The 283,283-nt window shown below is 47.9% G+C and overlaps 4 protein-coding genes and 2 long non-coding RNA genes across 10 annotated transcripts; 3 read left to right on the top strand and 3 right to left on the bottom strand.

The window, feature by feature from the left end:
* Positions 1 to 64,145: 64,145 nt before the first annotated feature.
* Positions 64,146 to 68,213, bottom strand: LOC111937524 (uncharacterized). The gene is made up of 3 exons (XR_002868664.2): positions 67,908 to 68,213; positions 65,459 to 65,550; positions 64,146 to 64,858 (listed from the first exon to the last, which is right to left on the bottom strand). It is a non-coding gene; the product is annotated as an uncharacterized LOC111937524 (long non-coding RNA).
* Positions 68,214 to 72,365: 4,152 nt separating this feature from the next.
* Positions 72,366 to 74,953, bottom strand: LOC147649828 (uncharacterized). The gene is made up of 2 exons (XR_015277961.1): positions 74,338 to 74,953; positions 72,366 to 73,923 (listed from the first exon to the last, which is right to left on the bottom strand). It is a non-coding gene; the product is annotated as an uncharacterized LOC147649828 (long non-coding RNA).
* A 31,530-nt stretch (positions 74,954 to 106,483) lies between these two features.
* On the bottom strand, positions 106,484 to 157,653 carry MAP2K6 (mitogen-activated protein kinase kinase 6). 4 transcript variants are annotated; one of them, XM_086857717.1, is made up of 12 exons: positions 149,176 to 149,343; positions 132,293 to 132,359; positions 131,393 to 131,441; positions 128,685 to 128,798; positions 127,294 to 127,413; positions 126,624 to 126,740; positions 126,115 to 126,166; positions 124,138 to 124,265; positions 122,981 to 123,058; positions 121,694 to 121,833; positions 118,973 to 119,018; positions 106,484 to 108,981 (listed from the first exon to the last, which is right to left on the bottom strand). In XM_086857717.1, exons 1-12 carry the CDS (start codon positions 149,216 to 149,218, stop codon positions 108,940 to 108,942), a joined length of 996 nt encoding a protein of 331 aa, XP_086713843.1. In that variant the 5' UTR covers positions 149,219 to 149,343; the 3' UTR covers positions 106,484 to 108,939. The 4 variants fall into 4 exon arrangements, with proteins under 4 accessions (XP_086713843.1, XP_086713844.1, XP_023794617.1 ...); XM_086857718.1 differs by lacking the exons at positions 106,484 to 108,981; positions 149,176 to 149,343 and adding exons at positions 115,328 to 115,891; positions 157,468 to 157,653; XM_023938849.2 differs by lacking the exons at positions 106,484 to 108,981; positions 149,176 to 149,343 and adding exons at positions 115,328 to 115,891; positions 156,582 to 156,924.
* Positions 157,654 to 167,663: 10,010 nt separating this feature from the next.
* ABCA5 (ATP binding cassette subfamily A member 5) lies at positions 167,664 to 202,915 on the top strand. Its single transcript, XM_086857716.1, has 40 exons — positions 167,664 to 167,819; positions 170,620 to 170,754; positions 171,316 to 171,432; positions 173,083 to 173,287; positions 174,200 to 174,358; positions 174,564 to 174,661; positions 175,574 to 175,803; positions 176,844 to 176,985; positions 178,396 to 178,584; positions 178,850 to 178,997; positions 180,210 to 180,378; positions 181,442 to 181,500; positions 181,980 to 182,090; positions 182,336 to 182,511; positions 182,930 to 183,049; positions 183,807 to 183,945; positions 184,074 to 184,164; positions 184,562 to 184,701; positions 186,990 to 187,109; positions 188,515 to 188,716; positions 188,972 to 189,141; positions 189,635 to 189,768; positions 190,598 to 190,735; positions 191,330 to 191,443; positions 191,680 to 191,850; positions 192,865 to 192,978; positions 193,242 to 193,379; positions 194,069 to 194,143; positions 194,633 to 194,724; positions 195,116 to 195,242; positions 195,322 to 195,439; positions 195,546 to 195,637; positions 195,789 to 195,964; positions 196,508 to 196,583; positions 196,663 to 196,757; positions 197,478 to 197,597; positions 197,751 to 197,900; positions 198,832 to 198,911; positions 199,105 to 199,160; positions 199,996 to 202,915. The coding sequence occupies exons 3-40, from the start codon at positions 171,328 to 171,330 to the stop codon at positions 200,101 to 200,103; spliced, it is 4,947 nt and encodes a 1,648-aa protein (XP_086713842.1). The 5' UTR covers positions 167,664 to 167,819; positions 170,620 to 170,754; positions 171,316 to 171,327; the 3' UTR covers positions 200,104 to 202,915.
* Positions 202,916 to 204,304: 1,389 nt separating this feature from the next.
* On the top strand, positions 204,305 to 232,792 carry LOC111937450 (ATP-binding cassette sub-family A member 9-like). Its single transcript, XM_023938846.2, has 39 exons — positions 204,305 to 205,090; positions 208,271 to 208,383; positions 209,272 to 209,482; positions 209,698 to 209,856; positions 210,429 to 210,529; positions 211,063 to 211,286; positions 212,154 to 212,292; positions 212,696 to 212,881; positions 213,423 to 213,555; positions 213,960 to 214,125; positions 214,805 to 214,863; positions 215,820 to 215,930; positions 216,419 to 216,594; positions 216,914 to 217,033; positions 217,381 to 217,519; positions 218,062 to 218,152; positions 218,711 to 218,850; positions 219,535 to 219,654; positions 220,519 to 220,678; positions 220,904 to 221,070; positions 221,489 to 221,616; positions 222,151 to 222,288; positions 223,106 to 223,219; positions 224,321 to 224,491; positions 224,624 to 224,737; positions 224,940 to 225,047; positions 225,601 to 225,669; positions 226,228 to 226,319; positions 227,071 to 227,191; positions 227,510 to 227,624; positions 227,878 to 227,969; positions 229,099 to 229,262; positions 229,741 to 229,816; positions 230,285 to 230,379; positions 231,505 to 231,624; positions 231,873 to 232,013; positions 232,184 to 232,263; positions 232,356 to 232,411; positions 232,537 to 232,792. Exons 1-39 carry the CDS (start codon positions 205,072 to 205,074, stop codon positions 232,624 to 232,626), a joined length of 4,818 nt encoding a protein of 1,605 aa, XP_023794614.2. The 5' UTR covers positions 204,305 to 205,071; the 3' UTR covers positions 232,627 to 232,792.
* Positions 232,793 to 234,037: 1,245 nt separating this feature from the next.
* Positions 234,038 to 257,414, top strand: LOC111937449 (ATP-binding cassette sub-family A member 10-like). Of its 2 annotated transcripts, XM_086857518.1 has the most exons (39): positions 234,038 to 234,799; positions 236,809 to 236,918; positions 237,315 to 237,525; positions 237,924 to 238,082; positions 238,306 to 238,406; positions 238,627 to 238,853; positions 239,322 to 239,460; positions 239,831 to 240,016; positions 241,174 to 241,321; positions 241,760 to 241,931; positions 242,464 to 242,522; positions 242,930 to 243,040; positions 243,124 to 243,299; positions 243,583 to 243,702; positions 244,034 to 244,172; positions 244,282 to 244,372; positions 244,682 to 244,821; positions 245,393 to 245,512; positions 245,646 to 245,835; positions 246,902 to 247,068; positions 247,785 to 247,912; positions 248,276 to 248,413; positions 248,634 to 248,747; positions 249,110 to 249,280; positions 249,617 to 249,727; positions 250,371 to 250,517; positions 251,479 to 251,544; positions 251,974 to 252,065; positions 252,498 to 252,621; positions 252,926 to 253,043; positions 253,459 to 253,550; positions 253,905 to 254,077; positions 254,618 to 254,693; positions 254,914 to 255,008; positions 255,469 to 255,588; positions 255,753 to 255,893; positions 256,128 to 256,207; positions 256,288 to 256,343; positions 256,902 to 257,414. In XM_086857518.1, the coding sequence occupies exons 2-39, from the start codon at positions 236,817 to 236,819 to the stop codon at positions 256,998 to 257,000; spliced, it is 4,899 nt and encodes a 1,632-aa protein (XP_086713644.1). In that variant the 5' UTR covers positions 234,038 to 234,799; positions 236,809 to 236,816; the 3' UTR covers positions 257,001 to 257,414. The 2 variants fall into 2 exon arrangements, with proteins under 2 accessions (XP_086713644.1, XP_086713645.1); XM_086857519.1 differs by lacking the exon at positions 250,371 to 250,517.
* Positions 257,415 to 283,283: the final 25,869 nt, after the last annotated feature.

Here is a 283,283-nt window from a genome sequence, read left to right as displayed (position 1 = left end):
CCTTCCTTCCTTCCTTCCTTCCTTCCTTCCTTCCTTCCTTCCTTCCTTCCTTCCTTCCTTCCTTCCTTCCTTCCTTCCTTCCTTCCTTCCTTCCTTCCTTCCTTCCTTCCTTCCTTCCTTCCTTCCTTCCTTCCCATTGAATTTAGCATTTTTCCCCACTTATCCTGAGGCAGAAGCATTTCCGATTCCCCTTTATCCCATGGATAAAATGGGGTTTTATGTGTCTGACTCCCGGGGTGATAATAGCAGGGAATAGTTTTACTGCACACATAGAACTTTTCCCGAGGCCAAGAAAAGCAGCCACAGCTTTTCATCCACTCCCAGCAAAAATTAAGCAGGATTTAAAAAAAAAATAAACCAAATTGATGGGGACAGAAAGTGGTGGGAGAAGAGAAGCTGAAGTATGAAAATGAACAACATGAAATACGCAAAAATCACCCTGAGTACTTTGTCCTCTATTTTAAACGTTTCTAAAATCTTTCAAGTGACACATTCAGCTAAATGATCACAATTTTCAGGGTCTCCCCTGAAATGGAAAATCACAATTAGTCCCAGGCAGGGCAACACCAACCTCACCTTTTATTGAACAGGTTGGTGGAAAGGATGGGGCACCGAGTTTGGATGATGCTGAGGCTGGGGAGGGAAGGAAACAGCAGCACCCGTGTTTGTGGGTGTGAATAAATGTCAGAATGAATTCTGGGGCTCCATGAAATGAGAGAAGGCCCTTCCTGATCAGGCAGCAAAATGCAGGTGGAACCAATGAGAGAGAAATCCCAGAGGTGAATCCATGGAAACCTGTCCTTAATCCCATGAAGGATCCCTAGAAAGCTGAAAATCTCAGTACAAAAAGAACTGAGAGTGTCCTGCCTGTTGAACTTCCACGGGAAACTTCAGAGTTGTTAATTAAAGAAACTGTTTAAAATTGAAGACATGGCAATATTTTAATCACCCTCTTCAATAGACTTTATATTTTTTTGATGGCCTGCTCATGGCAGGTGTTTCCCAGCTCTGGCAGAGGGTTGGGGATGATTTTTCAGCCTGATTATGCCCTTCTAAAAGGAAGTTAGAAGTGAATTTTTGGCTCCTGGTGAAGCACTGGGATTTGTTGGTGCTGCTCAATGGGCCCAGGAAGATGTCATGGATCAAAACATCACCTTTCTCTGTGCTTCTCCCTCCTAAAATGTGTTCTCTAAGTCTCCTGAGAGGCACAGCTGATCCAGTGTCATTCATGAATCTATAGGAAGACACCCCAAGCACACACAGATGGGATTTTTGTAAGGTTGTGAGTTCAAAGGAAAGTCGCTGGTTTACATAAGCCTGCCTCTTCCTTAAAGGCTGAGCTATTTTAACAGTGCATTCCACCAAAATGAATAATATTTGGCTTTTGGAGGCAGATTTTTCTGTGGTTACAACCTCTTTTGCACATCATAAATGTCCAACCCCATCCCCTTGCTTTTCTTTGATTAAAAAGAACAACAACTAACCTTTAAAAATACCGTATTTGTCACGGGCTCGCTTGGGTTGCAGCTGGTGTGATTTATGTGTCTGTCCTCAGAGCAGACACACTCAGTGAGGAAAGTTAGCAAGGAATGAAGATTTTGGGTCATCTCAGGTGGTTCTGCAGAGGATGGGGTCTCCTTGGAGCTCACTTAGGTTGAGGTGGGTCACGAGTCCAAGCTTGGAAAACATCCAGCCCTTGCAGGTGACCCATGGATCCCACAGCGAGCTGAGGTGCCAGCAGAGCCCTCCTGGGAGTGTCACACTCGTGTTCTGTCCCAGCATGGGCAAAGCCAGCTTCCTAAATCCCAAATCCTCCCAGATTTTACAGATTTGTGGTTCCAGACCCCCTCCCGTTCCAGCCTGACTGGGTGTCAGCACCTTCCATTCTTCCACCAGATCCCAGTTCCAGTGCCCTCCGTCACCAGTGGGTCCTGAAACACTGGAAAACAAACAGGTAGCACTCAGGGAGTCTGGCCTGGCACCAATAGCTTGTTCCCTGACCTCACCATGAGGATTTTCAGCTGGTGCAGATCTCGCCAGACCTGGAGGTGTCCCCTCCTTACACAAGCAAGAGATCAGATCCAACACGAGCAGGATTTTTTTGGAAGAAGGGGAGAACTATTTGAGGAGGGAGTAAACGGCTCTGTATCGTTCCAACTGCTCGAAAATTTGTTTTGCCAAGGGAACAGGAGAAAGCTGTTAAAAAAAGATTTTTAATTTCAAGTCGCTTTCGGCTCTCCCTGTAAGAAAACAAGGAAGAAGCAAACACAATGGCTAAAGAACATGAAAAGATCCCAAAGGTTAAGAATGCTCCAAGAAAAATACGCTCTCAGTCTTCAATGGAAACATTATTTGCACCACTCTTGGGGCTGGTGCTGCTTGCAAGGGGCAGCAAAGGCTCTGTGGCTCCCCAGGGCTCCTGGGGCAGGGGCAGAGCTTTGAGCTCAGACGGTGCTTTGGGCTCTGCCATTCCCCCACCACAAAGGCTGTGTTTGCACAGCTCATTTGCAGGGTGAGTGAGAAGGCTCAAGTGGCAAATTGGATATTGATAACTTCCAGAAGCCTTGCCGGGACCGCGGCGTTGTTCCACTCGCTGTCTGAAACATCGGCAAACACTCGCCGCAGAAAAGTTCCCTCGCTGGCAGGGGAGCGTGGCTCCAAATGAATTAACTTCCAAACCTGATATTTAAGGATGTTTTATTGGTCTGATGTCTCTCCAAGTGTTGCCAGAGCCATCATGTCAAGGAGCTGTGGACTCAGGCAGAGTAAAAGAGACGTTATTTGTAATTGTTTCCTCTGGGCATTGTCGTGGAAGGGGAAAGGCGAGTGGAAAAGCATTTTCCAGAGCTCTGATCCATCTCCCTCGCTGCTCAGCTCCCACCCAGAGCTCCCCAGGAAGGGAAACCTCGGGGTGCTGTGTGGGAAGGGCTCTTGGGGACATCCCTGGCATGGAGCAGAGCCAGCACAGGCACATCCAACTCTCCACGCTGGAATTTTGTCATTTTTAACAAGCTTTTCCTTGCTTTGCTTCTCTTTGTTTTGCTGTTGGTTTATGTCATGTTTGTATTAATTAAGGATGTGAATTTTTATTCTTTTTTAATGATCCAAGTTTAGATTTATTTTGCATAAATCTTGGCAGAACAGCTTCTGTGGGAGAGAGAAAACAAAGGTTATCATGATCAGCACATGACTGTGCTTAGGCAGAGTATCAGTTAAATTAGTCTTGAAATTACAACGTTTCAGCTGCTGGTACTTTTCATATTAAAAATCAAATTTAATTTTCCAGTTTTGCAGAAACAAAAATTCCAACCATTTGTTGCTTTCCACCACCAGGAGGGAAGGAAAAAAGGGGAAAAAAAATTAAAAATAGAATGAATCCAGCCTAATCCTCCAAAATAAATCTCCACAAAGGCTGTTTCTATTTGTGAGAGGTCACTGCTGATTTTTCAGCCATCCTTGGGTGGCACCTCCCAGGTAGAAGTGGGTGCTCCACTCATGGTCTCAGTGGGGACAAGCCTTCCAAATCTTCCAAATTCTGGGATTTACCCTGAAATGATGGCTGCGTGACCCAGGTGGGAATATTCCATTTATCCTGGAATATGTGCAGATGCTCCTAATTCCCTGTCAGTCACTGGATGTGAGGAAGGATTTTGGGAAGCAGCATCCTCAGCTCAAGAGCTGAGCCATTCCTGACCGTGTGTGGCAACGTTTCTCAATGCTTGGTTTAGTTCCATCCAGGCTACAAACCAGAGAACCAAACCCAAAACAGAGGAGGGGAAAAAAAAAAATTAAAAAAAATAAAAAGAAAGGAAAAAAATCCTTTCTGATTTTCAACATAAAGCTAGGATTACCACCAAAGAACAATAAAAATTCCTTTATTACCAACAACAGGAAGAGCAAAGAGAAAAATAAACCACAGAAAATCTTTGTTATAATTTTTCCATAACAAATAAGGTCTTTTCTGGTCATGTTTGGCTTTTTTTTTTTTTTTTTTTTCCCCCTTCTCCTTAAAATTGTATCTCTTTTATAAAAAAAAAAAAAAAAAAAAAAAAAACCTTGTTTAGAATAAAAACAAAACTGCAGAGGAAAAAGCAGAGCTCTTATTAAAGAGTTTGACATCACAACCCATCTATTAAATAGCAGGATCCTTAAAGGAAAGTCCTTTCCAAATAAAAGGGAGGAAATGAAAGGTTCTATGAGTTCCCAAGCCCATTGTTGATGCTGTGGAGAGCAGAAAGCTTCCACTATCCATGGTCAAGGGAACAGGAACCAGCTCTGGAGGTTCCCACAGGGAGAAGATCCTTGGAGAAATACATCTGGGGTTTGGCCTGGTGCTCCTTTATTCCTCACCCGTTTTTGCAGTTGAGTTGGGGGGGATTAAGGGAGATCAGAGAGGAGGGAAATGTGCTGCTGCCTTGGCTGGTAGGAGGGATGGAGCCGTGTCCCTCCGTGCCCTGCTCTCCCAAATCCACCCCCAGGAGCATCAGCTGGAGCCCAGCTCGCTGTGAAGGGGATGGAGCTTATCTCCAAGAGGGATTTTTTATGTTCCCCTGGCTCTGGGGGCTGGTTTGGGTTTGTTTTCCATGAATTTCCTAGGGACAAGGCTCTTTTTTTCATCCCAAAGCCTGGTACGCTTTGTTCCTGCTCCTTTTCCGTGTGGATCCATCCGAGGCTGATTAGGGGCGATAAGGGTGGCAGTGAATTATTGCCCAGCCAGACTGAAGAGCCAAACCAGGCAGTTTTGACACAAAACAGCCACAGAAAGTGGCTTTTTCCCCCTTATCTGGCCCTGCTCTCGATAGCAGAGGCAGCCTGGAACAAAGGGTTTTGTTCCTCGTTGGTCTGGAGGGAGAAGGAGCAGGGATCTTTCCATCAAAGGGGTTTTTCCTCTTGGATCCTCTGTCCAGGGGTGCCAGGAGGAGCTGCTGAGCACAGCCTGCCCACCCCAGTGCCTGGCACATCCCAAGGGACGGCGGGAAGGCGCTGCTGGGATTTTCCCTGCAGCAAACAAGGGATGCTTTTCCCAAGGGTGGAACAAGGAGCGAAGTTCTCACCAGGTTTCAATCACAGAATCCCAGAGTGATTTTGGGATGGAAGGGACTTTAAAAATCATCCAGTTCCACAAGCAGGGACACCTTCCACTGTCCCAGGCTGCTCCAAGACACATCCAGCCTGGACTTGGGCACTGCCAGGGATCCAGGGGCAGCCACAGCTGCTCTGGGCACCCTGTGCCTCCCCACCCTCACAGAGAACAATTCCTGCCCAATATCCCATCCATCCCTGCCCTCTGGCAGCTTAAAGTGATTTGTAATGGTAATTTTTAATAATTTTTAATAATTCAATATATTATAAATATATAATATAATATAGAATTATTATATAATAATAATTCTAAGTAATTTTAATAATTTCCAGGTTTTTAATAACATTTCTAAAATTATAAATAAACATTAAAATGCTGACATGACCTTCCTAATCATGATTTATCTTTATTTTCCTTCCTTGCTTCTCCTCAGCTCCTTCTCACATCCAGGTCCCTTTCACTCTCTCTCATTGCTTTGCTGTGAAATTATGGCCTGAATCGAGCAGAATTGTGAAACAGAATTGTTTTTTGGGGTCAGACCCCAATTCCCTCTCAAAAGATAATTTGGGGTCAAAAAATCCAAGAAAAGTCTGAGTTTTCCTTCCCTGGATCTGCCCAGGATTCAGAACTGGGGGTGTTTGTGCAGCACCAAAGGGATAAATTCATTTTGGAATTTGTGTGGATTTATTTGGATCCTCTGTCGAGTTGCACCCCCTGCTCCTGCCTCATTTCACAGCCAAAGGGTTCAGAGCTTCTCCTTTTATTCTGAGCACTGATGTCTGAACCCAGAAATCATCATCCAACCAATCTAGAGGAAAAAAATAAAATAAGAATACCCTGTTTCCATCTACATTTTTCCATATGTAAATACTCCTTTAATTCAGTACAAAATTATTGTGCCGTCAAGTCTTTTATAACATTGCTAGGTTTCATTTTTGGTTTTGTTTTTCATTTTCTGATGTCTTTTGTGGATTTGGGATACAAACAAATGACAGGGTACTAACAATGACTTGAACCAGCTTCTGAAAGATGGGTTTTTGTTGGGGTTTGGGGGTTTTTTTTTTTAACCTCCTTGCACCACTTTTTTTTTTTTTATTTTTTTTCTCTCTGGCTTCTTCATCCTGGACTTTCTCAGGAGGGCAGCATCTTTTGGGGTTAGGATTCCCATGGCCAAAATCTTCCCTGAGGTCCATTTGTAGAAATATTCCACCATCCCTCCAGAGGAATTTTGCAGTGTGGTTTGGGAAGATCTTTGTGGTTAAATGATGCCACAGCTCAGGTAGAATCCAGAGGAGGAAGATGGCCCAGAAGGAGAAAAAACAAGTGCTAAAGAGTAATTCAGAACACAGGGATCACACTTAAAATCTCCAAAGGGAATAAAATTGGATATTTTCCCGTAAAAGTGCTGCTGGATTAAAATCTAAGATCTAAGAACTCTATAGGAAAAAAAAGAAAAAAAAAAAAAGAAAGAAAGGAAAATCAAGGCCCAAAGTGATTTTAGTGGAAGCGAGGTCAGGCAGGGCTGGGAAGGGCCAGGCCAGCAGGGAATGTGGCAGGATTTGAGCTGCATTAATGATGGTGATGGGGTAAGGAGCAGAACAGCTCTGTGATTTGGGATAACCTTTCCTTGTTCCCTGACACAGAACAGAAACCCTACCCCAAAACCCAAGCACCAGAGGCTCCCAGGACGAGGCAGTGCTTTCCCTCAGGTCCATCCCTGTCCATCCCTTTGTCCATGGGACACAAAATCATCCAGAGCTCCATTCTGATTCATCCCTTCCCAAATCACTTTCTTTTGGGAACAGTGGAAAATACCTCTTATTTTCTTTATTTTCTTTATTTTCCTCTTTTTTTTTTTTTGGGTTTTTTTTTTGGTTTCCATGGCCATAATTTAATTCTTCATTTTAACCAACTTGCTACGTCCTTTCTCCTTGATAACTCCCGAGCTCGAATGTAAAAAATGTATTATTACAAGAGACAATTACGGGGTTCAAAGCATTCTGAAGCATTCCATGCTCCCAGCTTCTGGTACTGATATAAGGAGAGGAATACTTGTGGTTTTTTGACTTGCATGAAGTGGAAGGGTTCCAAGAGCTGGTGGTAAAAGGCCTAATGAAAGTCTGCCTTCATCAGACACAACAAAGCTCCTGCATCCTGGGAGGTTTAACTCTTTCTATGCCCAGCACTCCACACAAACAGCCCTGGACCGTGGAAGCTCAACCACTTCACGCTCAGTCAAAAACAACAACAGCAAAAGAGCAGAAAAAAGGGAAAGAATTCAGGGTTTGTTTGGCTTGAAAGTATTTTTTCTTAGTTTTTAAACAGCACAGGGCTGGAAGTTGAAGTTTTGCAGCTCCCAGAGTTTGTTTGGGCTGAAGATGTGCCTCACACCTTTGGGATACAGTTGGGCAGCAGAAAATGATGGAAATTGGGTCTGTTTTGAAGGACACCCAGTGTCTGCACAAACATCTGACTGCTGCAGAGCAGGAGGTTCCTCTCTGCTGAACCTTCTGTTTGTCATTTATTTTTCCATTTTATAAATCCCGATTGGAAACTTCTCCTTGGAAGGCAGAGGGAAATCTTGTGGATTGTAAACACGGAGGAGAAGAGGAATTGTTTAGGATGGTGAAAAGGGTATAAGGACTCAAAGCACAGTGTTAAGTAGAGGAAAGTTTAGGCTGGATAAACTTCCAAGTGCTGAAATCTCATTAGGCTGTGGAAAATTCTTCCAAGGGATGTGGGAGAAGCTCCACTGTTTGAGCAGTTTGCCATTAGATTGGACACAGCACTGAAAACAAACCTTCAACAATCTTGCCCCAGCAGAAGGGATGGAGTGAAGAGGCCAAAATCGATGTAAAACCCAAAACCCAACACCTCCTTTGGTTCCACGGACCCCAAATCCACCCAGGCCCAGGGAGGGAGAGCATCCATGGGATTTGTGTGGCTAAAGATGGATTCACCACCGGGATGGGCTCGACTCTGGAACCTGCTGGAGAGAAACCTGTGTGATCCAAGAAAGCGGGAGGTGTCAGAGCCTCCCATCCCAGCAAGGAACAGCAATTCTAAACCAGCAAAAAGGAGAATAGATACATCAATCTGAACTGGTTTGCTGCCCAGAGGAAAATTTGTACTTTGGGGTTCAGAGAGCCTTTGTGGGGTAGCCTGGGAGAGAGCACGAGGAACATTTCAGACCATCAAGAAGGATTAAAAACCAGATTGACACAGCTGAGCCCAAACACAAAGATGTTTCACCCCAAAATCTGCTCCTCAAAGGACCTGCTCAGGTTCAGCACCAGAGGTTCCCACAAGGGACAGCGAGCAGCTGTGGATTTGCTGTGCTGCTCCAAAACCATTCCAAGTGCCTCATATCAGAAGATCCAACGCTCAGCAGGGAATTCCAGTTTTAAATATGCGTGGGTTTAATGCCAGGCTGATAAAATCATGGTCAGTGGGGAGAACTGCGAGGTGATGCAAGTTGTTAACTCAATTTTTGTTGCAAACACAAGGAAGATGCAGCAGGATTTACAACTGTAATGATTCTCCAGGAAGGTTAAAATATTTTGGAGGTTAATCCACTTGTTACCTTTTCCCTTCTCTTTATGGATACTCTAAAAGAAAATTCTGGATGTTTTTAAAACATCCATTCATGGCGGTGTTGACCTGAAGATCCTGAAGAGACAAGAAATCTTCCCACTGATTTCCTGGGGCCTTGGATTTTATCAGACCAGATAAATTTGCTCCAGAAACACCAAATTTCTGATCTCTCTGCTCTGGGGATTCATTAGGAGTCTTCAAAATTCGATCTGAATTGCTAAACTCTGGTCACATGGAGGGGTTTCCAGTCCTGGCTGGAGGCATTTGGGAGCACATCTGCTGCAAATATTCCCTGGTGGAACCCAAAATGTCACTTGCTGTAAATACTTCTCTGTGGGATTCCAAAATTCACTTTCCAAGATGTTTTTGGCCGGCAAAGCCTGATAACTCCAAAGTTCTTAGAAAGCAAAGACAAAGAGATGAAAATGTGGCCAAAGGGACTTTATTGCAAATTTGGATGAATCCAATATTGGTTAAAGCACACTTTGAATCTGCTGTAAACTGAATTTTTGTAGCCTGGAGAAGTTGCCCAGATCTTGACCTGGAAGGAGAGCAGAGGGAAACCTCATGGGTCTAAGGAGGAGAAGAAAATCAACTGTCACATGTGGAAATATGGAATATTTATTTTTAATAGAACAAAACATGTTTATGTGGATATTTGGTGGTTTTTGCTGTAAATGCTCTGTTGGTTCAGAGAACATCTGAATCCATCAACCATGGAGCTGATCCAACCAGCTCCAGGACTAAACCCATCTCAGAAACATCTCTAAAAATCATTATTATTTGGAGGGGCAGACTGGGGAAAACTTCTTGACTATTTCCTGCCTAAACCAAATCCTACTTTTTTTTTTTTTCCCCAAAAAAGAATTGGTAGATATCAAAATTAATTTGAGTTTTCTCGCTGTTATTTTTTTCTAATTGTTGCAATTTGAATGTTTTTTCCAGAACTTTGGTGGGTTTAGAGGCAGAAATGGCATTTTAGGCTCCATCCTCAGTGGGAAGAGCCACCTCATCCCCACCTTTCCCTGGCTGATCCCAAGCCTTGGATAAAAGATCCAAGGTGCTACAAGTCTTCTTCCAGAGTGACCACAACAAGTCCTGATGCAGCCTCAGGATGGGTTAAACCAACAGTAAAATCTTCTAATTCCTCTGAACATGCAGGAATACTTTGGATCCTTGGCTTTGGGACCAAAAATAAAGGGATTACTCCCATCTTTTCTTAATTTAACAGCAGATTTCCCATCTTTATCCCCCTTTTTCTGACACTTTTTCTTTTCTGTTTGTTCTGTTTTTCCACCAAACCATTCTTCCTCCCCAGCTTTGTCCTACACCTTTCCCTTAACACCACTCCAGATCTTTTTCCTTCTCCCACTGTTATGAATCCTCAAGGGCCGCAAGAATTTTCCATTTTCCTGCCCGAAACTCTTCGTATATCTCTCCCCACCTCGTTACAATAAAATAATTCTTCCATTTCGCTGTCACCTCAATTTAGCTCTCTCACCCTCCACTCCCTCTTTTTCCCCTGGTTTAAAGACCGACCAGCATTTCCTGAATTGGAAAAGCCACAATAATATTTTTTTTCCATTGAAAATACGACAAGTACAGTATTTCCATTGAACATACCACGAGAACAGTGTTTCCATTGAATGTACCACAAGGACGGTGCTTTTGAGGTATCTAAATGCTGAGATGAACTCATAATGTTCGTCTTGGACTCGTTAAAGCAAAGCCCCTTCTCTCCTCAAAAAGAAAAAAATAAAAAAAGGTTCCTCAGACAGAGAAAGAATTTTTATTCACAGGTTTCAAAAAAAAGAAAAAAAAAATACAATAAAAACAAGACCTAGAGAGAGCCAGGACAATTTTGCACTTGCTTTGTGAGTAAAATATAAATAGGTTTTAGCAAGTTAAAAAAAAAAATCCATTAAAAATGCTTAGAGTGGTTGAACAGCTGGAAAAGCAACTTTTTTTCTTCTTTTTTTTTTTTTTATTTTTTTTTTGATAACATTTAAAGCTGCTTAGCAGCTGGGGAAAAAATCGCCTGTAAAAACACTTAACATTTACAGCCACTCAGTGGCTGGAAAAGCAACTTGTTATAAAATTGATTTAACATCTCAGTGGCTGGAAAAGACATCCCCACACATCCATGGAGCTGCAGTGTTTTACACTGCTATTTATGGCTATTTAGGCACAGATAAGGCTATAAATAGATAAACTGGGCATTTCTGCCCATGCCATTGTGGCAGGGAATAATTTCCATGCAGATCATTTGCTGTTTTATTTTATTTTCCGGGAGTTTTCAGCTAAGCCCTTTAAATTGCCATCAGTCTGGAGTCTGGCGGGCCGGGATGCTCAGCCCCCAGGAAGGCTGTAAATCAGTTTAGTTACAGAGCACTTTATGAAATAATAACTGAGTTCTGTGCTTGACGGGCTGCAGTGAAGCTCTGGCTGAGGCAGCACAGCCCAGGCTGCCCCACAAAATCCTCATAACCCAGGGTGTGAAATGGGGATGTCTCCATCAGGAGCTGGAGAGGTGACAGGAGCCCCAAAATCCCCAAAACAAGGGGTGTGAAGAGCCCCAGGAAAGCAGTAATTAAGCACATTAGTGTCTGTCTGAGATTAGAGCTTTTTGAGATGCTGCTTTAGAGTGAGTCATGGAACAGCCCTGCAGCGGTGCTGCCCCACATCCAGATGTGCAGCGCTGACAGACGGGGTGCACTGGCACATCCCTGCTCAGCCCCGCTCAAAGGCTCCAAAACCAGGACTAAAGGCGGTGCCTAAATGTTCTCAGGCTTCCTGTAACCCCTGGGCACCTTCCTGGGTGGGAGCCCTGGTGCAGAATTAACTGCTGAAATGATGGTAACAGTGCAACAGAGCTGATTGCTCTGCTCGGTTCCTTGAGGGAGGGATTTCCCCAGCCCCCGGGCAGGTGTCAGGGCTCTCTGTGACTCTCCCTGAGATTTCACCTCCATCTGATTTTCTATCTCATCTTTCCAAGCGTTTCTCTCTGTGACAAAACTCGCCGGACGCATCCTTAGTGCCTGAAAGATGCCATAAAACCCTCGGGGCAGCTCTTGAACTGCAACAACGAATTGGGGCAATGAAACCTTCCGTGTGCTGCATGTTTTGCTGCTGGGGGACAATCCAGGCAAAACAAGAAGCCTTGTTAATCCCAGGGATCCAAGGGCTCTCCAGGGCTGACCACAGCTCCTGTTGAGCCTCCTGGGAAGAGCACAGAGTCTCCTGGAGCAAAAGCAGCTCCTTACATTTTATTCCCAATGATGTCCTGGCTGGCTGGATTGTGGCTGAACACCCAATAAAGATGGAGAGGGAATTGTTGCCGTGGTTGGGTGTCACTTCCCAAAGTCCCAAACCTCTCCTGAAGTCAGGGGTAGAGCCCAGGGTGCTGCTTTAGCTGGGTTTGGTGCCAACTCTTGGAGCTCAGAGAAGTTGGGTGTCTCTGCCAGTAACTGCAGATAATGAGGCAATGTTCCCAAAGTATCTGAGGCTGGGATCTTTGAAGTGCAACCACTTTGTGGCCAAATCCTTGTGAAAGTGGAAAAAATAATAATTACCTATGAAAATGTGAAGACGTATATTCCTCAAGGACAGACAGGAATTGTTCGGTGTCGTCCGGGTGAAGGGAGGAGGTGCAAAAAGATGATTTTCAGCAGAGTTTTCCTGCCAGGGAGAGCTATTAGGCACTGGAATTATTTCCTCAAGGAAAGCAGAGGAAGGCGATTCCTTCAGACATTTAATAATAGCTTGGGCAAAGAATTAGGAAATATAAAGAAGCAGCCTGTACTGGCAGGTAATTGAGCTAATCAGGACTAAGTAGGACTCAGAATTTATTTTTTCTTAGGATCATTTAAAGTCAGCTGCAATAGATATTTCATTAATTCTTTGCCCTTTTCATTGCAGTCCAACACCCAGGAGGAAGGCAGGAGAAGTTAATATTATAAAAACACCGACCCAGGCAGTGCTGGGAACACTGGGGCGAGGCAGTGCCAGCGAGGAGAGATTTCGTGGGCACTCATCAGACACAAAAACGAGCTCTCAAACAGGCCACAAAAGCCAGTGGGGAAGAGAAAGAGTAGAAGGAGCCAAGGTCTGATCTGGAAAATAAAAAGGGAAAAGCAAGGATGAAGAACCAGGGGATTGGACAAGATGGGATGGGATGGGAGGGGGTCCTGGAGAGCCTCTGTCTTGGCAACAGCCATGGAAAATCAAAGTGCAGAATAAAAAAAGTGCTGTAAGAACAGCCCGTGATCGAATACCAGACTGGCTAATTTGTATTTCAGGGCCTCGAGGAGAGGATGCTGCAGTCTGTGCCTCTGGACCTTCCACATTTGGTGTTCCTGGACAAAGAGCCAGCACTAAATCAGGGGCATCCGGCTCAGTCTTGAGCTGGGGTGTAAAGGCTGAGCAGCATCAGACTGAGGAACTAAATTTGGGGAGAGGCAGACACTTCAGAGCCCTGTGGTGTCTGGATCACCAAGAGGATGCCTATGCCAGGTGCTTTTTTCCTCTCCTTGTTCATCCTGAACAGCACAGTGGGTGCCAGGTTTTATCCTTTCATCCTTTCTCCTTGTTCAGAATATTAAAAAGAGCATTTAGAACATGCTGTAATTATTCCATATGGGATTATTTACCAGTTACATCCATTGCTGGGCACGTCCAGCATGCTGGGGCAGGAGGGGACACAGCCTGGGACATCCCACAGCTCCCTGAGTGACAAAAGATGCCAAGTGCATCAGGAACACTCCCCTGCATCCCTGTTTTCCCAGGACACGTGATCCCTCCTGCATCCAGGTGGGACAAAGGTTGTTATTAAAACAAAGCTGAAGAGAAAGAAGCAAAGAGAAAATCCTCATGTGACCCTCACCATAAAATCCTCGCCCATAAATCCTGTCAGAGCTGAGCAGATTCAAATGAGGTTTGTTGCCCTTTTAACATTTCAGATTATCTCGAGGCCTGATGCAGCAGTCCGTGCACATTGTGGACAAGAATTCCCAGTTGGAATTCCATGAAGGCTGTCAGTGTTTATCAGGATATGGAAAATTCTTCATCAGTATATGGAAAATTGGTGTATTTGTCCCAGAGATGTCAGAGCCAGATTTTTATGTACTCATTGATGGCAGTGGGTGGAGAGTCACAGTTCAACACGCTTGATCCGGTTCGAGACATTTACTCCACAAGCAGCATCACTTCTTGATGTTGTTACCACTAAACCTAAGCCACAATTGCAGAATCCAGCCCTGAATTTGTGCAATTGCTCTGTAACCTGCACAGAAGTCATCAGAACAAATCCAACCCACCTTAAAAGCCGCTCAGAAATCCAGGTTATTCCCTACATGTTTGCACAGTGACCGCAGCCATTGATTTATCCCTTATTAGAAGCTGATATCACCACTGGATTTAAATCATGGCTATATTAACATCCATCAGCAAGCTGACCTAGAAACTTATTTATTTAAGAACACCAGTGGTCTGAGGAAAAGCCAAAAACAAAAACAAGTACAATGGGGTTTGGATCTGGACAATGCTTGGGAACCGTATTGGCAGCCACCAAGTTGGAATATTTGATCTTCACAGCTTGACGTCAAGAATGGCTTTTAAGTCTCCTGGCTGGTAAATACATCTGGCTCATGCCTTGTTTAACATTTGAGGTGCTTATAGATATTGTGGTTTCAAAGTTGATCAAACATGCAGGGCATTATTTGTAGGAAAAACATTTACCTTACTGGAGAGGTTTGACTTATACCGAGGGCTCAAATGATTTCCCGTCTGCTTTAATGTGTGGAGGAAAGTGGAATTTGCTTTGGGAAGCAAAGAAAAAGGCGGTTCAACACATCCTGCCGTGCCCAGTGTGGCTTGGGATTGCCTGTAGGAAAGCTCAGCACCATTTATTTTGTGAGATAAAACTTGCTTAGAGAGTCAGAGAGATTTAACGTCGTAGAGTGAAGGAAAAAGAAAACAAACTGAGGTTCAGGAGCTGGATGTGAAAGTGGTGGATGTCCTTTCAGTTGCTGTCAATGGAAAAATAAAATGACAGGGAGAAGGGTTGGGAAGGTAGGGGGAGAGAGAGGGAAGGAGAAGAGGAGAATAAAGAAATGAAACAGAGACATTTTGGACATCTTGGTTGAAAAGTGCACTCAAGGTTTAGCGTTAAAAAGTTTGGGGAAGAAAGAAAGGTGCTGGTCAGGGGAGCTGTGTACGAGTGAAGGAACAAAGGAACTGGAGGGGTTGTGCTGCTACATCAAGCCTTGGGTTCCAGTGGGACACCATGAAGGTCTCCTTGCTTTGCTGTCTCCATCCAGAGATGTTTCACTTCAGCAGAAGAACCAATATTTGAAAACATTTGCTCTTAGCACAGCAGCGTGAGGCAGGGTAAAACTGCAGCGGGAGTTACAGATCATTGAAGGCCTAAGGGGAAGGGAAAAGGACTGATTCTCATCCTGAAAACCATTAAAGCCAAAAGGAGCAGTGTCCATGGTGGGATCACCTCCAAAGAGCAGCACAGCATCTCTCAAGCTCTTCCATTTCCACCTCTTTGTGGTGTGAGGCCCGTGAGATGTCCTCAGCTTTGTCTGGCAATGAGTAAGGTTGGTGGAACCAGAGGCTCATCTCAATGACCCCAAATCCCGGTGTTCGCTGCCTCTCTGGGCATAAGGATCCCTTGGAGGACCCCTAGGAAGAACCACTCAATTGCCATCAGGAAAATGCTATTTTTTTTCCCTCCAGACTTTGCAGTTTTTCAATTCCTTCAGTTCTTCAGGAGAAAAGAGAGGTCTGAGTGCTCAGTGAGAGGTCAGCTGGCTCGTGTGGGCTCAGCTCTGCTGATGCTGCTGTTCTCAGTCATGACTGAGATATTATCTGTCCACTCAGCTTTAAAATACTCCAAAAGCCTTTTCCTGGAAAGAGCTGGATTTTGAAGTCAACCAGTGCAATCTGTGTGTGGCCACTGCTGTGATGAGCGCAGATCTTCATCAGCCACTCACAGGATTTTCACAAGAGCAGCAAGACGTGAAACGTTCTCACTGTCTCTAATGAAGGATGTTCTGCAAGGATCCAACCCTCCAAAATCCCCAGGGAACAGACACAGAAGGAAATACCCAACAGTGGGAGAAGCCTCAGCTGGCACTCACACTTGTATCAGCTGTCAAAGGATCCAAAAAATCCATCAAAACCCAGTCTTCTTGGGAAAACCTTTCCCTTCTAACTCCCAGAGAATTTATGGGATTTATGTGGGAACTGCAGCGTGCTTCATTTTGAAACTTGGTTTCCAGCAGAGGGGATGTGGAAGCCCTACAGACTCCGAAGAGAGAAAGCACATTAAAAAGCACTGATTTTGATACGTTTTTACTAAAAATAACCACGTTTTAAACTCCAGTTGGAGTTTTGGCCATTGACTCAGGGCTTCTGAACGCCTGGGGCAGGCAGAAAGCGAGGCAATCCCGTAAGGGAAGGGGATTGTTACCGTAGGAGCTGAATAACTCCTGATTGGCACTGCAATTGCAGGAGTCTCACATACCAGGAGCTACTGCCGAGAAAAGTTATGGACTCTTAGGAATCACAGATCCATTCGAGAATCCGACAATTTGTAGACAACCGCCGAACAAAAAAAAAAAAAGCCCAAAAAAAAGCTGCAAAACCCGAGTCCAAAGTCTCCAGATCAGCAAAGGATATGCACAAAATTCCCTTTCATGTTATTATTGGACTGGGCCAGACGTCCAGACACACCGAGTTACTCAGGCTCGCTGTCAGCTCCGCCGTAAATTTATATGGAATTTCAGGGCTACCTCAGAGGGGCAATATTGGCTTAAGGCGTTTCCATTTCAGAACCTTGTCCCACAGCAGACTGGTATAATTTTTTTTTTTATTGTTTGTTTTTTTTTTTGCCCAGTTTTCAGCTTTCTGAATGACTTTAGCTTCCCAAATCTTTATTGGCCACATATTCCTCTCCAGCTCCTCACTTCTGTGATCCAGAGCCTGACTGTTAAGTCAGACTTAACACCAGTCTGCTGTCAGTGGATGCTACTGTGCTATTTATAAACCCTCTGCTACACACAGGTATTTATGGCACTGAGTAGGGTCAGGAAGAATGAAAAAATAAAAGAGGAAAATAAAAAAAATAAAAAAAAAAAAAGGAAAAAAGTTCACTCCATTTTTATTAGCCCAATTCACAGCCAACCATATGGCCACAAACTGGGAGCCGCCAGCTCCGACAACTGGAGCAGCAGCGCTCCCTGAATCCTGCAAAATCCATTAGATTGTGTTAAATATGTGGATATCTATCTCTGTCCTAAGAGAGGGCTGTCAGATATTTAATAAATGATAACGAGCTCCTCCCTGAGCCCCCTGTGCTGGCCTTGTCCCTGATCCCAAGCCAGAACAGGAGGTCCTTTGCTGCCTGTGCCCCTCGAGGAGCTGCTGCCACTTCCCTGCCAATGGACTCTTCCCCAGAAAGGTTTGTTTGCTGGGATAAATCATCCTGATGGAGAAACAGAGTCCTGAGTGGAACAGGAAGGGCATGCAGCTCTGCCTGCAGGATCTGGAGGGGAGACCGAGTCCCCCAAGCCCCTGCTAACCATGGGATGTACTTTAGAGATTATTTCATGTTGGTTTTTGCTGTTTTGTTGGGTGGTTTTTCTCCTGTGGACAGCTCTTGAAGGTTATTTGACACAAAAAAAAAAAATAAAGAAGTTTATTTCAGGTTTGTAAGGACAGAGGGTTTAGCCAACCACACACAATCAACAGGAGCTGAGATGTTGGAGGTTCCATCCATGTCCCTGCAAACCCTGCATCCTCAGGTGGATGGTGCCCCAAAAGTTCTGATGAAGCCCAGCTTTGTGGAGATCTAAGCTCTCATCCCAGAGGGGAGACAATGCCATGAGTGCCATCCCAGGAACCTCCTGCCTCCTGGCACATCTCCTGAGCTCAGGCATTGCCCATCAACATCCTCCTCCCAGGGCTGCTTTGGGTCCCCACAGCCACTCCTGGCATGGACGCTGCTTCTTCATCGTGGCTTTCCCAAGGTCATTCCCATTCTTTTTGCATCAGTTCCCTATCTCTGAGATAAAGGTTCCTCGTGCTGATCTCCCCCAGAGCCTGAGTGAGGTTTAATTAATAATCCTGGCCTCTGAGGGAGTAACAAAGAGGCGGAAGGACTGGGGGAGGGAGCAGCAGTGGTAGGAAACACATGGTCACGGAGCTGAGCCGCGGGCAGAAATTCCCATCAGGGAACAATGCTGCACCAGCTGGGACAGGAGAAGGTGACCTCAGGGCTTCGCCTCTCCATCGCCTCCAGCCCATTGTTCTATTGTGTCTTTTGCAGGGAGTTCAAGGGAATAAACAGCATTTTCCAAGCTGGCTTTGCCTCCAGGATGGTTTTCTCCCCTGCTGGATTTTTATGAGGGAAGAGATCCAGTGTTGATGCACTCAGCACCTGCCAGGCTGCAGGTGCAGCCTCAGGGTGTAGAGAGGTCCTTACCCTGTCCCCAAGTGTCCTGTGCTGGAAGGAGACAGGAGTGAGCCAGCCCCATGAAATGAAGGATTCTTCCCAAAGTCTCCCCAGGGATCTTCAGCCCCATCACCCCCAAACGAGGGGGATGACTGAGAGTGCAGCTCCTCCTCTGCCCCACAGCAGGGCTGAGGCACCCTCAGAGCCTGCTGGTGGTGGGAATGAGCCCAGGGATGCTGAGGAACCACTGTGGTCCTTCCCTGCTCATACCTGGAGCAATTCATCCCCACACGACCCAGTCCCAAAGTTCCCTAATTCCACTCCAGTTTTTAATCTCCTGACAGACTGTTATTTCTGTGCCTCCTTTTCTGCTGGCTTTTCAGAGCTCCAGAAACAAAGCACTGCAGGGACCTGGTGAAGAGAAGTCCTTTGTCACCCACGGTGGAGCAGCATCTTGGGATGAGAGCTGGGAATTGTGTCCTCAGGGTAACAGAGATTCACAGAGGAGCCACCAAAGTTCAGTGACAGCAGAGATTGCAAGGACTTGAACGCCAAGCCATCCTGGAGGACTCAGTAGCTTATTTTAAACATGTTATTTATTCCACAGCCCCGTGCCATTCATCCCCAATCCATAAATGTGAATTTTATGGACACCACCTCCTTGGCAGAGTGCAACAAGAGACAGTTTGGCAACGGAGAATAATTAAAATATGGATGTGGAAAGGACCTTGTCTCCTAAAAAAAGGGCAGCAGAGGAAACCAGGAAACATGGAGGTGATCAGCAAGGAGGGAGAGTGGAAATGGGGAGGCCCAGGAGCACGGAAGTGAGGGGAAGGAGAAAATGGGAGCTGGTCAGAGCAGCGTTAGCTGAGCCTTTCCAAGCAAAGGTTCTGCCAGCCAAAACAGCAGCAAGTCTGAAATTGGTTAGGGATTGTTTATTTATTCATACCACAGGATGTAAACTAATATAGTTCAATTCCCCATGGAAAATAAAGCTGGCTCTTTTTTTTTTTTTTTGGATGTTCAAGAATACATCCATCCTCTTTTCCCCTTTTTTCATGAAGTTTGTGAGGCTCCAAAGAACCCTGAAAGAGCCATTACAGAATTCCTGCCTCTTCAGGGATGAGGAACAAGTTGTCAAATGGAAGAGTGAGTGGTCAGTGCCTTTGATACCCAGTTGTGAAACACTGATGATGCCTCATGACTTTTCCACTCTGAACCACTTTATTTATTTAGGGTTTGCTGGGCAGTAGGTGTGGCTGATATTTATCCAAAATTAATTCCCCTGTGCAGCAGGTTCTGCACTCTCAGGTTGAAATGTAGTTTTAGTAGTAGTTAATTGGAGAATTAATATTTACCTCCTTGGCTGCAGTTTGGAAGTGCTGAAGGTTTCACCTCCGCGACGCAAAACGAAAATGAAAACAGCAAGATCCCAAATTGCTCACTCAGGATAATCTGAATGGAACTCTATAGAAAATACAAATCCTAGAGGAGAAAATATCCCAGGACCTGCAGCCGAAAAACAAAAATAAAACAAGCTCCCAAATTGCTCACTTAGGATAATCTGAATGGAACTTTATGGAAAATACAAATCCTAGAGGAGAAAATACCCCAGGACCTGCAGCTGAAAAACAAGGTCTGCAGGGTTGTGGAGGATAAACCCCCCCAAGCTGGGCATTCCTCTGGCCCTGCATTCCCAACCAAAAGAAAAACTAAAAAAAAAACTACATTTAATTGACCAAAATCCTGATTGTCTTTTCAGACACCCTTCTTGATGTGGTTGCAGATTGGAACCCTTTTGGAAAGCAACTTGACATTTCATAGCTTAGATATTTCCTCCATCGCTTTTGACTCTCGGGCCTCAATTATTTCCACCAGGAGAGCGTTTGCCAAGCGGATGAAATTGGAAGCCGAGTGGATGTTATAAAACCCAGGTAGCTGCGGCCCCTTGTGCGTGATGCTGCCTGGTGTGTTTTCTTCATTTGACTTCTCCTGACTCATTCCAAGGCTGAGCATGGCACGGGCTGCGCTCCACGGGGAACGGAGCTCCCTCGGCATCTCCCTGCTCCTGCACACACGTGGCCAGGTATTGGCTGGGGCTTGGTTCCTGAGCTGGAAAATTTCTTATGGTTTTTGCAGGGACAAATTATCCTTCCCGGTTGTGGAGGGAAAGGAGGGGAACCATCCTGTCCTTCAACAGTTTTTGATGGAAATTGTGTTCCTGTGCCAAACGATTGCTGAGAACATTTTTAAAGGACATTTATGGGGAAAATGTTGCAATTCTCTGGCTTTTTGTGCCCTGTTTGGTTCTGCGTGGGGATGGAAAATGGTAAACTTTGAATTGACTGCAGCCACCCTGTTTTACAGCTTAGAAAAACACCTCGTGCTGTCCCACCTACGGGACACGACTGCACCAACACAACGGGAGCTGCAGCAGCTCAGGAATCTGAGAATTTGGCTCTGGTGGTGGTGCTCAGATATGATGGAGTCTAAATTTACACTCTGAGGGGATCTTTACTTCTACCAGTGCTGAGCCTGGGGCTGAGGGGGCTGAGGAATCACCTGGAGAAAAGGAAAAACCAGCTGGACCCTCCACTAACCCCCAAAATGGGAGGTGACACAGGATCCACTCCTCAGAGCAGCAGCTCTGTGCTGTCCTCACCTCCTGAGCATGCCAAACTGACCCTTAAATATGAAATGTAGCTCTAAATTCACTGCAGTGGATATTTAAGAAGCCAGTGGCATTGAATGGCTGAGTGGCTCCCACAAGTGTGGGGTGGAAATATCCGGGGACAAAACTCACCCAGGGATCCGAGACCTCCTGTTGCTGTGCAAACCAGCCAAAATCATCTGGAATAACAAGATGCAGATGCCCTGGAGCAACTGGGATTTGTTTGGGTCTGGCAGAGCTGATTACAGGATTGATGGGCCCGGGGAGGAGCGAGATCTGTCCTCTCTCCTGGGGAACTCCAGCCAAAGGCACAAGGAGTGATTTGTCTCTGCCAGCACTCAAAACTTGAGGACATTTCTGTAGGAAGTGACAGTGGCAAAACATCCTCTGGAGCATGTAAACAGTTTTTCCTTATTCAGGATGGTCAAAATAAAAAGGGAGCTGTGTAAACATCTCCGGGCTGTCCCTGCTGCTCTCTCACTCCGAGCTGTGGAGCAGAAAGCTCTGCTCGGGAGCCAGAACATGCTGCAACTTCCTCCTGATCCACGATCCAGCACAAATACAAAACCAAATCGTGTTTCCACATAATCAATCCATGTTCCTAGAGAGGAAAAGAGCCCTTAGCAGCCGAGCAGGAGACCTTGGAGTATAATAGAGTTGTCCAACTGCACAGGTGTGCCAAAGTGCTTCACCAACAGTGTGTGAGAAAGTATTCACATTGTTCCTAAACCATGGGAAAAACATATCCTGTTCCCATTTCTGAGCCGTGCCATTGCTGAGGCTCTGTGTATTCTGTGTTGTCTCCTCGCAGCCATCCCTGCCTGGAGATGAACTTTCCCTGATTTCCGAGCATTGTGCCGTGCTGGGCCCAGCACAGGTGTCCTCGTCCTGCTCCGCCAGGGAACCACGGCTGTGCCAGCCACAGCCTTGGGCTCCTTCTTTTGGGCTGACTTGGATCAGGGGAAAGAGAGGAAGAGGCTTTTTTTGCTGCTGTTGAGCTCTTCCCTGTCCCTTTCCCACGTGGATGCTTTGATGTGTGGATTTTCCTGCACTGCTCCTGAGCAGCAGGGAGAAGGAAGATCTTCAGATGAGGAGAAAGGGAAATGAGAAAGACCAGGATAAACTCTGGTCATAGGAAACTTGGACGTTTTGGTCACATTTAAGTGAACAGCATCACGAGGGAAACAGAGAAGTGACTGCGGAGGAGAATGACAAACATTTGTTTAATTGTCCTGAAGTGCTTTTATATTTTTGGCTAAAGCGAGAGTTTATCAACAATTTCCACTTGAAATGTTTTGGAGATACAAGTGGCTTTCCTTTTCATCAAGAAAAGACTCGTGCAAATTTTTTCATTCAAAGCTCCTCATAAAAGAACAACAACCAGGAAACAAAATATGTTTTTACTCTCAGGGTGTTAAAAATGGCTGAATTTTGACATTTCAAGCAAACTGTGGGATGGGTGACTCCTTCCTTTGTGCAGAGGACATTGGAATAGCAGCAAGGAGATTCTACCTCAGAGTCACCTCAAAACATCCAGGAACTTCCTGACCATCCAAGATGTGCCTTTCTTGATCAGAATAATAAATTTAGAGCAAAAATATTGAAGCAGCATTTGAGTTTGAACATGCAAGCTGCGTTTGAAGAAGTTTTTAGCTTCTGTTCAATTCACTGCAAGATTCCAGCTCCTGAATTTCCCAAAAGGAAAGCGAGGATACAGCAGACAGGCAAAAAAACCTGGAGTTTTCACAATCTGCTGCCAGAATTGCTAAGGTGGCATCCGAGCATCACAGGAGCAGGCAGCAGGACTGACAGGAGCTGTGCTAGCTCTGGGCTCAGGGCTCTCAGCTGTGGCATTATCCAGATCCCGTGGGAAGTTTGCTCTCAGCTGGAGGCCAGGTGACATCCCCAGCAGCGTGGGGACAGCACGGAGCAGGGGTGAGCAGCAGAGTGGCTCGGCAGGAGTTTTGAAGCACTGCTGTGAGATGTGAGAGAGCAGATTTATCGTAACCTGAGCCCCAGGTGGGGCCAGCAGAGAGTGGCTCTCCCTTCCTGCCTGAGGAAAAGCTTCTCCCAGCACTCAGCAGCCAGTCCTGACTCGGGTTTCAACCTTCACAAGCTGAAGGCACAAGGAGCTGCAGCCTAGGCAGAGCTTAGTGGAAGTTAAGGACACTCAAGTCATTAATTAATTCCCACCAACACCAGAACTTCCTTAATTTTACAGAGGTTGCAAAAATATTGTAGCAAATAAAACCTGGGTATGGATTAGAGCCCTTTTTGCAGAGCTGCTGGAGCAGTTTGTGACATTGCAGCTGATCCAAGGGATGTTTCTATGTCACAGGAATATTTCCCAGACATTGTGTTTTCCACTCAAACCAGTGATTCTTTTCCTTTTGATCATTCAGTTCCAGTGATCCATCTGGGAATGTGGAATGGTAGAACAACCTTTGTTTTCAAACAGAAATCACTCATTTGGGCTGTCAGCTTGCTGACAGCCATCACCAAATCCTGAAGAAAAGCACTGATCATGGTGATCACCATCACCACTGAATCCCAGAATGGTTTGGGTTGGAAAGGACCTTAAAGATCATCTCATTCCACCCCCTGCCATGGCAGGGACACATTCCACTGTCCCAGGCTGCTCCAAGCCCCGTCCAACCTGGCTTTGAACAGTTCCAGGAATGTTTTATTTTTCAGGATAGTTCTGCAGATGGAAGATCCCCCATTCCCAGGCTTGACCCCTGAATAAACCCAGGCTTAGGAAAGGTGTCAGGTATTTTTTGCAAGGACAATTGTTACAAACACTGGCGACAACTGAGAGCAGAGAGCTCAGTGTCCCCTCAAACCCCATGGCTTTACAGCCCCGAGGAATCCACCTCCACCCTGAAGGTGACTCCCTGCTCCAGGGATCCCAAATCTGGCTGCAGTTGGTGGCACTGATCAGCTCCCCCTCCCAGCAGAGTGGCAGGAAAGGGGGACAGGACCAAAACCCACCCCCAGCACCATCAGTGCAAACAGGGCAGTGCTTTGTCCCCATGACCCTGTTTTCAACCACAGGGCATTGCACAACCGACCTTTTAAAACTAAATCTCCTTTTAAAACACGTTTTTATTTTTCTTTTACATGATGAGAGGCTAAGTGAAAGCAGCAATTTTTATTTTTTACCATATTTTGCTTTAAACCAATGAAACTTAATGTTTATAGCAGTCTAGGAGCTGGAAACCCAACTTGAGAAACACTTAATGTTTAGATCTATTTTGTGGTTGGAAAAAACAACTTTTTAAATGCTCCAGCAAGTGGAAACAGCCACCCCTTGTAAACAAATCTTTAGCATTAAGATATTTCTTAGCAGCGGAAAACCTTAAGTGCAGGGAGACGTATTTGTGAGGCATTTCAAAGTGATCAGAGGCCGCTGGCAGAGCCACGCTCTGTCAGCAGGGACGTCAATGATCGATGCAGATGAAAGAGTTTCCATCCAGGACGCTTGCTGGGTGTTTGTTTCCCAGTCCTTTACTGTATTACACACATCACTCACATCCACCTCAGGCTCCACTTCAAGCCCACGTTACTCCAGCTTCGTGTTTTGGGGTCAGGGAAGTTAAACCAACACAAACAGCGAGGAGTCGGGCAGCAGAATGAGAAATATTGGTTGTTTTCTGCAAGTACAGTAGAATTTCCCAGCCATGAGATAAAGGCTGCCAGATATTCCAGCAGTGACCTTGGAAAAATAATACAACAACCTGCTCAGGCCGTGTTTTGTCTCCAAAACCTCGCTTCAACCCTGGTCATGTGCTCTGGAGCTGCTGCCCTGCCCGTGGGTTGAGGTGTCCCTGAGCTCAGCAGTGTAAGGGAAGTTTTTTTCCCAAAGAAACAGTGGAAGTCCCATCACGAGACAATTAAATGAGTCCAACTGGCTGCTGGCAGGAAGGATGAACTCAGAGGTCTTTTCCATCCTTTGGGCTTTAAATCTGCTGCCTGGATGGGGCAGGGCCAATTCCTTGGGGAATGCTCCAGCTGGGAGCAGCTGGGATGGGTCAGCACCCGGGGCTGTCCTCCTGCTGTCCCAGCTCATGGGTGGCAGGAGATTGGTGTCCCCTTCTCCCAAAAGTGACCAAAACTTGGGAAAAGATCCCATTGAGATGGGAGTCTGCACAACCAGCAGTCACAGAATCAGCCAAAAACTGGGAAAAGCTCCTGTTGAGGTGGGAATCTTTGCACAGCCACCACTCCCAGGCAGGATGGGAAGAGATTGGTGACTCCTTCTCCCAGAATCAGCCAAAAACTGGGAAAACTCCTGTTGAGGTGGGAATCTTTCCACAGCTGTCACGAAAGTGGCCAAAAATTGGGAGGAGATTGGTGTCCCCTTCTCCCAAAAATGACTAAAGACTGGGAAAAGCTCCCATTAAGGTAAGAATTTTGCACAGACACTGCCCAAAAAAGTGGCCAAAAACTGGGAAGCCTCTCATGGAGGTGGGAATTTTCACACAGCCACCATTCACAGAATCAGCCAAAAACTGGGAAAAGCTCCTGCTGAGGTGGGAATTCTGCACAGCCACCACTCCCAGGCACCGGGATGGGAAGAGATTGGTGTCTCCTTCTCCTAAAAGATGACAAAGACTGGGAAAACGGGAGGTTTGAGGCGCTGAGGTGGGAATTTTGCGCAGCCACCCAGCAGGGGAAGAGGAAGGATTTTGGATGTGCAGTGCCACCACCAAAGGGATGCTGTGGCAGCGGGATGCCCGTGTGTCCCTCACCCCAAACGAGGTGCCAGGCTGCTGGTGAGGCTGGGAGCGGTGTCCAGCGCTCTGCTCTGCTGGGTCATTTCCTCCGAAACAATTGGAGCTTTGATCCCGTTCTGTGAGCCAGGACCCGCCGCTGTTCTCACTGGGAGCCCTGGATGGGCTAAAAAAAACCCCCCGAGGCACCAACAATGAGAAGCCGCTGCCGCTGACTCAGCCCCTGCCCCAGGTTAGGTAATTTCCTTGCATAAATCTCTTTCCGAGGAGGGCTTTAAACAGACTTTAACCAGGACCAGACTTCTCTCCCCTGGATTTGATCGTGAGGAAATACCTGATAATAAACAAATACCTTGCTGGGATCCTCAGCCTAGCCAGGAATGACAGTTGATTTTAAAATCACTTTTTTTTTTTTAATTCATTTTTTCCCTTCTGTTTTCTCACTTTAACCTTTAAAAAAAAACCCAAGAAAAACCCAAAACAAAACAAAAACCCCAAGGAAATTGTAACCATCCAGGGCTAGGAAGGTGTTGCAGAGCAAACAAGCCCCAGCAAGAGCAGCATCTGTGGTGGGATCTCATTTCAGGGCTGCGTGTCCTCACTTCCCAAACACCTCCACTGCTGCCTCACTTAAGATTTCCATTTGGATTTGGACCAGCATTTGGACATTTCCAGGATCGTTTTAAAAATAACAAAGCTCATCAAGCTTCAGTGATGTATCCCTGTGGAAGTTTGGGTACCTGGAGCTACACCTTGACTGTCCCCGAGTCTGATTTTCAAAGAAAATAAATCTGAAAATGAAACTCAAGGTGTGCAAAAAACTTTTACATCCTCATCAGCTGGGCAGAGTCCTCTATGTGTGATTCCAGTTCGTCTCCCTGAATTCCCCCAGCGATTTCCCATGGAAAAAAGGAAACTCCCTGCCCCAAAACTCTCTCCCAGCTCACTCCCACAGCAGCCAGTTTCAGGGAGGGGTTGAGTTATTTACCCCACTCTTTGTGTTGTTACAGTTTGTAAATTCTCAGAATGTGAGACCAGACTTGGAATAATAATAATAATAATAATAATAATAATAATAATAATAATAATAATAATAATAATAATAATAATAATAATAATAATAATAATAATAATAATTTATGGAAAATCTGTTTATATTTGGTGACCAGCAGGGAACAGCTGAAAAGAGGGAAACAGGAGCTGCAGGGAATGTGCCCCTCACCCCAGTCCTGCTCCATCTCTTCTCAGCTCAAGTCCCTCCAGCAGGTGAGGAGGGACATTGCCACAGGTCAGTTATCCACAGACATGTGGATGCGTGGGATTTTTCCATCCCTGAGGACTTTTCCTGGAAAAAAAAGAAAATAAAAAGCCCCAGCCAAGCTCTTAAAGAATGGCTGTGCCTCTGCCATGAAGTATAAAGACATCAGTTCCTTCTGGCTGCTGCAATTCTGGGGGCCTTTTATATATGAAGACCCCTGGTGATATAAGGTAAAGTTTACTCTTTTTTTTCCCATAGTTTATGGATTTTTTAGTAGAGAGAGACCATTTTCTGGACTTCATGTGAGAGCTGATGATGTTTATGACCCTCTCGGAAAAGCAGATTCCTGCTAAAGTGCCTCCACTGGGGATCAGCCAAATGGCTCAGGAACTTGTTCTGGGATACCTGAAATGTGAAATTTGAAATGTGTCGTGTGCAGTCGTGTCCATCAGCAAGGCACAGCTTACATCACCTGCCAGGAACTCATCCTTCATCTGCAGATCAGAAAATTGCCTAAATCTGTGATTTTAATCGAGTCAAGTTTTTAGTTCTGACTTCCTGTGCTTAACCCTTGGATCACTCCTGGCGTTTCATGTCACAGCCGTGTCCGTGTCGGTGTCTGGGAGATAAAGTTTCCTCCAACAAATGGTTTATTATTCTCTCTAAGGGATTAACAGAGGTGTTTAAACCCCTGTGGTTATATCTGCTTTGAGAATTAAGAGGATTTTGGATTTTGGAGCAGTGATATCACTGGGCTTCAATGCAATTTATGTGGTGGTAAAGAGACGTGAAACTGGGAGGTGATGGCAGAGCGGTGGTTGGGATGGGTGGGGGTGTGGGGTCTGTCTGAATCCTGTCCAGAAGTGACCCCACTATCAGGGAGGAGGAATTGGACTCTCTTTGATTTAAATCAAGCTCCCTTTATAAATATCCACACCAGTGCCTTGACATTCAATGGAGTCTGCAAGTTGTTCACGCTGGATCAGAGAGGTAAAACCTCCCTGGCACAAACTCTGTTATGTTTCTATCAAAGATCCAGCCTTTATCCTTTTATTTGCCTCTGTCAAAAAAAGATAAACCCCACATTTCTCAGACCAGTTTAATTCCCAACAGTATTTAGTATCTAAGAGGTTTTCCTGACAGTACATAAAATTAAAAGAAGAATCATTTAGGAAAAAAAACGTATCAGTAATGTAATCCCTCATTTGGGTCTGTGCCTCAATTACATCTATTTCATTCTGACTTTCTGCCCAGGTTCCAGTGGAAAATTCCTTTTTTTTTTCTTTTCCATTTTAAAAAAACAACAAACCTTCTTTCTCTGAAGGCAACCAAACCAGCAGAGCTTTTGCTTCTCTCTCACTGTTTTACCCAGCTATGAGCACCATTTGCTTAATTCCCTTTCTCTCCTAATCTAGCTTTATACCCTCTGGTAGGGACAAAGATGCTCCTGGTGATGTTTTAGGTTGATCATAGCCAATTCCAGATTGTTTTTTTCCCCCTTTCTTTCACCAAAGCTCAAACACTTTGGTTTAGAAGTTGTTTGCAGGTATGGCCAGGTCTTTCCATCTCCTAAATTAACGGCTGGGTTCAAAACAAAGTTTGTGCTTTTGAGTTTTGCCTCTTAGATGTGACAGCACAACTCTCAACAACTGCTTTGCTCCCTGAGCAGGAAAACACCCAGGTTTAAAAGAACAATCACTCGCATTTCTTCTTTAACGCTTCCAAAATAGACAAAAAAAAAAGCCACGTTTAGATTGATTACTGCATGGATGTCTCCCATAATCATTAAAAGCCTTTTGAAAGCCAAGAAAGCTCTAAGTAATTGCTGCAGGGTTGCCAGGTCTTGTCTGTGCTGAGTGAGGGGAGTGCTGGGGGTGCCTGCACTGGGTGATGTGAGCAGAGCTCGGAGGTGCTGCGAGGAAAATCTCCACCACACCCTTTCATCCCCTCCAAAACAAACATGAAAGCAAGAAGAAATGGCTATCTTTGCTATTGCTTTTCATTGTGCCTTTTTGAAGATGTGATATAGGAAGATTTCCTGTAATTACATGTAATAGCTGGAGGGGAAACAGCAAATGAAAGTCAGAAAAATTAATTCATTTAAATCTGTCACTAAGGTTTGAACGAGCCAACCTGTAAAGAACTCTGCAGCTGAAGCGACTTTGTTTGCATAACTCAGCTCAAACCCCACAAAGCTGAGGGACCCAGCGTTTTTCCCCTCTCTCCTTGCACATGAGGTGCTATTTGAGCCACTCAGTGTCTGTAAAGCTGCCTCGGTGGCACAGCACCAGAGCTGAGGGGATGAAACAGCTCCCGTGCCAAAAAAAGCGCCTAAAATCACCACCAAAGACATTGGGCTCTCAAGTGCTTCACTCCCTTTTTCCTCTCACAACAGAGCTGGGTTTTTGGCTGCTGAGCCAAGTTAATAACACCAAAATGAAAATCTGAAGCAGTTCATGACATCAGCCGGGTGCCTGGGCCATGTCACAGAGCTGAGCACCTTCGGTTCAGGAGATGGAGCATCCCAGCACCTCCAGCTGACTTGTCCCATGGGATGGCTGCAGGAGGTGGTTGAGGAGCTGGTGCAGCCAAAATCATCTGCAGATGGCAGGAGAATGCGAGTGGGAGCAAGGCCAAGCTGCCCAGGGAACGCTGCGGAGTGCTGGCGGTGGCAGTGCCACCGTGGGTGGCCTTGGCACACCTCGTGGTGTTTCCCACCTTTCCCTGCTGTGTGAGATCAGGGTGTCAGTGCTCCTGGTGGGGAGATCTGTGGGGAGCAGAGCCCTGTGGCACGGCTGGGCAGGGCGGTGGGTGTCACTCCTCTGCCACCACGGGCCATGCAGAAGCTGCTGCCACCCATCCTGGTGAGGCTGGATGGCTCCTCTGCAATCCCAGCTCTTTGCTGTCCATGGACTCGAGCCCCAGGCACGGGATCCAGGCCATGGACAAGCACAGGAGCTCCCTGAGGAGCAGGGCCTGGCCTGTCCCAGTGGGATGTGGCTCTCCAGCAGCTTCTGACCTTCACAGCGTGGTGCTCGATGCCTTCAGAAGGTGGGAACACAATGACAACAGTGAACACCAGCTGATGATCCCTGTGCATGCCAGGATATCCCATGGTTTTGTGATGGGGCATCCATCAGAGCAAAGAGGTGACTTTTGGGTCAGAGAAAATCCAACCCAGAGAAGAGGAGACATGGAAGGACAGAGGGAAAGCGTCACTGAATTCTCACAACCATTTTGAAGGGTTCCAGCATCAATTGCTGCTTCACAGCATGATTTCAAAAAGGCACTGGAGGAACAGCCAGAGCAAATTTCTCTTGTACTTATCCCCTGGAAATATTCCTCATATCCTGGGAGACTGAGCTGATCCCAACTGGCCCAGCTCATCTGGAGGCGCTGCTGCAAGCCTGAGCTATTAATTTTTGTTTATTTGCTTGTTTATTGTTATTTCAAAACAAACCTTTCCCTGTCTCCTGTGACAATGAGGCATTTGGGCAGCCAGCACACAGGGAATGGAGAAATTCCATGGCATTGTTTCCAGGTGGGCCAGGCAGAGGTTCCTTACTGCCAGCGTTCGCTTTATCAGATATCACCAGAAAAAATAACTTAGGAGAAATTATAATTCAACTGAAGACCAGCAGAACAGCAGCAAAATTTCAAACATGCAGATTCTCCAGAAGATTTAGAAAATGAAGTCAAAGGCTCTGCTTCCTTTAGTGAACTTCTAAAAATCTGTAAATCTCTTGGATTTTTAATCCCAGAGTAACTCCTGAAGCCCAGGTTTGGTCTGGGGAAATCTGAGAGGCTGCCTCAGGTTCAGATAAGCGATGGGGAGCTGGCATCTTTGTCCTGCCAAATTCATCCTCCAAACTCAGCTCAGCCAGGGAGACCCCATAAATTCTGATGGGGCTGATGAGAACCAGGGGATGTTTCATAGGGGGAGGAATTCTGACTCCAACACTTCACCTCCAGGTCAGACAGAACGGTGTCGTGACAAAGAAGAGTCCTAAAATTTTCCATCATTTAAGGGATCATGTCAGCTCTGCTCAAATACGAATAAACTTTTTAGGGGATTTTTTTTTTTGTGTCCTAAATAAGTTTGACCCAATATGTGTTGGCAACAGCAATGCTGCACTCACTGCAAGCTTATTTCTGCTGATTGCACTCTAAAATCTTCCCCACATAAAATCTTCTGCAGGTTTGACTTCTAATGGAAAAAAAAAAAAGCCACCATATTCCAAAATTTATTAAGAGATTCCTGAGTTTCTTACTGTTTTTTTACAGGGTTAAAGGTTGATCAATATTTTAGACAACCTCAAGCCCATTTCAGCTCGAGTGAGTTTGGAATGACGAGTTCCAGAGTTATTGTGGGGTGAGGGTGAAACTGGAAAGCTGCAAGTGAAGTTCAGCTTGTTATTAGAGGGCTGAAAATATATGGAGGGAAAATCTATCATATTCATTTTCCACATGATTTCAAAAAAAAAAAAAAATAAAAGGAAACCACTTAAAGTTAAAGCTCTGAAAAAAAGATCACCTCTAATTCCATAAGTTATGGGCCTATAAATCAGTCAAATAATACAGAGCTGGCCACCAGGCAAATATATCTTTGAGCAGCAATAACTGAGAAAGGAGATTCTCTTATTCAAGGGTTGTTCATAATTCACTATAATTGGTGGGAAAGTGAGAGCTGAGACAACTTAATTCATTCGCAATTGCTGATGTTATTATTTCAGAATAAAAATAGTGACTTCGATGAAAACCATCTGGTGCCACCAGAAACCATCACTGGTCAAGCACCAGCTTGGGATGGGGGGATGATGTTTGAAAATGAAAGTCTGGGCGGGTTCCAGCTCAGGTTTATTTAAAAATAAACTCCATTTTTAATAAGAATAGTGGTGTGAAGAGCCTCTTTGGGTGTCTTTACCTGAATTTTGTGTTTTCACAGAGTTTTGAGGCCTTGGTGATGAGCAATCTGTGTGGTGTGGGTGACCAGGAGACAGGGCTGTGAGGAGGAGCTCCTGAAACCCCAGGAAGGTAAAAAATCTTCCCAGGTGGGAGTATGTGATGATGACTTTCAGAAGAGGATTATCAGCAGGGCTGGCAGGAGGGTGGCACTTTCTTAACCAGCCAGGGCCTGCTCAGCCTCCAGGATCCAGAAAAAAGCCAGAGCTCCTTCCTCTGTGCTCTAAATGTCTCTGGAGAGCAGCGTGGGACATTTTCTGTGGGATCACAAGTTTTAAAAAGCCCCTTTTTAGGGGTTCCTGGGCTGCAACACTCACCTGATTCTCCTCAGAACTTCAGTTCAAACCTCTCCCAAATCAAACCTTTCCCTGAGCATCCACAGGGCCTTGGAGGGGAGGGGGCTGCTCACTGACACTTTGGGTTTTAATCTGCAGCCAAAAACAGGAACATAAAGGGAATAAAAAATTTAAAAAAATAAAAAATATGATCCTTGCACGTGGTTTTTGTGGGAGCAGCTGGAGCTGGTGCCTGGGGGAGCCCATCCCAGTGGGATTCCAGTTGGGACTGGGAGCACTGAGTGTCCTGAGGTGGGTGTGGGGGTGTTTGTGTGAGCTCAGACCCTGCTCCCCAGCCCTTGGGGGCCTGTCTGTCAGCACTGCCATCAAATCTGTGTCCCCACATCAAAGCCCTGCTGACTTCCTACTCAGGAAAACAAGGGAAAACAGATTTCTCGCTGCATGCTCTTTATTTCAGCCTATTTTTGGTGTTTGAACGATTCATTTTTTTCTCAGGAGAAAGCCTGAGGGGGCTGGTTTGTTTTATCAGGAAATAAGAATGAATTTAGTCGGGTGCTGTCTCAGGGCTGGCTCATTTTCAGTCCACAGTGCCCCAGAGCAAGGGCAGAGAAGCTCTGGGAAAGCTTCTGCTGAACTGTGCAGGGATAGAGGGACTTGTAAGGGAGTTGTTGTTGCTAGAAATTTTTAGTATTTTTTAGTATTTTTAGGCAAAAAGCAGCAAAGTGTACCAAATTTAAATACCCCAAGTCAAGTTTCACTTTTAAAGAGGTTCTTCACACTCTCCTCCCCTGCCTTTTTGGGGAGATGAGGCTGAGCTGTTTGTGGCTTGAAAATGAGGCTGAAATTTTCAGTGACTGTCTAGAGATCCCCATGCCTTTAGGACTCTTCCTTGCTCATGGGTACTCGTGGATTTACAAACCGTTTCTGATTCTAACGCTCTCTAATGAGCACCAACTTCTGGAAAAATGCAGGAAATTTGGAAGATGCCAAATCTGTCCCAGTTTCATTCAGTTTTTTCCCATGCACTGTAGTGATAAGGACCTTAAAGAACAGACTGAAATCTTCCAGCTTGAGATAGAGGCTTTGTCGTAAGACTTTAGAGAAAGATGGGGGAAAAAAAGAGGAAAAGAAGTGAGAGTGAGCCAGGGGATGTTGGAGTTAAGGGACCTGCAGCTTGAGCTGCTCTCGAGGGAGACAGGAAAGCTGCAGAGATTTGGCAAGGAGCACAGATCCCAAAAATTAGATCATAGTACATAATTATCCTCCAAGCTGCTCCTGGTGCCAACATCTTGTTGTATTTTGAAGTCATGTCGGAAACCCCGCGTTTCGGTCAATCGCATTCCCATGCCCAGGCGCTCCATGTCATTGCCCGTTCCACAATAAAACCTACCTGGCATTGTGTGGGGAATGAGTAACAATTCCTGTGCTGAAAGGGAAGAGGGAGAAACACCAAGAACTCTCTCAGGCGCTGAAGTCACCGGGAGCTGGCGGGGCTGGCACAGCTCAGTGTCCATGAGTCAATCCCTTGGCTCCTGTGCCAGCCTCGTCCTGCCACTGCCACCCCACGGCCTCCCTCAGCCCCTCTGAGAGCTGCCCAGCCCCTAAACTGCTCCAAAAATGTCCATGGGGTTTGTGTGCAGCTGCTTGATTCCTAAATTCCTCAAAAAGGTGTCCACAAGGTTTGTGTGGAGCTGCCCAAATCCTAAACTGCTCCAAAAAGTGTCCATAGCATTTGTGTCGAGCTGCCCAACTCCTAAATTCCTCAAAAAGTGTCCACAGGGTTTGTGTGGAGCTGACCAACTTCTAAACTGCTCAAGAAGATGTCTGTGGGGTTTGTGTGGAGCTGCCCAGCTCCTAAATTCCTCAAAAAGTGTCCACAGGGTTTGTGTGGAGCCTCCCAACTGCTAAGCTGCTCCAAAAAGTTATCCACAGGGTTCGTGTGGAGTTGCAAACCTGTTAATGCCTCCAAAAAGTCTCTGTGGGGTTTGTTGACTTGAATCTTCCTACCAGGAGTGCACCCAGCTCCTCTAATTCCCTTTTCCAGGGATAACTGGATGTCATTTGTTCCTAAAATGTTCCTCACACAGATTCCCTCCAAATCCCAGGATTCCACCCAACAGAGGGCACAGGCAGCCCCTGCCGTGCACTGCAATGCCCAAAGCCAGAAAAAAAGGGGTTTTAGGGCAAAAAACCCAATTGTGCAGGAGGGGTTCATTGCCCTGGGATGGCACTGGCAGCAAACGCTGGCTCATCCCAGTTTTCCTGCAGGCCTCTGGGCGGCCTGGTGTGGAACAACCACAAACAAACAGAACAACCCTGACAGAAAAAAAAGGGTTTTTTCCATGGCACTGGGCTGGAGGTTAAAGACATTTTGCCTGCAGAGATGCTCGAGATGATGCCAAGAGCCCCCTGAGAGCCCTCATGGGGCCGGGGCTCTGTGAAGGCCCAGCCACTCCAAGCTCCAGTGCCTGCAGCCAGGAAAAGGAGCGTGGTGGCAGCTGAGTGTGTGATGATAAAGGGCAGGACATGCCTTGGGATTGAGGATTTCTTATTTTATTTTTATTTTTTTTCAAGTTCCTGTTTATAGGTTGAGTGTATTTCCCCAGTGTTTGAACTTCTTCCTTGCGCCGTCCCTCCACTGCTGCTGACACTGAGGGAGAATTAAAAAGCTTCCTCTGAGCAAATCTCTTTATTTAAACGAGCTGCTGCTGTGGCCTGCAGGCACAAACTCACCAATAAATGTCATTTTGCTAAAGGGAGGATGCAGGAAAAGGCCTTTCCTGGCATCACCACCAAAGGCTGGGGTCTTCTCCTGCTGCACCAGGGCATAGCTGCCCTGCAGAACAAGAATTTGGAGATTTGATCTCTTTTTCCACAAGAGAAGGAGGCTGAGCATCACTGAGAATCTGGCTGCAGCTCCTGGTACTGCACACTCCACCTCAGACCTCCCAAATATTCCCCAAACTGCTGTGAGCAGTGGAGGGAAGGAGGAGGTGACAGTTCTGGGTGTTGTTTTTTTTTTTTTTTGCTTTTCCTGCATTTCATTAGAACACAGCCAAATCTCCAAACAGGACATTTTTTTGATCAGACCTGAAGTGTTTATTTTGCTGGCCAAAACCTGGGCAGTGGTATGTGTGGCATCTACGTATTTACTCACTGATATTCCAACAGATACCGACACAAAAGCAGGAAGTCACGATGCTTTGCCAGCTAATTAATCAATCCCTTTGCTCTATTAGCAAACTTAAAGGAATTATGAGGCAGCCCCAAAGCTCTGATCTGCCACACATCCGTGGCTGATCATATTTACATTGCCTCATTAACAAATTACTGGTGCTGGGCAAGATACCCCTGGGTGGTTTGTGTGTTCAGGGAGATCCTCACAGAGTTTCTGTGGTGGGAAAGGTTTATTTCATAAATAATAAAGGTTTTTTCCGTGCTTGTTGCACTTGTTACTTGGGATTTGAAGCAGTTGGAAGGTGGCTGGATGAGCTCAGGAGATCAGGGAGGTTCAGCAGCACCTCGATGGGGTGAGAAAAGCAGTTTGAGTACATAGTGATGCCTCAGGGTTTCATCTTTTGTATTTCCCATCTATTTGTGGTCCTGCAGCTCTTCAGTGGATAACTCCAAACTCCACACACAGTGCCAGCTGCTGCTTCCCCATTGGGCTCAGACACAGCAATTCCTCTTCAGGCCTGGCAATCAAGGACACCTCACTCAGGCCCCGAGAGATGCAAACAAAAGGGAGTTGGGGGCAGCAAACTTGGGGGAAATGACTTCATTCCCTGGAGCTGGAATTGGAAGATGAACCCCCAGGATGGAAATGGACCCAGCTTATAAAAGTGTGAAAGCCGTGAGCCCTCATCCATTTTGGGTGGGCTTCATCTGCCCGAAATGTCCCTGAAGGCCCTTCCATAAACAGAACTGCTTTTTATTCCCTTAACTTTGCCTGGCCTCTGGTTTTAGTCCCAAAAAGCCATCAATGAAGCCTTTAAAAAAATCCTTTACACCAAATTTTTTCTAAAACCCTTCTGAGGGAGGTAGCAGGTGATGAGGGCTGGCTGGTGTGGGTCAGGAGGGCGAGGCAGGGCGCTCTGGGGTGAGGACAGGCTGGCTTTGCTGCACTCCACAGGGTCCCAGCATTGTCCCATCCCAAGCAGAAAGCCACCAGCCTCTGCTCTGTGTCCCAGAGCCCCATTCTCGGGTGGGACTGGGATGGAGCCCAGCTGTGCCCCAGCACTCGGGGGCTGGCCGATCCCTGCAGCAGAGCTGCTCTAAGGCCATGCTGTGCCCTGCCTGTCCCCACAGCCCCTGGTGGCCCTTCCAGTGTCACAGGGGGGGACATGCCCCCCTGCCACATCCAAAAATACCCTACAGACGTCCAGAGCCTCGGAGCAATGAGGTGACTTCACAGGAGCCACCACAAAGCCCCAGGTCTAAATGCTTCCCTCTCGAAAAGCCTCCCTGCTCTGTCCTTCACAAATGAACACGCTCTTTGTTTGCTCCATTCACTTCCAAGAACTGTTTCCGTTCAGTGGAGGGTTGAGTGGTGCTTCAGACTATTTTTACTGAGTGTCTCCAAGCCCTGGAGTGGCTCAAGCCTGTTCTGTGTTTGTCCTTCCTCAATGCTTCACAGGGCAGCAGATGCTTTGCAAACTGCTTTAAACACGGACCCGCTGCCACAGAAGAGTTTGAAAGCTGCAGAGGCCAGGCAGGGCTCACAGAACATCGTGTACCATTGTATCCCTTGATCTTTCCCCTCGTCTTTACACCCACAGTTTCCCCCAGATGAAGTTGTTTGGAGCTTTGGCTGGGGAGGGCAAGGCCAGGGGCAGAGCTCAGGGCCAGCTCGTTCCATTCACCCTCTGGGAAGTGTCCGGGTTGTCACAGCACTGTCCCCCAGCTGGGCTCTGGGTGTTCCTCTCTGGCTGCCCAGCACCCTCATGTCCCCTGGAAAAGGGGCTTATCTGGCCTGAAAAGGGCCCCTTGAATAAAAGGACATTTTTAATCCAAGGGAAAATAAAATCCATCCAATTGTGAGTCGCTGTTTTCCTCTCTTGTCCCTCCCTAATTATTTTCTGCCTGATGACTTCACAGCAGAGGCTCTGATGAGTTTTATTTGTCATTCCAAGACACTTTATCGACATCAGCTGGGCTGGTGGCTTAATGAACAGCACTGGTGAGCACAGGCTCCACATGATCTCATCGGTTTGCTCTTTTCCAGCAGATTTATCCCATTGATTTGTGTTTGCCTGGGGACAGGGAGAGCTGGGCCAGACCCCAGAGCCACGTGGGAATGGGAGGTGTTGGTTTCACTGGTACAGAGGACAGCTCTGCCCAGGGATGTTCCAGCAGCTGGGCTTGGGGCCATGGAGACAATGGAGCTGTCTGGAGGAGAATCCACATGGAACCAGCAGAATTCTGTGGTGAGAGTTAATCCAGCACTGACATCCCTGCTCCTGTAAAACAACTCTGGGTGCTGCAGATTGTTGGGAGCTTCCTTCAGTGGCAGCAAAGGCCAGTGAGTGAAGGAATGAATGAATGAATGAATGAATGAATGGCTTTTATATTTGCTGTGTGTGCTTGCTTAGATAACACCCATATTTTCAATTATATTCCTCACCCACACAATAAAACTTCAAGCCAGGTATTGTATTATATTATATTATATTATATTATATTATATTATATTATATTATATTATATTATATTATATTATATTATATTATATTATATTATATTATATTATATTATATTATATTATATTATATTATATTATATTATATTATATTATATTATATTATATTATATTATACTATATTCTATTATACTATATTCTATTATACTATATTCTATTATACTATATTCTATTCTATTCTATTCTTTAGCTTTTCATGAGTATTAAGATGAATACTATATGTATAATATTAAAATTACTTTGCTGTAATAACCAATATAGGATGTTTGAACTGTCTGCTCTGTTAGGATCACTCCAGTGAGCAGATGATGAGGACCCTGCTGATTATCAACACTCACTGGCTGTGGAAAGAAGGAGCCAAGGCCCAAATTAAAGCTGATAAGAAGAGGATTAAAACCACAAGCCAAGAAAAACCCATGCTCTAAAAAGGTGGATCCAAGGAGTGGTCTAAAAAGTTCCTGGAAAATGTAAAGCAGTTAATGGAAAAGTTTGAATATGAATAAAGTCAATAAATATGCATCAGGTGATGCAATAGAAATGGGATACAAAGGGTGTTTGCAAAGCACCAGGGGTGCTCTTGGCAGAGTGCCAAACACCCATCGATTTTAACCCTTTGATTTATTGTCTTTGTCTCCTATTGTCTATTTTTATTAAACCTTTTCAAATTTACCAGAACAGTGAATGTAGTTTTTCACACCAGGCTTGGTGGAACTGCTCCTCCCAAGACAGGGATGTCTGAGGTTTACTCTTTTTTAATCCCCTGAAGTAAAACCAGGTTGTTTGGACATCTGTCCATCCTGACCCAGCTGAAGATGCCCCTCTGGAGATGGACCCAGCCCATGGTGAGATGTTTGCAGCTCACAGTCAGCAGGGCAGGACCCAAAAAGCTGAATTTGCAGCCATGAGCCATAAAAGGCCATGGGGAATCTCCAGAACAGGAAAAAATAAAGCAAAGAAATGGGAAAAAGTAGAAAGAAAGGGCACTAAACTGGAGCAAAGCCTGGCTTTGGTCTGAGGAGCAAAGTCAGGAGCTTACAGTCTGAGGAGCTTTGTGCCAGGAGCTCCTGCTCAGCAGCACCATGCAGATGGGAACAGCGTAGAATTTTTTTTCCTGCTAAGGGCCATGTGAAAAGCTTGATTTTTGACTCTGCCAAAGACAGGATGGAAATCCTCTTATGAGGATTAAACTTTCATGGAAAAAAAGATAGTTCTCTTCTAAGAAAAGCTGTGTATTTGGCTTGTAATGCGGGTAATTAGTTATAAAACACCGGGCAGCCAATTCCACTGCTGGGGTGAGAAGCAGATAGAGACAAATTTGGTGATTCTACTGTGATTTGGGATCAATCTTTCATACATAACTCCTGATTAAGTTCTATTTTCCTGATAGGATTATCAGTTTAGCCCTTTATTCTGCCATTCTACAATCTTTCCCAAACTGCTCAGCTCCTGATCCTGGTCAGCTTTTGGCCAGAGCCCAATGCCTTTTCCCAATGACATGGGGGAAATTTGGATTTCACCTCCATTACATAATCTCTTTGCATTCTCTGATTTATTACATAACGGAGATTTGATCCTTCTCTGGAGTCAGCTGAGCAATTTCCAAGGGATAACAGTAGGATCCCCCACTTCTCTGAGTCTGCTTCCAAGACAGAGTGGATTTTTATGGGGTATAAAATCCAAACACCAGCTCTCTCCTTTGGATTTTGCTGCACAATCCTTCCTGTGCATTGGTGGAAGTGCTCTGTGAGGGGTTTGGAGCCTGTGGTGATTTTTTGGGGATGGTAAAACCATGGTAAAAGTGGGATTTGGAGAGCTGTGAGGAGGTGACACAGCTGCTCCAAGTGCTCTGAAAACCAAGGCACAAAGCCCAGCAGAGTGTGGTGGCTCTTGTGAGCACTGCCCCACCTCCCTTTCTGCACCTCCAAGGTGGCAGATGGCCCTGCCAGGGTGCCTTGAGTGACAAGGACACATCTCCTGTGGGAGGAGGAGGAGGAGGAGGAAGGTGTTCAGGCAGAGTGTGCTGCCTGCTTTGAGCCTGGATGCACTGAAACCACCTCACACAAATGGTGTCATGCACTAATTGAGGTTAATGAGCTCATCAGCAGCTTCCACCTCTCCTTCAGAGGCAGGGACAGCAGGGAATGATGCAGAGGGTGGGGTTTGGGAAGGGTCTGGACATGCCCTCCCTTCACAATCCGAGGGTGCTGAGGGTGTTCTCTGTACTCCCTGGATCAAGTGTCTGGGAGCAGAAATCCAGTTTTTCCACAGAACAAGTCACATCTGGAAAATAGGGAAGCTAGGGGTTCTTTTTTTCCAAGAAATGGTGTCTGAGATGAGGCTGCCTTGCCAAGGGATGTGCTCCTAGCTCATACTAAATCCAGACCAGCACACCTTATTCCATCCCTGCCCTGTTGCCCTGAGTTTTCCCCAGTGGATCCAGAGGTGCATGCTGTATAACACAGCAGAGCTCCAAGGTAAGAGGAAGTGCCAAGCTCAAAAACTCTTGTGAGAACACCCAAGTCCATCAGGCACTTAACAGGCAAGTCCATACAGCCCTGGAAGTGAAAGCTTCCTTCTCATCTCTGCCATAAATCCCTGAGTGCCCATCCCTCCGGCGGCTCTGGCGTCACACGGCCACCCATCAGTCACCAGCGCTTGCTGGAGATACACAAACGATGACAGCAGATGCCCACAGAGCCTTTGATCCCTGCTCTGTGTTTAGTTTAGGGAGTTTATTCCTCGGCTCAGTGGCACTCGGGAGGCCTGGCTGCTGCTGCTGGTGACAGAGGAGCTGTGGGCGCACAGCCCGTCCCAAGGACACGCACTAAATAACAAGAGACTGTGCTGAAAACATTTCCTGCCTCAGCTCGGGCTCTGAGAGCCACTGTCTGGGAGTCGTTTTGGAGGAGCTCTAGCAGCAAGTGCAGAATCAGTGTGTGACTCCTCCAGACTTGCAGTATCCAGCAGACAGCCTCGTCTCCTGGGAAATTTGCAGTCTGCACAGAGAATATGGCATGGAGAGAAGGTTTCCAAGGAATATCCTGCTGTTCACCAGCTCCCCAGTGCATCCATTGGCACGGAGAGAAGGTTTCCAAGGAATATCCTGCTGTTCACCAGCTCCCCAGTGCATCCATTGGCACGGAGAGAAGGTTTCCAAGGAATATCTTGCCGTTCACCTCAGTGCATCTATTCAGCCACCAGCCAAACCACCCCAAACCACCCCTCTAAACCCACAGCTGGGGGTCTGAGTCCCTCATGGACTCCCTGTCCAGGTTTAAAGCAATCCCTCTGCTCTCAGTTCAGCAATTCCAGCTGAGTGACAGTTCCCAGCTTGGCAAAATGAGATGCTTAGCCCAGATTCGCTCTGCATGAGTGTCTCATCTACACATCGACACACACACACAGATATTTACCAGCTTTCATGTGCTAAATGCTTTCTAAACTCCTGCCTGTCAAGAAGCTGGCTGAGCTGCGAGCAGGATTCCTGTCTGATGGCTGCTTGGTGTGTGCCAACAGCTCCCTCTGGGTTTTTTGTCTAAGATTTACTTCAGTCGCAGGGGGAAAATAAAAAATCAAGCAGCGCCTTTGTTCCCAGAAGAATTTTTGGCAGTGAGAGCTCTGAGCATGACCCATCCGGGTTGCTCGGTCTTTACATCAGCCCTCGGGGCCAGCACAAGCTGGGGAGATGAGATGAGCTCTGTAATGGAAACTGCTGTGCCTTTGTGTCTGGGAAGGCAGCAAGTGTCAGGCTTTGGGACACGGGGGTTTTTTGGGAAGGCACATCCTGAGCAGAGATTCCTGCAGCTTTCCAGGGCTCCATGGAGCCTCCAGTTGCATAACCCTGAGAGGCTGTGCTGGAAAGCGCCTCAAATTCCCCCTCTCCTGCTCAACACAAAGCATCAATGACCTCAGCCCTTGGCCGTCCCATCCATCTCCAGCAGCAAATGTTAGAGGGAACAGCATCTCGGAACCCCTCCCATAATTTATGAACTACCACAGCTGATTTTACAGCTACTAAAACACAGCAAAGCTCCAAACAACAGCTGGGTGAGCTGACTGAGCGGGGAATGGGAGCCAGAAGTAGGAGACACATGGGTTTGGACTGAGGTGAGCACCAGGCAGAGGGTGAGCTGCGGTCCTGCAGCCCAGATTCAAAGGCTGACACATTTGTGCTGAATTTCACCAGCTGAGAATCTGGTGCTGTGGGTTTTTTACAGCCACCAGTGTTGATAGAATCAGATCTCTGATAAGAATTGGTTGCTCCATGTCTTTGTTCATTAGGACTGGAAAGAAAGAGCTGACCAGTCTGGAAAAATTCTGTGGAGTCTGGTAGAAATGGGACTGAGCTGCCATGGAAATTTAATAGAGTCATATGCAGAAATTACTGTAAATAGTTGTAGAATTTAATAAGTGCTTTTATGCTTCCTGTTGGGTTATTTTTAACACTCTGGTAGAATTCCGTACTGGGATATGGTTATGTATTAAATTTTAACTGTTGTTTAAAAAAAGAAGCTGTTGAACAGTATCATTTTCTATTAGGTTACACGGGATGCCTCCATTAGGAGTGTTTTTCTGCTTCCAAACAAAGCCTGAACAGATTTGAACACTGTACATGAGCAAAATAATCCCAGCTCAGGGAAGATATTAATGAAATCCAGGCTGGAAATATGTGCAGGAAGCTGCTGTAATGTTTCTATTTCAAACTTCAGTTCACACAGGTGAATTGAAGAGCAAACTAAGGTTCACCACATCCTAATTGTATTTAGGGGCACCGTCAAAGCCCTGAACTCTGAGATTTCCCTTAAGGAAATCTTTTTGATTCCTATCTTCTTTTGTGATCAAGGAGAAGTTTTCCTGCAATTTGAGCAGGCTGGATACATTTCATGCCTTTTTTAATCTAGCCCAATGTGGTCCAGATGCAAATCCTTCATGAAGTTCAGAGATGAAGCTGGGTAATCTTGCATCCTGCAGGATTTATCCCCCAGGAAAACATCTGAGTCTGCTGTGAAGATGTCCATGGCTTCTGTCCCCTGGCTGTGATTAATCACTGTGGTTTCTGCAGGACTAACACGGTCATGTCTCATTAGCTCCCCTTGGCCACCACCCTTTCATTAGTCAGGCATCATCAGACCAGCTCTGGTTTTAAGGGCTGCAGGAGGTTTGCACAGATCCTGCCCAACTTTTCCCAGCGTGCTTGGGAATGGTGGTGGAGTGTGAGTCCCTCTGGGAAAGGGGTGAATCGTTCTCCTCACGCTCCTCAGCTGAGAATGAAGATGAAGAAACACTGAGGAGGATGTGGTCAGCTGCAGGGGTCGTGTGAGCTGCTCCCAAAGTTTGGGGTGGGAGAATTCCGGCAGGATTTAGGCAGGAGAAGATCTGCTAATGAAAGAGGAAAACTGAGGAGATCTCCAGGTGGAGGTGCCACCACACCTTCAAGGTGTCACCACACTGTCCCCAAGCCTTGCTAGGTCAGGAGCTGAGGTTCTGCCCCATGGGAACTTCAGCTTTGGGATCTGAACTTCGGAGCTGGCTGCTCCCAGCAGTGCTCGTGTGCCACGGGCAGGTTTGGTGCCTGAGCTGGAGGTTCTTTAGGCTGGAAAGGACAGGACATCACATGAGAGATGGGCAAGGGCAGGGATCTGTGTCGGGGTTTTGACTCCTCCAGTGCCATGCAGACATTTTTCCCGGCTGCAGATCCTGTCTCCATTCATTCCTCATGTTGGGACTATTCCTTCTGACTCCACTTCCTTATCTAAACACGTTGCGTGCTGACAAATCCAGACAGGGTGTTCTCTTATTTTAGCTCCAGAAGGAAAGGCTCATGAAATGTGTTGCCAGTCTAAATCATTTCATGACTTGCCTACATTTCAAATTAACTGGAGGAATATCAACAAACACAATGGCAATTCCTTTCCAATTCCATCTCCTTCAGCCAGTCTTTAACCCACTTATCAGACACTTGTTATTACAGAAATAATCAGGAGAAGAAAATACACCAATGCTGAATCAACACTACTGGGCTTTTTTTTTCCCCCCCATTTTTCTTCCTCTTTATTTTATTTTTTTTTTGTACTCGTGTAACTCCCTTGGTTTCTGTTGGACACACACCAGCCTGGAATTGCAAAAACACAGCTGGCTAAATCCATCAAATCTTATTACAGGTTATCAATTCTCCTGTGCAATAAACACATCTGACAATTAGCAGGGAATTGATGAGTGATTCAGATTAGAGGAGACTATTTTTCCTCATTTTGTGCCTAACAGAGAAGTTTGCAATACAGGCTAGATTTGCAGAAAATGCAAAATGCTGCTAAAGCCATTACCATTTCTTATAACCAAAATGACAAATGGTCTTTACATTAATCTCAAATAACTTCTTTAAAGCAAGGATCAGGAAAGAATTTTCCTCAGAAGGATATTGCTGCTCAAATGGAGAGGGGCTTTCACTGGGCTTTCTCACCTTCTGTGGGATTGATGGACTTGAAAAAAAAACCATTGGTCTGACTTCCTTTGCTGATCCTTCTGCTAAAAAAAAAAACCTTAATATTGCAAAGTCTGCATAGACAAAACACTGAACCACGCTGTGACTCAGAGTGTCCAGTAAACCCTTCGGAGTAATAGTGCAGTAATTCAGATTTAACTTGTTCAGCTCCATATCTTGCTGCAATTAAACTGGGCTATTGTGGCCAGCTGGCTTTTTTCAATTCCAGCCCTTTATTTGGTGGGGGGAGAGCTTCCAATGCCAATCACAACTCTAGAAAACTCTGGAAATAAGTTCTGAAGGAGATTTTTGAGGAGGAAACTCTTTCTTTACCCCAAAGTGAGACCTCCACTCTGTAATCACAGGGAGTTCTGTCACATAACTCAAGTTTTTCTGTTTGTTTCTATGGGTTTGGGCTGGTTTGGGGGGATTTTTTGGGGGGATTTTTTCTAATCAAGATGTTTTTTTCTCTTCATTCAAGCCATGCATTTTTCCACTGGCAACCTTGTCCTAGTTTTGTTTTTCAAGTGCATTTTTCCCCTTGTTTTGGTGCCGTCTGTCCCCAGCTGGGGCAGGGATTTGCTGTGGCCATGGAAGAGAAGGGTGCAGCTGAGGCAAGAAAATAACAAAAGGAGTAGATTTGGTCTAAGCAGCAGCATGAAAATGCCCCACACCTCCATTAGTGAGTGAAAGAGGTTTATCTGTCAAATCTCCCAGTCCAAAATTCAGGTGGGGTGGGATTGGTTGGGTTTTTTTGCCTGTACTTTTGGAGAAGAGCAGTGCAGGATCACAGAGGTTTGCTGGTCACTGTGAGAACAAGGGAATATTCCAACAGTGAGGGGCAGAGTGGTGGTGCCACACCTGGGGGTCAGGTCTGGTCAGGAGGCTCGAGCTGGAGCTTTGGGATGTTCCTGTTACAGAGATAAAAGAGAGATAAAAGAGAGATAAAATGCTAAATGTACTGCTTCTCCTTGAGACTTCAGGGTGTGTTTCACACTCCAAGCAGAAGATGCAGCCCCATTTTTCCAAGGATTCCTATCCCTGGAAATGTTCAAGGCCAGGCTGGGTGGGGTCCTGAGCAGCCTGATCCAGTCAGGTCATCCCTTAATTAACTAGGTGGTCCTTCCAACCCAAACTATTCCATGATTATTGAGTTATTCCCACATTTCCAAGCCTGCTCTGCATTTCCTTCATTCAGCACACAGAAGCTTCAAACAGGATGCCTTGGCTTGCATTTACCACAGATGCAGAAAAGCAGGAGAGGGGAAAAGTACATGTGGAGATTTCCTACAGCTCAGCTGATGCACAGCCACTTGTTAAATCCCAGGAACTTGAAATCTCTTCCTGGCAAATGAATTACAGCTCTGCCTGGGCTGGCAGGGCTTTAGCAGAACACAATGGCACTTCAGAGCACTTAGCAAGGGTTCATTAAAAAATAGGTTCAAATTATATCATGCAGGAAGTACGTAGGATGGAACAAAGAGGAGTGGGTGAAAAGCAGAGGTTCCCAAATCGATGTGTTTTGGGAAAATCATCTCCAGGTTCCAATCACCGTGTCAGCTGAATCGTTTGAGCTGCCTTTGTGTGCAAAAATCATGCAGGAAATCCCAACAAAGCAGAATTTCTCGTAAGGCTTCTGGTGCATCAGCCCTGTGGGCCGAGCCAGAAGGAAACCACAAAAACAACTGCTCTCTTTGCTGCGTGGCTACTGCGAGTCCCAGGTGGAAGCTGAAGATGAAATGTGTGTGAGAGTGTCCAAACACTACAGGGCTTTCCAAAATCCTCCCTTTGGATGGAGAAACAAGCACATGACAGGGGCAGAGGGTCCATCTCTAAATTATGCATTGTTCTCTCATCAGCTTGGCTGGAACTGACCCAGTGACTTCATTTATTTAAGAATATTTTCAAACATTTCCTACAGGTCTAGGATCAGGTATCACCTTGGAACATCTTTAAGGAAACTTTAGAGCTTTTATACACTTCCCTGAACAATGGATTCATTTCTTGCTGTGGAATGGGTTTGTGCTGAACCTGAAATGTATAAACAGTGAGAAAAAATTGGCTCTAAAAGGTCTTTAAAGAGAATTTATATTCAAGGCTTGGTTAAGGAGTTGGACTGGCCTATCCTTACCTTTTAGAGGACCGTAATAATAAAGGTTAAAGACCAACAACAGTAATACAAGAGGGATATTTAAGTCAAGAATAAAAGTTATTTATGCTTATATTATGCTGAATATTTGGCGAACATAAATTAACAGTTGGACTCAGCGATCTTAAAGGTCTTTTCCAGCCTAAAGGATTCTCTGATTTTCAGGGCTCACTCTCTCTTATGGGGTTTTTTCAAAAAGTCACAGCCTTCCCCTGCTGGGTGGTTTCTGTGCACTCCTGAGGTTTTTCCCATCACCAAGGACAGAACCCTCACGCACTGACCTGGTGGATTCTCTGTGCCAGGGGAAAGCAGAGAGGGCAACATCAAAACCCCCAATTCTTCTGCCTGTGGTGTTCCCTCAAATGAGAAGGCTGAGGGCAAGCAGAGCTCCCAGCAAGGTGTCTCAGCACCACAATTTCACATTTTTGCACAATTTTGCACATTTTTCCGTTCTCCTTTTGCTGAATCCTGGTGAAGTCCTTGGCACAACATCCTGGAAGAGGTTTTGGCAAAATCTCCAGCATAGGAGTGAATTTTCTGGGAGTGAAGGATGTTCTAATTTGCCCACTGCCTCCTTAGCTGGATGTGTTTCCAACTAGGAAACGTTCTTGGTGCAAATTATATATGTATTTTTTTTTTATTATTATTTCCTAAAATCCTATTGGGAAATAATTTTCTCAGATCTCCTCAGCGATGTTTGTTTTCCTGTTTTCACTGGATTATGAAAAAAGAGAGATGCCTGCAATTTCTGGTTTCTTTAGGGGCAAATTTCATCTCTTTTGTGAAGTTTATGCACTGCCTGAGTCTTTTTTAAGTCCTACCCCGTAGCTTTTAAAAAATTTAATAATCCTCATCTCGCAGCAACATTTCTTGGAGAGAGGAATCAAAAATTCTCAAACCCAGGAGGGGAAAACGAATAAGAAAAAAGAGCTTTTTACAGATGAAAAGCAGCACAAAAAATCAGATAGGGTTAAAAAAAAGGTCTTCATGCCAAGGATCTTGTCTTGTTGTCTTCCTCTGCAAAATCTCCAGAACACCGCTGGCACTACATGAAACTCGCCGCGAGGCCGAGCCGCGAGCGCCGGCGCTCTGCTGAAATCCAAGTCCCGCTCGAGGTTTTTTTCCAGGGTTTGTGAGAGCGATTTCCCTTCCACCTGCTGAGCAAACAGGATAGCAGTAAAATATTTCCTCTGAGTGACTCACAAATCTGTCGGAGGTGATGAGGCCCGTTGGGAGCTGGATGATGTCTTAAATAACGATTTGCTTTTCTCCTCCTGGCGAGCGCCGGGCGGGTAACACGAGCTGCGTTCCCAGGCTGTGCAGAAGGGAACCAGGGAATGTTCTGCTGGATGTTGGGTGTTTTGCTCTCGGGTTTCCAGCAGGCTTGGTGGGATTTGAGATGAACACAAAAGAAAAAAAAAAAAGAAAACAAAACCAGGGGGGAAAATTTCCAGGGTTTAGTGATGTGCTGTTCTTAAAGCCTGAAAAATTGAGTTAACAGCCCAAAATTCCTGCTGGGAGTGGGCTCTGCTGCATGGAACACGGGGTTTATCTGCTCAAAAATTATTTTGGTGGGGTTTTTTTTCCCATTTCAAGGTACTGAAGGATGAAGGCTCCCCAGTCCTGGGCTGCTCCGGCCTGTTGGAACTACGTGATCCAGTCTATTCCCAAAGGGAAGATCAAGGGTTTATGTGGCCCAACACGGCTCATTCCATGTCATTCTTGGGGTGCCTCTTCTGTCAGACCAAGCTGCTCCTCCTGCTGACAGCCAGAAACCCGGGAGGCTCCAGCAAATCTCACCCGGAGCCCTTTTATTTTTATTTTTATTTCGCTTCCATAAAGGCAAGACCCCAACGGAAGATTAAAGTGAATTATTGTGTGCTATGGGTTTCGGAAACATCCTTCTGCTTCCTTCCTAGGTCATGCTCAGCCCCGTGGGTTGGGGCTGGAGGCTCTGCTCCCATTCCCAGCCCGAGCCCTTCCCATTCCCATCGCTGCTCTTCCCAACATCCGACCGAACGTGTCTCCCGGTGCGTTTCCAAGGGGAAATGATTAACTCCAGCCATCTATAGAAAGAAATTCTTCCTATTTAAAGACACCTCTGACAAAGCCGAGTGGGAAAAAAATGGCTGCAATTAAAATAGGCTGCGGTTTTTTTTCCAAGAATGTTTTCATGTTTACCGTGAGGGATAAAGAGAAGTTTCTGCAGGAGAAGATCTGCCATCGTGCTCCCAATAATTGCATTTTGAAATTAATATATCCACTGCTTCCCACTTGAAATTAAATCCCATGTATGCAATGGAAATATTGATTTCTAAATAGTTGGAGTGCGAAATTAAAGCATAAACTGGAGTTGTAGTGAATTAAAGAAAAGGGATATTTAGTTACACAGTAATTAATATTTGGACTTGTATTTAACTGGTGATCTGAAAACAAGGTGACTCCCATGAACAGTCAGGCCGAAAACAATTTGGGTTTATTTTCTTTTGTTTCAGAAATTGGATTGAGGACTGAAACGTTTATATCCTCCTCACTTTCCACTCCTGCTGAAGATTTTAAACCAAGGCTAAAGAAGAAAAGAAAGAGCATAAGCAAATTTCAGGGGGCAAGATTAATTACAAGGCATCTGTAGCTTTTTTTCCCCCCATTCTCTAATAATCTACCCTGGAATATTTCAGTGTTGTTTTCCCTGTGCCAGCAGATTCCCACTGAATTTATCCAAAGACATCTGAGTTTTTAACTCTCCACTGGCCTCAAGCTGGGGGCTGCCTGAAAGCCAAATGGAACCAGTCCTTTGCACGTGGGGTCAGGTTTGTTCACAAACTTTGAGATTCTGCTTTTTCTTTCATCATTTTGCCCATGCAAAATTGTCTGGACTTGACGATCTCCAACTTAGTTATTCTGGGATTCTGTGATAAAGCCTCCAGGAGGATTTTTTTCAGGCATCTGTTTGGGGGATATTGAGGGGAAAGGCTCCAAATCCACAGCAGGAGGTTTCAAGGTTGATTCCCAACTGGAGGCACTTGGAAAGTTGTGTCAGGGATGAAACTACTCCCATTCACATGCAGAAAAACCTTTCTCTCCCTACAAACAAAACAAAAAACCTTTCAGTTTGAATATTTTCATCTTCCATGGCATGGAAGGCGAATGTACTGGGGGAAAAAAAGGAAAACTGAATGAATTCCTACCGGGAACAGCTAAAGCTGTCAGGCTCTGGGCTGGGGAGGATGCTCCAGCTGACAAGTGAGTTTGCAGAACTACAAAGATTTATTGTGCTCCAAAATAATTCCTGTGCTTGCTGAGCAGGACTGCTGCCCCTGAGTAGCTGCTCTCAGAAATATTTTCCATGGCAAGCTCCAAGTCTTTTCTCTTGCCCAGATTCCATCAGAACAAAGAGCCCCAGGATTTACGTGCCTGTCACTTACCCTGGGGGATGATCTGATTGCCTGAAGCACAGGTTTTGTGAAGAGAAGGGTGAAGGGGATATTGGGGAAATCAAGGAAATTGGGGAAATTGAGGAAATTGAGGATGGGCCCCTCCTCAGGAGAGCAGAGATACCCAGGTGTGGTTGGTGATGCCTCAGCCCTGCTCTGGTGTAAGAGCAAGGCCCTGTCTCGCTCAGGGCTAACAATGTCCAACCTCAACCCCACCTGGCTTTTTTCAGACAATTAAAAGCATTTTCAGCAATGCTACATGACTTCCTCGACTTGATAACAGCCTAAAAACAGCAGATTTTGAGTAATGACAGGGAGATCCAAAATCCTCATTCTCTTTTCATGTGCAGGTGAATGGGAGAGAATCTCAGCTTCAGAAAAGAATCCTATTTATTTATTTATTGTCAGGCAGCTCCTGACCTGCAGCTCAGCAGCTGCAGCTGATGTTCCTAAAAGTCATCACAACCTTGTTTCACTTAAAAGTGAAATTATTCTTATCTGACTTCAGGGTGTCTCAAAGCTAAATCAGTAATCCTGGGCTCGTGCCCTGGCCTCCTTTTATATCCACTGAAGAAAAGCAGACAGCACCAAAATTTCCCTGTGTGGATGAGTCTGAGGAGGAGACAAAAAACCTGGGCTATAAAGGGACCACAGATAACAAGCCCAGACTGTGCCAGTGGCCTATTTATAGGATTTCAGGGATAAATCAGGGAAATTATATTGTTGTGGCAGCAGAAAACTCCAAATAAAGTTTTTGTCCCGCTGTCCATCACCTCCTGCTGCTGACAGAGGAGGGGACAGGAGGGACAGTGACAGAGGATGGCGTGGGAACCAGACAAGGGACAAATGGCAGAGGCTGCTGAGGTGAACAGGGCTCGGAAATCCATGAATGGAAAAGGAAAATGTGGCTGCATTAAAAATCTTGAGATAAAGGAGTGTCAGGAGAGCTGAAAATCCAGGTGGGAGAGGGAAGGGCCCTGCCTTGAGTGGGGCACCAGGACCTCGATGGAGCAGGTGCAGAGGAAGATGTGGGGCAATCAGGGAGGAGGAGAAGCTAAAATAGCTTTGTTTAGGCTAGGAAAAGCAGGAAAAGGCTAGGAAAAGCAGGAAAAGGCTAGGAAAGGGATTGCTTTCTATAAATAGCTCTGGTAAACCCCCAGGGAAGGGAGAGTTATTTAAGCTGAGGGACAATGTTGGCCCCAAATCAAACTGTTGTGAGTAAATAGAGGGGGGAAACATGCAGGAGGTTTCTGAGCATCACAGGAAAGATGTTCTGAAACAACTTTCCAGTCACAGCAGGAACCTGAGCACTTCTAAATCTGTCAGAGCAGGAAATGGATCTCTGTGCCAAGATAACTTCCACCTCTCCATTCACATTGCTCAGCCTTGATTTAATCTTTATTCTGCCAATGACAAATTTTTGCCGCCACTGGGAAAATGGGAGTGGACAAAACTTGAGAGGCTCTGGTTGAGAGCTTGTCTGAGGCCAGGTCCCTTCCCATGGATGGGAATTGTGCTGGGACAGCCACAGGTGACATCCTACAGCTTTCTAGGCCTCCTTATTACCTCACTACTGCCTAATTCTGTTAATTGTGTGGGCTTTTTTTTGTTATCTGACCTTATTCCCTCTCTGCTAATGATTAACCTATGATTAGGTTAATAATGGTTAATGAACTTTTGCAAAAATGGTGGGTTTTTATTTTTGGCCTGGCTAAAAAAGCCATGAAATCTCCTTAGCAGAAACTTCAGTCAGCAAAGAAACAAAACAAAAGCAGCACTGGGTAGAATATGAAAGTTCAGCAAAGAGGGAAACTGAGGAAATGGAGTTCAGTTTTCCTGTCCTCTAATTATCCATTTCACACAGCCATAAACAGAGGAGTTTGATAGTGACACAGGAAAAAGCTTTGGTGCACACATTCCAGTAGCAATGGGTGAGGATAAACCAGGGTGGTCTCTCATTTTGGGATTGGCCTCTTATGGGATTTTGGCTTGGCTCTGAACCCAGTAAAAAATCTTATTCTAGCCCAGTTTGAAGAAAGTTGCATTCTCAACCTTACAGAGTTTTACCAAACTGCTTTCTCTTCAAATCTTTATTCCTGAGGGAAATGGGCAAGACTGACACCCAACCCTTAAGTAGTTAATAGTCCAGGAAAATAATTTTTCTTGCCATATAGAAGAGATTCCACCCTATGGCCCTGAAACCAATATGTGATTTTATTAAGAATACTTCAGTTTAAATAGGAATTCTGGAGGAGAGATGATAAATGCGTCATTTCCTTTTTCTTCTCTGTTTTAGCTTATTCAAAAGATCAGATTCACGCTACCTGAAGCCTCTAATTTAATCAGAGTAACTTTGACTCATTCACCACTGAATTGACCAAAGGACAGCAAAGCAAGAAAAGAGATTTTCCCCAGCTGAGAATGAATCAAGTGTCCATCTCAGCCCCTCAAACCAAGGGCAGGCAAGGCTGGCAGCACTGAGAGGAGGAAGCAGCCAGGTTTTGTCCACAAAAGCAGGCTGTGACCCCAGGGATGAAGAGCAATAACCCCGAGCTCCTAATTAGGAGTGATGCTTTCAGTTTTGTCTCTCATATCTCCCAGGTTCTGCATTGGGGCATAACTCTGAATTTCATAGAAAGTGTCAGCAGGGTCTCCTCACAGCTCAGCACACACAACAATCCTTTTCCAGCCCAGAAACAAGGACACCACTGCAGCTTTGGGCCCAAAAACAACAGAGGATTGAGGAGAGCAATCTGGGAGGATGGGACTTCATTAACTGAAGCTGTAATTGCACAATTAACCCCAGTGTGGAAATGGACCAAGGCTTATGAAGGTGTGAAAAGGTGTGATCTGTCATCCATCCTGGGTGGAACCTCAGCCTGGCCCTTGCAGTGCCCAAGGTGCATCCTTGGAAGGGCTTTAAATAAATCCCTTTATTTAAATCACTTTACTCCTTTAACTCTGTCCAGCCTCTGCTCCAGGGAACCTCTCCAGGCATCAGGAGGACAAAGGGAATCTATGTCAAGTTCATCATCACCATCATCATCATCTTCCTCCCTGGTGCTTCATGCTGAACCTTCACTCCCAACCACCCCACCACGGGTGATTATCAGGGGTTGATGAACAGCCTCTCTCCTCTGGAAATTCTGTATTTAACACAAGCTCCTGCAGTGTCCCAGCAGTTGCCCTGGGAGCCCTCTCCATCTCCTACATCCTAAAAAAAAAAAGCCATTTGTGAGAGCAGGAGCTGAGCAAACTTGGCCACAGCTCCCAGCCAGGGCAGGAGAGCATTGCCAAACGGGGAGAAAAGTGCATCTGATTCTCCTGCTAAGGCGTCCAAGGAGGGCCACAAAATTATAGCTCCAACTATAAACAGAATGAGTACATTTTGTTCATTTTCCTGTTCTCTGCCTAATCGATGCAATATGAAGAGCTGCTATCAGTGCAGAGTTATACAATCAGATGGCAGCAATAAAAGGAACGTTAGCAAGTCTGGGCTATCATGGGAGGTTGACTGCAGGAAGCAGTTATAAAACGAGACCGTTCAGATCTGTTTAGATGAGAACATCAGATTCGTGACAAAGCCATTCTGATGTCTGCCTGCCCACTTAATGCTCAGCTAATGGACATCTGCATGGAGATTTACAGGGGCTGCCTGGCCCAGGAGCAGTGCTGAGGGTTGTGCATGCACAGACAGGGCTCTTTGTGCACCTTAAATAAGATGTGTCTTGCATCCAGCAATAAAACATCCATATATCCATGAGTTCATGTTAGCTGCACAATATATCATGTGCAGAACTGGATAATTGTTGTCTGGTTTATTGTTTCCTCATTCTCTGAGACTCCTGGAAGGTTTTATTGTTGTTTTAGCACAAATCAGGTTCGCAGACTTGCAAGTCTGTGGCGTGAGGAGCAGTGCAGAGGGGTAAAGCACAAGCTGGGCACCTCCAGCAGCTGTCAGCAAGGAGCCTTTGCTCTAAAGTCTTTTGTTCTCTGGTGTCTGAAAGGTTCCTGGTTCCCTGATGCTCCTCAGACTGGTTTTCTTCTCTTCCAGCCACCTCTCCTCTGCACAATGTGCTTGGAAAACGCAGGGACTATCAAAAATGAGAGCTGTAAGGCTTTAAAAACAAACAGACATTTCACCTGTCTCCAATCAGCCCCTTCTCAGGGCTTGGCTTTGATTTCCCCAGTGCAGAAAAGAAACGGAGAGGATTTTAATTTCCTTGGCTCCCCAGAGCAGCATGAATGAGGCTGCAGCCTTGCATTGGCCTTGTGTTATTAATGGGCTCCATGCTTGCAAATGTCTCATTCAATATATTTGCTCCAAGTGCTTCCAAAAAAAGGGGGGAAAAAAAGAAGAAAGCAAACCTCAGGTTTCTGGGCCTAATGTATGTGACCTGACAGCATGAATACATTAGATCTTCCCCAGAAACACACAATTCCAGACTGTGCACGGGATCTCCAGCCTTTTTATCTTCATCTGGGCTGTAATCAATGTGCTGGCAAGGAGCCCTATTTTCCTGCCAGTCTGGCTCAGGCTTTGTCTCCCTCTGACAGGGTATGACATTCCTGCTTCCAGAGTGCCTGGAGGTTGGGAATGTGTCTGAGCTCCCCGTCCAGGCATCCCCAGCATCTCTCCAACAGTGATTGCTTTTCTGCTGAGCTTCTTGGCCCCTGCAAGGCTCCCCCAGCCCTCTGCAGGCACCAGGAGCTGTGGCTCTGCCGAGGGCTCTGTGCTCCTGAGGATCTCATCCATCATTCCTCTGTCCTAAAAGAGGGCCAGAAATCCAAACCCGAGACCTACGAGCTCTCAGTTGTCTTCTTAATCTTCAGGCAGGTGGTGGCATTTCCCCACTCTGTGTCTGGCTTTCCCTTCCCAGGCTCGGGGTGTCTGCAAACCTTTCAGCTCCTAAAAGGAAGAGCTGGTTTCTATTACAGGCCTGGACAGTGTCTCTTCCTCACTTTGATTAGGGTCTCTTGTGAGCACCGAAATACAATCACTGCTACTAAAATGCCTTTGAATCAGACAAAAAGGCAGTGATGCTCCTTTTCCAGTTAGCTCCTAACTTGGGAAAGCCTGGGAGAAGTGGGATTTTCAGCCAGAGGTGAGCTGGCCCGACCTGACCCATCCCAAGCCTTTGAGCTGTCCTTGCAGCACTGCAAGCTGGGCTTAGCAAGAGCTGTGCTCATCTGTGCACATCCAAACGTGTCACATATTTGCCTTCCCAAAGCTGGACCTGCTTCTGTTAACAGTAATTAATCACTTTAGAGCCAGTCTTTCATTATTATGAACACAGCAGATGTGTTTCCATTAATAGGTCCTCGAGTGAGCCTTATCCAGCATCACTGATACTTTAATGAAGGAGATTATGTGGCCTAAACAGACTTTTCATTTGCAGCATCCTCTCATTTCTATCTGCACTTCCCAGTGAGCAAACAAACCCCAATTGGAATCTTGTTTTGGGCTCAGTTTCAGCACACAAGATAAACTTGCTGCCAAACAATAAAGTGTGTCCCCTGGTTTAATGTGATTTGTGAGAGGCAAACCTTGCCCTGCTCTGTTTGCAGGGCTCTGAAACCAAACTTCAACCCGAGCACGGAGATGTTTGTGCCCTGCTGGGGGGACTCAGCTCTCTGCTGCCCCAATTAACCCCAATCTCTGAGCCAGGAGAGGGCAGGACTCGGCTCTCCAGGGATCTGTCTGTCTCCACAAAACGGGAATTTTTCAAGCGTGTTGGTTGCCATTAAAAACTCATCACTTTCCACAGTGGCTCAGACCTAGGAGGTCTTTGGGTGCTTATAAAATAGTCCCTAATTAATGGCAGTAATCATGAGGGTCACCAAGCAGTGCCATGTGAGGTTTCTCAAGCCAAGAGGATGTTTTATGTTTCCCAATGTTTTTCCTTTGCAAGGTCAGACTCTGCAATTGCTTTTGCTCCCCTAAATAATTTCTAGAACCAGTCCCCTTCGCCCCACATGGCTTTTTCACCCATTTGCTGCTCAGAATTCTCTTTAACTTCCTGAATTTTCATTTTTAACTTGGATGATAAAAGCAGAAATAAAAAGGCTACACTGCTCCTTAGTAAACAGAGGAGGCAGCTCCTCATGTAACACAGACAGAAAAAACCCAGCACATTTAAACAAATGCTCTGGGATTCCTAAGGAGCACCTCCACTGTCTAAATGTATAATTTGAAAATCCAGAAGGATCATCACATCCATTGTACAGATCTGCCTCCCCCTGCCCTGTGCAATAAAGGATATTAAAGCAGGTTGTGTCTGCAGGAGGGAGTTCAGCCCCTCAGGGTGGAGGATTTATCTGCTGGACAGTGACAAAGTGGCCTCAGTCCTAAAGGCAAGGTGGGACTGCAGAATCCCAGGGGATCATTCCTCAACCCAGCCGCAGCTCTTGGGTCCCTGCACCAAATGCTTGAGGTCTGACAGAATGGAAAAAAGGATGAACTTTCTTTCACACCCACATCCAAACAACTGTACCATGAAGAAACAGAGATAACGAGGCGACGACTGCCTCCCTGCCTTGTCTCTTTAAACCAAACCAAAACAAAGCACTGCCTTTTTAATTTGAGCCCAATTAATTTGAATAAAGTGAGGAAATCACATCTGGGCCGTGGCTGCTTGAGAGCTCCTAACCACAGCCTGCGTGAGGTTATGTCAAGGACTTGCTTGTCAGCTTTGCTTTAACTCACATATGGGACCGGGCAGGAAAGAAAACCCAAGAGTTTTTACTTTCTGCAGTAAAAGCCAAACTAACATAAAATGAGATTAATGGCAACAGCAGTGACTGCTTTCATTTCCCAGTGAGCTGTCTCTATAGTACCAGTAATCAAGATCAGGTTGGCTTTTCATTACTTTTTTTTCTTCTTTTTTTTTTTGGATAAGAAAACAACTTTTCATCAGAGAAAAGAAAAAGAGATACTTAAAATACATAGACACATCTGTTCTCCCATATTAACAGCATTACGTCTTTCTCCATGTGATGCATAATGAATCATCTCAGTGTGTTTTGCTTTATAGTTTCGTACAAATCCAATTCCTTGTGACTTTTACTGTAATAATAATATTTTCCAATTCAACAGTACCTTTCATTTTGAGTTTCTCAGCACTAATGGGAAGAGAAGTGTGCTGAACCCATTGAAACAGCTCAAAACAGGGAGGCACAGATGTAATTATTACGAATTGAATTTGTCTCCTAATGGGGAGAAGAGAAAAGCACTTACAGCTCTTTTTCTTAGGCAGACACATAATTTTCACTGCATCCTGCCCAAAGGAGCTGGTGCTGTCAGCTTCCTTTGGAATGCTTGGAAACACAAGGCTTGGAGCACCTTATAATTTGACTTTTTGATACTTCTTAAGATTTAAATTACATGGATTGTACACTCTGGGCAAGGTCACACTTCTCATTCAAGCCACTGCTGGGTCTGTGTGATGAGCATGGGGCAGAGGTTCTGCTTCCATCCATCCATCATCCATCCATCCATCCATCCATCCATCCATCCATCATCCATCCATCATCCATCATCCATCATCCATCCATCCATCCATCATCCATCCATCATCCATCCATCCATCATCCATCCATCCATCATCCATCCATCCATCATCCATCATCCATCCATCCATCCATCATCCATCCATCCATCCATCCATCCATCCATCCATCCATCCATCCATCCATCATCCATCCATCATCCATCCATCCATCATCCATCCATCCATCATCCATCCATCCATCCATCCATCCATCCATCCATCCATCATCCATCCATCATCCATCCATCCATCATCCATCCATCCATCCATCCATCCATCCATCCATCCATCCATCATCCATCATCCATCCATCCATCCATCATCTATCATCCATCCATCCATCATTCATCATCCATCCATCATCCATCCATCTATCATCCATCCATCATCCATCCATCCATCATCCATCCATCCATCATCCATCCATCCATCCATCCATCCATCCATCATCCATCCATCCATCATCCATCCATCCATCCATCCATCCATCCATCATCCATCCATCATCATCCATCCATCATCATCCATCCATCCATCATCCATCCATCCATCCATCCATCCATCCATCCATCCATCATCCATCCATCCATCCTCCACCCATCCTTTGGGGAGATGGTGTGGAGGAACAGAAATGAAAATCCAGAATCCTGTCCCTGCTCTGCTGCCCTTTGGATGCCCTCAGGCACCGTGTTTGCCTTCATGGCCTCACTCAGAACTCTGGGTTTTCCTGATGCTCCTCATGGACCAAAATTAGATCCATTTTTTCTTTTCCTTCCCCATGGCCATTTGGGAAAGGTGATCTGAGATCACTTTTCTCCAAGGAATTCGTTAAACAGAGCTAATCCCCAGTTCAGACATTCAAGATTAGAGGGGATTGACACTCCTAAGGAGCTACCAAACCATATCTGAACCCTTTGAGGTGGAAAACCTCAAAACTTGGACACCTACATGGGTTTATAGGAGTTGTTAACCTCATTTGGCAGCAGGAATTCACATTTCCTTGAAAGACAGAGATCCTGAGACACCAGACCACATGTCTGAAATGCTGCTTGAGGACAAAAGTCTTGTTTGTGTTTGCTACCAAAGTCCAACAGGAGCGAAGGAATGTTTTCCACAGCAAGGAATGGGAATGATGGCTCTTTTTTTAAATAAAAAACCAAAAGAGAGAGAGAAGAAAGAGCAAAAATTCTTGATTCAATTAAATTCTTAGTCATGTAAATAGTTGGGAGTTTCCAGAAAGTAATGTCTTTATAGCAGAATGTCAATGCAGTGTATAATTAAAATGTAAAAAATGTAGGAAGCTGGCCAAGCCTTTGATTACAAACAAGATTTTCCTAACCCACCCATGACTTGGCATTTTGATCCTGAAATTTATCAACAGGAAAAGGTGATGATTTCTTTTTCTGGACTGAAATGGAAAATAAGTTAGTTTGTAAAGAAATAAATCTCGTTCACAAACTTTATTTGCTCATTACAAAAGCTTTTAGCATTTGATCACACTTTAGAAGGAGAAGGATTTTCTGGAAAGGGGATTTGTTTTCTTTGATTGGTTGCTTTATATAATAACTGCTTTCTATTGTATAATATGAAAGGCAATGGAAAGCAAAGAGCTTTTACATAACAACCATTTAATTACAATAATTTAATTCAACTTTACCGTGCTGTACCAAAATGATAACAAGACTAAGCCTGACACTGGCAGCAAATATCAGTGTTGAGCACAGAGGAATCCCAAAATATCATGGAATACTCTCCAGTGTTTTAACCAGCACCCTTCAGCAACTTCATTCTAAAACCTTGGACAGCTTTGTTATTATTTACACTCTTCACTAAACTAGAAATTAAATAAAATCCTTGACAGAAGGTGGTTGAATGGGTTAATAAATGTAGTTTTATGTCATTATATAAATGCAGGATCATCAAGCAGGGTCAAACAGTGGGAACACCACAGTGTCCCACCCAGAACTCTAATTCCAGAGCTCTTCCATAGACTTGAAGCACTGGATGAGGATGAATTTTAAAGTTTGATGTTGTCTTTTCCTTCATTACCTTCACCCTTGCATTGAAGCAGCCAGTGGAATATTGTAAGCAGCAAATCTTCTTTTTCAAAGCGGAAAGGGTGAACAGCAAGAAAAGGCTTTCAAAACTCTAAATGTTGTTAATTGTACATTTCCTCTTGGTATGGTCAGGTCTTATGGAATTGCAGAAAGCTGAATCCATCTCTGAGCTCTCCAGAGTCCTTTCACCATGAACCAGCTGAAAAACACCTTCTGCCAACGTCTGCTCCTCAACCCCCTTTGAGCTGTAAGCTGGGAAAAGAGACCAAATCAATAATAAAACATACCCAGAGATGAACAGCTCAGCCAGCTGGGGAATTAATCCTCCAAATGGTCACTCCTGGCTTCCCAACTGGGTCCTCCCACATGAAGGAAGGAGGAAAAGTTGGGCACAAATCTCACCCTCCTCACTGTAGAGTGGGAAGGTTCAGCACCCCTAAAATGCCCCAAATTTATTCCAGATTTGAGCCTACAAATCTGTAATCTCCAGTGCAGAGTCTCAACTCAATGTCTTGTTGATCATTTATTTTGCTTTGTAGCACTCTGTGGAGTCCAGGCTTTACATTTGAAGCCATAAATAGGTGAGATCAGTAAAAGTTCACATAGCATGTGGTCCCTGATTAGTCATTCCCAAACAGTTGGGGCTACAGATTTTCTCATCCAGGTGTCTTTAGTACGAGGCACATTCCTCTCTCTTTTTCTCGCTGTGATTGCAACGCTTGAATTTTGCAAAACACAAGCTGTGCGATTTCATCAGAATTTATTTGGTATGAGGCAGCTGAAAAGCAACGTTATGCCAAGAAAATGCAAGGAGAGAAGAATTCACAAGTCATATATTGTGCAGCTCCGCTTCTCAAAGGGTATTTGTGCGTTTCAGCCGAGCACCAAGCATGTTCGTGTTTTTTATGACAGAATAAAGCATTCAGCAGCCCATGATACAACTATTCAGACTTCTGGCAGCCACCAGCCACTTTCCACTTCTTTGAGTGCAAGATTCAGGGTGTGGAAACTTTCTACTTCCTTGGAAACTCTTCTGAAAACGGGTTTTCACTCAATTCAGCCTCTAAGTGTTTAAGAGGTGACTGAAATTCTGAAAGTGGACGGTCTGTTTTAGTGCCATTGGCAACCTCGGGAAGTTTCTCACTATGTGAAGGGAAAGGAGGGGAGAAAAGTGGGGGAGAAATCTGTGTTATTAAAAACCTAACTCAGGATTTTCAGCGAGTGCTTTCTCTCCCTCTCCTTCTCTCCCTTTGAAAAGCAGGAGGTGAAAATAGCAGGATACTTTTCACTTCCATGTATTATTCACCCTCTGCATCAAAATTTCTACCCCTGCACTTGGAGCTCCGCTTTCTGCTGTTGCTCAGAGCTGCTGATTCAGAGAGATTGGCCAAACGCTTGATTTAACCCAAAAAATTACTCTTGAGAAAATTCCCACCATCATCCAAGCAGCAGGGAAGATTTTGCCTAAATATACGTCATGGCTTGAAGGATATTCCCAAAAAAAGTAGCCATGAGATGTGCTTAATGGATCTGGGATAGAAAACCCCTGGATTTTCTGGATCCTGGATAGGACTGATTTCACCCAAGCTTATCAATTTAAAGTTAAACATCTATTTAAAGCCCACTGCGAAGCCTCTGGAGTCACTGGTGGTGGGAGCTGGCTGTGTCAGAGGGTGATTCACGCCCTCGGGGCATGAATCACCCTCTGGATGCTCCTGCAATTCCCTGATCCGGGGTGGCTCTGGAATGGCTCTGCTGGGTGGAATGGAAGCTGGGTCCTCCTGATGTGTCACAGAGCAGAGGTGACACAGGAAGAAGAGAGAATCATGGAATATCCCAAGCTGGGAGGACCCACAAGGATCCCTGATCCAACTCCTGGCGCTGCACGGACAGCAATCCCACCCTGGCAGCTCCTGGAGCTCCGGCAGCCTCGGGGCTGGAACCATTCCCTGGGGAGCCTGGGCAGTGCCAGCACCCTCTGGGGGAAGAACCTGCACTGATCTCCATCCCACACCCCCTGACACTTGTTATTCTCCCTGAGAAGAGAGAAAACTCGTGAAACCCATGTTCAAATCCATATCTCTGTTGCTTTATGGGCAGCTGGCTGGAGAAGGCTTCTATCTTGAGCTATTTTTGTGGAGTATTTAACAAGATGGTCATAAGCCTTTATGAACTTTCTGCCAAGATAAAATAGTCCAATTTGTGTCTCTCTGGTCTCTAAATCTTGTCCTGATCTCACAATTGTTGTTTTTTTTCCACTCCACTTTTAGATCTCAGCATTCCTTACCTTTGGGCAACCTTCATTATACAAGAAAAAATTAGGACTGAACAAACTAACCTTGGGGTGATTAAAGAAATAACTCTATTCCCAATGGAAATATCTGAAATTCCTCAGCAATACCATGGGAAACTAATCTTGAATGTGATCTGATTTCAGAGGATGATTCATGGTTTCTGACTCAAGAGAAGTTGTTGATTACGGTTTAGGTGTCTCATCTTAAACAAAGAGACACTTTTTATTTTGATACTTTCTAACTAAACAAACTCTTTTTTTTTTCTTTCCAAGTTGTCAATATATTGTGAATATTCATAGCTGTAGACAGAATAAAACGTGGAAAATTAACATTTCTCAGCGAGCAGCCAAAGGAGACGAGGCAGGACTTAAAGCACTGGGGGGAGTTTGCCATGAAGCTCCTCCTGAGTGGATTTAGGGACAGCAAAGCCTCCCCTCAGCTGCACCCTCTGACCTCTGCTTTGTGTTTGCTACATCATTTTTTGCTGTTGTTGCTGTTTTCATGGAAGTTCTTGGAACAGCCTGTGCATTTCTCAGGGCAAGGCTCCTGCACGTGCCATAACACAGCATTCCCAGTGTCCATGGGAGGGACAGGGCCATGGCACAGCATTCCCAGTGTCCATGGGACAAATGGGACCATGGCACAGCATTCCCAGTGTCCATGGGAGGACTGGGACCGTGGCACAGCATTCCCAGTGTCCATGGGACAAATGGGACCATGGCACAGCATTCCCAGTGTCCATGGGAGGAATGGGGCTGTTTTTCTGTCCTGGGGGAGGCTCTTCTTGGTCCTCCCTGGGATTTATTTACCCACAGGTCTCTAGGGAGCTGAGTGTGGCTGGTCACTCATCCCTCAATCCCAGTGCTGTGTTTGCATTCCTATTCTCAGATGTCCATCAGCTGACAGATTTCCAAGAGGTTTTCTTCTTGTTTGGTCATTACAGGGACTTCCTTCATCACAATTCCCTCCAGGTGTTGGTGGGACTTGTGTCTTTTGGTGTGAGCATGGCCAAACCAGGACACAGAGTGAGCAGAAAGGAAATGCAAACCCAATCCTGCATTTATCCTAATTCCCATTTATCCTAATTCCCATTTATCCTGCAGACTTTCAGCAGTGGATGGAAATGAGAGGGAACTGTTGGTCCTTCATGTGGTGGCCCTGCCACAGTGGGGACAATGGGGACACCTCTGAGCTCAGGCACCCAAAGCAGGGGGATGTTGTCTAAGCTGAGCTGAGCTGAGCTGAGCTGAGTTTTAAAGCAGGTGCTGGGAGCCTGGGATGCCTCTGCCTCACTGCTGGGAGAGAACAAGGCTATGAAATTGTGAGTATTTCACCATTGTTATCCACAGCAGCACAGCCACGCTCGCTGTTGTCAGAATTGCAGCAAGAGGAAAGACTCTTGAATTATTAATTCCTGAGGGCTAATTAATAGGAAGGATGCTGGGGAAGCCAGCAAGCAGAAGTTCAAAGCCTGCATGTTTGTAGCTGTGAGCAGCCATAACCTGGCCCGGGATTTCAGGCAGCCAGTGACACCCTTTGACATCACACCCACATCCAAACAATGTTCAAATAATGACACAAACACACCAACCTGGCACTGCAGAGCCTTTCTTAGCAGTAGAAGACAGCTAAAAGAATTTGATTTATAATTGATTACAAAAAAAATAGTAAAAAAAATACCAAAACCACCCAAAAGAGGAGAAATAAAACCAAAGCCTCTTGCCAGCTGTTGCCAGTTCAGCTCATGACACAGAGCAGGCTGAATTTCTGATTTTAGACTTGTCTTTTTTCTGACGTGTGCAGCTGAAATCCAGCTGAAGATGTTGTTTCCACAAGGTAGAGGTGCTGCTGTTCTTCCCTTTGGAACCTGCTGGTTCTCTGCCCCACCAGCACAGCTCACCCTGCCCGTGCCGTGTCCTGCCTGCGCCATCCCCTCGCCCTGGTGAGGGATGCACTGATGGGATCCCCATTCCCACCCTTCCCAACATTCCTCTGCGTGTCCTGGGAGGGACAAACACAGAGCAGCTGCCAACTGTTCTCACATTTGGAGGGCTGACATCCAGTTGGCACCCAGCGGGTTCCTCGTGCTGGAACAGGAAGAAAACTCCCTGCTGCAATTACCCTCCAATTTCTGCTGTTTACCCCAGGAATAAACTCAGTGCTGCTGTAAAACCCCCTCCCATCGGCTCCAGGGGGAAAGCACGGAAGGCAGGAACATCAGCCAGTTGGTCAGTGGCCAAACAATTGGCCAGTGGCCAACTGACATCCCGTGTTTTGCTCTCAGTGGAGGAGGGCTCGCGGCCTGGTGGCAGATCACCTGCCTGGCATTTCCTCCTGTTTATCCTACAAAAACCCCAAATGTCACACCCTAAATCAGTGTTTCCTTGGTGGCCTGGCAGAAAGGTGGTGACCAGGACAGTTCTTCGTTCTCCCACTGAATAAAGACAATTTATTTGAGAGTTAGGAGCAGGGCCTGAAAGGGAAATGCCAGCAAGCTGGAGCAGGACCATTCCCATGGGGATGCACAGGGGACATCTCTGTGACTCAGCCCAAAATGTCACCTGCCACTGAATATCTTGAGCCTTTTTCCTTCTTCTTTTGTATTTGCTTGCAGGGAACACGGCAGGGGATGGTCCCAGTACTGTGTGTGTTTCTCTTCACCAGCCAAAGAGAAAAAATCTTGCAGTTCTTCATCTCTGCCTTGGATTTGCTGCCACGGATTGTCCGTGAATCCTTTTGGGAAGGGGCAGACTGGCTGGTGAGCCCAGCTGGGAGCAGCATCCTGCATCCCTCACAGCTCTCCAGCAGCTTTACACCCATCCCAAGCATGGCAGGCAGCCTGGATGGAGCCAATCCTCCTCTGGAGGAGGATCCTGAGGGCTGTCTCTTAATTGCACTCCATAATCACTCCTCTATTTCTGTCTTTCCAAATCCTGCTGGCAGTGTCAAGGCCCATTTTGGGCATGGCAGTAAACAGCAGTTGTTTTTCCCTCTCAGTGTTGCTACCCCAGAGAAGAGGAGTGACAAGGGTGAGTCACCATGGCATTTGGCAAAACATCCCGGGAAAAGTGTTTGTCTGGAAAGCTGAGGAGCCTTGACCCAGGAGAGGTGACAGGATCCTTCAGAGCCTCTCGAAACCTGTAGGAATGGAATATTCCAGGGCAAGTGGAGAGAGATAAGGAGCAGAGAGCAGCTGACTCCCGAGCTGTGGAGTGCTCCACTCCTGCCTGGGAGATATTAGCAGCTGTATCAGGTTGCACATCTGACTTTTCCTCCTTTTCCATGAGGAATGAGCCTTAGCTCAGCAGCTCAGGTCCCCACGCTCAGCCCAGCTCTAGGCTCAGCTTTACCCTGGGGCTGCCCCACAGAGGGGTCCCTGTACCTCTGGTCCTGCTTGTCCCCCCTGTCCAGGACAGCCAAGGACACACTGAGGACAACGTGGAAAAGGATTCATCAGTTCTGTTCCTACAGAACATTTTCAGCCCTTTATCATCAGCCTGTCAGAGCTGGGATGGTTGGTGAGGTAGGCAAAGGAAGGGAGGGCAAAGGCACAGCTCCTAAACCCTCACCCTGTGCATTCACCCACTCCAGGTACCCCCAGCACACCATGAACACGGACACAGGAACCTTGAAACTGGGAAAAGGTAATTAGGGAAAAAAAACCCACAAAAACATTTTAACAAATCCTAATTTCCCAACTTAATTAACCCCAAAAATGCCTCTGCATCCTTGTCTCACCTAAAGCCTGCAAACACCTCCACCTGATATTTTTCTCTTCATCAGATGTCTGTGTTCCACTTAACCCCCCTCTCCAGGACCTGTGGGCAGGACTGGGAAGGGTAATAGCAAACAGATTACATACTTAGCAATAGACTAAGCACAATTAGGCCTCACATTCCTCTCACTCCTATAAATAACTCTCCGTTTCCTCTCCGTGTCTGCAAATTTCATTAGTATGATGGAAAGAAAAGAAAAATACACACACTCACACATAGACACACACACTCATGTGCCCCAAGCTCACTTTTCTCGCAAAGCCCAGAGCTGATCTCTCAACCAAAGGCTTTGTTCAGCCTGGGGGAGGAAGGGGGGAGTTAAACCCACACCCCCACCAAGCCTTGGCCCACATGCTCCTGGCCATGAAGGGAAAATGCTCTGCAGATGGTTGAGGAATTCACCTGCAAGAAACAACAGAGAGAAAAAATTCCCCTTCTTTGCTGGGCTGTGTGTACAACCTGCAGCTGGGGCTGGGGGTTTTTGGGGCATCATCACCCCTGCTTGTCCTCGATCCCAGCAGAAGGGTGGGTGTTATTCCCAGGTCAAAGGCACCCCTCAAACACCCCCAGAGTGTTTCCTCTCCAAGATCTCTGCCTGGGTGTGAGCGTTCCCAGTGTTGGGATTCAGGTGTGAATTTCAACAAGTAAAGATGGGAAATGGATCCTAATGACAGCAAAACTGTGAATTTCATTCTCTGTAAAGGACACAACTGTTCACTGAGCATTCAAGGTTTGCAGGTCTTCATCATCTTCCCTCAGTGGAGACCCCCTGAGTAACCCCTGAGTGCAGGTAAGTACAGGCTGCAATCACAGGGGGGACAAAATTCTTCTGGCTGTGGGACCTCAGCTAAGTTATTAAGTGAAAAAGTAATTATTTTAAACTGCAGGGACAACATTAAAAAAAAAAAAAAGGCAGGGGGAGAAAGGTCAAGCTCAGACAGGAGTGTAAAAACCCTTGGAAACTTGCTGTGGTCAACTGTGGTTGAATTGATAAAGGCTGGAGGTGTTTCCCTGGACTTCAGATATGGCCAAATCTGAGTTTCAAGGCACCTGGGCAAATGGAGCTCTTGCACCTGGGAATGTGAGGATGTGTGAACCCAGGGGATGTGTCCCATGAAAGAGTACCTGAAACTCTGCACCAGAAATGTTCATTGTTAATGGCTCTTGTAATGCTTGGCACGAGAGAGAATTGGAGAGTTACACCAGGAAAAAGCTCTTGAAAGGCAAAATTGGTATTTCTGCTGTGCAAGGATGAGCTGGGTGGAGCTGTGACCATGTCTGCCACTGCCAGCTGTGCCACACCATCCCTGCTCTGCAGCAGAAGCAACAGGAATGGCACAGCCAACGCCACCCTCCCCTCAGCCTGGATTTGCTAATCTGGCTCTGCTCTTCTGGGCATCCTCCTCCCCAAGCCACGGCAGAGGTGGGAAAGAAATGAGGTGCTGAGGGATTTTTCCCCTTGACAGCAGAGACATCTCTATTTTAATTTCCCTCTGTACTCAGCTCACGTGTTAGTATTCCCAAGTATGGTGCATAAATAATAAAACCTGTGCAGTTCAATGAATTATTTTCTCTTTTTTTTTCTAGAAAAGGTTTTTTCCCTTTCTTTCCCCTCCTTTCCCACACCCTTCTCCTTTCATCTTCCGAATAAAGACCCTATAAGGAATGATGGGCAGCCCTCCAGGCGTAAGGAGACAAAGATGATAAAGTAAACCTCAGAAGAGAAAGAAGTGGCTTTTGCCTTTTTGCAGCCTTTTTGCACTTGCAGGGCCAATAGAACAAACAGGGCCTGTCAAACATGTAAAGCAATCCAGGAGATGTTAAAAGAACCAGCTGAATATGAGGCCCAGACAATTGTCTAGTCTGTATTTAGGTGCTGAATTATGGGCACCCCGAGCAGCTGCAGGTAGATGTTGGTTCACCCTTCGAGGTGTGTCAGTGTTTGAATTTAGGGCTCCTCCTAAAACCAGCACCAGCCCCCAGAGGGGAGCAGCTGCTCCCTGATCTTCTCCCATTTTGGTCTCCCACCTCAGAGCCTCAGCGACCCAATTCACTCCTGGCACCCTTATCTGCCTCCGACCAGGAGAATTTCATTAAATTCCTACTGAAGTGAAATAATTGCCTGGCTTTTCTTGCCGCCTTGAGCCCATTGTTGTTTCAGTCTCCAGTGGCTGGAGGATGCGGAGATGGAAAGATCCAGATGAATCTAAGGAGTTAAAGGCTGGGAGGAGAGCCCATTGTTCTGACTCGACATTTAATGAGTTCTGCCCCAACCCATTACTTTGCCTCATCTCTTCATTGCTATCAGCAGAAAAGTCTGCAAATAATCGCGTCCCCAGCCCATAATGAGTTCATCCCGATGCAAAGGAACTGTTATCTCTGACGTGTTAAAAAGCCAAATTGCTGCCTACCTTTGAAGTGCTGTGAAGTCCCAATCAGCAGCGTTGGGTGAATGAATCGCTTGTGAAGCCACACTTATTATTAGAATGGAGGAGAAGAATTGAAGATAAGGTTTGATTCTACACAATGGAAAATTACCGTAGAGAAGAGAGAGAGGCTCGCTGCTAAAGAGATAGCGGCAGGTTGGATGAGGAAACACTTCACATTCCCTCTCCCTTGAAATCCGAGTGCAGGTTGGATTCCCAGGTGGGCTGGGAAGAAACAGGTTCGAGGTTGTCACTCAATGCTCGTGGACAGGAGCCCTCCCTTTTCCAGATGCAGAGCATCACAGAATGCTCACCGATGCTGTTCTTCATCACAGAGGCACGGAATGGGCTGGAAGGAACCAAACTGATGCTTTGTGAGGCCACCTGGAACACGGTTAAAGGAATAAAGTCAGGATTTATTAAAAAAGCCTTTACAGGATTTATTAAAAAGGCCTTTACGCTTTGGGCAGTGCAAGACTTGGCCGTGGCTCCACCCAAGATGGTCACGAGTTTTTACACTTTTATAACTTTTGGCCTATTTACATATTTGGTTAATTGTCCAATTACAGCTTCAGGTTATGAAGTTCTATTCTTTTAGACTGTTCTCAATTTGCTGTTTTTACTTTTTGGGCCCAAAGCTGCAGTGGTGTCCTTGGTTCTGGGCTGGAAAAGGATTGTTGTGTGTGCTGAGATGTGAGGAGACCCTGCTGACACTTTCTATGAAATTCAGAGTTATGCACCAATGCAGTGCACAACCTGGAAAACATGAAAGCCAAAACTTTCATATCCAAAACTTTTCTCTACAAATATCTTGTTCCACTCCCCGCCATGGGCAGAGTGACCTGAATCATTTTCTGAGCTCTGGTGGCCACAACTTCATTCTCACATGTGGGGAAGGGTTTGTCCAATCTCCTAGCTCCTGCTGGCCACCGCTGCTTTCCCTTTTCCCTGTTTTTGGGAAGCACGAAATGGCAAAACCAGCCGAGGTTCCGTCCACAGGCAATGGAGAGAGCCGGGAAATAAGGGATTATTTCCCCTAGAAAAAAGTGAATCGCTGTTGTGAAGATTGAGATCCCGGTGACCAAAATGTGTCATCATCACTGTCCCTGCCTGGGGCATCCCTTGAGGGTGACACACCCGGTGTGGTCCTTGTCACCTCCCATGAGGATGATGCTGGAGTTTTCGGATACTTGAGGAACACAAAACGCTTCCCTGTGAAGTCTGAAGCTGCCTCTGCCTCCAGCACTGCAATCAAACAAAAGGAAAATAATACTTTTGTTTTACTAATCTCCTGTAGACTTGGTGAAATATATAATAGGTTCCATTAAGCCCGAGTTAGTTAATTAGTAGGTAGGAAATCCAATATCTTCTCAGGGTTATTTTCCAGTTGTCATTTTGCAAGAGAATTTTTGCTTTGACGTCATTGCGAGACAAAAAACACTCTGTGGACAAAAGAAACCACAAATCGGGGGGAAAAATACATCAATATTGTTTTTCTTATAGCCTGCCACTCATTGGGTGGAATTTTGTGCAATATCGTGAGCCTGCCTCTGGCAAAGCTCCGTTTCCAGCCCAAATGTGTGCAATAACAGGAGACAGCTCATGGAGCCACTCCTGAAAAGCTTTGCAGACCTTGCAGGTCCTTTCAGGGCCACCCTCAGGTGGTGAACAACGCCTCAAGGATCACTCCTCGCTGAGGAAAAAATAAAAATAGAGGTGGACGTTTTCATGTTGGAGTTCCACACCAGCATTTAATTAATTTTCCACAAATTCCGTTGCATCCCCACACAGATGTAAATCAGCTCCACGACCTTCCTTGGTTAACAAGGATATTACTATTACCAAGATGCCATCCTTGGAACAGGGAGGTAATTATGCTCATTAATATTAATCTGATCACCCACTGCATCTATTTTCCTGCTTCAGCAGGAGCTGAATTAAAATGCAAACTGACTTTTGCAAGGTTTCTAATCTGATTAATTACTATCCAACTTATTTACATACAGAGCCATAAAAACACCTATCAAACCAAAATACCTGGTCATTTGTTCTGCATGGTTTTGTGGAAGTGCTGACTGCAGAAGTTCCTGCAAAAATAAAAAATAAAAAATAAAAAATCCACTATTCTGTATTGGAATCTGTGAGGCTGAGGTGGAAGTTAAATATAATTTAATGTTGGGGTGGTTTTTTTCCCCTCTGGAATTTTGTTTTGGAAGAGAACCTGAGGGGAAAAATTCTGACAATGTCAAAATATTCTGTTTTGACTATTTCAGAACAAAATGTTTAGAGTTTCCTGTTCGAGATGGATTTTGTTTTGAATTTTTTGGTTTGGTTATATATTTTTTTTTTTAATAATAAATACATTATATTATATTATAGAAAGAAAAGTTCGAGAGCCATAACGAAAATAAACGGTTTTATCTACAGAAAACATTTTCTGGAGTCTTCCTGTGGAAAACGTGACTTTGGAGCTTTGCACAGACTCTGGTTTGTAACAAAGGCTGATTTGGCCTTGAAGGATGCAACAGAGAGAACCTGGCCTCATCTTTCATAGTCCTGTTGAAGGACCCACCAGATAATTTTTTATCAGATTCCCAGCTTGGATTCAAAGCTCCAGGTGCTGTTTGACCAAAGGTAAATTGATGGAGAGTGGCACATTTGATGAGAGGGGAAAATTTCCCTTCATTTTCCCTCCAGATTCCTTCAGACTTGCAGGCAACGATGACAAATGAAGAAGAAATAAAGTCCATGAACTCGTCCACAATCCCATCAGGGATGGGATCCTTCACCAGCTTCCCAGATATTTGTGACACAGGTCAAGCAGGAGGGAATTCCCTCCCAGGGAGACCCATTTTGATTAGAACAACTTCTCAAGGGCATTAATAGAATCATGGGATGGTTTGGGTTGGAGGAGACCTCACAATTCTCATTCCACCACCTCCCACTATCCCAGATTGCTCCAACCTGGCCTTGGACACTTCCAGGGATGGAGCAGCCACAACTTCTCCATGCCAGGGCCACACCACCCCCACAGGGAAGAATAAAATAATTAATTCAATTCCCTTTGGATTCTCATTGCTGCTTATTTAAAGGGTTAAATGCCTCCTTTGGACCTGCTCCCTCTGGCAAGCAAAATACCAGAGCTCCCTGGGCTGAAAGAAGATGTGTTATATTAATAAAATTATTTCCCAAATGAAATTTAAGCCTGAAAAAAAAAAAAACCAAACCCAAGAAGGTTTTTCCATGGGAGGGGAAAATTTGTTTGCCATAATCTGCTTTGCTTCTGCTTGTCGTGATGGCTGCTGGGAGGAGTCTGGGAGGAAGGAAAGAAGCTCCTGAGATGAAAAGTTATGGTTTTAAGACAGAAAGATGAAGGAAGCTTATTTTTAAATCCTTGCTGAATAATTAAATTGATAAAGGGGCATGACCTTGCTCCTGCTGGAAAGCTCTCAGCATCCCCAGGCTGGATCCTCACCTTGCCCAGCAATGCCAACAGAGACCTGGAGCCTGCAGGTCCTGCCCGTGCCTGGCTGGAAAATGGGAATTTGGAAGGTTTTTGCTGCAATCTGTGGTTGTGATTCCCAGCCCTGCCAGCAGTGCCGGGAATCAAACCACAGCCTTTATTGTAATCCGATAAAACCTTAACAGCCTCGGCAAATTAAGAGACTCATTTGCTCTGCAGTGGCCTCCTTGCCCTTTTCTTTAAGTCTCAGCGAGGCAGGAACACGGGGAGGGAAAACAGACCCCAGATTCCCCTGTTGGGCTTTGAAGAACACAAACAAAAATGTGATTTTCCCACTAAATCCCATTTTCCAGGGGTGCTTTGGTACCTGCCTGGAGCACCTTGGAGCTGGAAGCGGGGCCAGCACGGGATGATCTCCAGTGCTCCTTCTCTGCAGCCCTGCCCGAGTATCCCTGTTTTATTAATTGGGAAATGCAATCAGCAGCGAAGCTGAGATTTCTCCCACACATGCAGGAGCTCTGGCCTCAGACTGGAGACCTTCCAGTGAGCCCAGAAAATGAATCCACAAACACCAGAGGTTGATGTCCAAGAAGGAGACAGAGGAGTCCTGAAGCTTTATTGAAATAAAGGGAGAGGCCATGGGACATTCTCCTGGGGTCTCTCGATTTTTGGGGGATGCAGCCTCCTTTTTATCCCAATTTCCCGGCCATGTCCCTCTCTCTTTCCCCACTGGCTGAGGGACTGGAGAGGCACAGACTTCCCCGAGTGCCTGACACCTGAGATTCCCCTCTAACGTAGAACCCTCCCTCTTCATTTTTAATTCTTATGGAATTTATGGTGTTTCCCCATTGTCTCTTTCACCTTCCAATACCCAATTCATCAGCAAACCTAGTTTGTTTGTAAAGGCAAATATATATATATATATATTTTTCCATTCACCAATCAGTGGAATCCATCCCATTGTTTCTTTTATCTCTCAGTTTTCTCTACCAGCAGACCCACGGCTTGTTTGTAAAGACAAACCCATCATTCCCCTCTCAGTGGAACTTTCAGCTGGGTTGGTTCTTTCCCTGTGGAATCCTCCCGGTGCCAGGTGCTCTCCCCTCGGACGGAGCTGGGTGGGTATGGAAAACCCACGGGAGCTGCAGCTGGAGCTCTGTGCATGAGAAAATGCAATTTCAGTTCATTCCAGGGGGTCCTGAGCACCTTCAGGGGTCCTGTTCTTCATGGGACATGAAGATCCCTCTGCAGTTTCCGTAAGTCCAGGGATTCCTTCCTGGTTTTGGTTGAGTCGTGCTCAGGCTGAGCCCTTGCGTTTGCCACACTCCACATTTCTTTGAATGACTCCATAAATAGGTGTCAACCCCTCATATCTTTAATAAGAAACCAAAAACGTGCTTCAGCAATATTCTTTTTTTCTTTCTCAATTATTTTAATGTACTTTCCCTCAAAAATACAAAACAAACAATAAAAAAAGCACAACAGTTTTAAACGCTTCATGAAAAAGACATTAAATGATCACTTCCTTCAGGTTGGTAAGCAACGAGGAATTGCAACTTGAATTTTGTGCCCAACAAGACATCATTTTAATTTGTTTAAAGGAGTCCTGAGCACCTTCATTTTCCAAGAGCATTTCTGAAAAGTCAGGCTTGAGAGAGGTCAGCCTGGATTTCCCAAACTGAAGAAATCTAAATGAGAATCCAGCTTAAATCATTGGTCTGAAACACCTCAGGCACCTTCCCTGCTTCTCTTTTTATTTCCCGGGGCACAAACTTGAGTGGAGCTCATTATCTGTCTTAATCACCCATAGAATCACAGAATCCTTTTAAAAGGCAGAACCAGCAAACAAAAGCAGCTGGGAAGAAGAAAATTTCAGGCATCATAAAATGCTGAGAGTACCAACAGTTTTCAATAAAGCCATCTTGATTTAGGATTTCTCTTTCAAAAAAACTGCACATCTTGATTATTCCTGGGATATATTTAAAAACAACAAAAAAAAAAATGCAAAACAAAACCAAACCAAACAACCAATCCTGAAGGGATTTTTGTCAAATATTTCCATTCTTTTTCCAAAGGAAATGGTTGATTTTATAACTGCAGATGCCTCTTCGTGAGTTGTTCAGAAAAAATCCCAATATTTTTCCATTCATTAGCCAATCCAGGCTCAGCCTTGCATCCACAGAAAGGTGTTGCCACCATAAAACTGGGCCACAGTGTTTACATTCTTATGATGTTCTCATAATTAGCAACTTTCTTCTCTGTCCCTCTGGTGACTAATTAAAAAGCAGCTGATCCTCGATGGAAACTTTAGGAACATCCTGTTTTGAGATTATTCTGCTGCTGTGGCCCATATTTTCTGGGTTTTTTTGGTTTTTTTTTAAAGCTGAGGGTAATTCTGTAAAGATAAACTCGTTTTTGTGTCAGGTGGGACACGGTGCTTCTGAATTCTGGTGTTGCCATCTTCTGCATGGCATCATAATGTCACCTACAGCCATCTGATGTCACAGCTGCCCCAGAATTTCTGCTCTCAGGACATCTCTGTGCGTGAAAAAGTAAAACAAATTATCCAGGTGTTGAAAATACGGCTCTGAGAGCGCCCCACACCTGCCAGGCTGGCTCAAATAATAGCAAGAAATGGGTTTTTTTTGTGTTCACTCATTCGTGGGGATTAATCCGAAACAAAAGTGTTTCCACCCCTCGGTCCTGCATGAGGCCAAGAACCCCAAATATCCCATGAGGTTCCACTGAGGTGAGACCAACCTGCTCCTCACCTCATACCCATCATCATCATCATCATCATCATCATCATCATCATCAGACCCTCTGGCACTGGATCCAGCGGGAATTGGGGTTGGGGACCCTCAGCAGTCTCCAGAGGAGCCTTGCTGTCACCTCAGGTTTTTACCCCCCTAACTCCAGGCCTGCACTGCAGATCTGATGGAAGCTGCTCACCCCCAAACCCCCCGTCCCCGGAGAGGATCCCTGTTTGGCTGGAAACGAGTGGAATTTGTCATAAATCTGGATGCCCTCCATAGGAACACTTCCATGGGAATGCGAGGAGGGCTGGTGAATCCATCTGTGAGGAGCAGGGGGAATTTGGGCCTTCTGCTCTGCCTGGCTTCAGCTTCCACGGCTCCACTGCCTGCCAAAACAACAACAAAAAAACCAAACAAACCACCCCCAAAGAAGCTGTGGGATCGTTCAGGAGCCCTTGGGCTGGGAGGAATTCGGAATTCAAGGAAAAACCCAAAGCTGAGGGGTCCCACCCTCAGCCCTCGGCCTTTCCTCTGCTGATGGGTTGTTCACCCCTCAGGCGCTCCCAGGTTACACACGGTGCTAAACTGCTCCAAAACAGAGCTAATGTCACCTTTTAACTCCGCAATTCTCCTGCAATTCCCCCCTTGGAGCTGGGATTATCTGCCTGCCCACCAGGCAGAAAACAAGACGTGGGCAGAGAGTTTGTTTTTCCCACCGGGTGACAAATTTCGAGACTTCACCACTTCTCCTTCCCCTCTGCTCGCTCCTCCAGCTATTTTTGGATTCTCTGGTGTGGCTGTTGCTGCTTTCTGGCCGAAGCTGCTTTGCAAATGACCATTTCCCCGTGTGTTTGCTGAGTGTAAACATCTTGCAAAACAGAATTTGTGCTTCCAGGAGGCCTGAGGAGCAGCGGAGGAAAGGGGAGTTGCTCAGAGCCCGTCTGCTCTTGCAGTAACAAAGCAAAGAGTTTCTCAAATTAGAAATCTGGCTGCAAGATTTCAGCCTCTCGGGCTACTGGAGCCGTCAATGAGTGAGGAAATAAAGGAGAGATGGAAAAAATAAGCCCTGCAAACACACAAATAACACTTCACTACTGCACTGAGCATTGTGGTGGGACATTTCCTGATTTATAGGGTAAGGAAACATTGGTACCCCCCTGCAGCAGCTCCGTGGGGAGGAGTACCCCAAATCCACACTCCTGGACTGCAGATAAAACACAGAAGAAGTCTCAGCTCAGTCCTTCCTTGCCTGGATTTCCTGGATCTGCAACACCAGCACAGTTTGCCCAGCAAACATCTCGCCTTTCCCACCTGCGGGGGCAGAGTTTGTTTTCCTGCCTTTGCAACCACTTTCAGAGAATCCTTAAAAATACTTGGAATTTAAAAATAAAAGCCAGGTTCTGCCAAGAAAACAGGTGTCCCCTCATTAATTCCTCATCACAAGGATTTTACAGCGAGTGACGGGACAATGAACACACGGGAAAACACAGTGCTCTGATCCCGCATTGTTTCTTATATTTTTATATCGATAAACACTGACTCACCTTCAACAACGTAATCCAGAGACAATCAAGGGAAGTACGTTGGGATCTCGTGGTCTTTGCTGATTTTGTTTTGTTTATGACCCCAAACCACCACAAAAGACATATCCATAAGTGTGTCCCACGTCTGCAAAGTATGGGCCACAAATGGAAAAGAGATGAAAAATCAAGGAGAGTCTTTTCCCTGACACAGGAGCTGCAGAAGTTGTGTAGTCAGAGTTCAGCATTTCAAGTCCATTTTTTTGTGGCTGTGGCTACTTTCAGAGAGAGGAAAAACACCACATTTTTCCCATTTGTCTTTTTCTTTCCCACCAAAATGCTGTCTCTCATGGCATTTGAAAGGCTGGGAAAACTCATTTCTGACTTTTAAAGGGGGCTGTGTGTGGAATCAGCTCCCAAATCTCCCAGCAACGCTCACAACTGATCAAAGGGAACATTCTTCTCCTTGCACAGCTTGCTGTAAGGGCACCGATATTCCAAATTTTCAGCAGGTCTATGGTCATTAGAAATGTGTCCTGAACAGCATCTTGATAAAACTCAACAGAGAAATGACCCCAAACATACTGTGCAACCACGTGTGCTAAGAAAACGATGATGGGATCTCAAGCTCCACACCCTGCAGGGAATCAGGGAGGATGTCCAGAGCTGCCAGACCAGCAAAGGTTGGGAGATCATTTCTACAAGAAGCATTTCTGCAAGGAGCAGGGATGATCCACGTGGCAAATCCTTCCTTGCAGAAGTATTGCTGGATATGAAAACTCTCCTACACCCCCACAAAAACTTCAGTGGGAATTTCTTGTTATTCTCACTGAGATCTGAATATTACCTTACATGGCCTAAAGCTCTCCAAAAATCATTAGAAGTGTTCTCATTAAAAAGGAAAGAGGGGGAAAAAAGCAGAGCTTGTCCCATGGGCACTGTGGCTTGTGCTGTGTGAAATCTGCCAGGATTTCATCCCTGAGAGCCTTCAGAGGAGCTCAGATTCCCAGATTCCCACGGGGCTCAGGGTGATGAGGTGGAAGCGCTTGGACTCCCCAGCCAGGATGGATTGCACAGCTCTTTGGGGGATTTTTGGTGACAACAAGGCCTGGAGAAGATGTGATGATGGGGAGGAGTCAGAGCAGGGGCTCCCAGCACGTTTTACTGCAAACCACAGCCCGGGCAGGGACTGGTTCTGATCCTGGAACTCCTGTGCCCAATCCATGACCTCCACAAAGTGCTCCAAGTCCCCAAATGCCACTGGGAACTGCAGCCAGCTCTGCCACCAAGAGCACAGGACATTCCTCTTGGTTCTCCCCTTTCCATGAATGTTGTTCTTGCTCAGGACCTGCCTGGGCAGAGGAAGGACCCCAGGGATGTTTAGCTGCTCTCAGAAAACAGCTCAGCTGCTGAAGCAGAGCCCTCACCCTCCCTGTGACAGCTGTTTATCTGTTCCCACTTTCACCTGCTCTTCTGAGAAAAGTGACTTCTATCTTTCCTTTAATTTTCCTTTCACAAACTTCCCACCCAAATTTCTCTACATTTATTTTTCTTTTGTTTTTTCTTTTTTCTTAGTTACCACACGACAAAGAAACATTTCTCTGACATTGATTTTGTCACTCAGGCAGAGCAAACCATCGCTCCTCACTGCATCCCCAAAAGCCAGAGTGGAGTGACTCAGTCAGGCAGGGTTTGATTCAAACCATTTGTCCTGTGGTCAGAGCAGATTAAAGGCAGATCAGGTTGCCCTGGGAGCAATGCTGGGACAGTGAGAGTGAGAGATGTTGGCACTTGCTCCTCAAACCACAGGCAGCTCGCGTGACTGCGGCTTCCTCCGGCCTCTCCTGCCTTATGCAAGTGCCATTTCCATGTGGGAACACCTGTGTGCCCCTGGCATGGGGGAGCAGAGCGGCCCTGGCCACAGCTGTGTGTGGTGTGATGGCCCCAGAGATGGCCAGTGCATGATAGGGATGGCCAGTGAACACCAGGGATGTTCAGTGAACATCTGGGATGGCCAGTGCACATCTGGGATGGCCAGTGAACACCAGGGATGGCCACTACATGCCAGGGTGGCCACTCTGCACCAGGCTAGGTGAGAAGGAGAAAAGGGTTAAAAAGCACACTCAGCCTCTCCTCATCCCTCCCCGTTCTGGGGTCCCTGCAGGTTTTTTGCCCTGCCTCATCAGCAGAAGGGTTAATTCAGTCTGAGAGCGTGGGTCAGGTCCACCAAAGGTCTTGGGATGAAAATCCAAAGCCTCCTGGAAGATCTGAAAGAAAATTCATGTGATGAGCTGGCTGTTCTGTGCAGAGGCCCCTGCTGGAGAAGGATCCAGGAGGTTTTTAATTGATTTAATAATTCCTGTTACAGTGTCACCCCATGCACTCAGCGCAGACTTGGAGGGAGGTGAAGGACAGCAAACTCCAAACCTCTGGAGCTTCTCCTGGCCATGATTTCACACTCTGGAGTGCTCAGGGCTGATCCTGAGCCCTCTGCTCAGCTCCCAGCACCCCGAGCCAGGCTCCCCCTGTGCCAGGACATTGCACCACCGAGCAGCCTGGGGACTGAGCTGGCTCAGGAAGAGCCCAGCAGCAAAATAACATTTGGTTTAATGCTGAGGAGCATCATTTCCCTGATCTGGCTCACAGCACGTGCCAGCACTGGAGGAGCAGGAGCCGCTGCAAAGGGAGGGAGGCAAGCAGGGAAACACCTTGTGCTGCCGTCCCTGCAGGTACCCACAGCTCCAGGAGCATTAACTTCATTTAGGAATTGAATTTAGGGCTTTATTAGCACTAAACAAAGCATTTAAAACCCTGAGTCTGGCAGCAGATGGTCGGGGTCTCTTCTGGCTCTCACTGAAACACAAAGCATAAAACCAAAGAAGTGCTGTAAAAAGAGAGAATAAACACAAACCTGCAGTGGGAACCGCTGCAAATTGTCCTTTTTGTGGCTAGAAAGGACATTTCTAAGGGTTTATATAGTTTTGGTATATTTATATCACAGTGGAGGCTGTCTGCCTAAGTCCAGGCAGTGCTCATGCCATGCACCAGAAATTTATACAAAACCTTTCTCCCAAACTGATCAACTCACACAAACAATCATTTCCCCCATATTAGAAAAAGATGCTGAAGGCTTTGATTAAGTGCCTCATTTTTCTGAATCCCCCTTTTAGATGCAGGGCATGGGGTTGCAGTCTGGGATGCATTCTGTTAATGTCAAATCAACTCATTACCCAAATCCTTTGAGAAACAAAGCCTGGCAGCTTTGCCTGGACTTTTATTATGGATTACAACTCTTGTGATCAGCTAATCCAAGAAATTACTCAGTTCTTCCAGTTGACAAAGTCAAAATATGATTACTCTTCAAAGAATGCAAACTCAGAGGAATTAATCTCTTCATCTCAGGGATTTAATCATTTTTTTACTAATTTTATACCAAAATATTGCCATGTGTGGGCTCCATAAATCTGTCTCACCCTGTTAGCAGTTACTTTCCCCAGATGCTTTGAACTTTGAGAAAAAGTTGCTTAACCAAAAAGCCACAGCTGCCACATGTTGTAATTTCCTCTTTGGGGGCATCTGGTGCCGTCTTTGCAGAGGTTCTGCCAAATTTTCCCCAGGACTTTGTCTCTATTTGTTGTCTTGCTCGGTATCTTTGGGATTTCTCGGTATCTCTGGGATTTTATCCCAGAAAACAAAGCTGTGTTGTCAGCACCTTCCCAACCCCCACCCCTCCTGAAAGGATGCAATGGAATAAACTCAGGTTTAGATTCAACATTTAGCAAAGAAATTACATTTCCCAGCCCTTTGAACTCTCCTGGACCACTTTTCCAAGGATGATTGGGTGTTTGACTTTTTGCCTGACCAGCATCGGTGTCAAATTCAGGGAAAAAGAGGGGGGAAAGGAGGGAGGAAAAACTTCCATGAGACAATAAATTACAAAGAAAAAGAATAAAAGGTCGTGATGTGAAATTTACCTTGGTGTTCTGGTGCCCAAAATTTCCCCTTGTGCCCGTGAGCGTTCCTCCCGACTTCAAAGGCGTTGTTTTGGGAGGTGAGGGGGACTTGGCCCCAATCCCTGATGACAAACACGGACATTCCTTGGGTGACCTCTCAGCCCAACACATCAAAGGTTTTGCTGGAGTTGCACCTACAAAGAATTTGTCTGGAGAGGCACAGAATTCTCCATTGTAGGAGCAGCAGGCACTTGCCAAAACACACAAAGCAACAAGCAGGAGGTGGGGAAGATCCCCAGGCTCTCAAAAAGGGGTCTTTGAGGTGGAAATGAGGGGAATTTCCACTGGGAAAAGCAGTGTAGGAGCCCTTTGGAGGGAAGTGGGTATCTGGAAAATGCCGTGGAGGTGGGCTGAGATCCCACACAGAGAATGGGAACGGTGATTATGGGGTCCTGATGGTTTTGGGGTCTCCAGCCTGCATTGGGAGCACTGGGGGAGCCAGGGAGATGCCCTGGAGGATGCTGCCTCCCTGTGAAACCATCACGGTGGAAAACTCCCCTGAAGTTTGTGTTGCCAAGCACAATTTGCAGGAGAGTTCCTTGGGAATTGCGGGAGCTCCTCACCCCACAAACTGCTCCTCCTCCCCAGCACTCAGCACTGCTCCAGAGGTCACTGCTCTGCTCTCCCCAGCCCAGAAGTCTCCCTGATTTTGGGGAAAGAGGAAAAGTTTGGCAGGAGAGGCGCTCCAGCACCGCCACAGGTTCCTCAGGTGAGTCCCAACATCTTCTGCTTGGCCTTGGCCACCACGTGCCCAGGTTGGATCCCAAAAACAGGAGAGGTGGCACAAACCACGGCACTCCCACCCAAACCAGCTCAATTGCTCCATCTCTTGTGTAGATTGCAGTAAAAAATTGGTTGAAATAACTCCCTGTTTCCAGGTCCTGGAGGCTCAGACACCAACCAGCAGCAAGGTGCTGTTTCCCAGGAAATCACAGCACAGTTCAAGCCCCAGCAGGAATCTTGGCTCCTGATTTTCCAGCTACTCTTGGGGAGCTGTTTTACTGTGTGCCCATTTAAAAGTTTATTCTTCTCCTGACTAATATGAGCAGTGAGTGACTGATTTTATTTGGCAGATATTGCTCATTTCTCCCATTGTTGTGTTGGTTTTTTTTTAACTGTCTTTTTTGGGGGCTGTTGTTTCTTTTTTAAAGCACAGATAAAATGAGCTGAGCCTGAATTCCGTTTTGCTTTCTGCAGCTTGGTTTTAAGTGGAAATTTTGTCATCATTGCTCTCCCCTGAAGACACAGAGAGGGGAGTGTGAGTAAGCTGAGTTTATCACCTCCTTCCTGCAGAGCAGACGTGGCTCAGGTCGTCAGAATGCTGAGAGTTGGGAGATAAAACATCAGCCTGAAAGTAAAATGTTTGATTTTTCCTCTCAGCTTGCACTGAAAAGAATCTTTAAAAAAAAAAAAAAAAACCAGAAAAAACCAACAACAACAAAAGAGCACCAAAACAAAACAAATTTGGTCTAAAAGAGGCCATGGATCAGGAGGATTTTTCAGGAATGTGAATATGCAGAGATGAAGGGATGGAAGAAGAGCAATCCTGGTTGGATGTGGTCCTTCTCTCCTCCTCCTCCTCTCACACCAGGGGAATTGCCACTCATCCCATCCCACAACCAACTCCAGGTGTAACAGAGAATGGATCTGCATTCCACAGGATCCCAGAATATCCCAAGCTGGAATGGACCCACAACTCCAACTCCTGGCCCTGCACAGGCACCCCAGCAATCCCACCCTGTGCCTGAGACATTGCCCCAGCGTTTTCCTTGGAGTCTGAGTTGTTTTCCACCTTCCTTGGTTTTATTGCCTTGCCTGGGGTTGCTCCTCTCTCCCATCAAGGCTCCTGGGCAGGGTTTGGAGTGTCTGTGCTGTTCGGGGCTTGGATGGCAATTCCCACTCAGCACAGAGGGAATTAGGAGACATCTCAGTGGAAATCCCAGCTTTAGTGCCTGTGGTGGTTCTGCTCTGGGAGCAGTGCAATATCCTGTCGGAATGGCAGCAGGACAGCTTTGCAAACACATCATTTTATGGAATTCCAGCGGGAAATCTGAAAAGGAAAGGAAAGAAAGGCCAACCCAAGCTCCAGGACCTCAGCACCTCCAAGAGCTGCACCCTTCACAAGAAATTCCTTAGCTGGGTCCCTGCTTTCCTTCATTAATGATCCATTTGACTGCAGCTTGCAGGAGCAGAACTTGGTAATAGATTTAATCTTTGACTATAAAGGAACTGCTGTGAGGCTGAGTGAAATCCACCTTCTGGAAAGTGCTTTGTCTTGTAATGGGCTGCTCTGCTCATGTGTGCTCTAATTCCAGTGCAAAGAGGAAAACCATTTGGAAGGGGATGTTATTCCTCAGGGCTCCCTGTTGGAATTCATGTCACTGCAGAAGTTATTATTGTAATAAAAAGTAAAAATGAGTTCTCAAAATACACTCGAGCCTATTATTCAGGACAGCCTGGAAGCAGAACCTTAATGTTAAGCACATGCATGGATCACTCTGGAGTCAAAGCAAGGGAATGGATTGAGAGGAGCTCTTTTCCTGACTCAGGACTCCACACTGATCCTCCAGGTAATACAAAAAGACACAAGCTCATGGGGAAAAAATCCTAATGATGTTAAATCAGTTGTAAATTGCCCTTCCCCATATTGCAGCCCAGTTTAGGACAGAGTAAATGATTGTATTTATTTATTTATTGGGTTTAGAACCATTTCTGGGCCAGCTGTGAAGGCAGGCATGCACAGGGGCACTTCATCCCTACACCCCATCCCACTGCACACACACATTTCCAAAGGGATTCAGCTCCACCTTTAACATTTGGCTGTTTTTCCTCTTCTGTGGGTGAAGGTTCCTCCAGTCCCTCTTGCTCTCATGGTTAAAGAACTCCCCCACCTCACCCAGGGTCAGTTTTGCCCTTTTCCCATAGTTTACAGATCCTCACATTAATTATAGGTTCATCCTGATGTTCTTTTACATCTTTGGAGCCTTCACTGCACAGGGATGAGCCAAACCAACCTCTTTTATTTTCCTGTTAGAGGGGAGATCCCTGTCCCACTAACAGAGGTGATGTCAAGGGAGCATGAACATCCCTGACATTTAAGGAGCAAATGGAGGGAAAGCAGAAATGCAGAATATGCAGAAATGCAGAATATGTGGCAAATATGGACTGAAATTCTGGAATTTCAGATCAAATTGTTCAGAAGAGTTCCAAAGTGAAGCAGCAACTCCTGCAAAACATTTTAACAAACCCCCTGCATGGCATTTCTCATTAAAAAAACCCAAAAACTCATGCTGGGGTCAGCACAATGTATCAGATCTTTTATTTGGTTAAACTTCCAGCATCCTGAATTCAAGGGGGAAAATTGTAGCATTTGGGGAAGATTTTCCAGCTGTGGAAGGTTGTGAAGAGCCTGCCTTGTGTGCAGGGGCAGCTGGTGCCACCCAGGCCACGAGAGCTGCTCTGATAAACCCAGCAGGCAAATTTAATTTGCCTTTAATTAACGATGAAAAGACAATAACGTCCACAAGATACACCCATGCAAACTTAATTCAGGCTTTTATACTATGTCTTAAATTAAAATTGATTTATGATCATATATAAATCAAAATTGCTGAAGAGTGTTCAGTGAGATCTGGAAATTGAGATGCAAATTAGATGCTGACAGCAGTTTTGCTTTTGGTTTTTAAACACAGGAGGGTTTGTAATCCTTCCCCACAACGTGAAAAAAGCCACTCTGCCCCAAATCTGCACATCTGGTGACCCCTGCCAGATCTGTGGGATCCACAGCCTGTCCCTGCCTTATCCTCAAATCCACCATGCCACAACCCCTGCCAGGAACTCAGCTCAAAGAGGAATTTCTCCTCCTCCCCATCTTCTCAAGGCTTTCTACAAGAGCTTCATCAGGGAAAAGTCGGGAGTGAAGTGTCCTTCCTTCCTCCCCTGCAACTTGTTGAGACACTTAAAGGAATTTTAGGAAGGCGAACTCACATTGAGCATCAGCCTGGCGGGGGCGGAGAGCTGCCAAGTTATTATTGCAGCATTTTTGTTATTATTTAATAGGAAGCATCCCAGACATCTTAACAAATAGGAGTCCCTTGCGGCTCTTCTGCTCAGGATTCCTTGGATCCTGTGACTCAGCACTTTATCCTCACAGAAATGGTGTGGAAAATACGGAAGAGGCAACGAGCAGCATTCGGAGATGAGAAGAGCTGAGGGTACTCGTCAGGAAAGTCTTGGTGGGTCCTGTGGAGCCCCCAGACCTGTGGGATTGTCCTTTCCAAGACAAAATCATCCATCCCACTGCCCAAAGGAAAGATGCTGCTCCCACGGGGAAAATAAAATGGTTTTCCCTAGTTTTGGGCAATCTTTCTCATCCAATATTTTGTGGAAAAAAAAAGAAATAAATCCACATCTCCTGGAGGGAGACTCCAATGCTTTCCCCAAACTCCTCGTGGTGGCCACATGAGGGCTGCAAACTGGTTTCACACCAGCATCTGCTGACAGCAAAATATAATGGAAAACATTTCCATGCAACAATGCCGACCGCATCCTAATTGGCATTTTATGTAAGCACCCCCGGGATCATAAGATTCCAGTTTAGCCAGACCAATCACGGCATCGATGGAGCTCCAGAGCTGGCTCCAGAGCTTGTCCCTGTCCAGCCCTTGGGCCAGGGTCTGGTGGCTGGATCCCAAGGGCAGGGAAAAGAAGGAATTCTGGTTCGGTCCAGTCCGCTGGAGTTGGCCATGGCTGGGGTGTCAGCGCGTGTTGGGAAGCCTGGAAGTCTCTTTGAGCCTCTTCAAGAGCAGCTGGGCCTTGCATCCTTGGACTTTCCATCTTGGATCATCCACAGGATGATCGATGGGATCATAGAATCATGGAATGGTTTGAGTAGGAAAAGATTTTAAAAAATATTTTGTTCCACCCCCTGTCATGGGCAGGGACATCTCCCACTGTCCCAGGCTGCTCCAAGCCCTGTCCAGCCTGGCCTTGGACACTTCCAGGGATCCAGGGACAGCCACAGCTTCTCTGGGAATTCCATCCCAGGCTCTCCCCACCCTCAGAGGGAAGGTGGAAGAAAGAAAGGGGACAGGAGGACACACTGTGGCAGTGTCACTGCACATCCCAGCACCTCAGCCAACACTAAAATCCCACCAAGGCTGTTCCTCCTGCAGCAAAGAGCCCAAAGGGAGATCTGAGCTGGCCCTGCTCGAGTGGTGGATCTGCATCCTCAAAAAGAAAATTTCAATCTCCAGGAGCCTCCCCTTTCTCCCAAATACTTGATAGGGAAGCACACAGGAAAACTGGATTGAACAAAACAATTTCTCACACTGATCATGACCCTGCCTGCTCTTGTGCTTCTCTGTGAATAAAACTATTTACATCAAACTTCAGCTTGGAAACTTCTGAGCCATTTCTATCGAAGGATCATTTTTGGCATAAAATACTGGGCATTTTTTACCTTGGTTTATTTTTCTTTGCAAGAGCACCCAACTGTAAAAACCTTCATTTTAATGCAAATCAGGGATGGATGAAGCAGCAGAAACACTTTTGCTCCATTTTGGGGACTTTTGTCCCAACTTTTGTGCCCTTGGGAAGGCAAGGAGGCACTTTTAGTCCCACTGGTGTTTTCCCCAAGCATTCCCACAATTATCCCCCAGCCTTCTGCTCCGTGTCCTGAGATTCAGAAGCCAAAATAAAAGACAATACAGGAAGTTTTGGTGGATTTTCCTTCTGTCGAGCTGTTGTGGGGCTGCTGTGCTCCTCCTGCTCCCACCTGAACATCTCAAAGAGCCTGAAAGGTTCATTCTCTTCCTTCCTCTCCAGTTCTGCTCCTCTACTCCAGTCCAAGGCATAAAAACACAACCAGTCACACCAGAGAAACATGAAAAAAATCCATTAAAAATTCAGGATCCCGCGCTGGGGCAGGACAGAGTGTGCAGCCACCAGCCAGGGCGAGAAAGTAGGTCCAAGGTAATCAGAGTGAAAAACAAACCCACCACGTCCCACCCCATGCCATGCCACGCCAGGGTTGTTGTTTTCTCCTCGGAGGTTGCTCAGGAAGTTTGCAGCAGGATACGCCGCTGACCTCTGCTCCGCTCGCGAGTCCCGTGAACGCTTCGCTCACCTTCTCTCCCACAACAAACGGAATGTTTCCTCCCTGGGAATCTGGCTCTGCCTGCAGGTTTCCTGTGCTGGGCAGCAGTTTAACCCTTTGGGATGTCCCAGTTGGTCCAGTGGGATCCTGCCGGGGTTTGCGAGAAAGATGGGGCCACTTAAAGACGTTTCAAAGCGTGATTTATTATTTTAATTCTACAGTCTCATGAAGGAGACTTCATCTTCACCTGATTCACCGGATGTCTTAGTCAGTGGTCACAAAACTACAGGTCACAAGGTCTTTTAAAAGTAATTTAGCCAATAAACTAATGCCACAAAGGAATGATTCTATTTTCACACCAATAGTTAATTATTTTGTTTTATACATCTCTGTGAGGACTTTCTTAACCAATCATAGAACGACACACAAAGCTACTTGTTATACTTTAAACCTCTTCTTACCTTTATAACTACTTCTTTATATTAAAACCTTAAAACTTTCTACAACTTAACTTGATGTCTTTCTATTTAAATTCATATTCTCATTTATGATTTTAAGTCTGGAAGCTTTCTCCAAGGCCTCAAGTCAAGCCTTGTGTCCATGTCTATATCTAAGCTTGTATTTATATGATTTTGAGAGTTTTCTGTGTTTGGAATTCCCACAGGATCCCTTTGGGAAGCAGCTTTGATTTGGACTCATTGGCTGCCAGGAGCGCAGTCCTCAGTTATCTGTGCTTTGTGGAGGGAAGCAAAGAATAAATGATGAAAAATAAAAGTTGTCTACTTTTGTTTTTTAAATTAGTCAAAATTCAGACCTGTGTGGGGTACTCTGCTTAGTGCCATGGCCAGTGAGTCCAGAACACAGGAGAATGCATTCCAGAAACGTGGAGGTTCTACCAGCTGGGTGCAAAATCCAGAAAAACTCTCTTCCTGGTGAGGAACCCTCTGGAAGGAGCACAGGTGAGTTCGTGGGAGAGCCCCGATGTTGTCCCAAGAGACAACATGCTCACCAGTGCTCACTGGTACCTTCCAGCCCCAAATAAGCTTTGGATTAATCATGAACAGCTTGGAATTCCCATCCTACAGGCCCATTCCAGCCCCAAACATCTCCTGGAAAGAGCCAGGAGTTACTCTTACCCTCCATCTCTGCAGCACTTGCCCTGGCTGGGTCCATCCAGGGTTGGATTGTTGGAAGGAGCAGTGGGACAGCACCATCCCGGGGGCTCTGGTGGTTCCTACTTGGTTTAATTCCACTTTGTAGCTCGGGGGGGGGGGACACGGGGGACACAAGAGCAGCTCGAAAACAGGCTCTGGAAAGAGCGACTCACTTGCTGAGCCATTGAGGATGTTGTTTATATGTGAGATCCTGTTTTCTTCCTCCAGCAAAGCGCTTCTCCTCCCAGGTGCATCTCCCGCGGCTCCCCGGGGCGAGAGCGGCTTCCTGCCAGCGTGACCCCGCGGGAGAGGCCGGCATCAGCCAGGGGGACGAGCCCCTTGTCCAGGGGGGAAGCCCCCCAGCCAAGGGTCTTGGGCTGACCAATGTGAGGTGGTAAATAAAGTCCCCCTCAGCTCCGTAGTGGGGAGAGCAAGACCTGGGTGTTGTTCGGGTCCATGTGGGACTCCTGGAATCCTTCAGGCTCCCTGGAAACAGCCCCAGGTGTTGGGGGAACTCAAGGTCGAAGGGATCACCACCACCACCAATTCCAGCACTGCCTGGGCAGCCCTTGGAAAACCCTTGGAAAGCCCTTGGAAAACCCCTGGAAAGCCCTTGGAAAACCCTTGGAAAATCCTTGGAAAACCCTTGGAAAACCCTTGGAAAGCCCTTGGAAAACCCTTGGAAAGCCCTTGGAAAGCCCTTGGAAAGGCCTCAGGATCCAGGTGTGCAGCAGGGCTCTCCAGAGCAGTTATTGCCTCAGCATGACAGAAGAGTGGACACTGGTGGCCCCCACCTCCAGCACACCCCTGCAGGAGCTGCTCTGCGCAGCGGGGGTGGCAGGGAAGGAGAAGAAGGAAAACACTGACCCAGAGAGACCAAAAAATGGGATATTCCTGATTCTGCTCCAGGAGTCTGGAAAGGAGCCGTGAGCCCGGGGAGGCTGCGGTGACATGCACGAGGACATGGCGGTGTCACCACCCCAGGGGGGTTCCAGTGACACCCTGGGGGGGACACACAAAAATTTCCCCCACCTTCAGCACCCCCCATTTTCCGGAGGTGCTGCCTGGGCTGGCACGTCCCTGGTTACGGGAGGGGAGCTGGGGAGCGGGACAGGGCCCGGCAGCGCAGCAGCTGCCAACATGGGAATGTTTGAACAAGGAGAGAAACCTCATTTAAACAAATAAATAAACAAGCTGACATCCTCCGGGCCCAGGTTTATGATAATAAAAACAGAGCGCGCAGCTTGTGGGAGGAAAATACATCGTGTATTTTCACATCTCCCGCTTCCTCCGAGACCGTCGCAAGAATTTCCTCCGAGTCCATCGCTTCCTCCTGACATTTCTGAGCTCAGAAATCCCTATCTGAGCCCTAGTGCCCTCTCCTTGCTGAGTGACGCAGGAAGAAGCGCCTTTGAAGGATCCCTCTCAGGCAGATTTTTGTGGCTTTGAGGAGCTTGGAGGCAGAAGAGAAACAAAGCAGAGCTGGGGATGGGAACCCAGCACGTCCCAGCCTGGAGGTGTCCCCTTTTTCCAGCCCCAAAACAACCCTGGAGGCCTGTGCAGAGCAGCACTGGGCAGCTCCATTTACCCACATGATGGTGTCCTCCAGCCAGGCTCTTCCTCTTGAATTCCAAGGAATTTTCTGCTGGAATCACCGTGGAATGGTTTGGTTTGGAAGAGGTTTAAAGCTCATCTTGTTCCAGAGCAGTGAGAGACACTAGACCAGGTTTCTCACAGGGGTTCTGAAAAATAAGCTGCAACTGGGACCTGCACCTGCACCTCGAGCTGAACCAATTCCATCTTTATTTTAAAATAAAATCCTCTCTTCCAGCTTGCAGTGGGGGAATGGATAGAGACATCTCTCACACTGGTAAAAAAAAAATACTTTTAAAATTATTTTTTTTAAATAAATAATTAAAAAAATATTAGTTATTTTATTTTAAATAATATTTTAAACTAAAATCCTCTCTTCCAGCTTGCAGAGGCATCTCCCACACTGGCAATGCGGGGTGTAATCAGGCACTTGGAGCAAAGCTGTGCTTCAGGAACGGGCAAACTGAGGCAAGAAATTTGCTGGAGTCACAAATAATCCCTGGGAGATTTTAGTGTTATTTCTGTATGAGGGTGCTTAAAATTTCCCATGCTTTCAAAAACGGGGGTGAAGCATTTTCCTGGTGTTCAGAGCCTCGAGCAGCGCTCAGTTGTTTGCACCAAGCTGTGGATGAGCCGGGGAAACTGAATCTAAGATTTCAGTAAACAGCTTGTGGAGATGGGAGCTGGGATATCCTGGAAAGCCCCAGATGCCCTGAAAACAAAAACAAAAACGCACAAAAAACCCCAAAAAACACCAAAAAAACAAAAAAAAAAAACAAAAAAAAAAAAAAGGGAAAAAAAATGGGGGGAAAAAGAGTCACAAGTGCATTCCCTTTTAAGTGGAGGTCAAGTTGCCTCAGTTCTGGCTCCAGTCAAGGCAATTATTTTTCCTAAGGATCAGATAATTCAGGCACCTCTGCCTGGGAGCAGTGACCTCCAGCTGTCCCCAGGGGCCACATCCCCAGGGCAGTGCCATCCACACCGCCATGAGAGCCCCAGCACCCCTGCCACAAGGGGAAAAAATAAAGTCACCTTGGGAAGAGAATGCTTCCCATTTTTTGGCTCTCAGAGGTGTCAAAGGAAGCAATCTGACGTCGAAGGGCCGGAAAAAAACATCTCCTTGGCTGGTGCTGCTGCTGCACGGCGAGGTCACTCCTATCAGTGCAAGCTATCGGTGGCTTAAAAATAAATGCAGCGTGGAGGCTGCCATTCAGCCATATCCTGTATCCGAAAGCTGCAAGCAGGAAGAAACTGGGATGACCTTCCCCATTCCCATGGATTTTTTTTTTTTTTTTCTTTTCCACGCTCCTGGCTGTAAATCACTGAAATTTCTGCCTTGCAGCGGTTGGAAGCGGCCCAGGGGAGGGTGGGAGGGGGTGATGCCAGGCTGTGAGCATCACCTGGGTCCTGCACAGGGGTGGGAGTCGTGAGACGGAGCTGTGACAGGGAGATGTGGCAGGGGACGTGCTCCCAGGTGTCCCCAGGGGGATTGCTGCGTGCAGTTTGTGTGTTCCCTGCCCGGACACCTGGGCTGAAGGCCGAGCTGAGCCTGCACCACAGCTCTGGGCACGGATGGAGGGCGGTGCTGGGGCCACCAGCCCTGGGTGGTTAGGAAATGTGCAGATGTGGCACTTGGGGACAGAGTTTAGTGGCCTTGGCAGTGCTGGGTGAGGGGTTGGGCACAATAATCTGAAATGGCTTTTCCCACCCCAGTGGTTCTGAGATTTGATGATGATGGTGATGATGATGATGATGATGATGATGGTGGTGACCAGCCCCACACCCCTGTGCTGCCTGCAGAGCGAGTCCACGGACACGCACACGGGAAAAGAGAAATTCCGCTGTGGAATATATTTAGTAGCTCCTCCAGCAGATTAAAAAGACATCACAAACCCATCAGTATTGTCCTAATTTCGCTCACACAGAGGATGAGGCACGGGAGGTGAAGCTGCTGGGGACACAGGAGGTGATCCCTTGCTCCAGGAGCAGCTCAAGAAATGCTCCAGCAGCGGTAGATCTGGCCCTGTTCACTCCTGTTCTGTGTAATTCACCTCCCTCCCTCAGGGATGGGAAGAAAGCTCTGAACAGAGAACCTGGGGCAGGCAGACCCCTCTGGGAAAGGAATTCCCAGGTAGAGGCTGAAGATTTTGAGCACTTTAAACATTCCTTGGCCCAGGTGCTCCTCTCCTGAGAAGATCCCAGGGTCCCATTTCTGCTCCCTCAGTGGATGTTGGAAGAAGCACCACAGCCAAACTGGGAGGCTCTGTGGGAATGGAGTGCCCAGGCTTGCTGTAAAAGTAGAAATACTCATTTTTTGCCCTGCACTTGCAGCCTTAGTGAGGCTTCCCCAATTAATGCCAGGGATTTCCATGAAGGGGGTTATTTGGGGAGCCTGGTTCTGCTTCCTTCTTCGTCTGGCCATGCTGAAAAATCGACACCAGCATTACCAAACTGCTGGAGGCATCTCCCCACCACAGCAGCACCGCTGTGGGTTCACTGAATCAGGGCTGTTAAAATTCCTGCTGTCCCCTCTGCTCTGATCCTTTCCAAACCCTGCCAATCCTTTTTCCACCCAGCAGCAATGACAAGAATCGCCAAGGTAAAAATCTGTGGGCAGAAAATCAGCTTATGAAACCCGTTTACATTTTCTCCTGAGAAACTTCAGAACACAGGAAAGAATCGACACCCAAACAGGGAAAGAAAGAGGAAGAAGATTTATGTCTCCTCTGCTGAGAGGATCAAAACCAGCCCTGATGTAATCTGTGATGGAGCCCACAATCCCCTTTTGATGTCTGCAGGAAGGAAAGAAGATGCTGAGAACTTTCTCAGCTCTCTGGACGTTATTTCCACATCCAAGGTCAAGAGGTGGTGGAAAATAAAATAAAGTCCCACGGGGAAATGGGGAGTTGAAAGAGCCCTTTCCTTCCCTGGGGCTGCTGGGCAGGGGCAGAGCTGTGCCCAGGGGTGCTGGGATGGGTGGGCAAATGTTGGGATGGGTGGGAACCACAACCCCAACAGCTGTGCCAGGGGCTGTGCAACACCTGCACAGCCTTCAAACAGCTGTGGGAGTTCACAGAGGGATTGGGGAGAGCAAAATGTTGTGGCCACAGGTTGACCTGAGTGTCCTCAGCACGTCCCCTCCCACAAGGGTGCGTGATCCCACCACACTGCTCACAGGGAATCCCTAAATTTAGACCCACCAGCTGTGAGAGGCATGAGAGGTATTTAAGGGGCTATAATTTTAGACAAAGCATAATTGTGAGATATATTTAATTGTGTTCTGTGGGGGGGGGGGGGGGGCTGAGCCATGCCAAGTATTTTCCATGGTTATTCCAGTAGATCTTGACGTGAATTAGCAGGAGCCACGGTGATCCCTGTGCAGGGTCTGTAGCACCAGGGACAGGAGGCAAAGCTGAATTTTGCATTTCACCCCAGCTGGGGTTTGTGAGGGAAGCACTCAGGCATCCACTGGAGCAGGGAAAAGAAAAATCCCCCCTGCAAAAGCCAGGTGTGAATCCTCGGTGAGGCTGCGGCTCCCAGGGCTTCCCAAATCCCCCCAGCCCGCGCAGGGAGATCAGGGCAGGCATCGGAGCTCCCCAGCTGCACCTCCTGAGCTCTCTGACTCCCTGCTCCTGTCCACCTCCCTTCTTCTTGTCATCTTCTGGCATTTCAGGAGGGAGAGGAGGAGGAGGAGGAAGGGAAGGGTAATTTTGACTGATGATGAGGAAACGATTTGGTGTAACTCGAGCCGGTTTCTTGTCAAACACTCAGCACCCAGCATCATTTTCCCCAGCCTGGGGAGGCTCATCTTACCCTCCAACCTGGAGGGTGTTTAACCTCCCTCCATTCCCCAGCAGGTCAGAGTTTTCCAGACATCCAAGGAAGGGGAAAATCTGTATTTTGGGGTGTTTTTGTTGGTTTTTTTTTTTTTGCATTTGCCTGTTTTCCAACACCACTTGTCCCCTCTGCCTTGGGGCAGGCTGGGGAGGGGCTCCTGAGCTGGCCCTACTGTGGCCCCCTCTTAGCATGAAAAGAACCCCAACACATGGAGAGCCTTAAAAATTGCCATTTTGGCTTTTGTGCAGAGTTACCCTCAGCAGGGCACAGAAGAGGGAACACAGGCCTGAGTATTTGTGCTGACAGGAGAAGACCAAAGAGGAGAGAGGAAAAGTCTGGAGAGCTGCTCTGGAGGGACTCAATGCTGCTCTAGGACTGGATTCAATAAAAGACAGGACAGAGGGATCAAAGATCAGGAGTTGGTCCAGCCCACATGGGCCACAGGATAATGAAACTCCCTTTTTTTGTCTGAGGGGGACTGACCCTCAATTTTGGCATCTGTGACCCCCCCAGTTCAGCTCCTGGAGCTCCCCCTTAACCCAGAGGTGATTTATTTCCCCAGCATCTTCTCAGTGATGGTGGCCAAGGGTGGAAGCTCCCCCAGCCCCCTCTGGCCATCCACTGCCCTCACTGGATGTTCACAGGGCTGGATGGGAACAGTCTTGGCTGACAAAACCTCATCCAGGAAGGTCTGGAGAGAAAGGTGAAGCAGCTCAGAGGAAGGACAGCAGGAAGAGAAGAGTCACTGCCAGCTCCTGAGTCACAGGTCCAGGCAAAACATTTGCCTGCATTATGAATAACACCCCTTCCCTGGCTGACTAAAAAAGGATTAATTTTTAAGAATCCAATTGATTTTTATTATTAATGTCTTACCTGGGTGCCTCACGCTTGCGAATAAAATGAGTTTGGGCTGGTTTCACATTTATCTTCAAGTGGTTTCACATCAAGTGCTACAGAGATAAAAAGTAGCCTGCAAAGAAAACAGAAGTTTTTTTAATATATTTGCCATCAGGTGGTTTCATGGAAGTGTTACTCTCAACCCATAGAAAGTTGTTAATTTCATTTCAATTCTTTCAATTTCAATTTCAATTTAATTTTCAATTCATTTCAATTTTTATATCTGATCCTTGTTTTGAATAAAAAATATTGGAATTTGTTTGGGTTTATTTTATGATTTGGGACAAATAGGAGTGCACAGCATCTGGCAAAGTTGTGTGAGCATGTGGTTCCAACCTGCCTCGGAGCAGATGCAAGTGTGTTCTGAATATTTATCAGGTGTTCTAAAACAATTATTCACTAACAGTCAATAAAAAAGGAGTTATCCCAACAGTGTCTCTGTCACACATGGGTGACAGTGAAATTAGGAGGGAAGGATTTAATCACCCCAAATGCTTCCTGGGTGTTCCACAAGGTACCTTTGTGTACCTTTTTCTCACTTTTCCAGGGAGAAGTGACCCCCTGAAGATGCTGTGGCTCAGCAGCCACTGTCTCTGGGCCGAGGAGGAGGTGACAGGATGGCAGCAGTGTCACCTTCCCGCAGCCCTGGCACGAGCCCACGCTCCAGCCCTGCTCCTTTGCCACAAAAACCTCTGGGCAGGGACACAACCCAGAGGATTCAGGGCCTGAATGACTTGTGCAGGTCTGGGCAGACGCGCTCCTGTCTCACAGCCAACCCAGGAAAACTGAACCCCAATCCCTCGTGTTAATCCCGCCTGGAAAAAGGGTTTGGGCAGGGAAAGCAGAGAGGGGACGGGCTGTGTCTGACTGGAGCAGAGAGGAGGAAAGGGCCAGCAGGGATGGGGCCTTTGGAGCTACCTAAACCCAGAGGCCAGGCAAAGTTAAGGGAATAAAAAGCAGTTCTGTTTATGGAAGGGCCTTCAGGGACATTTCGGGCAGATGAAGCCCACCCAAAATGGATGAGGGCTCACGGCTTTCACACTTTTATAAGCTGGGTCCATTTCCATCCTGGGGGTTCATCTTCCAATTCCAGCTCCAGGGAATGAAGTCATTTCCCCCAAGTTTGCTGCCCCCAACTCCCTTTTGTTTGCATCTCTCGGGGCCTGAGTGAGGTGTCCTTGATTGCCAGGCCTGGAGAGGAATTGCTGTGTCTGAGCCCAATGGGGAAGCAGCAGCTGGCACTGTGTGTGGAGTTTGGAGTTATCCACTGAAGAGCTGCAGGACCACAAATAGATGGGAAATACAAAAGCTGAAACCCTGAGGCATCAGGGATGAGCTGGACCATGGCACAGAGCTGCTCCCTGTCCCTGCAGGGCTCAGGGGTGCCAGCACTGCCAGGAAAGGCAGCGATTCCAGTGGGGCTGCAGGCTCCCTCTCCCCGTGGGCTCTCGGGGGGCTGAGAAAAGCCTCTCTGTCATCACCCAGCTCCGTTTCCTCGGGCTGCTCCCTTTCCTGCCCCATCCAGGAGCGCTGGGATCGCTGTCGGAGCTGCTGCTGGCCCGGGGGCCTCTGCTCAGGCCCTTTCCAAGCACAATAAAAGCCTCGACCACCAGCCCCACAAGTCTCTCCCAATTAAAGGCTTTAGGGATGGACGTTCCAAGAGCCGCCGGGATCCGGTGGAAGCGGGACAATGTAAACACCTCGGGAAACGCCTCGGCTTCCAGATGAGCTCCCCACACAAACCCCGATCCACCAGAGCACACCAGTGCATTGGCCCTTGTGCTGCTCAGACAGCAGAGAAATGGAAAAACTCTTTAATTCCTGATCGTTCCTGATCAGCAGAGGTCCAGAAATTTGGCAGCTGGGAGCTTTTTTCCCTCAGCTTTTGAGTGTGTCTATTACTGTTATTCATTCCCCTCCTAGGGCACCAAATTCCCTGCTCTAGGATGGGTTTTAACACATAAAAAGTGAAAGCTTTTCTTGCCATGGCAGGCAACAGGGATTGGAAATATTTGATCCACCTTTTCAGTGTTGTCCAGGGATTTTTCTCTCTGAGGGAGGCTGTGACCTTGGGCACCAGAGGTAGTCCAAGAGATTATCTTCCATCAGAGAACACCGAGGATGGTTTTACACTCATTAATTAAACCCCACGTGCTGCCTGGGAGGTGGATACAGGCAATCCACCTCAAATTAACCTGGAAAAGGTTATTTGTCTCCTTGGACCTCACAGGTGCCCTGCCATTCCTGCCCAGCTCCCAGATAACCTGGGACCAGGTTATTCCTGCTGGTGCCATTCCCTCAGATCTATCACAGACCACACAGGGGAATCAAGTGAGCAACACCAAAAAAAAACCCCTCCTGCCTATATCCATCATCTCCTGCTTCCCCTCTTGCTTTTCTTAGCATCCAGAAGAAAGAAAGGAAAAAAAAAAAAAATTTAAAGGCAACCTGAAACCACTCCACACTCCCAATGAGAAAATAAAAATGGATGTTGCAGGCTCATGTGTTCTATACGTTTCCAAATATTTCCATCTGCTCCTGAAATTTCCATTAGGAGTTGCCAAAAACTCTTACAGAATTGTTAACACGATGGTAAATTTAGATTCTTTTTATGGAGAGACGTTTCCCCACCCTCATAAAAGTCTGGTATCAATTTGTCCTGTCACTGATAAGCCAGAGGTATTGCTGGATTTGCCCTTTTGCTCCCTGGGATGGGAGCAGGGAAGAGAGGCAGCACCCACATTTTGAGTCTGGGTCTGTCCCCTGCACCTCCCAAGGAAATCACCGTGCCCAGCTGCTCACCCCATGGATTGTTCTTCAGCCTGGAGGCTCCCAAAGGAAGGTCAGAGGCTGCTGAGGTGTCCTGCCCATCCACCACGAAGACCCTGATTAAAATCTTGCTGTTAACGAGCAGGTTTCACTCTCAGAAGGACGCAGGGAAGAGAGTGGAGTGACAGGACAAAGGGAACGGCTTCAGGCTCACAGAAAGTAGGGCTAGATGGGATGTTGGGGAGGAATTGCTCCCTGGGAGGGTGGGAAGGGCTGGGATGGATTTCCCAGAGCAGCTGGGGCTGTCCCTGGATCCCTGGAAGTGCCCATGGCCAGGCTGGATGGGGCTTGGAGCAGCCTGGGACAGGAGAAGGTGTGGGTGGAACTGGGTGATGTTTAAGGTCTCTTCCAACCTAGGTGAGTCTGTGAGGGCAGATCATCGCTCAGGGGTGATGGAAACCCCCAAAAAAAGCCAAGGGTGAGGTGGAGGAGGCAGAGAGATGCCTCAGCATGCAGGGAACTCTGCAATGAATATTTCCAGTTGCAGTTCACATCCCTGAGGGAGCAGCCAGAGCTGTGTCACCGGGCTGCTTCACCAGGGGGGTTTGGTTCCAGCACTGTTGGTTTTTCAGTGAAACAGGGCATTCTTTTTCTGAAAAAGGCCTTTTCTGGCTGGCTCTTGTGCTCCATTTGGTGAATTACCAGTGGCATCGCTCAGGGCTGATCAAGCTGTTGTTGGAGTTACTGAGCGAGAGCACAGCGAGTGCTCTGCAATATCATTTTAAAGCACTTACTCCCTGCGACCATTTAATAACAATCCTGTTCCCACAGCAGAGCAAATAAGGGCCATTTTCCAGAGGAGGCACTTAGCAGAGATTAAAGATTCAGAGCCCACACAAAAAGGCAGCAAGCAGCAATCCCTCCTCTGGGCTGATGTGAAGAACCCACGGAGCCTGAGCCTGTCCCAGCCTCATTTTGTGCCTCCACACAGAGCCCTGGTGAAACCCCTGCTCTGCCCGAGCTCCTGGGTGACACCAGAGCCTTTTCCTGTGCTCCTGGCAAAGCTGCCCCACTTTTAGAAATATTTCTCCACATGGAAAGGGATTTTTCCTCCCCTCCAGTATTCCCAGGCTGCCCCCCTCCATCTCCCAGGATTAAAAACGCTGCCCCAGGGTTGATCAGCAAAAAATCCCCTCAGAAATGCCTTTAGCTCCTGCTGGAGCACCTGGAGGAGTGGGATTGCTGCATGGACACCGCCAGGGCTCCCTAAGACACTTAGGGGTGTTATAAATCTAATTAATCAGAATTTTACTCTGTCTAATCTTCCTTGAGGAAGGAGGGAGAGCTGCAAGTCTGGATTCTCTCTCCTGGGGGACAACACAACAATGGGGTCGGGGAAGGGGAGTTAAAGATTCCCCATTTCATTTTTTTCCCACTTTCAGGATATTCCCTGATGTGCCTTTGCCCATCTCCCAGCTGATTTCTGCACTCAGCTCCTGGCACCACACGAATTCCAGGGGCTGGGAGGGTTCCAGGAGCCCTTCCCAGCGAAAGGAAACCCGTCTGATCTGCTCCTGACCCCTTCCCTGCGGTCACAGCCGTCACATTTCCCTGCTGATGGATTTCTTCTTCGAGAGCAGCCTCCTCCTCCCGCATCCCGGGGCTTGCAGGGAGAGACACCATCAGCAATAAATGTATTGCCACCTGCAGCCTGCTTGGGAAAGAGCTGCTGGAATCAGCTCCTACAACCTGCTGCTTCCACATCCCTCCTTTTTCAGGGATGACGGGCAACAACCCCCGTTTCATCCTTGTGGACGTTAATTAGTTTATTTTATTTCTTGTTTTTTTCTTTTTATTTCTTTTTTTTTTTTTATTTTATTTCTTGTTTGATCCGTGGCCAGGGATGCGAGTTCAGGGGAAACAGGGATGTTTCCATCTGGTGATGTTATTTACAACTCAGGGTGGTGGTATTCAAACCTCAGTGTAAAAAAAAAATGGGGTTAAAATCTTCCTTGATTTTAATGTTCCTTATTATTTTGAGGCTGAAACTTCCCTGTTTTCAGTGTTAAATTCACCCAGGGATCCCCAGCAGCCTCCTCAGCTCTGCAGAGATGGGAGCCAGTGTGTTTATATGTATTTTAAGTAATTTTACCTTTAAAAAATGCAATGTTATGAAATATTAACAGTTAAAGTATTAGCAACTGTGCTCTTAGCCAGATCTGCTTTGTTGGTTTTTTCAATACATGTAGGAAAAATAAAATCATATTTGCCTGAAGAACACGTCAGAACTTGAACAGATGGGAGTTTTTACCAAAAGGAGACTGTTTTGCTCAGACATCATTCCCTTTCCAAAACCTCAAGTAAAGTTTCATATCTTTCAGCAAATCTTGGAGTGGGATTATAAATTCAAAATAAAAATACAGAAATTTCCTATGGCGAGCTTATAAATGCCAGTTTACAACATTTTCTGGTGTCTTAATGAGAGCCATGTGACCAAAGCTATATATTCTAGGAAATAGCCAAAAGGCACACATGCTTTTACAAGCCCATTTTTAAATCTAGAGGACTGATTTTCACAGTTTTATCACAAGAGGTTATTATCCTTTTTTAATTAAAAAATTACTGGCTTGTTTTATTTTATTTTTTTTTTCCATTTTCAACAAGCTCTGCACTGCCGGAATGAAGCGAGTCCTGTCTCCAGAGACCCAGCACAGTGTAGGGATGTTGATATTCCCCTGGCAGCTCCCAAAAACACAGAGTCACCCATTTTCCAAGCTGATATTCCCCTGGCAGCTCCCAAAATCTCAGCCTCACCCATTTTCCATGCTGATATTCCCCTGGCAGCTCCCAAAAACTCAAAGTCATCCATTTTCCATGTTTATATATCCTTGGCAGCTCCCAAAATCTCAAAGTCACCCATTTTCCATGCTGATTTATCCCTGGCAGATCCCAAAAAATCCCCCATTTTCCCCTCCGTGTTGCTTTGCTTGTGTGAGTGTAGCACCAATGATGATTTTGGACTGCAGCAGCATCATTAAACCATATTTTTCTCCTTAAACCCTGCAAAAATAAGACAGTGACCCTAATGGCACATAATGGTGTCAGTGGGGGAAGGCTCGGGGCTGTTCCTAACCCTCTCCAGCTGTAAATTGTCACTTTTGGTGTCACAGCAGGGCTGAGCTCTCCGCTGCTCTCAGCCTGGCCCCGGTAATTGCCCCCAGCCCCATTTCTGTTGTCAGCAGGGATCTTTGTCCCTGGTGAATGCCCCATAATGGGTTGTAGCCTCCAGCCATCCTCCCTCCCCATCCCCAGCTCCAGGAAAGCACCGCAGATGAGGCCAGGCACGAGAAGGGTGGGAGGCCACTGTCAGACAGAGGTTCCATGGGGTATTTCCAGTGGAGCTTCCCGGGCACATGGGCACACCCCAGAGGGGTCCCAGGGGTTCTGTAGGTCCTGAATGTCAGCTCCAGGTTCAGCTAAACCCATCAGCTGCCAGCACTGGGGCTGAGAGAGGAGGGAACTCGCTGGGTCAGGCTCAGGAGGGGTGCAGGGATGTCCTCCAGCCCAGGACGGCTCCTCGGGGGACTGGTGCTTACTGGGATGGAGCTGGTTTTCTTCCCAGTAGCCACTCTGGGCTGTGTTTTGGCTTTGTCCTGAACACAGGGTTGGTAACCTGGGGATGTTTTTGTTGTTGCTGAGCTGTGCTTGCACAGTCAAGGCTTTTTCTGCTCCTCACCCCTCCAGTGATGAGGCTGGGGGGGCACAAGGAGCTGGGAAGGGACACAGCCAGGCCAGCTGACCCCAACTGACCCCAGGGACATCCCAGGCCCTCCAAGCTCAGGGGATAAAGCATTGGCTTTTTAAAGCATTAGCTAAAAAAATCACTAGAAAACTTATTAATTTCTTTATTCCTTTTAAGTTTAAAGCCTGTTTTGCTCTTCTTCTAATCCATATCTCACAGCAAGAAATGAGTAAGTTTTCTAGCAATTTTTTTAGCTAATGCTTTAAAACCATGACAAGGGGGAAATAAGGAAGAAGGGGAGGACATTTGGAGTGATGGCCTTTGTCCTCACTGTTGTGTGTGATGCAGCCCTGCTGTCCCAGGGATGGCTGAGCCCTGCCTGCCACGGAAGTGTGGAACGAATTCCTTGTTCTGCTTTGCTTGCATGTGTGGCTTTTGCTTTAATCATTAATCTGTCTTTTCTCAGCCTGTGAGTTTTCTCACTTTTACCCCTCTGGTTCTCTCTCTGGTTCTCTGTGGGGCCGAGCTGCTGGGGCTGGGGTTAAAGCAGCACAGCTGGGAAGGAGCCACATCTGGAATCTGTGCTGGCACCTGGAATCTCCGAGTGCGACCACGAGATCAGCGCGTGACCCCCAGACTGTCCATAGGAGCCTCCAGTGGCACCAATTTCATCGTTAAATGTTTGCATGTTTCCAATTAAAAGTGAGCCCAGGAGACTCTGCAAGCCTGGGATGGGCCATGGATGTGTCCTGTGCTCCCCTCCAGCACTGCCTGCTGGGCCAGGGAAGCGCCGCCTGTGCAAGAGTTAAGGGCTGGGAATTAATTAACATCTTCCATCTTCATCTGATCTCAGGTGGATACTTAATGTTTTTGTCTGCGGAGGTTTATTTTCCTCCAGATTGATTGGATGAATTGTGTTCCCAGAGATCAGAGAGTTCAGATGGCAGAGGATCCTCTTACCAGAAGATGAAAGCCAACATAATCAACTGCACAACTTCAAAACATGCAGCTTGTTCTTGTTGGCTGTGCCTAAGTTTTCCCTGCAGAGAAGCTGTCGACAACGATTTGATATCAATCCAGTAACAATCCCTGGTTTCTAATAATAATTTGCACTTCAGTAGAAATGTTCATGTGAGGCTCTGAGAGCATTTAGCAGATGGTCATTTGCGAAGCTCCCCAGTTCTCCTGCGAGGAAGAGATAACAATTATGAGCCTTGTTTTACAGAGGGTGACACCGAGGTGAGGCACTGAAAGGTGAAATAACTCTCCTAATTTTCCATAATGAGCCAGTGGCAACAAATCCATGAATGAAACCCAGGCATCCTGCTGAGATTACTCCACAAACCTTATATCCTTATCTTTCACAGGAAAACACGGTCAGAGGGGTGAGCCTGGAAAGCAAAAAGCAAATGATTCAAAGGCAGGATTCATGACACATTTCTGGAAATAAGGAATTAGGTCTGGGTCAATAAATAACTGGGAAACCAGGGGGACACAATCCAAGAGGCATGTAAAATGAGGATGGATGGAAAAGAAAGAAGATAATGGAAGGGAGGGGAAGGAAAACAGAGCAGTTCTGACTTTTTATTTCCACTCTTGGTTTCAATCAGCCTTGTAAAATTAAAGGTTAGGCTCTGAGAGAAAGGAGAAAGCTCCATCTGCTCCCGTGGGGATACATCCAATGGGTGAGGCTTCAAACGGGAACTACCGATAACAAAACGCTCCCGAGTGCCAGCTGTGGGGACACTGCTTGTGTTTGGGTACCTCAGAGACCCTGGGGAGGGCAGGGAGGCAGGCCTGGAGCTCTGGGAGCACCGGCTGGAGCTCTGGGAGCACCGGCTGGAGCTCTGGGAACAGCGGCTGGAGCTCTGGGAACACCAGCTGGAGCTCTGGGAACAGTGGCTGGAGCTCTGGAACAGCGGCTGGAGCTCTGGAAACAGCAGTTGGAGCTCTGGAATAGCAGCTGGAGCTCTGGGAACAGTGTCCGGAGCTCTGGGAGCACCAGCTGGAGCTCTGGGAGCACCGGCTGGAGCTCTGGGAACACCGGCTGGAGCTCTGGGAGCACCGGCTGGAGCTCTGGGAACAGCGGCTGGAGCTCTGGGAACAGTGTCCGGAGCTCTGGGAGCACCAGCTGGAGCTCTGGGAACAGCGGCTGGAGCTCTGGGAGCACCGGCTGGAGCTCTGGAAACAGAGGTTGGAGCTCTGGGAACAGCATCCGGAGCTCTGGGAGCACCGGCTGGGCCCTGTGGCATCACCCACCGAACCACGGCAGTGCTGGCGGGTCTGGAGGTGCGAGGGCTGGAGGTGCGAGGGCTGGAGGTGCGAGGGCCAGAGCTCTGGGGCTAATTTTAGCTTGCACTTGCAGTGCCTTTGCCTTTCTCACCCAGCAGAGCTGCCCTGCCAGCGCTGAGGGCCTGGCTGGTGCCCCGAGCCGCCCCGCGCACACGCCGAGGGAAGGCCGCCCGCCTGCGCCGTTTATAAAAGGGCCAAGTGGAAGCCAAAAGACTTGAGTCTAATCCCTCCAGTTAAGTCATCTAGATTCCTTCTCGCCACCAGCCATCTGATCTCAATCAGCAAATCTTGGCCCTCCTCTCCTGACCCAGCAGTGCGGTGCTGAGGCCTGAAGTAATCTGCATGCGAAATGTTTTAGTAATGATTCCTCCAGGAGGGGCTGCTTCGATTGTTATTTCCCAAAAGCCCTCCAATATGAAAGGGGTAGGCAGACAACAAAGGTGCCTCAGTAATGTTTGCCATCAATAATTTGTCAGTGTTCTGAAAGGTTCCTCCATTTATTTTCAGTCCCTGTGGTTAACAGAAGCCTATTGAAAGACACCTATTTATATGCAAGCCTTAAAAGTAATCACTGGGTGTTAAACGGGATGTGCTTTTAGTCTGAAGGTGCTTCCAATTGTCTGTGAGTAGGATTCAGCAAGTAAATGAAACAGAATTAAACATCTGTGTCTTTAACATCAATAAACAGCATCACCTCTAGGTGCAGTGCATGCTTCAGAAACGCTGCAGGATCTTTGTAGATTTATAAACTCACAGAATGGTTTGGGTTGGGAGGGACCCTAAAGATCATCCAGTGCAGGGACACCTTCCCCTGTCCCAGGCTGCTCCAAGCCCTGTCCAGCCTGGCCTTGGGCACTGCCAGGGATCCTCGGGCAGCCCCAGCTGCTCTGGGCACCCTGTGCCTCCCCACCCTCCCAGGGAACAATTCCTTCCCAATCTGACCCTACTCTGAGCCTGAGGCCATTCCCACCTGTCTCATCACCATTACACTGATTTCACCATCGCTCCAAGCACCTCCAGCACCAGAGAGCCAGACCTGGGACCAAAAGTGTGAAAATCTGGGAGAGCAGCAGTGATGTCTGATGGGCAAGATCTTGACAGGAAATCCTTGGAGAACCTCAACCATGAACACACCCGTGGCTGCTCCTGTTGCAGGTGCCCCTCAGGGACACGAGAGCTTGCTGGAAGCTGCTCAAAGGCAGTTGGTTGCTGTGAGAACTGGGATATTGGGATGGGGATTCTGGAATGCTTGGCTGGCGTATTTCCACTTTGGAAGCCAACATTACTGCCCTTACAGGAGGGCTCCCAAAGGAGAGGAGAAAAGAGAAGATGAAGAAGGGCAGTTCTGTTCAACCCCAGGAACCCCAACTTCCCCTCCTCCTCACACCTCCACCTTCCCCGCTCCTTTCCTCACTTCCCTGTGGTGTTAGTTGGGATAACGCAGGAATCACCTCACAATTTCATACATGGAGCAGGCAGGGGAGGCAGAGGAAACAGGATCTGTCATTTTCAACCCAGATAATTGCATTACAAAGCTCAGCACGGTTTTCATTATTGTGCCGTGTTCAATCAAGCTCCATCCCAAAGGTGCACACGGATCTCAGGCTATTCCAGGCCCTGGCAGCTGCTTCGCTGTACTTGCTCCTTTTAATTTTTTTTTTTTTTTCATCTCAGGGCTTTTAAAATTGATGGGAGGCTGAAGGCAAGAGCTGATGCATTGTAGATGACAACAAAAGAGGCTCCATAAAATTGCTTTTGGCATCTCGTGTGCGTTCCGTCTACATCTTATAAATTACTGCTGCATTACAGCGATAAAAATAGGTTAGTATTTGGAATTGATTACAGAGAGATAAAGCCCTAATAAAAAAAAAAAGCACTGATGCATAAATATTCAGAGCATACAGGGGTAATTTGATTTGATAAAATAAAAGTATGGCTCTTAATTTCTTCCTTTTAAACAGAACACACACGCACATGCAGCACAGGGAGAACTTCAGCAGCTGTTCAGGATTCGCAGAAATGGGTCTGTGCCTCTTGCAGCTCTTCCCTTCAGACATTTTTATGGCAATCTCTGCATCACCAGCATTCCCACTGCTGGGTAATATTCCTGCTGCAATCCCAAAGCATTCAGACCAGGCCTCTGTGCTTCTTCCAGGTGATAAACACTGATTTTTCTCACACCACAACTTTTCCCGTTCTCTCCCTCACTTCCATGTGACATTAGTTGTGACAGTGCAGGAATTACTTCCCAATTTCATCTATGAAACAGGCAGGGGGGGCAGAGGGAAACAGGATCTGCCATCTCATCAACCCAAATAATTGCATGACAAAGCTCACGGTGTGAAACCTGTGTCCCTCAGAGCTGTTTTATTAAGCAGGCTGTTTCTCTGGAGCTCACTGTGCAGCACATCAGCTCTGCAGCCAGCGCTCTCACCTTCACTGGGACTGCAGGATCAGCAGAGGGAGCTGGGATATTGTTTTCTACACTTCTAATATAAATGGAAGGATAATTTTATTTACACAAGGAGGAGGGAAGCAGCGATTCATGTTTCAGCACGACCAGCCCAGCACACTTTACTCCAGCACAGCGCTTTGGCTCAGACAATAATTCAGGGTGAACGCTGGCCTTGCAGCAGGACAAAGGCATGGCCTGAGAGCCACCCTTTAAAGAAAGGCAGGTGACAGCGATGGGGCTGGCAGGGGAACCTGGGATGCAGGATCTGGGCAACCAGCAAAGCCCCACATCTGTTCTGCAGCCCAGCAGCTGCACCCAACCCCTTGGGCCACATCCCCGCGAGGTGCTGGGCTCTGACCCAGCCCAGGACCCGGAGCTGGCCACGGGGCTGTGTCCCCTTGGACCCTGCAAGAGCTGTTTTTTGGGAGGGCTGGGGGCAGGAAGCCGCTGCTGCCGTCCCTCCGGGCCGTGCCTTTGATGTGGGCTGGACGGGATGTGGCTGCGCCTGCTCCCGCCAGCCCGAGCGGGGAAAGGGAAACCAGCGGCAGCAGGGCTGACAATTATCCCTGTCGAGCAGCTTGAGCATTCCTGGGCTTTCAGTAATGTACCATAAGCTGTTGGGAGTAAGATGATCCCCAAAAACCTCCCATAGGAACGGCAAAAACAGCCCAAAGCGTGCCCCGACACAACCGGTAGCGCTGAGAGAAACACAGGTAGGCCGAGAGAACGTTACTTTTAAATTTCATTTATTTATCTTTGTGTACATTTTCCGTAATTCGACTGACATACCATTGCTATAAAGATGCCCTGCTCTTTGAATATTTCCATCCAAGACCACTAGTTTCAAGTGTGGTTATGAAAAGTCACGGCAAACATATGACTGGAAAGAGGTGGTTGGTTTTTGACTTCCAGGCAGTTGTTTGAAGCATTTCAGAGATGCACACGATATTCAGCAGAACACACGCACGCACAGTGCTGGCTTACACACACACACACACGCACACACACATCTGGAAAACTGTTACAGTGGTTGAAGTCTCCAAAAAGGTGTACTGTCCCCTCTCAGCAGCAGTGAAAAACCTCTGGGTATCCTGAGAAATCAAATCAAAGCACAGTAAAGAGAAGTAACTTATCCCATCAGCAGGGTTTGGGGGTGGTTTATTTTCAAGTCAAATGTGTTTTGCCAATCTGTATGAAGTGAAGAGGGTGGGGAGAAAGAATCTGTGGCAGTGAAGGTTAAAGAATACCAGTTCAGCATGGATCCTAAAAGCATCTCATTAAAACAACACGGAGTAAAAGTCCCTCAAACGTTACACACACGGCCCTACTATCCCTCTGCTGCTCCTGCTCATCTCCAGAGCACGAGGAACAGCACTGAGATGGGTGAAGACAGCACAGGAGGCGTTGCAGGTGGAGGGGACGTGCAGGTGGGCAGCCAGGTGAGCTCGGCAGTCCCTGACTGATGAAGCGTCTGCACCTGGCTGGGCACCGGAGCTGGAGCGTCCAAACCCTGGGCAAAGCCCACAGGCACTGACCAGCACCCAGTGCTGCCTCACACTCACTCCAGCACCTCTTTCCTTTTCAGTGACACCCTCTGAGCTGCTCTGTCTGGCCAACCCGACCTCCCCAAGGCTGGGACTCGGGGTGCTGCTGCCTCAGGGCGCGGCGGGTTGGATTCTCACAAGGAAAGAGTTCCCTTGACAAGGCTAAAAACTGAAAATCCCCCACTCTGCACTGTGCTGCCTTTAACCCAACAGCACCTTGGCCTCTGCTGCACTGCCTGCAGCCCAGGGCTCTCCTGAGGAGCTGGAGCTGCCCCGTGCCCTGGCTCGGAGCGGGGTTGTGCGAGGTGACGGGCGGCGCGCGGTCCTGCCGAGGAAACCAGCGAAGCCTGACACAACACAAACAAACACCAAGCAATTAAAAGAAGGATGGGAGATGTGGTCTGATGTACTTCTGCCAAGAAATAAATATTTTACGCTGCCTTTTTATTTTTTTCTTTTTTTTTTTTTAAAAGCACTTGCATTGTGTTTTTTTTAAATCTCAAAATGGCTGAGTTACTCCCTGCACCTCCCCAAGCACAACACGTGCTCACACACACACACACACACACACACCTCTCACACCCTCTAATGCACACAATTCCAGCTCTGTAGAGCTACTGGATTTACTTAGAGACGAGTTTCTTGTGCATTTGGACAATTTACTTTGAGACAAGTTATTTGCAAGAAGGCAAAGTTCATGCATGGCTTTGACAGCTCCACTTTCTCATAAATGGTTTTTGAAAAGCAGAAAGCAAATGAGGGCCAAAGCTCCATTTAAAGTTCACCTCGGATGCCTGAAAAGCATTTATACCCACATCCTTCTGAGGTCCCTGCTTTATGAACTTCTAATCAATTCCATATTCTGCTACCCAGCGTTCCTTATACGCTGGGGAAAGAAAACAAACCAGAAAAGCGGCGTGAGCTGTCTGGAAACAGCTGCACCACAGCACCCAGGCTGCCCAGGGAAGGGCTTGAGTCACCCTCCCTGGAAGGGCTGGAAATGTGTGCATGTGGCACTTGGGGAAGGGGTTAGTGGTGGCCTTGGCAGCGCTGAGTTTTTGGTTGACTCGATGATTTTAAAGGTTTTTTCCACCCTACGTGACTCTGTGGTTCTCTGGTTCTGTTATTCTTTATCAGAAAGGCTGGGGAGGTTTCTGAAGCACCTTTCCAAGGGGAGAAAGGGGATAAAAAGAACAAAACCTGATGGGTTTTGAGCCCCAAAGCCCCGATTCTGTCTCACACTTGAGGGATTCCCCCAGAGCAGGCAGCTGCTCGTGAATTGCTCCATTATTTCTGCAGGACACGTGTCCTCCAGCCCCAGAGGTGACACTTGGCTGTCCCCAGCCCTGCCTTGGCCAGTCCTCACCACCCAGGGCTCCAGCAAACTCCAGGTTTGACAGAGAAAAGCCTGGCACGAGCCTGGGACAAACCAAATTCGTCACCAACCAGATTTGAATTTTCAGGTGGAAAGTGGCTGTCTTCTCAGAATTCAGCTGATTTTACTGATTGATTTAATTGATTTTAGTGATTTGACAGAGCATTCTACCAGCTAAACTGAACCCTGGTGCTACTCAATCCCCTCTCAAAGGAACATCTGAAACCCACCTCGTGCTTCCCTACTAAAAACCTAAAAGTGAGCAGGTTTCTTCAGAAGCCCCCAAAACTCCAAAAAAAATTTAGAATATTTTAAAACAAGATTCCTTATCCCCGTCCCTAATTCTAATGCAAACCGAGACACTAAAAAACAAAAAAATAATAATCTAAGTTGCTATAAATATAATTTAAAATCATAATTAGCTGTCTACTGCCATCCCAGCTGTTAGGAGCTACCACAGGGATCCCACATGGCTCGAGGGCAGGCTGGGAGATACCTTCAGCACCTCTTGGATAGTACCAGAAAGGGATAAATAATAAATAAGAAGAACATGAGAAAGAATAATCAGCTTTCCACGGGGATGGAAAAGCAGAGACTTTCCCAGTTAAGAAACCAAGTGATGTTACTGTAAAAAAAAACCCCTAAAAATGAAGTAAAATAAGGACTTGCATTACAGGAGGTTGAAAAGTCTTCTCCTTCCCAACATGTTCATGTGCCCTCTTTAACACCAGAGAACACTGGGATCTCGGTGCTTTTCCATTTTTGGGGTTTTTTTTTTTTCCCTAGCCAGAATTATTTAGAAATATCCTTATTACAGATTTCCCACCATCTTGAGAAAAAGCAGATTTCACACCTTAAGATAGAAAGTCTAAAAATCCCATCTATTGATGGGATTTCTGAACGTGGATCTTTGCCAATAAAACTGTAATTCCTTAAATTGAAGATTTTGGACAATTTTGGAGAGTTGTTTCATTTTGTTTTTTCTCTACAAGAAATGACAAATTTTACTCCGACACATTTCCAGCTTACAGGAAGCTACATTTAGCAGCTTCCCCTTGTCATATTCCTATTTAAAAAATGCAGAATTCCAGCTATTTTGGATGTTGTGACTATTTCCAGCAGCCCCTGGCACAGGGACAGCTCTCACCAAGCACAAACCACTCGATTCACCAAAATAAAAACAGCAGCCGAGCCCTGGAAATTCACTTTACACATGGATTTTAAAGGGAATATTCAGAGCCAAATCCTGGCTTGGGGGATATTGGATTCTGAGCCCCAAATCTGCCAGAAGCCCCCCAGAAGGCACAGTCCATGCTGTAGGTGTTTATGCAGGATTTGTGATTAAATTTGGGCTAAATATGGATGGAGAGCTCTGCAGCTGTACCTGGATTTGGGAAAATTTGATCCTGGCTCAGCAGCTCTGACAGAGACTGGGATTTATCTTTAAACACACCTTTTCTTGGCTTTTATCAGGCACCAAAGCCACATTTCTTCACCCTGCCTGTGCAAATCAAGGACAGCTGGCCCTTCCTGACTTTTCACAGTATCCATCCTGAAAAAAAAATAAAAAAATATAAAAATGCTGAAGGATTTTTGGGTGTTCTGGGGCACTCTGAGACGGCTGAATGCTCTCTCCTAGAGGGAAAAATCCCGTGAAATGGCAGAATCCAACACCTCCATCCCACAATTCCTGTGTCTGTGTGAGTTTTTGGAGGCCACAGATACTCCAGGCTGCTGTTCCAGCCTCCAGACATTGGCCCCTCTCACTGGAGCATTTATCTCCATCCATCTCCTGGAATGGTTTGGTGTGTCAGGTCACAGCCTTTTGGAAAGATCCTGGTCTGCTCTTTTTATTTCCTCAACAAGAATCATTATCTAGGGGCAGAACCAGACTGAATTAAAGCCTGATCTGGCCTGAATTATTCCTGGAAGATAAACCAAGCAGCAGCTTTCCTGATCAGCTCAGGAATACTCGGGGTGTGTTTAGTCTTTATTCAAAAATTACACCGCTCCGAGGTTTCCTGGATTTAGCTAAGCCCAAAAGTGAAAGTAACAGATCAAAATACCCCGAAATAAAACTTCTAGGAAGGGATTTCAGGTCTGGCTAAAAGCAGATAGCTTTGGAAATCGCCGAAAGACGTCTGATCTTTTGAGATTTCCATCTCTACTTCCAGCGCGCTTCAGGCGCTTCCAAGCTTTTCCCGGCTTGTCCCCGCAGAACCTCGCGGCCGCTGGACGCTCGCCCCGTCCTCTAAAAACCAGGAGCCTCTCGAGGAAGGGCTTGTGGCCCATCCTGGCTGGGCTGAGGCACCTCAGAGCGGGGCTGCTGCAGATCCAGCGCTCCCAAAAGGAGTTTGAGCGGAATGGCAGCAAACCTGAGGAGCTCCCGCTGGGGCTGAGCCCTGCAGGGTGGCTGCTTGGCCAATTCCCAGCTGTGAGATCAGGGAGAGGGAACTGGAGAGGTACAGGCAGCTCCTTCCCCACTCCATGGACAGCTGAGGCCCCTTCCCGCTGGGGCCAGTGAAATCCCAGGCACAGAACAGAAAGATGAAGGAGCCTCTCTCTCCCTGTCAGGTGTCCAGGGAGGCCAAGAGCTCTCCAGCATCCCAGGGATGCTCTGAGGGAGCCACACCGCAACCATCCTGCAGCCCCAGCTGCTCCCTGGTGAACTCCCTCCTCCTGGTGGCCTGAAAATTGGGTAATTCCAGCATGAAGCTGCTTAGAGGCCTGAAAAGTTTCCCCTCTTCTCTCTCAGCTACAGAGGTCTCTCCCAGGCCTTTCCCATCCTTTCAGGCCATGCAGCAGCAGCGTGCCTTGGGCCACTTGCAGGTTTTTTAAATCCCTGGATTTAGATTCCCAGTGGCAACCTGGGACCCACTGCCCATCAATCTGGGCCTGAAGGAAGACGTGGGGAGGGAAGGGGCAGCCAGGCTGCCCTCAGGCCGTGCCCTCGATGGACCTGTGGCTGTGTCCTGCCTCTCCTGCTGCTCCAGACCCTCCCTGGCAGAGTGCACTGACACCAGCTGCCCATCACAGGACTCATTTTGTTTTAATTGCCATTAAACCCACCCTTAAAGTTCACTGCACTCTCAAAGTCCCTTTCATTTCTCCAGCAATGGACCTTTGTGCCTGCAGCACTGGCACCACCAGAGCTCCTGGCTGTGTTTATTCATCTGCAAACACCTCAGAACTGAGATGCAGCTTTTTCTGCCCCTATTCATTAACAAAAGCCACTGTTTTTATGGAGTGGGGTTATGTGAAGGAGCAGAGTCCTTTCAGCCTCCAACAGAGCTGCCACTCCTCCAGGGTGAATCTCCCAGCTCTGCAGAGCACAGGGCAAATTTCACATTCTCCATCTGCTCCAGCAAAGGCTGAGCTGAAATATTAATGAGGAGATCTGATCCCTTCTCAGCAGAAACAATCTGGGTTTTACAGCCCAGGCAGAGGCCAGAGGAGCAGGCAAAGCTCTGGGATCCATCCTCTGCTGCTGGTTAAGGGCTTTCAAGGAATAAAGGAACCTGGGGGGAAGACACAGAGTGTAAAACATGTGGACATCTGGTGTGTTCTGTGTGTTCTGTCCAGCCTTCATCTCCCCAGGCTCAGCCCCCTCCTCTGTGCACGGCCAGAGCAGAGAGAGGCTCTAACATCAACAACCGTAACGTGGCAATAAAGATTAATGAGCAAAACTTGCCATTTTATGTCTAATCCCTGGGGATTTACCATCATTAATCTTTATTAGTGTGTAATAACTGTTTAGACAATTAAAATCTAAGGACAGATTCTCAGCTGGACGAAACTGGCCTTGTTCCAGCCAAGCCAATGGAGCAGTGCCAGTTTACACCCTCCATGAGCCCAGCTCGACATGAGACCCATCCCATCTGTAGGAATCACACCACTGACAGTATTTCCCCAACAGCAGGGGCACACAAGTGAAGGCAACTATTTGTCTTTCCCTGTATCCCAAAAAAGAGAGCTGCATGTGTCCAGGAAGCTCAACAATAGACGTGTCAATAAACACGAGGAAATTCAATGAAAAAGCAACAGCAACAAAAGGAACCCCAAGGAGCAGGGAAATGGATGGTTTTAGAGGCAGGACTACAAGATCTGGTTTGGCAAGAGCACAACTAAGTGGGATCTTTGGCATGTGGAAGAGTGAAAGCACCAAGACGGGCTCCCAGAGTTCCTCTAACAGGAACAAGATGGAAGGGGAAATAAAAAAAAAAAAAGGAGCATCTTGGCTGGTTTTTCTGAGAGAGGAGTTTGGGGGTTGTTTTGAATAAAACAGATTTATTAAACACGGGAGCTTGGTGGGAACCTTGTCTGAACCACACCAGAGCAGCCACTGAAGCAATGCTGTGTTGATCAAGCAGGATTTCCTCTTCCAGAACGTGCAGGGAAGAAGGGAAATGTGCAGGTACACCCCTGGCTGGCAGCAGGCATGGAGAAATCCCTGCTGAGCCTTCCCAGCAGAAAAAGGTGCAGCAGCACCTGCTCAGCTACAGGGAGATGACTTGAGATTATTTTTTAGAGATTTTTCCAAGTAGGGACCCACCAACTGCCTCCAGAAATAAAGTTTTAACTTTTTTTAACTTTAACAAGCCAGAGTTGCCTCTTTGTCACCAGTAAACTCAACAAAAGCCAGGGAAAACCAGAGAAATACAGTACAGAGATACCTGTGTCAAGGTCTGTGCACCTGGAAGAACTCCAGGGAAGATGGGCATTGTACCCAGTGCAGCAGCATGAACCTGGGGTTTCAAACAGTAACCAGAAAATGCCCTCCAACTCCTCTGCCAGATTTAAGGGTGCAAAAGACTCTTGGGGACCCAAAAAACATCTTTCCTGCCAGTGAGACTTCAGAGCTCCAGCGATGGCAAGGCCTGCAGCACCCTGGAGATTGCAGGAGGTGGCAAGAGGAGGATGGCCACACACCTGGGCAGCCCTGGGGATGGGCTGTGCCTGCTGGTAACCTGTGGCAGGCTGGAGAGGCCCTCTCCACAGCTGGTCCAGCTCACAGCTCAGTGCTGAGCTCCCACAGCTCTGCTCCCTGGCTCTGGGGGTCTTTCAAGACCTGCTTCTCTAAAAATTCCAGTCTGGGGCAATCCCAAGCCCAAATGAACTGTGTGAACACAGAAAACCTTTGTGAAGAACATCCCTAAACCTCAACACCTGGGCTGCCCAGGGGGCCAGGCTGCCAGGAAAGGTTCCATGTCCCAGAGCCTGTGTCTGTCCCTGTGCTTGTGCTCTGGCCAAGCAAAGATCTGAGCAGCAACCAAAGGCTTTTCATCTTCACAGAGGTCACATGAAACAGCAGAGAGAAGAGCCTGACTCTGATCCTGCAGCCCAGCAGGGCTCTGAGGCACACAGGAGTCCCTGGCTCTCCTCCCCGAGCTGAAGCCACCAAACTCAGGCTTCTCTCTCAGGAACTCCTGTGTCAGGCCAAGCTTTGTGGAGGGATGCAGGGCCAGAGCCCTGTGCATCTCACAGCGCTTTCCTCACCCTCACACAGCTCCACACTTACCCTGGGCTGGCGCAAACGACTTTGAAAGGAACAAAGTCACGGAGAAGGAGCAGGGAAGGGAAGTGATTTGTTGCGTGCCCTATTGTAATGTCATTAAAACAAAAGGATTAGAGCAGAAAGCATAAAAGCAAGCCCTGTGTGGAGGCACGGAGGAATCCTTTCAGAGGGTCACCAGCTGCAGAAAACACTGCCATTAATTCTCTATTGGAAAACGCTGGTGACATTAATATCTGCTATAAATACTGAGCTTTGACAGTATCTCATAAATTCGACCTGTCAATTACAATGGCACTGAAATGAAGGTGCTCTGAGGTCAAGGAGATGCGGTGTCCAAACGAGACTTATATTGCAGGGGAAAAGCAGCAAAAACAATCTTTAACAAAAGCATCAGATCCATATGTAGGAAAACCAAAGGGTGGTTTTAAATGTCATGTTTTTCAAAGTGAGAATTGATGCTGGAACCGAGTCTATAAAGTGGCTGGCTGGACTTTCAGCTGCAGCTGAGGACAATCAATCAAAACAGCTCTGTGACTCTGAGAAAGTGAGAGAGAGAAAACACACACACACACCATGGAATATGAGAGGGCAGATCATGAGCCATGCGAGGCCTCTTAAAATTACACTGAGAAGTAAAACATCCTCGTGTTTCATCTGCCACGAAATGTAACCTGAAAGGTTCCCCTCGGCACGGAGCGGGGTGTGGAGCTTATCCTTTCCCGAGGGCTGGGCAGGCTCCTGGGGCAGGGCTGAGCAAGGGGAACCTGCTCCCCAAAGCCTGCACCACCCCTGAATGGCACCCTGATTCCTGCAAGCCCTCTGTGAGCCCCCTGCTCTGCAGCTGAGGGCACAAGGATCCATAAATCCCGATAAATGCTCCCCTGTCTCTGTCACTGCCAGCCCCAGGGCAGGGCTGCACCACCCCAGGCTCACAGCCACCCCCGTGGTGGCAGGGACAGTGACAGCCCAGGCACTGGCGGTGTCTTTGTGCGCCTCTTGGAAGTGTTGGCATGTCCCCAGCACCCCAGAGCCCCTGCTCTGAACACTGCCCTCCCCTTCAGCCCTTCCAGGGGATTCCCAAAATCCGCTCAGACTGTTCCAACCTGCACCAGCAGAGCCTGGAGCTGCTAACCTGGCAATGACACCCTGCACAGGGTCAGTGACACCCTGCACAGGATGAGTGACACCCTGCACAGGGTCAGTGACACCCTGCACAGGGTCAGTGACACCCAGCACAGGGTCAGTGACACCCTGCACAGGATGAGTGACACCCTGCAAGGTTCAGTGACACCCTGCAAGGTTCAGCCCTGCAGAGCAGGGGTCAGTGACACCCTGCAAGGTTCAGTGACACCCTGCACAGGTTCAGCCCTGCAGAGCAGGGTGTGTTTCTGGCTCCCAGGGGCTGTGCCCAAGCGAGGGGTGGGGATGGAAGCGCATGCAGGGCACGAGGCACTCGTGCAGGCCTCGTTCCAGGGCTGGGGGAAGGAGCCCTGGGCCAGGCAGCTGGGCAGGCATGGCTCAAACCAGCGTTAACGTGGAGCCAACACTCCCAGTGCCCCCTGCTCCAGACAGTGACTGACCCGAGGGCAAAACGCTCTCCAGCTCCTCTCCCACCTTCTCCTGTCCCTGGCTCGCAGCTCGTCCCCGAGGCCAGCAGCAGGGAGCTCCTGGTCAGGGTGGGCTGTGGTGTCCCTGCGTGGTTTCCCAGGCAGAGCCCAGCGCTGCCTGCAGCATCCAGCTGGGGCTGGGCACAGCCCAACGCCCAGGCCAGCACAGGCTCCTGGGAGCGCTGCAATCCCCGGGCAAGCACGGAGGGATGGAGCCCAGGGATCCATCCGCTAATCCATCCCACTCCTGAGGGGTGCTGTGCATCCTGTGATCCCGGCTCATCCGAGAGAGGAGCTCCCCCCGAGCCCCCGAGCAGCTCATCCCCAGCCCAAGGGAGCCTCGGGCACTGCAACGCTGCTGGGCACCGACCAGGACAGCTCCTCCTCTTCTTTGTGCAACTTCTCTGACAACTCCTTCCCTCTGGGCCTTTTGTCCCAGACATTGTCCCAGCAATTCCCAGAGCTCCCAGCCTGCCCTCTCCAGCAGAGCAGGGCGGGGGGACAGGGCTGGAAGCGCCGGCCGGACTCAGAGAGCGGTGTCCGGAGAGGAGGTGACCACAGGGGACACCAGGGCCTCCCTCCCTGACACAGCTCGAGCAGCAAGGCTTGCTTATCCGTTCCTTTTATGATGCACATCACATATATTCCACAACAGAGACACTTCTCCTCTCTCCTCTCCTCGGGCACCTTTTCCCCAGCGAGCCCTACAAGTGCTGCTTGCTGCGGCCTCATTTTGCATCATCATCATCATCATCATCATCACCACGCACTCATCCTCATATAAAACAGAAATCTATTCCATCAAGCACTTAACATAAATATTAAAATAATGGAAGGGACAAAATATAAATCTACATACAACTTCATGACTACCATAGCACCTATTACCATGACAAAGCAAATTCTGGTTCAAGGGGAAGGGAAGGGGGATGAGGAGCAAGTTAGGAAGAGGAACTTCGACTGTCATTAAATATGTAAATCACTCTTTCAAAAAAGATTTTTTTTTTTTGTTGTTTTGTTTTTGTTTTAAGGTTACCAACCTTATTAAAATTCATTCCACTAACCAGCTCGTTCTATGTCACTATGGATACCAAAGAACCCTTTAAAAAAAACTCGGGCGAGGCGGGGGTTTCTCAGAATAAAAACAAAACAAAACAAAACACGGCGACTTTCTGTTGGTGCTTCCATGACAAGTCCTGCCACGCGCCCCTCCCCTGCACCCACCAGTCCACAGAAGGGCAATTCTTTTACAAGTCCAGTTCTCAGTCTCCCAGGATGAGCTTGACAAAAGAGGCGACGTCTGTCTCTTTGGATTCGTGCAGGGTGAAGAAAGGATGTTGCTGGGAAAGCAAAGAGAGAAAAAAAAAACCAGCCAAGTTTATTAATCACCACGCTGAGCAAAACGCTTTTCAGACAATCCTCTAGACAGTGAAGAAGGTTTTCTCCTTAGCATCATAATATTGGGCTTTTACAGCTGAGGTGAGTCGGGGAGCACAAGGGTGCTCCGTGAAATTGCCACGGATTCCACCAAAACCCTGCCCTGGCTGGGAGGGCTGAGCTGGGCAGCTCTGGAGGAAAGGGGAAGGCTTAGAAAACCCTCTCCATCTGCCCCAAACACCCTCCAGACCACGCTCCAACCAGAGCAGGGAAAACCTTGCTGACTGCAGTGCTTTTCCCTCAGCTTTATCTGTGTGTTTACCCTCTGGTGACTCCTGGGTCTCATTTCTTCCCTGAACTGCCCCTCCTTGCAGCAGGAGCGGCTCCTTCACCTCAAACATCACACGGGAAAGCCATCCTGACTGGAAAACCATCCCCACTTGTGTGTTTAACCACTTCATCCTGACCCATGTGGGGAGACAGCCTGCCAGAAAACCCTGCACCAATGGAAAAATACAGGGAAGGAGAAAAAAACAACCAAACCCCACTGAGAGCAACCAAAGCCCCTCTCTGCCAGGATCAGCAACTCCCTTTGGTTGGTTCAGCAACACACTGAGCTGAAATCCCTCCTGAAAACCCCCAAAACCCAGTTTGACACCCACTGTGCTGGCAGATAATCGGGTTTATTTGTATGGAGGGCATCAGTGAGAACCAAGAGGCAGCCAGGGCCCTGCAGGGCTCACAGTGATCTCTGCTCTGTACAAGGGCTTCACTCCCAGCCCTCGTGTTTCAAGTCAGATTTTTAAAGACAATTTGGGGTTTCCAGGGTTTTTTTCCAAGCTGCCCCTCACCTCAGTCCCTGAGCACTGGATGTTTCAATGATCTTTCATGGCAGTGGCCAAGTGGAAGGAGAAGAAGAGCAAAGAAAAGAGATTTTTCAAGGTGGGCTTGAGTGGAAAGTCACCCAGGGAATAAAATGAGGCAGCTCTGAGTGGCTGGGAAGCAATCCAAAGACACACCAGTAAGGAAGAGGAAGCACAATTATGTGGGAAACAGGGCTGGAATGGGTTGAGGCAAAGATCCAGGCAAAACTTTAGGTCTCCCTAGGTCAGACACTGACAGGAACTGAAGTGTGGGTAACTCAGAGAGGTGACCCCAATGTCCCGTTATTATCCCAGCTTTGTTTTTTTGCTTTCATATCCCACTGAAGTGACACCCAAAGCACAGCTAACACAGCCTGGAAACATCCAAAAATGTGCCAGGGGTGGCAGCAATGCCCTCCAGCCTGTGCCCCAGGGAACCCAAGGCCGTGCCAGGGGGGATGTGCAGACCACCGCTCCTGCAGTAGTTTCACGCTCCGCTTCACCTGGGGAAGTGGGTTTTTAAATGAAATTAAGCACCCCTATCAGCTTTCCTGCTGCTCAAGATAGCACAGAGTCACATTTTCCATGAGAAACCTCAATTCCACAGGAAAGCAAGGGAGCAGTCTTGGTCTAAATGACAAATCCAATCCAGCACCGCAACTTAATGCCGTAAGAGGGAGGAAAAAACCCCAACAAAACAGCAACCCTCAACCACAGGACCTCACAACATCCATGTCAGCCATAAAATACCACAGCACTGAGATACTCTGCAGGGGTGATCCAAGAACCTAATTCAATAGAAATGCACTCCCTTGCCAATGGGTATTAATGCTGCAGCAGACGGAGCTGCTTCGGTGAACCTTTTTTGATAAAAGGCCATTTGGCAAAGTTCAGAAATTTGCTTAAAGTATACAGATGGATTTATCAAATAATATACCCCTCAAAAAAAAAAAAAATTAAGAAAAAAAAGCTGTAAAACTCAAGCCTCCCTTTGTTTGAAACCAGTCTAGGGGCAAGCTGTGTGTCAATCAGATCTATTTATAGCTGAATTGCATTACAGGGTCCAGCACCAAATGCCATGGGAATTATTCACTGCTTGCACTCAGGGTTGTGGATTTCCAGCATGACTTGCAGGTAAAAACAACCTTAAACCTGGCACCTTCTCAGCTCTGAGCAGAAGGTGTGAGGTGGTGATGGGTCTGACCCTCTGGTGGCAGAATGTAGATCCCAAAAATGGCGAGGTAGGGAATACCAGTGCCTAAAGAAATCCTTGCCACCCTTAATCCAGGTGATCTTGACTCTGAGACTGGACAGGGGTGGGAATGCAGGGACAGGAGCTTCAGAAATAACAAATTTAGGCACCTTCCTGCCTTTAGAAAGCTGCGAGTTGTGTGAGAGTAACAAAGGATTAAATGTCTGCAGGAGTGAAACACTCACTTCCTGAGCTCTCCTGCTTTCTGCCAGCTCTTAGGAGCACCAGGATCAATACCAGAAAGTCAGGAGAGAGAGAAAGGCCACGAAGCTGTGGAGCCCAAGCAGAAAAATCTGTTCTTGCCAGCTGCAGCCCAGAGCTCTGGCTGGGCACAGAGCAGTGCCCTGCATTTCCCCTGCCACCAGCCCTTATTGGCATTTTCCTCCTTAGCTATTCCTCAGTTATCCCTGCCAGTAAACAGTCTCTAGGCAGGGATGACACTCAATAACTGGAATTATTAGTCACAGATTTCTTCTCTGTCCCCAACATCCAGGAATTGCTCTGTCCAAAAATCCTCCTCTCCAAGGCACCAGGGCAGCAAAGCCCAGTCTGGGCTCCTGCAGCATCTGTGGCACACTCAGGTGTTTGAGTTGATCACACAAACCCCAGAGCAGGATCTGAGCCTCACTAACTGATCCTTCACAGCCTCATTCTCATCCATTACCTGCTTTAATATGTATTTTCTCCCTTGATCTGACTGGAAAAGCACCTGGCTGAGATTTCAAAGAGCATCTCTGATTTGCAGCCACCCTCCCAGGACTCTGAACTGTCACAATTTTCCCATCTGGTATGAAAAATGAGATGCAAAAGCATCCCAAAACACCATCACTACTGGAATCCCTGCCCTCAGCACCTCACTGTGACCCATTTCAGCTCTGAAATGATGCAGCCACAATTCTGAAATAATTGCTTGATGCAGCCACACTCACCATAAGCTCTGGGTATGTTGGCCGTTCTTTGGAATTCTTCTTCAAGCTTTAATTGGGAGAAAAAAGGAAAAAAATTAGAATTTACATTCTGTCTGCAATTTAAGTAAGGCCATAAAATGATACCAAGACAGCTGTGAGGTTTAAAGGCTCTGCAGAACACGTTCAGCCACTCATCCAAGCTGAGAAAACAATTTAGGCCTTGAGGACAGCGACAGCAGTGCTGGGCACAAGAACTCAAAATCCACCCAGAGATCTGGAGCCACCAAAAACACCACTTAAAACACTGCCTCTTGCTGGGGGCCAGGTACAACTGGGAGTCTGGGTGCTCTCCAACAGGCCAGTGACTCAGGGAATGGATGCAGCCTCCAGGCTCTGCCTGGGAGCAGTGGCTGAGTGGCTGCAGAGCACGTGTACAACTGTTTGTTTATCACCGCGCTGTTATCAGCGGGGACGCTTCCATGGGACATCCTCTTTTTCTCCCCTCTCCTACAACAGATGGCCCTGGAGGGTTGTAGCTGGAAGATATTTTGGTTTCCCTCCAGCAGAAAATAGCTTTTAAAAGACAGGACGTAATCTCTACTCACTTCCTGGCAGTGTATTTAGGGGAAAGACACTTGGAGCGACTTGAAAAGATCTTCACACACGTACGCGGCGGTGGCGGGGAAAAGGTGTCACACTGAGCAAAACAAAAGTGAGAACCTCTGCTGGGATTTGCTGGGGCCCAGAGGAAGCAGAGGACACACACTGAATAGATATTTCCTGCTTGCTGTGTGTAGAGGGCTCGTGTTTAGTGTCATGTTGTGAATGAACGGAGGAACCCGGGGCCGATACGTGCCAATATCGCCGGCCCGAAGGTACGGGATGTGTCACATCCTCCCAGCTCAGCAGCGGCCCCAGCCAAGATGACAAGGTGAATTTGAAGGTTAGCTGTGTCCAGATTTGGTGTAATTCTCTTAATTTAGACCCTCTACAAAACAAATTCATCCCCAGGTCACTCATAGCAGGAAATCTGGTGGTAAGTTCCTGAAATCAATGTAAATTTTCAGGAATGAAGAGTTATATTGGGATCTGATCCTGACTCAGATATCCCAGGAATCTTCCTGCAGTGCCTACAGGTGATCAGACTTCACTGCCCAGGCAGCAGATGGATAAACACAATCATAAGACAGCTTGATACAGGGTGGCTGTGACCTGGTTGGGTGTGAGGAATTGCCAGACCCCAATAACACAAAACTGGTGCAAAGTTCACCATTCCCCACCCATGCCACCCTGCTGGCAGTGAGGGATCTTCAGTGACCCTGGAGGACAGGATTTGCAAAGCCAGGAGCCACCACGTGCTCCCCAAAGTGGCTGTGGATGTAATTCCTAAAGCAGCCACAAACTGCAAGACACAGAGCCTGGAAGAGCAAACCCCTCCGAGAGGAACAGCCTGCCTGGCACAAGCTGGAAAACAGCAGCTGCCCCAAAACCTCAGCGTGGGCCTTGCAAGAACGGGGGGCATCTTGTGAGAGGGTTTTTCCAAGGCAGCTCCCACCTCTCCCAGAGCCAGGGCAGGGTGGGCATGGCAGGTATTCCCCAGCGTGGGTCAGGAGCCGAGCAGCTGGACCACAGGGACATGAAAACATGCTTCAACAAGACCCTGAAGAATCTAAACGTGGGTACTGAGAGTGCCCAGGCAGGAGCAGCTGATAATCCCCTTCCAGGGGCACGGCAGCTCGGGAACAGTCTCACATTTCTGTTTGTCCATCTGCTGTCCTTTGTGGCCGCCAGGCAGACCCAGCAGCCGCCTGCCAACTTGGCAGGAGGGTGGGTGGCACTGCAGAGCCTGGAAAACCCGATCCTGCTGCCAGGCAGTGTGCAGGGAAGCTGCAGGGAGCCAGGGCGAGGGCAGGCTGTGCTCTCTGCACACTGTGCTGGGGTGCCTGAGCTCTCTCCAGGCTGTGCTGGGGTGCCTGAGCTCTCTCCAGGCTGTGCTGGGGTGCCTGAGCTGTGTTGGGGTGCCTGAGCTCTCTCCAGGCTGTGCTGGGGTGCCTGAGCTCTCTCCAGGCTGTGCTGGGGTGCCTGAGCTCTCTCCAGGCTGTGCTGGGGTGCCTGAGCTGTGTTGGGGTGCCTGAGCTCTCTCCAGGCTGTGCTGGGGTGCCTGAGCTCTCTCCAGGCTGTGCTGGGGTGCCTGAGCTCTCTCCAGGCTGTGCTGGGGTGCCTGAGCTCTCTCTCTCTCTGTGCAGCCTGCAGACAGCAGCAGGGTTGCTCCAGCCCTTTTCCTACAGCACAGCCAAATGCTCCTGCTGTTTCCAGCTGCCAGGCCTGGGGAAAGCAGAGCAGCAGCCCCAGGGCCCTGGGAGAGGGACAGACACCGGCCAGAGCGGGACACCACAGAAAATCTGCCCTCAGAGCCGTGTCCCCTGAGAGAGGACACAGCCATTCCGTACCCTGCTGCCCTTCCCAGCCTCAGGGACACGAGCTGTCCCTGCTCACAGCAGCCCTGTGGGGCAGCCAGGGTGAGGAGACCCCAAAATCCTGCGTGTCCCCTCAAAGCAGCCCAGCCTGCTCCGCGGAGAGACGGCCAGAGCTGCTGTGCCTGCACGGTGCTCAGCAGGGCACAGCCCTTCCCCAGGCAATGCTCTGCCCAAATCTGGGGTTGGGAGCTGCCTGTGGAGACAGGCACCCGTGTGCTGAGGGCGAGCAGGGCCAGGGAGAGCGGGGACAAGAGGGAATTGTTACCATTGCGAGGTAAAATCCACAAACTCTGCTGAGAACTTCTCCGCTGGGAGCTGCGGCGACGGCTCCTCCACCACCTGCTTGAGCTGCTGGAAGGGCGTGCCCCAGGAGTCGTAGGGGAAGCGCAGGATGGCCAGCTCGATCTGGGGACACAGAGCCCAGACTCAGCACTGGGGGGACACCCCACAGCTCTGGGATTGCTGCCTGCCCAGCCCGGGGTGTGCTCCTGTAGGCTCCACACAAACGGGGCTGCTCAGCCTGGGGATGGGAACGCTCCAAGGAGATCTTAGAGCCCCTTGAGAACCTAAAGGGGCTTTCCAGAAAGGAGGGAGGGTGATTTTTTACATGGGCAGTGGTAGAACAATGGGGATTGGTTTTGAACTAGAAGAGGAGAGATGTAGATTAGATATTAGGAGAGAATTCTTCCCTGGGAGGGTGGGGAGGCAGCTGGGGCTGCCCCTGGATCCCTGGCAGTGCCCAAGGCCAGGCTGGACAGGGCTTGGAGCAGCCTGGGACAGGGGAAGGTGTCCCTGCCATGGCAGAGGGTGGAATGAGATGGGATTTAAGGCCCCTTCCAAGCCAAACCATTCCAGGATTCTATGATTTCCTCGCCCCACCTGGCCACAACACATTGCTCATCCTCCCCCAGCAAGCAGGAGAGGCTCAGGAGAGCCAGGCAGCTCCATGTGCAGTGTCCTGTCCCCCTGTCACCCCCTGTCCCCCACCTCCTGGGAAAGGCTGGGAGCAAAAGGCAGCCCCAGCACTGGGAAACCCCTTTAGGAGCAGATGGATTCCCCCAAAACACTGTCCTGAGGGGGCCTCTGGGAATTGCTGAGTGCTGGCAGGACTTTCTGTGCCGGGAATCCAAGCTGCTCCATCTCCTTAGCCCATGCTGCCATCTCCCGGCAGCTGCAGCCGGCACATCCCACCGAGCAGCTCCCTCCTCCTTCCATCCTTCCATCCTTCCCTCCTTCCCTGTGTCAACTTCCCTGTGCCCTCCTGGGCTCTCCCTGCTCCCACCCCACCCCACATCCCACCGAGCAGCTCCCTCCTCCTTCCATCCTTCCATCCTTCCATCCTTCCATCCTTCCATCCTTCCCTCCTTCCCTGTGCCCTCCTGGGCTCTCCCTGCTCCCACCCCACCCCACATCCCACCGAGCAGCTCCCTCCTCCTTCCATCCTTCCATCCTTCCCTGTGTCACCTTCCCTGTGCCCTCCTGGGCTCTCCCTGCTCCCACCCCGGGCCACCAGCATCAATCCCTGAGCCCCACGGAGCCCTCCTGACCGTACCATGGTGATCCCCAGGCTCCAGATGTCAGATTTGACGCTGTATCCCTTCTGGTTCAGCTCCGGGTTAATTCTCTCAGGCTGTGAACAGAGACAAGGGTGGCTGAGGAGCAGGGATGGCCCCAGTGCCCTGCCCACACCCAGGCTGGGTCTCTCAGGGTGGCAGCCCCAGCACCCCTTAGCCCAAACCTCGCCCTCCTGGCTGTGCTGGGCCCAGCTGGTTGCCCATCCTCACCACTACAGGTGATGCCTTAAGTTTGAGCTCTCATATCTCCCAGGTTCTGCATTGGGGCATAACTCTGAATTTCATAGAAAGTGTCAGCAGGGTCTCCTCACAGCTCAGCACACACAACAATCCTTTTCCAGATCAGAACCAAGGACACCACTGCAGCTTTGGGCCCAAAAACAACAGAGGATTGAGGAGAACAATCTGGGAGGATGGGACTTCATTAACTGAAGCTGTAATTGCACAATTAACCCCAGTGTGGAAATGGACCAAGGCTTATGAAGGTGTGAAAAGGTGTGATCTGTCATCCATCCTGGGTGGAATCTCAGCCAGGCCCTTGCAGTGCCCAAGGTGCATCCTTGGAAGGGCTTTAAATAAATCCCTTTATTTAAATCACTTTACTCCTTTAACTCTGTCCAGCCTCTGCTCCAGGGAGCCTCTCCAGGCATCAAGGGCAGGCAGTGAAATGTGTCACCATGAACAGGTGGCACCTGCAGTGGTGGAGCTGACCTGGCACAGCTGGCACAGAGGGGCTGACAAACTCTCCAGGACTGTTTTTACCCTGTTCAAGTGCTCCACAAAGGGTGAATCCTGCACAGCAGCTCCCAGCAGCCGCCCAAGGGACCCAGTCCCTGCCGACTGCTTTTCCTCCCCCTGCTAAGTACTGCTGTCCCCACAAATGGGGACAAATAAACAGGGAAGAGGGAGCAATTCCAGAGCCTTCCCAAGGTCACAGGCAGGCGAGAAGGCAGCAGGAAGCCGTGCCCAGATGAGATCTGAGCCATGAGATCCGTCTCCCCTCCCAAAGGGATTGTGTCCCTTAACTTCAGGGCCACATCTTCCCAAACGAATCCCTGGGATAGATGCCGGAGGCTGATCCTTCCCCCCGGCCTCATGCTCCTTTGGCTGCTCCCCAGGCAGCTTCTCAACTTACAGCCATGTAGGGTTTGCATCCTGCATCCATGGTTTTAGCAACAGAGTCAACGAGGTAACCGCTAATCCCAAAATCGCACATTTTCACCTGCCCCTGCGTATTGATCAACACGTTAGAGGGCTTTACATCTGCAAGAAGGAACACAGACCACAGTCACTGTCACGAGGGGGTGGCTGGGCCAAGCCACAAGCAGCCTCAGAGGGTTCTATCAGCAGAGGGCAGCCAAGGAGCCCAGCAGAGCCCAGCACTCCGGGCGTGCCAAAAACCCGCTGGCCGCGGCTGTGGCGCGTTCAGGCGACAGCCTCATGGGCCTGTCATGTGTCCTGCTGCTGTCCCTTCACTCACACACTCCCCTCTCCCAGCTGGGGGAGCAGGAGGTGACTGCACATCTCAGGGAATGCTCAGGGAATGCTCAGGGAATGCTCAGGGAATGCTCAGGGACACCGGGAGCGAGCAGCTCCGCAGGGCTGTGGGTCATTCTGTGGGGTGTCTGCAAAGGGCTGGAGCTCTGGCAGGGCCCCATGGGTCTGGAATCATGCCAGCACAAGGGAAAACCCATGGGGGAAGGATGTGGGGCTGCAGGGGAAGGAGGGAGCAGCAAACTGAGACGAGGATCAGAGTTCAGAAACGACCTCTGATTTTAAGGATATGAAGCCCGACTGCAGCGTGAGCAGCAGCAGGAGAGTGGGAGCTCCACACCCCATGGAAATCAGGCCAGAGTCTCATCTACCTATTGCTGCCAGATTTATCCCTTCCCATCGTGGCTTTACAAATCCCTGGTGTGCTCTTCAGGCTCGTGAGGGCAGACAATCCCCAGCAGAAAAGGAATGAAGGCATCCAGAGATGCCGGGCAGTGATACCCAGGAGAGCATGGAGGTGTTCTCCTGCAGAGCAGAGCTCTGTGAGGCTGATCCCAGGTGGAATTTCAGCTCTCTCTGGGATGCTCCAAAGGGAGCAATCCTTTCCCTGCTGTCACCCAGAAATAACAGGTCACTTCCTGGAGATCCTCTGTCTCCACGTGATAAAGAATTAAACAGAAGAGCTGAAACAGCCTTTGAAGGATGCCAGAAGCTGTGGTTGAGTCCTGCTTATTAGAACTGTGGGTTTACAGCTCGTTAACATCTGCTCTCTAATCAGCATTCTGCAATCAAAAGCCTCAGGTATCCAGAATCCTCACCCATCTGTTACTGCACTGAAACAAGACCATTTTCAGTGGAAATCAAACAAGTGCACACAGAAACCCAGCAGCCCAGAAGGGCTTTCCACCTCCTTTCAGTGATACAGGAGGCAAAAACTCAACCCCCAGCCACAGAAGAATACAGCCAGTGCCACTGCCTGTTCCAGCTGAACTCTGCTGCTCACACACTCCAGGGAGGGCTCTTTCCTCCTCATGACAAATTGAAAATGACCCTTTAAAAAATAAAGGTGTCAAGCAGCAACTGCAAATTTGTTTCTGAGTTTGTTCACAGCAGCTTTGAGATGCTCCAGAGGGGAAAAAGTCAGAAGGGTTTAAGGAGGGGAATTTATGATTTCATTTAGGTGTCAGACTGCTGTGCTCAGGGAGGCTCATGGAGGGGGTGAGGATGGCTGGAGCAGTGCAGGAGGATGAGGATGGCAGCGAGATCCCTCTCACTGCACATCAGCACAGAGCCGTGGAGCAGCGGGACAAACCTGGGCAAAGCCTGCTCCAAAAGCTTTCCAAGGTCAGGGGAAAGGCCTGGCTCAATTTCAGCCTGGGTTTAGGGGAAAGCAGCCCCAGGGAAACAGCCTTCCCTCCGGCAGCCCCTTCTACCCCACTTCAGGGGAACACCGGGAGCAGCAGGCAGATTTCAATGAGCAAACTGCAGCCATCTCCTCTGCCTGGGTTTTGCCACAAGTCATGAGATGCTGGGGAGAATTTCTGCTGTCAAAGGCCCACTTTTATCTCAGGTATTTTGGGAGCCCTTGCCAGGCTGAGAGCAGGGCAGTGGCACTCACCTCGGTGGATCACGGAGAGCTTACTGTGGAGATGTTCTAGTGCTTTTACAATCTGAAACGACAAATCCGGAGTCAGTCACAGCTGGCAGCACCCAGGAGGAGGAAATGATACCTGGCTTCACCCCCAGAGCTGCCTGGAGGGCAGGAAAACCACGTCCCCCGTGAGTGCTGCACCCTGTCAGCATCCCAAGGTGTTGGTGGGTACCCAGGGACCTTCCTGGGGGTTCCAGGACCCCGATGAGAAGGGAAAGGAGCTGCAGGAGCCTCCCCACATCTCACACTGGGCCATCTCTCCATCACGTGTATGGATGGACACATTTATGGCTTATAAATATAAATATTTATGGCTTATAAATAACATCACTTCAGAGCAGACATGTGAGGCCAGCTGTGGGAAGGGCCCCATGGACCACCCTCCTCCTGCACATACAGCAGGAGCTTGGCTCAGGAAGGACCTGGCTTAGGAGAGAAACCCCTTTGCCTCCCCTCCTCACCCTGCTGCTACTCACAGAGACTGCGATTTTCCCCAGGATGTCCTCAGGAATCGTCAGGCCTTTGTCAATGACATGTTTGTAGAATTTGTCCAGTGAGGTATCCATCAGCTCCATGCAAATCCACACGTCTCCCTGGAGAGTAAAGCAAGCAGACAGACACATATTGCAACAAAGCATCTCTTTTCCCTTCCCCTTCCCTTCCCCTTCCCCTCCCTGGCCTTGTTGGCTTCTCCCTGTTTTCTAAAGCCCATTCAGCAAAGCTGTCCTGGCCTTTCCTTTCCCTGCTCTGGAATTCAGTGCTGATCACATTCCCTACCATTTAGGGCCTCCTCTTCCCAAAGCAGAGCCACAGTGATTTAGGAGAAATCCAGAAGGTTATCAGGAGCTGAGGCTCCCGATGCCCAGCCAGGAGAAGTTCAGCTCTGCAGAGCTGTGCTTAAAGCTCTCCAATAAATCCTGCTTTCCAGAGCTTTCCCCACTTTTCCCCCACCTGGAGGGAACCAAGCCAGGCAGTTGTAATGCCACAGGACCAGGCTGTGTGCTGGTGGCCGTCCCACACTCACAGCCACAGCAAGTGACACATCCTTAGGGCAGGACCGAGCCAATCTCCGTGTCCAGGTGCAGATTAAACCCCTGGCACTTGGAGGAAGTGCAGGAGTGGGAACTCGGTCCCAAGAAGCCTCACCTCTCGGAAAAGCGCCCCGTAAAAGGTGACGGTGAAGGGACAATCCACCGTCCTCATGGAGATATCCAGATCCATCAACAACCTCTTCTGCTCCTGGCTGTTCACCGTGGCTCGGATCCGCTGGAAGGCACAGCGTGTCAGGGCTGGCTGCCCCAGGGCCCTGGCACCTCACCCAGACCCTTCCAGCACCCCTTTGTCACCACCTGTGTCACAGGCACGTCCCCAGCCCAGCACCCACGGTAGGAGCACCCAGGGGTCCTCCCAGCACTGCTGCTTTGGCTCTTTCCCACCAACACCACTCCTTATGCAAGAGCCAAAAGAAAGAAGTGGCTTGGGAGAGGAGAGGGGAGCAGGAAATCGAATTCCAGGCTGGTGGAAGGCTGGGGCTTTGGGAGTCCAGTGGACATGTGTTACATCAGCAGGTTTTGGGCACAAGGAGAGCTCCAGCCCCCTCCACTGGGCTCCCATGGCTTTGGAAATGGGGCAGTTCCCAGGAAGAGTCGTCCTTGAGGTGAACCCTGGGCTGGCTAACACCACAGCAGGGCACACACAGGTCACACACATCCTCCAGGCCACTCAGGTCAGATACAGAACTGAACTGCTCAGCATCACAGAGAGCCTGAATGCTCCTGCCGTGCCCAGCTGAGATCCCCCATCGCCCCCAGAGAGGTGTTTGGCACTTTGCTGAACACCAAAGCACAGAGACCCTGGGGCCAGCCAGCACCCACTGCAAAATCTACCCACAACTGATGAGCAAAGAGTTTGTTCAGAGCTTCCAGAGCTTCTCTTACTCTGAAAGGAAGCTAAAATTCAGCCAGGCAAAAACTGGTCCTTCCCAAACTACAATTTTTCCCATGACCATTTCCCTAATCTCCAAATTTATGAGCCTAAGCTGTTGTTATGAAAACTTTTCGTGATAATATCTACAAGCCTGCCATGAGTCAAGATCCCATTGCAGCAGGCAAAACGTGAAAATCCCAACAAAAACTCCCTGTTCCAAGGAGACTGAAAAAGTCCCAGATGAAGAAGAGTCTCTTGTGCAATTAGATTTATTCTTCTTTATAATTATGAAGTGAATCTGATGGGCTTCAGCAGAAAGCAATATGTGAATTTCTATGCATGTGTGTGTTTAAAAAATGATGGCATATTGAATCCTAGGCAAACAGGAATGGTGTGGATAGAGGTGAGCAGTATGATGGATGCACCACAACGCTGGAGCATCCCACTTTTAAAACACCCCCTTTCCACAGTTAAATAACCCCAATCTCCCTCGGGCCCTGCGTGGAAAGAGGATTTCATGAGGAAAGCAGCAAATCTCAGGAAAGGAACAAGGGTGATTCCAAGTGTGCCCAGCACCCCGAAAAGGACAGACCCCCCGAGGCTCACTCTACCTTCACTGCCATGATCTGCCCGCTGGGCATGTGCCGCATCTTCTCCACCACCCCGTACGCACCTCGTCCCAGCTCGGAGATGGGCTCCAGGTCATCGGCCTTCACCTCAAAGTTCTGGGGGACAAAAGCCATGGGTGGCCGCTGGGTGTTTGTTCTGTGCCCCCTGTGCAGCCCCTCACTGGCCCTGGGGGGCTGCAGGGAGCAGCAGCCGCCCCACAGAGCTCTGAGGGGATGTGTTTTGTGGGCCTGAGTCCCAAAATCCCAGTCCCAGTGTGGGGAGGGGTGGGAGGGAGCACGCTGGGGCCATGGGGTCCATCCTCGCTGCCCAGGCTGTGTCCAGGAGAGTCCATTCCTTCCGTGGGGTGCTCTGCCCACCCACACCCCAGCACCATGGAATCATGGATCACAGCACCACAGAGTCCTCTGAGCTGGAATCCTGGAAAGGTTTGTGTGGGAGGAACCCTAAAGATCATCTCATGTCACCCTCCTGCCACGGCAGGGACACCTTCCCCTGTCCCAGGCTGCTCCAAGCCCTGTCCAGCCTGGCCTTGGGCACTCCAGGGATCCAGGGGCAGCCCCAGCTGCTCTGGGCACCCTGTGCCAGGGCCTCTCACCCCCACAGGGAGGAATTTCCTCCTAATATCAATCTAGCCCTGCTCTTTTTCCTTTTGCATCTATTTCCCCTTGTCCTGTCACTCCATGCTCTTGTCTCGTCCCTCCCAGCCACCTTCAGCTGGCAGCACTTTCATTTTTCATTGTTCTCCATCCTCTGAGGGCTGGAATAGGAAACACCACAGCAGCTCCTCCCCGGGAAATCACCTCAAATCTCACTTAATTTCATTTTCCTTCCATCCTCTTCTTCCCTCAAACAATCCAGGTGTTTTAAAGCTTATTTCTCCAGACCTGCAGATTGGCCAAATACTGAATTCACAGCTGAATGTGCCCCATTTTCAAATCAGGGAGGATTTCCTTTGTCCATCATCATTTTCTCCTACCTTTACACAAGGGATGAATTTGTATGGACCCTGCATCCCTGCCCTTCTCCTTTATACCACAATATCGTGCAGCCACTAATAATAATAATAATAATAACAACAACAACAACAACAACAACAATAATAATAATAATAATAATAATAATAATAATAATAATAATAATAATAATAATAATTTGATGTTTCAAATCTGCCTCTGCCACTAAACCCAGCCACTCTGTTTGCTGCAAGCACAAGCCCAGCAGTCAGTCCCCCTGCAGTGGCTGAGGATGAGCTGATTCCCAGGGAATAATCCCACAAGGCTTTCTGCTGGCACAGCAGAAAAAACCCTGCAGGCTGCAATGAGCCAGCTGGGGATGCCACAGAGAGCAGGGAGACAATGTGCACAAGGAGCCCTGACTACACATTTTGGAGCCACAGCAGAGATTTAGGCATCTCTGACTCCTGCTGTTCACCAGGAGCCTCTCCAAAAACACGCTTGGAGTTTTAGAGTTTAAGCAGAGTTTAGAGGGAGAGCAGGGTGAGTGGCTTTCCCTTGGGGTCACGGGGAGTGTGGGAATGCTGGTGCCCATCCCAAAGGAACCTGGATCAACAGGTCACAGGTCCCTGGGAAATGCAAGCCAAGGTGTGCCAGTCCCTGAGGCAGCCACGGATCCATGCCTGGAAAACTCCAGGGCTGAGTGTGGCTCCCTCTGCAGTGTCCAGCCCTGCATGGAGCCCTTCTGGAGCCTTCCCTCACCCCTGGGACTGCAGGGGATGGGTGATTTTCATGGAGCAGGCATTTCTCTGCCTCCCTGCTGCACCATGCTGCATCTCACACTGCTTCCCTGACCCTGCTCCAAGCCAGGGGAAATACAAAATGCAAAATGAAAGGAAAGCCTCCAAAATCAGGCATTTTAAACCACTCTTGGATTAGCACTTCACTGCATAAATCACCTCACTGACACCAAGGCCTATCTTTTGCACCTCATAAATTTATTGTCCAGCTTTAAAGTGCTTTTTTGGAATTCTGCTCTGCCTTTTTCTCCCATCAAAATAACTGTCCTGGGGTTTGGGTTTTTTTTTCCCCTGATATTTTTTATTCCATCCAGGTGGACTGGTCTCCATGCTGCCAGAAGGATTTGCTTCCAGGGCAGGAACATCTACCCTGAGTTCAACTCCTGAGGAGATGACCTTCAATATTAGCAAAGAGAAATATTTTGGGTGAAGGCTTCAAAATCAGCAAAGGAACTGCAGAGGGGAGTGAAACAACTCTGTCAGCAACCCACTTGCTTTATAATGGTTATTTCCAGGGGATTAGCTGCACCTTAGGGCAGCGAGGAAGGAATTTCCATGGTGGAAAATATGAAGGGAGCCCACGTGTCATGGGAGGCAAAGGGGGCACGTCCAGCAGGGCAGTGCCAAGCAGCAGCTCCAGCTGGCCACGGGGCCACTCTGGGCTGCCACCCACACAGCCCTGGCTGCAGGAGCACAAACACCAGGTGCCACTGGGATATTTATGGCTGGATGTGGCTCACCAGCCCCCAGAGCTCACCAGCTCCCAGGATGGATCTTCTCAGCTTTTATTCACCCAGCAACTGCTTTCTCTTTCAGGTGAAATGAGCTGGGTTATTGTAATAGCTGGTATTTCATTATCTGCCTGTTTTGGGGGTGCTGAAGGGAAGCAATCCCACAAGCAGCCAGCCCAGGATGATCACCTGGTCTCAGCCTTACCTCCTCACCAATAGAGATGCAGGCTTTGGAGTCCAAATCTCTGGGTGGCCTGAAAGAAAAGGGAAAAGATTTGAAATATTCCCTACAAAGATCAATTTTCCCTCAGTGAGTAAATCCAACCCCCAAGCCACCCCCTCACACCCTGAGGCCCCTGCAGCCCTGAGCAGCCTCCTGGCTTTGCAGGATCAACAGATCCACAAAGTCACCCCAAAAAGGGCTCAGGAATTGGATTTCTCACACCCAGCTCGCCCCTGCAGGAACCCAGAGGGACTCACTGTGAAATCAAGGCAGGTGCCAAGCACCAAACCTCTGCCAGCCTGTATGAAAAATGGACTAACATGGGCAGGAACATCTAAACCTGCTATAAATCATCACCTCAGTCACACTGCACAGGTTAACAGGCTAAAAACACACAATCCTCACCCAAGCAAAGAAAGCCAAGCAGGCTGGAGCTGCACAAAGTGCCTTAAAAACAGAGGGATTCCTTCTTCAGGGCTGAGCAGATGGGAAGGGGACGAGTTTTTATGCCTTGACCAAATGCCTGCTCCTCAAACTGGCAGCCCAAGTGCCACACACCAGTCAAAACTGGGGGCTCATTCTGGCTTTTATCTTCTCCTGCATCTTTCAGCAGCACAGGAGACACAAATGAGCAGAGGGTGATGGGCCCAGACCCCCTGGAAAATGCAAGGGCTGGGAAATTATCCCAGAATCCCAGAATGGTTTGGATTGGAAGGGACCTTAAAGACCATTTCATTCCACTCCCTCCCACCTCCCACTACCCCAGGGTGCTCCAAGCTCCATCCAGCCTGGCCTTGGACACTTCCAGGCGCCAGGCAAGGCTGGAAGGCAGCTGGGCTTGGTGGTTTGCTTTTCATTCTGCCTCAGTGTTTGCAGACTTACGTGGAGCTCGTCTGTGGCTGCTCAAAGGCTTCCTTAGGAATTTTCAGCCCAGGGTTTCTCTTCTTGCCTGCGAAACAAGAAGGAGGCAGAGTTAAAGAGAGGCACTTTTTTGTTGTTGTTATGATTTGTTTGGGGTTAATTTGTAAAACACAGTTTGTCTGTGTTTGCTGACCTTATTTAACAGAAATGCCCGGCCAGGCTGGTGGGGCAGACTCAGGGCACAGAGTTCAAACATAAAGTGCCTTTGTTCAGCAAGGTTTCATTTAAACCTGCGAGCCCTGGCTGCCAACTTGGTCCAGAAAACAGGCAAGAGCTCTGGCAAAGGCAGCCCATGAGAACATGCAAAGGGAGAGGTATTTCTCCTCCTACCCACGTAGGACCCCTTCAAACATTTCTCAGACTTAAAACCATTCCAGATACATAACTTCAAACCCTGGCAGGATGAAACATCTCCTTAAAACTGCATCTCAAAGTGCAGATCCTGATTCTGTTTAACGGCACATTTCGTCTCCTGGTCATTAAAGTTATGCAAACCCAGCAAAAAATAAAGCAGAATTCCAAGTTTGCAGGCTTCAAAGCCATTTGTTTCTATTCACATGGACCAGCCAAGCTTTTCTGAGCTGGATGCAGCTCAAGATCTGAGGCAGCTCAGCTGCAGCTCTCCTGGAAAGGAGGTCCAGACCAGCAGCCACGAGAGCCAGGCAGAGCAGAGAAACACAAGAACCTTTTTATGACTGCACAGATCCAGCCCCATTTCAGCACGGGGGCTCGAATTTATGGAGAAAAGAAAAAAAAAAAAAAAATAGCCTGGAAACATCAGTCATGTCACCAAACCCCAAGGTAAACATCTGGCTGCTGGGCTGGGTAATAAAATCCCTGCTCCATCCACCCCCAAAAAAGGCACAAGCATCTAATTTAGGCATTCAGCATTTTTAATCTAACATTTTATATCAATTATTCTTTATTTTAAGCGGGAGTTTTATTCTCTACTCCCAACCCTCTCTCCCAAAGTTCACCTATACATGTCTGAATTTGTTTTCCCTTTTCACACATCAATAGATGCCTGTGCATCCCAGTGCCAGAGGGGTGCTGGATCAAAGGGCAGACAAACCAGAATGGAAAATGACCTTTATGAATCAATTAATCAATTCAGATTAGCAATTTTTTTTAGAGTTTTAGTTTTTGGATTTATTTTTTGTTGTTGTTGTTGTTGTTTTGTTTGGGGTTGTTTTAAAAGTTTTTTTGTTTGGGTTTGGAGCTTTGTTTTGGGGGTTTTTTTTCCATTTTTAGTGATTTTTTGGGTGGGTTTTTTAGTATTTTATTTCCTTGTCTGCTTCAAAAGAGGGGATCATGCTCTCTCCTTTTGACAAAATCATTCCAGGATGGGGCAGGCTGCAAGAACCCAGCTGACACCTCGTGGGAACAGCATTTACTGGAAACCCCTGTGCACACTCACTGCTGGTATTACAAATCAACAGAGCTCTGAATGTACATAGGGAAGAAAAACTGGAAAAAAAAAACCCAATTCTCTGCTCCCAGGAGCTCCCAAGCTCACACAGGAAAAGCAAAATAAAAGCAGAAAGGTCATGGAGAGCACAAAGAACAGCTCAGAGATTTCCCAAAGAGTAAAAGCTGGTGTGTAAGGAAGCAAAAACGATTCTAACAACCAGTGGAGGAATTCCTACAGTGAGCAGAGCTGCTCTTTGACCATTTTCCTTCCAGTTTTTCAGTTTTATCCATTTATTATCTTTTCAGTTGTATGCAGAAGGTGGGAGTGAGGAGCAAGCCCTGCTGTGCTGGATGCTCCAGATTCCCTTTCCTGCCCAAGCTGTGCCAAGTGCACCTCAGACCTGTGGGGTGTTAAACAGGGAGAGGTCTGCTGGATGCTGGCACATTATCCAAATACAGGAATCTCAAAATTGCAGGTCTGGCAGTGCAGGCAAACAAAATCCCTGTTCCTCTGGCGTTTTCCAAGCTGCCATCACAGAGACCTCTCTGCCTCCTGTCTGCATCCTCAAGGAAACGAGACAGGCACGGGAAAAGCATCTTCAAACTGATTTTGCACGTGGAAAAGACACAAAAATCCATCAAATTGCCTATGGAGGAACTGCTGAACTAAATCAGGCCTTCACTTTGCTGCAATCACACAGGCACAAACAAAAGCAAACAAAAAACAGGCACAAATTCGCTCTGTTGTTCCCTTTTTTTCATTTTATCCTTCTTGGATTTGCTTGCACCACCTCATGTGCTGTCCCTGAACCTGCTCTGAGAGGGAGAAAATGAGAAAATGAACCTACTGGAGATGATTTGAACTGGACCCAGAACAGGTTCAATCTTATCGTGGTTCACACGTGTCAGCAGAACCAGGGAGCAAAACACCAAACCCAAATAAACATTAAAAGCCTTTCCTCCCTGGGAAATAAAATCTGCACTTTGGGGAGTTTATTTTCCTTGTCTCTTCTTCACAGAACACAATATTTTGAAATTCTGCCATTTTTCTGAAGCACAATCTGTCTGTGCCTTCGAGCTGCCGAGGCACAGGCAGAATTTAACATTCTTTGGGGTTTTCTTTTCAAGAAAGCAGAAAGCAACAACAGGAGCTTGAATAATGGATTTCATGATGGCACCAGGAGCAGGGATGGGAAGTGGGAATTGCCATGGCCAGGACTTGCACTTGCAGCACCCAAAGGTGCTGATGTGCTGACCCTATGGTTATTTAATGAATCCTGGGCTGAAATCAGGCGATTTCATGGCTTTTAACCGGATCAGGGCAAATTTCTGAGCTCCTTTTGTTCCAACATGCAAAGCACTTTATCCAAGCCTCTGGGGCCGATGTCTGTGCGTGGTGTGCAGGGAGGATCAGCAATCCTGAGCATGGCATGCTCTGAGAGCAGAAATGAGAAGCAGAGCCACCCCTGCAGGCTGCAGGAACCAGGATCCCCCTCCAGCCCAACCCCAGCTCCAGAACTCAACAGCTCACACATGACTTTCCCCCCAAACACAAACTTGAAAGGCTTTTTATTTTATTTTTAAGGAAAAGAATAATTGGAAGTCTCCAGATCAGTTCTGTTCAACAGGAACTGCCAAGCAAGTGTGTCGCTGTCAAAATAAAATCCCCCAGTTTGCCACAGCAGACGTCGGCTTGGGGAGATGATGCCGTATTAAAATCATCTGCACAGGAGCTCCAAATGTGGGGGCAGTTTAATAGCACACAAAATTGGATGGTACCTGTTCCATCCACCAGAAAAACCAGTGTTTTCCACGGTGTTTTTATGAATCATTACTATTTTTAGCTTTGTTTCCTGGACAAAACCACGGCGTGTGTTTATCTGCCGGTCTGTGTCGCTTGTGGCAAAGTGCAAAGCCACGGGCCCCTTCCAGCCCCATCTGACAGGGAAACTGAGCTTTGGGAGATTGCAAATCTGAGAAAAGCAGGTGATGAAATAAAGGAGTCCCCAGCTCATGGACTGAAACACAGCAGCCACCCATGGCAGGCACGAGGTGCCTCAGACACCAAAATCACAGCACAAGGCTCCGTCCTGAGGCACAAACCACCGGTTCTGCGGTGGCACAAAAACCCAGCAGAGGGTTTTTACTGCAATCCCTTGGGATTTGCAGTAAGGAAAGGCCCAGTGAGCCACCACACGCAGCACCAAGTCTAAATGTGGCTCCTCCTGCAGAAGGCTCTGCTGGTGGCTCAGCAGATGGGATCGTACATCTGCTCCCCAGCACCCAAAAGGACGTGAATTTTCTGTGTAAACAACCCCTGGAGCCTTGCTGCTCCCTGAGCCTTCGAGCTAAAGCTCATTTGAGAGTTCTCCCTGCAATTTGGCACATGGAGAAATCCACAAGCACTTGACTCAAAAGCCAAGTTTTAAGAATAATTGAGGGGGGAAAAAAAACCCAGCCTGGTTTGGAGTGATGCTGGGAGACATCTCCAGAAGCCAGCTTTGATAAGCAAAACGTGCAGGGTATTTGTGACGTTAAGCAGAAGCTTAAATCTGCTTTCTTTTGGCCAAAATAAATGGCCCACAGTGAATACTGAACCGAGTGGTGCTGAAGGAGGTGCCACCTGTACAAAACCTTTCCTGCAAGTGCACTGCTCAAGGCAGCGGTTCCACCTCAGGGTGAGAGGAAACAGCCTCAAATTGTGCCTGGGGACGTTTAGATTAGAAATTAGGAGGAATTTCTTCCCCAGAAGGGTGGTCAGGCATTGGAAGAGGCTGCCCAGGGCAGTGGTGGGATCACCACCCCTGAAGTGCTCGAGGTGTGGCACGAGGGGACACGGTGGTGGGCTTGGAAGTGCTGGGTTTGCATCCCATGAGCTTGGAGAGCTCTTCCACCCTTGATGACTCCCTGATTTTCTGGTTCTAATGCCAGCAGCTGGCTGCAGCATCACTCAAACCTGCCCTAGCACCGACCCTGACTGCTCCTGCAGGGCCTGGACCAGCCCCGGGAGCCAAACGAAGCCTGAGAGCAAAACTGGAAGAGGAAAAAGAAACCCTGACTTAATGAAAGCACATTAAATACTTCCCTGTGAAGATCTTAAACCAAATTCCTGAGGGAGGGGAGAAAAACACACTTCCAAGGGGCTCGTTAAGCTCTTCCCACCGGCACTGACAGAGCCCAGGGATGGATGTTGTTAACCCCCAGCAATCAGGGCACTGTTAAATATCAATATTGAAACAGGAAACTTTGGCGTTTCACAGTGAAAAGAACAGAGAATAACAAAGAAAGGGAAGACAGAGGAATTTGCTGCCCACATGGGCTGTAACAGAAAATCAACTTCTGAAGGAAAATCCCTTTCCCCACTCTCCAGACTTTTCACTGCAGTCAAAAACTTCTTATGATATAATCCAAAATAAATGGTTCCTTGCCACAAAAAGCTCCTATTTCCTTCAAAGGATATTAACTAGTTCTGTCTTCACCACAATTTATTATTAAGAATATGTTCAATGGCCATGTAGCAACATTTCCTTTCAAACAACACTCTCAAGCATATAACTTGCTGGTAAAATTTCACAGGCTGGAAATGCTGCTTTCTCCCATTTTTTTAGGAGATAAACGTGGCTCATTTACGATTCCTGTCTCTCCCAAGGATTTTTTGGTCTGATTTCTTGGAAGGTTTTGAAAGCAAAATGATCTGGTTTTCCCCTATCAGCTGTACTGTGTGTGATCAAACCCCACCCCCTAAAACGAGGGCAGGATGGGAATGTTTGCTGGGTTGCCATGGAAGAAGAAGAGTGAATTTTGGCAGCTCACAAGCAGCTCCTAAGGCTCCACAACCGATGTCTGGCCTGATCCTGCAGTGCCACTCTGCAGAGGGAGAGGACCCATGGCCATGGTTTAGGTGCAAAACTCCCAACCCAGATGTTTCTGGCCAAACCAAGGAATTAAGATTATTTATTTTGTGTCCCAGCCACCCTGGAGATGCCCAGCAGGAGCGAGCTCTTCACGCAGGTGCAAAGGGCATCTTTTATCCACAGCTCAGCCCACATTTCAGCAACAATGGTGGGTTTGATGCTGTCAAAGAGAACTTCAAGCCTTGAGGGACACCTGGAAATATCCAAATCTCTGAAAAATTCCCTCATTAACCCCCCTGGACACAAACACTGAGATATCTCAAAGCTGCTGGCGGCACCCGGAGCAGAGCAGGGTCACCTGGTGCAACTGCTGCTGTAGGTGTAGGTTTCAATACAACCTTGTATTGAAAAATATTTTGACAGAATGACCAAAAATAATCAAAGAAGTGAAAAAAAAAAAAAAAAAAAATCTTTTTAACAAGTATTACAAATCATCTCACAGGTTCGTGATTTATACTTGCAAATTCTTAGGGTTGTTACACAAACCATCTCGGCATGGTCTGGGGATGGATTTGTCCATCTCCTTCCCTCCTGCCCCAGCAGCAGCTCATCACCACTGCCCAGTGCTCAAGGTTTTAAGGTTTTAAAGCTGTCCAGGTCTCTGCCCCAAGGAATCCCACCCATGGGGACATCCCAGCATGGCAGGAGAGGAGTGTGAAAGCCGGGAGCATTCCTGGTGTCTCCACAGTCAAACACTGCCCACTCCAGACTAAACAACAGCCACGAGCAGAGCCTGGGGCTCCCTGCCCAGCTGAAAAATTCAAATACACAGAGATAACAAAGTGTATTCTCAATGAGTGGGCTTGAGGAGAAGCCCTGCTGCTGGAGCCGTACCCAGACTCCCTCTGGCTGTGCTCCAGCTGAAATGGAAATCAAGCCCTCAAAGAAAACACAGATGGGGGCACATTCCTCAAGTAGCCACTTCTGGTGGGTTTTGGAGTCCAAAACCCTGGTGGCCACATCCACACGTGTCCCCTCATGTGGCATCTCCACAGCCATGACCACTGTGGTTCCTGCACCACCACCCCCCTCCCACGGGCTGCAAATGGGTGAAACCCTTTGAAATTTGCCATTTGGGCAGTCCAGGTGTGGAACCAGGCTATGGATTTTGGATTGAAATGCCTGTGGGATGGAACTGTGGGTGACAGGGGTTTGGTGACTGTGGCAGGGAGGCACAAGCACAGTTCTCTCACCACTTCTGCCCCCGTGGTTGGGTTGTCTGCCTTGGTAACACCCTGGGAAAGGTGCCCAAATCCCCTTAGTGCCAGGGACAGGGTGGGTGAGAGGCTGAGCTGTGCCCACCATCCAGTTTGTAAATGCAGTTTTAGCCAAGCCCTAATCTCATGTAAGCACCAATGATGTGGAAAAGTGGATCTGAAAACCCGATTTCCAACCCCTCATTAAGCACAAAAAGATTTTAATATGCAAGAGATGTTTATAGGCTGTAGAAGTTTCAACCAAAGGCCAAGGGATGGGATGAGGTGCATTTGGGCTTTATTTTTCACCCTGAAATCTGAGGGAGCTGCTCTCTCCTCAGCCCCACCAGTAAGTGGCCAAGTGCCTCTGGCTGCTCTTCCATCACTGCCAGGAGCAGCTGGATCTGTTGGCAGCAAAAGGAGATGCTCCAGGGATGATGGTGTGTCCTCTGTGCAGGACAGGGACATTTCCCACACGTCCTTTATCTGTGTCTTGCCCCATGGCAGTTTCCAACAACTCCTTGGAAACAGCAAACTTGAAATGTGTTTCCTTAACAACATTTCTGGGCTGCCTGGGGAATGGAGCTGAGCCTGCCATGGTCCTGGGGCCAAGGTGGCTCCCAGCTCCAGGCTTTCCTCTTCTGCTTTGGATGCCATGGAGCTGCTGGCACAGCTGGTGGCTGCTGGCACATCCAGGTCTGAGCACCCCATGGTGTCCACACTGAAACTCACACCTGTATGTCTGAATTAAAGCATTATTTATTTCCCTTCCTGCCCCCAAGGAGTCATGGTTTGGGTCAGGCAGCAGCAAAGGCAAGAGCACTTTTATGGTGAATTTTTTCCAACGTGGACCAGAACGAGAGCACAGCAGGAAACCCTGAAACACTGGCACACCACAGGAGCACACAACGCTGCAGTCACATCCCATTTCAATTCCCAACGCTCCTGAAGAGAAGAGCACGGCCTGGGCACAACTGTCCACACACCACCTGATCCCAAACTCCCTCCTGACACCGTCAGCACCCACAGTGGAATGGTGGGGCTGCAAATCACTGGCCTGTCCCGAGGGTGGCCGTGCGCAGCACCTGTCTGTGCCCAGCACCCAGATGTGCCCACATCTGTCTGTGCCCAGCACCCAGACGTAACCCAGCTGTGCCCCAGTACCCAGCTGTGCCCAGCATCCAGCTGTGTCCCAGCTGTGCCCAGCACCCAGCTGTAACCCAGCTGTGCCCCAGCTGTGCCCAGCACCCAGCTGTAACCCAGCTGTGCCCCAGCTGTGCCCAGCACTCAGCTCTAACCCAGCTGTGCCCAGCACTCAGCTGTAACCCAGCTGTGCCCCAGCTGTGTCCAGCATCCAGCTGTAACCCAGCTGTGCCCAGCATCCAGCTCTAACCCAGCTGTGCCCCAGCTGTGCCCAGCATCCAGCTCTAACCCAGCTGTGCCCAGCATCCAGCTCTAACCCAGCTGTGCCCCAGCTGTGCCCAGCACTCAGCTCTAACCCAGCTGTGCCCAGCTGTGTCCAGCATCCAGCTCTAACCCAGCTGTGCCCAGCACCCAGCTGTAACCCAGCTGTGCCCAGCATCCAGCTCTAACCCAGCTGTGCCCAGCATCCAGCTGTGCCCCAGCTGTGCCCAACACCCGGCTGTGCCAGCGGTTGCCCTGGGGTTTCTCCGTCGCAGGGCTGAACTCGCTCCTCTGACTCAAGCCTGCAACCTGTAATAAACCCGGGGCAGGAGAGGCTCCAAACCGAAATAGCAGGGCTGTGCAGGGAGCGGGCGAGGTGCACCCGCTGAACTGCTGGCAGGGTTGAGCAATGCCAGGGTTATTTGTGTCCCAGGGCCCGGCTCTGCTGCGGCGGCTGACGTGGGTCAGCCCTGCTGAGGCACAAACACCGCCGAGACAAAGATCTTCAGCTTTGCTGCGAGGTAAAATCACAAGGTCAGGGCTTCGTGCCTGCCTCAGAGCAGCCTCCAGCAGGAGAAGGTCTGAACAGCACCAGAAGAAAACACTGGAACAAGGCAGAGCAGAGAGCTCTGCAACACGGACTCCTGCAGACTTAATCTGTGGATCCTGCGGTGCAGACACGGACAGAAATGTCACCAAACTCTGCAAATATTAGGACCTATTTGCCCGCCTTTCAGTAAGCTCTGTATTTCAGTAATTCAATTTTGAAGGCAATTTCCTGATTCAGGCTAATCTCTCTTACTCTGCCCATTTTCCTCTTAACACACCCTGCAAAAGGGCTGCAGGCTGCTGGGTTACTCATGTCAATACTGAAACCAGAGGGATGCGATTTCTTCTTGTTTATCTGCACATTTTTGTTGTGAGAGTCTGTCTGTCATCCTGATAAGAGCGCATCTCCAAATCTTAGAGGAGTTCAGACCTCCTGAGTGCAAAGGGAAGAAACGCTTTGGTAGAGATGAGACGTGAGATCCTGTGCTGAGACGTGTCCTGAAGGGGGGCTGCAGAACCCTGGCAGCCGATACAGCTTTGGGGCAATTCTGTACCCCCTGGAGCCCCCCACCAAACAACCCCCCTACATCTCCTGCAGGGAGCACTGGGATAATCACACACAGCAGGTTTTGTGGGACACCAGCACCCAGGGCCAGCCTGGAGATAAAGGCTGGTTCTCTGACGGACAAGATCCTACAAGAACGGGTGTTTAGGATCCTCTGTGTCCTCTGGACATCTCTGATACCTCACCAAGCTGTTTCATGGGCTGCCACACTGGCTTGGACATTCCAGCACCATGGATTTCACTTCCCAGCTGGGCTCTGCCCCAATGGCTTTCCTCTACCCCATTCCAGTGCTGGCCTGCAGGAAAACCAACATGAGAGGAAATGGGGCCCCCAGTGCCCATTTCCAGGCTCAGAGACCAGCAAAAACCAACATGAGAGGAAATGGGGCCCCCAGTGCCCATTTCCAGGCTCAGAGACCAGCAAAAACCAACATGAGAGGAAATGGGGCCCTCAGTGCCCATTTCCAGGCTCAGAGACCAGCAAAAACCAACATGAGAGGAAATGGGGCCCTCAGTACCCATTTCCAGGCTCAGAGACCAGCAAAGAGCAGCCACATGCTCTCTGATGGGGAGGTGACAGCAAACAGCTTCGCCAGACAATGTCCCTTCCCAGACAATGTCCCTTCCTAGTTAATGTCCCTTCCCAGAGTTAATGTCCCTTCCCACTCACTGCCCATTCCCAGCCCAGACACAGCGTCACTTCCAATCTGTCAAGGGAACAGTGTGGGGCCTCCCGTCCTGCTCCTGCTGAGCTGCTGCCAGCACCACGCTGGCATCCACAGATGTGACAAGGCCAGACAGAGCCTCCCCTGACACCCTGCCCTGCCAGGCAGCCTGGGGATCAGTCAGCTCCCCTTCAGACAGAGCTGCAGCGCCAAGCAGCCCAAAATCCATCCTCCCTTAGGTGCTGATGGGAGATGGGAGCACTCTGCCTGCCTACAGCTTTCAGCACAGGCCAGGGGAGAGTGGAATATTAAAAACCCTGTTACAACACTTTGGCTGAACCCATCTGGCGTGTGCATCCGGCTGCTCCGACGCCGATGGCCTGGGGGAAAGGGCACAGCTCCTCCCAAACAGCAGCACCTCTGTGCAGACAGCGGTGTCATCACCCCGCAGGAACAGCACCCCACCGCAGGGAACTCTGCCCCCAGCCCTCGGGGATCCCAAACACCCTCCTCGCAGCTGGCTGCAAGTGGGAATGCTCAGCTCTCTCCTGGTTCACCTCTGTGAGGAACAGGCAGCGCCTGGGGCCCATGGGATGGAGAGGGAGGGGAGGAGGTGGCGGTGGAAGGGGTGGAGAACCAGGATGTGCTCATGCAAATCTCAGCACTAATAACCCCATCCATGGCCATGTGGGACACGGAGAATCACAAACATCCCCACGAGGATATCACCAACCCCCAGAGCTGCACAAGCCGTGTCTGTGCGTCCCCTCTGCCTGGTGCAGTGAGGAGTTCAGGCAGAAATACCTCTGCTGCTGTGGGATCTGAGTCACATCCACCAAAGGGACCTCCATGGATGAGGACTGCAGCAGCTGCCAAAGGATGCAGCCCACAAAATGCAGCATTCCATGCTTTGTCCCATCTCCCACAGCCTGACAGGCATCCCGTCAGGACCAAAGCCTCTTCCTTCTTCTCGCCTTCTTTTACTTAATTGTTTTTCCACCCAGAAACTTCACAGGTGGCCCAAGCCTCCCTTCCACTCCTCCCATCACACCATCTCCAACACCCTCAAATCCTGCAGGTCACTCATGGCTGCATGACAGGGAAGCTGCAAGAAACACACAGCCAAGGTTCAAGGAGATCCTGCTGGGCTCCGAGAGGTGCCCTGAAGGACTCGGTTTTCTGCTCCTCGTGGTCACTGCAGCTGGTTGCACCCCTTGTGGCTTCCAGCAGTGGGATGGCCACATCCTCCTGCTGCTCTGGGAAAGATGTGAAGGGTGGTGGAGATCCTACGGAGCCACTGGAGCCTCATGGTCTCTCCCCTTGTCCCTGGATCATGAGAAATGCCAGCACTGGAGCTCGGGGAGGGAGCGGATGGGGCAGGCGCCAGCACACCATCAATCACACCCCCATTCCCCCTCTGCCAAGGCCCACTGGCTTCACTGCCTCCCCATCCCAGAGCTGTTATCTCAAATCAGGAAATCCACAGCAGTTCAGGCCAGGGAAGCTGTTAGGAAAGAGCCTCCAGCCCTGGCTGGGTTTTTTTTTTTTACGAGGGACTTTTCATTTCGCTGCCACTTTGTTTTCAGCTCTCGCCTGTCTTCTTGCAGTGGGAGTTTGCTGGAATCAAAAGAGGAGAAAAGCTCTTGGAATTCACCCGGGGAACAAAAGGGCTTTTGTGCAGGAGGATTTGGAGGACGAGGCTGCTTTTGCTGCAGCCTCCGTGTCAGCTTTCCCCGTGCCAAAGAGCACCTGGCCTGGCAGAGCAGAGGTGGGATGGGGACAAGGTGGGCAGGACAGGGTGGGCTCTGCCCGGGCACAGGGGACTCGTGGGACACCTCCCACACCTGCCAGCACTGCTAAAACAGCACAGAGGGCCAAGAGCTTCACAAATATTGCGGTGCTGTGGCTCACCTAAGCCCCCTCTGATTAACATCTGCTCCTCAGGGCAGCAGCACCCTAAAAATCCCCTGAGGGAGCCTGCCATGCCTGTGGGTGCTCCCCATGCAGCCCCATGGCTGAGGGGATGAAGATCCCACAGCAGGATGTCAACTGAGGGGATGCTGCAAGTTCACCCACGAGCTGGGCACCATCCCAGTATTTGCTTTTTTTGCAATTTTTGTTTGCAATTTCTGCATGCCACTTGCTTTTTTTCTTTCCCCTTACCCACCAAGATTTCACCTCTGAACACCACCGTGAGTGACCACAGGACTCCAACCAACCTCCCACACGAACCCCGAGCAGGCAGCAGCGACTGTCCTACATTTACAAACACAAAAGCAGGTGTTCCATCTGCCTCAGCCACAAGGGGAGCAGGATTTGACTTAAATCCATGAGCCCCAGCTAAAAACTCCTCTGTACTTCCCAGAGCCACTGCTCCCAACAGTAAAGTATCCACCCCATAGAATTATAAATATCCCAAGCTGGAAGGGACCCACATCATCAAGTTCAACTCCTTTCCCCACTGCCACGTGGAGCCTCAAACCCCAATTTTCTTAGGGTGACAAGATGTGCTCGCATCAGCCACCCTACAGATGTATTTTTGCTCAAGGTCTCTCTCCAGTCCCAATATTGTTTTTCAGTTTTTTAAGGTGCTCAGTGCAGCTGGGATTTTCTCCCAGCAGATCTTGCAAAGGGGTTTTGAAACAGCAGAGCTCTGCAGCAGAGCTGCATCTCCCCTGAAAACACAGAGCAGCTCCTGCCTCTGCCCCTGCCAGCACCCACTTCCCGAGCCAGAGCCTCCTGGAGCTGTCAGCTGCAAGTGCAGATGGCTTTGGGACGGGAAGGTGACATTGCCACCCACGGCTGGGAGGGTCCTGTGCCTTGGGCTGCTCAGCCTGAGCTCCCGCTCCCGTTAAGGCTGGCCTAAGTGCCAGGCTGGGCAGGATCAGGGGTGTAAAGGCAGTGCCAGACTCCTGGCTCAGCTGCAGCACCTGGCTACGGCTCCCAGCCCCAAAAGGGACAGCCTGAAGGGACACAGGGACACTGGTGGCTCCTCACCACCACCCTCCCCATGCTGCCCCACTGAACCCACTGGCAAAGCCCCATGGCAAGTGCTGAGGCTTGTTCAGCCAAAAGAGCCAGGTTTAACCCTGGGAAAAGCAGGGCTTGGCTATCACAAGGGTGTGATTGGGCCAGGAAGGACTTGCCTGGGGGGCTCAGAAAACAAACCCTCTGGGATGTCACTGTCCCCAGAAGAGCAGGCACAGATTTATCCTCCAGCTCCTGCTTCCCACACCTAATGCAGCCCCATTCTCCCTCAGAGATGCTTCTGCTTCCCTGTGGGATCCCAGAGCCATCCCCCTCACAGCAGGCTGCAATAAAATCCAACCAGGGCAATGTGAGGAACAGTTTTATTTCTGTTGTCAGGGACCCCAGGCAGCCACACGAGTCTTGTTTTACCAAGCACAGATTGGGTTTGTTCAGCATATTATTAATTTGGACATTTCAAGTGCACTGCTAGCAGACATCTCCTGCTGATGCTCTGCAGGTAAAACTTGGGAGTTATAATTTTCTGCTCATGAGTAAAGATACCTTGGGATAAAATGGGCCATTTGTGCTGCACAGAGAGAAAACTGCCCATTGATCTGGTCATGGTTTGAGTTATTAAACATCAGAAATGTTCAGAGTCAAATGGGAATACCCATGGAAACAGGAGTGTGCCACAAGCCATTGCTTTATTGAGCACCCTCACCTTCTGCAGAAGGCCCTGGTGAACAGGAGGGCTGTGTTAATTCATGTTAATTCATGTTAATTCATGTTAATTCATGTGCAGGGCAGAAATCAGGTGGCAACTTTGCCCAGAGCTTTCCTTCATGAGAGGAACACCACAAGACCAGCAGCTCTGGCACAGTAGGAAAGGATCTGCTTCCTTGCATTTTGTCATGGGGAATTTTGGCAAAAGGTTCAGCCAAGTATTGAGATGAAGTTTCAGCATGGTCAGGGTTTTGATCAACCCCCCTTTGTGCTACAGCATCACACAGCTCTCTTGCTACTCTTTAATGATGCAAGAGCTTTCCTGCTTATTGAAGATGCTGATTCAAGATGGTATTTCATAGTTCAGAGCAGCAGAGGGGAGGAACCACCTCCTGCTCCCTCTGCCGGCAATGCCTCCAGCAAACGCCTGGGTCCTGCTTTAAACTCACCCAGGAGTTTATTCCCAGGGAGAAGCCACGGGAACTGCAGGAACACCAAACCCCTCAGAGGGGACCCCTGAGCCCTGGCAGCCCAGCAGCCCTGCCCTCCCATCCAGGGCACTGCCAGCCATGGCCAGGGCTGCACCAGGAGCCCACGGGCACCGACAGCCAAGGGCTGGAGCTGCTCCACCAGCACCAGGGCACCAGCTCTGCACGCTGCCAACACCTGGGCAGTGCAGGCTGGCACGGGAGGAAGGCTCCAGGAGCTCCAGGCTGTGCAGGGCAAGGTGGATGCAGATTCCAGGGAAGCTCTTTCAAGTTCAAACCCGTTTAAGGCAGAGGTCAGAGAGCATGACCTGCCAGACACCTCCTTGGAATCAACCTGAGCTGGAAGGGACCCATCCAGGGCAGTTCCTGGCCCTGCACAGACACCCCAACAACCCCACCCTGCCCTGCACAGACACCCCAACAATCCCACCCTGCCCTGCACAGACACCCCAACAACCCCACCCTGCCCTGCACAGACACCCCAACAATCCCACCCTGGGCATCCCTGGAACACTCTCCAAACCCTCCTGGAGCTCCGGCAGCCTCGGGGCTGTGCCCATTCCCTGGGGAGCCTGGGCAGTGCCAGCACCCTCTGGGGGAAGAACCTCTCCCTAAAATCCATCCCCATCCCCTGACACAGCTCCAGCACTCCCTGGCTCCTGTCCCTGTCACAGGGAGCAGAGATTGGAGCTGCACCTTGGGGAGAAGCTGTAGATTGCTGAGATCTCTCCTCAGTCTCCCCCAGAAAAGCACACGCTTCCTTGTCTGGCATATAAAGAACACAAGCCAAACATCAAGAACAAAAGCCTTTCCCCAGGTTTTGTCATGCAATTTTATCTCAATTTGGAAAACACACTGCAGAAATCCATGGCAGCACAGCACTGTGACAGACTTGTGACAGCAAGTCTTGTCATCCCAATGAAGTGACACAAGTGGGCAGATTTTTTTTTTTTTCCTCTCTACATATGTCCACATGGATCAAAGCCCGTCAGGTCACATCTCTCCACCCAGCCTTCTAAAGCAGAAGCTGAAAATACAAACGTCCCTTTATGAGCCCTTCTGTCAAAGCCTCCACAGAACTCCCCGTGTGAGGTTTGAGGCTGGAGTTTCACTCATACACTCACACTCCCAAAAAGGATCCTGCCTTCCATGTGCATCAGCAGACAAGCAAAACTGGGAAAAAAGGAAAGCAGAAACAGGGGGGAAAAAGTAACCAAGAGAAGCAGGATAACATAAATCATCAACACAGATCCATAGTGTCCGTCCCACTTAGCAACCAGGACAAAATACACCCCAACTTTGTAAATTCTTATTCGTGTGTGCTCAACCCTAACCAAGCACATTCAGTCCCACGGAGCCCTGCAAAAGGACTCGGATGCTCCCATTTACCACGTGCACTTTCAGGATGAAGACATGAAAAAAAATCCTATTTAGCCTCTCCTTTAAGGGAAAAGAAAAAAAATTCTTCAGCCCCTACAGCTGCATCAGCGCTGAGTGAAGCTCAGGATTGCTCCTGCCTTTCTGCCGTGGCGATGCCTTTTCAAAAAAACCTTTTAAAAGCAAACTGCTGGAAAAGCAGCCCCCCTTGGCAGGAGATGCTCGCACAGGATGGACCCTAAATGAGATTATCCGAGGTAAAGCGAGGCTGGAAGCGCTGGCATTGTTCAGGCTCGGCGCAGGAAGAGCCAGAGGAGGAATTCTCTCCTACTGCAGGAAGCTGCTCCAGCCCCTTATCAGACAGAAAGCTCCTCATTTCTTGCGGGGGAAGTACCCAATGTTTTTGAGGGGAAGGAAAAAAAAGAAAGGGGAAAAAAAAAAGAAGAATAAAAAAGGCATGGCTGGCTGTAAAGGAAGCTGCCTGGTGACATGAATGGAGCTGAGGCCATGCTGGGAGGAAGGCTGAGGCACTGGCCAGCTCAGGTGGCTCTGAGCAAGGGGACATTCCCTGGCTGTCACCCCACAGGGACCTGCAGAGAGACAACCCTGGGGTGCTTCCCTCTGCCAAACTCTGCCAATTCAGCCTTGTCTCATTTCACAGACTCACTCAATGAACTAGGTTGAAGGAGAACTTTTGAGATCATCAAGTCCAACCCATGACCCAACACCTCCTCATCAACTAAACCACAGCACTCAGTGCCACGTCCAGGCTTCTTCCAAACAAGTCTGGGGACAGTGACCCCACCACCTCCCCAGGCAGACAATTCCAGTGCCCAATCACTCCTTCAGTGAAGAATTTATTCATTTCTTGTCTCCAGAAAGCAACTCTTTTCTCATCATCTCTGAATGCAGCACCTGTGTCATCCTCCCCAGCTGCCAGGGGCTATTTTGGGCTCTCCCACCAGCTCTGATGCTGCTGTCAGGGGTTGCTTTGGGATGTGGGATGTCCTTCCATGCAATGCATGATCTGCTCTCCAGGTTAATTTATAAAACCGATTGCTTGGCAGGGATCCAAGTTTTCTGTAGAGATGTTCAAAAGTTTCATTAGCAATGAGCAAATTGCTGGTGTCCTTGGGAAAGGTAAGGAAGTCAGAGTCTGTGTTATTTGCTTTTATTTATTTCTAGAGGGTCCCAAAGGACAATTCCATGTCACAGAGCAGAGCTCTCTGGCTGCACATGGTTGTCTTGGCATATTGCACAGATACCTAAAAAAACCTAAATTTGAAGTATTTTCACTATTTTATCAGATTTTATGCCTTATTTCAGCCAAGAACTCCTTGTCTCAGCCTGGTTTCTCCTGGTGGGTTGTTAGAGGACTGTGGTTTTCATCTCTTGGGAGTTAAAAAGCAGAAAACCACTGTGGAACAGGTTAAAACCCAATAGTATTAGAGCAGTGCCTTTCTTCTCCTTTAATAGGCTACTCTGACAACCCTCTGCTTGTTAAATGAGAGAAAAATCTGTGGGCAAGCAGTGAAGGTCAATCTTGTGGTTTTTGAAAGCATTTAATTAACACAGTTAAGTACCAAGGTCTGCTTGGGAGGGAACTTCTGCATTAACCAGCAGCATCTTTCTCTTCAGAGAAGCAAACCTGCAGGAGAGGACTGACTGCAGGATTCATCTCCACATCCCAAACCTCAGTGGGGCTCCGATTCCGGCGCAGCAGCTTCCCTGTCCTGCTGCTACTGCCAAACCTGCAAGGAAATGATGGTCAGGGCTGTGTCTGCACCTCTGGCACCCAGCTGGCCAGACCCTGACCTCCTCCTGCAGGGTTTGGGGTGACCCCCTGCACCCCCAGGGCTGCCACAACCCTGTGCTGTGCCTTGGGCTTCTGCTCCAGGCGTTTTTGCCAAGTGCTTAAACAAATCTACTTAAGATGTAGCTTAGCCCCAAGGGGTTTTGGCATTTTGATGGCAGCATGTAAAGTCCCTGTCTCTTCCTTTAGCTCCTCTCAGCTCTTACAGGTGCACCTTGGATAAAACTACGATAAATATCCCATATTTGTGCTTTAACCCTGGGCAGTCACATGCACAAACCCCACAGCCACAAGCTGACAGTTCCCTTCTAAAAGGTCACGGCATCAGCTGCTTGAGAGAAGAAATCAATCCCAGCCCTTACAAAGCCAGACTGGGTTTTACTTCTTCATACTTTTGCAGCACTGGAGACCCTAATTGCAGGCAATTAAAGCAGCCCTAGGAAAAAGGGCTGTGCTGAAACCCAAGCTGGGAAGTGTGGCTGTGCTGTGGGGGCAGCTGCCAGCGCTGGAGAGGTGCCCAGGGCTGTGCCTGGTGCTGCACAAACCCTGCAGGCAGAGCTGTGCCAAAAGAGCCCTTCTGAGCTGGTGTGCCCTGCTCTGGCAGGGACTGGGGCAGGGATTGTTTCCCCTCCTACGTGCAGGGACTTGAGGCAGCGACTCCAGTGGGCTCTGACCCGGGCTCTGCACACCAAAGATGTGAGAGAATGGAGCAAATCCAGAGAAAGAATCATCCAGTCATGGAATGGTTTGGCTTGGAAGAGCTCATCTCTTTCCACCTTCCACTGTCCCAAGGTCCCTGTCCAAGCTGCCCTTAAACACTTCCAGGGATGGGGCAGCCACATCTCTGGGCACCCTGTGCCTCACCACCCTCACAGGAAATAAATTTTTCTTAATATCTAACCCAAACCTTCTTTAAAACGTCAGTAATCAATGCTGGGTTTGCCTTTTAACATTAAAATACTCTTTCTCCCTTCCCTTTTGGTGCCAGTTCTCTGGGAAGGTTTGTCTTTGCTGGATTGGGCCTTCCATCACTTTAGAGCTGTCAGAACAACAAAAGACTTTTGAGTCATTTTCTATATCTGACCTTGAACTACTGGAGAAGCAATAAACATTCGTAAGAGGCATGATACCATGGAGCAAAGCTGTAATTTTTATAACTTGTTGCGTGAGTGTGAAATGAGCCCTGCTGAAAAGCCAGGAGTGAGGAGGCCGAGGGTCAGCCCCCATTGCAGGATGAGCACCGGCACAAAAACCCCATCCCTGGGACTTGCACGCAGCAGCCACGCGATGCTCTGAGGCCATTTGGCACTGATAAGCATTCTTCATTGAGTGCAATTACATTATTTTTGTTTAGAAAAAGATTCTCCTTCAAAAGCAGCTCCCAAGTCCGTGCTGACTCAGCCTTCATTAAAGGCCTCTTCTTGCAGACACAGTGAAGTGTTGACTCCTGCACTGATTTTCTATTGCTGCCTTATCTTTGGCATCTCATCTGCAACTTCTGCTGGGTTTTTTCTTTCTGTTTTTTCCCCCCCCTCCACCGTTTTCATCTGAATGCAGTACAAGTGGCTGCTGCTCGGGCTTCAGCTCTTCTCACGATTTTTGATCTGCCAGGGTGCAGGCTAAGAAAACCCAGCCTTGATTATAAAATTGCAGGCTAAGTAGGCTAACAAAACAGCACCAGCAAGAAACTGGATCAGCTCAGCTCTGTGAAGTTTTCCTGCTCGAGTAGGGGGGGGAAAAAAAAAAAAAAAAAAAGCTTTTTCTCTTACAAACCTGAAACCCTACCCCAGCTGCAGAGGTTGTTTGCGTTGGGCTCCACACAGGACTCAAGGTTTTGCATCAACAAGCCACAGCCACTGCTCCAACAGCAACTGGGGGATGTAGCCAGAGTAGCTCCTACCCCTGAGCCTTCCTGAGCCTGCCCCTAGCAATCCTGACTGAGGATGGGATGTAAATCCAGAGGGATTTGCCACAGCTTTGCCAGCTCCAGCAGGACCAGGATGCACGAGCGGCTGCTTGGAGCTCCCACTGAGGATGTTCAGCATCTCCCTGCACCATGTCCAAAGGAAAGATGACCCAGAAATGCTTCAGCACCCCAGAGATTTTCCTGCTGGGATGAACCCTCTGTGTTTGGAATGCCCAGTTTAAAAGGATGGGGAGATTTGAAGGATGGGTTTAATTCTGGCTTTGAGGCAAGAGAAAGCAACAGCCTCAGACTTCCCCTCTCCAAACTGCTTTTCACTGAGCCAAGGCCACTGAGCAGGAGTCAGCCTTCCATTCACACTTGTCAAGTGCAGAATATTGTGGCTTTGGAAGACAAAATAAAAAATAAAAATAAAAAAAAAAGCCCCTTTTTGCGCAATGAGCAGATATGGAAATTGCACCGAAAATGGCCTTCACCACTTGGCCACCAGACCATAATATCTGACGTGGCACAGCTCCAGCCTCCTGGATCTGCTTCCCTGCTAACCCTGCTCGAGCTGATAATGCTAATCCCTTAAAACTATTCCCAGACAGGCCCTAAGGAACTCCACAGGTAATGAAACAGATTTTTATTTTTTTTAATTATAGCTCTGTCCACGTCTCAAAATGAAAAGAAGGCTCCTGCAATTTCTCTGGCCACTGGAGGCTGACTCAACATTTCCTCTAACGATGCTGCCGGTGGCCACGCTGCCAACCTGTAAATGCACCCCAAAATGGTCCCCCAAAAGGTGAGTGACAGCAGGAAGGGACTCCTGGTGAGTAATTCTGACTCAGAATGGCTTGTGCCACCCGCTGCCATCCCAGCTGTGACCTGCCCTGTGCTTCCACTGCCCCAGAGGGGCAGAGCTCTGCTCTGGAGCAGCATCAGGAGTGCAAGTTCATGGGGTGAATCCCTTGGGGCAGGGCTGGGAACCATCACAATGGCCAGGGGAAGAAGCTCTGGGCCTCCAAGTGCGTTTGCAGAGGGCTGGAAAAGCATCCCCATTCCTGTGCTAACAAAATTCCCAGAGTATTCTTCTTTTTCCAGCTTAAAAAAGGGATCAGAGCTTTTTTTCAGGTGTGCTGGTTTCTAATCCTTCTCAGAGAGGCTTCTAGAGGTACTGTCACAGCTCTTCAGAAAGAGAAAAAGCCCAAGTGACAACAAACACAGGCACTTTTGGGAGGAAAAAGGCAACTTTTTACACATCCTTGTGTATTTCCAACTACAGGACCCAGAATCTGCAAATCTGCTGTAACCACATTCTACAGTTTGTGTCCCACTTCTCCAAACCCCTCCTGTGGTTCTCATGGAGCATCACCTGAGCAGCTTGGGGACGTGTCAGGGGAGGGAATTCACCCCTAAGGAAGCTCTGAGGTTTTGGTGACTAAAACAACAAAAAGGAGCCTGGCAGGAGCACTCAGCTCTCTGCCCCCCTTTTTCCTGCAACTTAGCACTTCTATTGCTAGAATTGCAATATTTATGTTCTGCCCCTACCAAGAGCCTGGGTAGCACTGGGGAGCTGCTGCCCTGACCAGTGCTGTCAGGACATTGGGGACATGCTGGGACATGGGGACAGGGCAAACACCTCCCCAGGGCAGGGCAGGGGCTCACCCAGGTGTCTCAGCACCCCTGGCTCACCTGGGGACACACAGCAGCGCTTTGCTTCTTCCCCAGCCAAACACTTTCTGCACAAACCACATTTTCCTCTTCCCCAGCTGGGTAATTCCTCCAGCCTGGGAGGTTTTTAAACTTCTTAATGAACATTTTCCCCCCCTCTTAACCCAAAGCAGGCACCTCCAGCACAGCACTTAAACTAATTCAACAGGGCAACCTTAAAAAAATAAAAATTAATTAAAGATAAATCGACAACTGGAGCTGAAATGTGCTGCTAGTCCAGGCTTTGCTAGGCTTGCACCTGGGCTGACCGTGCCACGGCTTTGCTCGCCGTGCCCTTGCCAAGTGCCTGTGTCATGGGAGTGTGAGTGGGGAGAAGCTGAGGTGGTGCTGATGAGGCAAAATGCACATTGCACAACCCACAGGAGCTGCTTGCAGGTTAATCTTACACCAGCAACAACCTGCCACCTACCTAGGGCTGCAAACAAACCACCGGCAGCTAACATTTCAGCTCTGCAGCTGCTCCACTGAGACTCCTGGCTGGGGAAAACAAGAGCGTTTCACATAAAATTGTGGTATTTGGAGTAGGTGCAGGGCCTTTGGTCAAAGTCCATAGGGTGCATGCTCAGCCAGCATCACGTGGGATGTGCTGCTCACAATCTCAGCTTCCTTTTGCAGCTGGAGCACCGAAAATTGTGAGTCTGAGGTTCAGGTATGAGATCAACAGGCAGCAACACTTAGTTCAAATATCACTTCAATGTATTTATGAATCAGTGCTCTCATGGATACTGCTCCCCCTTCCCTTTTCTTATTTCAGTGGAGAAATTTGCATATTTGCAGGTGTTTTCTGCCATGTGGGCTTTGCCAGGGAATAATTCCCCCGTTGCCAGGAATTTGGGAGATTCTTGAATGTATCTGCTGTCACCAGAGTCTGGATTTACAGCCTCAGACTGTGCTTGGCTTGAAATGAACATGGACTTCCACTTTTTTTTTCTCCCCCCTCTCCAATTCCAAAATAATATCCTATTAATTGTGGCAGCCAAATGGGCTGGATTTGGGCAACGATTCAATTTCTGAGCTCCCATCAAGGCCAGAGCAGCCTCATCTCTGAAGGTGAGGAGCAGGCTGCAGGAACCTGCTGTGCTCAGGGAAAGCTGATTTGCTATGTCCAACAAAAAAAGAAAATACCAGTCTGCAGCTTAAAAGAGGGAATGAAGGCAGGAACAAGCCCAGGGTGAAATGCAGGGGTGTCTTTGACTTCAGGTGCATTTTGTGTGCAGGGGATGGCTAACACGGCCCAGAACCATGAGCACGATGCTGGAGGAGGCATCTCTCATTCCTGCTACAGAAAGGGCCAGGAGGAAAGTGTTGTTTCTGAATTCCAGGGAGAGTTTTAACCTTTATGGATTGTGCAGAAAGCAGATTTTTGCGTAGCACAGGTAGGGTCCCCCTGAACCAGGTGGGATCTCTGCTGCTCATGTGCTCCCCTGACACTCTGCATCAAACAAATTAATCTCTGGCAAATTCTCAGAACAACTCTGGAAAGGATTCAAAGCAGGGAGAGGGCTCAGCAGCTGGCTGGGGCTCTGGGCTGTATTTTCCAGAGCTGCCGAGGAACCTCCTGTGCAACACATGAAAGCTGATCCCGAAACGCAGATTATCCCAAAGAACCACACCTCTGCTGCAAAGCCCGGAGCTGAAACCCCTTCCCTTTGCTCAGCCTGAACAGCTGAACTTGGAAAAGTTATCTGTGCGAGGAATGCAGGCACTGGTGCTGCAGGGAGCGAGGAGGACGGGAAAGGGAGGCAAGAATGATGCCATTCATTGAGATCGTGTTTTGTGGGTTGGCTTCTTCCATCTTCCCTTTTTCCTGGTACTGGGGAGGATGCAGAAGGCCGTGCTGGGGAGCGTGGGGGACACTCAGCAGCCCTGCAGGGCCACCAGCACAGCTCCTGCTGTCACCACCTCTGCACGCCCAGCCTTTGCCACCCCCAGGCTTTTTGGGGACCCCCCCAATCCCCCCAAGGGTGTCCCAGGGACCCTCTGCCGGTGACAGAGTGCTCTGGGTATCACCGGGTTCAATCCTGCATTATCAAACTTCCTTGGCTCTTTGCATCGGAAACTTTTACAGTTCCCTGCTCGGCTGGAAAAGATGACTGCAGCGAACCCAAATTAGGAATAAATTATACAACAACTTTACATTTTTCTTTTACAAAGGAAAACTGTGTGGCAAGAGCCGTGCGGGCACCTCCTTCCCAACGCTCTCCCTTTGCAAGGATTATCGTGGAAGGCTTCGCAGACGGCTTAGTTTGAATAAATAAATAAACAAACACAACACGAGGCAGCTCCAAACCCAGTTTGGGACCCGATCCCGCCGGGCCAAGCGCTGCCTCCCACCCTCCCCAACCCCAAATATGTGCGAGGGATGCAGGATGCAGGGGGAGCCAAACTGCAACATCCCACCCCAGCACCCCAAAAAAAGCTCCAAAAAAGCTGCATCCCTGCGGCCGCTCGCTGCCACACGGGCATCTCTTTTCACAATGAACGGCCGCAGCCAACTCCTCCTTAAAGCTCTCCCCGCCTGCTCTTGCAGGGGCTGTTGCATTCCCGCAGCATTTTTGCAATATTAAATTCTCCACCTCCTCCCAGCCTGCCTTCCCCCCAGCTCCCCGCCCTTGCAAGGGCACAAGGCAGAGCCGCTCCGGAATAAGCAGCGAGTTGAAAAGCAAAGAGCGAGCGTTCCCTGCCACCACCACGCTGGCGGAAATAAATCACTGCTGTCCCCTTCCCAAACCCCCTCCTGCTGCTCAGCTCCTGCCCTTTCGCAGCTCCTCAACGCTCCCGGGTTTTGCCCTTTTTGCACTTCCCAAGTTCTCAACTTCTGCAGCTCCAAAACGCTCCATTGCTGCAGCTGCACAGCGCTCAGTTCCTGCCCTTCTGCACCTCTTAAATGCTCGCTTTTTGCACTTTTGTGACTGAATTCTTCACTTCTGCCCTTGTGCAGCTGCTGAACGCTCCAGTCCTGCAGCTCTTAAAGGCTCTATTCCTGCCTTTCTGCAGCTGCAAAATGCTCAATTCCTGCAGCTCCAAAATGCTCAATTCCTGCAGCTCCAAAATGCTCAATTCCTGCAGCTGCAAAATGCTCAATTCCTGCAGCTCCAAAATGCTCAATTCCTGCAGCTCCAAAATGCTCAATTCCTGCAGCTCCAAAATGCTCAATTCCTGCAGCTCCAAAATGCTCAATTCCTGCCCTTTTGCAACTCCTAAATTCTCAACTTCTGCCCTGCTGCAGCTCCAAAACGCTCCCGGTTCCTGCAGTTCCAAAATGCTCCATTCCTGTCTTTCTGCAGCTCCCAAATACTCAATTCCTGCCTTCCTGCACTTCCCAAGCGCTCCATTCCTGCCTTTTTTGCACGCTCGGAGCTGGTGTGACAAACCCCACTCTGCTGCCTCTGACCAAAAGTTACCAAATATTAAAGGGGGGTGCGGGGGGAGAGAGAAAAGGGTGGAAAATGATCTCAGCGCTGGCACGAGAACAATACTTTCCCATGGAAACATAGGTATATATTTAATTCCTGGTAACTCCACTCCAGTTTCACCTTTCATCTCCCTCGCGGACTTGTTTAAAAAGTTTGCTTTAACCCCGCGCCGAGCCCCGGCTGCAGCTGCTGCTCCAGCACCCCCTCGTTCCCGGCCGGGGGGGGCTCGCTCGTCCCGGGAGAGGCTCCCGGCTGCTGCACCGCCAGCGAGCAGGAAATGCACCGGGAGCTGCACCGGGAGCTGCACCGGGAGCTGCACCGGGAGCGGCACCGGGAGCTGCACCGGGAGCGGCACCGAGAGCTGCACCGGGAGCTGCACCGGGAGCTGCACCGGGAGCGGCACCGGGAGCGGCACCGAGAGCTGCACCGGGAGCGGCACCGGGAGCTGCACCGGGAGCGGCACCGGGAGCTGCACCGGGAGCGGCACCGAGAGCTGCACCGGGAGCTGCACCGGGAGCTGCACCGGGAGCGGCACCGGGAGCGGCACCGAGAGCTGCACCGGGAGCGGCACCGGGAGCGGCACCGGGAGCGGCACCGGGAGCGGCACCGGGAGCGGCACCGGGAGCCGCGACCCCCGGGCAAGGGCGGGCGTGCAAACGCGCGTGCACTTGCACGCGCGTGCACTCGCGCGCCGTGCATGCACGTGCACGGGCACGCGCACCCGCGCGTGCACGGGCACGCGCCGCTGCACGCCCGCTTGCACGCGCGCCCGCTTGCACGCGCACCCGCGAGGCGCGTGCACGCGCGGCCGCGCACCCGGTTGCACGCGCGGTTTTGCACAGGCACCCGCGAGTTTGCACGAGCGAGCGAGCGCGCGCCCGCCGAGTTTGCACGAGCGAGTGCACGCGCGCCCGCCGCCGTTGCACGCGCGGCTGCACCCGCGAAACGCGCGCGCGCACGCGCCCACCCGCGGGCCGCACACGCGCGCACACGCGCGCGCGCTCACCTCGGGGCTGAGACATCGTCCCCCGCCGGGCTGGGGGGGAGGGAGCGCGCACAAAGAGCCTTCCCCGCGCGGCTCCGCCGAGGGGCGAGCTGCCCGAGCACAAAAGATGCGAGGCGCGCGCTCCCCCCCGGAACGCCGCGCGCGCTCCCGCCTGGGCGGCGCGGGGCTCCGGGTGCGCCGGGCCGCGCCGCGCCGGGCCTGGCCGAGCCGGGCCGGGCCGGGCCGGGCCGGGGGGGGTCCCTGCGCGGCTGGCGCGGGGCCGGCGCGGCTGCACCTACATGATGGGCCGGGGCGGCCGCCCCGGCCTCCGGCGCGCACGGGGAGGGGGGGCGGGGGGTCCCGCTCTGCGCGCGCGCGGCGCCGCCGCAGTGCCTGAAGGGAGATGTAGTCCCGCGGCCTGCACCCCCACAGCCAGGCCCCGGCAGGGGGCGCGGCGGGGCTCGCTCGCTTCACACTGCTCCGAACCGCTTCAAACGGCTTCGAAACGCTTCAAAACGCTTCAAACCGCTTCAAATCGCTTCAAACCGCTTCAAGTGGCTTCGAAACGCTTCAAATCGCTCCAAACCGCTTCAAGTGGCTTCAAAACGCTTCAAATCACTTCAAACCGCTTCAAATCACTCCAAACCGCTTCAAACAGCTTAAAATCGCTTCGAAACGTTTCAAACCACTTCAGATCGCTCCAAACAGCTTGAAATTGTTTTGAATCGATTCAAACAGCTTCAAATGGGTTTGAATCACTTCAAACCGCTTCAAATCGCCTCAGACCACTTCAAATTGTTTCAAATCGCTTAAAATCGCTTCAGACCGCTTCAAAGTGCTTCAAATCGTCTCAAACCGCTTGAAATTACTTCAAATCTCTTTAGATCACTTCCTGTCGCTTCAAGTCACTTTAGACTGTTTCAAACCACTTCAGATCGCATCGGCTGACACTGCATCACATCACCTCACACAGCAGCGCTCTGCCCTGCGCTGTTCTTTCCCCAAATGCCTGTGCCAGTGTGTGAATAGTGCCCCCCTGCCTGTGCCATCCCTGCCTGCATCCCTGCATTCCTGCCTGCATCCCTTCCCACCTGCCTGCATCCCTACCTGCATCCCTAGACCCCTGCCTGCATCCCTGTGCCACTTCCTGCATCGCTGCATCCATCCCTGTATCCCTTCCTGCATCCCTGTCTGCATCCCTGTCTGCATCCCTGCACTCCTGCCTGCATCCCTTCCTGCATCCCTGTCTGCATCCCTGCACTCCTGCCTGCATCCCTTCCTGCATCCCTGTCTGCATCCCTGCACTCCTGCCTGCATCCCTTCCTGCATCCCTGTCTGCATCCCTGCACTCCTGCCTGCATCCACTCCTGCATCCCTGCATTCCTACCTGCACCCCTACCTGCATCCCTCTGCCCCTGTTTGCATCCCTGCCTGCATCCCTGCCTGCATCCCCGCATCCATCCCTGCCTCCCTCCGCCCCTCCTGTATTCCTGCCATCAGCAAGTTCTGAATCCATGGCTTTTGAATGTTTCCCCTTGCAGGCTGATCAGGTGGAGTGAGCTCATCCCGAGTCACACAGGGTGTTCTGAGGTGGAAATGGAGATTTCCCGTGGGAAGAGCCAACAGACCTGACCCAGTGACATTTCCCTCAGATGGGGACGCTCCACATGGGAAACTCATGGGGGTGGGAAATGGGTACCTCCTTTGCCACATAAGAACCCCCCTAAGGGAAAAAACTCTGAGGAAAGGTAAAATTAAACCTTCCCAAAGCAGTGTTTACCATTATTTATATGTTCCCTTATAGAAACACTGGTGGAAAACAAATAAAACATAATAAAAATAACTGAGCGTTAAGAAATGTGCACTTCAAAACCATTTACAGTTAAATGAGTGCTGAGGATATTTTACATCCCCACAAAATATTGATGACAAATGTATAAAACCCAGTGAAATGTCGCATGGAGGGCACAGATGGGAGTGAGAGCAGTGCTGCCACTCATTCCTCAGGCTGGAAAATGTGCATTAGAGCTGATTAATTCCCTCTTATTTTTTAATTCTTATGGAATTTATGGTGTTTCCCCATTGTCTCTTTCACCTTTCAGTATCCAATTCATCAGCAAACCTACAGTTTGTTTGTAAAGGCAAATATCTTTTTCCATTCATCAATCAGTGGAATCCTTCCCATTGTTTCTTTTATCTCTCAGTGCTGGTTTCATCTATCAGCAGACCCACAGCTTGTTTGTAAAGACAAATCCATCATTCCTCTCAATCTCCCTTCACTAGGAATTATTTGGAAAATCCCAATGCTGCTCACGTGTGATTTTCAGCTGTCATAACCATAGGTGGTGGGAAACAGCTGCAAAAATGTGTCTTGAACACCTGTGGCACCTCCTGGTGCATCCCTGAACACCAAGAGCAGGTTTTGGGGCTTAAATCAGGATTTTTCCCGGCACGTCGTGAGGTGGGAGGGGGCCATAGCTTTTGCTCTGAAGCTGTTGTGTATTTTGGATGACAGCCCTGTGCAGGGACAGACAGAAGTCCTGTTTTTTCCAAAAACAATGCATTTTGCAAATGGAGAAATCAAGTACAGAAGCTTGGTGACCAAACCTTATGGAGCAGGAGGTGGGACCAGCTCCAGCAGTTCCCGTGCTGAAGCATCCAGTGGCTATTTCAGTTTCTTTGGTTCTGGTTTATGTTTTTATTTGATTATTCTGCTCCCAGAATGGGAATGGGAGCTGTGGGGAAGGAAGGATAATTTGGTACGAGGTTTGGCTTGGTCTGTCCTGTGAAAGACAAGACAATGACATTTTCAAGTGTGATGGCATCCTCTGGACAGAATCTCATGAAATTTCTCATTATTTTTTAGCTCAGGTAGCAGTCACTCCCCACAGAACAGCTGGACAAGAGAATGCAACCATTCCCTAATGCTCCTCAGGCACACACAGGTGGGATGTTGGGAAAATCTTCTTTTAGCTGAAGAGGTGGGAATTGTGAGGATAAAACAATCCAATAAGTACATGCAGCTCATAAAACAAGCTGGAAATTAAAACCAGTAGGAATGATGGCCCTAAAGGCCCTGGCTGCCATGGGGCAGCACACAAGGCAGGCTCTCTGTTACAGCAGATGAATAAACTGCAGGAAGTTCTCCAACACCAGAGGGACCAGCTGGGAAAAGGAACCCTCCCGAGGGATGTCTGGGGAAGGAGCTCGAAGATAAACCAAAGCAAACAGAGGGTGCAGATGCTGGGGAGGAGAATGTGGCTGGGGGAGAGAGGAGGTGAGAAACAATGAGCTGTCCTGATGGCAGCAGGCACCATCTGCTCCTCAGGGGCTGAATGCTGCTGGCTGATATCCTGCATTCCTTTGTTCCCCGGGAACTGCAGCCTGCAGGAATTTAAAGCCAAACACTGGGCTCTGGGAGTTCAGCCCCATCTTACCTTTTGTCTGAATTTCCTCGGTCTCCTCCTCCTCCTCTTCCAGCCTCTCCCCTTGCAGCCCTTAACTCCCAGCACGTTTTTCCACCCTGGATCCTGAGGAGATGGATGAAAGCTCAGGAGGACTTGGAATTCTCAGGAGTTAAACAAACTGTGCTGCCCCAGCACACACAGGGTGGGATGTTGGTAAAATCTTCCTTTAGCTGAGGAGGTGGGAATTGTGAGGATAAAACCATCCAATAAGTACATGCAGCTCATAAAAGAGGCAGAGGCCAGTAAATAAAAATGACTTTCAGCTTAGTAATAAACAGGTTTTAGAGCCACAAATCTGTCTGGGCAATAATGATGAGTCAAGCACGCTCTTCCAGGAGGGCTGAGGGGGATGTTTGGGTGTGTTAACCTAAAGAGGAGAGACAGAGGTGGAGAATCAGGGAGGAATTTAAAATTTTTAGAAAAATATGCAATTAATGCACAGGTGAACTAAAGCAGCCTCACACTTCCAAAATAATTGATCTGGGGCTGGGGGGAAAGGTGTTTTTATATGGCCTGTCTTACATTGCTTTTCCTTCCCTCTGAGCCTTGCATTCCTGCTCTTGGGGATGGTTTTGTTTCTTATAAAAAGCCTGAAATTTTACCACTTACGTCTTTTTTGTGGTCACGTTTTTCTGTATTACTGCCCAGAGAGAGAAAGCCAGAGGTCCCATCCCTCTGTCCCACTTTGGGGCTGTCACAGAGGGACAGGGCTGAGCGTGGTGGTTTTTTCCTTGGCTGCTGGCATAGGTTTTAGTGCTGCAAATACTGCTGGGTTGTTTTTTTTTAAGTGTTTGCATTTGCTCCTTCTGCCCTGCCTGCACCTCTCCCTGTGTGTAACAGATTCTGTGTTTGCTTTGCTGCAGTAATGGACCCAAGTGCATCCTTTGGGCTGCTGGGGACACTTTGTGCAGCCCTCAGCCCCTTTTGTGTCTGCTGCCTTCTCTGGGTCACATCCCCAGCTCCAGGCTCTCTGTTCACAGCCCTGAGCCTGCTCAGCCCTGCCAGGGGATGCTCCATTCTTTAGGGTCAGATCCACGAGGGTTTAACTTTTGCAGGTCACTCACCAGGCATTGTTTGAATGCTCAGTGACTCCATCCCAAAGCCAGGAGCAATAAAAGGAATTCAAACTCTGCCCAGTCACCCACAGCCCAGCCCTTCCACCGGGCTGAGTGCAGCCTGTGCTGCTCCCAGGGGCTTTTAAATGACCCCATCAAGGCTCCCCTGGAGTCAAGGCATCCTTAAATCCCACTCAGGAGCCTCCAGCCAACCTGCCCCTGTTTGGGGAGCGATTTCCCTTCTTCCCAGGCAGGAGAGGTGCGGCAGGACCCCAGTGAGCTGTGGCACTGCTGGGTGACACTGTGGGGTGACATTGTGGGGTGACACTGATCAGTGACACTGCAGGGTGCCACTGCTGGGTCACTGGTGGCTGCATGGAGATGTGACCTCAGCCCTGCCTCGAGCCCTGCCCTGTCCCCCTCACTCCCAGAAGAAATCAGCATTTGGGATTTGGGATTTGGGATCTGGGATTTGGGATTTGGGATTTGGGGAGGAGGGTTTCACCTCACCCTGCTCTGCCCTTTGGACTTCGTTTCTTGCTGTCTGTCTCCAACTCTTTCATCCCACTCTTTTTTTTTCCATCAAAATGAGCTGCAGGTTCGTTCAGCACCTCAGCCAAGGGTTCAGTTGTAACCAGCTCGTAACCAATCCCCAGGGATGCAGAGTGATTTTCTGTGGGTGGCTGCAATGCTGGGGTCCCAGCCAGCCTCAAAATTCCCAGTGTGGATATGCAAGGCAAGGAGAAACCTGGATATTTAGGGACAGAAGCAGAGGCCTCACCAGCAGCCAGGGAGAGGAAAGAGGAGAGGGAACCCACTGCAAAAATGTTCTAAAATACTATGGAATAAACTGAGCAGCTCCAGTGGTAAACAAGGACAGGTGGCACCTCTGTCTGAAGGGATGTCTTTATTGGGATGGCAGCAGGGAACATCTCTTCCTTTAGCTGACATGGATATCTGGAGCGTGCTGCAGTGCAGAACCAGCCAGCAGCTTCTTTTCAAGCAGGAAATCATATTTAATAATCCATCCAGGAAATCCACTGGGAAGGGAACAAGCTGGATGTGGGCAAGTGGCTGCAGGACCAGGATATGACAAAAAAATACTTCTTTTCTGTCACATCCCCATCAGGGATAGATCACATTTTCCCCCTTCAAACTCTGCTGATTTAAAATTGGCATTTGGGTTCTTTTTTCTGCAATCATGAGTTATAACTCGTGGCCAGAGTGAATCTATGTTTGTACCCATCTGGCTGTAATTATGGCATTGCACACAGTGTATATGTTGTGCACATAAAAAATCAGCGTGCTGACACGGCTCTTGTGGAGATTCTCTTGATGCTTCAGTTTAAAGCTTGGGTTTATTTTTTTTTTTTTTTTTCCCCCAGAGGTTTTTAACTTCCCGTAAAAATCTATTCTGGGCTGGGACTCCCTGTGCCAAGTCTTAGGGCAAGATTGAAATTTCTCTTATGAAATTTTATTCTGAGCCAGGCTGGATGTTGTTCCAGAAGGTGAGGGAACGGAGTAAAACCTGTGTCCTGCATGGTGTGAGCAAACCTGGCTCCTAAAGAGCTGAATTTTGCATAATCACTTCTAGAGGTGCAAAATGCTGCGATTCTCACCTGGGTTTTAAACCCTTTCCTTTGAATCCAGGGATGAATTGTACTTGTTTATCACACCCTGGGTCTGAATATCAGGATATTTTTGATGTCCAGGAGCTGGTGGCTTTGACAGTGGCCAAGAACCCTTTGCAATTTGGTGCAGCTGCAGCCTTGAAACATTGAATATTGGAGGAATTAGGGTTATTTCAGCCTCTTTCCAGCTCTCAGAAAGAGGCAGGCCTCCAAATGAGGTGCTCTGAATTCCTGCTGAAGGGCTTCCCTGGCAGGGAATCTGGGCTGTAGAGGATGCAAATGCATTGTCCTTGTGCTTATCCACAGGTTTATTGATGCAAAAACATCACTTCCAGTAAGTGTGGAGATCTCCTCAGCCAGTTCCTGAGCCAGCTGTGTGCACAAGAAAAAGAGATCTAAACAGTCACAAGATATGGGCAGGAACAGGGCTCCAAAGGAAAATGTAAAATAATTTGGGTTTCTCTGCAGTTGACTCAGAGCAGATTCCATGATGGGGCTCTGGCTCCCAAAGGGCTCTGAAAAAGCTTTGATAAAAAAAAAGGAACTGTGAAAGAGCAGCTGTTTACCTGCAGCTTCTGCATCAGTGCACAAAATCATTCCAGCACTCCTGGGCTGCCTGAAAGGGCTCTGCAGCCCGGGAAGAGCAGTCGGAGCAGGCGGGGAGCAGGAGGGGAGGGAAGGGTCACATCCACCGGGATAATGTTCCATTTCTGTTTATTTGCTCTCCATACTGAACTTGTCCTGCCCAGCACAGAACCTCCCATGTTCTCCTTGAAGAAGCAGAGCCTGCCCTGCTGGAGGCAGCTCTCTCCTGCTCTGCTCCACATCCAGCACAGGTTTTCCACAGCATGGGCAGGGATGTCCCAAGGATTTTGGGAATTCTCCTTTTGTGATTTTAATGCCTTTTTTTTTTTTCCTTTCTTTTTTCTCTTCCCTTTCCAAAGGCCGAGTCACAGAAAGAAAGGAAAGGAAAGGAAGGAATTCAGCTAGTCATGTTTCCTTTCTGGGTGAATGAATGCATTCTCTGTGCAGTGCACTGAACTGTGCTTCCATGACACCCTGCTTGCTGAGCGCCTGACCTGAGCACCTGGGCACAACTTCCAATTTCCCTGGAATCCCCCTGGAAGGAGATCCTTTAAACAGAAAGGGGAAGAGCTGGCCCAGCCTGCAGGGAGGAAGTGCCATTCTACACGTGCTGCTGTGGCCCTGGCACTCCTGGAGTGATGCACAGAGTCCTTCAGCCCAAAGTGAGGACTGCAGAAATCTCCCTCTGCCCCAGCGTGAACAAGCCCAGCTCCCTCAGTTTTCTTGCACCTGGAGCCACTGGAAGTTGCCATCATTTGGTGCCACTGCCTGGTGGAGTTGCTTAGATTCCTGTTCCACTTAAAGAGATTAAATTTTTCTCTTTGTCTTTCAATCTTTTTGCTTGGAAGTGTAACCTGGGCAGGTTTGTGGTGCAAACACAGCACCCACCTCCATCTCAGCACAGGCTCTTTTTGGTCTGGAACAAATTCCATCACCTTTGGCTCTTTGTACCCACAAACAGAGATGATGTCTGAGGCACCTGAGCACACAGGGCTGCTGTAAAAATTCATTAGGTGCTGGTTTGAAGGTGCTTTGAAGATGAAAGGCAGCAGTGTTTTAGGTTTAATGATTCTCTGGAGGTTCTCTCGCTGTGCTGCAGGCTGGGTTTGACTCTCAGGTGCTGATTCTGTTTGGTGTTTCCCTGGCTGCAGCAGCACCCAGTGCCAGGGGTGTCTCACCCACCTGCCAGGAACATTTCAGGGGATGTTTTTCTCCCAAATGACACAGGCAGATGTTTTGGAGCACCCACCTCCTGTGCTTTGTGCAGACCCCTCACGTTTTGTTGCTATGAATTGTCCTGGGGGGTTGTAGCTCTCCAGGACGAGTCACTGGGCTAAAATACCCTGGACTCCAAGGAGTTACAAACCTTGCAAGCAGAGCATCAAATCACAGATTCACAGAGAGGTTTGGCTTGGATGTTGCCTTTTCCCAACCTGGAAATGAAACTCGAGCAGTGTAAGAGCAGGTCTTTAATGAAGGCCTTCAGGAGCAGTTATGGAAAGATGTCCACAAACACCCACCCAAAAAGTACACATTTATAGGTTTCAGGAAATTAGCATAATTGATAAAAAATGATAAAAAGCACCAATCAGGCCCCTTCTCTAGAACCCCCCTCAGCTCTAGCTGGACTTTGTCATGAGAATGTGTCTTGAAGAGTTGTTCTCAACTTTGGTTCCCAGGAGGAACTGAGATCGTGTTGGAGCCTCGTATCCCCCAGGAAGTTCTGGAATTTGTTTTGTCTTTCTGCCTAGGGAAAGGCACTGGAAAAGCAGTGGGAAAAAGAGCCACTAATACAACAGGGAACAGAGTTAGAAATATATGTGTGAAGAATACAGAGAACATAGAAAGGAGAGAGAAAAGGGAGAAGGGAGAAGGGAGAAGGGAGAAGGCAGAAGGGAGAAGGGAGAAAGGAAAAGGGAGAAGAGAAGAGAAGAGAAGAGAAGAGAAGAGAAGAGAAGAGAAGAGAAGAGAAGAGAAGAGAAGAGAAGAGAAGAGAAGAGAAGAGAAGAGAAGAGAAGAGAAGAGAAGAGAAGAGGAAAAGAAAAAATAAGAAAAGAAAAAATAAGAAAAGAAAAGAAAAGAAAAGAAAAGAAAAGAAAAGAAAAGAAAAGAAAAGAAAAGAAAAGAAAAGAAAAGAAAAGAAAAGAAAAGAAAAGAAAAGAAAAGAAAAGAAAAGAAAAGAAAAGAAAAGAAAAGAAAAGAAAAGAAAAGAAAAGAAAGAAAAAGAAGGCAAAATCCAGCCCAGCATCAGGAGGGGACCTCAGAGACCATCTCATTCCAACTTCCACTAGGCCAGGAAGAAGTGGAACATGAATATGAGCACTCACAACTTTTGAAGTATAAACAGAGACCACAACAAAGTGACCAGAAGAATTCAGCCCCAGATGGGCTTTTATTGTGTTTAACGCTTGGTGGATGAAGATAAAAGGTTTTGGGTTTTTTTTATTGAAGTTGTAGTTATGTCATTGTATTTACTCAGTATTCTTTAGGTAGTTATTTAATTAGAGTCCTTTGAGCTAATATCTCAGTTAAGGTGGAAACGAAGGGAAAGAAAGAAAGTTTCCATGGGGTTTGTGCTGCTGTGGGGTTTGTGCCTAACCAGGGCCCCGGGACCAGGCTGGGGCTTCGATCCAGAATATCAAGAATATCCAGATCCAATATCTTGGATATTCCCAACCATTGCTGTGCGTGGAGAGGATGCAAAGGCTTCAGCACGGCTGAGACCTCGTGCAAACACTGCTTTTCACTTAATACTGTGCTGTGATAACCCTTTCTTCTTTCCAGATGAGGACACAGTGTCCTGCTCCCCATTTTCCAAGGAAAAAACGTGGAGTCCCTGCTGTGGTGACAGAGCTTGGTCACTGCTGTGCGTGATGCTCGTGCACAAACCAACCCGGACAAGGAACTCGCATCCCTGAGCAGCGGATCCGTGCTGGAGCAGGAGCTGCTGGCTGCTCTCCTGAGCCTGGATGCGATCCTGCAGCAGGATTCAGGATTCCTGCTCAGCTCAGCCTCTCCCTGCAGCTCGCAGGAGGCATTCGGAAAATCGGAAGGGGTCACCCGGGGGATGGAGCCCTCGGGAGGGGGGTCCCGGGGAGGAAGGGGATCCCTGGATCGGGGGTGTCCCCGGGAGGGGAGGGAGGTCACCAGCGGGGAGGTGTGGGGCTGGGGTGCGGGGGGTACCGGGGGTACCGGGGGGTACCGGGGGTACCTGGAGGTATCGGGGGGTACCGGGGGGTACCGGGGGGTGCTGGGGGGTACCAGCGGGTACCGGGGGGGTGTGCCGGGAGGGTACCGGGGGTACCGGGGGGGTGTGCCAGGAGGGTACCGGGGGGTACCGAGCAGTACCGGGGGGTACCGGTGGGTATGGGGCGGGTACCGGGATGTACCGGGGGGTACCAAACGGTACCGGCGGGGCTCGGGGCGCTCTGCGGGCCAGGCTCGGCTGCGGACGGGGCGGTCCCGGGGCCGGGGGCGGTGGCAGGAGCCGGGCCCGGCCCCTCCCGGCTCGGCTGGGACGGGAAGGGGAAGGAGCGGAGAGGAAGAGGAGGAGTTGGGCTGCACCTGAGTGCGCGTCATTACTCGCGGGTGCCGATGGCTGGGGCAGCCGGGCCGGCGGGGCTGGGCGCAAAACGGTGAGAAAACCGCATTTCCAGGGGTTTCCAGCGGGGGAAGAGGGGGATGTGGAAAGCAGGAGTGTCCTCGCTCTGAGACACGCGGGGCTCCCCGGGGCTGGGGCGCGGTGGGGATGCGGGAGGATGCTGGGGGTGCTCAGGAATGCTCAGGGATGCTGGAGATGCTCAGGGATGCTGGAGATGCTCAGGGATGCAGGAGGACGCTCAGGGATGCAGGAGGATGCTGAGGTATGCTCAGGGTTGCTGGAGAAAATTCAGGGATGCTGTACATGCTCAGGGATGCTCAGAGGACGCTCAGGGATGCAGGAGGATGCTGAGGAATGCTCAGGGTTGCTGGAGAATGTTCAGGGATGCTGTACATACTCAGGGATGCTCAGAGGACGCTCAGGGATGCAGGAGGATGCTGAGGAATGCTCAGAGGATGCTGGAGAATGCTCAGGGATGCAGGAGGATGCTCAGGGATGCAGGAGGATGCTGAGGAATCCTCAGGGATGCTCAGGGATGCTCAGGGATGCAGGAGGATGCTGAGGAATGCTCAGGGATGCTCAGGGATGCTCAGGGATGCAGGAGAATGCTCAGGGATGCTCAGAGATGCGGGGGGATGCTCAGGGATGCAGGAGGATGCTGAGGAATGCTCAGAGGATGCTGGAGAATGCTCAGGGATGCAGGAGGATGCTCAGGGATGCTCAGAGATGCGGGAGGATGCTCAGGGATGCAGGAGGATGCTGAGGATGCTGCAGGAACCGTGCAGGGACAGCCCGACCCGGCTCTGCTCCGTGTCATTCCTTGTCCCCGCAGGGAAACAGGGATGAGTTTGGAGGGAAGGGATTTGCAGCCCCGGGCAGGGCGGGCGTTCCCCTTGGAGCTGGTGAGGGAGCAAATTCAGAGAAGGGAGAAAATCCAGAGAAGGGAGAAAATTCAGAGAAGGGAGAAAATTCAGCCCGTTTTTCTAAATTACCACGTAAAGCATGTATGTTATTATGTGTCGTTCTAATCGCAATTTAAATAATCCAAGCGCTGTGTGAGCACATCAGAGTTTTCCTTGAGTCCCACCTCGGCTGTTGTCACGAAGCAGCAAGAGCAATAATCTTCTTTTCTCGCCGTTCAGCGGTTGTTTTTGCCTGGAGGCACAGCTCTTTTAGCTGACACCCCTCTTGTTCGGTTTTCTTTTGATTTTGGGGGTTTTTTTTGGCCTGAAAGACAAGGCAGACGTGATGTGCAGCACTAAATCACCGTGTGACCTTTAAAGCCCGCTGCCAGGTCGATGCCTGGGGAAGGGAGGGGAGGCTTCCCAAGGATGGGCTGAGCATTATTTGGGAGCCTCTGATGTGGAATTAAAGGGCAAACCCAGCCTTTCCCTTGAGACGGCTTTGATTGAGATGCCCACAAGTATTTACGTGTCACCCGCTTCCCATATCAGCACAAATCACAAGGCTGTGCCTAAGCTGAGGAGAATTCTCACAGGCTGAGGGTATCTTCATTTTGTTTGCTATTAATTAATCAAAATGCCTCAGCAGCTTTTCCTGCTCAGCCTCTGTGTTCGTTTCCTTCATCTGGAGTTTCAAAGAGGATTTTGGTTGGGTTTTTTTTTCCTCCCCCAAACACAATTTCTCACCGTTCAAGTGATGCTTCCTCAGTGTCCTTCATCGTTCTGTAGCTTACGTGGAGGTGGCAGGTGTAATATGAAAAATTAATTAACATTCTTCAAATGACCCTTCCTCCAACCTAGGTGATGGAAATGAAAGCATGGCAGAGTTCCAGCAGAGGTGTGGGAGTATTTTGGGTTTTAGAAGTGGATAGAAAATAATTAGAGAAACAGTAGCTGGCACTGGTGATTGAATGTCGTTAAATCATCTTTGCCAGTTTTGGGGGTTTAATTAAAATGTTGTGGCTGAGGGAAGGGGCTGCTGGGTTAAACCTTTGTGTGGTGTTGAGGAGGGACCTCGGTGGAGTTTCTGTTCCTGGGAGAGCTCTTGGAATGTGCAAACAGTGGCACTTGAGGGCATGCTGTGAGCAGAGGGGCCAGCACAGTCATTTTCATGACCTGTAAGCAAGAACTGCTGCTTTTGATTATTTTTCAAACACTCTGCTGTCACTGGGAAATGTTTCTTGCCCGAAAATATCCAGAGGAGTTGGACTCATTTTTCCTGCAGGGCTTGGTTACTACCATAGCTTGGTGTTGACACATTTTGTGGTTGGATTTTTTTCCTTTTTTCAAGCAAAATATTTTCTTATTTTTAATTTTACTCTCATTTTTGAAGCAGTCTCAGTGTGAGGGCAGCACTCCAGGCTGGAGGTGGGATTCCTTCTCAGAGCTTCTCTTGCAGTGATGTGCAGTTGTATCCCACATCCCTCATGCTTCCAGGGGTTGCTGCTCCATGGAGCCAGCCTGGGAGCTGGGATTTGCTTCCTTTTAGCCCCTTTGCCCTCCTCTCATCCCTGCCATGCTCACACAGGCTCTGTCTAGAACATATTTGTGTATTTAAAGCGGTGTTGACCTCTGAGGAACCTTCCTGTGTCCCGTTACTGAGGTGATGTCCATGCTCCAAAAAAAGATTTACAGTCCAGCCAGGGAAGGAAGTTTGGGTCCTGTGGGTGTGGGACAGATAACTGAGAGCCCCAGGAACACCAACCTGCTTCTGGAATGAGAGCTGGGAGCTGCAGAGCCTGGAACACGGATAAATCCCTCCCTTCTCCCTGTGCTTTGGCTGGAGTGACTCTCCCTGGGGGGGTGTAGGTGCTGCTGAGGGGGGGTTGTGGCGCCTGTCCCCGCTGAGCAGCTCCTGTTTCACCTGCCCAGGTGAAATGTTCCACCATCCCCAGCTGAGGAAGTGGAGGGAGATGCAGTTTTCCCCGTGATTCCCAACCTCAGGCAGCAGAAAGGGTGGCAGAAGCCAGGAGAGAAGAGCCCATCCAGCCCCACAGCCCTCCCCAGGTACGAGTATTTCCATTTCCCGTTGAATTTCCATTCTTTTTCCCCTCCCAAAGGCCACATCCAGCCGTGCTGGGCTGCTGGGAAGGCTGAAATGGTTTGGGGAGGGAGTGAGCAGTGCTGGCAGTGCTCCAGCAGGGAAGGGGGTTACTCATGCCCAATTGCACAGCTCACCCCGGGGCTGCTGGCGCTGCTCCCGCGCTCTGGCTGCCGCCCTCGGCTCCTGCAACTGGAGCACTTGGCACTGGCATCCCATCCCAAAAACATCCAATCCCATGGAGAAAAACAGAAATAAACCCGGTTTAAGTCAGGGCGAGTGAGTTGGCCTCGAGCTGCTCCTGCCCTGGCTGTCTCCTGAGGCATCTTCAGCCCAAATTCCCAGCTGGATTCCCAGTTTCCCTCATCCCCCACCGCCAGTTTCTCTCATTATTATGCACATAATGTAGATAAAACACCAAAAACCAAAAGTGAGAACTTCCTGTGCAAACACCAAAACCAGAGGCTGCCTGGCCTCGGCTTTGGGGGTTTCATTTAATGAAAATTGATATTTTTTTCTCCTTAAAGGAGTCGTGAAAGATGGCACCGGCTGCTCCAAGAGAAGCAGGAGTGTGGAGGCAAACCCGAGCTCTGCTGTTCAAGAATTGTCTCATCAAGTGCAGGACTAAGAAAAGCAGTGTCCAGGTAAGGGGAACTCCTGTGCTGCTTCCAGCTCATCCTGGGCTCAAATAACTCCCAAATCAAGGCCAAAACTCAGTTTTATTTTAGAGTTCATGAAGCTTTACGGTCTGCTCGGAATTTTTAGGGTGAAATAGGATTTTTTAGAAGGTGTTTTGTGATCATTTATTTCAAAAATATTATGATGTGGAAGGATTTATCCAGATAATAGTGCTAAATATTAAATTATATACATATATATATAATAATGCATTTGGAAGAGTATGTAATAATAAATTATATTAGCTAGTATAGTCATTATATTCCAATTACACTTTTAAATATTATATAAATTAATATATTAGTAAATTGTATTAGTGTAATTATTAATATATATATGTTGTAGTATATATTATACATATTAATCATATAAATATTAATATATAATTTAAAATACCCTTGGGTATTGCCAGCTCAGTGCACTTTCAAAAGCTTCTGCACTGAAAAGTGAGGTCACACCTCTTCCAAAGATCTTTTCATCCTTTATCCTGTGTGCAGATGATTTGCTGACACTTGAGGATGAATTTTGAGGGCTTGCAGTGCTTGGCTGGGCTCCTCCGGTGCCTCCCAGCTTTTGTTTTCAATTTGGTTTTAAAGTTCCTTTGGCACCTCAAATTCTTAAATTCCTAAATTCCTGTGATGAAAACCCTGCTCTGGCACCAGGAGAGGATTTGGCATCCAAATCTCTGCAGCACCGAAAAAATTCAGGGAATTTTGCATCCCAGAGCACTCAGCCCCTCTTTGAGCTGTGTGGAGACCTTGGGAATGTTTTTTCTGTGATTGTGCTTTAAAATATTCTCTTTTTTTGGTGCAGGAAGTGCTTTTCCTGCTGTTTTTCCTGTTTTGCCTGACCCTGATGAGTATAGAATTAGGTTTTTTGAACTTTTAAAACACAGAATTTTGAAATACTCCAATTTTTTCAGTGCAAGAAGTGCTTTTCCTGCCTTTTTTCCTCTTCTGCCTGACCCTGATGAGTATAGAATTAGGTTTTTTGAACCTTTGAAACCTGGAATTTTGAAATATTCCATATTTTTGGGTGCAGGAAGTGCTTTTCCCACTGTTTTTCCTCTTCTGGCTGATCCTGATGAGAATATGATGAGGTTCTTGAACCTTTAAAATACTGAATCTTGAAATATTCCATACTTTTTTGGTGCAGGAAGTGCTTTTCCTGCCATTTTTCATGTTCTGGCTGATCCTGATGAGTATAGAATTAGCTTTTTTGAACTTCTGAAACACAGAATTTTGAAATACTCCAATTTTTTTCAGTGCAAGAAGTGCTTTTCCTACCATTTTTCGTGTTCTGCCTGACCCCCATGAGTACATCCCGCTTTGTTTTAAACCTTTGAAACACTAAATATTTAAAATATTCCATTTATTTTTTTTGCAGGAAGTGCTTTTCCCGCTGTTTTTCCTCTTCTGGCTGATCTTGATGAGTATAGAATTAGGTTTTTTTGACTTTTAAAACACAGGATTTTGAAATACTCCAATTTTTTCAGTGCAAGAAGTGCTTTTCCTACCATTTTTCCTCTTCTGCCTGACCCCCATGAGTACATCCCGCTTTGTTTTAAACCTTTGAAACACTAAATATTTAAAATATTCCATTTATTTTTTTTGCAGGAAGTGCTTTTCCCGCTGTTTTTCCTCTTCTGGCTGATCCTGATGAGCATGATGCACCCTCACAGGAAATTTGATGAGGTGGCCAACACTGACCTGGGCCCCCTGGACCACTCGGTGCTGGTGAATTTTGTCATCGGTTACACCCCACCCACACCCGTGGCTCGGGAAATCATGAAGAAAGTGGCTTTTGATAACTTTGAGGATGGTATTCACCCTTTAAATCTTGGTTTTTTTTATCCCTCATCTCTCTTTTTTTTTCCTTTTTTTTCTCCCCAACCCTTTCCTGCACGCCTCACACTCAACAAAAATTCGTTTCTCCAAACCTGCTCTGTTTCTTCTTTTTCCCAGTTTGAGATCTTTGATTCTTTTCTTTGTATTTTTCACCCTTCAAAATTACTTTGGAATCACAGCCCAGCCCCTCATCTTCATCTTCCTCAGCTCCTCTTTCTTCTCTTCCCATTCACTTCAGAAATCAGTGACAAAAATACCAAATTTTGCTGTTTTTTTCCATCTTCACCATCCACCTGCTTTTCCTGACAAATCTGGGAATAAACTCCAGGGCAGCCAGCAAAGGTTTGGGGCACAGAACCTGTGGGAGCAGCAAAAAATGGGGGGGTAAAAGGCAAAAAAATTCTGGAATAAATGATTCCCATTCATCCTGCTGCTGAGCTGCTCTCCTGCAGTGTCTCTTCAGGAGAATATTTCCCTCCCTGTGATATTAATAATAATATATTAAATAATAAATATTAAATAATAAGTTAAGAAATTATAAAAAAATAAATAAATAAATAAATAATAAATATTCTAAATATTTTATAGTTTAAATATAATTTAAATATAAATATAATTTATATTTAATTTATAATAATACATTTATTATCTGTAATAGATAATAAATATTCTAAATATTTATTTAGAAATAAATATTTCTATCAAAGAATGATGGAATGGTTTGGCTGGGAAGGGTCTCCAAACCCTGAGAAGTCATTTGTGACTTTCATGATGCTTCTTTAAATTAAATAAATAAAACATTTTTTTTTTTTTTTTTAAATTCTTTGCCAGGGAATAAATAAAAAAAACAAACTAATAATTTATTTTTTTAAATTAATACTCCCAGGCCTCATCACTGAGGAGTATTTGAGTGAGGAGGAGCTGGAAGAGGCGAGTTTCCTCAAACCCTCCAACTTTGTGGGGGTGGTGTTCAAGGACTCCATGTCCTACCAGCTGAGGTTCCACGACTCCATCGCCATGTCCTCCATCTACATGGAATCCAGAGGTAAATCTGCAAGGGAAGGAGCTCCAAAACCATCCCATATTTTGATTTTTTGGAGGTTTTTTTTCATTCCCTGGGGTTGGTGGGGGGTGTTGGTGGCGTTACCGGGGGGTGAGGGGCAGCTGTAACTGCCATTTTTTGGGATTTTAATGTGGAATGGTGGGATGGGAGGGATCCTAAAGAGGAATATTCCCTCTTTTCCCTGCAGCCACGTGCTCCAGCCTGAGGAAGAGCTGTGAGTCAGTGACCTACTGGAGCTCAGGGTTCACAGCACTGCAGGCCTGCATTGATGCTGCCATCATCCAGGTGGAAAACCCCATCAAACCCCATCAAACCCCATCAAACCCCATCAAACCCCATCAAACCCCATCAAACCCCATCAAACCCCATCAAATCCCATCAAATCCCATTGAATCCCATCAAATCCCATCAAATCCCACCCTCACCCTAAGAAAGGACGGATCCAGGGCTGTTAAATCTGTCTGTAGCTCCTGGGAGATGCTGTGTCAGATCCCAGCCAGGATCTGATGAGGAGACAGAAATTTGGGGTGGGTTTGGCTGTGTTCTGGCCAGGGCTGTTCTGACCAGGTCCCACTGGGAAAATCCCATAAAAATCCCATAAAATCCCATGAAATCCCATCCTCACCCCAAGGAAAGGCACATCCAGGGGCTGCCAGGCTCTGGCTGCATTGCTGCTGCTGCCTGCTGATCCTGGCAGATGCTGTGTCAAATCTCAGCTGGGATCTGATGGGAAGGGAGCTTTTCCTCCAGGATTTCCCCAATTCCTGGGTTGGATTTTGAGGATTTTCCTCTCCATTTGTATCCCAGTGATCCTGAACATCCAGCACAACCCTCCTCAGAACACAAATGCTCACCCCAAAGTGCCATTCTCTAACAGGGACTGCAGATTTTCCTGATTTTGATGTCAGAATTTGCCTTTTTTTGGTGTCGTTTTTGCTCAAGGATTTTTCCCAGTTTCCCTCCCCTCACCCTGCTCGTGGTGACAGCAAATTCCATCTTTTTAAGTGCCAGAAATTCCACATTTCCCAGTTTTACCCCCAGGCATTCAGGTGTTTTCCAGTGTCCTTGCTTTTGCCCTGGGGTTTTGGGGTCAGGAAGTTTTTGGGCTCTCCCCCTGCCAGTGGGGACAGAGTGGTTGGGATGGGGCTGTAAAATCAGGAAAAATGTCAAAATAACTCTTCCTCCTCTTCTTCCCAGATGAAAACAAATCATTCTGTTTGGGAACAGCTGGATCTGACCAGAGCCATGGTTATGGGAGAGGCTGCAGTGGTGGAAATTGATAATTTCCCTCGTGCCATCATTTTAATTTACCTGGTGATTGCCTTCTCTCCCTTCGGGTATTATTTGGCAATTCACATCGTGGCAGAAAAGGAGAGGAAGCTGAAGGAGTTCCTGAAAATTTTGGGACTCCATGACACTGCCTTCTGGTGAGTGTTTGTTTGGTGTAAGCTTTTCCTTATTGAAGAAAAATGTAAAGAAATGTTTTAAAAGAATATTTCTAGTCAACCTCTTCCATCCCACCCTCTAGTTCTTAAAATATTTTCAGCCTTTAACTGAAAACAACCAAAAACTGAGATATTCTGTGCAATAAAACAGAGAGACACTTGCAGCACTGTGAACAAATGAATATTTTAAGGAGTAATCCTGCTGCATTTATCCATGTAAAACTACATCAGACTTAGAGGGATTAAACCTCATCGTGTGTGAGGTTTTTATGGAGGTTTTTGAACATTTTTGGCTCACTGCCTCCTTTCCTAGAAGCTCAACAGGTAATCTGCAGCCTGGCACATAATTAAATGAATCCAACTCTATCATTTGAATTTCTCAGCAACAGGTTTTCAGTTGTTTCCTCACCCTGATGAAAATTGACCTGGGCAACAGAATATTTTATTTTTCTCCCAAATGATGTGTTCATTTGAAACCATTGACAGCTGAGGAGATAAAAACAGGTTTTGCTTTGCCCTTTCTGGCAGGGTTTTCACATCTGCAGTGAAGCTCCCACCTGGGGTGGTTGGAATGATGTTTTTTTCTCAGTTTTTTCAGATGAAATGTGTCATTTTGTTTTTTTTTGCTACCTGGACACAAACCACCCCTGTTTGCTGAGGTCAGAGTTGCTCCCAGACTCGCAGCTCCGTTTTTCAACAGAGCAGGATTTTATTACCCTGCCCTGTATTAAACTTTAAACAGAATTTCTTGAATTATTGAAACCTACGACTCTGTTACCCTCTTTTGCCTGTACCAGGGAATTAATTATGCAAAAAAATAATGGTGGATCAGCTGATTGTGCATCTTCAGCTGGCCTGGGTCTCACTGTGTGCCGAGAACAATCCCAGGGATGTTCACAGCAGCTCTTTATTTAGGTTTTCTTGGCCTTTGGTGCAGCTGTCAGGAATTTTAAAGAGTGATGGGTTTTGTATGGCTGAATGAATTAATTTTTCTGGCTTTCCCCCCGTTTTTTTCTCCCTAGGCTGTCCTGGGTGCTGCTCTACGTGAGCCTGATTTTTGTCATGTCCATCCTCATGGCGGTGATCGCCACGGCCTCGTCCCTCTTCCCCCAGAGCAGTGCCTTCGTCATCTTCCTCCTCTTCTTCCTCTATGGAGTCTCCTCAGTGAGTGTTCCTGGTCCTGATGGATGCAGCCATTCCATTCCATTCCATTCCATTCCATTCCATTCCATCCCATCCCATCCCATCCCATCCCATCCCATCCCATCCCATCCCATGGATCCCATCCCATCCCATCCCATCCCATCCCATCCCATCCCATCCCATCCCATCCCATCCCATCCCATGGATCCCATCCCATCCCTTGTGGGGTGTTCTCCTCTTTTTGGGGTGTTGTGCAGCTGTCACCCATCACCATGGGAAATGCTTTTCCCTCCTGAAATATCTGAGTTTAGACTCACCTTCAGCTTTTCAGTTCTAAACTCTCCACAGAAGCGTTCTGCAGTCCAGCTCCTCTTCAAAACATTTCCTGTTACTACAGAGTTTAATGCTAAAACCCTAATAAACTGTCAGAGAACTATAAAAAAACACATTATAAATATATTTATGTATCCAGTTGCCTGTCTGAGTTCATAAGAGGAGCATTTGGACTCGATCTTGAAAGTCTTTTCCAGCTGAAAATGATTCCATGATTCTGTGTGGGTGAATGCTGCAGTGACTATACCAGGAAAATTGGTTTTTGTTATTTATTTATAATTAATTTTTAAACTTCAAATAATATAATAGATGTAAATATAATATACAAAAATATATAATATAAAATATAGAAATAGACACTGTTTATATTCTATTAAATATATATTAATAATATAAATATTCTAAAATAATATAAATATATTTATAGTTAATACTATAAAATATACGTACAAAATATAGATAACATATAAATTATATGATATTAAAATATATAAATAATATAATGTAATTATATATATATTTCATATTCTTTTATATTATTTTATTTATTTGTTTGTTTGCTGTATTATTTATTGTCAGAGGCAGCTATGGCATTTTCCCTTAGTTTTTCTACACAATTTCTATACTATTAATATTAATATTAATACTTCTGCACTATTAAATATTATTAAAACTATTATAATAATTTATTTCATTATTATCATTATTATCATTATAAAATGTATTATTATAATAATTATTATAAAATTCATTATGATTATGATTATGATTATTATCGTTGTTGTTTTGTTGTTATTGTTATTATTATTTTTTATTTTTATGTTTATTTCTATTTCTATTTTTATTTTTCTTTTTCTTTTTATTTTTATTTTTATTTTTATTTTTATTTTAATTTCTATTTCTATTTTTATTTTTATTTTTATTTTTATTTCTATTTTTATTTTTATTTTTATTTCTATTTTTATTTCTATTTTTATTTTTATTTTTATTTTTATTTTTATTTTTATTTTTATTTTTATTTTTATTTTTATTTTTATTTTTATTTTTATTTTTACTACTTCTACAGTCCCTTCCTATCTGTTTTTCCCTCTGCCTCAGGTTTTCTTTGCCCTGATGCTGACGCCTCTGTTTAAGAAGTCCAAGCACGTGGGGATAGTGGAGTTCCTGGCAACTCTGGTTTTTGGCTTTGTGGGTCTCAACATCGTCCTGCTGGAGGATTTCCCCAAATCCTTCGTGTGGATCCTCAGCCCTTTGTGTCAGTGCAGCTTCTTGATTGGTGTTGCCCAGGTAAATCCCACCTGCAGCAGCAGCCAGGGAGAGTTTGCAAACAGCCCTTGATGGGGGTTTGAAATCGATATTTTATTTTCAAGGAGCGGGTGCTGGTGAGGAAAATGCTTTTTTTCGTAGCAGTTTAACACCCAGCACCGTAAAGGAGCTGTTACTCTGTGTGTTTGTGGTGATCTCAGTCACTTCTCATTATTTTGGGGTTTTTTTTGCCCAGTTTTGCCCTGTGCTGTTTCCCCTTTTTGCTGGGTGACATCTCTCCCTGCAGGTCATGCACCTGGAGGATTACGAGGATGGGGCAACGTTTGCAAACATCAACGCTGGTCCTTACCCTCTCTGCATCTCCCTGATCCTGCTGCTGCTGGACAGCATCTTCTACCTGCTGGTGGCTGTCTACCTTGACCAGGTGATCCCAGGTATGTTCCTGACCAAAACTGGGCTCTGGGGGGATCACCCTGAGCCCCCAGCCCGGGGACATCTCTCCCCTAAATTCCCTGCAGAGAGGAGCTGATGCTGTTTTCACAGAGAATTTGAGCTGACATCAATTTATATTCTGTTAAAGCAGTGAGGTGTGAGGCCTGGTCTTAAAAAGCTTAATTTTTTTGGAGGTTTTTAAATAAAAACTTCATTTCTGAGTTAACTACACCCTCAGCATTTACAATTTCCTCTTAGAGGAAAAAAAATCAAAGACTGCTCTGCCTCTCCCGGATCTCCCCCTGTGACAGAAGCAGTTGAAGCTGAAACACAGAATAAAGTTGTTAATTTTGAGATGAAAGCCTGGTAAAGCCCCTCAGCTCCAATCCCTCTCTTTTCTCTCTGCCACCTTTAAGTCACTGCTCATTCAGCTCTGGGGATTTCTCTGGAACAGGAGGAGGTTTAAATAAAAATTTATTTAAATACTCAGCAAAAGTGGAGCCTGCCAGCAGTGAGGATGGGGTGGTGCCTATTTAGATATTTATCTGTTGTTAGATGTTTATCACTCTTAGTTACTTACTATTGTTAGATATTTGTCTGTTATTAAATACCTATTATTATTTAGATATTTAGAATAAAGGCCTTGTCAAGCCTCTGAAGGGGAGAAACGATGCCTTGAGTTTTAGCTTTCATATTTTTCAGATTCTGCCCTGACCAGGTGTGGAGTTTTGAGCTTCATATTCAGTGTCAGTGAGCTCTCTTCACAGAGCAGGCAGCCAGAACAATTCCTTTTCTAGCTTGATACCAAGGACAATCTTAAAAATTTCAGGCCCAAAAGCAGAAACAAAGGTGAAGAGAGAAAACAAGCAGGATGGGACTTCATAACCTGGAGCTGTAATTGGACAATTAACCCTGATACACAGATGGACCAAAACTTGTAAAAATGTGAAACCTCATGCCCAGTGGTCCATTTTGGGTCCATCTTGGGTGCAGCCCTGGCCAGGCTCTTGTTCTGGCCAAGGTTTGTCCTTTGAGGCCTTTTAATAAATCCCTGCTTTATCCTGAGCTCTGCCCAGCCTCTGTTCCAGGGGAATTGTGGCTTGAGTGGAAATTTGGATGGAGTCCCTCGGGAGCAGAGCCTCAGGAGCCCAAAGCTGAGGAATGTTTGTGGCTGCTGCTGCTGCTGAGGATTTGCCTTCTGTGCTGTCCCCCAGGGGAGTTTGGCCTGCGCCGCACGCCCTTTTTCTTCATGAAGCCCTCGTTTTGGTCAAAGCACAGGAAAAACTACAAGGAGCTGTACGAGAGCAGCGCCAACGGCAGCCTGAGCTTCAGCGAGATCGTGGAGCCCGTGCCTTCGGAATTCCAGGGCAAGGAAGCCATCAGGTACAGCCCTCCCTGCCCAGCTGGGGACAGCAGCTCACCTGGAATTTCAATGGGAAGCTTGTCCTGGCTCTCTGCTGCTCGGGACCAGGCCCTCCATGCATCCCATCCTCGGTGCCCTGGCTCCACTGGCCTTAGGGAGAGCGTTTTTTGGCTGGTTTTGTGTTAATTTTGTGTTAGAGATGGATGAGATAACATGCTTGTTTTTTAATTTTTACCACACACTACTGTGTGGTGCTTCTGGTCTCAAACATTTGAGTCCAGTGACCAGTTTTGTGTTTTGTGCTGTCCACACCCCCCAGGTCTCTTTGGGCATCTGCCACAGGTTGAGGAGTCCAGCTCTAATCCTGATGTTCCATGAGAACATCGTGGCTGTTGCTGCATTATTCATCCCCATCATCCCTCCACCAGCTCCAGTGCTTTCACACAGGGTTGTCATCTTTCCACATTCAAGTTTTACTTGCTTTCATACTCATTCTCTTCCCCATTTCTCACCCTCCATCATCCTCTCACCATCCTCATTTTCAGGGTGATGAGGCTTCCAAAATCCATCCTTGATTTGGTGCCTCCAGATTGGCTGTTCTTTTTGTTTGGAGGAACAGCAGGGCTGCAAGGGAGGTTTTTACCTCTCCTGAAAAGAAAAACACCTGCTTTCTTTTACCTGTTTTTGATCAAGAGCTGTCAGGAATCCCATCTTTGGAGTCCGTTCTGCTTTTCCATGTCGTGTCTGTGGAGTCTCCTGTCCTGTTGTGCAGCTGCTGGGGAGTAGCTGCTCCCTTTCCTTGCTTGGGAAGCCTCTGGAGCCTTGTTCCACCATGAGAAAGAGACTCAGATCTGAAATAATTCAGTTTATCATCACAGGAAATGCTTTAGGAGATGCCAGGGTGGAGATGGGCAAAGTTTTGTCAGAACCTGTCCTGTGTCTTGACTTGCCTCCATGGGTTTTTAACCCATCTGGTGCCACTGTGGTCTGGTTGGCTTCTTGTAGCTGTTGCTGAGTGTTGATGGCTCAAAATGCCAGGTAAAGGTGCTGAAATCGTTTATGCCATGACGTGTCTTCTTTCAGGATCAGCTGTGTTCAGAAAACATTCAGGAGGAAGGGGGAGACGGTGGAGGCTCTCAGAAGTAAGAACATTTCAGCTTTCCAGCTGCTCCTGGGGTGCAGAGGAGCAGTGCCTGAGTTGCTGAGTGATCTTTTCTGTTTCACTTCAGGCTGGTTTTGGTTTCTTTTGGAGGGGTGGGGCCCTGGAGCACCAATGCCAGATGTGCACTGTCCCCTCTCACACGGCACTGTCTAAACCAGCACCCCAAAAATGAGCCCTTCCTCCCTAGGGAAAGCCTGGGCATCACCCCCAGCTCCTCCTCTGCCCATCCCATGCTGTGATCCCTCCTGCCCCACCTCCCTGATGTTGGCACCTCCTTTCCCTGGGTGCCTTTGGGACGTGGCCACCCCACAGTGGGTGTGGGACCGTCCCAGCCCGGCCATGGGCTGTCCCCAGGGGCAGAGAGGGAATGCAGCCCCACGTGTGAGGATTTGGGTTGGGGATGGGCTCAGGGAGCCAGGATCCCAGCCTGACTCTCCTCTCGCTGTGCCCTGGGAGCAGATTTGTCCTTTGACATCTACGAGGGGCAGATCACGGCGCTGCTGGGCCACAGCGGCACCGGGAAGACGACGCTGATGAACATCCTCTGCGGGCTGTGCCCTCCCACAGATGGTGAGTGCAGGGCTGGGGCTGCCCAGCTTCCAAACCAGGCTTGGTAACCTCAGTGGCTATTCCAGGATGCACCAAAATCCCTTTGGATAAAATCTGAAAGAGCCCAGGTGCAATCCCTGTCCTGCAAACCCCTCTCTGCCCCTTCCAGTGCAGAGCTCCCAGCCCATGGCAGGGGTGGGAGTGAGATGAGCTTCAAGGCCCGCTCCAACCCCAACCATCCCATGATTTGATGTTGATTTCTGCAGGGTTTGTCTCAGTCTATGGGCACAGGGTGTCTGAGATCGACGAGATGCTGGAGGTGCGGCAGATCGCGGGGGTGTGCCCCCAGGCCGACATCCACTTCGACATTCTCACCGTGGAGGAGAACCTCTCCATCTTTGCTGCCATCAAGGGCATCCCTCAGAATGATCTGATACAGGAGGTAACTCACCTGGCCACAGGGGTTGTCTTACATCTACATTTTTAACCTGTAAATCAAAATATCCTTGCTTTTTTTTTTATCCTTTCTTTTATCCTTTCCTTTGTTTCATTTATTATCCTTCCCTTCTGCAGGGAAATGTTACTTTGTGGTACGGTGGACAAAGAGGTACAGGCAGATATTTAGACAAGGATAAACTTTTAATTTTTCCTAAGATTAAAATGCCCATGAAGTGTTTTAAATCTGGCATTTAGGTCCACTTATAGGCACCATTAAATTTTGTGTGTAGGTTGTGCAGTTCAGATACAAAACTGGGAACCAGCAGCAGTTAATTTGAATGTTAATTGTTAACAATCTGATTAAAAAAAATTATAGTTCGTTTGTTTTTTTTTTAAATAAATGTGTTTCTTGCATTTTCAAGGTGCAGAAGGTGTTGCTGGATTTGGAGATGCAGCCCATCAGGGACAATCAAGCCAAAAAATTAAGTGGGGGGCAGAAGAGGAGGCTGTCAGTGGGAGTTGCTGTTCTTGGGAACCCCAAGGTGAGAGGGATGGAATTATTCTCAGCTTGGTGTTACTGATCCGTGGAAGGCTTGGTCTCTCTTGTCAAAACCAGCTAATGTGCAAAATGCAGAAATTGTTCCTTTGAGTGCCTTTTATGGTTTGATTACAATAATTTCAATCTCTCAACCTTTGTGCTGGAGGCTCAGGTGACGGCAGCAGCTTTGGGCTTGATCTCTTGGGCACATAAACAGTGTGGCAAGTTTTGTGTGTGATTTCTGGCAGGTAGCATTTATCCCCCAGCAGTGAGATTGTTGGGATGCTTTCCTTGCAAAGCCTCCAGGAGCTGGCAGCAGGAACAGAGCCAGAGAGCTCTTTTGTGTTACAGCTCTGTGATTTCTGGCCTGTGAGGACGGGGACTGCTTTGAGGTCTGGATAAAAATGATGTGTGTGACAGTTCCTGGGGCTTTTTAAAGCAGCTGTGTGCATTTAACCACCCCTCAGCAGACAGAGTGAACCCATGGCTGAGTTAACACTTAGAATCAGTTCTGCATTATTCTACTCCATAATTCTGTTGGAACCAGAATCAAACAGGCCGTGGCATGGATTTATTATAGGATTTCTCCATTGGTCACGACAGGAGATGGATTTATCCAAGGCACAGCGACAAAAGCTGCCTTGTTGGTCTGGGATGTTTTCTGTTCTAGAGGAATTAACTGGCAGGTTTCAATCCAGCCCCTCTGGCTGTGCTGGGAGGGGTTGCTGAGGCTTTGAGAAGCCCTCTGGTTTTGTCCCCAGGTGTTGCTGCTGGACGAGCCCACGGCAGGGATGGATCCCTGCTCCCGCCACATCGTCTGGAACCTGCTGAGGAACAGGAAGGCCAACAGGGTGACTGTGTTCAGCACCCACTTCATGGACGAGGCTGACATCCTGGCTGGTGAGTCCTGCTCCAGCCCAGCTTCCCCCACAGCCCTGGGATGCCTCCTGTGTGCAATCCAGAGTGGGCTTGGGGAGGAGAACGTGGCTTTTCTGCTCCAGAGGGGCCTCGCTGCCTTTCCTTTCCAGATAGGAAAGCTGTGATCTCCCAAGGGATGCTGAAATGCCTCGGCTCTTCCCTCTTCCTCAAGAGCAAGTGGGGCATTGGCTACCGCCTGAGGTAATTCTGTGCCCAGCTTTGTACCTGTGCTCAGCTGGACAGGGGAATGGTTGGGTGGTGGGGAAGAAGGAGGTTTTATTCTGGTTACTTATTCTTGTGGTTTTGTTAATAAACTTTCTTTATTCCTTTTAAGTTTTAAGCCTGTTTTGCCCTTCTCCTAATCCATATCTCCCAGCAAGAAGATGAGTAAGTTTTCTGGTGATTTTTAGCTTTAAAACCACCACAGGATCTCTTGGGTGCCATCATGCATCTCTTTTTTTCACTGTTTCCTGTTGGAATCTCTAAGAGAGCACCCCTCAAAAGGATCCTTTTATCCTCCAAGGGTGCAGCTGAAGGTTTGGTGTGGTGTCAGGAGCGAGCCCAGCTCCAGACCCCGACTCCTGCTGTGTTTTCTCAGCATGCACATCGATGCCTATTGCAACACCGAGGCCACCACCTCTCTGATCAGGCAGCACATCCCTGCAGCCAGCCTGATCCAGGAGAACCACGAGCAGCTCGTCTACACCCTCCCTCTCAAGGACATGGACAAGTTTGCAGGTATTTGTGGGGTTTGGTGTTGCAGGGATCAGTGATTGCAGCGGGGGATGTTTATTTAGCCTGGTGTTCTTGTCAAAGCGTCAATTGTGCCTTTATGGTTTTGTATTTGTTGTTATTTGGTTGGTGGGGAGTCAGGGAGGGGTTTCTCAGGTGAGTGAGGATTTTGTCACCTCTTCCAGTGAGGTTGTGAGGGCTGTGGGTACCCAACAGTGAGGGCTCTGTGGTGAGGAGACCCTGAGCATCCCCTGGTCCTGCAGAATCGCCATCCTCTCGCAGAGGATTCCAAAGAGCAGGGCTGGCCTCCAGCAGGAAGCAGGAAAGTCCCAAACCCTTCAAAAACCCCTCAAAAACCCCACAGAAACCCTTCAAAAACCTTTCAAAAACCCCTCAAAAACCCCACAAAAACCCTTCAAAAACCCCTCAAAAACCCCACAAAAACCTTTCAAAAACCCCTCAAAAACCCTTCAAAAACCCTTCAAAAACCCCTCAAAAACCCCACAAAAACCCCACAAAAACCTTTCAAAAACCCCTCAAAAACCCTTCAAAAACCCTTCAAAAACCCCTCAAAAACCCCTCAAAAACCCTTCAAAAACCCCACAAAAACCCTTCAAAAACCCTTCAAAAACCCTTCAAAAACCCCTCAAAAACCCCACAAAAACCCTACAAAAACCCCACAAAAACCCTACAAAAACTGACAACTCTTGATGTGAACTGCAAAGATCAACCTTGAAATTCTATGGAGGGAGGGAGCAGAGGGGAGGATTTCACTAGATGGCAGCAATTATCTGAGCAGCCCTGGGCAGGGCTCCTTGCTGGCCTCCCGTAATAAAATCAAAATAAACAGAATAAAGCCCAGGTCCTTTGTGCCGTGTGGGGAGCCAGGGGAGGATCGATATCGATGGGAACTTGCAGCTGATGTTCTGTAAATGTTTTTTTTCCCCTGTTGCTCTGCAGTTGGTGATTTATGAGCTTTGCCACTGGGTGCACTACAGCAAACAGGCTGAGATGGAATCAATCCCCCCAAACTGTTCCAGGGGGGAGCTGAGGTTGGGACTGGAGAAGTTGTGGAGGGTTGAGGAGTATTGTCAAATACCCAAGTGCTCCTCCCATTTTATCCATTTGAATTTCCCTTCAGCCTCAGCTTGGTTCTGAAGCTCCTTTTTTAAAAATCTTTATTTCGTAGGATGGACAAAAAGCCAGTAACATTTTTCACCCCAAGGTAATGTTAGGTTCTCCCATTCTGAACCTCACAGAAGTTTTCAAGCTCTGTGTCCTGTCCAGCATCTCCTGCCTGGTTAACCTGGCCTGAAACATCTGTCAATTCTTTTTAATATATATGTAAATATGTATTTTTATAGATATAAAATGACTCAGTGGTTTTAATTCTAAGATCCTTTGTGCCTGGGCAGGGATTTAGGCAGGATGAGCTGTCCTGGGAATGATTTTTCCAGGAGAGGTCACCTTGAACCTTCCCTGAGGAAACTTTGAGCCCAGGAGCTTCAGGGTACTGAGACAGTTTTTAGAAGCACCACGACTTCAGCAAAGCCACATTTCCTGACCACAGAAGCTGAAATTTCCTGCTGAAAGGAGCCTGTCCCACCCCAGTTCTCAAACCACAACCTTCTGATGTATTTGCTATTCCCACCTTCCTTATTTTATTTTATTTTTTTATTTTATTTTACTTTATTTTATTTTACTTTATTTTATTTTATTTTATTTTATTTTATTTTATTTTATTTTATTTTATTTTATTTTATTTTATTTTATATTTTATTCTATTCTATTCCATTTTATCCTATTCTATTCTATTTTATTCTATTCTATTTTATTCTATTTTATTTTATTTATTATATATTCCATTATATTCTACTCTACTATATTATACTATGTAATTATATTATATATTATTATATTTTAAGATATATTTTTATATATAAATATATATATTATTTATATATAAATATATATAATATATATTTTATTGTATTACATTATAATGTTTATATTATATAGCATATATAATATAAATATTCTATTCTATTCTATTCTATTCTGTTCTATTCTATTCTATTCTGTTCTATTCTATTCTATTCTATTCTATTCTATTCTATTCTATTCTATTCTGTTCTATTCTATTCTATTCTATTCTATTCTATTCTATCATTTAAATTATTTTCATTATTTTATTACTGTAATTTTCTTTTCCCCAGCCAGCAGGAGGGGCTGGGGATGTGTGTGAGGTGCCTGGAGTGTTCCTGCAGGTGCTGGAGCAGAGTTTGTGTCCCCAGGTTTGTTCTCTGACCTGGACACCCATTCCCACCTGGGGGTCATCACCTATGGCGTGTCCATGACCACGCTGGAGGACGTTTACCTGAAGCTGGAGGTGGAGGCAGAGATTGACCAAGCAGGTGGGAAGGACCAGAGCTGCTCCCTCAGCTTTGCTTTGGTCTCAGCTCGCGTGGAGTTGGCACTGCCAGAAGGAGAGAAACGTCCCTCACAGGGTGCTGCTCCAGCCTCTGGGGATCCTTTGGGCCTCACAGCATTCCAGGCTGCTGGAATATTCCACATGGAAACCAGGAGAAGGCAGTGGATTGTGTGGGGAGTGATTCTGGGAGCGTCCAGGGGAAAAGCTTCTCACTTTATCAATTTTTCACCCAGTGACCGCTTGGCTTCACAGTTCACTTGCCTTTTAAAATGTCCTTTATTTTCCTAATGGAGTTTGCTTTTAAGAAATTATAAATGTGCAGGGTAAAATTAATTCTCAGCCTTTAGTAGCTGCACTTAGGGCTGAAGCAGCTCAGCTTGTCTCACTTTAAATTAACTTTCAGTCCAAATGAAAAGTTGGGACTGCTTAATATTACTCCAGAATGAGTCAGTTGTTTTTTTGGCTGTCACTTTCGAAGGGTGTGAGCTGGTTTAGTTGTTCTAGAGCTCTCTGTGTGATCCAGAATTACTAGTAGGAGTAAACAGATGTACTCTGGAGTGTATATGTGGTATAGTAGTGTGGAAATTCCTCCCTAGTCAGGGTGAGTGTCCTGCTGCAGTTTCTGTGTGGGTTTAAGGGGGGTTAGCAGCTGGATGTGCAGGTGCTGGGTAATACAGGTGCACACACAGGCCAAGGGGATGGAAATGGGGCAAATCTGCACCTTTTGGTGGCAGAATTTTGAATCATCGAGTCCCAGGGGTGGTTTGGACTGGATGGGGCTGCCCAGGGAGGGGCTGGAGTCTGTCCCTGGAGGTGTTTCAGGAATGGAGGTGGCCCTTGCTCAATGATCTCAAAGGTCCTTTCCAGCCTTGTTGATTCATTCTGTGATTTAAAACACCAGGATTTTCCAGGGAAATGCTCCTTTATTCCTTCTGTCTCAGCTTTCATTATCTGCCATGGGTGTGGTTGGGCTGGATCAGTGTCACTGAGCTTGGGGTTAAATTGAGGGATTGGGATTGGGATGGGATTGGGGATGGGATGGGATTGAGATGGGGATGGGATGGATTGGGATTGATATGGGGATGGGATGGGATTGGGATTGGAATTGGGGATGGGATGGGATGGATTTGGATTGACATGGGGATGGGATTTGGGATGGGATGGGATGGATTTGGATTGATACAGGGATGGGATTGGGGATGGGATGGGATGGATTTGGATTGATATGGGGATGGGATGGGATTGGGATTGGGGATGGGATGGGTGAGGTGACCTCCACAACAAGAAGAACAAGGATTCTCTGTCCCCTGGCTCCCCCTCCTGTCCCATTTGCACCCCCAGCTCTGTCAGAGCATCATTTCCCTGGGCTTTTCTGTGCCCCGTTGCAGATTACAGCGTGTTCCACTCCCAGCAAGCGCAGGATGAGCTGGACACCAAGTCCCTGGATGACATGGAGCAGAGCCTGCTGATGCTGTCTGAGGCCAGGGCCCCAGCCAGGAGCAGCTCAGCCCTGTGGAAGAAGCAGGTCTCCACCATAGCCAAAGTGCATTTCCTCAGCCTGAAACGGGAGAACAAATGTGTCAGAGTGATGTGAGTACTGGGGCTTCTCGTTGGTGTGTGAGTCCCAAAACCTGTCTGAATGACAGACAGCACACCCTGTCCTTCCTTTTTCCCTTCGTTTTTCAGAGTGACATCAGAAAAAACAGCAAGCTGTAATTTCTGTTAATAAATGTTTTTTTGGGGGGTGAGGGAGATGGGTTTTTTTTTAATAGCATGCACATAAAACTGGGTTGGCTTTTGCTGAGTAAATAATAATAATAAACCCCAAACTTTTATTTCTTTCAGGTTGTTGCTTTTCCTCATTTTCCTTGTAGTTCAGATTTTGTTGTTTTTCATACACCACATCATCAAAAATGCTGTAGCTGCCATCAAACTCTCCCCAGATTTGTACTTGCTGAAGCCTGGAGAGAACTACCACAAGTACAGGAGCCGGCTCCTGCTGCAGAACTCCACAGGTTCTGTCTCCAGTTCTCTCCTTCTCCCGGGCTTTGGGGTTGGGAATGAACTTTTTCCTTGGAATCAACCCAGGTGAAGAGTTCAAAGTGCCCAGGGGTGGCAGAACTGTCTGTGCCATGAGGTTTGGTTTGGAGATCCTCCTCCCATCTCATGGCCTTGTTCTTGCTGTGTCAGGAAATGATTCAGGTGAAAGAAGTGCCCAGGAACGTTGAGATAAATCAACATTAAAATGCTGCTGTAGAAGATCTGGGGAAATTTCCTTTTTGTTTCAACTGAGGATGTTTTAGAAGTGCCCAGCAGTAACCCAGGCAGTAGAAACCAGCAGAATTATTGAGCTGTGCATTGATAATTCTGTTTAAAATCCTCCAGGCTGGTGACAAGGAGGGATTTAAAAGGGAAATGTGTCAGGGACATGGCTTAGGGGTGGGGACTGACTGAATTTGATGATCCTGAAGATCTTTTCCAGATTAAAACGTTGTTTTCTGCCCCCAGAGTCGGACATCAGTGACATTGTGCACTCCCTGGGGAGCATGAACATCCTCTGGGAGATGTTCAATGACAGTGATTATGTCTCAGTGGCACCTCACAGTGCAGCTCTCAACGTGTTTGCCCTCGAGTCCAGGCAGGTAAGGCACACACAAGGAGCAGCTGCAGGGGCTGGATTGTGAAATTCTTCCCTGAAAAGCAGCTCTGGAGTCATGGGATCAAATAATATCACATAATATTGCTTATACAAGAGGCTGCAAAGAGGGCAGGGTGGGAATATTAGCAAAGTAAATGTTCTTTCATAATTATAATTACAGTAAGCCAATCAAACTTTTGTCCCCTTTTCTTCCCCACAAGGACACAGAGAGTCAGGAGAAATGTTCTCCTTCACAGGACACCTGACAGAGGAATTCTTCATGATTTTTTTTTTTTTTTATTTGTACTGGCTGAATTACAGTTTGACAGAAGTATAATTCCATAGTGCTCTCATGTGTAAAGAAAAATCAGTTTCTTGGGCTTGTACGTGTTCACAGCAGCAGGAAGATCTGAACTTTGGGATCCTGTTTAATCCCCAGCAAAAAAGCAGCTTTGCAATGTGCCAGCCCTGGCTCTTGTTCCCATTTCCATTCCCTGACACTGCAGTGTGACAGTGCAGCCCCCAGCTCCTGCACACCTTTGCCTGTCTGCTTTTAAATCCGTTAGCAGGATCATCCCATCCTCCTGTGTTTTGTTTCCCAGACTGTAAAATTGTCTGGAGTGCCATTTGTCACTGCTCCCTGAAACATGCTGGGAATTTATTCCCAAGAGTTTCCTCTCAGGACTGTTTCCCTGAATTCCCTGTGTGTGACAAGCACCCTGAGCAGCTGCAAAGCACTTGATTATGCAAAGATTTATCCCAACGTTCAGGTTTAATTAAGGAGAGCCCTCTCAGGGCAGAAGGATTAACACATCACATATTTTTCTCCCTAGAAATATGTTTTCAACATCGTATTCAACAGCACCATGGTGCACTCCCTGCCAGTTTTGATGAATATTGTCAGCAACCTCCTCCTGCGCAGTCTGAACGTGACTGAGAGCATCCAGATCTGGAGCAACCCCTTGATTCAGGTGAGCAGCTCCCAAAACCTCACCCTGGAACACTGGGGAGAGGGCAGAGCACCCTGGCTGGGAGGGGGAGTGCAGAAGAACCCCACAAACCAAGGGAAGAGCTGCCTGGGGCTGTCTGCAGGGTTTAACAGGATGTGAAAGGTGCTGGCATTTTGGCTGTGGAAGGGGAGGAAAAAGGGGCTTGGGAAGAGGATGATGTTGAGTCAGGAATTAAAGGCTGTGTGGGGCTTGGAGCAGCCCAGTCCAGTGGAAGGAGTTGGAATGAGATGATCCCTCTGGTTCTTTCCAGCCCAGAGCATTTTGTGATGCTGTGAATTAACTCAGTGTGAGTTTGCTGGAGGTTGCCTGCAGTTCTTGGGCTGTGCAGAGCTGGAGGGGACCTGCTGCAGGAGACAAATGCTCTGAAAGTTCTTTAGTTACCATTTATTCCTCATATAAATACTCCCAAAACTTCCACAGCTGTTTTTCTTCCTGCTGCAGGCGATCTTGACAAGCGCAAACTTCATATTTTATCATTCACAGCCGTGTTCCAACCAATGTAGCATTTTTTTTTGGTCACATTCTGGCATTGAACAAACCTGATCTCTATCCCAGGATCTCCCAGACACCATTTTCAGGCTGGAGATCTATTTTGAAGCCGTGTTGCTGGGGATCATCATCACTGGGATGCCACCCTACTTCGCCATGGACAACGCGGAAAACCACAAGGTAACGGCCAGGCGTCCGTGCAGAGGTGCACAGGGAGCTAAAAATCCTGGGATTTGGGGGAAGAACTGAAGAGGGGCTTAAAACAATGCCATGGGTGGCACTGGGGTGGGGCAGATCTGGGGAAAGCTTTTCTGTGCAAAGCTTTTGGCAGTGAGGGCCCAAGAGAGGGGCGGATTCACATAACGTTAATTTTAATTTCCGTGTGATTAACGCTGTGTTCTCCTCCCCTGCTGCAGATCAAGGCTTACACCCAGCTGAAGATTGCAGGGCTCTACCCCTCAGCTTACTGGACTGGCCAGGCTGTGGTGGATCTGCCTCTGTTCTTCTTCATCCTCATCCTGATGATCGGCAGCCTCTTCGCCTTCCACTACGGCGTTTATTTCTACGTGGGCAAGTTCCTCGCTGTGGTGAGTCTGGGCTGGGCTCAGAGCAGGGCCACCTTGTTCTCTACACACCTTTTCCTTTCTTGATTCAGCTGAATTTTCCCCATGGAGACACAGGGAGAACGCTGCTGGCACAAAGACAGAATATTTTCCATGGGGAGAATGGCTCAGAGTTGGGAGTTTCATCCGGGACTGGAATAAAATGAAAGCAGCGCCAGGGGAGGTTTGGGTTGGACACAGGAAGAATTTCTTCACAGAAAGGGTGGCTGGGACTGGAAGGGGCTGCCCAGGGAGGTGCTGGAGTCTCTGTCCCTGTTCAGGGAATGCCCTTGGTGCTGTGGCTGGCTTGGGCACAGACTGGGCTCACACCTCAAAGCTCTTTCCCAGCCTTGCTGATTCTTAATCCAGCAGGATTTTCCAAGGAAGTGCTGCTTTCCTCCTGCTGTCTCAGCTCTGTGCTCTGTGCTGTGATGGAGAATTGCTCTGGCTGCTCCAGCAAGGGCACAGTGACTTTGAGCAGAGCCCCTCTCTGCAGCGAGCTGCAGCTGGGATTAAACAGAGGAGACCACAAAACTTCACATCTTTGATATTCAGAGTGGGCTTCCCTGTGATGCTGCCTGGAATTGAGAGGATTCAGCTTTTCACAGCTGCTTTCCCAGAGTTAATCAGGTTTGGGATGTGGCTGCAGGGCTGGTTTTCTACCCTTGTTTGAATTTTTACAGAAATGCTATGGTGGAATTCTTAGTATTTGCCAGAACCTTGAAGTCAGCAATTATGGGAGCCTGTGTTACAAAAAAAAAATAAAAAAATGGGAAAGAGTTTAAAGGAAACTGAAGGTGGGGAGAGTTTTTGCCTCTCCACACATTCTTTAATTTGTGTCTTTAATAATATATTCTCTATGCACCAAGGCAGCAAAATACATCAAATAAAGTGACAAAGATGTCTCCACAGTTGTGTGTCACGCTGAGGTAATTCCAGCTGATCTTTATGCAGAATTCCTGCTGCAGGTTTCCTGAGAGCCCTTTCCTGTCTCTGCAGATTTTTTGCCTGATTGGTTACGTGCCCTCAGTCGTGCTCTTCACCTACGTGGTCTCCTTCACCTTCAGAAAAGTCCAGAACACGAAGGAATTTTGGTCATTTATATTTTCAGTGGTGAGTGGCTTGGCCTGCAGCTGGGATAAGTGGGAAGATTGGTGATCTCCAAAGCCACAGCAAAAAAAAAAAATCCCATTTATTTTGTTGAGCTGTGTGTCCCTAATGCGCAGGAAACGGGAAACTTTTACCAATGTCTCCCTCACTGCCATATCCTGAGCGATAAAAGCTTCAAGAAAAAGTGCTTTAAATTAATTAACTTACACTTAGAGTGTCTGAAGTGAATGAAAATGGACCTTTTTTCCCCCTTTTCTGTGGTACAGACAGCCTTGCTCTGCACAGTTGTCACTGAGGTGTCCTTTTTCCTGGACCATTACCTGGTAACCACGGTCCTGCATTATGTCTTCTCCATCTTCATTCCTATTTATCCCCTTATTGGCTGCCTGATTTGTTTTATAAAGGTAAGGGGGGGCTCCAGGGATCCTTTCCAGAGCTCTTGGGGATGGCTGGGGTTGGGTGGGTGTCTTCAGTGTGTCCTCTTTAACCACTTAACACCCGAAGAATAACAACTGCTTGGGGAAAAAAAAATCACCTTTTTCCTACTAAGCAAAGTGTTTTGGTTTTAAAATGGGGAAAGCAGCAAGTTTTCCATGAAATTTCCTTTCTCTAAGTGGAGGGAGCCTGCCAGAAAGATGGAGAGGGATTTTTAACAAGGAGTGGAGTGACAGGACAAGGGGGAATGGCTCCAAGCTGACAGAGAGCAGGGTTAGATTGGATTTTGGGAAGAAATTCCTGATTTGAGAAGAAATTCCCCTGGATCCCTGGAAGTGTCCAAAGCCAGGCTGGATGGGGCTAGGAGCAGCAGGGGATGGAGTGAGATGGGCTTTGAGGTCTCTTCCAACCCCAAGCATTCCATGATTCTGTGATTTCCAAGGAGACCACGTGTTCCTCAGTGAGCAAACCCGGGGATGGGACGTTGGTTGGGAGTGGGTGGATTGAAAGCAGGAGCAGCCCCAGGGCTTGGATGGAGCTGTTTGATTTGTTCTGGAGAGCTCAGGGAGTGCTTGAGCACCTCAGCCCGAGGGACTGAGCTGAAATCACCTCTGGCAGGTGATTCTTTACCTGAGCCCGTTTTTCCCTGAATTCCCAGGTCTCTTGGAAAGGCAAGAGTGAGAGTGGGGGATACCACGACCCCTGGGACCGGCTGCTGGTGGCAGTTCTGGCTGTGAGCATTGGATTCTGTTTTTATAAATAGGAAAAATTCCCAGTTTGCTGTAGGGAACTGCGGTTCCTGCTGGGATCCCTTCTGTCCATCACCTTTGTCACTGGAGTTTTGCTCTGATGCTGAGCCTGTAGCACAAGCAGAGTCAGGAGAGCTGCTGTGCCCACCAGCTCAGCACCTGCTGCCCCTGTGGCCTGCTGAACACTGCCACTATTAATTCTGATTATTGTGGGAATCCCTGCTGGTGGAGCAAGAACTCTGGAGCAGGGACAGTCCCTTCTCTGCACAAAAAAACCCAAATAATTGCTTTTAAATCTAAACCCGCTTCGATTGTGCATCCTCAGACCCGCTGAGCAGCATTTAATGATATATTTAATATCTCTGGCAACACCAGCCCTTGCATGGTGGTGCAGAGCTGGAGTTTCTTGTGGTGGGGTCACCCCCAGGGTCCCCAGCCTGGCTGGTGACCAGGGTGGTTTCTGTCTGCCCCAGCCCTATCTGCAGTGTGTGGTGTGGCTGTTCCTGCTGCGCTGCTTCGAGCTGAAGAACGGAGGGAGGACGGTGAGAGAAGATCCCTTCTTCAGGTGTGTCTCTTGAATGGGTTTTTCCCCAAGACATTGTCCAAAGAAATTGGTTTTGAAGGTGCTGCTGGTGGTTCAGCTGGGGTGTGCAGTGGAAGAAATAAAACACCTTTCGTTATATCCCACCTGAAATTGTCACTGAGGTGCAGAAGTTGGGGGTTTGTTTCCTTTTAAGTCACATCACTGCAAAATCAGGAATTCCAGGAGGACATTCCCTGTGTGAGAAGCAGGGGATTGCCATTCCCACTGCACAGCCAGGGATGCAGGGAGGTGACATCCCCTGAGCTCTGGGCTGAGCTGCAGGAGCCTGCAAACACCTTTGGGCACCAAAGCACCAAAACCAACCCCAGCTGGGTGCTGAGCAGAGGCCCCATGCTCCTTTCCTCCCTTTCAGAAAATGTTTCAGCAAAGCCAAGCCCTGGAAGTTCCCAGATGTCCCTCACGAGGAGAACGAGGACGAGGACGTGAAGGCGGAGAGGCTGCGAGTCAAAGAGATCCTGAGCAGCCCCAGGAGCGAGGAGGTAAAGCCTTGTCCTGCCCAAACCTCACCTCTGCAGGCTCCCAGAGCTGCTGGGATCTGCAGCCTCTCCCCTCTGCCAGATGCCAGCGATCCTGGTCAGCAGCCTGCACAAAGAGTTCGATGAAAGGAAGGAATTTCTTCTGGGGAGAAAAATAAAGAAAGTGGCAACCAAACATGTTTCCCTCTGCGTGAAGAAAGGTTGGAGTTCAGCTGCTTGCTGTTGAGCTGTTTTATTTGGAAAAAAAAAGATTCTTGGAAGAATTTCTCTGATCTCGTGGGCAATGTTTGTGTTGTCCTTTTGTAGGAGAAATCCTGGGTTTGTTGGGACCCAATGGAGCTGGGAAAAGCACATTAATTAATATGCTTGTTGGAGAGATTGAGCCAACCAGTGGGCAGGTATGTTCCATGCTTCACCAAAAAATCAACCCACATTTCAATTTTATTGGTGTTACTGCAAGAACTCCTGAGGGCATTTTGCTAAAACCATGCAAGAGGAGTTTGGAAATTCGTAATATTCTGGAGTAAGGTCTGGGCATTTTCCTCACAGGTTCTGATGGGAGATGACTCCCTGGGGCTGGGCAGTGAGGATGACTCCGTGAAATTCGTGGGGTACTGTCCTCAAACCAACCCTCTGTGGCCAGACATCACCCTGCAGGAGCACTTTGAGATTTATGGTGCTATCAAAGGCATGAGCCAGTCTGATGTTAAAGAAGTCATCAAGCGGTGAGTGGTTCGTGACAGAAATCTCTCTGGTTTTACTGAAGCTGCCTTGGCTTTTTGTAATCTTCAGACTTCTTGCTCTTTAGCTTTTCTTTTTTGTGGTTTTTTTCCCCATTCTCACCTTTCCCAATGCAGTTTTTGTTTCCATTTAAGTTTGGCTTTAAGCTCAGTTGAAATTCCACCATTGTGAATTCTTAGGTGAGGAGATGAAGGTTCATCCACACAAAATTCACCTGGGATTTTTTAATTTTGATACATCTTCTTTAAAGTTATTTTTTTAAGGTTATAAAGCACTCACAGTCATCTTTGTAGAAGCTGCAAGGAGTCCTGAGCTTGGAGCTGTTTCTGTGCTGTCACCAAGGCTCCTCTAGGACAGGTGGTTCTGTATGGAAGCTCCAATTCTGCTTTTTGCTCTGCTGTTTTTATGCTTGATACACAAATATCTGTCACTGAGCTCCTCAAAAGGGGCTGTTCAGCATTCTCTGGCGAGGGGGAAGCCAAGCCATCCCCCTCCCAGCCTTTCCCACCTGCTCCTTCCCTCCCCAGCATCGCCAGCGTGCTGGATTTAAAGGACCACCTGCAGAAGACAACGAAGAAGTTGGGAATGGGGCTGAAGCGTAAGGTATGGGGGGCTCTGGGGTCACTCTGGGGGTCCCCAGCACCCTCCCCATCCTCACCCTGCCCCTCTGGCTTCCCCCCAGCTCTGCTTTGCCCTCAGCATGCTGGGCAACCCGCGGGTGACGCTGCTGGACGAGCCCTCCACCGGGATGGACCCCAAAGCCAAGCAGCACATGTGGTGAGTGCAGGGATCAGCCTGGGCTGGGGCCTCCCTGCTGGCACCAGGGACAGCCACAGACAGGGAATGACCCACTTGGAAGGGACCATGAAGATTGTCCAGTTCTTGCCTGGGCAGGGGGATCTTCCACTAAAGCAGAATAATTTCTGCTCACCATCCCAGCTCACCCTGCCCTCTGGCACTGGGAGCCATTCCCTGTGTCCTGTCCCTCCAGCCCTTGTCCCCAGTCCCTCTCCAGCTCTCCTGGAGCCCCTGCAGGCCCTGCAAGGGGCTCTGAGCTCTCCCCAGAGCTTCTCTTTGGATTGAACCCCCAACACTCAGCCTGTATCCAGAGCAGAAGTGCTGCAGCTCTTGGAGCATCTCCGTGGCCTCCTCTGGAGTCGCTCCAGCAGCTCCTCCTGTGCTGGGAGCCCCAGAGCTGGACACAGGACTGCAGCTGGGGTCTCACAAGAAGGGGAGGGTCAGCCCAGGTGCAGTGCAGCTGTGTCCTCTCCCAGAACAGAATTGCAGGCTTGAAAGCTGAAAAGAAATCCTTAAAATGATATAAGGAATACACAGATTTGAGCTGTCTTTAGGAAATTCAGGTGTTAATTGTTGCTGTGGGAGTAGCATTAATCCATAAATAGGGGGTCCAGCCCAGCCTCCTTTCCTGCAGAGGCTGGAGCTGCTGTTCCCTGCCAAGTGCTGCTGTTGAGGGATGGTTTGGGTTGTGTTTTGCAGGAGGGCGATCCGAGCAGCCTTTAAGAACAAGGAGAGAGCAGCAATCCTGACCACGCACTACATGGAGGAGGCAGATGCTGTGTGTGACCGTGTGGCCATCCTGGTGTCAGGGCAGCTCAGGTAGCTCCAGATCCCCCCTGGGGCAGGGCTCCATTTCTCTGAAAATCCAGATCCATTTGGTACCTTCAATTTGGAGCGAAATTAATCCCCAGCAGCAAAAAGGATCAGGCCGTTCCTTGAGTACACCTTGTGTTTGCTGTCTGTGATTTGTAGGTGTATAGGCACTGTCCAACACCTGAAGAGCAAGTTTGGCAGAGGATACCTCTTGGAAATGAAGCTGAGGGAAACAGCAGATGTGCAGCAGGTGGAGTATCTGCAGAGCCAGATTCTGCACATCTTCCCCAACGCCAACCGCCAGGAAAGGTGAGGTTTGACAGGTACCTAGAAAATATTGATGGCACTAAAACCCTCTGATTTCACAGCAGCTCCTTGGCACTGGGGAGGGAATGCAAATATTTAAAACAACAAAAATGAAGAATGAAAAAAGGGAAGGGATCTGGAAGGCAGCAGAGCCCGGGCTGCCAGGGCGGGGGCCGGGAGCCCACGCAGATGTTTGGCACGGAGGAAGCAAAACTGCATTTCTGCATAGCTGTTGCCTGACAGCTTCCTCCTGGGTCAGGGCCCCCAGGAAAGGGCTGAAATCCAAGTCTCTGACTCACTGCCCCTACCTGGAAGTGCCTGAGGTCTCTGGGGCTCTCGGTTTGAGGGTGGGCTGGCTGCTGTTCCACCAGCAGCTCTGAGTTTGTGCCCTGGGGTTGAGCTCTGTGACTGCAGAGACGCCACAAAGGGCACTGCAGGCATCCAGAGCAGTGTGATCCCTGGGGAATCGTGGGTGTGATCCTTCCCCAAAGGTGGGAGGAGGGAGGGAGGGAGGGAGGGAGGGAGGGAGGGAGGGAGGGAGGGAGGGAGGGCAGGTGCCTGTCCTGCAGCAGGGGGTGCAGGGCAGAGCAGCTCCCTGTGCAGGAACCAACTCCCAGGAGATGCTGACACCTCCCAGCTCAGCTGAAACCCAAAAGCTCAGGACTCTGGGAGTTCCAGGGATCAAATCTGCCATGAGTAAGCAGAATAGAAATGTTTGAATCTGAGTGGAAGAGCAGGAACTCACAACAGTCTCAGGGGGTCTCAGCTGATGCACCTGGAGCTGAGTCATTCCCCTTCTCCTGTGTGATCCTGACAGTCAAAATGCCTGCAGTGTCCTTCAGAAAAGGAGTTAAAATCCATTCTGTGGGGTATTAATATTTTTTCTTTGAGTGATTTTGCTTGAAGCTAAATTTGTTTTCCTTCTTTGTTCCAGTTTTGCTTCTATCTTGGCGTATAAAATTCCTAAAGAAGATGTACAGTCGCTTTCACATTCTTTTTCCAAGCTGGAGGAAGGTAATGAAGCACTTGCCAAACATCACACACACAAGTCCTTTTGTCTCCCATAACTGACAGTCCTGCCTCCATTTCTGTTCCAAATTCATTTAATTTAATTTTCTTTAATTGATGTTGTCCTCAACTCCATTTCTTGTGAAATCAAGAGTAAGTAAAGTGTCCCTAAATCTGCTCTTACTGATTCTTTCACCAGTAAAACACGCCTTCAACATCGAGGATTACAGCTTTTCTCAAGCAACACTGGAACAGGTGTGTTAAATTCTGTTTTGTGACTGTAAACCCTGCCAGGTGAAGGTGTCAGAGGGCAGGGATAGATGGGATGTTGGGAAGGAATTCCTCCCTGGGAGGGTGGGGAGAGGCTGGGATGGAATTCCCAGAGCAGCTGTGGCTGCCCCTGGCAGTGCCCAAGGCTGGGTTGGACGGGGCTTGGAGCAGCCTGGGATAGAGGAAGGTGTCCCTGCCATGGCAGGGATTGGATGGGATTTGTGCTCCCTTGCAGCCCAGAACATTCCATGATTCCTGTGCAGGCAGCTCATCCCCCAGGCCTTGCTCAGGCCACTGGGGCAGCTTTGCTGATGCCTGTTGGGGCATTTTTGGGAAACTAAATTCCCTTTTTGCAAAGTGAATCACATCTGCCAGCTCTCCAGCTCCTCTTTATTCCTGCTTTCCCCTCTAAAAATAAAGATGCCAACTACAGTGACTGGAAGAAAGCAAATGTGTTACTGTTGTAATGTTAAATATGATGTCTGAATGTTATTAGAGGAAAAGCTGCTCTGATTTATTCCAAGAACAGGCATTTGCTGTTTGTAGCTGGAAGGAGGGTGAAGCTGAGACTTGTAATTGCTTATTGTGGATTAATTATTGCTGACAATTAATGTCCCTCAGTGTTGAACTTCCTTTTCATTGTGCTCTTGAAGAAAAGAGGTGGGAGGGTAGGAATAAGGAGAAAAACCTCAAAACAATGGAAATGTCTTACTCAGAGATGAAGCAATACACTGAATAGTGGTGAGGATTTTAGCATGGGTTGTATTTGTGACCAAGGAAGTTCCTACAAGGGGCACGGGGTCTTTTCCATGTTTTCCAGGTGTTTGTGGAGCTGGCTAAGGAGCAGGAGGAGGAGGACAGCAGCTTTGGCACCCTGAACAGCAGCCTGTGGTGGGAGAGGACGCAGGAGGACCGAGTCATTTTCTGAGCTCCTCGTGCTCCTGTGGGTGCCAGCTCCGATCCTCTGGCTGCTCCTGGAGCTGGGGTGGGCGAGGACAGCTGGCTTGGGAAGCCCTGAGCGTGTCCCACCATCCTGGCCTTGGCAATAAGGCTGCAGGGGCGGTGAGCATCGCCCTGCTCCTCTGGCTGACCCCAATCCGTCCTCCCCTGGCCGCCCCCGGTTTGTGTTGGGCAGGAGGGCACTGCCACGGCAGCCTGGCATCTCCTGGGCTCAGTGGCTGGTTCAGGAGCTGCCTTCCCTTGGCTCTGCTGGGCCGGGCTGTCCTTAGGGGAATCCTGTGTCTGAGCGGAGCCAGCGGCTGCTGGAGCGTCCTGCCCCAGGGCTGCAGGCTCTGGCCGTGCCCTTGGCCGGGCTCTGCTGCCCTCCTGCACACCCAGCCCTGCTCCTCCACCAGCTCAGCCATCCCTGCTAATGCTTTGAAGATGCACCTGCTCAGAGGAGAGGGGGGAACCCACTGCAGAGTGGCTGTGCCGCTGCCAGGAGGGGCCTGAGCCAGCTCTGCTCAGAAAACCTGAGAAAGTTCATTTTCAGACCAAACACGGCACTGTTGGCACTCCCAGTCCTTTCCCCGCAGCTGTGGGTGCCATGGGGCTTGTCCTGCGTGCTGGGGGGCACAGGGGGGTGGCCAGAGGGGATGTGCTCCTTCCCCTGCTCGGTTAAAAGGACAGAGCAGGGGCTGTGGGGTCTGGAGAGATGTGTCAGAGCTGTCTGCTCCTGCCCCTGCCCGGGACAGTGTCCTGCCAGCTGCTCTCACACACTGATGTTTGCATTTCCCCTGCCATGAGCTGCAGTGTTCCCAGCCCCTCCTTGTTGTGGTTGCAGTCAGTGACACAGGGCCCAGCCTGGCCACTCATCACCCCTTTTTTGTAAAACCCCAAATTAAACAGTCCCAACTCACAGCCTCACCCATCAGAAAGGTGCCTTTGGTTTGCATAGAAGCACTAAGAGTAGAATTTGTGGTCCTTTAGCCTGAGATACGACAGATATATGTTGAAAATGTATTATTTTTTTGGTTTTTTCTACACAAACATCGCATTTTTAGCTTTATAAGGTGAAATATAAGATTGCTCCCAGTTTATTTTGCTCTGCAATGAGCAGATACAGAGATGTGTTTCTGTTGAGACATTGGCTTCATAAGTCGTTTATGTATCTTCACTTTAAGGTTAGAAAAGACCTTTGTTTTTCTTGAGAAAACAAAAAAAAATGGTTAAAGTTGGAGCTGTGTGTCCCAGCTGTTTGTAATCATCAGGCAGTAATGTTTGATGTGTCTGATAATGGTTTATCAGTGTGTTCAGCCAAAATGTTTCCACTGGTTTCTTACATAGGGAGATGGGAACTCCTTAAGCAGAATTTCACTTCCTCTTCTGTACCCACAGAAATGCACAGTTTTGGGTTTGCAGTTAAAACTGGAGCCCAATCCCTACAAGAGAGCTCTGGACATCCCATTTGCTTCCCCAGGGAGCCACAGCCCTGGAAATGAGGGATTAAAAGGACAGGATGAAATCAAACTTCAGCTCCATCACTGCCTGACAGGGGTGAAACTTCCCAGTCAGAAAAGAAAAAAAACCCCAAATTCAGGTGTTTTATTTATTTAGCCCCAGCCCTGCTGCTGGCTGGGAACCCTGAGTTTTTGCCTTTATTTGGAGCAATTTGGGATTTAGAATTCTCTTGGCACTTTCCCATGCAGGTGTGTACAAGTTGAGTGCATTTTTCCCAAATCTCACATTTCTTTGGTCTCTTTTTGCCAATGGTGTTTCAGCCAAGTGTCACCTTCCCATCAATCCAGCACATCCTTGTCACGTGGATTTAGGGAATTGTGTGAGCTGTGAGCAGCCTTGGTGTCTGCCTTGACTTTATTCTTTCACTTGGAGTTAATAGCTTGTAAAATAGTTCTGTGCTGTCTGTTTGGGATATTTCCATATTTCCTCACGTTTCAGGTGTGAAAATTTTGGATTAGGAGCTGGATTAGCTCAGTTTGGTGCTGTTGTTTATCTTGGAGGAGCCCAGTGGGTGGTGGCACTTGTTTTTGTGCAGCTACAGAAAGGACAAAGAATTTGGCTCGTTAAATTAATTCCCTGTTAGGGCGGGATCTTTTTTGGCTTGGTGGCATCGTGTGTCAAAGTGGGGTAAAATTCCACCCCAAAACATCACTGTCCTCGTATCAGAAGCGTTTCAAAGCATCCTAAAATGTCTGGAATTGCCAAAACAGGGACAAACCCAGGGAAAATGGAAGCAGGGAGTGCCCTGGGAACAGCAGAGCTTTATTCCTGTGGCTTGGAGCCCCTTTGTTCTGCTCTCGACATTCCAAATCCCATCCACCCAACACACACCCAGCCTGTGCTCCCAGAGATAAACTGGATTTGGGGAGGATTTGGGGTAAATCCACCCATTTTGGGTCACCATTCCCAGGGAGATGTTTGGAGCTGCAGGGTTGCCGTGAGCCGTATCCGGAGCCTGGGAAGCGCGTTCACTCAGTGGTGTCGTTACAAGGTTGTGTTTTCCTGGGGAGAATTTAAAGTGCCCGGTTTCGTTTACGTTCCCAAGTCCTTATTTAAGAGTATCTGTGTTTAGCAAGTGAGATTTATTGCACAGGCAGCAGGAGCAGAAGGTGTCAGGCCCGAGGGTGACACCTTTGTGACGCTCCTCCTGCTGCTGCACCACGTGCAGCTCGTTTTGCACACTTGCCTTTCTTTCACCACTTGGCTGTACTTGGAAAGGTGAGGGTTTTCCTTTCCCAGCAAGAAGTACTTCCAAAATAAAGATGGATTGGGTTGTTAAACTCTTGGCTCCCTGGGTGTTTTGCTGTGCTGGAAATGGGGATGGTTTTCAAAGCCTGGGCTGATTTTGGGGTGCCCCAGGGTTTCAGGTGGTTGGGCTCAGGCAGAGCGTGGGGGGCCCTGGCTCGTGGCATGGCCATGGCTCTCAGGCTGCAGTATTTACATATTTTAAACTGAATTTTGGGGGAATTTTGCAGCGTTGCAGCACTCAGGGTGGCGTTTTGCAGCCGGATCCATCGAGCCCAGCTTTGGGCTAGCAGTGACCCCACGGCACATCGTCCATCTGCAGGGGTGAATCGCCTCCAGCCACGGGAAAACCAACCCCAGTAAAAAAAAACCAAAAACAATTAATTTTTGTGCCTGGAGCTGTGGCCAAGGTGAATTCTCTGTGTGGGTGCTGGCTCTGGGCTGAGGGGCAGTGAAATGGGGGCAGGTTGGGATGTGGAAGGTGCTCTGCAGGGATGGAGGGCTCCTGCTGGCTCCCTGCACACACCCTGCGGAGGAACAGGAGCTGGGCACCTCCAGCCTCATGGGTCGCTGAAGGCTGCAGCAAAATAAAAGGGGTTTGTTTGTGCTCCCTGTGCTCCTCAGTGGAAAGGAAAATAACCCCAAAGAAGTTTAATCTGAGCTTGGTGACAGTTCCCAGCAGTTCATCCTCGTTTGTTTCTGATGGTGTGGAAGGGCAGTGTGCCACGCATTTTTATTTTTTTTTTTAAGCTGTAAAATTAATTCATTCCCTCATAATGCTTCTTTTAAGAGATGTCCAGAAAGTCCCTGATTTAACATGCTGAATTTCTCTTTGATAAGGGCTTCCCAGAGCTCTCTCTGTTCCTTTTCCCTTCGCTTGGCATGTCCCCCTGGAAGGCTCTGGCTCCCATCCCAGCCCCTCTCCTCCTCCTGGCAGATACAAAGCCTGGTCCTGAGTGTCCTGCTCAGAAATCCTGTGGAGCATCTGCTTGGGGGATTTCATGAGTGATATTTTGGTATTTTGAGGTGCTCTGTGCTCTCAGTGAAGCCCTGAGGGGTTGGGGGTCCCACTTCAGCAGCAGGGCCCGGAGCAGGACGGCAAACCCCAAGCAGTGCTTGCAGCAGGTGTCATTTTTCTGTGGAAAAGCCTTTTCTGTAGCTAATGTGCAGTCAGGGCAGGGCTGGGTCCCACGCTGAGGCACAGGTTTTGGTCAGAAAAGTGCTGTTTTTTGGTGAAGTGCACCTCAGATGGGCTTTTTGCTGTCACGAGGAGCCTTCCCCGTTGCTCCCCTGTTGCCCAACGCGAAGGGATGCCGGAAAACGCTTCTGCTCCTCTCCTAAATGAGCTCATGCCTTGAAAATGAGTAAATCAGCAGCTGCAGCAGAGCCCTGGCCTTTTGTTAAGCAACAACCAGCCAGCCCTTGTGGTTTGAGGCAGCTCTGCAAACCCCAGGCACAATCCTCAAGCTGGGGAAGTTCTGGGACGGTCAAATTCATTTAAACTGGTTGAATTTTCCCGTGGCCCTGCGCCCTTCCAGCTCGTTTGGATTCCCTGGCTTGTCTGATTGCCTCACCTCCCTGTTTTGAATGCAGATGCACTGGAAAGATGTTTTGTTTTTAAACGCCCAACACGCTCCATCCTGCTTCCAGCTGTGCGGCAGCTGCTGGAAAAGCAATTAAAAAGGAGTGGAAATTGGGGAAAAAAACGCTCAAAACGACGGGGAAAGGAGAAAGAACTAAACAAGAGCTAAAATCCCGTTGGTGCTGGGATGCAGGATTTGTCTCAGCAGAGGAAGGAGCTGAGTCAGGCTCTGGGCACGATGGGGACGAGGCAGCAGAGTTTTCCCTCTGGAGAAGCTGGGACAGGGACAAAGTGGCTTTGCCACCTCTCAGGAGTGACAGTTCACCCCATCCCAGGCCACCCCAGCTCTGCTGCCTGCTGGGAACATCTGCAGGAGTTGAGTTCAGTCCTCCAGCCCGTGGTGTAAACATCCCCAGGCTCGGGGCCAGCCGGTTGTAGGTGTTGTTCCAGCGTTGGGTCATCGCTGCAGAAGTTTTGGGAGGGTTTGCGCGGGTGACGTCAGGCTGGAGAGGGGCATGGCCACCGGGCTGGGCCACCGAGCTGAGCCTCCCTGGGGCTGAAAAGGGACCAGGAGCCCAGACACCTCAGAGCTGGAGGAGACCCTTCCCAATGGAAAACACACCAGCAGGTAAGGAGTCATGTATTTCTCCTTTTTTCCAAGGGAGAATTAATTTCAAAGTAGAGGTTTCTCCTTTTTTCCAAGGGAGAATTAATTTCAAAGTAGAGGTTTCTCCTTTTTTTTCCAAGGGAAAATTAATTTAGAAGTAGTAGAGGTGGAAAAATTCTCCCCGGGGCAGTTTCATGCAGGGGTTGAGTTTTCACCAGGGGATGATCAGTTTTTCCTAATTAATGCTTTATGATGCTGAATGCATAAAGGCTGCACCTTCCAGCTCTCTTTTCTGGTGGACTGTGAGTTCACAACAAAATATTTTAGAGGAAAAGGAGGAAGAATATTCAGCTTTTTCTGGGTGTGTGTGGATTTTGGTTCTCCCTGTGGCTGAAGGTGAAGAGCTGCAGGTTGAGCACTGGGGGATGACCCCTCCCTTTGCTCTCCTCCTCCTGTCTTGCTGTCACTAAAGGCCTCTAAAAATGCAAAACCCCCAAATTTCACTTCTCTGGATGAGCTGAAGTGTTGAGCTTTGATGAAGGGCAGGCTTAGAGTTGTTATTTTCAAGCTGAGAGTAGGAAATAACAACCTGTTCCAGTCTGTGTGTTGGAGCGGAGTCAGTGCAAATCTGTCTGGGATTTGTCAGATGCAAGCACAAAAAACTGCGAGAACTGGCAAGCAGGAGGGGATGGAAAGAGCACCTCTGCACTCTCCACGTGCAGGGATGAATCCTTGCCTCTGGAAAAGCCTCTGGGAAGTGTGAGATGCAGCGTGGATTTCTCCCTTTGAACCCAGCACCGAGAGGCTCCTGCCAGAGCTCCTGAAGTGCAGCTAGATTTTAGGAACTGAAATCAGAAACTCCAGGAGTGCTTTGGGTTGGAAGGGACCTTTAAAAATCACCCAGTCCCACCCCCCTGCAAGGGGCAGAACATCTTCAAACAGACCTAAGTTAAATTTATAAAGGACCACGGTCTGAAGAGCAGAATTCCCAGAGACAGTAAATAAAGGGATTATATGGGATGTGCCTTCCTGGGACAAGTTTTGGTAGAGCAGAGCTGCATGCAGGAGCCAGGAAAAGTTCTTGCAACACCCTGGCAGTGAGTTCCTGGAGAGCAGGAAGTTTGGATGCACTTAATGAGCCCCAGGGGACATCCAGCTTTACAAGTGATGCTCTTAATGAGATTAAAGTTTCCCAAACATCATTGCCACCAGTTTCTGATGTGTTTGTTTTGCCTTCTGCATCTTAAGTTTTGAGCCTCAGGCCTTGCAGAGGGTTCTCTCTTGGCTATATTTTTAACCTTTTTGGTAATTATCTAATAGATTAATTAGATATCTAATTTGAAGTTAATAATAGGTAATATTTATTAGGTACCTGATTGAAAGTTAAGCCTTTGTAGGCAGCATCCCTTGTTTGAATTCCTGGCTTCATATTTGGCTCCCAGTGGTGGTTGCTCCTTGCTCCAGAGGCAAAAAAGTAAATTAAAATTGATAGAAACTACAGTAAAATTTTCTAAAAAGTTTTAGATTTGCTCCATCATTTTAAAACTGTTTGCTGTGACTGTAGAGATTCCGTGCATCTTTTAAAGACCATCATGTTTTCCTTGTTATCCAAATACCACCACACTTTGTTTACTGCCCCAGCATCCTGGGCTGAGCCACTGCTTTCAGTTCATGACTGAAATCCAGACCTGAGGGGAAAAAAAATGAAAATTAAAGTGACACTTCCTAGAAATCCCTTCCTGTTTACCTTTAACCTTCAGTGCAGCAGGGAGGAAGTGTGGGAGGAAGCTTGGGCAGGGCAAGCTGAGCACCAGGAGATAAAATAAGATAGATAAGCCCTGTGATAACACAGAAGCTGAACTGGGATCCTGGATCCCTTGCCCCCGCAGCACACAAATATTTAATTCTCCCAAAAAGCAAGCAGTGAAGGGAACAGAGCAGTGGAACCCTTTATTAACTCCAGCTGCCCAATCTGTGAAATCAGGAAGTGCTGTCCAAGGGGAATGGAGCACTCTGAGGTTGCTTTGATTCGAGGTTCCAGCCATTTGAAAGGATTAAACCCCAGGAACACTTTGGGAGGTTCCCTGCCCTGCTCCCAGGGTGAAACCCATCGCTCTGAACTTGCTCCTGTTCTTGCTGCTTGGCCAGGGGATTAAAGCTGGAGCTGAAATAAACATCCCAAAGAAATACTCCCTGCTGGGTGTTTAGCAGGATATTAAGGAGCACATGGGTGTTCTAATCCTGCCCTGCTCCAACTGCATTAAAGTTCCTTAATATCTGGGTGAAAACAGAACAATCTGGTTTCCTACCAGCCTGCTGAAGGCTGGCAGTGGCAGCCTCTATTTTGGGTTATTTTTAGCATCTCCCCAGCGTTTGTAACGTGATTTGGGGTCTGGTTCAGAACCCAGAGCACGTGAGCAGCGGTTTGCCAACAAACCACGTGTCTGAGGCCAGACACAAATTCACTTTCTGTGCTGAAACAAGGAAAGTGAGCGGTTGTCTCGTTCCACAAAGCCTCTTTGGGATGAGGAAGGATGAACCTGGATGAGGAAGGATGAATTTGGGTGAGGAAGGATTAGTCTGGATGAGGAAGGATGAACCTGGATGAGGAAGGATGGACCTGGATGAGGAAGGATGAATTTGGGTGAGGAAGGATGAATCTGGGTGAGGAAGGATGGATCTGGGTGAGAAAGGATGAGTCTGGATGAGGAAGGATGAGTGTGGGTGAGGAAGGATTAGTCTGGATGGGGAAGGATGAGTCTGGAAGAGGAAGGATGAGTCTGGATGAGGAAGGATGGATCTGGGTGAGGAAGGATGAGTCTGGATGAGGAAGGATGAGTCTGGATGAGGAAGGATGAACCTGGATGAGGAAGGATGAGTCTGGATGAGGAAGGATGGATCTGGGTGAGGAAGGATGAGTCTGGATGAGGAAGGATGAATTTGGATGAGGAAGGATGGATCTGGGTGAGGAAGGATGGATCTGGGTGAGGAAGGATGAGTCTGGATGAGGAAGGATGAGTGTGGGTGAGGAAGGATTAGTCTGGATGGGGAAGGATGAGTCTGGAAGAGGAAGGATTAATCTGAGTGAGAAAGGATGAACCTGGATGGGGAAAGATGAACCTGGATGGGGAAGGATGAGTCTGGATGAGGAATCAGATCACTCATCTGTTTTATTCTAAATTATATAATTTTCTTTCTCAGCTGGAAAAATGCAGAGGGTATCCAAGAAGGCCTCACAAATATTGCAGCAAACCTGTGCTCTCCTGTGGAAAAATATTCTTCTGGTGTGGAGGATGAAGTCAAAAAGTTTTCAGGCAAGTTCTTCCGAAGGGAAATCAGCATTTCTACTACAAAGAGTTTTCACGGTGCATTGTTTTCGTGTGAGGGGATGTGAGAAGGCTCAGCTGTGGCTCCCTGGGAAATGTCAGCAGTTCCTTCTTCCTGGGACACTACAAATCTGCCTCGTGACAAAGCTGGCTGCTCCCTTTAGCTTGCTGCTCCTGCCCTGTCCAGAGGAACACAATGTCCAATTCATGGCTGCAGTGTCAAATTACCCACAGACCTCGCTGGCTCTGGGACTAAGAAAACATGTTTTCCATCTGAAACCTCGCTCAGATTTTAAAACCATCACACCTGTGGCCCAGCTCTCCCTGGGGCACGGGGGAAAGGCCGGAGGAGCTGGATGGGGCAGTGGGGTCGGAGCTGGGTTAGAAGGGCCCTGGAGGAGCCTCCCTGATGCCTTGGGGTGGCTCCTAAAAGAGAGGCTGGACAAGATTAGGAGAATAAAAGCAGGTTTTTATTGAAGGCCTTCAGTAGGTGCAGCTTGGGCAGTCAGGAAGGGCTGGATGGTGGCCACAAGTTTTTCACACTTTCATAAGTTTGGCCCATTTACATGGCAGGGGTTCATCCTCCAATTACAGCTTTGGGGAATTAAGCCATTTACCCCACGTTTCCTCCCAAATTCACTGTTTCCATCTCTCCAGGCCTGAGGCAGTGAGGTGTCCTCCATCCCCAGGCCTGGAGAGGAATTGTTGTGCCTGAATAAAAGGGGAGAGCAGCAGCTGACAGGCTGTGGGGTTTGGAGTTCCACACTAAAGCAGTGCTGGTCTGAGAAACAGAAAAGCTCAATCCTAAGGCATCATCCCCACCCCAGCAATTCCCTGGGCTGCCCCTCACCTCTGCATTTCCTTCCTTCCCTCCAGGAATGGGTGGCATCGCTGGTTTTCCTCTACATCCTGCACGACTCGGCCAGTCTGATCATGTACTACCCCACCCAGGAGTTCCCCTACAAATTCCTGGGGCGCCTGGATGACCCAGCCTTCAACGCCTCGGGGGTGACGCTCATGTTCACCCCTGCCACCAACACCACCAGGACAATAATGGCTAAAGTGGCCACCAGCTCGCCACTGAGGGGTAAAAGCTCTTAAATCCATCTTCCTGCAGGGTCTGATGTGGACCTGGCCCTCCCTCATGGTAGGGGAGGGACAAGAGCGTTTGTCGCATGTGATTTTCGAGGGATCAAATGGTGGTGATGCCCATTTTCGTCGCTGCCTGAATAATCAGAGTGTCAGCCTTGCTGGTTTTATTTATTCATTTAAATTAATATTATTTATCTATTCCAACGGCAGGTGTAATAATAGAAGAGATGGAAAATGAGGAGAAAATGGAAGAAAAAGCAGTTTCTGAGGAGGAAACTATTGGTGTTGTTTTTAAGGATGACTTCTCCTACACTCTCAGATTTCCAGTGGGCAGAGCGGTGTTTCCAAATGAAGGCTTTGAGCACATCGGTAACCAAAGAAATGAAAGAAATGAAATCAAACCCCAGGCTTTGATTTTTGCATTAGAAACTGTTCAGCAGGATTTCTGTGCTGCTGTGCCAGCCCAAGGGCACAGAGGATGCGTGTGCCAAGTGGCTCAAGGGAGACATGAGTTAAAATTTGAGGGTTTGTGTCTGTAAAAGGAAAAAAAAAAAATTGCCAGAGAAAAAATTTAGGATGTATTTCCTAATGTAGGAATGTAAGAACAGAAATGTCATCCACAGGCAGAGAATGAGAGAATCCCAGCATGGTTTGGGGTGGAAGGGAGTTTAGGGATCATCCAGTGCCTTTTTGACCCTCTCCCTTTCGTACCTTAACACATCAAATCATGCCTGGAAAATGAGAATTGTGTGTGCAGTAACAGAGATTTAATGCATTAAAAGATAAAAGGCTGGGTAAACCCCAACCTTGATCTTCTCACACTAAAGTAAAACTCATTTCCAACCCCACATGTCACGCACAAGCACTTACATGCACATGCATATGGAAATGTATTAATTAATCTTGATTAATTATTTATTAATAATTTGCTTCCCCAACAGAAACCTGCTGGGATTTTTCAGCAAGGCACTGCAAGGTTCCTCTGTACTGGTATGGGGGATTCCTCTCAGTGCAGTCCAGCATCGATGCAGCAGTCATAGAGGTAAGTGTGCTCATGATGGAACTTGCTGTTCTTCCCAGAGTTCTGTGTAAACTTAAAACCCAAACTGATTAAAGCAAAAGCAGAGGGGGGAAATAAACAAACCCATCCACCAAGAAAAGCACCAAGCCAGTTCATTTTTTCATCCCTAAAAGTGTCCAAGGCCAAGTTGAACAGGGTTTGGTGTAACCTGGGATAGTGGGAGGGGTCCCTGCCCATGGTAGGGTGTGGAACAAGGGGATCTTCAAGGTCCCTTCCAACCCAAACCATTCTGGGATGCTTTGAATTTCGTGGTCATCAACTTCTTAAGTACATAATTTAAATTTGAAAGAATGACAGATCATTCTCACAGCTCAAGGCAGCAAATGGAATGATGTTTATTGCAAGGCAACACAAAAAGATCATAAATACTGATTATTTGCTTATAAACTTATTATTGACAAGTTGATAATTCTAATGTTTGTAACTCCCTGATTGTTCTGATGCTGGCTATTTCATTGCAAAAATGAAATGAATGTCTGATTTCTCTCCTTTAGATGAAAACCAACCACTCTGTGTGGAAAGAAATGAAGTCAATTACTGGAGTTCACCTGAAAACCGTGCTGAAACCTCTGTTTAAACTGGATTACATTTGGTTCATTATCTGTGCCATACTCAGCTACGGCCCATACATGCACTTTTTATCAGTCAAAGTTCTCAAGGAGAAGAAGAAGCTGAAGATATTGATGAGAGCAATGGGTCTGCAAGATATTTCCTTCTGGTAAGTCTCAGAAATTAATGTGTAATTAAAGGGATTATTTTATCAAGATTATTATTTATTATTTTATCAAGTGAGCAGCCTGGTCTGGTGGCCCTGCCCATGGCAGGGGTGGAATTAGGGGGTTTTTTGAGGTTCCTAAACCATTCTGGGGTTCTCTTTGCTGGGAGACCTCTGTTTCCAAGTCTGAGAAAGGTTTTTTGTAGTTGTTTTGTCGCTTTTTCTCCCCCAGAAAAAGAGGAGGAGCTCTCCTCGTGGAGCAGGGGTGTGTGCAGCAGGGCTCTGGGTGTGGAGGGGTGGGTTGCCTCCAGAAAATGGGTGGAACACACAGGAAAAGCAAATAAACAACAAATTCTGGAGAAACCCCTAAATGCTGAAGCAGAGGAGGGACACAGGGTCCATCCAAAGAGTCTTTCCTAATGGGCATGAACATTTCACAGCATCAGGAAAAGCAGATGGATGAAAGGTGCTGGCTGCAGGTCCTGTGTGTCCCTTTGCTGCCATCACTGCACCTGCAGAGATCTGGGCACCTGAATTTGTCAAGAACCTTTTTCCTGAGCAGTAACCAGGCACTGAACAGGCTGCCCAGAGTGGAGTGTCCCTCACTGGAGATACTCCAGACCCATCTGGACACATTTCTGTGCCTTCTGCTCTGGGATGGCCCTTTTTGAGCAGAGACATCAACCCTCTGCGTCCCTTCCAACCTGGCCCTTCCTGTGGCTCTCTGGTATTTGCACCTGTCCAGTCTGGAAACTCTACATGGATGAAAATACAAAATATTTGACCTAAATCCACTGTGCCTTGTATTGGCTATGCCATGGCAGGTGCTGTCATGCTCAGGGACAGAAACAGCCGTGCCTTCCTTTGCAGGTTATCCTGGAGTTTGCTGTACATTGTGTATGTCTCCATCACAGCCAGCCTGCTGACCTGGATCACCCTGAGTGAAGTTTTCAATCACAGCAGCTTTTTGGAACTGTATTTTTTTTATTTCTTTTATGGCACGGCATCTGTAAGTTTGCTTTTGTGTTCTTATGTGATGCACATTTTTTTTTTTTTCCCATTTCCTAATTAAAATATCTGAAAGACTGAGTTTTTTAGGGCTGGTATTACGTGAGAAAGTAACAAAAATACTGTGATTTATTATTTGTAAATTATTTATTATTATTTATACCACTCCCATTACATTTTGGGAGATTCTGACTCGAAATCAGAGTAAAGAGAGGTGCTAAAATGAGGCTGGGAGTGATCTGTCTGTCCCTATAAACCTGCCCTAAATCCCAGAGCTGTGTGCTAAACAAAGCCTTGTGCTGAAACCCAGCTGGGTCTCTAACTCTGCCCCTGTTTTATGTTGGTTATTTTCTTAAATTGCAGCAGAAATGCACCCTGCTAACCACTGGTTTTCCCTGCTGCAGATTCACTTCACTTTCCTGCTCAGCTCGTTGCTAAAGCAGCCAAATATTTCCAGTTTTGTGGGATTTCTCCTTCACATCCTCTTCGGGGCACTGGGCTTTTTGACGTTGTTTGAAAAACTGCCACGGGCTTTGGAATGGATTTTAAACCTCTTCAGTCCTTTTGCCTTCACAGCTGGCCTCGCAATGGTATGTCCATAACAAACCCAGGGCAGCACAAAACCTCAGCCCCAAAAATTCTGCCAGGGAGCAGCAAAATCCACAGTTTGCATCTGCAGAACAACCCAGTCACCCCCTCTGCTTTTAAAAAGAAAACCTCCCCCCCCCCAAAAAAAAATCAGTGCTAAATCGTGGCAGAGATGCTTGGACACTCAACTGCATCACGGGTTTTCCTGCAGCAAATTGAGATCTCCACAAAATGAGAGGTGGGATGTGGCTGGTGGGTACCAAGAGAGCAGGAACTGCAAGGGCTGGAAGTGCTGCCTTTGCAAGCAGCACGTGCATCGCTCTGTAACTTCTGCATGGTTTGAAATTCAGCTTACTGAGGCATTTCTGGTGCTCGTGGTCAGGAGAAACCCTTCGCCTCCTTAGAAACAGCGTCGTGGTCACGAGCGAATTGGGTTTTTGGTGAAAATGGCTGTGATGACACAGCAGGAGCTGGCACAAAGTATTTCTGCCTGAAGGAAATTTTGCATCTGAACTGTGCTTTTTTATTTTTTCCCTCCCCTAGATGGTAAAACTAGAAAAATACGGACCAGCATTTAGCCCAGAGCTGCACCCTTTTCGTAAGCTGTACCTCATCCTGAGCTTGGACAGTGTCTTGTATTTCCTGCTAGCCATCTACTTCGATAAGGTTTTGCCTGGTGAGTGAAAATCTGAGGGTGAAAATGAAAAATTCATTGCTTTTTCTTCTATAATTCCCTGCTTTGTGGAGGGAAAGTTCCCGAAGGGGATGTGAGAGGAGAGAAAGCTGCAGCCCTGCAGTGAGGCACTGAGATCCTGCTCCCACAGGCCTTGGAAGGGTGTTGTAGGACTTGACCCCAACTTTTGGAACCAAAAAGGTTGTAAATGTGCTGTGATGATTCCCCACCTGCATTTACAGATGTGGACAGCTTAAACTGCAGAATTTGTGGGTTCTTTCTCTCTGCTGGCAGCTCACGCTCTGCAGCTGCCGGGGGAGCGGTGGCTGGGCTCTGGGCTGGGCCTTTCAGAGCTGACGGACGGAGCTTTTGGGGTTGCTGTTTCACCTTCTCTGTCTCTGATTCAGGCAAGTACGGGGTTCCACATCCTCCTGCCTTCTTCCTGAGACCCTCCTACTGGCTCAGGGGCAGCAGTGGGTCCGTGGGGGTGAGAGCTGGCAGCAGCCACGACCCCGTTCTCGGCGGTGACGCCGAGCCGATGCCGCCGGGCTTCGAAGGCAAGGAAGCCATCAGGTGAGGAGCTGCTTTTGGTGTGAAAAACACAGCTCTGCAGGGATTGCTTGGCTCTAGAGAGCACAGCCATGCTGCACTGCTGCCTGTCAGGCTGGCACTGTGGATAAGAGTCACTCAAACGTGTGGAAGGGAGGGGTTGTTCAGTGTTTCATCCCTCTCCAGAGCTGGATTTGAATATTTGTTTGGATTTTTTGGATGTGGGGCATCCTCCAACTTCCTCTCAGCAGCGAGTCTGTTCGTCTTCCCCATCATCTTCAAGCACAGAGAAAGAAAATTGAGAATGCTGCACTGCCCATCCTTGCAGGGCTGGGTGGGCTCGTGGCTGATGCTGCCCACTGGTTGTTACCAGAAATCAAACAGAAATCTGCCCAAATATCAGCTAGATCATCACCCTTAATTAAATATCCATGTGTTATTCCCCAGATCCTCCTCCTTCACTCTTTAAACATTCCTGAAGTTTATCTTTGAGACCTTTTAAACAGCTTTTAGGAAAGTACAGGACCTGATCCTGCTTTAAATCCAGAAATTAATTACATCAAGTGATTCCTTCCACAGGACCAGTTTGAGGAGGAGGAGGTTGGAAAATACTCCCCCAAAAGTTTTCAAAGGTTAATTTGAGGCAGAGGAAACAGCCCCAAATTGTGATTCAATAAGTAATGGCTTGCTTACTTTTCTTTAGACTAAACAATATTAAAAAAATATACAAGAAGAACAACAAGAGCACCGAAGCTTTAAAGGGTAAGGAGAGGCTTTGTGATTCTTTTATTCATTTTTCACTAGATAAGAGCCCAAAGTGGTTTGAAATGTACTGGCTGTACTGAATTCTGCCTCTGGGCCTGCTCAATTATATTGTGCAATGGTTATTTCTGCCGGGGTAAATTACTGGCAAATATCTACCAGGTTGTTATCTCCCTGTTCCCTCCAGGAAAATCACTGTTTATTATTTTTTGCAACAGCAGAAGTCTCCTTAAAAGCTGTGTTTTTGCAGTGATGAACCACTCTAGAAATCCCCTCTCAAATCTCCCTTTCAAAATGTAAACTATTTTGGGCAAACTTGAGATTTTATGGCCAAATCTGCTGTCCCTGCCTGAGCTGTGCTCTCCAAGCACTTGCCAATGCAAATATTTGGCACATAGTAAAGTCATGGGGTAATAAATGTCTTTGTTTAATAAGGACTCCAAGCAAAAATATCAAAAATTTTAAAAATCCCCAAATATTAAAAATATCTATATGGCCTCGAAGGTCTATATTGAGTGGAAACAAACTAAACAAACACAACTTGAACAACCCACAGAAAGGCAAAGTATTTTTTAAAAAAAGAAAATGAGGTAGGAAAGTCTGTCTGCTTTGAAATAAGTCTTGAAATTTTCACACGTTGGAAAAACTCTGGGCTCTTCTCTTCCTCAGGACTCTTCTTGAGCCACACTAAAATAAAATGTTACAAACCTCATAGAAAACTGAAGTCAAAATTTTTTAAATATTGAAGATAATACATTTATTCCCTCAATTCAATCAAGACATGGTTCCTTACTAAGCTCAGGCCTAACTCCTGAAGAGCCAACCTGTGCTTTTGGATCTGGTTTTGCCTCTCAGCTTCTAAAGAAATGTCACTTCTGGCACCTGTGGCAACAGCTACAGGTCCCAGTCCACTGCTGACGCACTTCCATCCCACTGTTGTCCTATTTTTATTCCAGGTTTGTCCTTAAATATCTATGAAGGCCAGATCACAGCACTGCTGGGTCACAGTGGGGCTGGGAAAACCGCTCTGTTGAATGTGCTCAGTGGATTTTCCAAGCCTTCAGCAGGTGAGATGAAGATGATGATGATGATGGTGGTGATGATGATGGTGATGATGGTGATGATGATGGTGATGATGATGATGATGATGATGACAATGATGGGCCTGGATGCTGGCAGCTGTTGGTTTCTTCAAGTGTAAGGGGGAAATGTGGAAAAAACCTCCAGTTTTCCCTCAGTAATTCCTGCTGGGTTGTTGTGAGTGCAGATTTCTCCTTCAACACGAGCCCCAGGGATGATGGATCCCTCAGGTGGGCACCATGGTCATTTGTCCATCTGGATGACCTGCTGCTTTCCATCAGCTGCACACCTACAGGAAACACGTTTTTATTTTTAAGGGAGGGTTTTGGTGCTGTGAAATACTTTTGAAAGGTGTTAAATCTTTGGGCTATTGGGTTATTTTGCTTCTTTGCTTTTTGAATTTTTAATTTAACACTTGAGAAACATCCATGGTGCTGGAATTAATGTCAAATGTTTCATTCACTCCTCTGTGCAGGCTCTGCCATGATCTACAACTACAATGCTTCTGAAATGTGGAATATGGAAGGAATGCAGGAAAGGATTGGGATTTGCCCCCAAATTAATTTGCATTTTGAAGCCTTAACGGTGAAGGAAAACCTGAGAATTTTTGCTCACATCAAGGGGATCCAGTGGAAGGAAGTAGATGAAGAGGTTGGTATGTGCTTCTCAGCCACTGACTTCTCTTTTATGGCATCTTGGGCACTTTGTGCTTTATTTATAAAAGATGGTCACCTACATCTTATTCTCTGGAAATGAGAACAAACCTAATTTAGTGGCAGATTGGTTTTCCAATTCTTCCTTATCCTCACATCTTGAGTTAAAACTCAGATTTGTCTTATTTAGCTCCAAGGAAATCCATTAAGAGTGGGTAAGTTTGAAATCTTGGAAGTTGTGATATTTGTAGCTATTTAGGAACCCGAAGGTGCCCAGGGCTTTGGAAATGTGATTCTTGTCTTGGTGTGCTCCCAAGGTGCAGAAAGTTCTCGTCACGATGGACCTCACTGATGTTCAGAATGTTTGTGCTGATGCCCTGAGTGGGGGACAAAAACGAAAACTGTCTCTTGGAATCGCAATTTTAGGGGATCCCCAGGTAGGGACCAGTCGTGTTTATGCACACACACAACATTTATTGTTTTGGGACATAGCTTTGCATTTTAACTTGGCACAGAGCCTGTCGTGATTTTCCCCTGCCATTCCAAGCTAATTCCCTTATTGGAAGGGTTGGAGAATCTGGTTCAATCAGAGCTGTATTTTTAATTAGAGGGGTGGCAATACTGCAGCAGGAGGAAGAGCAATAAAAACGAGCGATACTTGAGGACGCCTTCTCCTCTCTCAGCAAGGCCGCCAGAAGCGCGAAACGAAGCGATGCAAGCGTGGAACTGAGCCACGTGAGCACGGCTGGGGAGAGGGGAGCTCTGATCCCGTTGTCCTCTGCAGGTGCTGCTCCTGGATGAGCCCACGGCGGGGCTGGATCCCTGCTCCAGGCACCACGTCTGGAGCCTGCTGCGGGAGCGCCGCGCCGGGCGCGTGACGCTCGTCACCACCCAGGCCATGGAGGAGGCCGATGCTCAGGCAGGTGAGCCCAGGGGGGCACCTCAGGAGGTGCAAACTGGGGGTTCCCAGGGCACAGCCCAGCTGTGGGTCCCACTGTGGCACAGCTGGTGCTCGCCGCACGCGTTCTGCCTGACAGCGACCACCCAAGCAGCCCTGACACCAGGCTGATGCGTCCCTCCAAGGCTTTGCTCCTGCTCCTCTGCAGGATAATTCGGTCTTCTTCAGGATAAAGCACTTCCACGTTATCTGGATTTGTCTCTGTGTCAGTAAAACGTGGTTTATTTTCTTGGATTTCACTTGCTGCTACTCCCATTTCCGTATTATTCCTGTGCTGTGTGGGAAATTCTCCACGAGCCCACAAGAATGCAGAACTAAAAGAATTAACCGTGATGTTGAGGAGGAAGGCATTGGCTTACAAATAACAACAAAAAAAAAATGACCTTCAGGACTGGCCTGGTTTTACTCCTCTCAATTTATTATGAAAATGTCTGCTGGGTTCAGAAGGAGCAGAGTGAGGTCAGTCTTGTAAATCCCCCTAAATCCTTTGTATTCCCTCCTCCTTAGATCGGAAAGCTTTCCTCTCCTGTGGGAGATTACAGAGTGTTGGCTCATCTCTCTACTTGAAGAGAAAGTGGGGAATTGGCTATCACTTAAGGTAAAAACCTTTGCTTTTGGTCATTGTTCTTTTTGTGAAAAGCTTCTCATTTTTGTGAGTATCTTCTTGTAGAATCTGTGGTTTTGGTTGAGTTTATATAGACAGTAATAGAAATCCTGACAATTCATTTTAGAGGAACTTAAAGGCTGCCAAAATTTCCCTGCTTTGGACAACAAGCTGCCTTTCCTTGGAACCCGACCCTGAAAGCTCTGAGCACGCAGCTGAGGTGACTTTGCACCTCCTGTGCAGCTGACAGGGGACAGGGTGAGCTGATCTCTGCCTGACGTGAGATGGCTGTGATGCAAAAGGAGCTTGATTCCCGAATTTCCAAGATTCCAGGATTCCAGGATGATAATTCTTCACCTCAACCATTTTGTGCATGCATGGCAAAGGCACTGCAGGTGGTTGTAAACATTCCCACTGAAGTTCTGCCCAGTTTTGGGAGGTTTCCCTAAGGAAGAACCACCACTGGCTCTGGACTCCAACCAGATGATGCACCTTTATTTTTTCCTAATATAACATTATAACAACTTAACATTTATATTTTTTTTGTAACAGGATGCAGATAAATGACCTGTGTGACCCAGAGCTTGTGTCGTCCATGGTCAGACAGTACATCCCTGATGCTGTGCTCCAGGGACAGAGGAGGGATGAGCTGTGTTTCAGGCTGCCTCTGGAAAACACCGACAGCTTCCCAGGTAAGAAACCCATCCCTGTGCCAGGGTTTTAAAGGGAAATCCACTGGTGGGAAAAGCAGGAATTAAAGTTACAGTGAAGAGAATAATTGTATTCTTTGGTTCATAATGTGTGATATTAGGAAGCTACATAAATATCAGCTTTACAGAAAGCCTTTAATGCATGTGCTAATATTAATAATGAAGATGAAGAAAAAAGAAAATCCACTAACTAATCTACAAACTAAATTCCACTGACCTTCTGTTTTCAGGATGGTTAAACTCAAATTTGACCAAACTCAAACGCAAAAACCCAAAAACCCAAAAACCCAAAAACCCAAAAACCCAAAAACCCAAAAACCCAAAAACCCAAAAAACCCAAAAAACCCAAAAACTCAAAAACCCAAAAAACCCAAAAACCCAAAACCCCAAAAACCCAAAAACCCAAAACCCCAAAAACTGAAAAACTCAAAAACTGAATAACTCAAAACCTTGAGGTTTTTTTTGACGAATCTAAAGCACTACATCCATGAAAACCAAAACCACTGAATTTTCCACCTGTAAAAAACACGATGAATTTGTGATGAATTTGAGCTGACAGGAATTGATGGCCAGGCTATGTGGATCAGTGGTGAGTGCTGGAACACACGGTGTGAGCTGGCTCTCATGCTCAGCCCCAGCCCAGGCTGACTCCGGTTGTTTCTCCAGGTCTGTTCAGCCACCTCGAGAGCAGACTCTTGCAGGGGGTTGTTCACTTCGAGGTGACCAGGACAACCCTGGAAGATGTTTTCCTGAGGCTGCAGGGTGGGGAAGCCATCGATCCAGAAGGTAAAGCGTTGACTCTGTTTTTCAAGCGTGCTGTCCCTAAAGTTCCATCTAAACGTGTTTTAATTGAATTTCTAATGAATTTCTGCTAAATGTGAATATTGATAGGCCCAGAGTGGCAGTTGTATCCCACTTGCCTTCAGTGAGGAATAACATCTTGGACAAGCCCAAATAAATCCATCTTGGCTTCCTAAAGGCTTTTAAGCTCAAGAATTAATTCTCATGTTGGTATTTACCTTTGGAGGGTTGTACAGCCCAGACCAGCAGGTGGGAAGGGATAAAGTTTGCAGAAGGCATTTCCCAAAGTCAGTGAAGATCTTGGATGTGTTGCCACACCAGACAGTTTGAATTCACCAATATAAATTCTATTCTGGATAAATTATGGCCCCTTTTCTCTGCCCTTAGTACTTCTCTTTGTGAAAAATAGAAAATAAAATAAAATAAAATAAAATAAAATAAAATAAAATAAAATAAAATAAAATAAAATAAAATAAAATAAAATAAAAATTATCTTCCGGATGAATTATGGCCCCTTTTCTCTGCCTTTCTCTCTAAAAAATAAAATTAAAAAAATAAAATTAAATTAAAAAATAAAATAAAATTAAATTTAAAAAAATGAAACAAAACAAAACTAAAATAAAGTAAAATAAAATAAAATAAAATAAAATAAAATAAAATAAAATAAAATAAAATAAAATAAAATAAAATAAAATAAAATAAAATAAAATAAAATAAAATAAAATAAAATAAAATAAAATAAAATCATCCCTGTGTTCAGAGCAGAAGATCCTTGATGACTGTTTGGGATTCAAAGGTGTCCTGTCAAGGCTCTTTGTGGTAATGGCATTTCTCTTGGTGAACACACAGGAGATGGAGACCTCGAGGAGAGGGACCAGAACCTCCCGGGGTTCTCCAAGCAGGGGATCCTGGCCATGAGTGGGATGATGCTCTGGAGGCAGCAAGTGTGTGCTGTGCTGAGAATCCGCCTGCTGAGACTGAGGCACGACGCAAAATTCCTCAGGAGCGTGTAGGTACAGGGGCTCCCACCTACCCTGGAGCAGCTGAAATACATCTGGGGATGTTTGGAAACCGAGAATTAGGTGGGAAATGTTTCAAAGCTGCAAAAATAGGGGCAGCCTGGACTTAGTGGGAGAACTCTGGCTTGCTTAAGTTTTAAATTTCCCCATAAATCACGCAATTACTTATTGGTGGATTTCCCCTGGCCTCACTTATGGTCTGTTTTTCCATCTAGATTGCTGTTATTTGGAACATTTATCCTTCCACCACTGATGGTTTTAATCCTGTTTCATCTGTGGCACAACTCCAGCAGCTGGGAAATCACCTCTAGCCCGTATTTTCTTCCCACAAAAGAGAAAATTCAAAATAGGTCTACAAACCTCCTCATCTTCAATGACACAGGTGAGGAACAACATGTGAATGTGACTTTCTGCACCAAAATCTGTGAATTTTATTATAATTGACAGAGCAACCTTGCAAATGGCACAAATATATAAAGGAATGTGCAATGAGAGGTGTTTTCTTTTGAGCACAAGCAAATGCAGTTCTAGTGATGATGTAGATAAGTAAAAGAGTAATGAACCAGGCAAGTTAAAAAAAATAAAAAGCAATAAATAAACTAATTTTGAAACATATATTTTGTTTAATCAGTTTAAATGAATAAAAAATATATAGGAAATATGTGTTGGCTTAGAATCTCAATATTTGGGGGCTTTAACCTCTGCTTTGCAAGTAGGAACTTGTTTATATGAAACTGTTTCTGTTTAAAGAAAAAAAAACCCTCTGATGACTCTAATTTCTGTCCTTGACTTGATTTCAGGATCAGAAATCGAGGATTTCATTGCTGCTTTGAAGACTCAAAACATAACCCCAAAAATAACCCAGGAGAAAAACATCACAAGCCTTCCAGATTATAATGGAGCAATAAAAATATCCCTGGAAGGCAAGGTGAGAGATATTCTTTCCTTCTTTCATCCTGTACATCAACAGGATTTTCTGAGAAGTATTTAAACGAGAAAAATAAACACACCAGAAAAGGGAGAATTTGATTTTTTGGAGCATAATAAATCGTTTTGGTAGTGCTGTGTCGCTAGAGGACACAAAGTGAAGGTTCTGAGAATCACAGCAGCTGGAGGTTTTTTCATGAGGCAGAAAAGCCTTTATTTTGGGTTTTTCTCAACCCTTTTATAAGGTGTTCCAATCCAGGTCACCCTAATTGGTAGAAGGAACAACACTTCCTTCATCCCACGGGTGGGACAAGAGAGAAAACACTCTCAGAACATCTGTGTCTTGTTTTGGGAAAGTAAAACCTTATTTACACAACAATCCTTGAGAGAAGAAAAAGCTCCCCAAAGACTTTCCCATGGGAACAATCCATTCCTGCGAGCTTGAAATTCTCTCAGGTTCAGAACACCATGTCCAGGGTGCTGCTCACACCTCCCAGGGACATGAAGGGGCATGATTTTGTTCTGCCATCCTCAGAGCCACCAGTTCACGGTCATGTGCAGCCCAGAGCCCATCAACTGCTTCCCGATGCTGATGAACATCCTCAGCAACACCTTCCTCAGGCTCTTCCATTCCACCGCGCGCTTCCGCGTCTGGAGCCAGCTCTTCTACACGGTGAGGGCCAAAACCAGCTGGGATAGCTGGGATGAGGACTGCACAGCTTGGGAACCTGCCTGGGGGAGCAGGATCCCAGGGTTGAGGGCGGTGGTCTCGCTGCTGGTGGTTCCTGGGGGTGTTTGAAGATGATTTTTCCTTCAGGGTTCTGCGGGGTTTTGGTACCGTGGGATATTTATGTTTGTGCTGTTTGGAGGGAGTTGGGATTGTCCTCGGGAAAGAGAAGTTTCAGGGTGACCTGATTGTGGCCTTCCACATTGAGAGAGACAAGGGCCTGGAGTGCCAGGACAAAGGGGAAATGGCTTCCCACTGAGCCAGATGGGTTTAGATGGGATATTGGGCAGGAATTGTTCCCTGGGAGGGTGGGCAGGCCCTGGCACAGATTCCCAGAGCAGCTGGGGCTGCCCCTGGATCCCTGGCAGTGCCCAAGGCTGGGCTGGACAGGGCTTGGAGCAGCCTGGGACAGTGGGAGGTGTCCCTGCCATGGCAGGGTGGAATGGGATGATCTTTAAGGTTTTTTCCAACCAGGCCATGCTGATCAATATGGTGGGAACACAACACTGATCTTTGCAAACCCCACCTCTCCTCAGCAACAAAAAGTTGGCCTCCATCCTCAAAAATTCGCAGTAATCCAAATTATTTCTGCAAATTCTAGGATGCTAAACATCATTATTTTGTTCTTTTTGCTTTGTTTTCTGTTGTTAAACACAACTGACTTACCATTAGTGCTCTTGCTCACTTGTTCAACCACCTCATGAGGCAGCCCAGACTTTCCCTGGGCAGCATCAATTATGGATGGCTGAATTTCTCCCCACAGGGAGAAAACGCAGAGCTGAAGAATTACATTTTTTTCGGCTTATTCACCTACCTGCTGGTTCTGGCTGCTGGTTTGCCTCCTCTCTTTGCCATGGGCACCGTGGAGGATTACAAGGTAAAGAGCAGGAGCTGCAGGTGGTTCACCAGGAGTGAATGTGATGCAAAATATCTGCAGAGCACCAGTGGGGAGGCACAGGGTGCCCAGAGCAGTTGGGGCTGCCCCTGCATCCCTGGAAGTGCCCAAAACCAGGCTGGATGGGGCTTGGAGCACCTTGGGATAGTGGAGGTTGATCATTAAGGTCCCTTCCAACCCAAATAATTTTGTGATTCTGTGATTTCTCAGTAGGATGATAGAAGAAAATCAGTCAGGTGAGTACCAAAGTGCACTTCTCAGTCACACTGGTGGTTGGGTTCTTTTCCCCAGGACCGAGATTGATGAGGGAGAAGCTGTCTCCTCATGTTCAGACTTGGTTGTTTATTCTTTTCTAATCAATATCACATATGTACAGAGTACAAGGAGCTACACTAAGGTAGAGAGGTGCAAAATGGCTAAGGAAGAACCTCTTCAAGGTCCTTTCTGTGTCTGTTTGTCCAATTAACAAACGCCAAGTGAGTTATTTCTCTTAGTGACCCAATGACCTGTGTGCTGCACTGCAGCATTCTCTATCCAATCACTCATAATTACCCCAAAACCCTTGGAAGAAGAAGATGAAGAAGGAAGAAGAAAATGAAGAAGGAAGAAGGAGAAAGGGACAACACCCTAAATCTTCCATGTTGCCTCTTTATTCTCTGATATACCTTAAACCTTAAACTCTAACTTTCTCACCCAGTGACTTAAGAAAACTCTACTTACACAAATTCCCAGTTTTTCTGTTTAACTTTAAAGCTGTCTCCATGGGGCTGTGCTAAACCCAGTGCTCTCCTGGGTGTCAGAGCCAGGCCCCACAAATAAGGGGTTATTTCTGTGCCCCTGACCCCAACATTTCTCTGCATCCCAGGGGGGCAGCTGGAACTGACAATAATTCACATGTTAATAAAGCTTTTGAGATTGGAATGATTTCATTTTTTTTTTTTCCTTTTAGGAATGACGTGGTTTCAAAGAGTGGTTGTGCTAGGAAGTGCTCAGGAAGGAGAGGAAGGGAGGAGCAAAGGAATGGAGGAGGAGCAGGAATGATGTTTTAGACTTTCCCTTTTGGCATTTTTGTCGCTTTTGCAGCTCCAGGCTCGCTCTCAGCTGCGGCTCGCGGGGCTCTTCCCCTCGGCCTACTGGTGTGGGCAGGCTCTGGTGGACATCCCATTCTTCTGGAGCCTGATGTGCCTCATGTTTGGGCTCCTGGTGCTCTTCACCCGCATCTGCCCTTTGGAGGCCAAAGCTGTGCTGACCCTGGTGAGCTCTGCGCCATTTCACCCCAGGGTTTGGGTTTAGAGGGTTTATTTGCAGTGGGTTTCTCTGGGCAGGTTTTCATGTATCCACAGGCACCTCCTTGTCGCTGATGTTTCTCTCTCTCTCTCTCTCCAGCTCATTTGCCTCTTTGGTTATGGAATATCTCTCGTCCTCTTGGTTTATTTAATGGCCTTCAAATACCGCATGGGACGAAGCAATCGCTTCGTTTGGTCCTTAACCTTCATTTTGGTAAGTGAGGAGCCAAAGTGATCTTCACTCTGAAATGTTTGATTTACACACCTTGCCACTTGGGGTTTCATTTCAAATTTACGTCAATAAATTTCTATTTATAGCAATATTCAGCAGAATAACCTGGATCACTAACAAATAACCTGTTTTTTTTTAGCAACAATACATTAATACTGGAAATAGCTTTTTTGCTTTATTCCAGGTGAATTATGCTGCTTTTATGAACAGTGACCATAATGAAGCACTTTACTACATCTGTATGCTGATTCCTGTCTTTCCACCTGTGGGCTGGATCATGTTCTCTGGACTAGTAAGCAAAACACATCCTGCTAAATTCAATAATTATCCTAATGCTGCAGACTGGCAAAGCAAGAGGCGCTTCCCAAATTCCCAAAGAGAGATAGCAGGAGAAGAAAACAGGAAAAGAGAAGTTCCAGGGTCTTGGGTGAGAGAAGAGGCCAAGATCTGACCTGTGAATCCTTTGGTTGATTGGGATATTTTTGGTTTGTTTGGTCACTAAGAGCTGTTGCAGTGGCTGTATTTCAGCAGCAAGGGTGGCACAGGAGGGGAAAGTGGTGGAGTGGGAAGTCCAGGAAGGAGGAAGTGAGCTGGGAGAAAGCCAAAGGACTGGGAAGAGAGAAGCAATGATAGAAAAGGTTGACTTAACCTGACTGACTTGAGGCATCTAAATTACTGTATCCAAGGAAGCCACAACCCCTTGAGGCAGTAAGGACCAAAGAAAGGCAGATGAAAGCTCCTTTATCCCATCCTGAAGAAAAGCTGAACATCCCCACCTTCCACACATGTTCTGACACTGCCCTGATTGATCAAATTTCTAATTGACTGGTCTCCTTTTCTTCCAGAATTTCCTCATGTATAACGATTACACAATTTTTGAGACATGGAGTTACATCTACATGCCTGTCTTTGCGGTAAGGAGGGACTTGGAGGTGGTTGCTTGGGCAGAGATGGCTGTCACTGATGCACTGGGCTTGCACTGGGCTTGTAAACTCTCCCCATAGAGAAAGGATGGGGTTTGTAGTCAAAATCTCCCATTAAGTGTTGGCAGGGGAGGCAAATTCCAAGCAATCCTGGGCTTGTGCCTCATGTGGATTTTGGATACTGCCAAAATGAGGAAGGGGGCTGAGTGGAGCTCATGTAGAAGGCAGAGATATTAATAATAAACTGATCATCCCAATGCTGCTTCTGCAGAAGAATGAGATGAGGATGAGAAACATCCCATAGGATGTTTCTTGGTGGTGCAGGTGGGTTATCTGGGCTAGAGCTGCTGTAAGAAATCCAGGCTTTAGCAAATAATCTGCATATCAGACAGGAATGTCTGCAAAGCATCAATTCAGCTCCTTCCCCTTGCAGACCTTTTCAACAGCTGAAATTAATGAGACAGGTTACTGCATCCCTTTATAATTATAATTAACAGTGTGTGTTGCTACCTTGTCTCCACACAAACCAAATCAATGTCTGTGTTTCAGCCGTACATCCACTGTGTGATTTTTGTTTTCCTCCTACGTTGTTTGGAGATGAGATATGGAGAAGCAGTCCCAGGATTTGATCCCATCTTCAGGTGTGTCCCAGGGATTCCACAGTTATCCCAGGGTGGGCTTGGAGCTGCACACCCTGACAGCAGGAGGGAAAAACACCATATGTGAAAAATGTTTTCCAATATTTGGATAAAGCTAGTAGTTTTAATTTTTTTTTTATGTTCTTGAGAGGATAAAAAAACTGTGATTTCAGCTTTTTTTTTTAAGGTTCATAGCTGAGATTTCAGGACATTTCCCTACAGGGGGCTAAATTATAGTTCCAAATTTAAACAAAAAAAAAAATTAACTCCTTTTCAAATGTATCAGTATTGCTCCAAACAGGATGGAGACTTTCCCTAAATCTTCATCAGGTCAGGGTTTTCTAATTGCTCTCTACTTATCTGTCACCAACCACCTAATTCAGGTGGGAGAAGACTTACAAGAAGTATTTAATTATCAAACATTACCAAGTGTGGGAGTTAAATGCCCAAACTGCAAACCTGCCACTTGTATTTTAATTCTCCTCGAACAGATGATTGGCATGTGTGGAGCAGGGAACCAGCCAATAATTAAAGATGAAGGAAAAGCTCAAACTGGCCTTTATTTTCTCAGCCATGCCACTGTGGAACAGCTCAGTGATCCTTGTGTGTCCCTTCCAACTCTGAGTCTCTGAGCTCCCCGAGGGCAGATAAATTTTGGGTTTTGTTGGTGCTACCCTGGGAAAAAACCACTTTTAAACACAAACCTTTTTGGAAGTGATTCCCAGTGAAAGCATCTCCCCTCCTCCACTGGTAGGATCCAGCAGAGAAGAGCAGCCAGCCAGCAGAACAAGGAGCTCCCTGCAGAGGAAGCCCCCGAAGTGCAGGCGGAGAGGGACAGGGTGCGGAGCGCGATGGCCTCGCTGCAGCAGGAGGAGGTGAACACAAACCCAGCCCTCTGCATTGCTTTGCTTTCCATTCTCCGTCATTTTCATTCTCTCAGCTGCCTCTGCTTCCTCAGCTCATGCACTCAGATCTGATGTGATCTCACCCTGGCACCACAAGGACTTCAGCTGGCACCGTTATTTTTATTCCCATTCTGCATATTTTCCTTTTTTTTTTTTTTTTATCCTCTGTTTCGTGGCTTTTAAATTTAGAAATTTTATTTTTTTCAAAGCCCTGCCTAATGGCAAGAACAGATCATCTCTCTCATGGGGTAGAAGGAGAATTTCTTTTCCCTCTCTGTCTCTTCACAGGACTTGGTTGTTGTCAACAGTTTGCGCAAGGAATTCGAAGCCAGGACAGCCACTTCCATCTTTAAGAAAAAGAAGAAACTTGCTGTCAAAAACCTCTCTTTTGGTGTTAAAAAAGGTTCAAGTACTTTGCTGCACTCCCTATAATATAAATGACTGAAATATATAAGGAAGGTCTCATTTGGAGGCAATATTTCTGTTAGAATTTTCCTGTGGGCATTCAGGAGCTCTGGGCTCCTGCATTCAAAGTTTTAATTTATGGGGATGAAACAACTCTTTCTCCTCCTGTACTTTTAAATTTTACATAGAATACAGGGGAGAAGTCATATTACCAATAAATATTATTAACAGTTGTTGCATATTTGTTCCAGGAGAAGTCTTAGGTCTGTTAGGACCCAACGGAGCTGGGAAAAGCACAACTCTAAACATGATTTCTGGAGGTGTAGCAGTGACTGCTGGGGAGGTAGGTGGCTCCTTGGAGCAGCTGCAGAGATGACCTTGATGTCTTTAAAAACTAAGGATGTGATAAGGCAATCCAGCAGCATCTCCCTACAATCAGGGGATTTATGGATGTTTATGTACAATTTGTGTGTCCTGGGTATTTACAGAGCTGAGAAAAAGCGTTGATTTATGCCAAGCATAAATTCTAGTGTTCATCAAAGTCAGTGTTACAGATTTAAGAGTTTGAGCAACAGGAAATCTTCAGCTGGCATTGGAAACCCATTGTGAAATGTCACAAACCCTGTAAGGATTGTTGACATCTGAAAAAACCCCAAAAATAACACTCTCCACAAACAGCCTTGCAAAACCAGGAAATTGAAAACGAATGTGAGCAGTGTTGGGCCAGTAACAATCCATCACTTAATTATGTGCAGAATGATTAATGACATGTGCTGGGGGAGGAGAAATGCCATTGCTCTTACAGATTTGGGACTGAAGGCTGGAAATAGAAAAGTATTGCTAGGAAAAGGCAGGCTGATATTGTAATACTACCCAGAGTGAAAAGGCAGATGGAGCAGGATCACCCTGCTCATGGTGAGCACTCACAAGTGGCTACTGACCACACAACTGCTTGCCTTGGCCACTTGGATGGGGCTTGGGGCAACCTGGGCTGGTGGAAGACGTCCCTGCCTGTCACACTGTGTTAAGAACAGCAAAGAGTCAACACAGACTCTCTAGCTTTGGATGCACAAGAAAGCGAGTTTTAGTCTTCCAGATCTTCTTTTACAGACAGTTCTGAGCAGGTCTGAAAGGTAAAACCTCTCACTGGTCATGAAACCAACACATCACCATCACTGGGCAGTCAGGAACAACACCCCTTGAATGTTCCTTGCAGGAAAACAAGGAACAAACAACACCTGCAGAGGTTGTTTTCCTTCTCTCAGCACTGTTTGGATTCCTCCTTATGATTTCTCAGGCCACACTTTCTCAGGCCAGTGTGGGCAAGTTCTGTGCCTTATTTTCACACTGACATTGTGCTCCCTGCCTGATCTCTCACATCCAGCACCCTGCCTGCCCATGGCAGTGGGATGGGATGAGCCCTAAGGCACCTCCAACCCAAACCACCAGTCCAGGGCTGTGTGTCTGTGCAGGTGCTGCTCAGGGGCCGGGATGGAGCCCCCCTGTGCCCGGGGGCCCTGGGCTGGTGCCCCCAGCAGGACCCGCTCTGGCCACACCTGACAGTGCTGCAGCACCTGGAGGCCTTCGCTGCCATCAGAGGGATGAGGGACGAAGATGCTGCTCTTGCCATCAGCTGGTAGGAATCCAAGTGGTCTCATCTGTTGGTTCTCCCTCCCTCCAGAGTCTTCCAGCCCAATCCATCTGTGATTTCAAAGGGAAGGGTTTCTCTGTTAACAAAACTGGCTTGTGGGTTAAGAGATCCTCAGTGCCTCTCACCTTAGAGAGGTGGCTTCTCCTGATGAGGTCCGCTGTTTTTTACTGTTCCCAGTCCCTTGTAGCCCAAGTTTATCTGGGAAAATTCAGAAAAACAAAATCAAACTTGTCCCAGCTCATGGCCAGTTGCATGGGTAACTCACTTCTCTCATTGGCTGCACTTCCTGCCTTGAATTTCTGCAAAAATTCCTCAATTTACCATCCAAGTTAGGAGCAGAATCACCAGGTAACCCAAGGGGATGGATATCAGCCAAAGCATGCCAGTGTCTGGTTCCTCAGCACCCCCTGACCATGCACACCAAGGTGGTCACTTGGGGCTTTTCCCTTTCCATTCCCCACAGCTTAGGAAGGGCTTTGGATCTCCTGAAGCATTTCAAGACCCCAGCAAGGAGTTTGTCTGCTGGAGAAGCCAGAAAGGTACATGTTGGATTTGTCTTGATATGTAACCAAACCCTTGGATGTGGTGCAGAGGAAACCTTCAGCTGAGTGGGTGCCTGGCATCATTCATTTCCATCAATACCTTTTGAATCCAGCCTGGCAGGGTTCCCCCCGTCCTCCTCACCCTCTTTTCCCCCTCTCCTGCACCTGTGTTTAATAAGTGCTAACCACAAATTGGATTTACTGTCACCTCTTCACGCCCCACCACCTACATCTGCCAGTAAAAGGGATGGAAAACCACTTTCACATCTTTGGCAGGCTCAGGAGCTCTGGGAAAATCTGATTTTGAGAGATCAAAACTGAGACTGAGAACACCTGAAGTGGGATTTTTTAAATCCCTGTCCCTCTTGTACTTTGGAATCCAGAGCTTTGAAAACCTCACGGGGATTAAGGTGCACCAGGTTTAAAGGATAAAGGAGCCCTGACCTCATGTTGTTCCCATTCCAGCTGTCATTTGCTCTGAGCATCCTGGGAGAGCCGACAGTGATGCTTTGGGATGAGCCCTCGGTGAGCGTGGACCCCAAAGGGCAGCGCCGCATGCGGTGAGCAGCCCTGGCCGGCAGGAACAGGAACCTGGGACAGCTTTAACGGGATGGACCTGCCCTCCCCATGGCAGGAACTCCTGGGCAGGCAGAGGCTCTGCCCTGGTGGCAGAGGAGATCTGTCTGTTCCCTTTTTCCTCATGCCCAGGGGATGGGGAGAACTTGCTGAGCTCCTCACTTAGCTGGCAGCTGTAATATATCATATCATATCATATCATATCATATCATATCATATCATATAATATCATAATTTATTATTTTATTATATTATTTTATTTTATTTTATTATTTTATTAATCTATTTTATTATTTTATTTTATTATTTTATTATATTATTTTACTTTATTATTTTATTACTATATTATATTACATTATTTTATTATTCTATTCTATATATTATATTATATTATATTATATTATATTATATTATATTATATTATATTATATTATATTATATTATATTATATTATATTATATTATATTATATTATATTATATTATATTATATTATATTATATTTATTTTATTATATTTATTATATTTATTATCTCTATTATATTATATTTATTATGAATATATAATTATATTATGAATGTATAATTATATCATGAATGTATAATTATATCATGAATATATAATTATATTATATTATGAATATATAATTATATATTATATAATATAACAATTACAATATAATATATAATCGTAATATATAATTGTAATATATAATTATAATATAATGTAATAAATGTAATATAATGGTCATTAATACACCCCAAAAAAATCTCCCTAGACACCAGCTGAACCCCTGCTTTCGGTACAAAAGACACAAATCTCTGTTTTCTTCAGTGCAAGAGAAAAAGCTTGTAGGAAGTCCTCCCTTCAGTGCTGTGTTTGCTTTAGCTTTTCATCACCAGTTTACACCATCAGTGCAAAATTTGGATGGATGCTGACATGACAAATTGTAACATAGCAGTGGCATCCAGGTCAGAGAAAACGAGAAAACTCAATTCTTTGAGTTGTCCGCTTTTTAATTCTTTAAAAAGTTGTTTCTAGGGAGGGAGACCCAGAGCAGGAGATTCCCCGTGGCTGTTCCCAGGGATGACTGTGGTCCCTGTGTTCCCAGGAGGATGATCCAGGCCTCCACGAGGAGCAAGGAGAGGGCAGCCATCCTGTGCACGCAGTCCCTGGAGGAGGCGGCGGCGATGTGTGACCGCGTGGCCATCCTGCTGGCCGGCCGGCTCCGGTGGGCACCGCGGGCAGGGGGCTTAGTCTGGAGGGCTTGTTGGGGTTAGTTGGGTTTTTTTCTTTCTTAATCTAATGGAAAATACTGCTTTGGATGCTGCCACGTGTGTGACAATCAGTTTTGTGAGGAGGTAGCACGGTATAAAGAGCTGATGAAGAGGAGGATGTACAGTTAAACCTCAGCTCCCTGGAGCCATTGATTTATTTGCTGTTTATGGTGGTTTGAGCAATGTTTTCCCCCCTCTGCAGGTACATCGGTTCCCCTGAGGATCTCAAAAGTAAGTTTGGCACAAGTTACCACCTAGAACTCAAAATGACAGACGTGGAGCAAAGCGACGCTCTCCACTCCGAAATCCTGAACCTCTTCCCTCGCGCAGCTCGGCAGGAAAGGTCAGTGTCCATGGGCTGCCCACAGCCTGGATTTGGGCTGGGATGCTCTTTTCCTCCTACTGAGGAGCTCAGTGATTTACCTGGAGCACAGTTATCCTACAAACCCCCCCAAACTGCAGTGCTGAGTCACAAGATAATAATAAAAATTCTTTTTTTTATTACTTTTTCAGGACTTCTTCCTTACTCACCTACAAGATTCCAGTGGCAGATGCACTACCTCTGTCCAGGTCTTTCTCCAGGCTAGAAGCAGGTAAAAGGAAACAATCAGTTAAATAAGGAAATCACTTTCAAACTGTTTATGTGGATTTGGTTTTTGAGGATCCTTTCTCCACCCCTCCGCAGCTAAACGGAATTTCAAGCTTGAGGAGTACAGCTTGTCACTGAACACTTTGCACCAGGTAGGCTGATGGAGGAGCTCCAGGTTGGGAACTGCCTGTGGGAAAGGAAGAAATAACCTGTGCCCATCACAAATCCATCCAGTCCATGGCAGTGATGGGCTGGGTCCCGCCGTGTCCCGTTGCAGGTGTTTGTAGACCTCACCAGGGATGCAGAAGAGCACGACCTGGAGGTGGCATCCAACGGGGCTGTGGAGCAGAGACCCCTTCACCCCTGAGTCTTGGAGCCACGGTGGGAAATATCCCATGGATTTCATCAGTGTTCCTGGATTTCATCAGTGGCACTGAGAGCTGTGATCAGCTGCAGCCCCAGCGCTCCGTTAGCCACCTCACAGAGAAATAAAGAGTTGTTATTTTAATAAATAAAGCCTTTATCCTTTGACAGATTGATGCCTGACACTCATCTGTGGCCCTGCTCAGAGTGGCCCATGGAGATTTGAATTCCTGACCCTGTGGCTGGGAAAGGGGCTCAGTCCCTGGAGGGAATCAGGAGCAAAGCTGGGGAAGGCTGTGACATCCATGGCAGGAGGACAGCAGGTCTTTGCCTTGCCCAGCCCTGAGAATCCCCCCTCTGGCTGCTGCTGATTCCTGGGAGAGAGGGGCACAGGGCTGTATTTTGACCCAAAAAGCTGCTCCTGCTGTGAGTTCCAGCTCAGGCCAACTTGGCCCATCTCATCCCCACCACTGGAGCCAGGGACAGAGGAAAGGACTCAGCAGTGGCTGGATAAATATAAATAGAACTGGCAGCTCTTATATCATCATCATCTGTAAAACCCAGTTGTTATTTAGAGTCCAAATAAGGTGTGCTTTGACCCAAAATAGTGCTGAGGAAGGACAGCAGGCTGAGCCTTGCTTTGGTCATTGGGAAGAGAGGGGGGCTCCTCACCAGCACCCACCCCTGTGGGGACAACTGGGATGGGACAACTGATGGGGACAAGCACCAGCACCCTGACCCTGGCTGAGCAGATCAGCATCTCCTCTTGGATATCTGCCTGCCATGGATAGAGTTAAAAAGCAAATTAAAAAAAATACATATATATGTATATATATATAAAAAAAGAATAAGCTAAATAAAACAGGAACTCCCTGCATTCACGTGTTTCCCCTTGTGCCATGCTGCCCTGCCAGGAGGCCAGGGCAGCGCCATCCATGTGGGATGGACACAGCAGCACCACCCTCACCTGTCCTGGGTGGTGTGGATGGTGCTGGGCTGGGACACGGGCAGGGAGAATTCCACAGTGCTTTGGGCAGACAGGGCTCGTGTCTGGCAGTGCAGGAGGGGATGTGGGCGAGCAGGGGCCAGCAGGTGGCTGCTGTGGCTCAGGGATGGGCTGCTCCTGCCAGGAGAGGTGCCCAGAGCTGGCACCACAGCCCTGGAGTTCTGCTTTCCACAGGGATCTCCCAACATCGGGAGATGGGCAGGAGGACACTCTGAGATTCACCTGGCATCTCCACCTCTTCACAGCAGGGTTGGTTTTTTATCCTTTTGCAAGGAGGGGAGGAGAAGGTTTGGACACCCAGGAGATGTTCTGGGAACAGGTTTTAACTTCACCCCGTGCCCTGACACTGCACCTCTGCTGTCTGCCTCGCTCTGAAACATCTGCATGGGATTTCAGTCTTAGGGGTGGTTTTTTTCTTGCTGGGCAGAGCGGAAGGAAGCAAATCCAGCTGCTCCACTTCTCCAAGCCCAGCCTCTGTCCCAGCTGCTGGTGCTCCCTCCCACCCCTGGTCCCTCAGCCGTGATCAGCCTGGGGACGCTGCTGCGGGCGACCGAGCTCCACAGCCTGGGATGAAACCAAACCCATCCCCTTTACAAGTGCAGAGTTAGTCAGGAGAAGTTCATGACAACCTTTCCAGGATGTTTTTCAGCTGGAAGAGCTGTTGCTGTGCAGGAGGCAGCACTCCTCCGCTGCTCCTGCTCTGTGGCTGGTGCCATGGGAAGAGTTTGCCACCTTTTGTCCTCCCCTGCCTGTGCTGTGACATCGCTGTTGACTTCAAGCCCCTCTTGCTGCACTGAGAAACACAACGGAGTTTGCCAGAGAAAGGATTTTTGTGTGGTTCCTTGTGGGGCTTGTTTTTCTTCTCTTGGCCACGGCTCAAGAATGTCCCGAGTTAACTTTTCGGACAGTGCGCTCCAGAGCCTCAACAGCGATGTGCTCTGTTTGCTTTTTCTGACACAAATAAAGCTGGAGCTCTGCCAGGGAGGAAGGGGAAGGAAGCCAGGGAAAAAAGAAGCTGTGGTGTGAGGAATGTCTTTTGCAGAAGTGCCTGAGGGAAAGAAACGAGGAGGGAGAGCCGGGAATCTCCAGTCATCCAGTCCATCCCAGGGAGGCTCGGCACCTCTGCTCCTCCAGGACGAGCTCTGGATTCCTCTCAAACCTTCCTGTTGAGGTAAGGCTTAAGCATTCTTCCTAAGCTTAAATAAAAAAATGTTATTTTGAAGGTATGAACCCCCCAGTAAATTATAATGCTGTTAATAATGCTGGGTGAGGGTACAAACGTGTATGGGGCATCTTTCTAATTGGTTGAGTCAAGCTTCTGATTAAGCTCAGGGGTGTTTAAAGGCAATAGAGTCTTTTAAAGCTTACTTTGACATGAATTAACACACGAATGGAGCTCAGCTTATGGCAGAGGGTGATTTCCAGTGTTTCTCAGCACTACAAGCAGCAGCTTCAGCTCAGTATTTCAAGTGATCCAGGACGTACGAGGGGCAGATTTCATTCCCTGCCTCCAGTGTAAGCTAAAGTTTGAATTTAAAAGTTCTGTCCATCTTATGCTGCAAAAAAATTCCACCTGAAATACCAGAGGAACAAAGAAACCCATTGTAGCACGTTTCCCCCAGCTGCCCAAACTCTGCAGCAGCACGGCCGGGGTGGGTGGGCACGGAGGGGTGACCACAGGAGGGACATGTGGGATGTCCGGGATGAGCCCCTGGTGTGCCACCTCCCCACCCCAGCCAGGATCTCCTAGGGGTGCCAGCCTGCCCAGGTGACTCCGTGGGACCCTTACAACAACCTGTGACACAAGCCCCGTGTCCCAGGGGGAGATGGGCACAGGCGACACTCGACATTCCACCCCTCGCACCTGTGGGGTTAAAAAGCAACCAAACAACAGCAAGTTTAAATCCACACTTTATTCAAGGAACTCTAGAGGTTATGACACAGGCTAAATTCAAATTTTTATGCACCTGGGTTTAGTGAGATCATCAGTGAGGATAGAATCTGTTTAGAGATGATGGCAGGAGCCAGAGCGAGTGTTTGCAGCCCGTTTGCTGCAGCTCTTTTCCAGCAGTCCAGTGCCTGCTGTCTCATCACACATCCAGCCCCCGAGGGCTGAATAGAAATATTTGGAGGGAGATAAACTCTGCCTTGCCTGTCAGCACCATGAGGCATTGTCCCCCTGGGGAACAGGACGAGGTGAATCTTCCCTATGGCAGGAAGGCTCGAAGGGGTTAGGTCTGTAAAAGCTCTGCTTTTTCTACCTGAGAATCACTTAGAGAAGATCAGGGTTTTGTTTAAAAGCAGATTTTAGCTGCAGATGTGACAGCAGAGCAGTTTGGCCACATGAGCAGAGCCCTTTTACATGGAGCTACTGAATCATTTTGCTCATTAGAGGTCCTCACAGTTATTTTATGGATGCAAAAATCTGACAGGCACCTTTATGCTTCACTTCTTTCAGCCTCCCACCAGCACTAACCAGGCAAAATAATCCTTGCTTTGCTTTGACCATGTCATTTTGAGGATTCTGCCCTGTCTGTTGGAGTAACACATCAGTGCATGCTCGTGGCCACTCAGTTTTCCCTCATTTTTCATAAAAACCCTGCCAGTGACATCTCTCCCACGCACTTCTGAGAGTTTGTTCCCTCATGGCTCCCAATTTCCTTCAGCAGATGCTGTTTTCCACAAGAGCTCAGCACACACCACAGCCAGGAGTTGCTCAACACATCTTGGTGTTGAGCCTACAGCACATTACAATTACAATTACAAGTAGAAGGATTTTAGGGATTTTAATTGACTATATCGTTGTTGTTTGTTGGCTATGGAGCCCACCCAAGCTGATTAGATCATGTAATGTGATAGTCCCTTTTCTATTTCATCAATAACTCCTCCCAAACCTCCCCATGCTGCAGCATGGAAGCCTGAAATTCTGATTTTCATCAGGGTTTGCAGCTGAGCTGTGAGGGCTGGAGAGTGTGAGGGTGATGAGGTCTCTTGGACCTTGTGCTGCGGGGGTGGTTGTGCTCAGCACACAACATCTGAGTTTCTCCAGCTCATTCTTGCTGTAGAAAGGGAGAAAAAATTTCACTGCACATCTGCAAGGACTGTGCAAATAAAACCAGTTACTGCTGGTTTGGCTTTTGTTGTATTTGAAAGCAATTTTCTAAAAGAAATTGTCTCTAGGTTCAAAGATGAAGACACTCCAGAGGAATATAAGTGTATTCCAGCAAACTAAAATTCTCTTGTGGAAAAATGTCCTGATCAAGTGGAGGATGAAGATGCAGAGCTTTCAGGTAAGGAAAAATTAAAACCAAAACCAAAATAGTAGCTAACTACTGAGAGTGGCCAATCCCTGCCTGCCCCTAGACACCAATTTCTTTGGGTAAAATTAGACCTTGAAGTACTTTTGAGAAGCCTGGCTGGTGATGAACACCTAGAGAGTTGAATTTTGTTTAAAATGGTGATATTTATGTCTGGTTTGTGACAAACGAGGGCACAGATGGGCTCCTGGAGCAGGTGCTGGGCACAATGCAGACAGTCTCATCATCCACACCTAAGAAAAGACTGAGTTCTTCATATTTATATTTCAATCCCACAAAGACTGAATTCCTCTCGCTCCCACTTTAATCCCACAAAGAACACGTTTTCATACTGCCATGAAATTCTCCTCCCCGCTCTCCCTGCTGCAGGAGTGGATCCTGTCCCTGCTCTTCCTGCCCCTGGTGTTCATTGTGTCCTCGTTCACGCTGCAAATCCACTACCCTGAGGTGCCCTACAGCCCCCTGGGCCACCTGGATGACCCTGCCTTCAATGCCACCGGCGTCACCGTCACCTTCACCCCCGCCACTGCCACCACGAGACACATCATGAGCAAAGTGGCCTCCAGCTCTGTCATGACGGGTGGGTTTTGCTTCTTAAATTTTCAATTTTTTGATTTAACCAGTTGTGCTGTGTTGTAGCATCCTTGAGCAGGAGATAAATTCATCCAGAATCCTCCATTTTTGCAAATATTCCTTCTCTAGGATTTAAACTACCTGTGAGGCCAGCCTGCCCTTCTGAACTGGAAAGCTCTGCCTTACCTAATATTCCCAAATACTTTTAAAACACACTAAAAAATGTTCTTTTGAGGTGCATTTCTTCTCAGCTGGTGGAGGCTGAAGTATTTAGAGCTGCCTCCCTGGCCAGTGAGAGCTGGGAAAGGAGAAGTTGCTAAGAAAGCAGAACATTCCCTCAGTGCCTGTGGACACATCTCCAGACCCACAAAATCTCATGGTAATATTTTTTCTGACACTCCACAGGTATAAAACTAGAGGAACTGGATGATGAGAGAGCCATGGAGAAAGCCTGGATTTCAGATAAGGAAACTATAGGAGTTGTATTTAAGGACAACTTCTCCTACCACCTCAGGTTTCCTACCTCCCACGTGATAATTCCCAATGAAGTCATTGGATACATAGGTAACACAAAATGAGAATTTCAGGGTGGTTGCCTGGTGTGGACAGGGTGGGAATAATCCATATTTGCTAAGTGATGGAATAAATTGTGGGTTTGGGTGTTCTGGGTTATTTTTACTTGTCATTGTCCATTTGAAGTTTCCCACAGTGCCGGTGTGCTCTTGTCATTACATTTAATAGTGAAAATTAGTTCCTTTTCATCAGTGTGATGCCCTTTGCCTCACAGACAGCTGTTATAATTTCTCCTGGAGGCACTGCAACAGCCCAAGTTACTGGTACAAAGGCTTCCTGTCCCTGCAGTCCAGCATTGATGCTGCCATCATAGAGGTAAATCCAATTTAGCAACTGATGGAGGCATCCTTGTCTTTCAAACGTAATTAGGAAAGGCAATCTCTGCTGTGGGAATAACAAGTGATGGGTTTGTCAGAGAATAAAGCGGCTTTTAAAAGTTAATCCAGGGAGGGTGAAACAGAATATTCCTTGTATAAATGCATCTCACTGCAGAAAATAAGCAAAACACTGATCTACTGACATTGCATTCCTTTAGATGGTGGCAAATCATTCAGTTTGGGAAGAAATGAAATCCATTGCTGGTGTCAGAACAAAGTCCCAGAGCATCATCTTCTCCATCAGCCTGGAGTACAGCTACTTCATGATCGTTATCGTCATGTGCTTCTTCCCCTTCATGTATTTCTTATCAAGGAATGTCACACGAGAGAAGAAGCAGCTCAAAGTGTTGATGAAGACCATGGGGCTGCAGGACATTGCATTTTGGTGAGCTCTTTTTGAAGTGGAATGTCTTTGCCAAAAATCAGTTGGTTCCTGGGCACTAGAGAAGCCAATTAATGAGTTAAATGGGTTCATAACTTTCATCCAGCACTCGAAGCTGTGAGGTTGATTCCTGGTAAAGACAAGGAAACATCATTGTGCAAACACTTCACTCAGTCGGTGAAAAAACGTACTTGCATTGCTTGAAAACTCATGTCAAATATGAATTGATGTGACTGGTCACTGGTTTGGTTCAGTTTCTCAGGCAGAGGGCTGAGCATGGCAGTGCTGTCCTCTGCTCCCCGGGGCATTTCCTCCTGAGCTGGATCACCTGTCTGTTCTGAGGATGTCAGAGAGAAATGACTGCCACAGAAAAGAATTCATATTTGAATTTAAACCCTTCTGACGTGCAGATGAAGCTGTAACCAGAGCTGTTAATTCCCCAGGAGGCTGATGGTACCTTTCCCTCCCCAGGCTGTCCTGGAGCTTGCTGTACTCTCTTTATGTGCTGATCTTCTCCTGCCTGCTGACAGCCCTGGTGCTGTGGGAGCCCTTCTACACCAGCAGCTTCCCTGCAGTCTCACTCCTGTTCTTCCTCTATGGCCTGGCGTGTGTAAGTCAGGCTTTAAAGCCAGATTTCCTCCCCACATGATTTATTTATCACTGTGTTGTCAAACCTCAGCATTGCTCCAGAGCCTTTTGCACAGTGCTCAGGACCTCTGTGGGCCACGCTGGATGAAACATCGGGGTGGCTTCTCTGGGGCAGCAGCAGAGGTTTGATTTGCAGCCTGAAGGGCTGACAGGTTCTTATTTGGCTACAAAAGGCCACGTTTGAAACTCAGATCAACCCACTGGGAAGGGCTTTAGTGGATTTTATCATACAGACTCAGCTCAGCAGAGATCTGGTGCCTGGCAAATGGAAGTGCTGCTGTTAAGGATAATTTATTTCCTTCAGTGGTTGAAGGAAAGCTCTGTTCTTACAGATCCACCTGGTTTTCATGCTCTGCTCCCTCTTAAGGACCTCCAAGCTTGTCAGCTCCATGGGCTTCCTCATCATCTTTATCTTCGGGTTCCTGAGCCTGGCGGTGCTGATAGAGGATGTCCCCGAGCCTCTGAAGTGGTTTCTTGGTCTCATGTGTCCTTTTGCATTCAACACTGGCATTGCCAAGGTATGGGGGCACCACCCCTGCAGCTGAACCTTCCCCTGCTGCTGGAGACAGCAATTCCTGCCCTTGGCTCAAAATTCCAACATTCAGGCATTTTTCCTTCCTCTCCCCAGCCTGTTTGAAACCCCCACATGAGCTGAGCTGTTCTGAGCTGAGCTGAGCTGTGCTGAGCTGGGCTGAGCTGAGCTGAGCTGAGCTGAGCTGAGCTGAGCTGTGCTGAGCTGTGATGAGCTGTGCTGAGCTGAGCTGAGCTGTGCTGAGCTGAGCTGAGCTGAGCTGAGCTGTGCTGAGCTGAGCTGAGCTGAGCTGAGCTGAGCTGAGCTGAGCTGGGCTGGGCTGAGCTGAGCTGAGCTGAGCTGAGCTGAGCTGAGCTGAGCTGAGCTGAGCTGGGCAGCACAGAGCAGCTCCAACGCCCCCATCCCATTCCCCTGCTCTAAAAGCAATAAAAACAAGCAAGGCCCTTGGCACCAAAAAAAAATCTGCTGCTGTTCACGTCTGCAGCTTCCCCATGAGCCCGAGGGAGCCCCATCCCTGCACACAACAGCCCCATTATCCTCACCAGGAACATCAGGGACAGCATCCTTGGCTGCCCAGCCCCTCCTCTCCTCCCAGCAGAGGGGACTGTGCAAATCCAGCTCTGGATTCCTGCTGCTGCTGCCCTTCCTCCATCCCCACCCTGGATAAACCCCTGCACTTCCCCAGTTTGCCATTAGTCATATCCCCACAGCTCTTCCTAGCTCTGGTAATCTAATATTTGGTTTCTTGATTTGTATTTTTAAAAATCTGCCTGGGAGAGGAGATTTCTGCCTCAGCAGAAAAAGAGACTTTGTTAATTCGCCATATGATTAGATCAATTATTATGTAAATTTTAACATTTTTTGTTGTGACTCTGTCACATCAAGAGTGCCAATATCAGGTTTTTTGAATTTATGTCCTCTAAAATTCTGAATTTTTCTTCTGTTTCTGGATTGTTCTGGAAAATTCTGGATTAAAGCATTAAGATCTCTGCAGGGAGTAAATTCATTCCCCTTCCCCTTTAGAAAGAAAATAAGAGCAGTTGTTCAGGACTGCAGATGATTTCTGGGTTAACAAAAATTGCATCCATGGCATGTGCGTATTTGTCGAGCCTGAAATTTATTCTTCTTTCCCTTTTATTTCAGATTTTCCATTTAGAGAAATACAGAATAGGTTTCTCCTTTTCCAACCTTATGGAGGAAGCATACTTTTTATTTTCAACATACATACTGCTGGTGTTTGACTCGGTCTTGTACATGTTGCTGGCTCTGTATTTTGACAAAATTCTGCCAGGTAGGAATGATTTATTTTTGTTTACATGGATTGCATGGGCTATACAAGGAAATGATGGGCTGCTCCATTCTTGGACTCAACCAAAATAAAGTTTTGACTAAAAGAAATTTATAATGTCATGCAGTGACTGTTCTTTTTCTGGCACACACCAGATTTACAGAATCAATGACAAAGTATTTAATATTTTATATTTAATATTTTTCTTTCTAATTATGAGATTATAATGTAATAATGTTCATTACAAAAAGTACTGAATTCATGACCTAGACCCCTGAAGTCACCCTTCTTGTCTCATCTACCTCTGCTCTAAACCTGGGGGGGTTGACTGGAAAAAATACCAATTTTGTACTTATCTGGAACTCCTAAAAGTTTAGTCAAGGGTGATGTCTTGGCTGTGCCTTTGGTTGATGACAGAACATCTTTTTGCTTTCCTGGCAGGCAAATATGGGATCCCAGAACCTCCCCTGTTCTGCCTGAAGGCCTCGTACTGGATGAGGAGCAGGAGAGGCTCCACCAGGGACATTCCCAGTTCCACAGCAAACCCTGAGGAGCTCCTTGGGGACGATGCAGAACCTGTGCCCCCCGAATTCCTGGGGAAAGAGGCCATCAGGTTAAGAGAGAAGGAATTTCTTGTGTCTGGTTTAGTGCTCCCCACTCCTCCCATCAGCCTGGGTTGGAGATTCCCAGGCAGTTTTCGTGCTCACGAGGCTCTTGTGAAACATTTTGTTTCACAGAGAAAAATTAGAGATACAAAGGTAATTCAGACTAGTCACTAAAAAATTTAGATGAATTTAGATTAATTTAGATTAAAAAATAACTGTTTTTTTTTTTTTATTGTGGACTTTCAATGTCCTTTAGGGACAAAAGGGAGAATGAAGAGGGCCACCCATTGTAAAAGTGTTGCAATGAGCTTGGCCTTGTCTTTGCCAATCTTGGTGCCCCCATTTTTGGTGCCAGGTTGTGATGGTCACACCTGGGCACAGAGCCTGTCAAACCCACGAATCTCAGCTTTGTTTCTCAGCTCCTTTTATTTTCTTTATACCATTTCTGTTGTTGTAACTTAAGGTCCATAAAAATGTAAAAGGGCAGCAGGTAAAAGCATTTACAGAAATCAAGTAATAACCTCTTCACCTTCCTTTTAGGCTCCACAATATTAAAAAAGCCTATAAGAAGAAGGACAAGAAGACAGAGGCTTTAAGAGGTATGAAAGCTGTGAGATTTATTCCTGTTACAGGCAAGGAAACACCATTGTGCAAACAGTCAATGATAAACCCACTTGCATTGCTTGAAAATTGATGTCAAATATTAATTGATGTGACTGATCACTATTTTCTTCAGTTTTTACTGATTTGCTATTTTTAATAAGACTAAAGAGAAGGCAGATTTTAATTATTTTTTTTTTAATCATTTTATTTCTGTCTTTTTTGCTAAATACAGGCCAACTCATGCTTTTAGTTAAAGGTGTGCTGAGCTTTTCCCCACTCAGTGCTCTTTTGGCTAATTGTTATCACTTCATTCTTGTACTTTTTGCCTTCTCCTGCTTTTGACAGTGAGTGGAGGCGATTCAAACCTCATTCCTCCCCAGACTTGATGTTATTTCTGTTGTAGGTCTGTCTTTAAACATTTATGAGGGTCAGATCACCGCCTTGCTGGGCCACAGTGGGGCTGGAAAGACAACGCTGCTCAACGTGCTCAGCGGGCTCAGCTTCCCTTCGGAAGGTGGGAGGAGGCTGGGATGGCCTTGATCCACAGGCTCCAACCACCAATGCACTCCCCCTGATCCCATTTATCCCCGTGAGCAGGCTCTGCCACCATATACAACTACAAACTCTCCGAGACGGGAGACAGGGAGGAGATCCGGGGGATGATTGGGATCTGCCCGCAGTTCAACACGCAGTTTGAGGTCCTGACGGTGAAAGAGAACCTGAGAGCTTTTGCGGAAATCAAGGGCATCAAGTCCAAAGAGGTGGAGCGAGAGGTGAGCGTGTGTTCCCCACCATCCCACAGAGGATCCTGTTGTGTTGGGAAGCTCAAAGAATCCACCTGGATCTCTTGAGAATTGAAGCTCCAAGCCCCATCCAACCTGGCCTTGGACACTTCCAGGGATCCAGGGGCAGCCAGGCCTTTCCTGGACACCCTGTGCCTCCCCCACCCTCACAAGGAACAATTTCCTTCTGATGTCTAATTTACATGTAAATCTACCCTAATAAATGATGAAAGGACAATGGCTGCTGAAAATGGACGTCCTTGTGCTGTTCTAGGTGCAAAACATTCTGGAGCTGCTGGATATCAGCGACATTCAAGACACTCAGGCTGAAAAACTGAGTGGAGGGCAGAAAAGGAAGTTATCCATTGGAATAGCCATGCTTGGAAGCCCCCAGGTAAAGCAGCAGGCATGGCTCTGTGACGTAGGAAATACTCAAGTCCAGCATAATTAAAACCTTGGGCATGCATTTGGCTCTTGGATTTCAGACTTCTCTAAAGTGCTTAAATTAGAATGAATAAAATTCATCATTTCTTTCTATTTTAAATTCATAACCCACCTTGCCAGGTGAGTTTTGAAGCAGACAGAGCTCCCTGAGCTCTCACAGCCCCCAGAGCATCTGCCCTTGTCTCAAAGATGCTCTGGGTCTCTTGCCTTCAGAACACCAAACCCCGAAGACGCGCAACCTCTGCGGCAACGAGGAATGTCTGATTCCATCCCTCCTGCAGGTTTTGTTCCTGGATGAGCCAACGGCGGGGCTGGATCCTCTCTCCAGGCACCAGGTGTGGAGCCTCCTGCGGGAGCAGCGGGCGGGGCGGGTGATCCTGTTCAGCACCCAGTTCATGGACGAGGCCGATATCCTGGCGGGTGAGCGCGGGCAATGTCATCCCTGCGGGGTAACCCTGGAGCACAAAGCCCCAGAGGATGGCAATGACTGCTCTGCACTAGAAATTCCTTTGGCTTTTCCTTTCTCCAGACCGCAAGGCTTTCATCTCGCACGGGAGGCTGAAGTGTGTTGGCTCTTCTCTGTTTCTGAAGAAAAAATGGGGGATTTGCTATCATTTAAGGTATGTCCTTAAGCCCCAACAATACCTGGCAACATGCCAGTACAAAGGGACACCAAAATTAATGAGCAGATGTCATCAAAACAAACAAATTACCTGCATTAAACCCCTAAATTAAATCCTGCATTAAATCCTAGACAGAAGGTTTAGGGTTATGGTTAGTTAATCCAGAGTAGGGAATGAATGAATGAATGAAGAATATTGGAGTTTTCTTTTTATGCATCCATAAAATGGTGGATGTTGATTGTCTGGGTAGGTTTGGATTGTTTTTATGCCAAACCTAAACGTCTGTGTTTTTTTTCCACACAACAGGATCCATGTCAGTGAGTCTTGTGACCTGGAGAATCTGACATCCCTGGTGAAAGGGTACATCCCCAATGCCACCTTCTCAGGACACACCCAATATGAACTGAGATATAAACTGCCTTTAGAAAACGTGAATAAATTCCCAGGTAATGAGTATGAAAATAATTGAGAATTATCCGTGGGGAAAAAAAAATTATGTCAAATGTGGGGAAGGAGAAATGCAAAGGGAGATTTTTACAGGAATCACATCAGGACTTCAGAACCATCGCAGTTTGGGTTTTCCCCACAATTTTATCATACATTTAAGATCAAATTGTGCAACAAATGGTTTTCTACTGTTTGCAGTGACAAACCCTGCAGGCTAAACTGGGCCAAGTGTGTTACTGAGAGTTCAGTTCTCCTTCTGTTAAATGAAAAGACGGAAAAAGAGAAAACCCCACACAACCTGCACTGCTCTGTGCCCATTTCTCACCCACCAAACCCATCACTTCAGCCTGACCATTGCACAGAGGATGAAAACAGTCTGAAATGTTGGTGCTAAGCAGAAAAACACCCTCCATGAGGGTCAGCTCTGGCAGTTTTGTGTTCCTCCACACCTTTGTGTCCTGGCAGCTCAGTGCTTTGTTGCATTTTTTGTCACTAGAGATGCTCCAGTCAGGTTGGCTGAAGCAGTGTGGAATGGATATCTGTGCTTATGCCTTTATCTCTGTCCTGCAGATCTGTTCAGTGGCCTCGACAGCTCCTCTGAGCAGGGAATTATCAACTATGGAGTCAGCATGACGACCCTGGAGGACGTGTTCCTGAGGCTGGAGGGAGAAGCCACGGCCCATCAAGAAGGTACAACTTACAATCCACAGCCAAAGAGATCAGCTCCTCTGCAGTGACCTCCGAGGGTGGCTCTTAAACTTGCACGAATCCCAGCCTGGAAGCTGGTGTTAGACACAAATGTGCAGGTGGAATCTCTCCGCAGGTGAGCCCGTCCCTGGGGAGGAGTGGGGAGGAGCAGGATGCGCCGACGAGGCAAGGCCGCGCTCCCTGCTGCTCTCGGACACCGGCACGGCCTCGGTGCAGGGCCTGGCCCTCTGGAGGCAGCAGGTCTCTGCCATGGCATGGATGCACTTCCTGAAGCTCAAGAGCTCGGTGAAGAACCTGCGGTCGATGTAAGTGACGAAAGGTTCCTCCCCTGGAGCTCTGCAAGTGGACACGGTCGCACCACGCCCCTGTTTCCATGAGTTTGGATTAATTGATATGAGGTTTTGGAATGATCTTGGTCATCTGCACTCAGAGGAGGGGAAAGGTTTTTTTCCTTTCCAGTGCCAGGAACACAAAATCTCCCTTTTGTGCATTTTCGTTTCTATGCTGAATAATTTATGCAAGAGAAGCCCATTTTCTTTCCAAAGAAAAGAATCATTTAGAAATACTTTTATATCAAATGGAGGAAGTTTTAAAATTAGTCAGTGTGTACAGAAAGTACTTTCAGGCTTCTTCTATTTTTTTATTTTTTTTTAATTCTTTTGTGTTGCCAGTGACTCATTTGGCCCCACTGGTGTTCAAGCTGGAGCTTCCTGGTGGGGTAGAAGGAACTAAAGGAAGATGCTGATTTATGAAAAACTTGTATCTAAAGGAAGTCTGAAAGGCATTTCATGGCCCTAAATCATTTAGAAAATGCTGATTTATGAAAACTATGCATGTACTGGAAGTCTGAAAGGCATTTCATGGCCCCAAAAAGTTGAGCAGTCCATACCTGGCGTTCTCTCCCTGCTATATTTTGAAACATTTGGTGAATGATCAAGGTTCGAGACTTATGGAAATAAAATTCTCTCTGACCATCAGTGACAGGGCCTGAGGGAATGGCAGGAGCTGTGCCAGGGGAGGTTTAGGTTGGATTTTAGGAAAAGGTTCTTCCCCAGAGGATGCTGAGCACTGCCCAGGCTCCCCTGGGAATGCCCCCAAGGCTGCCAGAGCTCCAGGAGAGTTTGGACAGCGCTGCCAGGGATGCCCAGGGTGGGATTGTTGGGGTGTCAAGGCCAAAATTGGATCCATGATCATTGTAGGTCCCTTCCAAGTCAGGATGTTCCATGATTCTATGAAAATTGCCAGAAGTTTTTAACAGAGCATTGGGTGATCAGGTTATCATCCACCATTTCCAACACACAAATGCATTCTGGAGGCATTTCTGCTGGACATCTCTTTTCAGAGTGTTTATTCATCTCTCTCTTAACGCAGTTTGCTGCTCTATGTGGTTTTTCTGCTTCCTCTGGTGTTGCAACTGTGCGTGGTGGCTGGCTGGCAGAGTGTGAGTGCCTGGCAGCTCTCTCCTGCGCGCTACTTCCTGCCCCTGGGGAGGAGATCCTACCTGGAGACCACCGCCCTCCTGGTCTATAACCACACAGGTGAGGGCAAGAAGCTTTTCCTCATCCTTCCCAGTTCTGGGTTCTTGCTGCTCCAAGGGAAAATGCAGGACAGAGCAGATCTGTGAGATGTAGAGGATCCAAGAGGGGATGAAGGCGATAATGAGGGAGGGGGGTAGGGATTGTCTTTAAAGTGTTGTGAGGGAAACCTACTGTGGCTTCAGCAGCTGGTGAGACCCTGCTGAGAGATGTGCAAAAGGGCATCAGAGCAGGGGAGATAAGGTGGGGACAGGGTTCTCTCTCTGCCACGAATCCAGGTCTCTTATCCAAGCAATTTCAGAGTGTGGGATTTTCAAAGCAGGCACCACACTCCAGGCTCACTCGTGCTGAGTCAAATTAATGGGCTGCTTCCAGAGCTTTACTTCAACATTCCCGTGAGTGGATGATATTTCATGTTAATTAGCCAGAGAATGGCACCAGTATCTTCATCAGATGGTCCCAAAGGAAAATTCATTTTGTAGCACTTCAGAAAAGGCATGGGGAAAAAAACACAATGCAGAAATTAAGACTGAAATCCATTAACTTCCCAAAAAACTAAAGCACAAAGATCCAGCACACATGTGCTGGCTGAAGTCCACATTTATTAGATTTCCTCTGTTTTAGTTTGGTGGTCATGGATTTAAAAATAAAAATAAAATCGTCAAAGACTCTTTTGTTTTCCAGTGTTACAATTCCTCTGTTTTTGGTCCTCGCACCAGGCACAGGCATTGACGACTTCATCCATGTGCTCCAGAGCCAGGATCTTACAGTGGAAATAGCAAAGGAGGAAAATATCACAGAGGAACTACAGCACAACGGGGCTATAAAAGTGTCCCGCCAAGGTCAGGTGAGGATTTTTCTCCTCTCCTTCCAGTTTCCTCACAACAAGTGAATAATTAAGCAAGGTGCCTCCATCAGCTCTCCCTGTGGGATGGCTCCATTGACTTTTTGTACCACAGGTATGAAAATGAGGAAGTGTTCTGAGCAGCCCATGCTAGAGGAGACCTCATCTCCCTGACCTTCCACCTCAAAATGTACATTTTTAGCACAGCAATACAGACCTCCAGTACATCATCATTTGCTTTTTAGGAAACCAGGCATAAGCAAAGCTATTTCAGGCCTGGATTTTTCCTGCTGTGCTCCTTTTCTACTGCTTCCCTGCAGAGGAGAAAAGCCAGGAGCTCTCACCTTGTTTTCCTGCTCTTTGAAGAGGTACAGGTTCACCGTGCTGTGCCACTTGGAGGCTGTCAACTGCTTCCCAGTGCTGGTGAACATCATCAGCAACGCCCTGCTGAGAACCCTCAACTCCACCGGGCACATCCAGGTCTGGAGCCACCCCTTCTTCTCTGTAAGTGAAACCAAAAGGTGTCAGAAAACTGTTTAAGGTCTCTCTAATTCATCAGATTTTAATGGGAAGCCTCGTAGGGCTGTCTGAACATGTAAACCCACCCTCCTTCAAATCCCTCTTTTTGTTCATACTGCCCTGTAACCCATGAGAAATGCAGTAAGGTGAATGGTAAAATGAATTGTAGGCATTTTCCACAAACGCTTTGTTCTTCTGTTTTCAGCTGTTCAGTCCAGGATATTGGGATTATTTCATGTCCATTTACCTCGTTTATATGATGCTGTTAGCCCCAGCTTTTCCTCCTCACTTTGCCATGGGCTACACACAGGATTGCAAGGTAAATTCCTAAAATGGAGCAGGTTTGGGGTGGGCAGAAGGGATTACAGCTGCCCTGCCAGAAGGACGTTTGAGTTCAGAATCATGGAATCATTTAGGTTGGAAAATACTTCTGAGTTTTGAATTGCAGGAAAACACAGGCTGAATCCAGCCCTGTGATTGGCACCTTGGGGTGTTTTGATCCATGTGAAGTTTTTTCAGCCAGCACAAAATATTCAAAGACAAAAGGAGGTCGAATTTTACCCCCAAATCACAATGGTGCCAGATTTTATTCCCTTTTCATTTTCTGGGGCCATTCCCATGGGTGCAGCTGGCCAACCAGGCACAGACAATAAACCACCCTTTAAAATCGTGCTTTTCCAGGCAGGAGCTCGTGCCCAGCTGCGGATCTCGGGGCTCTTTCCCTCAGCCTACTGGTGTGGCCAGGCACTGCTGGACATCCCACTCTGTTGGATCCTGCTCTTCTCCATGATTGGGCTCCAGTTTTCCATGAGCAACAACATTTCTGGCAGTGCCAGCATCTTTGTCTTGCTGGTAGGTCCCGTTCTGGTCCTTGCTCTGCTGGGAAGGGGCTGAGGGGAAATATTTTGTGTGGGGGCAGCTGAGACACTGTGGGTGCAGATGATGCTGGAACACTCTTGGTCCTCTTACTGACCTTCTTGTTTTACCTCCCATCCTTTGGGTTTCTCTAGCTGGAAGTAAAAGGCAATAAATCTTGCCTTAATATATCCTTTTACACCTGAGAGTGGTAATTCCTAAATGCCCTGATCTTACTGTGTGATCATTTCCACTGCTCCCCATTGCTACAGGTGGGTTTCTGGTGGTTTACTTCACTCCATTTTCTCCAACAAAAGCCTTTTTTCCCTGTAGGTCATAGGGACGTTGGGTTATGGAATTTCCCTCGTTCTCTTAGTCTACCTGATCTCCTTCAACTCCCGCAAAGGATGGAGCTGTGATCTTTGGTCTTTTATCCTGATATTGGTGAGCACATGGTTGGAAAATGCACTGCTGGGTTCACAGAGATTTTGAGACCTTAAGGAGGAGCTAGATGTCGAAACACCAAGCAAAGATGTGGAACATAAATCTGAGTGTGTTTCATAGCAGCCAATTCTGAATTAAATTGGTGTCACCGTGTTCTGTTGCCACAATCCTGCTGTGACATGGGGAAATACCTGGATCCGATCTGAACTGGTGCAGGAATGGAGGCAAAAAAATTAATTTATCACTCTGCTTGACACCCCACATCCGAGAGATGTAAAGTGCTGAGACAAGAGCCATCAGGCTGGGCATTGATCATCCAAGCCTGACCTGGAAGAAGATGGATTTTTGGCATGGATTGGGATGGGAATGAACAGAATGGGATCCCATGTTTGATTTTTGGTATTTTTCTGCCTGAAGCAGCCCTGTCCCTGGGGAGAAGTCTCCCCAGCTGGCCCAAAGCAGCAGCCAACCCACAGAAAGAGACAGCTGAGGATCTCCTGAGCTGTCTCTGTCTCTCATCTTACTCATTTTCTGTCCATTTTTATAAATTCGACAGGGAATTGCAGAGCTAGACTCACACAGTTTTAACGAGCAGTGAGTAACCCTTCCCATCAGCTGAGCTGTCATCCTGTTTTATTTTCAGGTGTGCTTTATTTCTTTTTTCATCGGCAGAATCATTGATCACCTGGAACACCCCAGCACCAGCACCTCTCTCTACACTTTGTCCCTCTTGGTTCCTGTGTACCCCATGATGGGTTTTCTGATAGACTTTGTGATCAACTCCCAGCTTGTGAGTGGTGCTTCTGGGCAAGGAGAGGCCTAAAACACAACGCTGGGTCCTTGTGACCAAAAAATCTGGTGGTAACTGAACCGAAATCTGGTGGTAACTGCTCAAAAATCTGGCGGTAACTGCCCCAAGGTCTGGCGGTAACTGCCCGCTCCAGTCTGGGAAGGCTCATCCTGGGTGGGATTTTTGTTAGGCGGCTGTTTCAGCTCAGAGTTCATTTTTCCAGCTGCTCTTTAGGGCTGGGGGTGACTTCTTGTGCAGCTGTGACTGTGGATTAGGTAAAAACTCCTAATTCTTTCCATGCAGAGTCATAGAATGAAATCAAGGAATGGTTTGGTTTGGAAGGAACCTTAAAGCTCATCTCGTTCCACCCCCTGCCATGTGAGGGGACACCTTCCACTAGACCAGGCTGATCCAAGCTGGCCTTGGACACTGCCAAGGATGGAGCAGCTACAGAGTCAATCAGCTTGGCTTGACCAACCCTAGGAGAAAATCTGAAGGCACAGATCAGTCTTTGCGTGGAAAAAAAACTGAGTGAGAACTCAGAGTACTCACAAGGGGCTTTACTCCGTGTCAGCTGAGGGGGGTGGTGGAAAGTCAGCTGAGAACTTAACAAAACCCCCCCAGCTATGTGCAACACTGTTGATAAATGATAAATTACTGAGAGGTGAAGTCCAAGGAGGAAAGACTTCTCTGTCCTGTTACACTTGCCTCTTCTCCACTGGGACCCAGACAGGACATCTGGAAGGAGAGTCCGTGTTCTGAGAGCTGTGACATGTTCTGGTGTAGGACCAGGGTTCCCAAAGCCAAACATCTGTATCTGTTCATCTGCATGCTGAATGTTTGGGGAAAATCAGTAGTTTTGCAGATTTTCAAAGCATTTTTGAACATTATTGCGTTAACCAGAACGATGCTAAAGAGTTGCAAGTCTTCACTGAGAGTTTTTTTCTTTTTATTCTTACAGATGATTAAGGACAATGAGACATTTAATATGGCTTCAGGCAATCATATCCTGATTGCTGTCTTTGCAGTAAGAAAACATTTAACATTGCTTTTCTTTAGGAATGTGGGTCTCCTAAAACCCCTCTTCAGGTATGAGGAAGCAGGAGGAGGATCTGGGTGGATCTGGGTGACATTTTACCCACAGTGCTAAAATAATTTCACACCTTTGAAATGGGGAAAGCAAAATGAAATAAGCCCAGATCACCTCATGTTTATTTTATGAATTGTGATTTTTATGAATTTATAAATTGTGTGTTATTTTATGAATTGGGGTTTTTCTGCCCTTAGTGCTTTCTGCAGTGTTGATTACCCTGAGTTTCAGTGTTAATGGGCTCCATTTTCACTGAAAATGAAAATCCTGTTTTCCCCACGTATTTTATGGCACTGCCACCACCTCAGTGCCAGCTATGGTGGGAGGCAAGGCAAGGCTGTTAATGTGGCAACCTCTGTTTTTCAGCCCTACATCCATTCTGTGGCGTTCATTCTTCTTCTTCGCTTTTTGGAGTTAAAATACGGAAAAGCAGTGCTGAGACAGGACCCAGTATTTAGGTTTGTATAAACACACATGCACGTGTGAGATCTAAACTCCTACCCCACTGCTTCTCCTTGAAAACATCACTGCATTTGTGTCTCCATTTTTATTTATGTATTTATTTTTAATACTGGTGATTTTTTTATTATTTAAATAGCCCCTTAAATACTGTGGATGCAGTGGTGGGATAATATAAAACAGCTTTTAAATTATTTACTGCCTCCACAGATTGTTGCCTGTGCTGTGGGATGTACCAGCTTCTGTTTTGGTACAAAACAAAGGTTATAAATGTCATCATCATCCCCAACATTAACAATAATGATTGTGTTATTAATAGTAATCATTGTAATATAATATAAATTCAATCCCAGGGAAATTCACTCTTGGTCCAAAAGGAGGAGAACAAAGGTAAAGAACAAAATCCTGAGGTAAATCTGGTGGGTTTTCAGGATCTCCCCAAGAAAAGAAAGCAGCCAGCAGCACCCCAAGGAGCTCGAGGAGGAGGAAGATGAAGATGTCAGAGCTGAAAGGGAAGCAGTGAGAAATGCCATGGTGGCTCCGAGTCAGGAGGAGGTACCCCTGAGTGTTGTCCTTCTTGTTCTGTTTGGTTTTCTACCAAAGCAGGGCAGGTCAGTGCTCTGGCTGTGCTGTTCTCACTGGGAAAATCAAAATTCCAAAAGCCTGGCTTCCATCAGGAGAAGAAAGCTCTTAAGAGGAACCCGGACAATAAAGTGTCCTGTTGCACCTCATATTCCTGTTGAACTATAAAACAGAGATCTTCAGAAGCTTTTCTGCCTTTTTAATGTAAAAACATAACTGAAGAATCAATGCAGTCCAAGATAATAAATTAATCTTGTTTCATCCTCCTCACTTTCAGAAATCAGTCATTATAGTCAGCAACCTGTGCAAGGAATATAATATAAAGCAAGCTGGCTCGTTTTTTAAGAAGAAGAAGAAAACAGCCACCAAAAACCTTTCCTTCTGTGTTAAAAAAGGTGAGAACTGGGACTGTGTTGAACCTTGAGTTAATTCCCTGCACATTCTCGGTTAGCTGAGCAAGGACAGAAAGGTCAAATCTATTTGTTCTGTTTTTAAAGCACCTTCAGTGTGGGGTTAATGTGTTAATGGTGCATCCTATTAATGATCTCTGATTGTCCATTATCTAAAATAAAATATAAATCCTGGGGAGAGGGGATCACTTTAACAGTGGCTCCTGGGACCAATTCACAGTCTCAGTTTAAGCTGAAATTTTATGGGCTCTCCGAGCGTGTATTTTGTACAATAAAACCATTTATTTTTATATCTGTGATATTGGTGTGCTGCCTTGTCTATTTTTTCTCTTGTGGGACTGTGCATGATGCATTTCTTGAATGGGGAATAGTCCTAAGAAATTCTATGTACTGATTGCAGGAGAAGTGTTGGGACTTCTGGGGCCCAACGGAGCTGGGAAAAGCACAGCTATCAAAATGATCACTGGAGAGACAAACCCAACTGCTGGGCAGGTAGGAGACACCTGGAGACAAGGCATGGATCCATGATAAAAATCCAAACCTTGCCCTTGAGCTAAGCCATCATTTTTATCTAGGCTGCAATTTTTGTCAGAGCATTATTAGTGATCAGCGTTTCAATCGAGTTCATCGTGCTATAAAATTAAATAATGTACTTATAAAATTACTGTGAGCTGCTTCTATTTTTAATAAGCTGTTGCATCAGCCCTAATTGCCATGTTTATATTTAAGAACAGTGTGAAATCACTCCCTCACTGTGCGTTTCCTCGCCTAAACCCCAAAATCCTCTCCTGAACCACCCCTTATACTGGGCAAGGCTGTGTGTGAGGACAATGCCTGGTTGTGCAGGTGCTGATGAAGAGGGGAGATGGAGGAGGCTCCCAGGACCAGGCACCTGCATTCCTGGGATACTGCCCCCAGGAGAACCCGCTCTGGCTGGACCTCACCCCGCAGCAGCACCTGAGCGTCTACGCGGCCGTCAAGGGGCTGCGCAAGGAGGACGCGGCCGCTGCTGTCCACAGGTACAGAGGGAGCTCTGGGGTGGGCCATCTTCCACCCCTCAGCCATGGGGAGAGCCAAAATTCACAGGAAAAAACCTTGAAAGAAACTCAGGGAACTCAGCTGCGAAAGTGCTTTTGTGCTCAATGCCGCGATTTAGTGAGTGGGTTGAGAAAACCTCCGATTTCCCTAAGTGCATTTGGTGGGGATAAATTTACCACTAACGCCCTTTTAAGAGTGTTATCTTTAGGCAGATTTTCTGAAATCTCTGATATTGGAGTTTGGCTCCACAAGAAAGGGTGCTGAGCTGACACTGGCAAGGGGGAATGGATTTGTAATGCTGTTGACACTGATGGTGGGTTTAGAAAAGAGCTTGTGGCTTATTCAGTACACTTTGCTTCAAATAGTCACTAGCATTTTAATAACACAATAAATGTTTAATGAAAACAAGAAGGAGTCAAAAGCAAGGGGAGGAAAGTTCGTTTCTCTTGTCATTTTTTGAGCCTTTGATGAGAGTATTGATCGGGAATAATAAAAATGTTATTTTTTCATTTTCCCCACAGAATTGTGAACGCTCTGCAGCTCCAAGACTACTTAAACAAAAAAGTCAGAAAATTACCTGCTGGGATAACCAGAAAGGTATGTTTTGGGTCACCCATAATGAGCACTGCAATTAAAACTCTCCTTCCTGCGTGGAGGGACCAACCTGTGCCCTGAGGCACCCGGGAGAGCCTCGTGGTGGGTGGGGTGATGGAAATGAGCTTTTCCCATCAACCATAAATGAGGAGGCTCCAGCTGTGTGTGCACACAGTGCCAGGGTGTGCAGCAGGTCTGGCTGAGCCCCTTCTCCGTGTCACAGCTGTGTGTGGCACTGTCCATGCTGGGCAACCCCTCCGTGCTGCTCCTGGACGAGCCCTCCACCGGCATGGATCCCAACGGACAGCGCCGTGTCTGGTGAGCAGGAGCCTGGGCACTGGGCCACCACGGTGGGAAAGGGATGGGGAAGCCAAAAAGAGATGTTTAAAGTTATGTGAAAAGGGTTTTACCCCATCCACAGACGGTGCTATCCCTCACGTTACAATGGTTCTGTTGGAAAACACGTTTCTTGTCTCTCTCTAACTCAGGGATGAGCAAGGAGAGAGAAAAACTATTTTACCTTCATCCTTTTTGCATGATTTAGGGGAGTCCTGAATGGGACTTGGGAGAATTCATAAAGAGATTCAAGTCAAAAGTATTTTTTGTCATTATTTCAAAGCATTACCGTGTGCTCATTAATCTAAAGTTGCTGCATATGAAAATTTTAATCTTATTTTAGGGGAAAGGCATTTGGATGGACAAAGATATAAAAACAATGCCTGATATTTCTAGAGAGCGTTAGAATTTCTTTTATATATTTTTTTATTCTGATCCTAAGGAAAACAATCCGGGATGCCCTGAAATCCAAGGAGTCAGGAGCCATCCTGACCACGCACTACATGGAGGAGGCGGAGGCCGTGTGTGACCGCGTGGCCATCCTGGTGTCCGGGCAGCTCCGGTGGGTGACAGCACCTGGAACTGAGCTGGAACTGATCCCAGCTGCTCCTCCAGCCTCACCTGCCATGGCTTTTATGAAGTGTCCCATGGTTTCCATCTCAGGAAGGAGCAGGTGCTGAGGTGACAATGATTTCACCGTCGTCTCTGCTCCTCCCTGCCCTGCAGGTGCATTGGCTCCATCCAGTACCTGAAGAACAAGTTTGGCAAAGGATATCTCCTGGAAATCAAGGTCAAGGATCCAGAGAGCGCTGATGTTCTGCACTCTGAGATTCTGAGGATTTTCCCAGGTGCAGCCCGTCAGGAGAGGTAACTATGAAATATGGATTGAGGAGCGGTTCCAGCACTGCCTCATCCCTGAAAACATGCCTGGTGTGATGGATCTCAGCTGCAGAGGGAGGAACAGCTCCCTGTAGCGGGCTCTGATTTCATAACCTCACCACTTCCAGCCCTGCTGTGATCCCAGCAGCAAGACATCCATGCATCCATAAAGATTCTTGCTCAATCCAGAGCAAGAATCACCTTTTCTTCTGTTTCCTCAAGGTTCCCCTCTTTGCTTGTCTACAAGGTCCCAATGAAAGATGCACTGCCCCTGTCACAGTCCTTCTCCAAGCTGGAAGAAGGTAAGAGCAAAACCAGGTGGCTTTTCAAAAAGGCAGAACAGGAACTGCTCATTTCCAACCCTCTTCCCATTTCTGCACAGCCAAACGGAGCTGCAGCCTTGAGGAGTACAGCTTCTCCCTGAATACCCTGACTCAGGCAGGTGATTTTTATTTGTGCTGTAAAGGCAGAAGCAGGGACAGAAGCTGCAGCCAAACCCAGGCTGGTGCAGTGGCAAAAGGCAGCTCCACCAAAAAACCTCCTGAGGGTGGTGGGTGAGGGGTGAGGGGTGGTGGGTGAGTGGTGGGAAATGGTTTGGATTCTTTACTGCTGGGATTTTGTGTGGTGGGGACAAGTCAGTATGAAGTCTCAGACCCCACCTGGTTGAGAAAGGCACACAGCACACCCAAGGATGGAGCTGCTCTTGCCCAGCCCCTCGGGGTGCCCTGGAAACAGCAGATTATTTATTGCTGCTTGTGCAAGGCTGGTGGAAAGATGAGGAATGTTGAAGTCAATCCATTGGTGGTGAAAACCCATATGGAAACCCCTTCAGGCAGGTGGTGCCTGTCTGGTCACTCCAGAGAGCACAGGAGGCTCAGCTCCTGCTCCCCTGTCCCCCAAAAACCTCTCCACACCTCTCCCAGGGGCTGCAGAGCTGTCCCTCTTGCAAAGGAGCAGCACAGAGAAATAACCCAAGCGTTACCTTGCCCATCCCAGGTGTTTCTGGAGCTCTCCCGAGAGCAGGAAAAGGATAATTTTGACCTGACTTTGGATGGGACTTTCGACTGGAAACAGCTGCAGCAGGAGGACTGTTAAATGCTGGTTTATGCCTTGCTCAGTATTAACCAAACTGCACATATTTACTGCCACTCTCAGCGTACCACGGAGAGGGGACCAGGCTCCTCTCTGACATGGAAGGTGTTTCACCTGCACTCTGCTCCAAGCTGCACTTCCAAAGGCTGGTTGGGAAAACAGTGACTGCTCTGGTGAGAGCTCTCATCAAGCCAGGCAGGATGAAGCAGGAGGACTGAAAGCTTTGCAGAAAGAAGGGACCAGATCCATCTCTGGGGATCAGATTTCTCTGGATCTGGGTGCATCAGGGAGTCTGGACACGCTGCTGCCCTCCTGGGTTCCTCCCCCACCAATGTCTGGGACTATCTGCCTACGACGTGTTCTTACTGGAATTTGCACTCTGTTCTCATACCAATAAACGTCTCTGTAGAAACTGCAGCTCCATCCTTGCCTGTCCTCACTGCTGGGGACCCTCAGGAACAGCTCCAGCTCCCTCCCCTGGGGATGGGGATGCTGCAGAGGGCAGGGAGATGTTTGCCTGGCTCAGCAAATGCTCAGCCCTGCCCTCCCTCCACTCTGGGGCAAGTCATTGTCAGTCCTTCCCCTGGAAACCACCCAGGGGGAGAAGAGAAGGTTCCAGGGATTCCTAAGAGCTTCTTCCAGTAGCTAAAGAGAGCTGGAGAGGGATTTTTTACAAGGGTATGGAGTGATAGGGTAAGCGGAATGGTTTCAAACGGACAGAGAGCAGGTTTAGATTGAATATTGGGAAAAAATTCCTCCCTGAGAGGGAGGTGAGACCCTGGCACGGGGTGCCCAGAGAAGCTGTGGCTGTCCCATCTCTGGAAACATTCAAAGCCAGGTTGGATTTGGTTTGGAATAACCTGGTCTAGTTAAAAGTGACCCTGCTCACTGCAGAGGGGCTGGATTGGATGACCTGTAATGTTCTTTTCAACACAAATTATTCAATTACTTCCCTCCTTTTATCCCCGTGCCCGGCTGAATTTGCAAAGGTTAAAATTCTCACACAAAATCTTCAGTTCTCTCTACACAGTCCCAGTGGTGGCTGTGTTGCAATCACTCTTTGGGTACATCCCACACTTTAAAACATATTTTGGCATCTGGAGGACACATCTTTAGAGACACGCTGGTTGTTTTCCCCTCAAGTGCAAGGAAGCAAACCCAACAAGAAGTGATATTTCTGAGAATTCTCTGAGCTTCCCAAAAAGCAGTGATGCAAGCTCCAAAGCAGCTGAGACAGAATCCTGCGGGGTGGGAGGAGGGGATGCCGAGCACAGGGCTGGTGTCCTGCAGAGGAATCCCATGGCAGGGCTGTGACACTGGGTCCTGTGACAGGTGTCTGGCACATCCCCCAGCCCCTGCAGCTCCTCACAGTCCCTCCTGTATCCCCTGCAGCCCCCTTGAGCAGCCACCTCCAGATCCTGGAGCTCAGCTGGACAAAAAACAACCCAGGCAAAGGCTGGAGCAACATCAAAGGGAAAGCTCTGTGTGTGTGTGTCCTGGAAGGAAAGGCACCATGAACAAGGGTGTCACCTGCTCTGGGCACCTCCAGCACACAGCTCCTGTCCCTGCTCTGGCCATGGGGGCTGGCCCAGAGCAGAGCCAGATGTTCTCCAAGCAGCAGAAATGAGGCAAGACAGATGTTGGCAACCTCCATGGCTCAAGAGGCCAATTCTCTTTTTCCATCCGCTTGAGACAAGAGGAAATGGGGGTTGGATTCCGTGTCTGTGTGGAGGGGGAGCAGGGTGGATCAGCTCCCGGGAGCACCAGGCTGTTGGAACAAGCATTTCATTTTTAAAGCATTTCAACTTGAATTACTCTGCAGGTGAAGCTGAGAAGGATTTTCCTCCTGCTCTGCTGCTTCCTGATTCATCTTGACACCTCCAAACCCTTCGGAGACTTCCAGCCCCAAATATTCTCTTTAGCAGCAGATGGCTCAAATATCAGGCAGAAGACGACGTGTGGCTGTGGCAGCAGCCAAACCCAACAAAACATTTGCTTCAAAGCAGGAGGAAGGACAGCGTGTCCAGCTGGGAAAAGCAGGAAATGGTTTCTAGAAGAGTGAAAGAAGGGGATGGAGAAGGAGGTGATTGTGTAAGACATGATGTTTCAATTAGAATGGTCCTGAATGAAATCAGCAGTGGAGATCTTTAATTTCTTCCTGTGCATCTCCATCACAGACATCAGATGGTTTTATGGACAGATCCATCCATCCATCCATCATCCATCCATCCATCCATCATCCATCATCCATCCATCATCCATCCATCCATCCATCATCCATCCATCCATCCATCATCCATCATCCATCCATCATCCATCCATCCATCATCCATCCATCCATCCATCCATCCATCCATCCATCCATCCATCCATCATCCATCCATCATCCATCCATCCATCCATCATCCATCCATCATCCATCCATCCATCCATCCATCCATCCATCCATCCATCCATCATCCATCCATCATCCATCCATCCATCCATCCATCATCCATCCATCCATCCATCCATCCATCCATCATCCATCCATCATCCATCCATCCATCCATCCATCATCCATCCATCCATCCATCCATCATCCATCCATCCATCCATCCACCCACCCACAGACCTTGGTTTTCTTTGGCCTCATTGTGAGAAATTCATTTCATGTTCCAAATGCAAATCTTCTCAAGAATTCTCAGGATGCTAAGGAAGAATCCAGAAAAATTAACAAAAAGAGGGGAGGGGGGTATTGTTTAATTATTTTTTGTTTTAATTTGAAAAATAACTGGCTTGCAATCTGCTGTTTGTTTCCTTCTCAGGAGAGAACAGAAGCCTCCTGCCCACATCGTGTCGAGGGCTCCACATTTCACACAAGGATTTCCCTTTTCTCCAAGTGAAACAGAGTTTGTGCCTTTTTTTGTTTGTTTGTTTGTTTTCCACGCGGAAGTGACTCCGCACAAAGGCTTTCCCAGGAAAATGATGGGAGCCTTTTCCTTGGCTTTCCTGGAAGCGATGAATCACCTCGCTCCCTTTTTAGGGAGGAGGGCGCGACCCGGTGCGACATTCGCGCTCGGGCTGTGCCACCTCCTGGTGACATCGGGCGGTGCATCCCGGCATCCCTGCGTCTCTGCATCCTGCATCCCTCTATCCCTGCATCCCTGCATCCCGGCATCCCTGCATCCCTGCATCCCAGCATCCCAGCATCCCTGCGTCTCTGCATCCCTGTATCCCTGTATCCCTGCATCACTGCATCCCAGCATCCCAGCATCCCTGCATCCCTGCATCCCTGCATCCCGGCATCCTTTCATCCCTGCATCCATTCATCCCTGCATCCCCCTATCCCTGCCCAAAACCCAGCCACCTGCAGGTGTGCATCTCCAGGATTTTCTGGTTTTGTCTCCCAGCTGAGCCCAGCTGTTGCTCCCCAGACCTTTGTTCTGCAGCTCAGCACCGGCGCTTTGGGCCCAGGCCAGAAGGAGGAGGTCAAGCAGCTGCTCCCCAGGGCTCTGGATGTGGCTGGTGGCCACGGGAGTGCAGCAGGGACATTCCCTTCTTCAACCTGCCCGTGGTGAAGCTCTCACCTCATCAGTGGCATCAGAGTTTTGGGGGAAGATGAGTCCTGGGATTCCCTTTGCCCATAGGGACATCTCAATATCAATTGTATCCACTTAATACAGAAGGGAGAGGAAAATAAATAAAATAAATAAAAAATAACAGGCGTTCCAATATATCCCTGTGTCTCCTCCAGTGCCAGCTTCCTTGGAATACTGTTATGCCTATAGCCAGGGGGTTTGGAATTAGGTGATTTTTACCCAAACCCAAGCCATTCTGTGATTCTGTATCATGGGAAGGTATCCCAGCCCTTCCTGCTGCAGTTTGGGATTATGGCTATCTGCAGCCTTTAATCCCTGCTCAGCTGAGGAGAGAGGTTCTGGTCAGTGGTGCCTCCATGCTGCCAAATCAGACTCTCATTTTTTGCAGTCACAACTTTCCTCCCACTCCCACACCGAGCTCCATAAATCTGTGTCTCCTTTCCCCTTGGAGGGGCTGAGGATGCTCCCAGTTCAGGGCAAGAAGGAGCAGTTAATTGACAGGGAAAGAATGACAAAGTGTGGGCACAGATCCAAAACCAGGATTTATTTAGGAAGATTTTCTGGTTATTATCTGCTTAGGAACAGAGGATTTGTCGGAACAGATCAGAGCATTTTCATCAGATCTGGCATCCTGCATGGAGTGGTGATAGTGAGAGGAGGCTCCTGGGGGAAAGGAGGATTCTCTCAGAAGTGCAGGTGCTTGATGCTGCTGGAAAGGGGGAAAAAGGCAAGGCTGGGGTGAAACCAGAACCAGCAGCAAGGTCCAGTCCCTGTCACCTGTCACCAGCACAGGCACCTTCAGCCCGATCCAGCAGAAGTGGAGGGGAGGCTCCCCTGCTGCAGGATGGTGAGAGCTGGCCATGGGCTCCAGCACGTTAAAATAAACACAAATCCTTCCCTAACTCAGCCCCAGCTCCAGCCACATCCCCCTGGCTCAGCCACAAGGACTCCTCTGTGTCACATCTGGGGACACAGAGCACAAAACCCCCCAAGAAGTTTCTTGGCTCCACCAAGAAACACATTTTGGATACTGACACTGGCATTCCAGTAACAACAACGTCATCCCAGGCCATGGAGTGCTTGGGAAATGTTTGGTTTACGAGGCAGGGCTGGAGCTGCTGCAAAAACAATCCCTGTTCTTAAAAAGAAAACATTCTCTTGTAAACAAGTGGGAAAAAAAACCCCAGGTGTGTTTATCCAAAGGAAAGGGGATGGGGAGATGCCCTTTCCAGGGCAGGAAGAGGCTCTGGAAGGGCAGTGGAGATGAAGAGCTGTGTGGCAGAGGGGAGAGCGTGGGCTGGGCAGGGCTGGGAGCACTGGAGCTGTGGTGGCCTCAGCTCCTCGGTGCTGCTCTCATTCATAAATAGAAAGCAGCGAGTTATAATTAGAGTTCATCAAGTGGGGCTGGAGGGACGACAGGGAACCTCTCCAAAAGAACAATGTCCAGTTCAAGCACAGCTCCTGGGGTCGTGTCTGGAGCAGAACACCCCGAGAAGTGCCTCAGCCCACGGAGACAGCTCTGGGAATCAGGGGTTTCACCTCTGCTCCGTGGCTGGGGTGGGGCAGGAGCACCCCAAGGATGCTCTGTTCTCACCCCACTGTGTTTCCCTGTCAGGCCATCAACACAGCAGCTTTGCCTTGGATGTTTTATCCCCAGCACCTTCCCCAGGACTGGGAGGACACAGCCAGCTCCTGGCACCCTGTCCTGACACACATGAGGAAGCTGCTTCCCACACCGGGTGTGGGGAGACCTTTCCATCACCTCTTCAAGCTGCCCCAAGGCCTCTGGATGGGCACAGAAAGAGGAGGATGTGCTGGAACCCTCCCTGGACTGAAACCCACCCTGCAAAGCCCCAAAGGTGGCTCAGGTTTCCTGGCTTCAGCAGGAGGAACACACCAGGTGTGTCAGGATGGCTTCTGAGTGTGTGTCCTGTGTTGTCCCATGTCCCTGCCACCCTCCAAACCTCTCCCAGAGAGCAGCACTCAGGCTGTGCCTGGGGGCTCCCAGCCATTTCTCTTAAACCTGTGCATTTTGGGCCATTTCTCCTATAATCATGGAGACTGGAATCCCTTCCAATGGCATTAACTCCTGCAAGAAGCACCTGAGCACATCGAAGGTTACCTTACCCTGCCTAAGCTCCTCTCTACTCCCTGATTTTACAGCTCCTGCTTTTAAATCTTATATTTATTGCCTGCCTTTCTGTTGGAAGCCACATTTTTATTTATTTTTTTTTATCATCTATACATTCTACCTTCTAAAATGCATCCCTTAATTCACAAAACTGTACCCAGCAATGCCCAAAGATCCACAACTGGAAGCATTTCCCTGGGGAATGTCCTCTACAGAGCCAGCAGGGTCAGAGGGAAAGGAAAAACAGCACACACATGTGATCAATATTTTTTTAAATAGAATTTGAAAGCAAAACATGAGAAGCCAGATAGATCTGGTTTTAATTTCAAATGGGGAAAAAAAAAAATATGGCTATTAATATACGGTAATGTTACTCTGCTGGAAGAACAAAGTGTAGATAAAACCTGCAGGCTTAATGAGGCTCAGGAAAAATCAAATTGAAAGCAAATCTTTGAAAATCTCTAGGTAATCTGTGTTCCATTTATCATGCTTTGGCAATCAGAAAGTAAAACCAGGCTTAACATAATGAGGAAAATCAAACAGAGGTTTTTTCCCCCCCTGCTGCTCTAAAATCCCAGAATATCATCATCACAGAAAAGGGAAAAAAAAAAAAGGAGGAACTTCTGCCTTCCTGCTGGAGCACAGAGAATTTAATTGCAAAGGTTTCTTCCTGTGTGTCTGAGAAGATGATGCAAGACTGGAATTTTTTAATGACAATATTTAAGCTCTCCTTGGTGACTCCGGGCTAAAGCAGCGCTCCTGTCCTGGGCTGGCAGATGGGAAGGTAACAACGGTTTGTGACAAGCTGAAAATGGGAAAAAGCCCAAAAAACCCCAACTTCTCTTGACATTTCCACCTGGCCAGGTCAGCAGCACAGAACTGGCCCCAGCCAGGCTGGGGAGATGTTGAGGACACTGGTGAGGAAAAGCTTTGGTGATTCCAGAGCCACTGGAAGGGGATTGTGCCAGACACCCCTGGGAGAGCCTGGCAGAGCCCCCCTGCCCTGGCATTTTTGGGGTACACAGGGGTGGAGCCCAAGGCAGCAGAGCCAGGCCTCATCCCCAGCCCTGGACATCTCTGGCTGTCCTGGCTGTGAACACAGAAGGGAAGCTGATATTTGGGAATCTGTCCTACAAAGGGCCCAGATGGAACCACTGCACCGAGATGGGCTCTCCATCCTGCCACTGCTGCTGGAGGTGGCCAGCACTCAGATCCAGACAAGATGTTTTTTTCCCCCAGGTACCCCTTTTCCCGCCCACTGGACCTCCAGGATCTGAGCTGTGGGTGCTGAACAGACCCACAGTAACATCCCCCCCATCTGCACCCCCTCCCCACTGCTGTGTGCCACCCTTTAACCCCCACAGGACACACAGGGTCCTGCAGACACCGTGGAACCCTGGGCTTTGAGGTCACAGCTCCTCCTTCCACCCTGAGGGTGGGATGTTGAAGCAGGACATGATGCCATCCATGGCTTTTCTGTGACCACAATGCCACAGGGTCAGGCAAGTCCCTCTAAAGCTGGACACAAATCACTGGGTGACCTCTCCAGCTGCTGCTCCAGCTTTTTCCTCACCAGTTCCTGCTGCTTTCCTGGGAGAATCCTCATCATTTATCCCACTCAGCTCCTGCCCAATCCACCCGACAGCCCAGGAGGTTAAACCCACAATTCTGTGATGGCTGCAAGCACCACCTGATTAAAGCACATAAAAAAAAATAATAAAACAGGGATATAAAACTGCCAGTTGCCCATAGAATCAAATTAAATTAGCTCAGCTCAGCCTTGCCCATCTTTCCTTGGTAATAAAACCACTCACTCTGCAGATATGGAATTTCAGGTGTGTAGGAAAGCAAGTCCTTGAGCTCATGTGGGGCAGTGGGAGAGCTCAGCCTGCTGAGGGATGTCCTGGGCTCTCTTTTATCAGCTGCTTATATGACCCAAAAATAAAATTACATCTCTGCACAGAGGGACAGGTAACAGGTGTGGATCACAACCACTGCTGGAGCTGTGGTGGCCTCACCCAGCAGCCAAAAATCTTCTCCTTCCCATCCAGAGGGAAGTTTCTCCTGTGCCTGTGCACATCATCCTCACCTTCCTCCTCCCCTTGCACCTCTCAGGGCTGGGGGAGGCCCAGAGCAGCTGCCAGGGGTTAATGAGCAAAATATCCTGAGTGAAGCAGGCTGGATAATGAGCATCATCCCTCCTGCAGGTGAAGAGCTGGGATGAGAATGTTCCCTGCTCCAGTGGTGCTGGGATGTGACAGCCCACCAAGGAGGGAGCAGGGGGGAGACAATCACCTCTCCTCAGCTGGATCACAGTTCCATCTGCATTAATCTCGCACTCATTAGAATCAGTTGTTCTGTTTCTAATTCAAGCAGTGCTGCCAAGATCAAGAATTAAAAATTGATGAGCCAATGTCCCTGGAAAAAAAAAAAAAAAAAAAAAAAGAATAGGAGAAAAAGAAGTTTATCATCCAGAGCAGCAGGGATTTTAAAATAATCATGAAAAATGTCTGGCTGCTCCTTTGGGCTTGACGCTTCCGTGAGGGGTGGGAAAATACACAAAAACTGAGGATGTTACACAATCATGGGAGTCCAGAGGATGGAGCTTCCTGGGGGTAGCCCCAAAAATGGCCTCACTTATGGGGAAAACCCAAATTCTGAGCCCCAGGTGAGGGACGAGCTTGTCTGGCTCCTCTAACCCTGCCTCAGGACATGTGTCACTGCTGAGGTGACAGCAGCCAGGAGCTCTCATGAGGATGGAATAGCACCCAGGAGGAACACGTGAGTTAACAGCAGAAGTAAATCACCATTTTCTAAAATTCTGCATGAGTGACAAACTCAACATTATTTTTAATATGCACCTAATTAAGGTCAATGATGACAATGGCTGGAGACAAAGATGATAAACACCATTTATTTGAAGCAGATGAGAACTTGGAAAAGGCTCTCCCAGAGCCAAAACCAAATAATATTTCAGAGAGAGCCAGAGCCCTCCCAGCCCATAAAAACACCCAGGATCTCCAATGGCTTTTGCTGACCCAGGCTGGAGTGATCCTGCTGAGCTGTCTGGGTCTGTCCCCACAAAAGCTGCCGTTTTCCCTCATTAAAAGGCACCATGTTTGCAAAATAAACTCAAACAGGAAAACATGGAGCCAGGCCAATCCCAAACCAAGCCTGGGAAAAGTTTGGGATTAACTCCTTTAGAGCCAAGCAGAGGTCGCTTCCTGAAGGAGAATAAATAAAGATGGGCTGTCAGGGATATATTTATTTATAGGCATTCATTGCCTTCAGGATCTGGATAAACACCCATTAGCTTTCAAGGTGACGAATCAAGTATTAATTAACCTGCTGGGGGGAAAAAATAATAGGGATATTAATATTTTGAAGGGAAGCTTCCAGCTGAGGGAAACAAAAGGGGGAGAGAAAAACTGAACTTTTCAAATAAAACCTTTTTGTGCTGGAAAGGAGCAATGGGCACAGAATAAACCAGGTGGATACTCTGGCTGGGAATGGCAGGATCTGCTTTGGTAAGTGGGAAAAAATAAAACAAAAAAAATGCTTTCTTGGAGTGAATCCAGGGCTTCTGGGTGGAGAAAGGCTTGGAGTGAAAATTTAATTGGCACTGGTGCCCAAGCCAAGCCCTGCTAGCACAGAGCCATGTCCCCAGGAGCCACTCACACCCTGCACAGTGGGAAATGGCATTTATCACCCCCAGACAAGGATGCAACAAGTGGATTTTTGCTCTAATTTCCCTCCACAGGTCCCTTCTGGTCCCTCTTGCAGTGCAAGCAATGCAAATGCAGAGCAGGAAAGCAGCAGAAGGGGCAGGACGTGCTCTGGCTGCTGCACACAGGGATGGCAGCAGACCTCAGCCCCCAGATCCTCCTTTCCCTCTGTCCCATCCTGGGACAGAAATCCCCTTTTTTTGGAGTTCCTGCAAAGCAGCCACACCCCAAGGAGACCAGAAGGGCTCAGCTCAGCACATGCAGGAGCATCACAGAGTAGAGAGAACTATTCCTGAAGGGTCAGACTGTTTTCTGAGCAAAAACACCCAAATGAGATGTGACACCAAAAACTGGACAGCGAAAAGAAACCAATTTCCTGGTGGCAGCAGTACAAACCTGCAGGCCCACCACAGCATCCAGCTCCCTGGGATGGCCTGGCTGCTCCCCCTCTCCTCCCTGCAGCTTCCAAGGGATGTAAATCAGAAGTCTGGAGTGGTTATTCCTCAAACTGAGACACAGCTCTCCTGCAGTCGAGAGACTCAAAAAAATCCTGGATTAGATGTGGTCTTCAGCATCAACTTCATTTGCCTGTTCTCCACCCCTACAAATCTTTAACAACTTCAAGCTCTTTTTAATTTTTTTTTTAAATATAAGGAGAAAGAAAAGCATATGCAGTCCTCCTTTTCCTGCCCATTTTTAGCTTTTTCTTTTTTCCCTTCTGCATATTCTCCAGTTCTCTACCCACACACAGCCACACTGCAGACAAACTGTCCTAAAAAAAAAATACTGAAAGAGGTCTAAAAAAACAACAGTAATCCAGGGGGTCATCAACTTCCAGAAATGCAAACTGGCTTAGGAAACCACAAGCTCTTTCTGTTGTTGTTATTTTTATAGGGGATTTTTTTACAATCTTGTTTTAAAGATTGGCAAGGGAGGAATTGGCTCTTTCCTCACCCTCCTCTGCTCCCCTGCTGTACTCAGACATTTCTCGCCAGCCTTGCTCATCTCACATTTCAGGGCAGAGCAAATGTTTGTGCATGGAAGGGGGGCAGGGATGATGAGTCAATTAGACACCTCATAAAAATCTGATTTAGAAAATTCCCTCCCCGGCCGCGAGAGCAGGCGCCGCAAACCAGCTCAGCCCAGTGCCCCCCTGGCAGCAGAGACCGGCTCTTCCTGCAGGGAAACCTCTCTCAAATGTCACGTACGGTGAGGCATCTGCTGCTGGGAGTGAGAGACAGCTCACAGCTCGATAAATCCCACTGCCAGCAGCATTTCTGTGCTGTCCCCACTGCTCTTTTAGCTCCACGGCCTTGGTGTGCTCCTGCAGCCTCCCGTGCTCCAGCTGATTAATTCGGCCCTCTAAACCCTCTGCCCTCGCTGGTGTTCCCATCGCTCCAGCCACAGCTCTCTGGGCCACAAAGGAGATCCCAAGGGATGAGCCATTGTGGTCCCGATGCTGTCGGATACCGACGGCACCTTCTCCAGGCATGTGGGAAATTGGAGGGTTGCTCGAGGGATGACACCTCCTCCTCGGCCTGCAGATGGCCAGAGCCACCTGCTTCCTTCCCCTCAGCTCAGCTGGGACAACACCCAAACCCCTGTGGGGTGTGGGGCCTGCATGGCTTCCCACAGTGCCAGGCCTTTCCTCATGGAGAGCTTCTGTCTTCATGGAGAACTTCTGTCCTCATGGAGAGCCTTCTCCCACAGTGCCAGGCCTTTCCTCATGGAGAACCTTCTCCCACAGTGCCAGGCCTTTCCTCATGGAGAACCTTCTTCCACAGTGCCAGGCCTTTCCTCATGGAGAACCTTCTCCCACAGTGCCAGGCCTTTCCTCATGGAGAACTTCTCTCCTCATGGAGAACTTCTGTCCTCATGGAGAACTTCTCTCCTCATGGAGAACTTCTGTCCTCATGGAGAACCTTCTCCCACAGTGCCAGGCCTTTCCTCATGGAGAACTTCTCTCCTCATGGAGAGCCTTTTCTTGTCCTGCAGAACCTTCTCTCACAGAGCAAAACCTTCTCTCCAAGAGCAAAATCTTCTCCCATAGTGAAAAATCTTTTCTCCATAGTGCAAAACCTTCTCTCCTCATGCAAAACCTTCTCCCTCAGTGCAGCCATCCTGGCAACATCATCAAAACGTGTCCATTCCCCATGCATGAAGTGTAATCTGAGAAATTACAGTATTTTAGGATGGGTTTTGATTTTATGGGACTGCTCAGGTTCAGCCAGGGACATGGAACAAACAGTGCTGAGCTCTGGCCTGTTGGAGCAGCATCATTTCAAGCAGAACACAGCACTGCAATATTCATACCAGGAGACACCAATTCCATATTAAAAAGAGCTGAATTTTTAAAATGTTCCTGTAGACCCGGCCATTTCATAACCAATAACCCTGCAGGGTGCAACCAAGCTGGGTGGATGCTGCAAAGCAGCACAAAGACATTTCTGGGACTGTCTGAAGTCCCTGTAAGCCACGAGGCACAGCAGCCAGCAGCTGCTGGGGCCAGTGGCCAGCTGGGCTGGGATGAGGACTGGTCTGGCTGTGCTGATGATAGTCTGGAGTAACCAAAATCACAGAGCACTGCAAGGCCTCCAGATCATGGCATGATCATTTCCATCAACAGTTTTACACTCCTCCCACAAGGAACTGGTGGTTTCCTTTGTAGGACAGATGATTCTGTTGCACCGGTGGGGCTCTGTTTCGTTTTCTTCTGGGTGAATATGCCTTATTTTGTGGCTGGGTAAAATGAATAAACTCATTATTCAATCAAACTTGCCTGGATTTTTATTTTCCCTTTCTCCAGTGAGCCCTGGGGACACTGGGAGGAGTCCAGGCCTCTGGGCCTGGATGATGTCCATGGGGTCAGTGCCAGAGCCCACAAAGCAGAACAGGGAGAGCATCAGCCAGGTGAGGATTTATCAGCCATCCAGGGCTGCTGCAGGTATTTTCCACTGGACAAGTCTCTCCTTCTGTCCCCAGAAGAGTCCAGCCCACACGAGTCCTGGTCCTGCTATAAACCCCGGGTTTCTGGCTGCTTGCTGGAGATAGCACATCCCAGAGTAACCAAACACAGGGCAAGCAAGGATATTGCCCTTGGATCTCTCCTTTGCAGACAAGAAAACAAGTTAATGGTGATGTAACAACAGGGTGACCGTTGTTTGCCATTGAGCTTCATAAAACTGTGAGGAAAGATGCCTGCATTTTAATTGAGTCCTGGGAGCAAAGAAATGTGTACCTGGCTAGACTGCAGAGAGATGAACTCATTACTTCATCCACGTCTCAGCCTTCTGCCTGTTTTCTTCTGCAACAGAATGATCAGCTTGGGCTGCAGACAAGGGCTTTAAAAAGCAAATAATCCTTCCAAAAGAGCCAGACCAGCACAATTCCCACATGGCTGGACTCGGAGTCCTCAAGCAGCCACGTTTCTAGGGAGACTGATGGGCAAACACTCCAAAATCCAAAAGGGCAGAGCTCCCCAAACTGGGGTGTCAGGAGAGAGCTCACTCCAGATTTTTCCAGCAGCCAGACAGCTCCAGCAGCTGCCAGACTTTTCCATGGATTGCCCAGGTCGGAATTTCTGCTGAGAAATGTCGAGGGCCTGAGCTGCCCTTTTCATCTCAGGAATGCACAGCTGTGAAAGTGAGGCCGAGTTTCCTCTTGCAGGATGTGGCTCCAGAAGTGGGGATTTGCGCCCAAGCCGTGGAGGCCACACTAGGATCACATTTTGGGATCACATTTTGGGCTCACATTTTGGGATCACATTTTGGGCTCACATTTTGGGCTCACATTTTGGGATCACATTTTGGGATCACATTTGGACTCAGGTTGCACAGGATGAGAGGGATGGGCAGGTGGGAGGTGCAGACACCCAGTTGCCTTTGGGGAAAAAAAAAAAGAAACAGCAAAACCCATCTGGTGTTTGAACAGTGAAATAAAAACAACCTAAAGACTCAATCTAGAAAGTTTTTAGGATGTGAAGAAAGAGCAGTCATCATCAGCCTCCTCTCCCCTGGAGCCAGCTGAGCAACCTTCCCCAGTGGCAAACCTTCTCAGGCCCCTGTGAACCTCACTGTCCCTCTCACAGTCAGATTTGGTGACTCTGGCTTGATAAAGACTCAAAAATCTGTGTGCTGCTATTGCTACTTGTATGATGAGGTTGAAGCAGGCAGATCTCACGCTTTGAGGTGCCAGTTGATAATCCCAGGTGCTGGGAGAAAATTCCACCTGCCTCCTGCTGGCATCACACAGCCAGATCCACCAAGACCCCTCCCCAGCCAAATGTGTTTAATCCCCAGCCAAACACACCTATATCCTTAAAGTTCAGCATTTTCCAAGTGTTTTGTCCGAATTTTGTGGAGCCAGGCACCAAAGTGGCCTAGGATGGCCCAGCCTGGGGTAAAACACATTTCCCAAGGAGCTGACACATTTGGGCAGGATCAGTGACGTGGTCCCTGGAAGCTGGAGTAGCCAGGAGCCCAGCTCTGAGAGCCACAGAGGTTCAGCCTCCCCCAGCACTGCCAGGGCTCTCTGCCTTCCTCATCCTGCTGGGAAGAGCTTGGCTCCAGCCCCAGCAGGCTGACCACAAACCCTGTCTGCAGGAATAGATTTGTTAAAACTCTCATTCACACTGCAGCCACGGCGCTGGCTGGGAGAACACAGAGCGGGCTTTTTGTCAAACAAATCCCATTCCAAGTGGCTGGGAGGACAGGGAAATCTGCCGTGGCACTGCTTTGAAGGGTTTACAGCTCACTGCAGCACTTTATAGCTGCAGTTCTTTCCATGACCAAGTCCAAGAGAGGCTGTGAACAGGAAGGAATTAGGTACTCATGCAAAGGCCATTAAAGTCAAGGGGAATCTTTCCATTGACTCGAGAGGGTTTGGCTCCCAGCCCTGGATATCAGGGTTTGTTGTGGGGGATTTGGAGGAGGAAATGGGAGCAGAACTTTCCAGGTTTTCTCAGCATTTGTTAGGGAGTTAAGCACAGAAGGTCTCTGTGCCCATTCTCCTGCATGTAAATTAAGAAGTGACTGCTCATCTGAGATGAAAGGCCCTCACTGGCCATCCTGGGCACCTTCTCTGCCATTCCTGGGATGCCAGACCTAGTACCAGATGGGCTGGAGGAGCACATTCCTATGGGAATTCCTATGGGAAACAAGATTTCTTTATGGGCCCTGAGACATCACCCCCTGATCCATAACCCACATAAGGTGTGTCAGTCCAAGAAGTAAAAGTACCATGAACCTGGAGCTTCAGCAGATCTGAAAATCCTGTTCATCCCAAACTCAAGTTCCTATAGAGGATGAAGCCCCCACTGGGATCCAGGCAGCTTTTCTCTGATTCCAGCACTGCCTGCTCACTTGGAGCCAAGAGCTGTGCACAGCTTGGTTCTGTCTTCTGATTCTGGTGGCTGAAAACTGATTTTGGTGCAGTCAGTGCCGCATGCAGTGGGCTTTGGGCAGGGAGTGTCACCTTTGTGAGATGACTTGACAGTGATTGACTCAAGAGCAATGTGCTGACCCAGATACCCTCTGTGGAGTGGTGGTCTGAGTGTTCCCTGTGGGAACATCCATCCTCACACCCTGGAGTCCCCACCAGCCTGCAGGGAGAGGCCACGGGATGCCAGGAGGGGCCTTTTGCTTCCAGAAGGATGTGGGTTTAGGAAGTGAGCTTTTCTCCCACCTGCTGCAAGTTCACTGGTTTAGAGGCTGGGTTGCCAAATCTGACAGGAGCTGGGGGCTCATTAACATGGCTGAGGCTTTGGCACCAGGAAGTTTCTCCAATTCCATTTACAGGACTCTGAGAGGCGGTGGCAGGAGTTCAGGGAGGGCGGTTTTGCAGCATTGCATTACCAAGTCTAGACAGTGCTGGAGCCCTGCAGGCCTGGAGAATCCCTTTTTTCCCTGCTATTCAACAGCCAGCAGCATTCCTGAAGCTGGGAAGTATTCCACTCTGTCATTCAGACAGACCCTTTTACACCACTGTGTCCCTCCAAAAGCTCCAGCTCCAAAGCTGTGCCTGGAAAACAGAAGCTGCCAGCGCTGCTGAACACATGCCAGCATCAACTCTTGTTGGACCAAACCCTGCCAGGCTGCTTGGAGGAAGGAAGTTGGGAAGAAAAAAATGTTTTAGCCTAAATCCTATATTTTAATTCTTACCTGGAATGAAAATGGCAGCTTTGGAGCAATTCTTGAAATATTTGCTTTTAGTTGGTTTTATTCCACTTTTCCTCACTCTGAGCTGACCAGGGAATCCCACCCACCTGGGAAACTTCATTAAATGATGGCCAAGAGCTGCTCATCAATATCTGCCACCAGCCCCAAAGTGAGCATGAGACCTTCTGAAACTAAACCAAAAATCAGAAGCAATTTTAATCTATTCAAAGATTTCTTCTGGACTTCAACTGTTAAATGTGCTTCCATGAGTTGAGGGAACAACTTGTACTGGGATAACATTCCAGCAGCTCCCAAAATACAGCCTGGGGGGCAAGGCTGGGGGAGCTGGGACTGTTTTCCTGCCCATCCCTGGAAGCAGGGCTGAAATCTGAGCAATATCTCCCCACCTCCAACTGGCCAGCCTGCAGGAGGCCCAGTGGCCAGGCCTCAGTCGTTCAGCAAGTCAAAGGAAGAAAAGTAGCATCAAATGGTGCTTCAGAATTTGCAGGCTGCCTCTGAGAGCACAGGGAGCACGTCTGTGCTCTCCCTAAGTGGATTGATAAGCTCCCAGGATCAGTATGAACACAGGCCAGATGCTGGGGAATCATCTCCCACTTACAGCAATTACGAGGATGTCCCAGAATCCAATAAAGCAACTGAGAAGAGGAGCATCTGCTGCTGCTTGTCAGGCACAGGGAGATGAATCTGGGTAATAAAGAAGTGTGATTTGTTTTTTTCCCTTGAGTCATCGTATGTCGTTTGGCACTGGGTGTGTGTGATTCCTGCTCCCTCAGTGGCTTTCCTCTGGAGGAGATGAGCTGAGCATCCTTCCCCCAGAGGGGATGAGGAGCTGCTCCCCTTCCCCTGCCCTTTCTCTGCTGATACAGATACCAGAGCTGATCCCCCAGTGCCCTCAGCACCCCCAGACACAAATCAACGCTTCACAACCCCCAGCAGCACCCCCAGCCTGAGAAATCATCAGCTGAGCCCTCTTCCCCATCCCTGATCCCTTCCGTGCTCCCAGCCCTGAGGAAAGCTCCAGATCAGAGAGTTAAAGAGTCGTGTGAGGGTTTGGGTTGGAAGAGACTTCAAAGATCACCCAATGCCACCCCTGCCATGGTAGGGACACCTTCCTCTATCCCAGGCTGCTCCAAGCCCCATCCAGCCTGGCCTTGGGCACTGCCAGGGATCCAGGGACAGCCCCAGCTGCTCTGGGAATTCAATCCCAGCCCCTCACCACCTTCACAGACATCATTTATTCCTAATCTCATCCAAACTTGGTATTTTTCAGTTTGAGCCCATTCCCCCTTGTCCTGTCCCTACAATTCCTGATGAAGAATCCCTGCAGTCTCCACACAACCATCTCCTCTCCAAAAAAATCCACCACAATTTCAGATTTAAAAGACAGGCAAAGTGGTGATGCAGGGAAGGTTTCTTCCCACATAAACCAGCCAAAAAATAATCACAGTGCAGAGGGAACACTGTGGATTGCACAACACTGATCCCATCTAGCACAAACACACGGCTGAACAGCTCCTTAAAAATACTCCATGGATGATTCCTAGAAGTAATCACCAGCAAATTTTATTTGTGGGAAAGTGCAGCAGAGCTGAGCTATATGTAATAGTGGAAAGAAGATAAAAGTAATCTCCAAAAGTCTGAAAATGCAGGCTCTGTGCTTGGATAAACCTCAGTACATCCTCATGCAGTAAATGCCAGCACAGCTCAGGGATGTTTTCCTTGGTGTGGGCAGCAATCCAGGGAATATTTGTGTTTCAGATCAGAAGCAGACATTAAAGCATCTTCCCTGAGCTTCTTTTCACCACAGGCTGAAATATTTCATCCAATAACTGGAGAGGGTTGGAGGTTTGATAATTCAGAGCTTTGCAATGGGTGACACTCCCCAGGCCAGGGCCAGCTGAGCTCCAGCCGCTCCTGCCAGGGCCCTTTCCCACAGAGGCTGCTCTTTAATTCACTCTCTGCCCTCACTAACAAGTCCTGCTCCCATTTTCCAGCTCACAGATTTCTCAGACAACACTGGGAGAATGAGCTGAGGGGGAAGAGCATGAGAAAAAGTCAGTGAGCAAACCCTGGGGACCCTCAGTGCCAGCAAATGTCATCCCAAACCTCCCACCCTCCTCAAATCACCCTGCCAGGAAAACTTCCAGAACTCTCCTTGGACAATCCTCTCCTTCTTTCCATTCCATTTTCCTGTGGGGTTTCTCCTGAAGCAGAGCTTTTCCTCCCCAAGTCATTTCCTACAAACCTCTGAAAGAACCATGAGCAGCATCTCCTGTGGTAGCAGCAGCCACTTAAAAAGCGCTGAGTGGCCCCAGAGTCACCCAGCACACTCAGAGTGCCACCATGTTAACACTGAAATCATTTTACACATCAATTTTTATGTAAATTGGTGCTCACTGTTTACTTCTGGTGAGATTAAAATGCTTGGCGTCAGCTCTGGGTTTTCAGGGCTGTGAATTCAATTTGTAGAGGGCACCTGTGAAAGGGGGGGGATTTATTTTATTTTCCCCCCCAGGGATTAATATTGCTTGTTTGGAGTATCTCAGAAGCCATCATTCTGGATCACAGCTAGGTGAAAGACATCTCATAACCAGCCTCCCACTCTGGCCATGCCCTTCCTCTCCACCATCACCCACATTCCAGCAGGCTCCTAAACACCCACAGAGCTGTGACCAAGCCCGGAGCAATCTTTGCAGATGTCCCTCAGAGCCCGTGCCAGCTCCCACAAGAACATCCAGAATATAATGGGACTAGCTCAGGCCAGGCAAAGACAGCTCAGTTGTCACCTTGTGTTCAAGGACATTTTGCAGCTGAGCTTCCCCTATTATCTGTGTCTCCAGCTGAAGCCAAACGTTGCCCTATGAACAAAAAATCCCAGCCTTTAGGAGATGTGGATCCTCAGGGATCCAGCAGAATGACAGCAGCCCCAGCTGCAATTATTGCCCTGTAATCTGCATGTCATGAATAAGCTGGGAATTCAGCAATAGCTGCAATCACTGCTCACAGTTTGATGAGGAAGATGGGCAGCAATCGAGTGCTGGGTAAATATTCATTTTTGACCCTTCACATTTGTCCTGTGGAGGCCCCACACAACAAAAAGAGAGATGGAGTGCAGGGCTTGTCTTCTGCACCACCCAAAACTTCTGCAGCCATCAGCTGGGCTGGGAAGAAAGGTGGGTAATTTAGAAAATGAGAGAAAACTTTAACCACAGCTAAAATCGAGGCGTTTCTCCTCCAGGTCTTTGAGCCATTTGGTTCACAGGTGTTTTTAAGAGCTCTCAGAATGTGACAGTCAGAGCCAACAGAGCACCCACACCATGGCCAAGGGGAAAACTTGCCATTCTGAGCTCATTTTGGGTGCATGGACTGAATGTCCATGTTTTATACAGTGAAAAACACCGAAAATGGAGATTTCAAGAGGCCCCATCCAACCCCCACAGCACAGTGCCAGGCTGGAGGAGAACAAACACCTCTGGTACCCCCCAGATCTGATGGAAAGGATCACTTCCTGGAAGTGATCACTGCTGGAAGGGATCACTTCCAGCAATCCAACAGATTTTTGCTCATCAGCTGCTTCCCTCTGGGATTTATTTTTGACTCTCAAAGTGCTTGAGCCAGCTGGTGCCTTCCCTGAGCTGAGGCAGCTGCAAATTCCATGAAGGAGGTGCAGACCGACCTCTGAACCCCCCAAAAGAGACATTTTCTGTGTCAGAGGCAGGATCCCACTTTCCTGAGCAGATTTGGAGCACGGGAGAGAGCGAGGGGAGGTGAGCCCACCACCCTCAGCCCTGTGAGCCCAAACTGTCCCTGCCCCATCACTGTGACCCTCAGAGACGGCTGCAGGGACACCCAGGGGAACATCTGGAGCAGCAGAAAGCCAAGAGACAATTCCAGCTGTTTGCAGGAACAGCTGGGCCTTCTCTCACTGCCAATTAAAGAGTTTCCCTGACAGTTTCTTACATAAATATTAGACAGCCCCACACATCAACAGCTTTGCCAGGCAGGACACAAATGACAAGAGCTCCTCCTCAGCTGTTTGCTTCCCACCATCACAGAAGCATGAAAAGATCTTTCTCTGTGCTTATTGCACACGGCAAATGAACAAATTCACCTCGTTGGCATTTGCCTCTGGAGGAGCAGCAAGGGCAGAAGAATGAAAAACACAAGGACAAGCACAAACCCCTCCCCAGGAGCCCTCATAGCTCACTGCAGAAATGGGATTCTTTGGAAATGGCTTTGGCTCCAGCTGAATCCATGTGTGAACAGGAATTGAGTGGAATAATTCACTGTGCACTGACTTTCACCACGGGCCCCGGGATTCAAATCCATGTTCTTTCCAAATGACTGTAATTTCCAGCCCATCTCCTGTGATGAGGAACACAGCCAGCCTGAAATCCCCTCACGGCACTTGAATAAACACTTTAACCTGAGATATAATTTACTAAGATTTAAATGTGAGCTCAGGAAGATCTATTTCTGCTGCAGGAACTTGTGCTAAAATTGGCACCAGCTCTCTCCAAGGCTTTCTCCATCCAGCATTCTGGGCTGGGGGAGAGAAGTCTACCTGTGTCCTTCTCCATGGACTGCAGAGGCTTGAAAACATGGAGAGAAGCAAGGTCAGGAATGTTTTCCACTCCTGGAGGTGCCAGGAGAGGAGAACAGGGATTAAACACCAGAACCTGCAGCCCAGGTTCCCCTGGTCTCACTCACTGGTGGGAAATAAGGGAGTCAAGGAAGGACAGAACTGAAAAACAGCTGAATTTTCTGTTGATGAGAGACCCCTCCTTCTGAGCCCCATTAAAACTACCCTGACTATTTTCTTGCATCAAAAAATATCTTACTGCTGGTTCTCCAGCAGGACAGGGAGTTTTCTGATGTGAAATGAGATGAACCAAGGGGAACTGACCCCTACAGCAGCACTGGAGGGCAGCTTCAGTCCAAGATCTTTGCTCTGGTACAGGAATTCATGTTTACAATGCTGGGGACATTTTACACAGAGATACTGGAACCTAAGTGGGGTCCAAGAGCCATAATTCCATTTTCATTTGATCTGATTCATTTGATTCATTTGACACAGAACTGAGAGCAGGTAGAGAACAGCCCCAGGCTCAGCAGGAATTCTCTTACTGCAAGGGATTCACAGATTCTCCTTGGTTTGTGTTCTGCTGGTAAAAAAAACCTCAACATTGGTGGTTGAGGGTTTTGAGCCAAAACAAGGCTGCTTTCCAATGAAGGGAGAAAACAGGAAGCAAAGCTGATGAGCAGTTAAGGTCTAAATAGTCTGGTGGTCAGAAAGCCAGGGGAGGTGGCAGGTGATGAGTCTGGGTGTGATCACCCCCATCCTGCAGCCACATCCAGCCTGGCACCCTTAGGAATGGAGCTGTTGCTCTCTCCAGGCCCTTCCCAGCTCCTCCTTTTTGTTGTTGTTGTTTTATTTCTTAATTTATGCCACATTTAGTGCAGAATATGCCATTGGACAAATCCCTACATGGGCGCTGTGTTCCAAAATCGTTACTTTTGTTACCCAATCCTGTGTCCACAGGGACACCCCCAGAAGAGTTACTGCCACCAGTTCTGTGGCCAGCAGAGCCAAGGTTAAGGTGACCCCGGTGACAGCAGAGATTAATATGGGCAGGAGAGGGAAAAACAAACACACCCAAACTGAAAAAAAACCTCTGGAAAGGCTGAGCAGGGCAGTGGTATCCCAAAAGCTGCCTGGGAAGTGGGAGGATCTTCCCCCCTGGAATTGTGCTCACACACACCTGACCACTCTGCAGCTTGCCTTTGAGCATCCCAGTTTATTTGTGCTTGTTAATTAACAATTTCCACTCTGGATTGAGGATGAAAGGGCTTCCCCCCCTCCCCATTCCCCCCAGCAAACAGTCTGGGATCGACACATTCACTCCCTTTCCTTTTCTTTCCCTGGCAGGTCTGATACATGAGGGGATTTCCCAAAAACCAAGGTGTAGAGAGGTGCTGGAATAAAACAGCAAAGGAAGAGGAGAAGGAAGGGAAAGGGAAAGGGAAAGGGAAAGGGAAAGGGAAAGGGAAAGGGAAAGGGAAAGGGAAAGGGAAAGGGAAAGGGAAAGGGAAAGGGAAGAGGGAAGAGGGAAGAGGGAAGAGGGAAGAGGGAAGAGGGAAGAGGGAAGAGGGAAGAGGGAAGAGGGAAGAGGGAAGAGGGAGAAGGATAGGAAGGGGAAGATGATTTCTCCTTCACCCTAACTGACCCCTTGGCACTGCCAGTGCCATCCAAAGTCCCTCCCAAATCCCGATCTCACCTGTAACATGCCTCCAGGATAGACAAGCATCCATCCCTACCTCCCTTAGCAGTTCCACTTTATCTTCCTACTGAAACCCTCATTTCCCAGCCCAGGTGTGCCTGTGGTGTTCCCTGGGACAGGATGTGCCCTTGTAAGAGCAAACAGCACCCAGGATTGTAGAATTTCCTCTAAAGAACTGAAATCAGTGTTCCTGCAGACACACAGGAGTCAGGCAGCCTCCTCCACTGAGGGACACAATGTGCAATTAACTCCTGAGGCAACTCATTAGCTACTGGAAATTAACGCTGCTCTTCTCTTCAGAGGATTGGCTTTTGAGGACAAAGGTGTCCCAATGTCCATCCATGCCCCAAAACTGGAGATTGGCTGTTTTCTTTTGTGGTCTGGATGAACTGCTGCTGGGCTGAGAGCTGGAGGTTTGAGATCCATCTGTGATTTTCCCATCACTGGAAGGAAGAACAAAGCCCTTCATTTTCTCTGGTTTGTACACAATCCTTGTCTCATCCACTGTCAAGCTTTTAAATTATAATACAGGGAGTCCCCCCCGAGCCTTCAGTGGTTTTACTGAGAAACTGGTGGGCAGAGGAGCTGTTTCAAGATCTGGAAAATGTTACAGCAGCTTTGGAGAGAGGTTCAAACCCTCTGCCCTAGGTTTGGGGCCTGGCCCAGCCAACAGCAAAGGGAACATCTGTGGCTCTTCCCAGCCCTTCTGCCTGCTAACAATAGACAAATAAAATAATAAAAGCTCTTCTCTTCAAAAGCCATTAAAATAAAGTAAAAACCCTCTGCAAACAATCTGCGTTTCATCTTCTTAATGGCCCCAAAGCCTCTACTTGTCTACAAAAACAATTTCACTCTGCAAGGCATGAGGAATATTCCTTTCAAATGGCGCACCAGATGTCCCAAGGAGACCACTGCACAGTTAACTACCAATAAAAGTAATTCCACAAACTAAATACTCATTAAATAACGCGTGCGCACAGCCCCGCGTCGTTTGCAGACGAGGAATGTGATTTAACCTTTAATGACACCAGCGGGCTGCTCCTGTCTCCATGGCAGGGGTGGCTCCAGCCAGCGAATCCATTGGAGAGGGATTGTTTTGTTTTTGCTAGCTTGGAAATCAGATCCTATAAACTCAGCACGGGCTGAGATCCTGCCCGGCCGGCCAAAAACCCCCGGTGTTGCTCAAGAGGTCGGCGCCGTTTTCCGGTCAACCCCAGCGTGTCCAAGACAAACAGCCCTGTGTCATCTGGGCTCCGTGTCACCCCAGCTCTTCAGGGACGTGCAGGTCACCCTTCTCCACCAGCTCTGCCTGCACAGAACTTCTCCAGGCTTCCAGGGTTGGGGTCCATCTGTTGGATTTCGGACAGGAGCACTGGGAGAGTGGTGGAACCTTCTCAGCCACACCACTCAAGGGTTTGTGACTCGCCCCACCCTCCTGGAAGAGGATGGTTTGGTGTTGGGATTGACCATGGAAAGCTGCCACAGCTCCCCAGGATTTTGCTCTAAGCCAGCTCCAGGGATGCTCAGAGGGAGAGAGGGAGGGGGGAAGCAAAGCCCAGCACTCAACAGCCGCTCGCTTGGACCATGAAGGGGCTTTCCTCTTGTTCGTGCTTAGCTGTGCAGGTTCATTGCCAAGAGGGAGAGGATCCACCCAGATTCCCGAGCCCTGAACAGCTGGGAACTCGCTGAGGCCAAGGGATGAGCCTGGAACAGCAGCCAGGAGAGGTAGATGGGAAGAGGGAAATGAAACCACTGATGGGAGCTGCTGCCAGGGATGGGGAGGTGTTAGAGATGTCATGCCTGGGGCACCTCTTCCCTTCTGCCTTCCCTGCCCCGTGGTGAAGGAGGTTCCTGACTCATTCCCATTTTGTGTGTTTCTAAACATTTCCTTTTATACCAAATAATTGCATTTCTGTACCAAAAAGCCCCCTGGAGTGAACAGGCTTCTTCTCTCAAGGCTCCTCTCCAGTGCGAGTGGAGAGGCACTAATTGCCCTGTCAGGGTCTCCAGGGCTCTCCTCGGCATTGTCTGCTATCAAAAATGTGTTCTTCATTCAAGCACTTGGCCCAAATATTTCATTTTTAATTACAAGCCGAGACAGAGCGTGAGACAGCCCAGAGCAACAGCGAGAGCTTCTCCCAGGAATGCAGCAGAGACTGGGAAGGGATCTCACACTGTCCTGGGGGTGGGAAAAACCCCAGCCCAACCCTGGTGAGAGGTGCCACCTTCCTGGGAAACAAAGCCAGCCCTGGTTTGAGATGCTCTTTGGGGACCATGATGACAACCAAAACAACCACCAGCATCACCACCACCAGCAGTACCATCACCATCACCACTTCAACCATCACCACCACCATCAACATCAGCACCATCAGCATCATAACCACCATAACCACCATAACCATCCAACCACCATCATCACCACTACTACCACCATCATCACCATCACTATCACCAACATCACCACCACCACCACCATCAGCATCATAACCACCATAACCACCATAACCACCATAACCATCCAACCACCATAACCACCATAACCACCATAACCATCCAACCACCATCATCACCACTACTACCACCATCATCACCATCACTATCACCAACATCACCACCACCACCACCATCAGCATCATAACCACCATAACCACCATAACCACCATAACCATCCAACCACCATAACCACCATAACCACCATAACCATCCAACCACCATCATCACCACTACTACCACCATCATCACCATCACCAACATCACCACCACCATAATCACCATCACCACTTCCACCACCACCACCATCACCACCATCATCACCATCAGCACCATCTTCATCATCACAATCTTCATCACCACTGCCACCACCATCACCACAACCTTCAGCACCATGCAGGGAGAACATGCTCTGCGTCCCAGCAGAACCAGGAACAGGACCAGAGCTGCAGGACGTGCTCCTGGCGTGTCTGTGTTCTTGTCAGTGAAGCAGCAAATGCAGAACTTGGCTGCTCCAACTCAGATTTTTCTTTCCTTTGTAATGTTGTGTAGCTGCCTTGGTGTTTAATCCTCATAATCAACAGCAGTGTGAAAGGGATAATTCTCATCTCCTCCCTTTTGCAAACATTACAATCTGCAGGGTGGGACCGGGGCAGCTCTGCAGCATTTCAAGTTAAAAAGACAAAAAGCAGCAAACAGAGGCATTTACCTTTTGGCAAGTAAAAGATGTCTCTAAGGAAGATGGGTTTTAAATCCATAATGTGTGAAAGAATTTAAATTACATACTTACAACTCCAAATATTGTAAATTGCGTGTCTGGAAAAACAAGAGGAATATCCTTTGTTTATTAAAAAATGACTTTGAAAAGGACCTGGCTGGCTCCTATCTGAAATACAAAGGAAGTATTTCTTACTCTGAGATGTCATCATACATTTATTTAAAGCTTTAATGATATGTTTTGGGACATCATCTGTGCCTGAACATTTCTCCACTGCAGTTGTGTGGAAGAAGGAGCTTTTTTTTCCCCCATCTTTAAATAGTAAATGAGGCCAATTATCTCATGGTAATTCCAAATGGTAATTTGGTTCCGCTGGAGCTGTCAGTGGCCTATCAAAACAGTATTTCCAGGTTAATTTTAGGAATGTATCCACCCCTTCCAGCAGGCTGGAATGAGTTCTGCTGAGCCCTGGGGTGGGAAGTGATGCTCACCTGCAGCCCAGGGACCCTGGCTGGGCAGGAAGAGCCACGAGCCAAGAAAGCAGAACAGCAGGAGATGCCCAGGGATGTGTGTGGGAGAAGCTTCAGTGGGATCCCCTCCTCCAGAGGAACTCCAAGCCGTGGATGAGCAGGGAAGCATCACTGTGGCATTATGGAGAACCACTGAGTTGTTCTAAATAATAATAACAGTGATTTTGCATCGCAGCCTGTTGGGAGCTGGCAGTCCCAACCACTTTGGGAAGGACTGTAGCACTTCAATTTATTAGAGATTAATGGAATTGATTTATTATTTTTTTGTTTCTTTTTAATTAGCCTCATTAAAAGCCAAACAATCTTCCTGCAGAGCATGCAAACAACAGGGACACGGGCCCAGGCACTGCTGGTTCCTGGTGCCTTTGTCCAGAATTAGCGTTGCAAACCAGGAAAGATTTATTAATGGTTCCTGGGAGAGATTAGCAACAGGGAAACAGCTCAGGGAGGATTAGAAACCAAGCAAATACCAGCCAGGTTTTGATGGAGTGCTTGTCAAAAGCTGCTCTTTGAGTTTGAAGTGAGTTCGTGAGTGTCCTTCAATGGGCTGGCACCAATGGAGCAGGGCTTGCTCCTGGGGATTCCTCCAGGCTTGCTGAACTCTGGGGTTTAACTTCATCTGGGCAATCTTTTTAAAAGTAAGTTTAAAAA

Source organism: Cyanistes caeruleus, chromosome 19 (assembly GCF_971803275.1).
Source record: "Cyanistes caeruleus chromosome 19, bCyaCae1.hap1.1, whole genome shotgun sequence".
Taxonomy (NCBI): domain Eukaryota; kingdom Metazoa; phylum Chordata; class Aves; order Passeriformes; family Paridae; genus Cyanistes; species Cyanistes caeruleus.
This window is presented reverse-complemented; position numbering and strand designations above follow the sequence as displayed.

What these genes read in the sequence shown, in the direction of transcription:
- MAP2K6 (XM_023938848.2), bottom strand. Translation starts at nt 149,218, where the DNA reads ATGCTGCTGGTTAATGCAGAAGTTCCCTCCCAAGCAGACCTTG. An exon ending in TGGGGAAAATCGCAGTCTCT is followed by an intron (nt 126,167 to 126,623) that starts GTGAGTAGCAGC and finishes TTGTCGTTTCAG; the next exon opens with ATTGTAAAAGCACTAGAACA. An exon ending in GGAGCCTGGGGATCACCATG is followed by an intron (nt 121,834 to 122,980) that starts GTACGGTCAGGA and finishes CTGTGTCCCCAG; the next exon opens with ATCGAGCTGGCCATCCTGCG.
- ABCA5 (XM_086857716.1), top strand. Translation starts at nt 171,328, where the DNA reads ATGGCACCGGCTGCTCCAAGAGAAGCAGGAGTGTGGAGGCAAACCCGA. An exon ending in CAGGGCAAGGAAGCCATCAG is followed by an intron (nt 180,379 to 181,441) that starts GTACAGCCCTCC and finishes GTCTTCTTTCAG; the next exon opens with GATCAGCTGTGTTCAGAAAA. An exon ending in AAAGCCAAGCAGCACATGTG is followed by an intron (nt 196,758 to 197,477) that starts GTGAGTGCAGGG and finishes TGTGTTTTGCAG; the next exon opens with GAGGGCGATCCGAGCAGCCT.
- LOC111937450 (XM_023938846.2), top strand. An exon ending in TCGATGCAGCAGTCATAGAG is followed by an intron (nt 210,530 to 211,062) that starts GTAAGTGTGCTC and finishes TCTCTCCTTTAG; the next exon opens with ATGAAAACCAACCACTCTGT. An exon ending in CACTGAACACTTTGCACCAG is followed by an intron (nt 232,412 to 232,536) that starts GTAGGCTGATGG and finishes GTCCCGTTGCAG; the next exon opens with GTGTTTGTAGACCTCACCAG.
- LOC111937449 (XM_086857518.1), top strand. Translation starts at nt 236,817, where the DNA reads ATGAAGACACTCCAGAGGAATATAAGTGTATTCCAGCAAACTAAAATT. An exon ending in TGGCTCCGAGTCAGGAGGAG is followed by an intron (nt 252,622 to 252,925) that starts GTACCCCTGAGT and finishes CCTCACTTTCAG; the next exon opens with AAATCAGTCATTATAGTCAG. An exon ending in CTGCTGGGATAACCAGAAAG is followed by an intron (nt 254,694 to 254,913) that starts GTATGTTTTGGG and finishes TCCGTGTCACAG; the next exon opens with CTGTGTGTGGCACTGTCCAT.